The sequence below is a fragment of the Musa acuminata genome, chromosome BXJ3-9 (genome assembly GCF_036884655.1).
Source record: "Musa acuminata AAA Group cultivar baxijiao chromosome BXJ3-9, Cavendish_Baxijiao_AAA, whole genome shotgun sequence".
In the NCBI taxonomy this organism is placed as follows: domain Eukaryota; kingdom Viridiplantae; phylum Streptophyta; class Magnoliopsida; order Zingiberales; family Musaceae; genus Musa; species Musa acuminata.
Window position 1 is genome coordinate 47,608,151 of NC_088357.1, and position 262,597 is coordinate 47,870,747.

Genomic DNA, 262,597 nt, shown 5'->3' on the forward strand with positions numbered 1-262,597 from the left:
TCTTTATAGGCTATTGACTACACTACTACTTGTTCACCTCTTACCTGATCAGATGCAAGTATGGCGTCAACAAAACCTAAGCCTACGTCTCTAAGATAGGAGGAAGCTTGGATAACACCGTGGTTGTGAGAGTTGGGTCCACGTAGGTGGAATCAAGTAAAATGGGCGTCAATTCGAGATGTCAACTCCCACCAGCAAATGGATATTAAGCAACCACACAAAAATCTATACGTGACATGGAGATTCTCTATGAATGCTAAGAACGACGCTCTCCATTGCCATGGTTAAGAGTATCATGTCTTGAATGAGTTTATATTGGTCAAATGAGGATTATGAGAATTATTAATCTGTAGCCATCTCACTGCTCTTTGCGTTGGTCGCTTAGCTAGCAAGTTTCTATCAAAGGGGAAGAATGAGTTTAGTCAAAGGTGACGGGAGCAGATTCCGATGAACGAGAGGTTGACTGACGTGATTCCGATGGTGTTGTCTGTCAAGAGTTAGTCTCGTAGCTTCTTGCGGTAAGCCTGCTTATGATACGCCGTATGTACAGGTTTCACATGCATGAATCCATGGAATTTTAGAGCTCGAGAGGGAGACACCAAGGCGAGAGGGGCATGCTCCGTCCGCCATGGGGCTGGGGCTGGGGAATGAGAACTGCTTCGGGTTCAAGGAACGGTGATTGAGGGCCTTGTCGTAGCCTGCCAGTCGCAGTGAAGGCCGGCATTCATGGTTTGATCTGTTCTGAATGATATGTTGTTCTCTCTCTTCCCCTCTCCGTCGTCCTGTGGGCATTCGATGCTGTGTCGGGACTCGTGACGATGACGTGGTGTTCCCACTCTCTCTCTCTCTCTCTCTCTCTCTCTCTCTCTCTCAGATCCAGCAACGCAATAAATCGAGTGATGGGCAGGCCAACAGATGCACCAGAGGGAGAAGAGGTGGAAACATAGAGCGGTTGACCAAATCCAGCACCCGACCGTTCATTTCATTAAAAGAAGACCAGAGCATCAAAGTCATAGATAACCAGGACGAGCCATGGAACGGCTAGATAAAGAGGGAGACAACTGTCGTGGTCTTCTCTTTGTCTCTAATTATGGGGGAGGAATCAGGACAAAGAGCAAGATAGCTTTGCATAAGCGGCGGCGGCGGCAGCAGCTGCGGCAGCAGCACTGAGGTGGGTTATCCTGTACTTGCTACATGGCCCCTTCAAATGAACGAGGAGCCACCTCTGGTTGATTGTCGATGTACTGAAAACCTGTGAATCTGCACTTCTGGAGCTTTTTTGGATCGTCTCTCCTTTGGGGACCCTTCGGCAGTGCAACTGGTACTGGTTGTTTGGAGTTTCATGTTTCGCCGGCCCTTCGGTTGTTTGGTTTAGGTGCTCTCTCTCTCTAGTTTCCACCTCTGACCCTAGTAGAGATTGGATTCTGTCTCCTTCGTGTCACCAGATCTGAGAGAAGCAACCAAGAGAAAAGGGAACGCGGCACTGATTGATCTTCACCACAAAGAATGTGAAGGGGAAAAACTGGAAAGATGATGGTCATCAGCAGAGAGTAGGAAGTTGACATAGTGTTTCTTTCTTTCCTCTTTTATAGATAGCCTTCTCTTTTTCTTCTTCGAATATTGGGCTCATACTTGACTGAAGAGCTGGCGAACCGGTGGTGGACCGGAGCTGCGGCGATGGGAGGGGCCAATCTCGGCGTCACCTCTGCGACCTCGGCTCCTTCCCTCCATCTCCGCAACACCAACAGCGCCGACGACCACTGCAACCTCCACTTCAGCAGAAGAGAGCAAGAGCTAACCACCACCAACAGTAGTGGCAGCAACAACCACCTCAACGACGACGACGGCCATGCCGACGTCCAGTCCGCAGGAGGCCTTGAGGTGGTCGAGGCTGGCGCAGGAGGTGGAGCGAGCGGCAATATCACTGGCAGGCGCCCGCGTGGCCGGCCGCCTGGGTCCAAGAACAAGCCGAAGCCACCCATAATCATCACGACAGAAAGCCCCAGCGCGCTCCGATCGCACGTCCTCGAGATCGCGGGCGGGACGGACATCATGGACGCCGTGGCGACCTTCGCTCGCCGGAGGCAGTGCGGTGTCTGCATCTTGAGCGGCCGTGGGGTCGTCACCAATGTCACGCTTCGACAGCCAGGTGCACCGCCGGGGGTCATCGTCCTCCATGGCCGCTTCGAGATCCTCTCTCTTTCCGGGGCGTTCCTTCCGGAGCCATCCCCACCTGGGGCAACCGGGCTCACGATCTACTTAGCCGGCGGCCAGGGGCAGGTGGTGGGAGGTAATGTTATGGGCGAATTGGTTTCATTAGGCACCGTGATGGTGATCGCAGCCACATTCTCGAACGCCACGTACGAGCGTCTACCCCTCGAGGAAGAAGAACCCGCGGTAGCGGGAGCTCCGCCAGGCACAGAGGCAATTAAGTTGCAGCAGAGCCAAAGGGGCGATGGAGGTGTGTCGACGCCGCTGTACAATCTACCGCTGAATCTTTCCCCTAATGGTGAGATGTCCATTGAGGCTTTCGGCGCTTGGGCGTCTGCTGCAACTCCTCAGCCGCCACCATCCTACTAAGTCTCTTCTCTTCATCTATGTTTGGCTACTGTTTCTGATAACTACTTATGCTTCTACTGTTCGTCGTCATTGCGCATGCGCGTTCTCTTTCTTCTGTGAACATATTTGTTAGCTGCAGTTTGATCATTCTCAGCAGCTTGTGGTTTTAATACCTACTTTCCACCTTTGTTATCTTCATGACCTATCCGAGGTTATTTAGTAAGCTAGCATGAAACATACTACATATTTGTCTTTCTGCAGTTATACTGCACTGAAGCTGGAATTTTATTCTTCTCTCAAAAGGAAAAAAACACAAGTTCTGATCATTTGTTCAATCGTAACTTTGGACTGACTACATATTGCTTTAGCTTGCTATAGTCTTTGTCTTCTGGTCTTTAGATTGTAGTCTCGCTGCTCATTTAGCAGTTTTCTTGAAGGGAAGATGTTCTTTGCCTGAATGTTCATTGTCATTAATGTAGTTTCTTCTTTTAATTATTTGTTTAGAATTCTCTTCCAATTCCCATATGACTTGCTTCTGTCATGTTAATATATACTCTTGCCTTTCATTTGTACACTAACCAAAACCTGTGGATAGTTAAGTACTCTATTGATGCTGCTGGCTTTCTGATATTAGATACTCAGAGCTTCATTCTAAAAAGACAAGCAAATTGCAAGGTAATCTCTGTCCTGCTTGATAAACACAGCTCAGTTGAAGATGATGTTGCTTTGAGGCACACAATCTCTGTACGTAAATTGTGTGCACAGTTATGGATTATTGCTCAAGGGAAACAATTTTGCTCATGGCTTATCATGACTAGGGTTTCGATTCGGTCAAAGTTCTCTTACTGCCAAGCATTAGGTTTCTGAAGTTTGAATCTTAGATTATTTCAATGTAAGAGAAACTTATGCATATATGTAGCAACCTCAATTTTGTTTGTTTTGAACTTTGGTTTGGGCTTAGAATCTGTTCAAAAACTTTGCTATTTATTATCGTCGGAATTGATTTCTAATGAAATCTGAAATAATGCACATCTTAAATTGTTAGATGCGGATTCGGTCAAATTCATTGATGTTAGTATTGTTAAATCTTTACCTAAAAATGTAGTCTTATTTGACTGAATTGTGTCATATTGCTAAGTCATTCTTTTGCAGATAAAGAATTTCCGGAAAATTTGTTCTTCCCAAGATAGTGATAATGGCCATTCAAATAACTTCAAAATAAGCATTGTGCAGTTGTAAGACCAAATCTTACACCAATAATGGATATTTTTCATTCTACTTTGAGATCCACTGCTTCCATTTTAGTCAAAAGCTCTGACTTTTTGAGGTAACTTCATTCTGTTGTAAGGGTTGGCACAAAATTTTTCTTTCGACTTGAAGCCAACTCTTTTAAGTGTTTTGGGTGTGTTAGAAGATTGCTGCACTTTCAGCATTATTGCTACCCTGAATTCATCTGCTTAAATATCACTGCAACTACATACATTGAGCTAATAAAGCACTAATGATGTGGAATCTATGTATTGTGTAGTATACAGACCTCAATTTTCTTAGATCTCTCTTCCTTTCAACATTTTGTTGTTTCTTTTTCTTATATGTTTCTCATGAGATAGATTTCATTTGTTTGTACTTCGATATGCATCTTCTTAGATTTAATTTGCTGGTGACACACATTTCCAGTTTCATATATACCAATGCACTGCCAACCCTAGACATTCATTTCAGATGCATCACTGAAAATAATAGTATTACATCAATATGGATTACCAAAGTTGAGTACAGTGCAAGATTTTGTTTTGTTTATTCTTTAGAAAATATTATTGTCATCACCGGTCGCAATATCAAGTGCTAATTTTCGTATTCTTTCTGAGATTAGTTCATGCATAGTTTCGATATGATATGGGTGTCTATCATCTCCAGTGCTTTACTCTTATTTTGATGATCATCAAATTCAGAATTCAGGATTGATGCTTGATTATTCTGTACCTGAATCTTTTTTCCTCTATCGGTAATCAAAGATCAACACAATAATCATTCAAAATTATCAGTTTAATGCATGGATGTTGTTAGCATGCCTGTATTGGACTTCCAGTTCCATCTTTCAATGATTTGCTTTTACTAGCAATGCCTCAAGAACAATTCTTCTGTACTTTCATGAGCTTGAGATCATGTTCGATCTTGTAAAAGCTTGTAAGCATCCAGTTTCGGGTCATACATCAGGCATTACTGTAGTCTTCATTTGGGAAGACAAAAGTCTCAGTCAGCTGCCATTGTTTCCTTTGGAGATTCCTTTAGCTCCTTCCTCCTTCTCATATTTCAGTCAAACATATGCAAAAGGTTTGGTTCAATTAACATCATTTGTTGATTTGGTTAGAATAATTAAGCACCAACTTGTCACCTTCCATGATCACTACAATGCTAAAGGATTCATGCAGTGAAATCCTTTCCTATATAATATTCTCATGAATGGCTTGTTCATGTGTGCATATAAAGCCATGTATATAGTCCACTTCAGGAAGAGGTTATAACCCATTTGCCTGTGACTAGTACACAATCTCTTAAAATCTTCTCTTAAATGAGTTCATTTATGCCTTGATCAAATTACAAACTGTGCAATCAGTCTTCTCTTAAATGATCTAATTTGTTCTGCAATCTTGTAATAGTTTGTAGTAAAACTATGCAAATAATGCTGGGGGATTAATGGCCTATTTCCTCCTCCAAAGTGTCATCCTTTTTGTGCCTTGAGCTTGCTCGACTGGAAAGGTTGAAGGATGAGCTCATGTACTTTGTTGAGCTCCAAGTTGCCTGCCATTTCTATGGAGGTCTTTGGCTTTGCAACTTCTCCACCAGGTGCACAGTTAAGATCTGGATCAGCAAACAGCTGCTCTTCTAATCCATGGCACAAGGGTTTGACCTTGTTTGATTCAGAATCATCAACCGAGGAGGATGATCACTTCATTCTGTGCTTATAGACGTGGGTGTGTAGGATCAGCTTATTCTTTGCAGAAAGTTAGTATAATGTAGCGACGAGTTATGCTTCTTTGGCTGTACCACATAGAAGAAGTCAGAGATGTGCTATCGAGGAGCTACTAAGTCGTACGTGAACTCGAGGTCTCAGATTGGTTTGTGTTGGTGAGCTGAGCTCAAGCTTGGGAGCTTCGATCCGCCTCCTGCGGAAGCAGCTTGAAGAAGGTGAACTCTATAGTAAGAGAGATTGCGTCAAAGGTGACCGGAAAATATATTTTTCTTTCCACACCGCATCCAAAACATTAAAGTAAGAGCAGTCGATCCTTAATTTCCAAGCATTTCTTTTTACTGAAAAGAAATTTTCTTTACTAATTCAACGGAGAACCAAAAAAAAAAACCCTAAAAATTGAGCATCACTCTTCTTAGAAAAAACAAAGATTTGCTCTACCTTACCTAACATGTCTTTGTATCGTTTCAATTTTATCGGATATCTTCAAAAGAGACTATCTAACATACCCGGTCAACTGATTGACTACTTCATTTTATTATTTAAACCTAAACCTAAACTTCCTCATGATCCGGAACGAAACCTAAACCTTCGATCCAGTCCCCTCGTATGGAATCGTCACGATTCAATTTGAGCATTTAAACAAATAAATATCATCTCGAGAAACTAAGAAATATTTATAGATACTAGAGGGCCGATCAATTTATCTTTATAAATATTTTTATCAATGAAATAAAAATAAAGAGGCTTTAATTACCCGACACCATAAGAGTCTTTATGTATATGTATATATATATTTATGATCTCTGATTTATACTCCTACTAGATTGATTAATAAAATAATGACATAGATTCTGATCCAGTTTAGAGAATAATACATATCAAGATGGTGGTGGCCTATCACCTCAACTTTGTGGCCTCACTGGGGTCGTGTTTGGCTGTTGGTAGGATTGCTTGGGAGGATGGTTGGGTGCACTCAGCTGCAACACTTGAAAGAGCAGTCTTCTTCTTCACACATAGGAGATTGTTGTGTTGGGTGAATGGGAAAATAAATTGGAGAAAAAAAAGAAGAAAATTTCAGTTTTCTTGTGTTTTGGCCCACAGAAAAGTTGCAAAGATTGAAATATGGGAAAGTGAATACCAAAAAGAAATTGGCAATACCTCACTATAATTGTTATGTTTCAGTTATTTAAGATGGGGCTATGTTAATCTTTTTTACTATTGAGCTTTGCACAAAATATTATTGCTAGTACATTTTGTTTATAATAAATTTTTTTAGGTTTAAATATTTAAAGATTTCTTGAAGTACAATTATTATCATTTTAGATAATTCTTTCTTAATTTTATTTTTTTTTATCGATGTTATGAAAAATATCGATAATGACTATATCAATCTAATTTGGTTCGAGTCACTTGTCTAAGAATCCTTAAGTGGAGTCAAGAATGTCTCGAATACTTGATCAAAGATCAACCTATAAATAAAAAGATCAAAGTTGGTTGGGTTTCTAACGTAATTCCTCTAGTTCTAAGTTGGAAACTCAATAGAGTAGAGATGACAGTAACAAATGTTTATAGATGTGATGAATTTTTATAATCGGTTCAACTATAAAAAATATTTTATCATATGATATTCTCTTAACATTTTATATTCGATTGATATCCATGTGATTCAATAATTAATCAAAGCCTTGGCCACCTCGATCTGACTAAATTGAAATGAATGTTTTTCATATTTTATTTAATTACTTATAAATATATTTTACTCCTCATAAATTTATTTCAGTATTCTCATCTAGTTACATGGACTTTTTATATATATATATATATTATTTTTTAACATCTAAGCAATTGACTTGATAGAAACATGACTTGGAAATAATAATTGCATCTCATTAATACATTTGACGAGAGAAAAAGCTATTGACGTCTATATCAATCCGACATAAATCTAATCATACGAGAGTAAAATATTTCGTAAAATATATTTCACGAGAGGAAAGAATACTCTATGAAATATTTTTTGAATTCTTATTCACATGGATAGATAAATATATGATAATCTAAACTATTATGTGTTAGATAATGATTAATCAACGGTATATTTTCCATCGACATCTAACACCCATTATATTAACCCATTCTTTATTCGTAGGAATGTGGCCCCATTGACATCTAACCATGTCATGTCGGCATGAGACAGCCTTTTATTTGCCAACATTTATCGACAAGCATGTTTCATGTTTCTATTCACACAACAAAGTCCTCCGCCCGTACGATACTGTCACATTTGCCTTTGCTTCACTAGCATTTATTATAAGTGCATTGATCCCTACCGAAAGAGACCTTCGAGGTCATTGGAGTTCCACTCTTCATGATTCAACAGGTCTCCCGGTCTAATCTCTTCCGTAGCATAAAATTCTTTAACATGCATGATTATGAGCATTTAGTAGATTAAGAAAAATGTTCTTTCGATAATTAGATTAGATTAGATTGTAGGCAATTGAGTTAGGATTTCGAATCCAATCAAGATTCACTTTGGCACTTGTCATACATACAAGTGTTAAGTAAAGAGGATCGATCTTTGATAACCACTCATTAAAAATATTTTTGATGCTTAAATTAAATTTTGAGAATAGTAAAGACTAGAATATATTAGAGGATATTTTTACAGTGTGACATTGAACGAAGGTCGTGATTAGTATCGTGAACGATTACACGAGCTATACGACTGAAATCATGCATTCAAACATTAGATATTATGATTCTAAAGTAACGACTCATATTAACGCTCCTACCAAATATAACATCTTATCAGTATCGAGTCATTGTTTTCATCGATATCGAGTCATCATTCTTGTCGATGCCGAGTGAGTTGATGTATCGATCAAATTAATATAGCATATTATTGCCAAATTATAATTGAATTTATAATTGAGTGAATTTCTGGAAATAATATATTTTCTTTGTAGAAATAACCACAGGTTATTATGTGCCAAAGGAAAGAATATTTTTCTTCTTTCTTCTCATATTTTAGTCAAACATGTGGAACAGTTGATTCAAAACATCTTTGGTTCAACATCAATTGTTGATTAGGTTAGAATATGACCAAGTACCTACTTGTGACCTTCCATGATCACTGCATTCAAGGTTTCATGAATGGCTAGTACAAAAAGGTTTCGTGCACCCTGTGAGCAGTTCACAGTTCACACTCTTTATCTTCTCTTAAATGACCCAATTGACGCATGGATCACATTGCAAGCTATGCAATCAATCTTCTCCTGTTTCCATGTCCACAGTGTCATCATGTCTTTCCATCGATGGTTGTGTTGTGTTAGATTTGTGTTGATCTTTCCATTCACATGAACATAGTCAAGGTTGGCAGCCGGCCATGAAAGCAACTATTTTGTTCGTGATGAAAATTTTCCTGAGCCATGACCAATTGCAGCGGCCTCGGTATCTGAATGTTTTCCTGTTCTCATATAATCAATGGGAGTTCAACTCAAGTCCTTATCATCGTCTCCGATGGTAGACCACATCCTGGATTACCGCAGGCAGAATTCACGCCTCCTCTGAATTGGAGCCCCGTTTAAGATGGGATGCGTACAGGAGCCAGAAGCCGGGCTGTTGCTTCTGTGAAGGCATGGCGCTGCTATCCAGGCTGCCGCTTCTGGTCCTTCTCGCGGAGCTCGCAGCGGCGTCCTATGATGTCGGATTCGTCTTCGATGGATTCACCGGCGGCGCGAACCTGAGCATGAACGGCTACGCCGAGGTCACCTCCGACGGCCTCCTGAAGCTGACCAACTTCACACCGGAAGTGACGGGACATGCCTTCTACCCTTCCCCGATCAACTTCAAGAACGCTACGAATGGCAGGCCGATATCGTTCTCGACTACCTTCGTGTTCGCCATCGTGCCGGTGTACCCCAACATGAGCGGCCACGGCATCGCTTTTGCTCTCGCCCCCAACAGGGAGCTCCCCGGATCCATGCCCAGCCAAGATCTGGGCCTCTTCAACATTTCCGACCACGGCCAAGCTAGCAACCATGTGGTGGCTGTCGAGCTCGACACGGTGAAGTCCGTGGATTTCGATGATATCAACGCAAACCATGTGGGCATCGATGTCAATAGCTTGAAGTCCCTGAACGCGTCGCCGGTGGCTTACTTCGATTCCCGAGAAGGCGTGCTCAAAAGCCTGCAGCTGATAAGTGGCGAGCCGATGCAGGTTTGGGTCGATTACCATGGCGGGGAGACGAAGCTTGATGTCATGGTAGCTCCTCTTAATGAGCCCAAACCTGCGGTGCCGCTCGTGTCCTCCACCATCAACCTCTCATCGATCGTCTTGGACGAGATGTACGTGGGCTTCTCTGCCGCCACGGGTGCCGCGACAGGATGCCATTACATTCTAGGATGGAGCTTCGGTCTCAATCGAGATGCTCCACCGCTGGATCTCTCTAAGCTTCCTCAACTTCCTCGTCAAGGAGGTCGGACGAAGAGATCAACAGAGGTCTTGGCCATCGAGCTAACTTTGGCTGCAATAATCCTCTTGTTGATCTCCACCGCCGTTGTCACCTTCATCATCAGAAGACGGAAGAAGTTCGCCGAGATGCACGAGGACTGGGAGCTTGAATACGGGCCTCATAGATTCTCCTACAAGGATCTCTACAGAGCGACGAAGGGCTTCCACGAACAGAACCTGCTCGGTGTCGGAGGCTTCGGTCGGGTCTACAAGGGCGTCCTGCCGACATCCAAGATGGAGATCGCAGTCAAGAAGATTTCACATGATTCGAAGCAGGGGATGAGGGAATTCATCTCGGAGATCGTGAGCATGGGCCGGCTGCGGCACCGCAACCTGGTTCAGCTCCTCGGCTACTGCCGACGCCAGGGGGAGCTCCTCCTGGTGTACGACTACATGACGAATGGTAGTCTAGATAGGTACATCTTCGACCTCAAGAGGCCACCGCTAAGTTGGTCTCGGAGGTTCCATGTGATCAAAGGAGTGGCAGCAGGGCTTCTGTACCTGCACGACGGATGGGAGAAGATGGTGATTCACAGAGACATCAAGGCCAGCAATGTTCTCATGGACACAGAATTCAACGGAAGACTGGGAGACTTCGGTCTGGCGAGGTTGTATGATCACGGGACTAATCACCAGACCACGCGTATCGTGGGAACACTGGGCTACCTTGCGCCAGAACTCAGCATGACCGGCAAGGCGACGACACAGACGGATGTGTACGCCTTCGGTGCTTTCCTACTGGAGGTTGCCTGTGGGAGAAGGCCGATGGATGTGCACGCACCGGCGGACACGCCGAACCTGGTGGACTACGTGCTCGAGTGCTGGAAGATGGATGCGATTGCGGAGGCGAGGGATCCCAAGCTGGGAGACGACTACTCGGCGAAGGAGGTGGAGTTGGTGCTCAAGCTTGGGCTGCTCTGCTCACACCCGGATCCCATGGCCAGGCCGAGCATGAAGCAGGTGATGCAGTTCTTGGAAGGCGATGCTCCCTTGCCGATGACCACGGCCGGAAGCCTCATCAGCAGTGTCGCCAAGCAGAGATACGATCGAACGTTCGATGATTTCCTCATGTCGTATTCATCTTTCTCGGACGCGTCGCACGTAACGCATTCAGCAACGTTGCTTTCGACGGCCGATGATTCCGCCGTGCAATTGGACGGATAAATCGAGTCTTTCGCTCTTTATACAGCATTCTCTATTTCATCAATCACATGTTGATTCGATGGAAATACATTTCGTATCTCTGCAGACAACATTGATCTTTGGCAGAGAGCGATCGGAAATATACAATATAGTGGTAGCACAGGTGATCTACAGTTCTAAGCAATAATGATGATCGACTGATCGGATGTTTTATGGATCGCATAACTGATATCTTTCGATCGATAATTATTAGGTTTCAGGATAAGCTTCCGGAGAGGAGAGAGGTAAAAGCTTCTCCTTGGCATTCAGTCATGTAAGTTTTCTTGATGATTCGTGTGTTTGGGAGAAAACAGAGGATTAGGACTTGGGTGAGACATTCTTCTCCTCACTTTCGATTCTACCTTTGGTATAAAAATGATTTCATAAGAAAAGTGCAGTGTATCTATATAATTCAATTTATATAAAGTTCTTCATTTAAATCCACATTCATGTTAAGCCTAAATGATCTGTTACTAGGATTCTTGAACTTGAAATTTATTTATATAGTTGATGTTGCACTCAAATGATTTCCTTTCCAAAAATGTATTGGAATAACATAAGTATTGATTTTGTATACATACTATCGATATCTTATTAGTCGTATAATTAAATACGATCGATATCTTATTAGTCGTATAATTAAATACTTTGGTACACACTAAATGACCAACACTTATTCTTTATCCATTTCAATGTCGTGTGGCTAACATGGTGTTACTCCTTTATCCATTTCAATATCGTGTGGCTAACATGATGTTGCTCCTCACATGTTACTACGGATGGAGAATGAGCAAATCTCTATTATATATTTTCTAGATCATAAAACACATATGACTTCAAAACCCAGGCCCTTATTTATAGTCACAATAGGAGATAACAAGCTTGATTTTCCCGATGTGGGACTATATGGGACTTGCCAAACTAACAAATCTTTACCTTGGCATGTTCCAATATTGACAATTAACAAAATTTGCTCCACCTTCTTCATAAAAGCCCAGGCAATCACCAATAATGAGCACCAACCAAGTCCAAGCACTACTTTAACTTGTAAATCGGAAGAGATTTCGTAAGCATATCAGCATATTATCCTTTATATGAATTTTCTACACAAGGACCTTTCCCTCAATAGTGGTATCCCGAATAAAATGAAACTTCACATCGATGTGTTTCGTCCTCTCATGATACATCTAGTCTTTAGTCAAATGAATAGCCCTTTAACTATCATAGTAAATTGTAGTAACACCTTCTTGAAGACATAATTCGTCGAACAAACCTCTTAACTATCAAACTTCTTTAATCGCCTCTATCACTATCATATATTCTGCCTATGTAGTAGATAAAGCCACGATAGGTTGTAAGAAAGCTTTCCAACTAACTGCACAACCGCCAACGCAAAAAACATAGCCTGTCAAAGATCTTCGTTTATCAAGATCCATAGAATAATTAGGGTCGACGAAACCAATTAAAGTGTTATGATTTTTTCCAAACTCCAAACAAGCATCAAAAGTCCCTTGCAAGTATACAAGACATATATCTGCTAATCACACTGACTGCTTGTGAAATATCTAAATGAGTACAAACCATTACATACATAATACAGCCGATAGCACTGGAATATAGAACTTGCACCATATATTCTTTCTTTTTAACTGACTGTGGTGACTGAGTAGCAGATAGCCGAAAATGGCTAGTAAGAAGAGTACTCACTAGCTTAGCGTTTTTTATGCTAAACCTCTCCAAAACTTTCTCGATATAATTTTTCTAGGTCAGAAATAATTTTCCAACTTCTCGTTCTCTTTTGATCTCCATGCCAAGAATTTTCTTAGCTGCTCCCAAATATTTCATTTCTAATTCACTACTCAGCTGCATTTTCAAAGTGTAAATTTCTGATAAATTCTTAGCTGCAATAAGCATGTCATTAACATAAAGCAACAAATACACAAAAGAGCCATCAGTTAACTTCCGGAAGTAGACACAGCTATCATACATTCTCCTCGTGTAACCATGACCCAACATAAAAGAATCAAACCTCTTATACCACTATATTGTAGACTGCTTCTTATATGTCAACTTCAATCCGTACAAAGATTTCTTTAACAAGCAAATATGATCTTCCTTACCGTCAACTTCAAATCCATGAGGTTGCTCCATGTAAATTTGTTCTTTAAGTTCACCATGTAAGAAAGCTGTCTTGACATCTAGTTGCTCCAATTCCAAATCATACATGGCAACTAAAGCAAGCAAAACACGAATAGAGCTATGTTTAACAATAGGTAAAAATATGTCATTAAAATCAACACCATGTACCTGACTATAGCCCTTTGCAACCAATCGTGCTTTGTACCTTGTATCTTCAACCCCTGGAATACCTTCCTTTTGAAAACCCATTTGCATCCAATAATTTTCTTACCCGAAGACGGCTTCACATGATCTCAAGTTCTATTCTGATGGAGAGATTCAATTTCTTCATTCATCGTAATCAACCACTTAGCGAAATTATCACAAGAAACTGTATCTGAGTATGTAGTAGGCTCACCAACTTCACCTGTTTCATCTGCAACAGATAAAGCATATGCAACCAAATTTATATATCTTTGTGGTAGTCGAATATCTCTCCGTGGTCTATCACTGACTATGAAATATTGCTCTTCCTCTGGATCATCTTCGTCAGTAGACTTGGGACCATCTATCAGCATTCTTTGAGCAAAAGAGTTCGACTGAAAAGAATCAGAAATATCCATCTCAAGCTCCACCTACTTTTGCGCACTATCATTTGTACAACTAGTAGATTCCTCTTTGAAAGATAACATAAATAATTTATCAAAAGTAACAACTCTACTTATTATAACTTTTGGGGATTTAAGATCAGAACACCATAATCTGTATCCTTCCACCTCAGAAGCATACCTAAGGAAAATGTACTTTTTAGCTCGAGGCTCTAATTTTCCTTCATTTACATGTATGTGCTGTAGAAGGAGCGCGGTTGATAACGTAACATGCCATATTAATTGTCTCTACCCAAAAGTTCTTTGTCAACCATGCATTTAAGATTATACTTCTTGCTCTCTCCAAGAGTATTCTATTTATATGTTCGGCCACACCATTTTGCTAAAGCGTCATCCTAATAGTGCGATGCTAAATAATTTCTTCATTTTTGTAGAATTCATCAAAATCATATTCACAAAATTTAATGTCATTATCTATTCGAAGACGCTTAATCTGTTTACCTATTTGCTTCTCAATCAAAGCCTTCCATTGTTTAAATGTTAGAAAAATATTATTTTTATGCTTCAGAAAATAAACCCAAACTTTTCTGGAATAATCGTCAATAAAAGTCAACATATACCTGACACCACCTTTAGACTGAACACGAGCTGGACCCCAAAGGTCTAAATGAATAAAGTCAAGAGTACCTTTCGTTTTGTGAATTGCCGGAGAATTGAAGCTGACTCTTTTCTACTTTCCAAAAATGCACTATTCATATAAATCCAGTAGCCCAATACTCTATCCGTAAAGAAAATCCATTTTGCTCAATATGCTCAAACATTTTTCGCTCATATGACCCAAACGAATATGTCATAATTTGGTGATGTTAGAATTAGATAATGATGATGACGAGACTGCAACCGAGCCTGTGACAGTAGTTTCCTGCAAAATATATAAGCTACCAGACCTACAAGCTTTCATAACAATAAGGGCACTTCTAAAAACTTTTATAACTCAATATTCAACTACGTATTTACACCCAAAACCCTCTAGGATGCCTAAAGAGATGAGATTCTTTTTTAAATCATGAATATATCTAACATTAGTGAGCGTCCTCACAATACCATCATTCATTTTAATTCGGATTGTGCCTCTACCAATATCATCACATGCGGCATTATTGCCCATCAAAATAATTCCACCATTACAAGATTCACATGTGAAAAACAAATCTCTATTGGGACACATGTGATCAGAATAATCCGAATCTAAAATCAATTCATTATTTTTAGACCTCGTCTTGTCATCAATAGCAAAGAAAATATTTCCAATATTCTAATCAATTACTACACTAGCTTCAACGGACTCAATAGTTTTCTCAATAATTTTTTCCTTTTGCTTTAATTTATTTTTCAATTTAAAGCAAGCAGCCTTAATGTGCCTCATTTTATGACAATATCTACACTCCAAATTTCTATGTCTTGATTTAGATCTACTACTGTCAAATTCTCTTTTATTCATTCTACTCCTCGATAACCAGACTCTCAACCTAATTTTCTCCCAGACTCTCAGCCTGATTTTCTCTACTTTCCCTAGTGATATATCATGTCTATCTGCTCCTTAGATTTTAGTTTAGATTTAATTTCCTGATACGAAATTATTATTATTTCATAAATTATAGTATCACAGAAATATTTAAAGGATGGGGGAAGAGAACACAAAAGTAATATGGCCTTATCCTTATCTTCAATTTTGCATCTATATTCTCCAAATCCATAACTAAGTAATCAAATTTATCAAGATGTGAGAGTAGATGTACCTTCAATCATCTGAAGTATATACAAACTCTGCTTCAAGTAGAGACAATTATTAACCGTTCTCTTCATATACAAGGCTTTAAGCTTGTCCCACATGCTCTTAGTCGTAGTCTCCGTAGCTACCTCCCGTAAAACCTCGTCAGAAAGATTCAGAATAATGCTTGATCGGGACTTCTTATCCGTTTCCGCAAGATCTTCCTCCATCTTAAGCTATCACATGTCGAAGTTGATATTTCTATCGAATTTCTTGACAACGATCTTTGTTATTGTCATTGTTACCAAAAGATCCCGAAACCAAACCCTGATACTAGTTTGTTAGAGCTGCCACAGAAAATTTACCAAAGGGCAACTTGACAACCCAATAAAGATAATAAAGTAAAAAAATAAAATAGCCAGGAATACCAGATTTACATGGTTCGGTTAACATTCACGGACGAAGGAGGAGCAAATCTCTACTATAAAAGGGATAATTATAAATATTTTTAAAAAATATTCTTATGTCATCAAACATATGAAACTACTAAACAAAAATAGTTTAAATTATTTTAACTAAGTATGAACTTAATAGAAATTAAACCCAAACAAACAATTAGATTTATTTTTTTAGTGCATCGCATCTGGCTTAGGACTTGCCTTTGCCTTATTAAAGAATCTATTCTATGAGCTTTTGTTGCCTTTGCCTTCGAAACACAGTTCGAGGTACCATACGTGGAATAATTCGACATAAATTGGTAGAATCTTTTGTTCCTACAAATGTTAATGTTAGCATAGATAATGACTTCAAAAAACAATATCACCATTGCATTATAGTTATTTGTGATTTATCGAAAAATGCACTGGACGTATAAACTACTAATCAATACATATAGCTTTCTTATATATATACTAAGGATTAAAAGATATGCCGCTGTAAGGGTTCACATTCCTTTTAATTGCAGCTTCTCAAGGGAAAGGATAAACTAAATTTTGTTAGAAGCTTAAGATTCATTATTGCAGCAATGTTCATACATGTTTATTTTAAGATCAATTTTAACACCCCCTTCTCTCTGGATGAGAACCTAAAGGTTAAGTGTCATCCATTAATCTAGTGAGATATTGACATTCGGAAAGAGATCGTCTACCACACATGGATGCTTTCGATTCTTTGAGTGCAAGTTAACTAATAGTTTCTCACATTGTTTACCTTCAAATCTTTGATCCTTTCTTCCCAGTTTCTCCTTCAATATATATGATCTTATGCAGACACCAACAGTGTACTCTGCATAGTATGTTGGGTCCGTGTTATTATCTTCAAGATCATTAGGGGAGATGTCGAGAGCCGAAGCAAATTCTATGATCTCACTCTTCTCCTTCTTTTAATAGCCAAAAGCCATGGAAGACAAACAGCCGAGAAACCCAACAGCAATATCTGCTACATGGCGATGGATGAACAGAAGGGAAAAGAAACAGTGCACGGGGAAGGAACCCACAAAGCAAGCCATCGCCAACTCTTCTTCAGATCCTCTCCTCACTGTCCTGTTGTTACTCGCATCCAGTGTCTATGCCTTCATCCATGGACAACTAAGTTATGGTCGTCTCCAAGAAAGGAAGAAGGAAGAAAACAGGAGGGAGCATAATAATATAAGACTCGTCAGGGGTAGTCTCTCCAGCACACGAGCATGGTGACGCAGCGGCGCATGATGTAGAACCTCGCCCGCTGCTCCTTCACCAGGCCCGCGCACCGGCTCGAGAACGACCGCGACGCCGTCGCCGCCGCGCTCCTCCTCCATCTCCTCCCCTCTCGAACGGTGCCGCCTTCTCTCCTGCTCCCCTTCTTGCACAGCTTCCACTTCTCATCCATGCACTGAAACCAGCTTTATTTCCTGCCTTCTCTATTCGACTCTATTCTGCACTCCTATATAGATGGGTGGCGTAGCCGAAGAGAGACGGAGCGATGGGCAAGTCTCTGTGATTGAGATGAGGACTGCAGGAAGTGGCTGTGGGGTTCCTCTGACATTAATTTATAGAGGAGAGGAAAAAGAGGAAGCCTTTGCTTCTGGGGTGCTTTATGTCTTATCGTCATTACCGTCTACTGGTCCTCTGATGTGAAATCTAATCTTTTTCTCCAAAAAAGAATCTGTTCCCGAGGCCAACACCGGCATTGTCTTTGCCATATCAGTACTAAATCTGCAGCCGAGCGAATCTAACCCACTCGGTCTTCGTTGAAGTAACAGAACAACAGTGACAGTATATACGCTTCCTTTTCACTCGTTGCTGCTGCTGCCGCTGCTGCATATATTCCACAGCTGGGACGCTCTCCTCCTCGGCTGTGGTGGTGGGTGGCGCCACCATGGACGTCGTGCGCAGCAGACCACCACGGCCCACAGATCTGCGGTTGTGTCGCGGTCAAAGCAAGCATGAGAAAAGGGAACGGAACCCATTTGCGGCTGACACTTCCGAGGGGCGCAGCCATCGAGCTTGAGGGAACTCGAACGTGCAGTCGAGATGTGTTGAGACGAGTGCGTGCTTGGTCGTTCTTGGTGCGTCTACAGTACTGGAAGCAAGCGTCATGGCCACAGAAGGAACAGTAAAAGCAGTGGCAGTGGCTGACACGCGCGCCCAGTAGAAGATGATGCGTCAGACGCACACTTGTGGAATCCGACTTTGCATTGCAAACACATTGCGACACACACAGTATTTTCGTAGTAGTACGATCCAGTTGCTTGGCTTGGCTTGGCTCGGCTCGGCTCGGCTTGCCTATATATATTCTATTTTTTTATTAATACCTTCTTTTCCATTTTATTTCCATAATTTTTTTTATTTTTTTAATAAAATAAAATAATTATTATTTTATCTCCACCCGAGCAATCGTCCCTCTTTCACCTTCACCTCATCACCAGCTTATTGCATGAGTGTCGTTATCATTATCCTCATCTATAGTCATTTATTTAATGTTAGAACTCTGTTTAAGTTCACTATCCCTAATTTCGTTTGATTGATGAAGTCCAAATCCTTGAAGACAAGTTATTTATCAAATTACATTCATAATAACAGTACACAAAATTATCGAGGTATTGTATGATGACAAGACAACGACGACGATTGAGAGTGAGCTTAAGTTTGAGGCCAAAGCCAACTCCTCCGTAGTTAGCATCTCTGTCAGTCCTTCGTCACAACATATGATAATAACTATAAGAATTTATCCTAAATTAATAAAAATAAAAAGAAGGATAAAAATGCATGGACGAGGTCAACAACAAGCATACACGGGCAAAGACAATAATAAAAACATTAAATAAAAGTAAACGTATCCAAAAATACAAAACATAAATAAAGATCAACCAAAGCAATAAAACAAAAGCGATAAGGGAGGGTGGAGGTGGCAAAGTATAAGCTAGAGATAATTTTATCTTTTAGAAAATAAAAAAAATCTATTTAAAGAGAGAGAGAGAGAGAGAGAGGGAGAGGGTGGAGGATTGCATGCATTGCATATCTCCCAATTTATCAACAACCGATAAGCTCAAATTTGAGTTGATTTGACAACACTAGATAGAAAAAGTTGTAAGCAGTGTAAAAGACAAAAGGAAGCACAAGATGATGTATAGATACATATGACTATGATGGAATGATATATATTATCTCTGATCCGTTTGGGTGAACAAATTTGATGTGTCATATCAACATGAAAACGAAGCAGCTGATTCCAATTTCATGTGCACCCATAAAATTAGTTTAGATAAACAAAGAGCAAGTGTTAACCTACGGGTGATAGGAAAAGAAAACAACAACTTGACATGGGCGATAGTAATGTTCTCAAGTTGTGGCTACACAGAAAAAAAACACCTATGTAATTAATTCATTTGAATGAGGACAACTTTTAATCTTATAATGTGATTCTTGGAATTTCATATGAGACAAACTAATAATTGGATTCATTTGCCTTATTTAAATTAATTAGCATAAAATTGTAAATAAACTTGTACTAATTTTACCCCTATTGTTTCCGATACTAAAAGCAATAACACTGCATGATGCTCATTGCCAATATTAAAATCTGTAGAATACTGATTGATCGACGATGAGGTGCGGTATTCTTCGTTACAGGGACATCGGGAATTGTACACGTATTAAAATAATTAACATAATTAATTCATCATGCAAATGTCGCTTTGTGCTTTGTCACATTTTTATCGAAGGGATAAATCATCTTGATTTACCACTAGTGGTAAACTTTCATCTTGATTTGTTTTTGAGTCTTTTTCATAAAATGTCTCTTATTTACAAAAATTCATAATACCCTTAATTTTGTTTGCCTAATAATATATGTGTTTTTTCTTTCTCTTTTTTTCCTTATCGATTCATCCCAACTGATCTAGTTATAATTTTTATATTATATTATAATATTTTTCATAATATAAAAAATACTATAATATATTATAAAAATATGATGTTATAGTGTTTTTAAACTTTGTTATGATTATTCTAATATCACATAAAATAAAATTTATCACGATATATATTAATCCAATAAAAAATCGATACGAGTGATACATCAAAACACTCTTATGTATTTTATATAATACGCTCAATACAACTCGATACATATCTCATCGATAATTGATTGATATATCGATATAAACCGATAAGATCATCCATAATTCATCATATAGGTTGATTTATAAGAAAAAAAAAAAGCTACTATTAACAGTAATTAGTAAGTTTATAAATATAAAATTTAACCTCCACATAATCCATACATTAGTGATCCCTAATGATATAAATATAATAAATTAATTTATTAAACTATGAAATTTTATATTAATAATGACATTAAGCTAATTGAGTAAGAAAGATTGTATCACCCCCAATCAGTGTCATATTTAAAATGGGTAAAGACTAAGATTGATTTATAAAAATCTAAGATTGACCAAGAAAGACCCTTTAATATCTACATTATAAAATGAGACCTCTAATATAAGGCTTCTTCAATTAATGGACTATTCATTTATATCTGAAATATGATTTAAACATTAGAGAAAGAAAATCTTCTTAGGATACATTTCCTATGCATCTTTCTTTTGACAATATAAGCTTTATTTTGAGTGACACATCAATCTCAACGAAGAAAAAACAAATCATAAAGAATTAATGGTATTTCCTACTAATAAGGGCAAATCATCCTTTACCAAGTAAACATGTCAACAATAATTTCTGATTTACCATGTTGGCAATCATTTCTAAAAAAATATTATTTAAATTATCTCTGATTCATATAATATTTTCCTAAATAATAAGTTCTTTGATATTTTACATCAAATATAATATTTTCACTTTGACTTCACATTAAGAGATCGAGAGCATTATCTTTGATATTTTAATGTAGCAAAATCTTTGCTTCCATAGGATTCATTCAAGAGAAGAGACGAAACTTGCCCAATAAACTCAGCACTGCCTTGGGAAGATTCAATTGTTCATCCATCAGGGCCACATGATTCGTGCTCCACCAAGATCATGAAGGGTATTCACAGGTTAAGGGGATTCAAGCTTTGTGTGTGCGTGTATTGCAAAGCGAAACAACAATGACAAGCAGATGAAATAAGCATCGTTCTCATCTCTTACCAATGCAAGCATTGCCATATATTCCCGTCACTTCACTCTCCACGAGTAATAGGAGGCTGCAATCACTGCATCATTCCAACAACATCGACAATATAAAGACCCCAAACCAACATTTTCCTTCTTTGCCAGCACATAAATGCTTCATTTATTAGTACAACTACGCTAAGAGCACTATAGGCATCAAAATCACTAGTATCACAGAGGAAGAAGGTTTCGATCGATTCATAGAAACCAAGAGAAGCCGTAATAATACCAACCTAATCTGATAGAGTACAACTGCGACGTCTAGTACCTACCACCTCGGCGCCAGGAAAGAGAAGGCCTCGCTATCGGGTGGGTGGAAGTAGCCGCTCATGGTCGGTCGCCGGATGCCGCAGCAGGGGACCTTTCGTCGGGTGGGAGCGGGGCGGAGCTCAAACGCAAGCCTCCCTCCTCTGGGACAGGGCGAAGAGGACCTCCAGATCGGGCGGGTTGAAGTATCCGTTCTTGGGGGGAGCCCTCCTCTTGCCAGGCGCCATGGCAGGGGACTTCTTCTTTGGCGGCGGGGGGCAACGGATCGCCGTGGGGATCCGACACTCAGCCCTCTTCGGCGTTTCCCACCCTCCCATCTCCCTCTCCCTCTCCCCCTCGTGCCGCTCTATCTTCATCGCCTTCTTCATTCCCATCTCTATCCCTACTGTGCGGCCCAACGAACAAGAAAGGGAAGCTTTCAAACGAATGGTAGGAGGGAAGGGTTTGCGAGGCTTTTAAAGAGGAAGCATTTAAAATTATATTAATAATAATAATAACAACAAATAAATAATATATAAGATAAAAGAAAACAGTGAAGTTGTGGCGTTCGATGGAAGCCACAACGACGAGAAACGCGTTTCCCTCCGCATTAAAAAAGCAGCGGGAATTGAGTCGGTGAGAAGGCGGGAAAGCCACCGCCAACTCGCGCGGTTTTTCTTAAAAGAATTAAAATGATAAATCCTTCTTCGGGACTTTTAGTCCTCCCATTCGATCAACTCCCGGGCCCCACACATTGTGTTCAATATCGGGCCAGGTAAGCCCACGGGTATGCGTTGAACCGGGTAGGAAAGTGGTTGTCGGTTTATAGAACACCCGGGTGCCGTGTCGGCGAGGAGGAGACTGTAGCGGTGTGGACCGACGCCCGTACGGGCCTAAGAGATCAGGCGGGTCACTGTGCGAATCAGATGGGACCCGCCCGCCGCTACGTGACACGAACGGTCGGTGTGGCATGGGGCGAGAGGTTTCGGCGTCCGCTTAGGATTCTCATGGTAAAGAAGGGGCGTTATCAGCGCGAGGACGTGTGTGATTGGAGGAGAGAAGCGGACATGGATCATCGGTCACGTACGGTCAGATCTCCTTCAATAAACAGAGATCGAACGGCTCAAAATATTCAGACGACTTTAATAAACAATTATAAAATCTTTTACACATATCAAACATGAGAATAAGAAATTTAGGTTTTATTGAATCGGATTAAGCAAAAGACCGGATGATATGGTAATGCTCATATCGTCATGTCATTGATACAAAAAGCAGATGGGTTGGTTAATCCAGCATTTAATCCTCGCTCACCACTGTGAAGGCAAAAGACACACACGATAACTGAGATTAAAAATGATAACTTTGATCGACAGCATCCAAGTTAGTCGAACCGTGAATCCACCACCGAGATTAGCATTTCGGGAGATCCGACGGTGGAGGCGGCAGCTTCTGGTTCGGAAGTTCTCCGTCAAGGACCAGCCATGCCATCTTCAGACCCCAGCTCATGTGAGCCTCGATGTGACAGTGCATGAACCACACACCTGCAAGAGACGCCAAGTTTAGATCGAATGAGCATGCATGCAGTTCACGTAGGGTGGCTCCTGGGCAGACCTGGATTGTCGGCCAAGAACCTGATGGCCACCCAGCCGCCGGCCGTCACGCCGACGGTGTTCCTCTCCGCCGGATCCACTAGGTTAAACTTGGCCGGGTCGTTCGCCGGATCGTAGTTGCCGAACCCTTGCCCCACGACGAAGAAATTGTAGCCGTGGAGGTGCAGCGGGTGGCTCTCCGTCCCCAGAATGCTGGTGTCCTGCATCACCAACTCCACGCTGGTGTTGAATGGAAGCACCACCAGCTTCGTCCCGTTGCTCACCATCGTGTTGTTCGGCGGGGTTCCCGTGTAGTTGAACGGCATCAGAGGGACGACGGGGAAGTCCGGGGAGTAGACGTTCCTCGACTGCCCGAAGAAGTGCGCCTGGAGGAGAGCCGTTGTCGGCGACGCGAAGGAGATGTTGTTGACGGTGGCCGAGAACTTGGTGCCGTTGGGCCCTTGGCATGTCTGGTTCTTCGGGCACGGGCTCGTCCCCAGCCCGACCGTGAAGAGGAAGCGTCGGTCTACGGTCTGTGGTACGTTGGCCGGAAAACGAGTCGTTGCCAGACTACGTAACCTGCCGGTGAAGTTTGCGGCGAAGGACGTGTCGTTGAATGCCGGGAGGGTTGGTTTATGGAGCGGGAGATTCTTGGTGAAGACAGCAGGGGATGATCTGCTGGGATTTTGGTACTCGAGGACGGCGGCGACCGTGGAGTTGTCGAACGTGCCGGATCCGGTAGCGTAGGGCCTGGCAGTCATGAAGAACATGGCGTTGGGGTAATAAGGCTTGGCGTGGAGGAGGACGTTGGTGGTCTGGCCCGGCGATATCAGTAGGGTCTCAGCGTCGAAGGGCTTCACATAGACCCCGTCGACGTCGACGACGGTGACCGTGTGGTTGGCGATGCTAAAGAAGAGCTCATTGTTGAGTGCGGCGTTGATGAGGCGGAGGAGGTACGTCTTTCCGGGCTTCACCTTGAGCTTGAACGTATCTGCAATTGCACCACGCGCATGTTGTGTCATCTGCAAGTGATACTACTCCTTATCTTGTTCTCGTTGCCCTACCTTTAGCAGAACAGTTGTACAAGGGACCCGGGAGACCATTGATGGTGTAGGCATCTGAGACATTAGGGCCTCCGCCAGTCTGAAGCGCCTGGTGGATGATAGCCTCGGTATCAGCCTTCCACCACTCCCCTGCGTGCAAAACGAGTGACCAAGTTTATGACAGAGCGAAGCTGGTCCTAATCAGTATTGAATAGACGATAGATTGCTGGTACCGAAGATAACAGGGACTTCTCTGTAGGGTTTGGTGAAAGGGTAGGGAACACCAAGCTCGGGGAGGATGATGATATGGCCATAAAGTGTCGCCCTGAGCCACGAAATGTGGGCGTGCCAGAAGAGAGTCCCCCTTTGCCCCACAATGGTGAAGTTGTAGACGTAGCTGCGCCCTGTCGGGATGGGGCACTGAGTCACGTAAGCCGGCCCGTCAGCCCATCCGCTCCGCAGCTGCCGGACGCCGTGCCTGAGCTCAAAAGAGGCAGTGGTTGTGGACTGGTACGTTCCAGCTACTCGTTCACTTGGACTCTAATTGACATGATGGAGAATACCATACCAGTGAATGGTGACGTTGTAGGGGACATGGTTGATCACCTTGACGGCGACCCGGTCGCCTTCTCTGGCCACTATCCTCGGCCCCGGGAACTGCCCGTTGACCGTCACGATGCTCTTCGTGCCGCAGAGTCGGGTCACGTTTGCCATTTGTACCTGCAAACAACAATGAAAGTTGCAGTACATGCAAATGTACGCATGAATACAAGCATGAAGAACATACGTCAAACTTGTAGTGTCTCGTTATGCCGGATTGCACAACACTTGGAAACTCCGACACCAAAACAGATAGGAAAACAAAGACCCCAGTGAGAAGACATGAAGGAGAAGATGAGGAACCCATTCCGGTCCTCGTGGCGACGATACAAGACAGGTGTGAGAAAGGAGGATAGGAGTTGTGGTGCTATGAGAGATGGAGAGATGTATTTATATAGAGGAAGAGCAGAAGCTTTGTAGTAATTTTGTTTGGTGAATGAGATTATCCGAAAGGGATGCTGGTCCATGATAGCTTTAGAGTGTAGGCAAAGTAGACACATATATTCTATTAGTATCTTTGACTTATGTTGGCCTACCTCCATGAAAATTATCAGAGAAGATATCTAATATGGTACTCAATGTTTGCATGCAAGAGCTTAAAAGAGGTAGGTTTGTTTCCAATTTTAGGCTCCTAAAATTATTCTTGGATGTCAAGTGACCAACCACGACAGTTGACATTGCAGTTGGAACTTCGTTGTGCTTTCATTTCAGAAGTAGATAGCAATATCGGAAATTGTAGGTGGACGGAGGAGGGTTGGTAGTGAAGCTCTGCTTTGGGGATTTCTTCTCTGCGTCTCCAAGCAAGAGAGGGATGTTTGACCCAACTCACTTCTATAAGCCATCCGTAGGACATCAAAACATTGTAAATGATGCATGGTGGGTCTGAACTTTGAGTGAACATTATATGCTAGCTGGAAAATATATCATAACTCATAAACATTTTACCTCGAAAGTATTCTATACCATTACACCCTTCTTCCGAGTAGGTATGGGTCAAGGATAATTATATTATTTTAATTATGATAAATTAGATTCTGGTTATTTAAGTTGGTTATCGATTTGGAACCGGGTTGATTTCTACCAACACCAAACTTGTTTAACTCTGATACGTTGAATCTTGTAAAACTATATCGAGACATTTTTGACATTATCCTTTCTCTACCCAAGTTAGTATAGGTTTGGACGAGTATGATCGTGCTTTTTATAATATTTTAGAAGTGTCTAATGATATATTACAGGAGCCTTTTTATAGAAGGTTCTTAGTATAGTTACTCTCGTGGTTGACACTAATTATAGGAGATTTACATATTTGTTATGGATTTAATTATGATTATGGCATGACAAACTCAACCTATGATAATGTCTGTGATAACGTGTATTCAGCTTAATCACTTGGCATTGAGGTGTCGATCACGTGGTTTTGAGATGTTAACCACATACTGTCAATGTGTTAATTATGTGATACTAAAGTGTCAGTCATATTCTTACCCCCATATCACCAACTATTTAATCATTGAGATTATTGATTACTCAATTCAAAATATTCTTCAATTATAATATATTATCACTGAGTAGAAATGATAATATAGCTTAGGTTAAAAAACTTTGTTCTCTTGTATATTGTCTTGTCATGTTTAGTAATATTAACGTAACTTTATATTTATATGACTTTATTATAACTTATATCACGATCCACTAGCTTCGCATCAACAATATTAGTTCTCTTAAAACCCTGCGAGTAATAGATGTAATAATTTTTAGTTAGATTATGATATTATTTTTGCTATCCTAATTTCTAAATAAAATAATTTTAGGCAGCCACATCATGTATCAGAACCAAATTAGTCCAGCATCTTAGCTTATCATAATCTTGGTTATGAAATATTATGTTGGGACTGTCCCCCAAAAACCACCCCTCATAAACTTTAGGAGAGGATTCAAAAAGCATAAAAAGAATGTTTTGAGCTTAACCTACTATGGAGATGTTTAAGGAGTACACCTACGACATTTTTTATTGTAAGTTCGGGTAACAATTTTGTTTTAAGTGAAGAGTTATTCATCTAAGCAATCACTCTGAATTGTCGGACACTATTCGATTGTGGAGTCGTCATCGAATAGTCAAAGGTAAACGTTTTGATTACTGCACGATAGCTTATATATACATTAGTGGTTTTCGATCGACGTATCAGATGAATAGGTGTCTATTAGTGATATCGAGTTAACGCAGACGTAGATAAATTCACTAAATCTTGGATTTTGATTATCAACCTAATTAATCGGTTTATTTGATTAATATACTTTTGAGATAAGTGAGGTAAGAAATGCTTCGATTACATACTTAGATCATTGAATGGCCAATTATTGAGTAGGAGAGTCAAATGTTGTGTTTAAAAAATTTTTATGTCAAAAATTAAACGTCAAACTCTATAATTGGTCAACATGCCAAAAATAGAATATCGTGCTAAAGATTTATACATCATGTTATGAAAAAATATTAGATATTATTATGAAAGATTATATGTTATGGAAAAGTCGATATACTGATTGAATAAGTGTTATATCAATGGAAAGATCGATATATCATAGTTTCGAATGGAGTACCCAAAAATCGGATGATTTGCCAAAAGAGCATACAACATGCTCAAAGTTTTGTAAATATGCCGGATGTATGGTTGATTTGTCAAGGTCTTAATCGAGGTTATTTTAGGTCAATTTAAGCGGGCATTAGGTCAAAATAAAAGTCATTTATTAATAAAGACATTGGGACTAAAGCTAAACTGAATTAGGCTTATTAGAAGGCCAAACTAGTGGCCTAAACTAAGCATGGACAGTGATACCAATAGGCTTAAGCGATAGTATTGTTTGAGTTAGTCGATAAGGATTGTTTATGTTTTGTTAACCTTTCTGACAATGGTACTACCTTTGGTGGAGATAGTATTACCTAGGCGGACAATAGTATTGCTAGTGTTCAGATTTACAACATCATAGTTATGACAATAGTACTGTCCAATGCCGATGGTAGTATCGCCTGTATCTTGAAAAATTGAAGATTTAAATTTTTTACTCCATTCTTTTGAGCCTATAAATATCTCATTTTAGTTTGATTGATATAACATCCATTCCTAAGCTAGTAAATAATTATAAGCTCTCATTTTGAATATAGTTTAAGTCTCCTCCTCATTTTGAGTTTGGTTATAATTTTAACTTGTTGAAGATAAGAGATCTTGTGTAAGAAGGGAGGGTGAAAGTTATCTCATTTGCCTAAAAAAGAACAAAATTATAATAAGGGTAGTTTTCTTCTGTTGGAAAGAATATCAATAGTGAAAACCAATAGCCTCAAGAGAAGACAAATCGGGAGTAGAAAAGATCGAGAAGACTAAAGCACTCTAAATTGGTTTATCACTTTTTACTTGTCCTCTATTTGTAACTTAGTTTTATTCTCTTTACTTATAGATTTCACTTTATTAATCAAAAATTTAAAATATATTAATTTATTAATTGAGCCTTAAAATTAATTAAAATTACTATTGTATTAATTCATCCCTCTCGTAGTGTCATTATGGTCTAAATAATTGGTATCAGAGTAAGGTTCTCTCGTTTGGATTAATACCCAAGAGAGAAATAATGGTATTTTTAAGTAATCAAAAGAGCCAGTCTATCGCATATCCTCTTATATTCAATGAGATGGATTATACCTATAGGAAAACACGATTGAGGATTTTCTTACTTCTTATAGATTTTAATTTTTAAAATATTATCGAATTTAATTTTTAAAAATATTCTAAAACAAGGAATGATTTTCAAAAGAGAAATTTTCTTTAAATACTAAAGTTATGAATTTTTTTATTTTATGATTTAGATAAATATAAGTTCAATCCAGTTTTATTTTGAAAATAAAATATATTTATTTTATAATTTAGAGAATGTTTTATTTTGAAAATAAGTTTCTACTTATGACATTGTATAAGATATATGACACACATTTAAAGTCACTCACGTAAACATAAGTATAATAAAAGAATTTAATTTTTTAATTCATAATTATGAATTATTTAAATTGAAACTAAGCAAATCTATTGATGACATATAGACTCATTTTATGAATGTTTTCAATGGATTAAAAGATCTAGGGAAAAATTATACTAATCTTGAATTGGTGAATAAGATCTTAAGGTTACTTTCTAAAAGCTAGGATCCAAAGGTAACAGTAATCAAATAAACTAAAGATTTGAATAATATTTCTAAGAAAGAATTTATAGGATCTTTAATGACTTATAAAATAATATATAAAAAATTCTAAAGAAAAGGAAATATATTACTCTCAAAAGATTGATGAAGAAGAAGAAGATATGATACTTTAATGAGTTATGAAATAATATTTCTCTTTAATGATGATGAAGATATGACACTTCTTATAAAAAGATTCATAAAATTCATAAGATAAATAGGATAAATCTAGTAAGAAAATAAGTTAAGAATAAAAGTAAACCTAAGAAAGATACAGTCATATGCTATAAGTGTAAAAAGTTAGAATACTTCAAACCTGACTATCTATAATTAAAAAAAAAATCATCAATCCAAAAGAAAAAGAAAGTACTCAAACTAATATTAATAAATTAAGTAAAGAGCAAATCAATAAAAATGCAGTGATAAATTATATTTTAATGACTTTCAATAATGAGAAATTTGATTCTCTCGAAACTTTTTTATCATATGATAAATTACTTAAAGCATTTCATGATTTATATAATGAACTTAAAAAGATTAGTAAAAATATAGTTTACTAAAAATTGATCATGTCTCACTGGTTAATGAATTTAATATATAAAAAAATAAGTATAACAACTAAACGTCAATATCTTATACTTCTTATACTTAATGTGAAGATTCCAAATCATTTGATCTTCAACTTAAAAGTGGGTTATTTAAAAAATCATTAGAATTGCATGCTTTGAAAAATAAAAAAAGAATGACTTACTTGTTATGAATAAAAAATTAAAATATTACTTAGTAGATTTATTAATAATAATGATGTAATATAATCACTTAAAAAGAAAAAATATGTTAGCACAATAAATATTAAAAAAATTAAAATTAAAAACAAGTCACATGATATAATTCTTATTATATAAAGTTATGTATTAAGAAAAGAAGACATTAACAAAGTTGTATATCAATAAAAGAAAACATTAACTTCACAAGTAATAGCACTCATTAAAAGTTAAGTTTATAAAATGACCTACATTACATACATAGCAAAGAATGCATCGCAAAGAATGCACAATACATTGTTCTAAATATTTTAAAAATGTTGAGACATATTTTATAACAATGAATGTAGAAACGTTGATGATATTGTTGCTATAGACCTATCGACTACTTCTTTCCCGTTGACCATTTGGGACTATTTTGAACATGATTTTAGTTGAAATTTAATATTATAATTTATTAGTTTGAATATTGATATCAAGTAAACAAAATTTTAATAGGGATTTTTCTGTTTTATTTATTAATTTTGAAATTCAAGTAGAACATTTTTACATAAATTACCTTCGAATTCTGCCAATATCACTTCATCGCCATGTCACTGAATTGAAAGTGTTCGTTTAGTTTGAGTAGCACTAAAATTGGGTTGGAGGTCAACTCAAGGCTGTCATCGATCACATATGGTGACGGAATGCTGCAAGATGACGGCAGCTGATGCCATAGAACGCGGCATGTTCGGCGTCGCATTCCACGGGGAAAGAAGAGTAGAGTCAACGATGGAAGAGGAGACGTGGAACACCATGAAGCTTCCTTCGGTGCAGTGCCACCATCCATGTACACCTCCGTGCGTGTAGGTACATCGCTTGCGCTTGCCGTACGGCATTCTCTCTTGTTGGGTCCCAAGTTAATGACACGTGTTGGTGATGTAGGATAGATAATATCTTTATTATAAATATATATATATATATATTAACATATAACATTCTTATATGTTAAGATATGATGGCTGATCATATAACTCTGTTCTTGATAGGTCAGATGTGGAATTTACTAATCGATAGGGTGATATGATTGTGACTTGATGTCAAAGCAGCGACACGAATCTAAATGTCCACGCGGTGAGGATGGCGCTTCCTTGTTCACCCCACAACTACCCCGTACCCGCTATGGCCACGTGGACAGGTCCCACCTGACGGCGACTCCCCAGCAGTGAGTCACGCTTTCCCCCACCTATCACGCTCTAAGGCGGGTTCATTCACGCCGCTCCTCTCGCTCCTTTACCCAAAATGTTGTTCTCTCCTTTGCACCCTCCACCCGCTTGCGCACCTGCCGTGGACCCACAATCCATCCAGTCGCGAGCTAGGTAAGTCGTTCAAGGCGTCGATCATCTCTCTCCGCTTTTTTCTTTTCATTTCTTTTTTTGGTATTGGTCCATCCTCATTTGCACACAACCTGTTCGACTCGAGTACCTCGGCGGGTGTTAGCGCGATCACAAGTCAAAACGGAGGCTTTTGTCAACGGGGGGGAGAGACGGGACGGGCAAGGAGGGTCCGGTACTGGTTGGTGCCGGAAGAGATGGGGAGACGAGCTCGATGTGGGTCCCCCTCGCGGTTGGGCGGGCCGCGAAATCTCGGCCGATGAATACGGAGCGGACCACATGGCCCACCGGAACGTGGACGGTTCGGTGGCGCAGCCGCGAAGGCAGGGACGAGGTAAAGCGAGGCGGGTAAGAAGCCAGAGATGAAACGCTCGTCACGTAGAAAGACCACCGCCGCTTCGCGTACAAGACAGCGCTAACTCGAAGCGACGGCGTGGTGGAATCAGAGCCGTCGGGTTGCGGGTCGACCTGCCACGGAAGCGAAATCGAAGATGATCGCGCTCGTGGACCGTGATTTCTTTTCCCACGTTACGGGACGCGACTCTTGGAGACTCACTCTTTGTTACGAGCCGATCAAAGCCGACGATTGACCATCGGACGGGGTACATCGCAGCCGGAAGCGTGATGATGAAGTGGGACAGCGGTAGCCCCCACGCGTTCCTACTCATTGTTCGCCAATCCCTTAAGCTTAACATAAACGCCTCCCCCCATCTGTGTTTTGCGTGTCACGCGCGCGCTCTTTTCGCCTTTTCACTGGCGCAAAACAGCATTAATTACTCCCACTGCCTTTATTTGGTCCCTCTCACACTCCCTCGCCTCGAGTCCATAAATTCCCCCACTTCCCTCCCCCATCACCCCATCCCCCAAACCCTGGAAGTGCAGGACGGAACGAGCGAGCAATGGCGTTGGTCTCCCTTGTCTATTTCGCAGCCCTTCTGGCGCTTCTTCCGCCGGTGCTAGGGCGCATTCCCGGCGCCTACATGGGTAGTCCGTGGCAGAGTGCCCATGCCACCTTCTACGGCGGCAGCGACGCGTCCGGCACCATGGGTAAGCCACATTCGCCTAATTCTTTGCCTATCTCTTGCTTTTCACCTTGGGAGAAGCTGATGAGATTTATTTGGTGGCATATGGATGCGGTAGGCGGGGCGTGTGGGTATGGGAATCTGTACAGCCAGGGGTACGGGGTGCAGACGGCAGCTCTGAGCACGGCGTTGTTTAACGAGGGGCAGAGCTGCGGGGCGTGCTTCGAGATCAAGTGCGCGGACGACCTCCGTTGGTGTCACGGCGGGAGCCCCTCCATCTTCATCACCGCCACCAACTTCTGCCCGCCCAACTACGCTCTCCCCAACGACAACGGCGGGTGGTGCAACCCGCCCCGCCCCCACTTCGACCTCTCCATGCCCATGTTCCTCAAGATCGCCGAATACCGCGCCGGCATCGTCCCCGTCTCCTACCGAAGGCACGCCTTCGCCCCTTTGTTGCTTCACGCATTTATTCCTCCTTTCTTTATTTCTTGTACTCGTCGCAAAGCTATTTGTGTCGTCTATGTGTTTGATCGATTGACGGGGACCGGTGGGGTGGTCACAGGGTCCCGTGCAGGAAATCCGGAGGGATCCGGTTCACCATCAACGGGTTCAACTACTTCAACCTGGTGCTGATCACCAACGTGGCAGGCGCCGGTGACATCATCCGCGCCAGCGTCAAGGGCTCCCGCACCGGGTGGATGCCCATGTCCCGCAACTGGGGCCAGAACTGGCAGTCCAACGCCGTCCTCGTCGGCCAGTCCCTCTCCTTCCGCGTCACCGGCAGCGACCGCCGCACCTCCACCTCCTGGAACATCGTCCCTTCCAACTGGCAGTTCGGCCAGACCTTCCAGGGCAAGAACTTCCGTGTCTGACCTCGGTGGCTGCATGTGTTTGTTGTTACTTGGGAGAGCTAAAGTAGCTGCTTGATTGATGCAGCTGAGAAGGTAAAAAGAGTGTGTTTGCGTGGGGAATAGAATCGGATGATAGTATATTATCCTCCGGTTAGCAGCAGTAGCAACAGCTGAAGTGGCTGCAGAACAGAAGAGTGTGTTGTAGCCCGCAGCAGCTTATATTATCTAAATAGTCTGATAGTATTGTCCTTGATGTTATTATATATATGGTGTTTGTGATGTATGACATCTTTTAATCGATGATCACAGTGGGATTTGGTAGAACTCTGTAGACTGAGCTCTGTGATTTATGCTCTCTCTCTCTCTCAAAGTGTATTTAGTCATGAAGGAAACCAAGAGGCCATTTCTGTTCATGGTTGGTAGAGCAGTAGACCAGTAGGTGCATCACCAATAGTTGTGCCTGCTGCTGCTGCTACTATGGAGGGGTGCTATTTTAGGGTATGAACCCAAAAGTTTTGTCCATTTGTTTGTTCATGGAAAGTTGACTCTTGCAGAGCTTTATGAATGTTTTACTTAAAGATTAAAAATTAAACTATATATATATATATATATATATATATATGAAATCAAAAATTAAAAATTAAAAATTAAACTATATATATATTAGAGAAAAAGTGAAAAACTAAAAATAAAAATTTAAAAAATAAATAAATCATACTTAAATAAAAATAATAAAATTCAAAAATCAACCATAAAAATAGAAAAAAAGCTAACACAAAGGAGAAAATTGTCTGTGAATGAAAAGAAAATAATAATAAAAACAACAAAAAATTAATAGCAAAGACATAAATCAAAAAGTCAATGATAAAATCTTAGAAAAATTTAAAATAAATGAAAATTCGTAAAAATAATGTTAAAAAAAAGATACAGATTTAGGATGAAATTAAAAGCAAATAATACAATCTTAATATGTAAAATTTCGATGTGTGATTCCTGGCGGACTCTTGAATTATTGGGATGAGTGTGGACAACGAAAAAGTAAAGGAGGCTTCGAGTAGGATGAATTGATTGGCCCAGAGACTCTTGTGGTGAGAAAGAAAGCATAAAAGCCCAGCTTGGGTATGATTTGACCAAGCAGTCGGAAGTTCGTATTTATTAGGTTTGCCGACAATAATTATTAAAGACTTAGGAAGACGAAAAGAACTCTTCTAATGAAGAGTTTGATTGCCGGACGAAAATTGGCTGATTTTTCCTTCTTCTTATCAGTAGGTTTGATTCATAAAAAAAAATAGTTAGGCCTTCCATCACTCATAATATTTTATTTTATTTTTTTTAGGCTATCGACTCTTACCATTGATAAAGATTAACTATCCTTGTTATTTTTTTTTAAGACTTAAAAAGAAAACTTTCACACTCATTCTTTTATAATCTCGACTCAAGAGAAAGAAAGAGATTTAAACAATACTCAAAGAGAGAGCTACAACAATTGACAACAATTTGTCTTCTTCTAAGCGATTCTAAACGAAACTTTCAGTCCGAAGATTCCTCGATCCACAGCTCGTGATAACATCGATTCACGAACACAAGAAGCAGAACTAAAGATCCCCAGTATTTGTCCATTGGAATCAACGGGTGGGGAGGGGGAAAAAGAAAGAGGAAAAAACCTGAGTCTTGTAAATGTCTTCCAAGCATTGTTCTAAGTGAGTTGCTCAGGGAAAAGGTTCTTATGTTCTCTCCTGTGAGTTCACGTCATGTTATTCTAATCAGCATCATGTTGCCGGTTTAATATGTGTTTGAGATTATATTTATATTTTTAATATATAATTAAGCATTTATATTAGAAAAAATATTTGATAAGTAATAGATGAAAAATTATATTTTAAATATGCATTGACATAAGTATTGTTCGATAAAATTATTTTTGAAAAATATATTGAATATTTTATAATAAACTTATCGTTCTAATAGTTTCAATATTTATTTAAAAGTGAATACATATTTTTATTTAAATTAATAAGTAAATAACTAAAATAAAAAAAAATTGTATGTATGTAATCCTATAAAAAAATTTATATGATCCAAATATATCAATAAAAATAATCATATAAATAAATACAAAATAATGTTTAAAGGTGTGGCTGATCAACTCATATCGGAAATCTCATCCGATGTTAGTCTTCTTGCAGGTGTGGCTGATCGACCATCCCAAATCTACCACAAATCATTGATGAATTTGCTTATGATATATATGGATATTGATACGATAAGCTTCGGTAAATGTATTAAGGTGATTGTTATCTTGGATAATGTGTTCGTTGATTCAGGCGATCTGGTGACCATTGATTCATTCTTTCATGGCAGCCGTCATCGGTGACAACTACAACTAAGTGAATGAGGAGTCCTGCACGCCCAATGACATCTCTCTCTCATTCATTCTTGCTATCAAACTGTGATGAATTCTTTGGTCCAAACTCCATTTGCTCCAACTACAAGCCTTCGGAGTAACTTATCGCAGTCATCAAAGCAATCACAAGGACAATAATGACGACGATGATCGTAGGGTGTTATTAATGGAGTTGATGGCAAAATAGCAGGGGGGGGGGGCTGGGTGGGGATAGATGACGTGGCATGCAGGTATTCGTCACACGTCAGGAAAGGAGGAGTAAGATCTCTGACGCATTCTGGGAGCAGCACTGCGGCAGTAGCGCAGCGTAGCGAGGGAGGAGAGGAAGGAGGTGACCGTGAGGCAGAAGGACGCCGGTTCTTATATGATTCCAGCGCCACCACGGCATCCAAGGCAAAAAGCCCGGAGGCGGTGGTGGTGGCAGCTGTTCATGCAGAGGAGAGAGAGATATATGACAGAGGGAAAGAGAGAGACGTAACGAGACACTGACACCAATACTGAGAGAGAGAGAGAGAGAGAGAGGAGGTCGAGTCGCCATCGCCTGGTCTCACATGGTGCCGCGAAACGCGGAGTGCAGTCCCCCCCAACCTCCTCCTCCTCTCCCCTGCGTACTGTTGCTGCTGCCACCCATGCTCTTCCACCCGCTGCTTCCCCGAAGCAGGTCCCGCCACCGACTGCTTCCCAGTTGCCACCTTCCCCTCGATAACCCCACCGCTCCTCTCCTTCATCCCCATCTCTCCCACTCTAATGATGCCTTGGGCTAATGCAAAGAGAGATAGCGAGAGTTCCCGGTCGTACCGGGGCGGAGGAGCCCCACGCTCCCGAGCCCAAGCTTTGCACATGATAATGAGCACAATTATTCAGGCCTTCGTACTGCAGCAGCATGCGCGCGTGGGAACGGCGCGGGAGATCAGCTGGCCCACTCTCTAAGCAAAGAGAAGAGATGGAGACAAGACATGATAATGAGCTAGTAATGACAAGGGGAGGCTGGTGGTTATCGAGAGTTTTAAGGAAGACAGGGGGACTCTCTGTACGATTCCCACTGTAGTGATTTAATGCTTTCACTGCATGCAGCTCCTTACGTGGTCCTCTCTCTCTCTCTCTCTTTCTCTCTCTCTCTCTCTTCTTTTATTATTGTTGTTACTAGAATGAGAAGGGTTAATATGAAGGTTTATGAGAGAGAAGCAGAAGGCTCAACGACACATCCCTTTCTCCGTTGTATGAAGGTTAATGTGAGCGGACGATTGAGACTAATAGTTGTTATGTATGAACGGTTTTGATGAGACCCTTTTGCATTCTGCATCAGAGAGCGTCTTCTTCTTCCTCTTCTTATCTCGTTCTCTTTTGGCCCTCCACATGGTTGCTCATATCCTTTGTACGTACATCTTCGCCACAGCCATGCCGCGTGAATGGACAAACAACGCTGCAACGATTGCAGAGAGAGAAAGCTCAAGGGAAAAGCTTGTGGGGTAGCAGGTGGGTGTTTCAGACTGGAGGGCTAAAGATCGTCACCAGCTGCTCCTCTGTCTCTCTGTCTCTCTCTCTCTTTTGGCTTTCTATCACGTCTTGTCTGTCCCTCAGATGGGTATCACGAGAAGACGTAACTAAGATCCGCCCTTCTCTCATCAACAATGCCAACTCTCTCTTGTCTTCTTCCTTCCCGTCTTTTTGACTGTTTACAGGAGGAGAGAGATCGAGTCAGGGGGGGATTCATTTGTTGGTGATGGATGGGATCCTTCCTTCCGTTCGCAGACTCTCATGGCGTCATCACATTCCCCCTATTGTCCCCAGGCCACCTGTGTCTCCGTGCCTCTTCCTCCTGTGTTATCAAGACAGGGAACACGGTTCCTGGCCAATCTTTTTCTTCTACGGTGCCGACGGACCAAGTGGTGACGGCTCCCGCCGCTGCCTCCCGTCTTGGTCCGAACAGCGAAGGAAACAAAAGAATTCTTCTCGTATTTCCATTATTGTCGGTCAAACGTTGCTCCTCGGAGCGACTGTGTGGCCGCGGCAAGCAACACGTTTCTCTTCGTACGGTGGCGGGACCCGCAAGCACCTGGTGCCTTCACCTGTTCCCTGTCTTTAACGACACGGCGGAGCCTCAGAGAAACAAAAGAATTCCGTCTCACCTTTTGTCTTCCTTCGCCTCCGTCACCTGTCTCTCCTCTTTTAACCACACACGCTCTCTCTCTCCCTGCCCACTCTTCGCATGCCCTTCTTTTACGCTGCTGTGATCCTCCCCTCCCTCCTCCGCCCCCCCCACCCCTATTTATTCTCTTTCTTTTCACTTCCCTCTTCCTCCTCCTCCACCTCTCTCCTTTTCTGCTTGTGTCTCTGCTCTTAAGCTTGTTTGCTTGGTCGGGTCTAAGCAGCAGCGCGGTGTCATAACCAAAACTTGCAAGCCGCTGTGAGTCATTGTTCTTTCTTCTTCAAATCTCAGCCTTGACGCCATGCTCTTTCTTATATTTGACTGTATGGTTGGCATTGCTTGTTGTTCATATCTATCTGCTTGTTAGCGGTGTGGCTTAAATCTTCAGATTGATGGTTCTTGTTTCCTTTAGCTTTTAACTCGGAAAAAGGGTGTTTTTTATGATGGCTGCAGTACGTTACTTCTTCTCTTCAGTATTCTATCTTCTTTCTTCCTTGAGTTGATCAGCACCAGATCAGAATGGATTTCGTATTTCATTGTCGGATTTTCTCTGCAGTTATGTCAAGGAAGAGGCTGTGATCCATGCTTATATTTCATCAAAGACAACCTAGTTTGTATAGGTCGAGACAACCCAAATGTTGTACAACTCTCAAGGATGTTCTCTTAACCTTGCGGCTTGCAGAGATTGAGTCTCTGTAGGTTGGCAGTGTTTAGGTGTCCTGTAGCATCCAATTTTGCTGTAATTGCTTTCACTACTTTCTGCCATGATCAGTGGAGTCATTGTCTTAGCTGGGAAGTTTAACTCGTCTAACATAAGAGGGAATGTTGGGATTTTGATTGGAATTGAATGAATACTGTGCCCGAATATGATCTAGGATGGTCGTCCTTTTGTGCAACTCAGGGTCAATCGCTCTGAGATAACCAAACTTTAAGTGATCTTTCTTCGACGCGGCTCGTGGATCAAACACTCGTATTCTGTATGTGCTGTAAAGCTGTTCTTTAGATTTTACTTGTTTTAGTTTGGTACATGTTGTGGTCTGTATTCTTAAATAAATCTCATTTGCTGGAGTTGAATTCTGCAAAAGCATCGTGAAAAGAAGTCTCAGTTCGGCTTTGGTTTCAGATAGTAATGAGGGATCTTGTGGGATGGAGGTTGGCCTCTGCCAATGAAGGAGAGGCAGCGGTGGAGATCTGAAGAGGACGCCATCTTGTGTGCATACGTGACGCAGTATGGGCCGCGGGAGTGGCACCTGGTGTCCCAGCGCATGAATGCGCCGCTGCACAGGGATGCCAAGTCTTGCTTGGAGAGGTGGAAGAACTACCTCAAGCCCGGGATCAAGAAGGGGTCGCTCACCGAGGAGGAGCAGCGCGTTGTGATCGGGCTCCAGGCCAAGTACGGCAACAAGTGGAAAAGGATCGCCGCCGAGGTCCCAGGTCGCACGGCCAAACGGCTCGGCAAGTGGTGGGAGGTCTTCAAGGAGAAGCAGCAGAGGCGACAACGAGAAAGCAGCAGCAGGTCGGCGGTGTGCTCCATTGAGCCCAGCAAGTACGACCAGATTCTTGAGAACTTTGCCGAGAAGCTGGTCAAAGATCACCACCACATCTCCCCGTTGCTGATGGCCACGCCACTACTTCCTCCATGGCTTTCGAACAACAACGGTGCCCATAGACCGGCATCTCCATCGGTTGCCCTCACTCTCTCGCCTTCCACCATGCCCCCCGCTCCTGCACGTTGGCCTCCGACCGAGCGAGCAGCCGACAACAGCTTGGGCTCGTCACGCTTGCATCATGGCATGGCACCTGGCTTCACCGCGGTGGATGGCCGCATGGTCTCCGACCTCGTCGAGTGCTGCAAAGAGATAGAAGAAGGGCATCGAGCGTGGATGTCACACAAGAAAGAAGCGGCCTGGAGGCTGCAGAGGGTCGAGCTGCAGCTGGATGCGGAGAAGGCCCACAAGCGGAGGGAGAAGATGGAGGAGACGGAGGCCAAGATTCGCGCTCTGAGGGAGGAGCAGCAGGCCGCGCTTGATCGAATCGAAGCAGAGTACAGGGAGCAGATATTGGGACTGAGGAGGGATGCTGAAGCAAAGGAGCAGAAGCTTGCAGAGCAGTGGGCTTCAAAGCATATGCGCTTGAGCAAGTTTCTTGAGCAGTGTGGATGTCGGCAATGGCCATCGGGTGAGATGAACGGGCGGTGAGGGTGAGTGTGCTGAGGTCAAGTGTGATGTTTCCTCGTTTGCCCGCCGTTGTTAGATACTGTGTAATGTTTGCAGGAACTTTTTACCGTACATTTCCGATCAAAAGCTTTACTTTTTGCTGCGTTTTGAGGACTAACTATTTCAACCATTGGTGTGTGTATTCTCACGGATGATTTCCTCCTTATGTCGAATTCTAGTAGCAGGAGAACCCCAAGATTGCACTGCCCCGATTCGATCGGATTTGGCGTTGACCTGACTCACTCGGCCAGTCTCCATCAAACCTCAACCCACGCACTCATCCTCCACCGAAGAGAAGGTGAAGGGCAACGTCGAACGCTCCCTTTCTCCTCTCGTGATCCTCCAACCGCACTCCTTCAATGAGAACAACTACAACAGCGGCACCACCCACCCACCTTTCTGTTCTCATGAGTACTCGTCACCTCCTCCTCCGCTGCCATGCCATCTCCACCCCACAACGGCGGCGGTGACGCCCATCCTCCCCAACGCCGCCGCCACATCAACTTGCTCATCTTGCTCCTCCGCCTCGTCACCTTCGGCTTCTCCCTGGCCGCGGCCATCTCCATCGTCACCAATTCCTCCCCCTCCTGGCTCCGCTTCCAATCCTTCCGGTAATCCCCTCTCCCCACGCTAACCCTCAGCGGAGAGAGGTTGACCATGGAAGAAGCCTCACGTACGTACATGCAGGTTCGTCTTCGCCGCGAACGTGATCGTGGCCGCCTACTCCCTCTTCGAGATGTGCGCCTCCGTCCACGAGATCCTCAAGGGCGCCACCATCTTCCCGGAGCCCATGCAACTCTGCTTCGACTTCACCCACGACCAGGCCTGCTCCTGAAACATCCACTTCTTCACCATATGTTCTTCTCGGGATCAGCTAGTTTAAGGCTGTTGGCTGCAGGTGTTCGCGTACATGGTGGTGGCGGCCGGCGCAGCAGGGGCTGCGGACGCGCGGCGGCTGAGGGCGGGGGGAGCGTGCGCGGCGGAGGGCGGCTTCTGCGTACTGGCGGACGTGGCGGTGGCGCTGGGGTTGGCGGGGTTCGCGTTTCTGGCGCTCGCGTCGCTCGTTTCCGGGTTCCGGCTCGCCTGCTACGTCACCACCGGCTCCGGTCTCCACATCTGGTAGCAACTTAATCCTAATTGCATAATTAGCAGCATTAAGAATGATGTCAAAATATTTGTGCTCTCTCTTGAAATGTCGACCTTAATGAAAAGCAAGGCTTGTGTTATTGCTTGTGTTCTTATGGTGAGGGAAGGAAAAGGAGTGACAGAAACAAGCCGACACCTGAAGATAAGGTAGCTTTAGAGGTGGTGGGTTGGAGTCACTGAGGGAGCTGATGACTGCTCATCGACTGAGAGAGAGAGAGAGAGAGAGAGAGAGAGCAAATAACTTCGAGAAACAAACACGTGGCTCCGAAGATGTTCCGAGAACAATTGAAATCGAAATTAACATTCTAATAAAAGATAAATATTGTGATGTCTCAACCTTTTTTTGTTTTAACATATTTCTTATTTATTTTGAACAAAAAATTAATTTAATTTTAGTAAAAAATATTATTTTAATTTAATAATTTTTTAATAAAAAATTACTAGTTTGAAACCTTAATCGATATATTTTGAAGATATCAATTAACATAGTCGGTAAAGATTATTAATAGTTTATCATAAAATTTTAGTCTTAAATATCTTTTTTCATCGTCTATCCTTAAAAATAATAATAATTTTGTAGAAAAAAAATCTTAGATTTTGGATTTTTTTCAAAATTACATCCCTCGTTTCTTATATTTTCTAAGGAGATCAAATAATATTTAGATAAAAAAAAGGGTAGAGATATTATCTGCCCTTCATACACTATGTTGTTCGTCAAAAACTTACATCAATTTCATTGTTTTAGTTCCTCGAGTGACATCAATTCCTTTCATCAATCGATATCTCTAAATACATGATATGATATTAGGTTTGATATAAATTCAACTTATGTTTAGGTTTCTGAGTTACAAGCTAAATTTAGTATATTTAATTTGAAACTATCCTTTTTATTCATATCTCTTCGTCTCACATAAATAAATATTATATTTAGGTTTTGTGGAGTATCTCTGTAATATCTCATTTGTCCCACATCGAAAGTGGGCAATGTGTATGATCAACTTATAAGGACCTGATGACTGTACTATGTTAACTCTTGCTTAAATATTTTTGTCTGAAGGATCAAAATAGAGTTATTGACCAATTGGCTCATCAGACTCGGGTCGTGACATTTGGTATTAGAGCCGATCTAGCATTTGGACAGGGTGAGTTGTATGATTAACTTATAAGAACCTGATGAATGTACTACGTTAACAATCCAAGTTATATATAGTTGTTTCTTTTATTGGTTTTTTCTCTATCTTCTTCTATCATCTTCTTCTGCCATTTCATCTTATCAGTCTTTCCTATAAAGGAATCGGATATACATTTCTGCAACTGCAGGTGATGTTAAGTGTTTGACCTCGACATTTATGTTAGTCAAAACACAAGAACAGAAACATGGAAAGAAACAACATGAACATACTATTTATTACGTCGTGCCCAATGATCCCATTCGTCTGCTTCACACCATGTTGAACTTTGCATGGGGAAATAAATAGATGCAAGCAGGCGGAGAGGAAGTCTTAAGCGACAGCTTCATCACCGCGTTTGGTGCGCCACACCACACTGCTGTTGGGAAAGTGATTGGGTTGGTGTGGCACAGCTTTCATGAGAGAATAAGGAAGCCAAGCCAAGCCAAGCCTCCTCCCACCTATCAACACTTGATGATCTCCCTCTTTTTGCTTCCATGCTACATGTATGCATTTCCTTCTACCAATAGCCCTATTGAGTTCAAATCTTTCTATGCTCACAGTGAAGTGGAGAATCAATCAATACATATATATATATATATATATATATGTATATATATATATATATATACATATATATATATATATATGTCATAATTCAAATAGAATAATTGATTTATTATTTTTTAATTCTAAATTATTGATTCAAAAATATTTAAATTGAAGTTAATCAAGTATACCCGATCATTATAAATCAATCTTAATCTTGATAAAATTTTAATATTAAATAAATTAAGGATATATATATATATTCCAAGCCTAAAGCAATATAAAAATGATCGGGTTAGTCAATTGATAACTAGTCTCATAATTATTATTGTTGGTGTACAAAAATAATTACTATTTAAAAAAAAAGATACATAGTAGCTTAAGATTATCATCAACTTAATTGACATAATAATTACTGTTAGTATATAAAAAAGTAACAATCCATGCAAGAAGATTTTATTAAAAGATATAACTTTTTTTTGTGGTAGTGATTTTAATTAAAAATAATATCTTTATATATATATATCATAATGATAAACAAAAAAAAATATAGTTATCCCAAATAGTTAGAATATTTCAACACATTATTATCATTTTATATAAGGATGAATAACACTTAAGTATATTCTTTAATCTCATCTATCAAAATCAATTTATAATATAATTTAACCGTTGAGATTGCATATAATTTTCATTTTATTATCCTCTTTGCTATGCTCCCCTATCTATCAAAAGATTCCAATGACATTAACATATCCCTTTTATATTTAATTAATAACATGAGGAAGGTAGCACCACACATAGATTTATTTATAAATAATTTATTATTTAGAATATTTTTTTTATTTAGACTCTTAAAAAAATTAATATAAATAATATTTTAATATTCATAACCCCTTTAATTTTATTTTTATCTTTATTATTGGACAATTTGTAAAGGCTTAGAATATGGGTTAATACAATTGACTTGGACTATTATAAAATATACATAATCTCAAAATATTAAAATATTAAATAAATATCAAAGGTTATTTTTTATATCTTTCTTTTCCATCTTCAATTCATCTTATTTTATTATTTATTTATTTTATTATTTTACATTATATCCAACGTTTAAGAGGAAGATAAGAAGAAAGAAAAAAAATAAAGGTGTTGATAAGGAGTGAAAAGGATTTATTAGAATTAAATTATAAATCAAAGGTAAATATAACAAAGATATAATTTAAAATATTTAAAATTTTTGTAAATAAAAAAAATACTGCAAATAATAATTTCCTAATGAACAGGAGAGAATGATACTGTTATTATTGATATTATTATTTTAAACATATATATCTCTTAAGATATATTTTAAAAGACAGAGAGGAAATTGATGCCAATCAACCGTATGATTTCGCGGGACCCACTCATCGTACGGTTGGGATCAAAGATCATTACGTCCGCCATCGTCACAAGCGAGTCGGCACCGCAGAATCCCCCAAATACCGAGCTCGGAGGCGAGCACTCCTTAAAGCTCGCCTAATTCCCCCGAAACCCCTCCCCCTCCAATTCCCTACTCCCACTCGAAGTTTTCAGATCGATTCTTCGGATACCTCTACGGTAATCCCCTCGAGGGCATCATGACCACGAAAGTTTGATCCTTTACTGAAATAGTGTTGTAGTGGTTCTGTTTTTTGATGTTGTTGTAGTATAATAATGGATTCGAATCGGGATCGTTTGGTTGGTGTATGGGAGGGATTTCGCTGTCGAGCGGTCCTTCGGATCCTTCCTTTGCGTGTGTTCTAAGCAGTTTTTGTGATCATGGTTGTTTACTGCCTTGCTTTTTATTGATGGAGATTTACGTGCTTGATTGCATCAGTTGGTGGTGGTGGTTCGGATCTATATAAGGTCTTTGGATCTCGAGGGTTTCTTCCGCGAGGTGACGTGAATTAAAGGGAAGCAAGAAATTTGATCTGGTTACTTGAAGGGAGAAGAAAAAGGTTACTGTTTTTTCTCCTTTTTGGTGAAAGATCTACATTGTGTTCTAATTACTCTGCTATTATGGTCGTTAGCATTGATTTGAACTGCTTTTGTTTGTTTATCTCTTTTTGATTTTGCACATCTATGTTCAATGAGATCTGGATGCCTGTGGTGCAGGCTATAAGGGATCTAAGGAATGGCCACGGAAGCAGCCAACGGCAACAATCATGTGGTGGTGAAGAAGCCTCCGACCCCGTCACCTCTGCGAAATTCCAAATTCTTTCAGGTTGTTTTTCTTTTTATTTTAAGAAAAATCTGGTTTGCTTTGTTTCGTTTTGCATTACTGGCTGGAATCATTTTTTAGTTTTAATTTTAAGCACCGAGGATTCTAGATAGGTAGATCTCAGATAAGGAAGTTATCTCGTGATCTTATGTTTGTTAGATTTCAGTAAAAGAGTTCTTCCATGTTTAGTAAAATCACACCACTGAATTTTATAGAGCATTTGTCAACAAAGAATCTAGCTTTCTGCAGTCTAATCCACTGTACAAAATTGGATAATCAAATTTCTTATTTTGATTCATTTTTTAAAATTGAGATTCATTTCTGAGATCTCACGTTGTTTGGTTTTTCGGCGTGGTGGTGTTTTTCTCCCCATGGTAGAAGACATTCTAATTTGACTTTGACCTTTCTCCTTGATAGTCCAATCTGCGAATCTTGGTGACTGGGGGAGCTGGTTTCATTGGATCTCATTTGGTGGACAAGTTGATGGAAAATGAGAAGAATGAGGTATGTGGTTGGATTACTTTTAGCCAATTCTTTTGCAATATTTGGGTTTGCCGTTGTGATTGAAGACAATAAAAGAGATTTACAAGTTCACAGCAATCCTAATCTTGGTTTTTCTTGAAGAACTCACATTTCTAAAACCTTTTACACAATTTGTCTTCTTTTCCTTTCACTTGGACCCTTTTGATAGACCACTCTATCTATTTCATCCATTATTAAATAAAAAAATGTTGAATATTAATTAAACATTCAATTGTTTCCTTGTCAAAAAATATTTCTGTATTTCCTTTCAAGTATTTTGCACAAACTTTCTGAATTATTTACTTCATGTACTCAAATAATGAGCTTTTCCTTTTGTTGCCAGGTAATCGTTGCTGACAACTTTTTCACTGGCTCAAAGGACAATCTCAAGAAATGGATTGGTCATCCAAGATTTGAGCTGATTCGACATGGTATTTCCCATACATGAAAAAGAATTTAGCCATGCTGCAATACTATTCCCTTTTTGTAGCCTTTTTACTTACAGAACTCTTGTTCAAGTTCACTTATGTCACATTTTCCTGTAGTTTTCGAGTATAGCATGGTTTACTCGGTCGATGTGTTTAAATTTTGTATTTTTAGTGGATGAAATATAAATCTGCTAGTATATTAAAATCTTACTTGGTCCCCAAATACTTCTACAACTTGTCTTCATACCTATAAACCTGGTTCTCCATACTGTCAGATATCACAGAACCACTATTGGTGGAGGTTGATCAGATCTACCACTTAGCTTGCCCTGCTTCGCCAATTTTCTATAAACACAATCCTGTCAAGGTAAGTCTTCTATATGAGAATTTTGGGAAGATTTTATAGATGAGATTTCATGAATATGTCAAAATCGACTTCAATGATAGAAAATTCCTATCTTGATATTATGGCTATGCCATTTATTTATTATAGCACGTTTCATATTCTTCATTGGAAGAAGGGTCGGTTTCTATGGTCTTTCATACCTGCATAACACTAATAATCCATTTATGTAAATTCAACAATTTTAAAGAGTCACTAGTTTTTCGGTTAACTGTAACTGAACTCGTATTTGTTGATTTTAGCTGAAGAATATATCAATATAAACCAATATATGGTGCTATATCCTAGAAATTCAAATACCTGATTTTTTTGAAGAGATTAAGTTATTTTTTTGCCAAATTTCTTCAGTATATTTTCCAAGTCTTCATAGCTGCACACGTGACCCTTTGTTGCCTCCTTAGCTGGCTTGCAAGTCTTCTTTTGTGACACCTTTCATATTGTTTTTGCAACATCAGTACACTAATACTCCATTTTATTTAAAGTTGGTAGGAAACTTCAATCGTGGAATTAATTTTCCTATTAGCTGTAGTAGATTTTATTACTGTTCCATGGGTCTACCATTTCATTTATTGTGCTGCTCTTTTAGTTCATCTTGCTTGTCTTTGCTGTGTGCATTTGGTATTTTAAAGTTTAACTGGAATGAAAAATAACTTGTAATAATGTTTTTGATAGACGATTAAGACAAATGTTATGGGCACAATGAATATGTTGGGGCTTGCAAAGAGGGTTGGAGCAAGGTATAGCCTAATTGCTTTTTGTGTAGTTAAGAATATTGGAAGCATATGGAATGTGCATACGATCTTTTAACCTTTGTTGCAGGATTTTATTGACATCTACCTCAGAGGTGTACGGTGATCCTCTGGAGCATCCTCAGAAGGAGGAGTATTGGGGAAATGTTAACCCTATTGGTACTTTTGTTTCTTTCTTGCAAGTAGCCATTAACTTTGTGTCTAAGCAATGAAATATTTTTTCTATAAATTATCATTTTTTAATATTTTAATATTCCTAGGAGTGAGGAGTTGCTATGATGAGGGGAAGCGTGTGGCAGAGACATTAATGTTTGACTATCATAGACAGCATGGCCTAGGTGCATTGTTGTTATCTAAGTCGCATATTTGATTTTTAGTTTCATTACTGACAACGTAGAATTTGGCCATTTCTCACCATACATCTGGGATTGTCATTCTTTATCAGAGATCCGAATTGCTAGAATCTTCAACACGTATGGGCCTCGCATGAACATTGATGATGGTCGTGTCGTCAGTAACTTTATAGCTCAAGCACTTCGGTAATCTCTGTGCTTTCATCAACACATATATGGCATATTTCTTTGACCATGATTACTTAATCTAGTTATAATTGCATGCAGCGGTGAATCCTTAACAGTCCAAGCCCCAGGAACACAGACTCGAAGTTTCTGTTATGTCTCTGACATGGTAAATGTCATTGATTGCCTTTTTAACCGAGCAGAGTTTTTAGGTCTTATCTGGTTTTGTTACACATCGCTCTGATGTACCATCAGGTAGATGGACTAATTCGGCTGATGGAAGGAGATAATACGGGCCCTATTAACATAGGGAACCCTGGTAATTTCCATGATTACCTTGTAATTTCATGGTTGGCTGTTATTGTTGTTTATTACACATGCTGCTTCAGTTTGCCATGTCTTTCTATATTACTAGCCAAGAGGGGAGAATGCTGATCTTGATTTTTAGAAACCTTAACATGCTAGGACAAATGGATTTTTGAGTTTTAAACAGGAGGTGCATTTGATATTGTTTCTTTAGAAACTTATCTGCAATGCTGTGTGTCTCTGTTCCTGTCTCTGTGTCTTTTCTGTGCATCGTAGATCTTCTAGTCCTGATTGTTATCGTGATTCCATACTCTACCATTGTTAATTGTCAGCCTTGATCATAATCTCTAATTGGTTATTCATTATTTGAAGGTGAATTTACAATGATGGAACTTGCTGAGATCGTGAAGGAAGTAAGTTCTCCTATCCTTGCTGCCAGAAAGTTGGCCTTTTTACCCCTTTTTTTGCTGTTAAAAAAAGATGAACATTGACTTTTTTTTTTTTGGTTAATCATGTTTTAGTTGTAGAAAGGAAGACAAAGCAGACTTCCGTACAACACATCATTCATTCATTTTGACTTTAAATTATACTGGCTAGAGTAGCAATGGAGACATCCAGATAACTAAATATTACAAATTTGTACCTCCTTTAGAAGTTAACCGAGCATTACCATATTTTTTGCAGTTAATTGAACCCTCCATATCAATTGAAATTGTTGAGAATACCCCTGATGATCCACGTCAAAGGAAACCTGACATCACAAAAGCAAAGCAACTTCTAGGATGGGAGCCCAAGATCACCCTACGACAAGGTCTACCCCTAATGGAGGAGGATTTCAGGCTCCGGCTCGGAGTGCCCAAGAAAGCATGACCTTGTGATCGACATGAAGTCGTGGCCGGTGCTCTACTCTCATCTTCAAATAAATGTTTGGTTCCGAGTTTTGATTGTTAGATGATACATCTGAAGAGGGGTTATGAGAAAGGTATTACATTTCGAGTGTTTGAGAAGAAATATTCCCTGAACATGTTTGGATTTGTTTCTTACGGCCATTTAAATGGCTATATAGATTAAAGGTCAATCGAACTGTTTGAATTCCATGATTAGCTTCATGGTGCATACTGTCTTCAAGATGTTGCTGGTTCCAAGTTTTGCTCTCTCTGCCACAGTCTAACTTATAGAAAGCTCATCCACGATTACCTGAGCGATAGATCGAGCTCTCTGTGTTTCTTGGAGTTAATTGCAAGTCTTGAACGTATGACTCTGCTATGCAACCAACTTCTCTTTTGGCCCTTCTCCAGCCTTGTGATTGCTGCCTTTTGAGATCGAAAAGATGATTTCACAGTGATTGAAACTTCTGCTTTTAATGTTCATCGCAACGGACGATGAACACTCTGACTTGAGCGTCGGAATATACTTACTGGTAATTGGAAGAATAATGACTACGACGCAACAGACAAAAAATAGTTCGAAAAATGAAGATATTTAGTAAGTGAACTGCTCGTACAAGAGAGAAGCAGGCGACAGTTCACTGTCAGGGAAGACAAAGTTTCTGCTTCCAAAAGAGAGGAACGTGTGACCCAAAGCACCGAGTGGCCATTGGACGACGAGGCTTTCTACAACCAACAGTGCAGGGTTGGAATTTTTTGCAGCATTAGCTGACGAATCAATGTGTGCATGCAGGCAAGAAGAATCTTTACAGCTATGTGGATCGGCCACACTGATGGAAAACCACTCCTTTCCTATCTCTATTACGATCACAAGGAGAGGTGCCCTTCGACTTGGAGCAGATCTTAATGACTGCCAAACCGAGGGAGAGAGAGAGAGAGAGGCCATCCAAAACGCTGTCACTACTAACCACACTTGCATTATGATGTATTGAATGCGAACTATCTTGCACATTTTGTTGAACTGGAAAATAATGACACAGCACTTGTGACTCAACTAGTGGTGAGCCACCACTTAGGAGAACACGGGAGCTCGTGCTGCAATCAGACCCAACCTCTAGTTTTCTCTTGATTGCTTCACCAGACCTCTTCCCCTTCTTCATTGTCGTGATCCATCACCCTTAATCATAATTTCATAAGGGGTCATATAATTAATTGCATAAAGCATTAATTCTTGATGATATGACCAAACTCTTTGGGCACCTCACTACACCCCATCCCTTGTCCTTTTTAACATACCCTTACCTTGACAGATAGTACGTGATATTCTTCCATATTGTTGTCACATTCACTAGCTTTTGACATGAATGAACTTATGACAATATGAAAAATTGAAGATAGGAGAAAAAGCAACTAGCCACCTTTCGTCCATAAATTAGGTATAAAAGTCGAACCTCGAAACCAGTCATGAAAAAAGAAAAACAGATATCATTGAGCCCTTCTAAACTCTCGTTATTTTTTTAACTGACTTAATCATTGAAGGGGTCTAGTCGAGAATTCTTCCAACAACGACCAATTTTGTAGGATTCCCAAGCATTCAAGAAACATCTCAAGATGACACGAACCATCCCCTAATTAGGCTAAGACACACTTCGAAATGACTTCAAACTTCCTTTGGTAGATGAACCGCACCTCTAAGGAACTGCAAGTCGGTCACCAAGAGTGAGCAAAACCTCATAAGTCCACTTATTATCTCAGTCTCATACCTGAATCACACCCTGGTCATGTTGACTCTCTGATCAACACACTCAAGACTTAATAACTCCCAACTTAAGTTTTATGTACTCAGTTACCACGTATGTTACAAACAGGCCAGAGCCTACAATCACTATATATATATGTCATTTCTGTGCATGTTGAAGTATATCTATAGCTATTCGTAAATCGTAAACTTAGTTATGCATGTTGAAGTATATAGTGATTCTAAAAATAATAAGTTATTGGCCATTAGATTACTATTGAATTTTTCTAAATATTGTTAGGATTGGTAAGTACTATTGGATTTTTCTAAATAGAAAACTAAATTGCTTGAAAAACTAGATTATTTGGTGTAATAAATATCATATATATATATATATATATATATATATATATATATATATATATATATATATCTGAGTATTTTGATTAAGGGAGGTATAAAAAAGATTAAAAAAAAATTTTCAGAATTTATGTGAAAGAGTGCATAGGGACTTTGAGTTTGTGTTAACTCGGTGATGAGTTTTATTTCTTATATTTTATTATTCTCGTAATGAAATTTAATTCTTTTTCTTTGTTAACGCAAGTAAAAATATGTTTACATATGTAGAAACCTTAAACTCTAATTATATATCTCAACCATATAAAATATATAAATATGTTTCATAATATACAATACAGGTGCAATAATATATTATCAGGTTGAACACTCATGTTTGTCTCATCAGAGTTTCTTTTACTTTTAACCCAGGGATGGAATTTCACTTTGTATATATATATATATGAAAGAGAGAGAGAGAGAGAGAGAGAGAGAGAGAGAGAGAGGAAAAGAAGGAAGAACTACCGTTGAAGTCCTAATCAACCAAAAGCGTGACATATCTGATGACGATAACGTATAAGCTCACAAAACCTCGCCAAGTTCTACTCTCCATGACTGATCAAAAACCCCATGCACACCTCCACGTGTGCACACAACCACACACCCTAAATTCCATGCAAATGCCACCACAGTTTAATCCTTCATTTTGTAGCCTATAAATTGCAGCATTCAAACTTGATTTGGAGAAACAAGAAGAGATGAAGTGGTATTGGAATCTAAGGAGGCTATACATACATAAGATGACTGATGGACAAAGGTAATTTTAATGGACAGTTTGATCTTAATCTTCCTTGTCCGAATCTTTTGCAGCCGTCTCAGCGAGTATCTTCTGTATCCTCCTCTCCACAGCCTCCATCTCCAAAGCCGTCTCCTCTTGGTCCTTCATGTATGTCTGGAAGAACTCCTTGTTCTCCTTCTCTAACTCCTTCCATACTAACACCAAAAACACAATCAAACGAAATATATATGGTTACTTGAAAATTTTCCACTATTTTGCTATGCATTCTCCTTTATGCATATATGTGCAGATGTGCAAAATATTCCTGTGCGATCCGGTGATGCTTTCATGCTCTTGAAACTGCTATCGTTTGCACGTAATGCTCAAGATCAACTGCTACGCAAACAAACTTTTCTACATGTGAGAGAGAGAGAGAGAGAGAGAGAGAGAGAGAGAGAGAGAGAGAGACCGGTGGAGGTGATGACGGGTTGGATGTTGGCATGCTTAGCGAGGGCCTCCATGCACTCGTTCTTGTTCATGTGGAAGACGAGGCATTGCTCGATCAAGTGTTGCACCTGAAGAGCCACACACACAGGCACCATGGTGACCATGAAGCATCAATCTACTCCAGCGGAAAGAAAAGAGTGAAGACGAACATGTTTGTCTTACCATTCGGATGTAGGAAGCCGATGAGGATTCACCCATGCTGGGCGAAACAGCAACTTCTGACAGCCTCAGCGAGTCTTCCCGGCGTCGCTAGCTTTCAGCTCGGTGGAAGAAACGTGGGAGCTTTAAAGAAGTCGAGGTGGGCCACGCGATCACGTGGGAGATGAGAGATCATTGGTGGTGTGATGATAAGGGATATCTCGTAACCGTCGTAGTTTCCGGTATTAGATTCGCTCTGTCATCAGACCATCCAGTAATAACACGCCACATCATCATCTCCTTCACGGATCGCAGGAGGCGGTCTTCTTCCATCGATCCGGCACCGACGGTCACGATGAAATCTAGGCCTCAGCCGTACTTGATCCGCATCAGAGACGCTGACGTGGAACGTTCGCGAACCGTTGGTGACGATGATCGATCGACGAGCACGCCACACACGGCGGAAACAGCTGCCGTCTCCGAGTAGTGCTTCCCTTCCGCAGCGTGTGATCGAGGATGGTCGCGCCTCGTGAAATTTGCATGAGCACCCGAAAGCTACTTTCAGAATGTTTGATTCCATGATGCTACCTACCCAGACTTCTCTATCAGGGCTGAAACAAATCACAGAAGAAGAGAGAAAGAAAAAGAATCCGCAAACAAGCAAATTGGATCCTGTCTTGTGCGCCAACCCATTAGAACAGCGGCCGCTGTCGACGTCGCCTCGTCCCATCAGCAGTTGTTCTTGTAAAAAGACGTCTTGTTTTGTTGTCCGCGAGGCTGCAAATGATGTCTGGCCCTCAGGTTGAGACAGTGGGCAAGAGTCCAAGGGCGGCCACATGGCCTGCAGGAACCCATGGCAGCAACATGGAACGAGGAAGACCACTGTGCTCCTCTTCCGCCGGTGCTTTCTGAAGAATGACCTGATCGTGAGTTGCACAAAGAAGGCTTCGAGGTTGACGAAACAATTTGATCGTCTGATAAGCCGCGACGTTCGTTAGCCACTTATCATCTTACTGTGGATCCACTTGCTGCAGCGGCTCACGCCTGTCCGCTGCCCGATGAAATGCGTCCAACCTTTGTACCTTGTAAATGTCCACCACTAAACAAGGCAAAGGGTTCCACGGTTTCCGTGCCAATTGTTCCTTGTCTCAGCGCACCGACAACGTCCGCCAGCCACCGGTTTCGAGGACCTTCACCTGTGCAAGAGACAAACAACAAGGAATGGGCTTCCAAACAAAAGGAAGGAACACGTACAGTAAGATATTTACAGTGTGATTTCGAATTGGATGATGCATGTGTGCCCTCGAGTGGCCTTCCTATCTCTTCCCTTCACCTCTTCCACCCTGTCCGACCTTCAATTCTGGATCACAAATTTCACCGTACGACCACAGAAGCCTGTGGCCACCAAGGAAGATGGAGTGGAGACAAGATTGAGAAGACGAGATAAGCACAACAACTTACCACGACACTACTGTCATGAATTCTACATATGCCTCTACGAGTGCAAGCTTGTGTTTTCATTTCCTGTGGGATTGCGTGGCACTCTATCCTGATATCCAATCGAATGGTTGAATGAAGTGATACAAGGTCCACAGAAGAGAGGATAATGTTGCTACATCCACCGTCGATTACCCATCGGTGTAATTGATGGTCGATCAGACAGTGGAAGCAGAAGAGACGAGTTGTGATGATATCATGTCAGGGATTCGTAGACCATCTTACACAACCATAATGTGAAATATGTTATGATTACAGTAACTCGAGGGTAAGAAATTGAAAGCATCGATTAAGATAGAGTTGGTTAAATGAGATGGTAGAGTCTTAATAAGATCAAATACTGGTGAATAAGATAAGATTATCTTAGTGTAAACTGTCATCTTGTGTCTATAAATAGATACAACAACTAATTGAGTGGATTACCGGATGGAGTTCAGATTCTTATAAATATTTTTAGAAATTCAATAAAGATTTTTATTTCGCCTCCATTGTTTCTTTTTTTTATTTGGTCTTATATTAGATTTTGAGCTGATAGCACTATGTTTTACTATTTAAAGCCATAAGAATGGTGATTTGTACCTTGAAGATCTTCTTGATAAAAATAATAATTAGTTTATTTTCAATCATAGATTATAATATTAAAAAAAATATTATTATAGTGAAGTTAGTGAGTTTGGTATAAATTTTTTAATCGGTTGAACAATAAGATTTGGAAGACTCACGTAGAGTCCTATTTGGTAAGCGAAGATCAAGATGAGGTAGAAGGAGTTTATGTTAAGGTTTGTTTATCATGATATTTTTAGTTATAAGTCAATTTCAAAGACTTAGAGTCACTCTTGATGTATTGTTTAAGAAGAGATATATAATTCTATTTTAGTATTTAGGGCATGAGTTAAGTAAATGTGATCCCTATATTTCTTAATTTTTTTTTCAAGATCTCTCTATTATTATTTTCATTTAATAAGGTGATCTAGATACATCTTTTAAATATAAATTTAACTTTTATATTTTGTGTCCTTCATCATCTCATAATATCTTCATTTGCAGCATCTGATGATATTGTTATATTGTCATCAATCTATTTCTATATGATTGGGAAGGTACCGGTACTACAAACTCATTCAGCCACTCGAATCGAAGGGTTACAAAAATATAAGAACTCTCATCAACTCTTTGTAGTCGCCGATAGGGGATCAACCTATAATCCCTGACTATCCCCACTTCCACTACGATTGAAGAAAAGGTCACGCCCGAGCATTAATGGTCGATGGCATGGCGCACCTCCCCCACACCTCTCTTCTGGATGATTGAAGGAGGGATCATTCTCTACCTGACTTAAAGCAGCTAAAAGGCCAGATAGGGAATGCTATCTCGATCATCCAATGTTAACGTTGGCCTCAGGACAATGCAACAATAAGCCACCTTCATTTAATGGCTCTTGACGAGTAAGGTAGGGGAGACTCTCACCAATCCCCATCCTTGTCACCCGACATCCAAGTATAAAAACTAAGCCTTAGGACAAACAAGGGCAAGCGGGTGAACTCCACGCTCTTCTGAGTATAGTTAACTCACTCTTTCCCTATCTCTCTTACTTAAGTATCAGAGGGGCCACGTCGGGACCTTTCTCGATGCTGACTTGCCATGCAAGACCTCCAACGCATCTGAGGAGGCATTGCGAGATGACTCCCACTAATAAGGTGGACCATATTCCTAAGATTAGTTCACCCCCTTCACAGATGAGAAGCTCTTTATGCCCATGCCTTAAGCAAGCTCTCCACAACAGTCATCCATGTCAGCTCCCCAGGAAGGGCCTGCACTTTCGGCGTTAGACTGAGTCGAGTTGGCTTATCAGTCGATGGCTTCAGTGTACCAACATTTTGGCGATAGGAGGGTCAAATGTCATAGCAATGTCCTTCCACAACTCTTACCAACAAGTTCTCTATTGATGATAAACAACCCTAATGTTCGACCCTTTTGAGTAAGGAGGGCACTTGTCCCCCTTCCAGTGAGTCAATGCTTTCGTCTCGGCGCAGACTTTTGTATGCTACTGGTATTTATTCAATAACCTCGATATCTCCCCTCCAAGATATCTACTCATCCCGTCCAAAGCCTCCTTAGTCCTTGCACACCCGTGACCCACTTTTTAGTCGTTGTCGGTACCCCCTTCCCCTGAAGCTCGATCGACGAACCCTTGCTCGGCCTCTTGGAGGCCCCTTAGCGAATTGGAGCAAATTACGTGACACTATGGTCCCCCTCCCCCCCCCCCCCACTCCTTATGACCAAAAGAGAAACAAATCAATATTATCTTCGAGGGATCCGCCTTGGAGAGAGAAAGTTCCTTTAGATGTAGGATTTATACTTAGGCCGTCAGGTTAAAACGTTCAAGAATGGAGGGAGGATCGCAAATCTTCTTCAGGGAAGAGGAAGCAGCCCACCTTACCCAGAACAAGCACTATCTATCTCGATTCGGATATTAGATGCTTGGGTGAAGAGGGTCTAGTGGACACGAGCAGATTACTTCACCAAATGAGCCGAAGTTGAGCCTCTAAAAATAATCTCAAAAAAGTAAGTAAAGGGCTTTGTACGGAAAAACATTATCATTAGATTTAGGATCCCAAAAGCCCTCATCACCAACAACTGGACGTAATTTAACAACTCAAAATTTAAAGAGTTCTGTTGGTTCTATGAGATTCAGCTAAAGTTCAACTTAGTGGCACAATCGCAAACCAACGGACGAGCTGAAGTTACTAATAGATCCATCTTTAAAGGATTAAAGAGAAGGATAATTGAAGCTAAATGATCATGAGTGGATGAGCTCCCTAGCATCTTGTGGGCATCATGGACAAACCCTAAGACCACGTCGGGCGAGTCCCCATTCAGCCTAGTCTATGGCACTGAAGCAATCCTTCCACCTAAGGTTATTTTGCCAACCCCTCAAATGGAAGCATTTGATGAAGCCACATCAAAGGAGGGACTTCGAGCCCGGCTAGACATGATCAAAGAACTAAGGGCTAAGGCGTATCCCTGAGCCTTGAGATACAAATAAGCACTGACCAAATTCTATAACTAGTGGGTATGGTGGCAACAAATCAACTTTGAACCGCGCTTTCTGAGGGGGATGAATGATGGGGAAAGGACCAATACTACCAACCTATCCTGCCACTCGGACCGAGAAAGTCACCTAAGAAAAAATATGAGGACTCCCACCAACTCTCTATAGTCGCTGATAGGGGATTAGCCTACGATCCCTACCTATCCTAACTTCCTAAAGAGAGCCTGCAAGACCTATTCCTCATTGACATAAGAAAGGGTCATGCCCCTACATTAATAGCGATGGCATGGCTCACCTCCCCCACACGTCACTTTCGGATGACTAAAGGAGGGACCACTCCCTACTTGACTCAAAGAGACTAAAAGGTCGGAAAGGGACCGTCATCACGATCATCTAGTGTCAATGTCGGCCTCAAAACGACATGCTGATAAGCCACCTCCATTTAATAGCACATGACGAGAAGGGTAAGGGGGACCCTCAATAATCCTTATCCTAATAAGACCGATTCATCTTTAAACACAAATACTAAATAATCTCAGTCATATGTTACTCAAGAGGGACATCGAGATAACCAAATAGATTGTTGTGCTATATACCCGTCCATATGATAGATGCAGCTAGTTTTATAGTTACCGTGTGGGGACACTATGGATACAGTATAGGTGCTCATTGGAAAATGAGTTCATTGATTAATCCGTTTACGAAATGCTGGATGGTTAATGATGCCTTATTATCAGACAACGATTCCATAGTTCTAATGGTATATATGTTCCTTATATTGTGATGTCTATGGATCCGTGCAATGAGAATCAGATTATGATGAGATCACAATAATGAGACCAATTCATCTTTAAACACGTATCCTAAATAATCTCAGTCATAGGTTACTCGAGAGGGACATCGAGATAACCAAATAGATTAGTGTGCTATATACTCATCCATATGATTGATGCAGCTAGTCTCATAGCTGGTCGTATGGGGACACTATGGATATAGTATAAATGCTCATTGGAGAATGAGTTCACTAATTGATCCGCTTACAGAATGTTGGATGGTTGATGATGCCTTATTGTCAAACAACGATTCTGTAGTCCCAGTGGTGTATCTAGTCCTTAGACTTGAGATACAAAGGATGTCCTATATGAGTACTCTATTCTTTGATACCAGACTTATAGGTCTAAAGGATCCAGATCCAGCACAACCGGTCATCGGGAATTATAGCCAACCTTACGAGGACTATTGAGTGTCGATAGAGGAGCATCCGCTCTCAGTGTCATGAGAGGAATATCTCATATGTTCTAGCTCAGACAAATCCCTGGCTAGGGTCATTCGGATTAAGAGAGAAAGATTTCTCTGGGGGAATCCGATTAAAGCGAGACTTGAGTAGAAACTCTATGAGTCTGACAGCATCATGCCCAGTATACGGTCTTTGGGATATTAGATAGATGAGAAACTATAGGTACACGATAACTGAGGACAGACATGTCTAATGGATTGGATTCCCCTATATCGTCTAGGGACTGCGGCGTAGTAGCCTAGTACATCCGTAGTCGATGAGTTAAGTGAATTATTATGAAGATAATAATTCACTGAATTAGAAGGTGTTCTGACAGGTATAACTTATGAACATCTCGATATTGGTATAAAGGGTCACACACATATGGTAAGCGTTACGACGAGTAGAGGTTCAAATATGAGATATCCACCATAGCCCATATCTTATTGGATATCCAATAAGCTCATGAATTATTGGATCATATGGATGTGATCAAATAAGAGCCAATGAAAGATTATTAGATAGATATCGACTAATTTAAGAGGCTTGGGTAGTTGGATGGAGATTTAGTAATTAATAAAGTAGGATCCATTAGGGTTAAGTTGACAAGGGACCTCTATAAATAGGAGAGAACCAATGGTTCATAAGCTATAGCCTTTTTGAATTATCATCTCCTGTTCTCCTCCCATTCACCTCCTTAAATAGTAGGCTTGAAAATTCGAGGAGCATCGTCGCAATCATAACCCTGTTGTGTGGATCACTACTGGAGAGGAGGATAGTTGACCTCATTCACCATTTCCTAGAGATCTGCAGGGATTCAGGGATATACAATCTCTCTAGGTAACACAATCTTTAATATATGTAGTTTTCTGTTTTACGGATTTTGTGCACTAATCTTCCGCATGAACAACCTGGCTCTGATACCACTGTAGGAGAAATCTGACCCATGCCAAGAGAATTCCACTAAGATAGAAACACAGGCCCTATGAGCTCGAAATACTTAAATTAGGAAAATCTGACCCACTAGATAAGATCTTGAATGCTCTCATAATGGACAAACTAAACAAAGCACCTGAAACCCCTCTCACGAGGGCCCTTGAAGCACTCCTACAGGGGTGGACAAATGTTAGAAAATACATAATCAACCAACCATCACTCTGTCATGCAAGCGCCACGTGAGGTCCGTAGGAGAAAAAGGTCCAGATGACCTACCACTCGCATGCCCGCATAGATATAAGTCCAAGTGGTAACTTGGGTAAGTTACAAATCACCTCTACCATAAAATATTTATAGAAATATTTTGTAAGAGTATAAAGGGCAATTCGAGTCGGTTACAAATCACCACCCCTATGGAATTTTCATGAAATATTCTATTTCTCCAAAGTCAAATATAAAAAAACACCCTCAATTCTAGGTAAGAGGGCTAAAATCAAGAATATAGATGCATAGAATTTGACCTTGGGACTATGTTGAAGAGATAGACTCAAAAGCCTCTCCCGATTGTGATCTTTGTGTAGGTAATTTCTTGGAAGGAAGTATTTTTCATCTGGGACAATTCTGCGCATATAGATTAGGGCCATATCATGCTGCCAAGGACATCGATGATATTTAACTTCAATAATTAGTGGTTAAAAATAATTAACTTGATAAATACTAATCCCTAATCCCAATTAGGAAACAAAATCTGAACAGTGAGATTTAACCATTTTACAATGAATAAAGGTTACCTAATTATACCTTATCAAATTAGACTTATCACTCATTTCGTAAAACAGTATACCTTATTCAATTGTTAAAACAGTAAATCTATCACACACACACACACATTCTGATTAAGAAATCTTATCAAATAATATATATTAAAATTAAAAATAAAGATAAAAATGATATGAAGATTCCAATTGTTGTCCTATGACATATTTCCGATCATCGTATACGTTTTACGATTAAGAAGAATTTTGAAGATTCTGCAACACCAACGTCTTGAGAAAAAGAAATCTAAAAGAAATAAATAGAAAATTGAAATATTTAAGATGATGAGAATAAGGTGGAAATTTTCCTGTCCTTATTTAAGATGAAAGAACAATGATTTTTGTTGTTTCTTTTATGCAACCAAAGGATGCCACTTCGCTCGTGTGCGACGCACAACAGAAGCTATTGTTTGCGGATATCGAGTCAAGTGTGGTAATGACTTGCGTGCAAGTCGCTCACACATTAAATCCTCTGCGTATGACTCATGAAATATAAGAACAATTAGGAAAATTTTATTGTTTTCACCAAACATATTTGTGTCTTTTTTGCGATGCTATGTTATATATTTTTTTTCTCGCAAAATTTCTTGCGTGGCAATAGTGATAGGCTTTGTGGTTTGTCGATTTCAAATCGAATTGAAACTAAGTCTCGATAGTTTGGTTTCAATTCCAACTAGTTAAAATCAGAATCATGAGTTTCGATTCAATTTCGAATTGAGTTTGAATCGACTTGAACGATTATAATAAAAAAAAATTACTAAACCATTAATCGAATCCCATTAGGCCCTCTCTAAAGTCTAATTCTTCTATGATATTATAGTTATTAAAAATGTAAAATAAAAAAAGATAAATTTATCCTTTCGATAAACTTAATGAAAATTCGTTTGGGGAACATTTTGGAAAACAAAACCCTTAACTTCTCATTCTTTCTTACACTAATTCATCAAGCAAACATAATACTCTCATAAGCTCTCTAATTATAATATTCTTTGTAATAGCATTCTCTCTCTCTCTCTCTCTCTATCCTAACTCTCTTTTAAATCCTAGTGGAAGCTCAATGCCCCCAACCTCGATATTCATGAATGATGATCCCTTTGAAAGATTGATTTGGAAAGCCAACACTTCATCGTAGAGCCAAAGAAAGTCAATGAAATGATCAAATCAATAAAATAAAATATTTAAATTTTATTTCGAGAAGATCCAAAAATAGGATTTACAACTACTATTCTAAAAGTTTTAAATTTAAAGAAGGAGATTGATATTTTAATATTTAGAAAGCATAATGAGAAGAAAGATTTCACAAAATTCGGGTATCCTACTTGTTAGTGAACAAATATGTCGTGACTGGTGAGTCAGCATGACCTGGTTTACGGGTTGATGTCGGGAGTCTTCTGTCAGCTGAGCTGGATGCCGAGGTCGACTAGACCCTCACGACAGGGTGTTGATCAGCGTACTTTGGTGTGCCGATCCGGGCGTCGTGTATGCCGAGCTGCGTCTCTCCTTCTCCGGAGTGGTTGGCAACTCATCTTCGTGAGCTGACCGCGTTTTCTTACAAAAATGGCTTTCGTCGGGATCACCCGACGAGGCCCCTCCAACGAGTAAGTTAGTGGAGTGATCAATTGATTTTTGCCATCCTTTTTTTTCCCTTCCAGATGCCGGCTAGAGGTCTTTATATTACTATACGTGGGTCGGTCGTATACAGGTTGGCATGGTGGAAATGCCGAGCAGTGTCTTAGTACGGATTCTGACTTGGCGTGTCTTGGGGCTCCTAAGGTGTGACGTGCCGAGCAATGCCTTAGTACGGATTCTGACTTGGCGTATCTTGGGAGCCAAAATATGCCGCATCACTAATCTCTTTTTTTATTATTTTACTAAAAATGAAGAATTAGCTAAATTTGTAACACCTTTTTGCAGTTTTGGTGAAAAATTAATTTTTATGGATTATTATCAAAATGCTTTAAATTTTGCCACTAAATGTGTTCTTTTATATACTCTTACATACATTACTCATAAACTTTATTAAAAGAATAAATATCAGAGCAAATACAAACATGACCATCACAAAATTAAATAAATTTTGGTTCTTTTAAGTGATTATTAATAAATGCACTCCTACGTTGCAATCACATATCAATAGATTGACATCCATTGGATCATGCCAAAAAAAAAAAAAATACATTTAGGGTTTTCGATGAATGAAATAATACCAATAATAACTATTTTAAAAGAGTATTATTTGAATTTTTAAAATTTTTAATTGATTTTGATAATGTGTATGCTTCTATTCCTGAATTAGAAGAAGAAGTATGTCAATCGACTTTTGCTTCTTTTTTTTAATTTTATATTCAATGTTCATTTCATGTTTTTAAAACTATTGCCTTTCTTTTACTATTTTAAATTATTTCTAATTAAAATTAAAATCAAAAAATCAAAACCAAAACCGTCGAAACTAAAACTATAACCGTCAATTACAAAACTAAAACTATATATATATGTATATATATATATATATATATATATATATATATATATATATATATAATACTCTCATTAATTTCTTTCTTTATTTTGATTCATAGCTTCCAGTATTATCTATCGTTAAAGTCAAGCTTTATCTAGTCACTGTTCTCAAATGATAAAAAAGTATAAGCATGTCAATTTCACATGACGATCGAAGACAATATTGTACGCAACACTCACCTTTGCTTACTACTTTGTCTCTTTTTCCTTATAGGAAGTGGTGTGCATCCCTTTAATGGAGCGGCCACTATGAACGATACACAAAATCTATCGTTTGATAAGCAAAGATTTCAGAGAAAAGCTTTAATAAGCTGTTATTGTAATAGGAAGTCTCGTTATCAAAGTCTGTGGCACTACAAAAGGGACTTTAACAAGTCATTGCCATGTGTTCACTGGCAAGATAAAGAATCATCTCGGTTGGATCAGTGGGCTGTAATGGCGGAGCACGAACTTGAAGAAAGGCAACAAAGAGCTTCTATCATATAAGAACAGTGTTGAGGAAAGATCAACACCAAAAGCAATGAAAAGTTGAGGAGCACTACACCTTATCACCCACCATCTTTTTATTGCCCTATCACCACCACTAGTTAATGTTATCACTTGCACAACATGTAGTTTAACTTTTTTTTCTTTTTTTCTTTTTTATATATGTAGTGTCATCTCCCTAATCTAATCCTACTCTCTAATCTAAGATAGTCCATCAATCTTTTTATATTTTTATTCCTACTAAGACATTTAAGTTGGTTAATACATTGTTATCTCGCATTATGTATATTATTTATGATTAATAAATTTTAATTAATTTTTTTTAAAAATAATAAGATTGGCTTTTGATGACTCGCAAGTAAATGCACGATATGAATGTATTTTATTTTTTTCACGAGAGAATCCCTATGATTCTTCTAATGTTTGTGAAATCTAATTTTATATTTTTTATATTATTCATAAAATATTTGTATTAATGTTTGTTTGTGTGATTTCGAATTTACACTTTGGTGGGGTAACAAAGGAAGTTTGTCCTTTGTTTTCACTAATATGTAGATTCCTACATGAGATTATGAGAAGGCCGATGGATATCGCAAGAGTGTCATGTACTTAAGCAAAATTAGTTAAATCTATGATGGATAGATTGGTATCTTTATGATCCACACAAATACTTATGGATGGTTGGATTTACACCGTCTATTATCAATATCGAGGAGTCATCATTTTTTTAATATATATTTATGGTTTGTACTCTTAGACGACATACCTTAATATCACATTAAGATTATTTTTTACGATCTAAATAATTAGTTTCATGTCAAAAAAAAAATCTCTACAGGATAAAATACATATATTAACCTCATATAGACAGACAGGAGCTCCTTCTCCTTCCATTTGAATCAGTTCTCCCATTTGAAAATAAAGTTTTTTTTTTTTTTTGAAATAATCTGCCTTGATTACAATTTTCTAACTCAGAATTGGGATATTTATTGGGGTGCACAAGAAACCATTGTCATCAAGCCATGAATCCATGTTGGGCCTTTCAAGAAGTTTGGCCATGAGAGGATTTGGTTGGAACACATCTTGATCTCAGAATAGAAAAAGGAAGAAAGTTTCTGAACTAGCAAGCAGTCTTACAGATGCCACACATGTTGTTCACAGCAGAATGACTGTTTATTTCTTCTCTACAGCCAAAGTACTTGTAGGAGTTTATACAATAAGCCCTACAGCAACATGAGCTTTGAATCACACATACAAATAGGTTTCTAGGTTTCTATCCAAGACCAACAATTGCACTGCAGATTTGCTCAATGATCACAGTGGTCTCCCTCATAATCATTTCACATCTATATATATATATGAAGAGAAATTAGCCTGATAGATTCAATTAGATGATGAGGAGTAGTACAGTAGCTAGTGATATGCCCGGAAGTCCTCATCATCCATCTTCCACAGAGGGTAAGAGCAATACTCCCACAAAGGAGAAGGGATTGCGGAACACATACCGTCATAGACTTCATCCTTGCATTCCCCGAAGCTCAGCCCGCTGATCATGTCAGGCATCGCAATCTCGTTCCAGATCTGATCCATGGAGAAGTCCTCAAAAGCATCGTCACTGATCTCTCCGAGCGCCGAAGTACTACTACTCTCCGCCACAACTTCCGGCGGAAGCTCGATTTGAGCGGCGGAGATATAGGTGAGCGACGACGTCGGGCACGGCTTCCTCTTCCGCTCTTGAGCCTTCTTTCTCATATGAGTCCTCCAGTAGTTCTTGATCTCGTTATCGGTGCGGCCTGGGAGCTTCCGGGCGATCCGAGACCACCTGTGTAAGCACGTTATGCATGATGCAAGGGGAGCGATGGAAGCTTAATGGAGCGTTCGGAGGATGTGTCCAACCTATTCCCCAAGCGAGAGTGGAGCTCGAGGATGAGGCGCTCCTCCTGCGGGGTGATGCGGCCGCGTTTGAGATCAGGATGGAGGTAGTTTACCCACCTTAACCTGCAACTTTTGCCTGTTCTATTAAGACCTACAACACGTCAAACCAAAGGTGAGCTTCGTCCTCCTACAGTCGCCGAAGTAAGCCTACCTATCCTCCCCCCTCAAACCTGAGACTTTGGCTATGAAATCCCAACGACGGTCACCGAATAAGCCCACAATGCGTACCAGTTGCAGGTCCTCCTGCTCGCTCCACGGCCCCTTCCGCATCGCCATCTTATCGATCTCTTGCTGCTTCTCTCGTAGCTCCTCCACGGCTCGGCCCACCACTTGGCTTCTCTTGATGAACTGCTGCAGCTACCGCACTACTCCTTTCTACATAGTTTGAAAGCTTTGGCTGCACTACCTCTCTTATTTATAGGCATGCAGTGGTTGTCGTGGCTCAGTGATGTCACAGGCACTCACGAAGCAAGTGGATCCGTCTCATAGATACCAGCTGAATTCTGGAGAGTGGTCCTTGGGACTGCAGGGACGTGTTAATTGGTGCCGTAAGCAAGCATCATCCATACATTGGAAGGAACAGTTGGGTTGCTTCGTAGTCTGATTTCCGTGTCCCTGGGATGGCATACATTTGTAGGACGACCTGCCTATCAGTTCTTTTTCCTATATGACTCCCTTCTTCCCAAATGATAATGTAATGTAAAGCTCCCTTTTACGTATGGAGCAACATCAAGCTTGCATGCACAATGTTTTGTCTTGTTCCCCTTCTTTTTATCCAAGGTTTCATCATCTTCGTGAAGTGGTGCGACTTTAATCTGTGATGGGTGCGCACAAACCCAGCTCACCGTGATGTTGATGTGGAGGGCGGCACGCTCGCCGCTCGTCGAAGCAACACAAGGCTTCGGTGCTTAGTCTTTTATGGGGATCAAAATCAAACACCATGGAAGCGAAAGCTAAGCCATCCCGAGGTGGAGGCGACCGGTTCGTTTGTGGGCAGCCCACTCACCAGTCTCAATCTCTCTCTCTCTCTTTATCTCTCATTGTCGTCACACGGAAGAAGAAGAAGAAGAAGAAATAGGAAATAGCCGTCTTGATCCTTTCTAGATGCTGCTGTACCATCCCATTGACTCTCTTTTTTTCTCTTCTGTTTGTTGGGATGCATTGCTTGATTGATCCCCTCAAGTTGTCTGAGATCTCTCGATGGGGTTGAGGAAGAACATGAGCCGAAAGGGAGGGATTCACAGCTTTGTTGGTGCTGTGGCAGGTTGCACTATACAATGTCTTGCTCAGGACTTGGCTTTCCTACGTCAAAGGCCATCATGGCGATGGCGAAAAGCCTCTTTGAGGGTATATCTCACTTGTCTCGATCAACAAGTGGGGTTCAGAGTCTCGGCAGCCGATGGAGGTACAAGATCAAGATCAACTCTGACATCGTAGTTTAGTCCATGGAAGGAGTTGGAATTAGATTTTTGGATCAATAGATTGATGAATCTATTATAGGCGAATTCCTTAGATTATACCATTAGATTCTTTAATCATCAGTTTCACCAGTTTGGACCATGAGGATGAATTGCCATTGCTTAGAAGCTTGCAGTGGTCCATTCTAATAGATGCTTGTGGCACCAAGTCTCTATGATGACATTGTTGACTAGTATTGGTGTTATCAGAAAAATGTTTCTGTCTCTGATGATAAGCAGCAGCATCAGTCCCATAAGTTGCTTCTGTTAATGTTTATGCTCCCAGTGGATTCTAATGGAGACAAGCATGATCATATTTTATCTGAGTGCATGTTTTCCATCACAAAAATAGAACTACTTTGGCAACTTTTAAGACTAATTAAAAAGATTTACATGAACTGCTTATTTGATAACTTATTGTGACAGTGATTTTGATGTCCTCAAATAATTTGGGAATGGTTGGGCTGCTCTCCAAGGATGAAAAGTGGGTAGGAGGCTCCATCAATGATGGGCCTCTAAAATGAATTCTATGCTGAATGTTTATGAGTTATTGCATTATTGTAGAACAAAAGATTAGGATAATTGGGACAATATGTTGAGTATATTCCTAATATAACTTAAACTAACTTTAAGTCTGGGAATTACTTGTCACCTAATCAAAAATATTTATATGATGATATCAGAGCAAATTATGAGTTTGATATATAATTAATGGTTTTATAGTGTTCTTAAAATAAAAAAAGATGTTAAAGTTTAATATACATAAGATCATTTCTTAATAATTAAAAAATAATAATTCTTCTCTATTTTAGTTCGATGGAACTTTAAATCGATCATGAATCAAAGTTATTATTCAAAAAATCACTTATTTTTGATTAATTATTATTAAACTATTAGTTGGATAAATTCATTCTAATTTTAATTGGATTCAAAATTACTATCCGATTCGATTTTAATTTTGGATGGATCCCATTCGGATATGAACCGAAGGCCGTGGGGCTATGCCTACTCTTCCTCAGTCTTCCAAGCGGAAAGTTCACATGGTGGGCATGCTTCTCAGAGCCATTCTTCGTCCGTCCCGGAGACAGAGCAAGTGATGGGTCTCCTCTCCTCGTCACAGGATGAGATTGATATGACGAAGGACATGACCGCGGTACTTTAAAGAGTAGGCATCGTCTCCGTGGAGTGTAAATACACAGTGACAGGAATGGCTAGTGAGCCTGTGCATTGTTTTTGGTACACCAGCGTTCGTATCATGTGCGCACGAGAATTGAGGCAACAGCTTCTCCTTTACGACTTGCTCCCCAGCATTGCTCGTCTTCGTCTTCGGTGCCCGTGCAGCAAAGATTCTTACGGCTATTTTCTTATGGGAGTTTGTGATCGAGGGGAGAAAAAGAAGATGAGATTTGTATTGTTGTATGTCAGGTTTTGTTCACAGAGCTCTTTGTTCTTTTGTCTTTCATGAAATCATTAATTTTTTTAGATAAAAAAATATATGAAACGAATGGAGATTGGTATTTGTAATCTTATTTTTTAATATATAAATATATTTTTTTTTTCTTTTTGTTTGTCTTTCTTTTTTTTTTACCCTTTTTTTCGGATCAATATCGAGTAAGATTGATTGGCATTAAGTAACATCAATAAAAAACTACATAAGTATCTAGAGATCATTGTGTATGACATCAATAGTGATCTAAAAGATATCGAAAAAGATAACAAGTAGTATTTAGAATCAGAAAAGTTGACGACAACGACATTGATAGGGAGAACATTTACAACGATGGTAATGAAATAAGGAGTTATGAAAAAGAAAAAATAAAATAAAATCGATAATACTATGATTGTAAATAATAAAATAATATTTTATTTTTAGAATTCCCTAATAACATGCTTTTTTTTTTTGCCAAATATCTATAATACTCTTAACTTGACAACTAGCCACCAATTCCTTTTTTCTATCTTTCCTTATATATATATATATATATATATATATATATATATATATATATATATATATATATATATATATATATATATATATATATATATATATATATATATATATATATACAGGTCCAATTATGATGTTTTTACACTACTATAATCTTTTCAGCAACACAAGAAAAATATTATAACTTAGTGCAAAAAATACTATAGCATAATATTTTTATATAAATTTTATAAAAACATAATGTTTTTATGCTATGTTATAATGTTTTCATGATACTAGGAAACCATTGTACATAATGTTTTCGCACTATGTTATAGTGTTTTTCTTATATTATTGAAAACACTATAACATAATATAAAAAGACTATAATTTGACCCCATAGAAAAAAAAAGGGGGAAATGAGATAAGTGAGAGGGAGTATTTTATGTATTAGACATAAAAAAAGAAGTAATATTAGGGAATTCTAAAAATGAGAATACTTCTCAGAAAAAAGCCAAAAAAGAAAAAAAAGTTTTTTTTTTCTTAAATTCATCCAACAATGTTCTTTAATTTTGAAAGGAATATGAAAAAAAATCATAAATGAGATTTTCACTTACCATGAAATCTAATGATTAGTGAAGCAATCAATTTCCCTAATTATTTATATACATAATAATCATCTAAAGAATTATGAAAATCTTGAGAATTTAGAAGAATTTGGTTGATAGTGGAAGACAGAGAATTTGCTTATCCATTTCTTATCATGCTTATCCAGACAGGTAATGGGGGAAAACAATGGTAAAGAATTGGTAGGTGATGCACTTTTGAATTTGATTCTCTGATCTCTGTTTCCAAGTTCAAAAAGTTCGATTACAAGGAAGAACATCAAGTCAAATTCCACATCAAACGGGCTCAAGAGTTGACTGATTTAATCATCTGGCGCCATCTTCTTTCTATGTTTTTTGAGATCAGCAATGGCAGAGGCTGCTGGTCCTCCTGATTCCTCTTCCTCTCTGTCACTCTGCAAGATGGACAGAAGGAAAATGCTGCAGGCGTTACAGGGAATTTTGATTCTTTACTTGGTACTGGTTGACTTTGGTGTAATTACACAGTCCCTTTGTCCTCCTCTACATCTTCTTCCCTATATTATCCACCTGAGATAGACACCACTTATGGTTGATCATTTCATCTGTGTTCCTCGCCTGACGTTTTATGTGCAGTAATCGCAGCAGCCCATTTTGTTGCTAGGATTCAACAATGGCGGCTGCTTACAGAGGGAGAGCTGAGCATTCTCGGATTGAGAGGGAGACGAGTCCAGCGAGAGCTGCGGTGGTTTACTACCTATCGAGAAATGGGCACCTGGAGCACCCTCACTTCATGGAGGTCCCTCTCTCCTCATCATCGGGACTCTATCTCAGAGGTGTGTGTGTGTGTAGGTGCAAATGAGCATTCATCGCTTTGGTATTTAGTTCCTGAACTCTTGTGTGTGCTCCTTCTACAGATGTCATCAACCGTCTCCATGTCCTCAGAGGGCGAGCCATGGTTGGTTTGTACTCCTGGTCGTCCAAAAGGTAAGAGCTAAGATTGCAGACGAGTGTCGCTGCTGATCATACTGCTCTTGCGCTTGCCTTTCGTGCTAAAGCTTTGCCTTTCTGCGCATCAGGAGCTACAGGAACGGGTATGTGTGGCAAGATCTCTCGGAGGATGACTTCATCCACCCTGTTCATGGCAATGAGTATGTGCTCAAAGGAACGGAGCTTCTCCACCTCAACTCCTCTTCCTCCTCTGGTTCCCAGGAACTCTTTCTCCCTTCTTCTACCAGCTCCAAATGCGTGCAAGAGGATTCTGCTGCCTCCTTTTCGAGAGGGAAGCAGGCCACCCGGAGCTCTCTCTACAAGAGCAACACGAGCACCGAGACCACTGCAAACTCCATCGACGCGTCTACTCAGACGGAGGAGCACAAGAGGCAACAGCGGCGAGCTCCCGTGGCCGAAGTGGAGCGAGCGGAGAATCCCAAGTCTGCGAAGGTGGCGGTGAAGCACCCCGCGACCGAGCTCAGCGGAGACGAGGTCTCGCCGCCACCTTCGTCGTCCAGCCCGGAGACGCTGGAAGCGCTGATCAAGGCCGACGGCCGCTGCATTATGGCGGTCAGGCCGGAAGAGAAGGGCTGGTCGGTCGGCGGCTGCTTGAGCGGGAGAGTGAAGGCCTCCGCGGTGCTGATGCATCTGATCTCGTGCGGTTCGATCTCAGCGAAGGCGAACGGGTTGTCGTTGATGCCGCAGTACAGCGGAAGACTCGATCGTGCCGAGTCGATGGGGCACATGCCGAGCTTCCGGTCCATTAGTTTGGAGGACAAGGAGGTCTTCACCAACAAGATGCGTGGTGATGATGACGATGGAGAGCTTCCACCGGTCTTGAAGAAATCCTCATCTTACGATGCCGATCGGTAAGCTTCCACTCTCCCTTCTTTTTAAGCTAAACATCTCATTCAGGAATCATCACATGTAGATGGATTCGATCTTGTAGTTTGAATGGAATTGTTGATTCATATACTAACGTAGTAACAGCTTCTTTCATGGATTCATGACCAGGGGCTCGAAGATGAATCTGGCAAAAGAGGTTGAAGACGACCGTGCCAGATGCATGCCAAGAAAGGCCAAGACAAGAAAAGAAGGGAAACCACATAAGTAGAGATCCATAGTCTGCCGATGATCGAGCAGAGCATTCTTCTTGTATCAAAGCAATATTAGGTGCAGACATGATGGACGAACCAGTTGGCCAATCAGAAGCAAGAATTGAGATGTTGTCCTTATGTCCAATTTTAATCTCTCTATCTAAATCAAATATCCCTTGGGATTGGATGAACGCTTGTAGCTAAATCTCATCTTCCCATCCCCGTAGTGCTAATGCTTCCTATACTTCAAATCATCAAAAGACTAAGTAGGCCTCAAACTAAAGGTTCCATTTCCATGAGGCTGCAACAGCATGCTGAACTGTAAAGAGAACCTTTGTCCTCATCAATGTCTCCATATTTTGACATATGAAGCCACCGAAAGCAAAAGGCGACCATGCACGAAGAATATACCCCGTGATGCCTTCCTTCTTCGTCTCTTCTTCTTCCTCTTCGACACGCCTTGTGATGGCTTGCTTCCACCCCTTTGTCCTCAACTTCAACGCTTTACCGAGATGGGTGTCACTGTTGCTCTCAGTCTCAAACATTTGAGAGAATGAATCAATTTGTTCCATTTATACACTACATGATTCGTACAAAACGCGATTAGTCTCTTTTATCTGCCAGCAGCATTTTAACACCAATAGAAGGGACAGCACGCGCCAATTAATCTATTCACAGCATTTATCTCCAGCACACAGATATAAATCAGATGAAAAATCCAAATTTTCAGCATTCTACTGATCAAATATTAGGATGCATTGGCTTGATGGGATTTCACCAAAACATTCTCAACTACTGAGAACAAAATTAATGATGCCTATGAAATGGGCCAGTCTGATTTGTTCAAAATCAAAACTCAATCCAAGACAATGAAACAGCTACACCAATCAAAAATTACTAAGTTCTTCAACCGACCAAATCATGAATTCTAATTCTGATTTGCTACCTTGGCAAAACCCCATAATCTAGTAGAAGAATCCGAGTACTTTTCCACCAACGTTCTTCCTCCTAGCTTCTTCATGATCCATGATTCCAGCAGATGTTGTCAGCACAATGTAACCAAACTGCATTATGAGGATAAAAAAACTCATGATTCGTATCTCGAAACTCAACAACAGTAATGGGAAATTATCGAAAAAGCATCATATCCCATTACCAGTTCAGTAACTTTAAGAGTTCAATAAATATCAAGAACTCATTGGGGCTACTTACCTGACGTGATGGAAGTAGTCTGGCAGTCCATGGCTCAATCTCTTTGACACCAACATCAAATCGTGGGCTGATGACACCACATTTGTTCAATCTCCCATTCAACTCAACAACTATCTTGCCAGCTCGGTGGTCATCTACGATTTCAAACTCACCAATATATCCTGTGGAAATAAACATGCACTCAAATCATTAAAAAGAATTACTCTAGTACCACCACCAAAACATTGTTAAAGCACTAACCATGCTTCTGCATGACAAGGAGGAACTTGATTATCACTTTAGAGGATGGTCTAATCATGACCTGCCGCTTTCCACGCTTCTCGGCATTGTACATGCTCTTGAGAGCATCATTCAAAACACTGATTCTCACCATCTTTATCAAATCTGCAAAAGAACAAATGACTATGCATATTTCACCAAAAGGCAGATACTCAGAATCAGAATCCGATGGCCCATGAGAAAAGGTGAGCGCTTTCCATAACTTATTAGCTAGGCTGCAACCATTGTTAGAATAACTTTAAGCAAAACCCCCGCTTGCTTATCAAGCCAGATTACTAACCAAAATATGAAAATTTTCTTACATGAACCATAATAACTTCAAATTCTAAGTTGTTTGAACAGATACATGCCGATTGGCACAATTTGGCCTACATATTTGCTCACCCTAGTTATGTTTAGGTCCATAAGTATCAGCTGGTTTATGATTGATCAGGTACAAGAGACACTTGGACAATCAAATCCAAAACTCACCCAATTGTAACACCTACTTTCTTTACAATCAATACAACCATGCCACAGCCCAGTTTTATTCTGACGCCGACTACCCATGTTTCTCAAACCAGGCAGACTAACGCATCCAAACAAAATAGAACATTGAGATCAACCTTTTTGAAACATGAGTGGATCATCTGATCCGTCTGCTGGGTAATTTCAACAAGCATAAAATGTTGGAAAAAACAATATGGTACAAAAATTAACTAAATCATAACACAAGTTAGAGATTTGACAACTTGTGCTGATACACCAAGCAAAGGATACCAAAAGTGTAACAACGACATGTCCACAAGAAAATGCAAAATAATCAAAAACAGGAGGTGCTCAATGTGTACAATTGACATATGGTCAACGATGGCTTGCATAAGTCAACAAACTCGACCAAAAGAAAAGAAATTAAATAATTCACGTTACAAATAGATCTGACAACACTCGAAATGTCAATAGTGGACATGTGAAGAGATGCAATTTCAATATTTTGATGGACACATCCGCGAAAAAATCACAGTTTTCGAGTCTTTCTCTATTTGCTTGTGCCGCACAGCAAAGAGGAGTTCTTTCACGGTTAGTAACTATCAATAGAAATCAGGCCATATCGAATGCATCAGAGACTTGCAAGGGCAGCAATACTGCGGAATAGATGTTTTAGTTTCTAGAAATAGAATAACACCTATCCGATAGATAAGCAACGATTTTGATTGGAAGAACCAAAAACCATATGAGTAAACAAAGATCAAGAGTACAGATGATATGGAAACCTCCAGATCTGGTGAATGCTAGAATAGAAGATATAAAACATAAATCAAAATAGCATTTCCATCTCTAAGCAGATCAATCTAATTCAGAGAACGAACACGTATACACGAAGGGAAAGCGAAGATGAAACCAAAAAATAAGATTGCACCTTTGCAGTGGCGAACTCGGCGAGAAGAGAACCAACCGAAACCCTAGCTCGACAAGAAGAACAACAGCGGGGAAGAAGATGGGTGTGGCGGCCGGCGTTTATATGCGAAGCTTCTCGTCACGTTGATTAGGTGTTGTTCCTAGCCGTTGGATCGTGATCAAACGGTAAATCCACGGTAATGAAACAAGTGCCCTAAAAGTCTTAAACGAACCGGGCCGGCCCATAGTGCTTCGGCTTGATCCACGTGAAGCCATTCAATGACTCGACCCGGCTTAAATAATCCATTTGAATCAGATTGTTTGTGATCAAATTGGACCTAATTCAACACGATTCATTAGCTATATGAGTTGAGTTCAGATCAGGAAATCTTGACCGAGTCAGATTTGATTTGGCTCTGGCATTTTGATCCAACTTATCTAATTGTTCTTAGAGGATTTGGTTATATATATATATATATATATATATATATATATATATATAGCCTCATTCTTCTCTTGTGATCTTGAAGTCAAATATAATTGATGCATCAAGAGAGAGAGAGAGAGAGAGAGAGAGAGAGAGAGATGCTTTCTCGACCTTCCAACTTAGTCAATATATTTTATAGTCAAAGTCGATCTAAAGTTTCAATAGCATGATCTTGAGTTGAGTTAGCTATGTTTTTCTAAAAAATATATTAATATTAATTTAGGTTTCAAATTTAATAATTCTACAAAAAAAAACCATTTTGGTGATTAGAAAAAGAAAAATGATCACTGATCTAATTCAAATACTTCTACGAAATAACACAATAAAAGAAATTAAAACACACAAGACATTCGAATATGGATTCAAAATCCATACCTATTATTTATGCAATAATAGACTCAAATCTGTGCAATAATAAACTAACCACTAAATAATCAGCATCCATTTTCATGTGGAGATTAAATTTGCTTGCAGCAGTCCTGTGTAAGCTTGGTAGCACAAAGAGAGAAGATTTGTATGACAATAAGCAGTAGAGAAAGAGGTTTTTAAGTGATCGACCAAAATAACAGCGCAGTGTTGAGGGGCATTTACTTCGATACATAAAGTTGTCAAGAAGGGAAGATGGTATTACCAAAGTAGTCATCAGGCAACACAGCTTATACAATTTTGTCTTTTAATCTCTGCATGACATTCTAAAAGTGTTTACATGTAAAAGATTTGAACATAATGTATAAAGGAAGGAGAGAAAACTGGTCATGTTACAATTAAGAGTTGGAAAAGCTTTGGCTGAAGAACATATCACACTAAATATTTTAAACACGAGTTAGGTGGATAGGAAAGAGTCCTCTTACAGCAGACAAGCTCATTAACCATCAAATATAGTACAAAAATATATTGCTATGATATTAAGTAGTTGACATCATGGATTTTCAGGAAAAAAGAGGATTCTCATCTTCTTTCAATGGTTACTTTGTCTAATCTTGTGACTATCAGAAATGCAAATTAATACCTCTACTTCTTTAAATGATGTCATTTTCCTGATAAATATATTTCGATTCCTTAAAGTGACATTTCTCAACTGCTATATACTGTCTCGGAGCGTCTCACATTTTATTATTGTCTAGCAATGAATACACAATCCAAATATGTTGTGACGATGCGCTTATATTGCAGTATGCATTCATACTTTCCACATGATCGTGTGAAAGATTGAAAACACACAATGGATCAACTACCAACAGTATCATAGTAAGACTAAAATAATGCTTCACCCAAAACTTTGCATTTCTCATTCGTATGACCATTCATGGGAAGTATTCATCCTCTCATTTGTTTTCCCTTCTAACAGAATTCAAAAGAATGACTCCACAACACAATCATGAGCAGAAATGAAATGTATGGACAAAGAAAAGAATGCTTCTATCTAGTGTTCGCATGACGACTATTGACATCATTGGATTGATACAGTTATACTTAGTGAGAGTACCTTTATATGTGGTTATCGGAATCAACCATCTGCAGATGAGAGTGATCGTGTTCCCCTGCGTACTGTCTAATGAAAGCTCTCCTCCACCAGATCTCAAAGGCGCTTTGGATGTTGGGACAGTCATCACCTTTATTCAGAAAACAATCGAACCATCTCAACAAAATTGTTTGTTGTTCTGCCATGGGCAACGTCAAGATTGTCGCAGAGAGCCCATCCTCTACCATCTTCTTGTTGAAAGTGCTAGAAGTTCTCTTCATCCAACCAAAGTCTTCAAAAAGAGCTTCCAGCCATGTCCTCAAAAGAGAAACTTTTGCATCTTTGGACACTAAAATTTGTCCTTTGCCGATTGCAACACACAGCTGAGCAGTGATCATGCTGATCTCAAATCTATATATGCATGGTATCTTGGAATGGCAAGTGGCGAGCCCACTCTGATTGGCCCACAAACTCACAAACTCATCAGCAATCCTCTTATCTATCAGAATGTCAACAAGCCACTGCACGTTATCAGCTTCTCGAGCGACCTCACCCATCAAGGCAGCACGATCCCCCTGACCTTCAACTATATTTGCAGCATCAGATAACAACAGCATAAGACAATCCATATGTTTGTGGCACAATTGGTAAAGGGTTTCCCTCGGGACTTCAAGATTCTTGTAGCGGATATCACTTCGATTTAGGTCTCCCCTAAGCAAGCGAGCTATTAAGGCTTTCATATCTCGACGAGATTTCTTGTCCTTAGCTTGCAAAACACCATGCAGAACATTTACCACAATGGAGTCGGCATTTGCAGAAGTCGAAGGCTCCACTGAAACCCTTTGTAGGACTTGTTCGATCGACACATGTAATTGCCGAATCGGAAGCTTGCTGAGAGTGGACATTACCTTCTCCTCCTCATCCTCGGACCAAGGTATGGCTTCCAAATGGTCAAGGCATGCCGAAATCCCATCATCGAATTTTATATCTACAGATACCTGCACCACGAATTCGCAAATTGCTTTACTTCTTTTTTTTCATCCTCAAGGAGATGCTTCTGCCAAAAGCATACTACTTATCACATTGAACCAAAAAAGGATAATATTTGAGATAATGTAAGATGGGCGAAACAGAAGTAAGCCTCTTGTTCTTCCATTACAGGTTCCTTAAGCTCAAAACAGCAATGAGCGTCCTCCATTAAAATGATTCTAAATCCCAAAACCAGATTTATGCATAGCAGTATCTGAATCCTTGAATCCACAACAGTAGATTCACAATGTCACATCAACAAAACACTTTTTATTTTCAATTCTATGATACCAATCGCACATCTGTAATCACTGTATAAATTGCTGTGCATGTCCTTTTACGCAACTCAATATCATATTACTACTCGAAAAAGCAGCTAAAGAACCCTAAAAGAGCAACTTTATGATTGAACTTTATGAAGGGAATGAAGCAAAAAAGTGATTGTGTTTGGGAATGCTTTCTTTAAATCTCAAACAGCTAACTTTGCCATGAGAAACCCTCGTTCTTCCATTAATCTTTGTGGCTAAAAGATTTGGGTAGAGAAGAAAGATTTGGGGAAAGAGGTGAGGTTACCTTGAGCAGTCCTAGAACCCTCTCGACGTCCTCACCGGCAAGGCTCCGCCTCAGATCGGTGGAGTACATCAGCCCCACCACCTCCACGTACACCTCCGCGTCATCGCAGTCGCAGATCTCCACCATCACCGGGCGCCCCGGCCCGCCTCCTATCCCCGCCAGCTTCTCCGCGAAGAACCGGCTCCCCGCCGCCAGCACCCGGCGGTGTACTGCCATGGGAACTCGAAACCCGTCGCCGGAGCTGACGGAAAGTTCCACGTCACCGGGGCCCTCCTTGGCGATCATCGCGGCGATCCTCTCCAGCAGACGGAGCCGCTTCTGGTCGCCGGAGGGGTGAGTCCGCGAGGAGACTCGGCGGGCGAGGTCCTCATGCGTGATCATCTCGAAGAGGGTAGGAGACTTGGGAGACGGGACCGAAGGGCGCGGAGGGGAAGGGTGGACCGCCGTCGCAGTGGCAGGCGGCGGAGGGGAGGACGTGGGGGAGAGGCGAGGGGAAGAGATGAAGCCTTGGCGGATCATAGCGGAGACCTCGCCGGACTTCAACAGGTTCTCGGCCGCCTCAGCCATCAGGGTGCGAGAACTGAAGCGGGATCGGGTGCTCCGCCGCCGCCGGTCTAAACGGGAACGGAAGAGAGCGAGACGTCACCTTTAGGCTCCTCTCGCAAACGACGCGTGAGAGGCGGGTCGGACGTCAGACAAGAAGCATTCGGTGAGCGGATCGTTTTCACTACAATGATTAGACTGCGGGGAAACAGAAAGGCGGTTCAAATACAAAACAGCTTCATTTCCAATCATAAACAACCACGTACAGAAAATTGATCATCCGCTGTTTGCTATGGTGGTAGGAATCAAGCGAGACGGATCAAATAGTATTCTGTGATGAGACTTTTGTTGGGATTAACGAGTAGATAGTGGCGACACATTGACAGCTAAAAGCAGGTGGTACAAATCATACAATATGGTTGTTGCAGGTGATCCAACATGATGACAAGTAATACCTTCAGTACACTAAACGACACAAATGTCAGTTAAATTAATAGATAAATATTTTAACTGTATAATAAGACGATTATATGATAGGCAAGTATGAGTTTGGCCATGTCAAGAATTCAAAACTTGTTCTTATGGATAGTTAATGCATTTCTTTTGTTAATATTTGGGCCGGGAAATATATGTAAAATTGGAATTAGAAGTTAATTATGCAAACATCTGTCTTTTTAAAGAATTGACAACAGCCTTGGAGCAAGCGATGGGGCGGACTTAGCTGATATCATAATGTATCGAACTTGTTGGAATTATTTAAACCGTGTAAGATACCCTTGCAGTAAGTCACAGAGTTAGCTAAAGTTACCTAAGTCATGAAGTACCGTTACACTAACTTTTCAATCTTAGTTCGGATTGTTTAAGTCATGACAAGCCATTGCGATATGTGTCAACAAAGGATCAACTAATTTACAACCTCGCTCAGGTCCCGTAGGACCTATAAAAGAGAAAGTTAATTAGTTCAAAAATAAGTGATGTACAAATCTCGACATCTCGCAAAGAGAGAAATTTTATAAACAATTCAGTGAGCACATTACGTGCAAGAGAGAAAAGAGACGAAAGAGGAAAACAATGACTTTAGAAGATTGAATAAACAGTTATAAGTTCACATGCTCCCCGAGTATCGCACCGTCAAGTCAAATATATATATATATATATATATATATATATATATATATAATAGTAATAATAATAATAATAATAATAATAATAATATATTAACTGTCAATCATCATTCGACATGTAACCGTCACACAGAAGCTATTGTGGAAGGAAAAGATCTAAGTTATCATTTGCTCGTCAGCCCGTGTGAATAAAAATTCAAAACAAATAATTTGACGCTATCTCCCTCTTACTGGCCACACATGGACAAAATGTTAAGAGAAGAATGTTGGGACGGTTACAAATTGTCCCTTCCAAGGCTAGTATAAAAGCTAATATCTGATACTATGTTAAGGGACTCTTTTTCCAAGAAAAACTCATACCCACTAAGAGACTTCGATCACTAAGGAACCTTATCGAAATTTTTTTTCCAACATCGGTCTTAGTCTAGGTAGCACCCTAGGAGCTCGACACTTCCACCTTAGATACTCTTGTGTCATTGGGTTTAAACCATATTAGGTTAACTTAGATGTTGATGATGATTTCCTCTAATATTTTTTGCGCTAAAAGGAGAGCCTGATGCGAGAACATTCGCCCGTCAATCCTCTCAATGAGCAATCTAACGAGAAGGCTTTGCCTTTAATCCATAGTACTTTTTACTTAAGGGGGGCAACTACCATCATTCTCTTGTGTGGATGCATCCATTTCGATGCAAACATTAGCGTGGTACTGAAGTCTTTTCAATGACTCAGGCCTTTTGCCCCTAGGGATAACCTTGAGCCACCTACTTATCTCTATTGAGATATTCCTAAACCTCACCCAACAAGTTCAGATGCTAACGAGCATAATGCATGCTATCACTTGCTCCTACCTCAGCTAGCCCAACAAGCAACACCATCATCCCAATCATGATTAATACCTCAACCACCATCGGCACCAATGCCCATTAGGATTCCCCCTACTCGATACGATGCTAGCATCTCAAAATCGCCCAAGACCTATGGAACTATCGGCCAAGAGAGTGCCCTGCTCCCTAACCGTGGAATTTAGTGCATTGCCACACACTTCTTAGCTCTACCCGAATCCGAGACCCAATCAATAGACTCGTTGAATGACTCCTTAAGGATATAACTATGATAAATAGACTAACACTCAAAAGAGATAAGGTGAGAGCTCCAAAAATCCAAAGGGAAAGTCCAGTCAATCCCATCTTGGGTTAGTCCCTATTTACTCAAAACATTCAAGAAGAGTTAATCTCGATGAACTTTCACATCTTGTCATTGGAGGCTTTTGACAATATACCAATCCGATTGAGCATACTATCGTCTTTCATGCCTAAATGTCGCTATATGGCATCTCAAATACCTTGATGTGTCGCGTCTTTCCGACAACACTAAGAGGCTTGACACAAGAATGATACACTTGCTTGAAGCCACTCTCTTTTGACTTTTTTGCTCAACTCACAAAGGAGTTTAAGTTCTACTTCCTCGGGAATATGTGCTCGAGGCCATCGATGATAATGCTTTTCGGACTCAGGCAAGGGGAGGAAGAAATGCTCTCTGACTTCATGACTCATTACACTAACGAGATCCGAGGTATGCAAGAAGCCTATTTGTCATTGGTAATATAGACCTTTATGATGGGGCTCAAGCCCTCTCGCTTTTTTTGATCGTTAGTGGAAAGGCTGCCAACGACGGTACCCGAAGTGCTGTAGAGGGCTAACCAATATATTATCATAGAGGCAATAATATCAAGTTAGGCACGAGGAGACATGCAAAAGGCTAGGATACGAATGACTACCGTCAGCCCCAACACTAAGATTACCACGACAAAGAAGAAATGACTAAACCGAGCTAACTTGTTTGTGGTCCAAGTCAACTCCCTTGAACATGACTAAAACCAAAGTATTTTTACAGATAAAAGAAAAAATAGCTCTTGAAAGACCCTCAATCAAGAAGCTCATTTGTCATTGGTAATATAGACCTTCATGATGGGGCTCAAGCCCTCTCGCTTTTTTTGATCGTTAGTGGAAAGGCTGCCAATGACGATACCCGAGGTGCTATAGAGGACTAACCAATATATTATCATAGAGGCAATAATATCAAGTTAGGCGCGAGGAGACATGCAAAAGGCTAGGATAAGAATGACTACCGTCAACCCCAACACTGAGATTACCACGACAAAGAAGAAATGACTAAACCGAGCTAACTTGTTTGTGGTCCAAGTCAACTCCCTTGAACATGAGTAGAACCAAAGTATTTTTACAGATAAAAGAAAAAATGGCTCTTGAAAGACCCTCAATCGATGAAGACACAATTGGAGAGGAGGGACAAATCCAAGTGATAGGGGTAAAAAATTGATTTGACATAACACCCCGGATTCGACGTAATACACCCCCCCCCCCCCACGACGAACGCCTTGTGCGGCACACGGCCCCAGAACGAGCATTAACAACGACACGACACGCGCCCATACCGAACGTACCCAAACGACCCCCTCGACGGAACCCTCATGATCGGCCAAGACAGGGGGAGGCGTTGATTAACACCCCCCCCATACCCTGCGGCAGTTCGGCCCTTCATGCAACGCCCACGACAGCGACAGACGCCATCAGAGGTATGACCCTGCTCCGGCAGTATGGCACATCAGGTAACATCAAACCCGCTTATAAATACCCCCTGATTCCTAACGGACAGGGGAGAGGGGCTCTCTCACTCAACACTCCACTCAACATCACTGACTTGATCATCGGAGGGGTCGGGCCGAGCTACCGACCCGACCTGTGTGCAGGTACGCGACCGCGGTTGAGCCCACTCGGCGGGGCGGAGTTTCCCAGCCAGGCTCACTGCATCCGCTGTCTCAGGATCCCAAGGGGGAGCCACGTCTGAACCAAGCCATTTGGAGCCCTGAACCAGCCGTGTCGACCCCGAGGTCACGACTAAAAAGTTACTTATTGTAACACTAAGTACTACCACTTCCATCGTGATTATGACTATGACATGGAGGATTATTGAGATTCGAAGGAGCAAATCGTAGAAATAATTTTTCGGAGACAACTCCGACCTTAAGAGTCAATGAAAAGATAAATCAATATCAGGAGAAGAAAATTCGTTGAGTTGTAAAGCCTATACTTAAATTACCATTAAAAAATGGTCGAGATCGAGGAATTGACAACAACCTTCGAGCGGTCATGACGGGGGAGATTGTGATGGAAGGAAGACTTCCATAACTATATCGGTGAGATTTGATGGGATATATATATATATATATATATATATATATATAACACGGAAGAATAAAGTTGTAAATTTGAAAAACAGTGGGTACAGCCTTTTCGAGCAAGCGGTCTAATGGCGGTGGTTGGTGAGATTTTGATGGTAGGTGGGCGGTTGGGTTGGTAGGTTGGCCAGTACAAAACGTGTTGCGCTCCTCCTCCTCCATCTGCATCTCCTCCCCTGCCGTAGGACGCCTCTTGATTCCGTGCAGTGGTGGGGTGTTGTGGCATGGAGACCGCCGGCGCCGGTGCCTTGTTGTCCCGATCGGTCCTCCCCAACTTCGCTGCAGCTGGACAGGTGGTGCGGCCCCTCTGCGTGGCTAGGATGGCTCGGCGTAGTGTGGTGGCCGCGGCGCTGGAGAAGGGCGTGGGGTCGGGAAACGGTGGCCGTGGCGGTGCTGGAATGACCAACTCTAACTACGTGGTGCCGCTCGACACGGCCTCGTCCCTCACTCGCCCCCTCAATGAGATCCTCCGAGATCTGAATAAAAGGGTACCGGACCAGATCATCGATGCCGCCGACAACTCCATCCCTTGGTATCTCTGTTCTTCTCCTTTCCCATTTTACCTCGATATTGCTGCTCGTTGTGCGCATCTTACGTTGTGATGGACATAGAAATCATCTGTGACGCCACATAGCGTCGCAATTTGGTTCAACCCTAAGGATCATGAAACAGAGATTTGTTGATCCACAGTCGAAATATCTTCCTTTTTCCTTATTGAATTGGGTGTTAGGTTTCTTGTTATTATATTAGCAGAGCATCTGTGGAAGGTTGATCTGGAATATTTTGATCATATTACTTTTGGGATGCAATGTATGTGGTCATTGACGATGGACTTCGTCTGATTAGGATAATCTCATTCTTTGTTGGTAACAGTATCATTAATCTCTATTGGAGTCGACAAGTTCAATTGAAGCTTATTGTTTTTGGATTCATTTTTACATGTTAAAGGAGTATCGGTTTACCTATCAAATAGTTGGAGAGGAATGACTTCATTTTATTGTCGTGGAAGTTCTTGAATGATAGTGAACTGTAATTTTAATTGAAAAGATTTAATTGACCATGGAGTATCCTAAATTTCTTGGTACCTTGCACCCAATATACTCCATGCACTGACTTGGTTTTGTGCACATTGGACCTTCAGTAGAGACATGTTTTTTCCATAATTTTTATCCTCGTTATTGAGGACACTTGATGATTAGTTTTTAATCATGCGGGATCCTAATCATAGATGTTTATAGATGGAGAACATGCTGCTACTGATCCTTTGTGCAGTCTGTGGCTACTTTCTTGGCTTAACTGCTACATAAGCGTTGTTCCTTTGCTGGGCTAATTTGGTAGTTGTTTTACTTTTATATAGGTATCACACCAACAGAATGCTGAGCTTTTTTGCCCCAGGTAAAAAAATTCTTCCTTTGTGAATATTAATTAGCTATCAGTAGAGCACTTTTTCCTTTCATCATGTAAATTGGAGCAATTCCTATGTACCCTATTTTATTTGCATGGGTTTCACATTGCTTTAGTTTTCATCTCAACTAATGCAACTATAGGAATACATTGCTCATTTTCAGTATGATGGTGCACTTATTCTGCATTGTGTTATTACACTTTCCATTTTTGCAGATTTGATTTTTCAAACTCAAGAGTTGTATGCATTTTTACTTTTTCTAATGGATTCCATCAACTAAAGTGATACGGTAGAAAGGTTAGGCCTCCAAGTTGGTCAGTCTACTGGGGTTGGAAATTGGTTGGGTTAGGTCGAAATGTGTACTAAAGATATATAGGACTGGACCGAACTCAATGAATCTATAGCAAGTTAATAACTCTTGACCAAAAACCGACATATATATCTTTTGAATTGGGTTGGATTGTTTTGCTGGTTTCAGGCAAGTTTTGCATTATTCCTAGGAAATATATCATAGCAAAGCCGCACCAGGTTGAACTTAATTTTCAAGAACTAATGCTTGATCAATGCTTGACCAACCAGCCAGAAAAGTCTATTACACAGTGTAGCTTGTTTTCTTCAGTTATTGGTTTGTCATTGACAAATAACTTTGTCTCTGATAGCTTGCGAGAGATATCTGACTGCATGTGGTATTTATCTTTTAAAGTTATTATTATGTTTGCCCCAAAAAATATATTTAAACTGTTTTTTTATTCTTATCTGAAAGTTGATGATGGAACATGGATAATTTGTGTCATTTGCACAATTATAGAACATCTTGGATCTTAAATTGGCCCATCTTTTCCACTAAAATGGTTTATGGTAGTGCTCCATAAATCCTTTGATCAGGGATCACTGGTTTAGACTTTTAATTTCTTATCTCTTTCCTGTTTCTAGGTTGGTGTGGAGAAGTACGTGATGTTGTATTCTCGGACAATGGAAACGTGACAGTGGTGTATCGTGTCACCATAAGAGGATCAGATGGAGTGGTATTTCCCTCAGTTCATTTTTTATATTTTTTCCACGCTTTCATTTCATTTATCTCTTTGGTCTTTGTGAGTGGGATGTTTTTTAAGAAAATAATATAAGCATGTTAATCAGTCACATAGAATAAGCTCTGGAGGTGTCTGCTCCAACACAACCCAATAAACCTGAAGCGATCTGTTGTTCATGACTTTTTTTTTTTTTGCTGCATGGGATTATGACTTCTTGCGCCGTTTCATCTGTACCAAGGCCACATCCTATTTAATAGTTGAATCTGACAAATGTTGTTTATGAGCTCAATTAGACCCACACAGCACTTGGTTTGATGGCCAATCTTAAGCAAGTCTCTCACAACAGGCATGATTCTGGTTGATCATTCAGTGAATCTTAAGCACTGTCCAAATAGCAACCAGGCTTAATTTTGAACTGAAGGTGGTTCTTGATGGTTCAAATGCCAAGTTAGACAACTAGTGATTTCCCCATCAATAGGAACTTGATTTCTGCCCCCGGCATTCACTTAATTTTCTCTAAGATCGCTACTTTGTCAAGCACATTTGACCTCTGCATTTTAAACACCCCTGCAGTACATGCACCCAATAGTTTCTCAAATATGCCTTGCAAATTTTCTTATACCCACTATCATGTAGACACAAATAATCGATGTTCGCCAATAAGTACACCAATGTACTTACTTGTAACCCTCATGCCAATGTGGAAGAAATTAAAGACTTTTCCTTGATTCTAGGGAGAGGGAATAGAGTTCTGCGTCAATAGAGGCTTTCCCCACTTATGGACATTCAACATTATCATAAAAATCTGCATGTTTATCTATGTGGGAAACCAACCAACCTGCTTATTGAGACAAGTGAGGATTTGATTCCTTCGTTTTGTTTCTGATTAGTGCTGCATGCTTGCAGGCTCACCGTGAGTCCACTGGAACAGTGTCTATGAGCGATGGCCAGTTTAAAGACCCAGTTGCAGCAGCTGAAGAGTTGGCCTTCTGCAAAGCCTGCGCGCGATTTGGTTTTGGCTTGTATCTGTATCACGAGGATGAGGCAACAGAGAATAAGTCACTGTAGAGGGAGCAAATTTTCTGTTACTGCAGCATCAAGCAATCTTGTAGTCGCTCATATGCGATGAATTACAACAAGAACAATATTTATTTTGGTTGAGCTGGGAATAGAACTTAATTCATCGATCCATTTCTTATCGTTGTATTATAATATTTTATTTTATTTATAGGCTCAAGTATTATATTTAAAAAAAATTATAGAAATGAAGAAAATTATGATCATATCAAATCAAATATATGATATGTTTCTTCTTTCAAATAATATAATATTCTTAACTTGATTTGAAGAATAATCTTTTTTATGATATTATTAATTGATAGGCTTTCATATTTGTAGAGATGAATCGTTAACTTTATTTCTTTCACTCTTTTTTATATTTATTTTTTTTCTTAGTCTTGAGTAGATGTTGTCATGTGACAACTTATTATCTATAAACTAATAAAATTTATTAAAATAAAAAACTAAATTTATTTTTGTATCTTACCCTTTTACAATGTTGAAACTCGTCACGAGTTCATATAATTGAGATTTCGATCGACCATGATGGGAAAATCTAGTTTATATAAAATAGAACGAAGGTTTCTCGTCTTTTCGTACATGGACAATAAAATTATTCTATCACTCACAGACAACGTGAGAATAGAACTTAATTCATTGATCCATTTGTAATTGATACATTTTAAAATTTTAACCCATTTTACAGACTCAAGTAAAAAAATATAAAAAATATAAATCAAACATACACGATCTATTTTTGCTCGTGCCACCGAATCCTCTTATTTTTGGACGGGGTTAGTTTAATGTGCTTAACTTTTTTGTGTGCTCGAATATTAAAGATTGTGTGTATATTTGCTCTAATTAGTAAGGTTTAATTCCTGTTTTGAAAAAAAAAAAAAAAAGAAAAGCTTCGGCCAACTTTTCACCAATTTTGATGCATATTTCTACGGTTGATGCCATGGAAGAGTTCCGAAACTGGTGAGTTGGGCCCGACCCACATCACCCGGTCGACAAAGCATTTCGACGGTGATGCAGCGACCGCCACCTCGGCTCAATGCACTTGACTTTTGGGTTCGCTACGATAGAACAATTGTCCATATTTTCGCTCTAATTTTCTCTTTAAAAAAATAAGAAAAAAAAAGCGCTAATCTTAATGTGTTTCTACGGTTGATGCCATGCAAGAGTTCCACGCTGTCATGCCTATCGGAGCGGATGCGTGGGGTTCCAAAACGGATCCACATCACCCGGTCGACCAAGCATTTTGACGGTGACGCGTTGTACGCAACTCGGTACTCGTCTGGAATCATCCACCCAATACCCCCTATTTCTATATCAAGAGCTTCCCGAGTCGGCAAAGGGATCCCAGCGGGTAGAGCGTCAGGGAACGGAAGAGAGATGGCTTTGAACCCACAGCTCTTCGCCAATGGGATGCCCGTCCCCTTCGTTGGCGAGATGTTCGTGCTCGCCAGGGATGGCGTCGAGTTCGAGATCGACAAGATCGCCGGGTCCGTTCCAATCCTCGCAATCCCCCCCCCCCCCCGTCCTCGTTCTTGATTTGTTTGTTTGTTTTAACCTTTTCCTTATAATTTCTTTTATCTTTTCCTTTCGATCTTGTGGCCGATGAGGGGAAAAAAAAATCCTTAGAACTTCGATTACATGTCTGAAAGCCATTCCATGTTCTACATGTTCTTGTGATGCGAATTATGACTGATTAGATGTTATTCGATGTGGATTTTGAGAAATTTGTAAGGATACACAAGGCATTCATCGCATCGTGTGTTGATCTGGAGAACCCTGTTCGAAAATTCGTTAGGCCGTGGGGGAATTGTTGGAATTTTGGCGCACATAATGAAATCTTGGAATAGGATTTGCCAATTTTGAGTCCTTTACGGGGTACACAAGAAAATATGCGAAGGGTGGGTATAAATTGAGCTCCATTTAAGTTAATCCGGTTCAAGTTAGGTATTTGCATGGATGCTCGTAATTAGGATGCCTACCTTAAAATTTTTTCTAGATTAAGGCATCTATATAATTGCACACCATCACTGTCAATTTTACTCGACCTTTTGGTTTCTGTTATTGGATCTATGACAAACACATTTCAGATGGAAAAAAAAAAAGGAATTTTCTGCAACTATGAGTGGTAACCTGCCGATCCTGTAATTTTTGAATTGTGCATTCATATGTTTCAATAGATCATCATAGGCATTTGTAATTTCTGTGGTTGTGATAATTTTGACCTTAAGTTGACAGGTCTGTGTGTAATCTGTTCTATTATGTATGATCATTGTTGACCTAAGATGATATTGTTTTTGGATGTCTTTCACAGTGATGAGATGATAATGTTAAAAGTAAGTTTGTAGTGTCTATTATACCTATATGTGATCTACATAAGCCATCACCTAGCTGTAGAATCCTTTGTGAGCGCCACAGAATACAAGGCAATTCACTAGGAAAATATCTGGTTGGTGATATGTAGGGAGTGCACTATTATTTCAAATTTCTGCAAATTCCTGCAGTATCATAGAAGGCTTTCAAATGTTTGCCAGTTCATGTTTACTATTTCTAGTTTTCCAAGTTCTGATTGCAGTGTTTTCTTTGCACTTGCTCTTTCCAGTTAGGTGCCTTTGTTATTATAGCCAAAAATTCATGTGAAAATTTTTCTTGTGCAATTTAAATCAAAATATTTAATTTGTGAAGGGTGTAGCAAGTAATGTCATGTGCGTCTTTTAAAAATTGCAACTGACACATTCTGTCAGGAAATTAATGTTTGTAACAAGTGATGCTGTATCTACATATATGATTTAGAAATTTGATGACATTGTGGTGTATCGGTACATGTATCTGGTTTTTATAAAACCAATTGCAGGTATTTATTAGTACATGCATCATGGTTTCCATTTTTGTTAGTTGCCAGTGGATTGTGATTAAATGCGATTTTTGACATTCACATTCTGTTACACTCAGAGCAAATGGTGGTCATGTCAAGGCAAAGGGAACTATTTACTTGTCAAACATAAGGATGGTCTTTGTTGCAAAGAAGCCTGTAGGGAGCTTTGTTGCTTTTGATTTGCCTCTGGTATGTGCTTTCCGACTTGACATACATGTTGCTTGTTTTTTCTTAATACATAGCAATTTGAATAATACATGTTGTGATAGTATATTTCACTTCTCATATTCTTTGGTGCATTATCAACTAGGAACTTAGATGTGAAATTGTTATTGTTAAGTTGATTACTGCTGCTGGGGAGTCATGTCTGGATAGGATCACTGGGCCAGCATTATCTCACATTTGTGGGTTCCTGGGCCATTCTTTTAAGACTCATGTTTCAAATTAGCTTGGGCTAGAATGCAAATGCCTATTTGTATTTTGACTGATCCATTTAATTTTCATCCCGATCAATGTTGTCATGAGATGCATAAATTATAATGTCTCCCAATCAGGATATTCTAATTCCCGATCAATTCATCTCATATTCCACTGGAGACCAATACAAACTGATCCAACTTTAACCAGATTCAGTCAGAAGGAGACTCATTCACATGGCAAGTTGTATACCACCTGATGTAGGGCTTTCTGTTCTGGTTCCCTGTCAAACAAGAATTACAAAAGAAAGATGGCATTCTGTTTGCATGAAGTATTCTTTTTTGTGACAAGAAGATACTTTGGTTCAATCAATGCTCCAAGCAACCTTGTGATTTTGTGTTACTTGGTAGGTTTTTGAATTGTAGAAAGACTTTGAAGTAATTAAAGGTATACATGTGATGTTTTTGTGTTAAAATAAAAACACTAATTTACTTCTTTTTCTTTGTGTGGCCAAATTAGGAATAGATGGATGGCTCTTATATTTGTGCAGCTGAACCAAAAAAATTGTTTTGCACTCACTTAATTAGAAATATGGCTCAAAATTTGTATGATCATTACACTGGAATGTCATAACGTTTTCTTCCACAAAAGCCATCAAACAGTCACCAATTGAACATGATATGCTGTTAACTAGTTCGCATCTACGTGAAACTAATAAGCTAGATAATGCACAAGCTTTGAACTATGTGATCAACACATCAATATTGCAGATTTCCTAAAAAATAATCACATGCTAATTTTCAGATGTCCTTTTATGATCTAAATCCTTTCTTCACATATGGTAGCATGACCATCCAATGTTGCTGCAAAATCCTTTAGGAAGTTTCACAGTAAGTGCACAAGAAGTGAATGAAATAATGAAAAAAAAAAAGTGAAGCATTTGTCGTTTTTTAGTTTTGGGCTATTGCATATTTAACTTTTACCCGTAGTTAATGCTCAGCTGTCTTTTGTTTGCAGCTTTTTGTGCGAGGAGAGAAGTTTAACCAGCCAATATTTCATTGTAATAACATATCTGGATTTGTGGAGCCTGTACGTGTAGAGAGAAGTACTCTTGATCATTTATCTCACCATCTTACATTACACAACTACGCGATTTCATCCTGTTGTTTCCACAACAGGTAGTTCCAGAGGGTGAGCACAGGGCTCTTTACTCAACACATTCATTCAAGATCTTGTTCAAGGAAGGTGGATGTGGAACTTTTGTCCCTCTGTTCTTAAATCTAATTGCAACTGTGAGGCAATATAACCAGCATGCAGCGGCTTACCCTGCTCATGAAGCTGCGCCCCGCATGGACCCACTGCAAGCTGCTCAGACTCCAGTGGATGAAATGATGAGACATGCGTGAGTGGATGATCAGAATTGCATACATTAGTTCCAATGTAGATGCTTACACATTGTCCGGACTTCTCTCATCAACTTTTCCAATGTGCAGGTATGTGGATCCGAACGACCCAACTAAAATCTTCTTGCAGCAGCCGACACCTGAATCTCAACTGAGGCGAAGAACCTACCATCCTCAGTCTGCTGAGAACTCGTACTGAGTGTGAAATCAAGCCATCTCATGCAATAATGAATACAGATTCTGATGTTATTAAGCTCTTACATGTGTATCTTTTCATATGACAGATGTGAAAATGGGTGTTGAAAACATTTGGTAATATGTTAGTAGTAAAATTGTATGTGAAGCTGATATTTTGCTTGCATGGATTTGTGGATTCTGGTAGATCGTTCAAGGTGGAAATTAGTCTCTGCGACTTTGGAGACAGATTCTATCACTGCCATTATTAGTCTGAGGTTAGAGCAAGCCACGGTGGAATGTCATTTGCTCTGTTATACATTGCGTGGATTTACAAAATATGTTCCCGTGCGACTTCTATTCACTATGGCTGGCTTTACTCCATATGACATGCTCGTGTCACCCAACATCTTAAATCGAGTATGGCTATATATTAGACTTCAAAAATATATCTTAAAATTTTTATTACTAAGAATGTGTAATATTTAGTTTTATTTATCATAATTATAAATATAAAATATTTAATTTTATTTTATTTTAATATTATTTTTAAATTTAAAAATGATGGATAAAAAGATAATTTTAATGTTCTAGTTACGTTTTATGTAGTGGTGGATGATGACATCGTTGGAGATCATGGGTGGCTATTGTGGTTGTGATCGGTGAGAACGATGCAGTGGTCGAAATGAATGCTGTAGACTTTTGTGACTTCTTATAGGGGAAGGAGGACGATAAGGAGGGAGAGCAGCTTTGCACTTGCGATGATGTGGGGAGTGCATCGCTCATTCTTATTCCCTCCTTTCTCAATCTCTCATCCTTCTTTCTCCCTTGTACATGCCAAGCGATGAAAGGGGGAAGAAGGATGAGGGATCGAGGAAGGGGGGAAGAAGTATAAGTATCACCCTTCCTTGTATTATTATCAGTGCTGACGTAGATGCAGAGCAACGTCGCTTAGCATCTGCATTTGCGCATTGGTGCTAATGTAGATGCCAAATGGCTCTTTTGTCGCTATGTATTTGCGTCGATATCGACACAGTTGTCAAAGTGGCACTGACGTAGAGCAAAGCATCGACACCTATGATGTCCTCTTTTTCTTCTCCTTTTGCCTTATTTCTTGACGTTGCTCTCCCTTCTCATCCACAACAACCACTTGTGACCCCCAACAATGTCATTGTCCGCCACCATTGAAAACATAATTGAGATATTGAAATTATCATTTTGCCTATTGTTTTTGTGTCATTTGTGCATGTGATGTATCTTCCGTTAGTAAAATTGATAGCGTTAGAGTAAATTGTGTTAAATATTTCACTTTTATAATTATAGAGATTCCAATGTAAAATTTTTAAATATAATGATCGAGATACTAAAAAGGTCTAATTATAAAGGGTAATATATAATTAGTCCAACCTTATATTTATTGGAGATTAATATAATATGTTCCCATCGTTGAACTCATATTGCGAGGGGTGTTAGGGTTGACTTTTTATTTTTGATAATAAATAATTTTATCTTTACTTATAAAGATATAATATTTGTTAGAAAAGAACAAATGCAAAGCGATGGTTATCAATGTAGTTGCCGAGCGAGTCTTTCACCACTCTACATCTTCATCGATGTCTACATAGATGCAAAGTAACCCTTACTTCTCATCATCGCTTCTTCTTATCCACAATAGCCACCTGCAGCCTTTAGTGGTGTCACCATCGTCTGCCACCATCAATTGGAACGTTGAAATTATCTTTTTGCTAATTATTTTCATGCTTCCATTGGTAAAATCAGTAATGATAAGGTAAATGAACTATATATTTCACTTTTACAACTATATTGATTCAATATAAAATATTTAAGTCTAAGGACCAGGATGTCAATGAGGTATAACTAAAAGGGGGTATTATAATATTTAATTAGCCCTAGTAAAGAGAGGCATGAGAGAAAATAGACGTAAGAAAGGAGGAGGAGATAGGGAGGAAAAATAAAAAAAATTATTAAATTATTATTATGTTAGTTGATCCAATGGTCTGACAAGTGATCTGTTCGAGTTCAATAACTACGCTTCTAGTCATGCTTATCATGCGAAAAAAAATCTGCATGTAGATTCCAAATTTTGAACCATAATTTACTCTTCAAGGATTTTAAATGTAAATTTTCAAAGAGAGAGAAAAAAATTGAAGGGTTTTACCTCATAGATGATTTGATAAGTTGGATTTATGTTATTCTTCTAAATTTGATGGTAACAATTTTTTTTCCATGTTTTTGTCGATAACTGTTAAATCTCTGTATGATAATCTTTTGATTATTAGTTGAAAGTTGGAACACTTAACGATATTAATATCCATTAAAAGCTCATCACAATTATAAGAAAATTAGAGATATTTTAAATGTTTAATATATATTTTAACTAAAACAAGCAAATGTTAACTACAACTAGCTGTAGTAATATTTAAAGGGATATACCAAAATTTGTTTCCATGAATACACTATTTCCAGACTTAAAAAGAAAAAATACATAGAAAAAAAAATCAAACAAACAAAACACCAGTTTTACAGAGCCCTTTGTTTTCATCATCCTTTCCATAAGATATTGATACAACATTGTTTTATAACAATGAATTTGAACAAATAGTAGCAGCAACATCGCCGTCCTTCACTACAGTATTATTAATAAAATTTGAACTAAGAATCATGAAGACATTGAAGAAAAATATTTTCTGAATTCCAAAAAGCCGAGCTCCTTGAAAGAATGGTAGAGTTAAGTGCTGCATCACCAGTCTAGGCTAATTTTCTTTGACAGGAAAAGATTGTCAATGTATTGTATGATCGGATTGCACGCGTTGATGAATCTTTGCATTTCCTTATGTACAGACTGATCTGCAGAAAATAGTAGAAATCCTCTAACCTCAGTAGCTTGTACAAATCATAACTTGAATAACGACATATATCGATAAACACAGCATATCGAGCTTGAAGAAAATCCAAATTCCAATGTGAAGTCGGCTCAGGTCATCAGCACAATCGTTACCTGGTGTTAGACTGCCTTAAGAAGACCTCCGGATATGGTAGTAGATGAATTGATTAATGTTAGTGGTACGAGAAGAGATAGAGGAAGATCTAAGAAGACTTTATGAAAAATATAAATAAAGACTTAAATACTCTGAACCTAATTAAACATAAGAAATTTTACATATCTCAATGACAACAAAAGATCCATATAGCTGATCCCAAATAAGTGGAACTTCGATTTTGTTGTTGTTATTGTTGTTGTTTAAGAAGCCTATGGAAGCATATAGAGAAACTTTAGTTGTTTTGATGGCAGGATCTACACAAACTCAGATCAAGGCCTTGGATCCCTGATGCCTGGATAGCTTTAAGCTACTATTGATGAAACCACATGTATCATATATGAAGAATACAGTAATTAGACATTACAGCCTCAGAAGCACATGGCTTCATGCTTCTGTGCCTCTTGTCAGACCAGTGAGATGTCCTATAGGAAGAGCAAGTAGCAGCAGCAGCAAAGCATTTCAGAAGAGACTTCCCTTAACAGCCCTTAAGAGACAAATAACTAAGTTCAATTTTTATCATCACAAAACTTCTACATCTTTTGGTGTTGATATGATGCAGATCGTAAACAGTGATATATAATACCATTGATTATTATATAATACAGTGATATATAATACAAATAGAAGGTTTTACCCTTCCTGTCAAGCCAAACCAATCCCCACTAAGGTTGACTTGAGCCCCACACTAGTACTTGTGGCCTCCAGACAACAAAGTTACAATGACCAAGAACAAGAAATTTACATAGTAGACACAATAAATGAGGGAGCATATTACACACAAGAAAAAGAAATCAGGTACATTTACTAATAGCCTAAATAGTTAGAGGATTAAGTCTTGTCTCATAGTTAATTTTTTCTTTATCTGGAATATAAAATTAAGGCAATTATACACAATACAAACCCATGGAAAAAAAATATTGATTCCATTTTCAGAAAGAACTGTTAAGCAGCACAAAAAAGCACCCTATATTCATGAACGTAAATATTTCCTAACAAGAACTCATTTTGTAATAGATAGATACATATGAGTGGAAGGACACTAACCAGTTTCGTTTAATCTCACTATTAGCTGTTCCCTAGTTGGTAGAGCATACATCCCAGCACCGACTGCCTTTCTGATTGCCCAGGTATGAAACGGTGCACATACTTGACCATAAGCATTTGAAGCAGCTTCTTTTAATGAGCACCCACTGAAATACAAGTATAATTTACAGATGTGAGTTAACCTAAATAATAAGAAGACAAAATGTAACTCACTCATTTTATAAATGCAAAGGAATTTTAATGATATTTGTGCAATGTACATCTCTAGCATGCCATGCATATTGCTGAATTATAGTAAGTATGAGCCAATTTTCCGTGCTAAAACTGGACAGAAATGATGAACTCAAGAAGTGCTAAATTTATTTTAATTCATGGAATAAAAGTTTACTTGAAGCAGATATATGCTTTATTTGGCTATCTCTGAACTTCGAAAAAGAAGCCATTAAGAAGTAATCTTCGCAAGCGGAACTGCAAAAATAGTCTCTGTAATTATCCGGTTATAAGTTGTATGAAACTACACATATCAAAATATTGGCATTTTAAAGTTGGAGATTGAATTGGGTATTTCATTCTACTAATGAGAATAGAAGAAACCTACGCTTCAAACTAGATTGTTCTCTGCTAATTTAAGCCAGAATCAATTTATCAAAATGGTAGGCCCAATCTACAACATCTATGTGAATGTTATAAAATAAAATAAAACAGAAATAGAACTCTTTGCCTCATCCGCTGAACATCAATTCTGATCAGTACTATGATCGTGACATCACCTTGTATAATTTTAATTACAATAACAAAATCCCTCCTTGATTTGGCAAAATTATCCTCCTCGTACGAATTTCAAAAGAAAGAAAGAGAAAAAGGAAAGAAAGAAATATAATTGCTCCCTTCTTGGTTTTGGCCAAATGCTCCTCCACTGAGATATTTCAGAAGAAAGAAAAGAGAAAAGAAAACAAGCATTATAACGGCTAGTATGAGTAGAAATTTGAATCAGTCGCAACTTGCTTATAAAGTGTCAATTAAAGCTCCAGAAGATATTGTAATTGTTGTCCTGGAGACATGCATCATTATCAAGCAGTGAAATACTTTAAAATTGTTATTCTTTTTCAATTTTCACCATGAACTATATTATGTATTTTAAAGTTATAAAGAGGTCTTTTACTTCCTTTGTTGTCTGAAACACATCTGGTATTCAAACAAGAGAAGGCACTTTAGAGACACAATAAATGGTTGCGCACATATCTGCAATGAAAGCTATACTGACACAAGTCCTAATTAAATTTTGCTTGTATGCCTGAGACAATCCAGCATTATAAATTTTAGCAATTGGTAATACATCCAATAATCAGAATAGCTTGAGAAACTAAACATCAAAGATATTATTTGAAGTGGGGGGTAACATACCCTGATGATGGAAATTGCTCAAACAAGGTTTTGACGAGGTCAAGACCTAGCCTGACTCTGCGTAGGTTGCGTGAATGGCTACCTTGCTTTCGAACTGTATCATTTTCAAGATCATGATCAATGATTTTGTTTAAAGTATCATGAGTCTTTGATGCTTCAATCAGATCATTCACCTGAACATTTACATCACAATCAAAGAGTCAGTGCAGAAAACTGAATGGTCAAATCCTTTGATCCTGTTAGAGAATGATAATAAATAATACCAAAATAAGCTTTCAAACTTTTTTAGCTCAAACATAAAGTAAAAAAAAACAAAAAATGGAGTGCAGAAGAAAAGAAATTCCACTTGATCATTAGGTAATTCTTAAAAAAAACTCAAACAAGACTGTTGTTATGATTTCGAAAAACCAACTCACGATCATACTGAATTATATAAAGATGGAAATTACCCAACTTCCTAGTGTATGTAGCTTTTGGGACTAATGCTGTTTTGGCACTGAGATTACCCTATCGTATCTCCAAAACTCCTTTGGAGAAGAATAGTTTTAAGCCCTGCTCATTATATAGATAAGATGATCAATTCATGCGCTATACGATACCTACTAAACTATATCCAAAATCCTTTCAAAACCTTTGGATGTCAGCTCCATACCTCATGGATTCTTCCTGGTCATGTTCAACAATGAAGATGTCCCTATGGATGGTCTGAGGGAATCATGAGATAGATATAAAATCGAATAACTGTAAACTGGATTGATGTTTTCCAAGAGTAATATTGGTGTGGTATAATAGTATTGCATGCTCTCTTGATATGTCCATGATCTTTAGGGCCTACATCAGGAACAGTTCTATTTTGAACTTTTGCCCACTTATTAATAGTGGGTATGTGATAGGCATGTGATGCAATAGCTATTCGGAATTTATGCATTCCTTCCCATAATTATGTGATCCTTGGGTGTGACCACAGTAATTGCAAGAAAAGCAGGTTAGAATGGTTAGAGATTAAAAGAGATGGATTATTATAATTGACATTCAGTCACATCCAACTTGCAAGAGTTGTAACTTATTTCTTTTGCACCTTAAAATATGAATATTCTCTTTCCTAAAGATTAACAAGTCAAACCATGCAGAATTATTACAGGTAGCATATAATGTGTGATATCTATGATATGGAGTTCTTTTCCGAAGGACTGAAATGCAAAGTTCATGTAGATATAGATACATAGTTTTAAGAACAAATAATACCATTTAAGCTACTATATACTATATTCATATACAAAACTAGACATTTCATTGGCAAACAATCCACACATGCCCATGCAGTGGCACTGGATGGCAAAGATTATAGTGTTGGTACATGCTCTTGCCATCGTATCTTGACAAAGCATCTTATACTCTAACCTTAATTCTTGGGCATTATTAGGTGACAAATTTTTATATTGGAGTACAAAGTCAAAAACATTTATCTGGATTCAATTAGTTAAGCTGGCTTTGGACTCTTGTCCACAACAACTGCATTTAGAAAAGTATCCTGCTTCCTTTGTTTCGTGACTTACGCTAAGAGAAACTTTAAATTTCCACTAGTTTAGTTATATTTATAATTTGTTAATAAATTCTTTTTTTTACCATCTTTTTCTGTAACCTATTAGATTATACGGCCCTATCTAATTAGGTAATATATATATTATAGATTTGATTGAATTCTGATTACAATTATTGACCAATAAAAAGGAAGCCCAATTATTGTATGAGTCTTTATAAGATGACTTTGATACCTTGATGGGAGGGACTCTCCTAATTACTTATCTTAGACCCTCTACTCTCTCCTATAAATAGACAAGATGTTTTAGGGACTCAATGCATGATGTGTGATGTTATGTTACATTATTTGAGAGATTACAGATATTCTCTCATTTCTCCTTAGTCCCTAATCTATCCTCATAACGATTCCGTGAAGGATAGAAAGAGAGGAGAATGTAAGTCTAGTTCTCCTAGTAGATCGATATCTCTATAGTTTTTGGACTAAGGATAGTGCACTTGCAGATCAGATAAAAGTTTTTATGAATAGCATCAAAGCTACGCAATCATAATATTTAATCTATGATTATTTAATTTCAATTTCTAGCATTAAATTTTTTTACATAATAGCATAATTATAGTTCTTATGCTAATAATTGGTATTAGAGTCATGCTTTAAAATCAAATACCTTCAATCATAAAAGTATGTCAGATCTATTTTATATTTTGATATGTTTGTCAGCACCTTTACTTGCGAAAAGGTGTTATCAGATTTTGATTATACGATACTAAATGATTTGTCTGTGTTATCAATCTATTTTCCTATACCTTTTATCCCGTCACCTGCTTACGGGTTATATAAGGTTCCTCGTGTTTGATCGACGGATTACCATCAACAGCTTGCTGTCGATAACAGCATTATTGAGGGTAGCAGTCTCTGGTGATCGTCGACCCAATCGCAGGCAGTGATTGTGTACAAGTGTTGTTGTATGCAGCGGAAGCATGTGGAGTGCGACATGTGACAATCGATAGTGTCACATGCATACCAGCTACTACTTGTGTGTAGTAGCCTTGCCTTAGTCATAGGCATTTGCGCACACAATAGTGCTGCTTCTTGTGGCGGTTGCAACATTGTCTTTGACTGGTGGCTATAGCAATGTAGTTGAGTTATTTCTCGTACAATTTATTCAATTTTATTTATTCTTAGTCTGACTCATTTAAAATTCATTATAATAAAATTAAAGATAAGAGAAACTTAAATGAGCTGACTAGTATATGTCTTTAGAAAGAATTAAGATTAAAGTAGAAAAAATTTATAATATCTTGGGTACTACTAAATAAGTGAGTAACAATAAAAAAAAAAGTATAAATCATTTAAGTTTATAAATATAATATAAACTTATAAAAGAAAAATCTTCATAATAAATTGCTCCTTCTGTGACAAGAAAGGTCATATGAAGGACTATATGGTTTGGTTCAAAATGGAAAGGTACAAGTTTGACCTATGCTTAGAGATGATTCATTTAATAGATTTTGACGATGCATGCTATGTTCCCATAATTTTATAAATTTCGTTTTTTATCTAGAATTATCAAAATATTATTTCTCTCTTGGTGATTGTAAACTCAGTATATTTATGATTCAATGAAAATTAACTTTTAAATTCTATATGATGGGTTATACATAATTAATATAATCTTGAGTTTGTAACAATCCTATAATCAAATATTAGAATAAAATATAGTTTTTTGAACTCCTTAAAATTATATATGCTTACATCTGCAGATCATTCCATATTTCCTATTTTATTAGAGACTCAAATATTTTATCACCTCTATAGATAACTTGTCGAGATATGACTATGTATATCTAATTCATGCAAAGTTTTAAGCTATTGACACCTTTAGTTGTACATAAATAAAGTCAAGAGATAATTAGATAGAAAGATTAAAATTATCAAATTTGAGATGAATAATAAATTTTATGGTAGATATGATGAGTCAAATCATAATTCTGATTTGTTAAAGTTTTTTTTTAAATAAGATATTCCGTATGTTTTACCAAATGTGCCACAGTAAAATAAGATTACTGGAAAACGAAATCATACTTGTATAGATATGATTAGAAGTATAATAAATGATTCTTATGTATTTGAACTAATATGAGGAGAAGTTCTAAAGATAAATATATATATCTTGAATATGATTCCTAGTAAGTCAATTTCACCAACTCTTTTAAGTTATAGACTAGTATGAAACTTAACTTAAACATTTACATATTTAAAATTGTCATGCAAAGATAAAGATCTTTAAATCATATGAAAAAAAATTAGATTCACGAACTATTTTTTGATATTTTATTATTTATCTAAAAAAATTCAAGGGATATAGATTTTATTATCTCAATAATAGTACAAGGATATTTGAATATGGTAATATAGGTTTCTTAGAAAAATAACCAATTAACGAGAATAAAAATCTCAAAATTTAATCTTAAGAGATACGGGTTGACAAAGACGAATAACAAAATACCATTAATTTACTCCGTTATAATATTGATATCGTTATTAATGAAATTGTAGAATAATCACAATTGATAATTTTTAAAATATCTCAAAGAAAAATTTCTCCGGGAAAAGTTCCATCCCAAGTAAAAAAGTTTTTTGTTATTATTTTTTATCATCTAATAGTGCAACCAACTGCTGACAACTATCTAAATTAGAAAATCTTGGTTTCAAATGGGACCATGCCAAATAACTCAATCAGCATGTCACAACCAGCTTGAACCGGTCAACACCGAAAGGTATGTATAAGTCTTTGACCAGTTTGTCAAACTATGGTTTTCATTATATCTAAACAACACAGTAAACTCTATTTCTTGAATTGGACAAACTTATCTTTTTCATCCTTACAGCCGACATTAAATATTTGGTATCAACTGACGCTTGATTGTAAAATTTCCTGCAATATCAAATTAGAAATCAAGCATCAAAAGATTGTTTTTTGTCTCATCTTTCTGTATCCGATGCAGGACAGCAACAAAACAAATTCCTATGTTGTAATCCGTGTCGACATTTTTTATGAATCATAGCGTCGGATGCTACCGGAAACAAACTTCTGATTCGAGCAAAGAACAAAAAATATAGCTCCATAAACGGATGTCGGTGCTATTACCAGTTGCTAAAACATAAGAACGGGAGAAATTAACGGCTGAAAAAGGAGCGGATCGAGCACCAACCTTGGCGACATACTCCATCTCGGCAAATTTGAACGCGAGACCAAGGGAATCGAAGAGGATGGAGACGAGGGAGCAGGCGTCGGAGAAGGGAGCAAGGCGGAGGTCCCCGGAGCCGGCCTCGAGCAGTCTCGCGAGCTCCTCGAAGGCCTGCGCCACCGCGGCGAGGGGCGTCGCGGATCCGGCCACCTTGGGCGAATCGTCCGAGGGCGATTCCCTCCCCATGATCAGCCGAGAAACACCATCAGCTGCCAAAACGCGTCCGTAGAAAAAGGGAGGAGGCGAGGGGGTTCGGAGTGAATCAAACTCTCCCAACTTCTTCTTCTTCTTCCTCTTTGCTTTTGGGGGGTGGGTGGGGGAAGGAGGAGGGCTGGGGTAAGTCGTCGAACACCTTTCTTTTTCTAATAAGAGGGACGGAGAAGAGAAAGCCGCGGCCGTTCCTACGAAGTCGTCACAAAAGCCGTTGCTTGACTGAAACCGTCCCTATTTTTTCCCTTCTCTTTTCCTCCTCTCACCGTACCTATTAATTTTTTGTCCCACTTATTACCTCCTCAATATGATTCCCCTTTCTTTCTTTTTCTTTTTTTTTTGTGATTTTTTTTATCTATTTTACTGCTATATATATATATATATATATATATATACCACAAAAAATCATGTCTTAGTAATGATGTTTGTAGACTTGTTAATTAAGGAAGTATTTTGGTATGTTAATTGCCCCAAAAAAGACTATCCATCTCATCTTTCAATTGTGATGTTTAATCCAAACTCAATGACCGGAAGACTTCTTTCCTATCAGTTACTTTTGATAAGGGACCACTTGGTCAGTCTTGGTGCACCTTGGGGGTACGAGAAATTGTTCGCTTTGGACGGTGGGGATCCAATGGGGATCGAGCGTTCGCACGGTTTTGCCCTTTCAAAGCCACAGAGCTCTAAAAGGAGCCTCTCCTCCCTTTGGCCAGATGCCGGCTATAGGTCTTTATATTACTGTATGTGAGTCGGTCGTACGCGGATTGACATGGTGGACGTGTCAAACAGTGCCTTGGTACAGATTTTGACTTGGCGTGTCTTGGGGGCGGCATGTCTCGGGATTCCCAAGACGTGACGTGCCGAGCAACGTCTTAGTACGGTCTTTGACCTGGCGTGTGACATCGATTGTGACGTGTCTTGGATCCAAAATATACCGTATTAACTTTAATTAACTTTATTCTGTTGTCTTTTCCCTGTCTATTATAATCTGTCGGTCACTTTGGATGCCGATTCTTAATAGAATTGAAAAGATCGTTAGAAAATTCCTTTGGTAAAAGAGCTCCAATCTTGTCCTTCAAAGAGCAACCGAGGGAAGGAGACCGGCCTGAGGTTTCTCATTTGGGCGATTGTGTCCTTGCAGGTGGTATTTTTTTCAAAGGGCAAAAAGAGCCTTTACAATGAGCTACTGTCAAAAGATGGTCTTTTATGCCATGCAAGAAGAATTACAAAAAATATTGGTAGAGCTTGATGCAAAGGTTGTGGCTCAAATTTTGAGAAATTAATCGGACCAAGTATCACTAATCTTGTGAAGGATATATTTCATTTGATTTATCATTTTTATGATGTAATTATCTATTTATATTTTGAATATCGTATAAAGATTTTGAATATCGTATCATACCGATATATCGATCGACTATCGATTCAATAATACAATGCCACCAATATTGAACAATACAATATGATATTACAAATCATTATATATATATATATATATATATATATATATATATATATATATATATATATATATATATATATATATATATATATATATATACTTTATTACAATTTATAAAAGAAATTTAGATATTTAATTTGAAATACTGATCACACTTAGCTCCAGGTAAGGATTAGCCAAGGATGGTTTTCTGACATTTTTTTTTTGTTGATCACTATGAAATCCAAAAAAAAGGAGAGAAAATAGGGATTTTGGATTAATAATTTATAAAATTATAATAGAATAATAAGGAGTTCCTAAATGTAAAGATTTTATACATCTCACACAAGCATAAGCCGACAGGAAGACCAATAATTACATGTATCCCCAATGAAAAATACGATACGAGAGACTCACCCTTTACTCAACCCAAAGAGACAAAAGGGAGAAGGGAGAAAGTTCATTGAAACAATAAGAGAATTTACACCTTTGAACATTTCTGTAGGTGGAAGAATGATCCAAATATCACGGATGCATCTTTTACATCTTTTAATATGGAAATTGCAACCATTGCACGCATGCATCAAAAGACCAAAGTACAATAAAGAAGAAAATATCACGGATGGAATAATGATCCAAATAGAATTTGATCACCAGATAGCCTCGGACACGCAGGAATTATGCATGCTACCTTCTGGTTACCAGTATCTTCCCAGCTACTAAAACCAAGTTGTCCATGATTAACCATACAGAATCATTTTTATCTCCCATTAGAACAACAAGCTAATAGATAACTATGATAGTAAAATACTGAAGGCAATCCAATCCCTAGAAAGTATCAGTTGGCTTTATGTTGTCCGCAACACAAAAGAAGAGAGGACAACCAAGAAGCACAAGATTCTCGCAACTACTTAAAACGGGTACATCCTGTATCACCCATGAGGAAGTGTCGATTTCCAGATCACTGGCCCTCTCCTGATTCCTTCTTTGGAGCTTCTTTGATCTCATCAGCTCCATCCTCCTGGCAGGTAAAACCTAGTTAGATGGTACGCATAATAGAATGTCAGACAGAGATCAGCACCACCAAGGAGTGTAAACTGACCGTGATATCAGAGGTCCATAGTGTCAAGTTGTCTCGGAGAAGCTGCATGATCAACGTACTGTCCTTGTATGATTCTTCGCCCAAGGTGTCCAGTTCGGAGATAGCCTCATCAAAAGCCTGCAATTGCCATCAAAGTAGAAGTTTTAGGAAAAATGAAACCAGAAAATGCTTTGGCCGAGACAACCAGGACTTCTGCTGAACTGGTAAGACAGGAAACCATTGGATCAATGAATGTTTTAGAAACTGTTATCAAACATGTATCAGTTAAACCTAGAACTTAGTAACTCAATGGAAATGGTGATCAACAATCAACACTAGCTTTATGAACTACTGAAATGCATGGATCAAACAAGATGAGAACAGGAATATAAGTTATTAGGTAAGGCAAGCAGAGGTAATTCAACTTGATTCAACTGAAAGCACAAGAAATTGAGATGAGAGGACCTTATGAGTTAATCACCATAATCTTAAAGTAACTTTTTCCAACAGGCCACCCATCGGTCAGTGATCTCATTGACAATGAGTGTTTGGTCTTTTGTCCATTAACCATGGCAAACAACAAAGACATTACGATCATTTCCACAATTTTTTCATTAGTTAGCAATCAAAACATATGTGGCTTGCATCTTGCTGTTCAAACATTCTGTGCTTGACATCAACATATGCAGAAAGGTAGACTGTGGACATAGCCTTACATGTAATTTACTCCACATCTGGTGCCTCCACAGCATAGGTCGACACAACTCATTTCAAATTTGATATTATGATGCATAATTACATATCAGCATTTTGATGAGATTCACATTGAGCAAACTTTATGTGATTTAATTACCAGTGAGTAATCCTTTTTTTTCCCTCAGGAATAAGCCATCCAGGTTAACATTTGGATGAAGGATTGTGTGTGTCAGTTCTTGCATCAGAAGCCTATCCTACTAGAAACAAGGCCCATAAAAGTAACATTTTTAGTCTAACGCATAACAGCAGCAACAATGAAAGAAATTAATAAGTAGAAGAATGGCAATGAAATAGCTAACAAAGGGCACTAGGGACTCAACCTTTTGCAACAACCAAATATCTCACTTCTTACAAATCATACCTTTGAAATAACATCAACCAACCCCCAGCTTCATACATGGTACCAATTGAACCTTTACAAGGAAAAAATCAACCACCATTCACCTACTCACCTAAGTGGAAACAGAATCATTTCCCAACACAAGCACCAAACTTTGACAAAACATTCTGTAATACACCTAAAATAACTTTCCTAATGTGTGCTATCGACTGGATAACATTAAAAGCCACATCAATATAAAAAAGTGACAAAAGTGTGCCCAGTGCACAAGGCTCCCATTAATTCACGCCGGTCTAGGGAGTATTAGTGTACACAGCTTTACGCCAACAAGCAGATAGTGTATTTAACGTGATTTGAATTATGGTCATGAAGCAATCTTTACCATAATATCACCACATTAATATGACCTAAATTTACAACCAACCAATGGAATCTCTAACAGCGTGAATGTATATGGAACCTGAATTACATTATTAATTGAAGTGTTCACCCGCATTTGCAACCAAACTACATAAACACAATGATAACATGGTTCAAAATCAATTATATATGTAATATTGTGAAGTCATGTAATATGCTCCGCTTCTAGACCTAGACAATATAACATATTTGATGATATGTTGATTTTACATGAATTTCCCTTACAAAAACACAATTTCTTTACTAACAATAATAAGAGCTGAAAAAATAAAAGAAATTTATTCAAATCTTTAGTCATATGAAAAAGCAATTAGTGAATCATCACATCCAGGTCGTATGACTAAAACAACTGGCGATGCATGGCTAAAACATCTAAGCAGAAAAAAAAATTAAATAACTTGCGTTATAGGCTCCTTTACAATAACTATCAAGATGATGTGCCAAAAGTACCAAATTAATTGTCCAAATAAGAAATTATGGTCCATTTTCACACCAATGCAATTATGATGCAGTTTTAAACACCCAATAATATTATTCTGAGGTATTAACATGACAAAGTTCTATAATGGCTGTAATTCAAATTATATATCAAAAACCATAACATATACTAAAGAATAAAATGTTAGCATATGTGAAATTCAAGAACTGAAATAATATAGACTATAGAGTTCTTAAACCAAAGCTTTTCATAATTCTAATTGTTGATTAAAGGAGAAAGAAAGGCAAGAATGATTTGTCACGTAGCACAACCTAGGTATCAAATTGAATACAAGAACTAGAAGATGCAGCAACCTAATTATATGCATCTATGAGTCTGCATGTGCATTTACAGGTACATTTAAGAATGTTCACGATTACCTATATAAAAATGTGACTCATTTAAGAATGTAAATACTTAAATGTACATTTACAAGTACATTCAAGTATTTGCATGAACACCATTGGATGAGCGCCTATAGTATATTATTGTAACATTTAAGTAGCATAAAGACTAACATGGATAAGGAAGCAGAGTGACTGAAATATATGTTTGGTCAATAAAATAAAGAACAACTAAGTTAAAAGACAAGTTGGTGAGCTTCATGGAGCCATTATCTTTGTATATATCATGTCTGAAAGAAGCAGTGACATGGAGCAATACTGGAGCATAAATGAGCACAGGATGGGAGGTGGAAGGATGCCAATGCAGAATATCAAAGGTACAAGGAAAATAGAGTAAGTCTTCTAGTTGACTACAAAGCAGAAATCCATATTAAATCACACCTTAGAAAGTTACATCAAACCTTTGTTATAAGCATAATCCAACTCCAATGGATCTCTCATTAAAGAAGCATCACAGAATAAGGCTTCCTTTGTAGAAAAAGTGTATTCCCATAAAATCCTATGAAAAGAGTTATCTAGATCAAACATAGCTCATAAGCATCATTTGGCTCCAAGAATATGCTAGAATTATCTCCAAGAAAAAAAGAGGACAATAAGATAAGAATTTTCCATAAAAGTTAAAACCAAGACTCTAACTAGTCAAACAGAGTCTAACTAGTCCAACACAAAAAATCAGCTAGATTTGAACTTCAAACTAAACCAATTTATCATCATTTTAGTTATGCTTCAGGTTATGTCACTGAAGATTATTGAATCCCCAACTTTAATTTTAAAAATATCGATGTTCATTCCATGCACCTCATATGATTTATTATTTTCCAATTTGGAAAAGTTATGTTTTTCCAGCATAACATATAAACGCAAAAGTAAAACATCACATCAACTCAGGTACATAACGAATGATTGTGGAATGTCAATTGAGCATCACAATATACTGTAAAAGAAGAGGGATCTGTGAGATAAACCTGTTTTGCAAGGCTGCAAGCACGGTCTGGTGAGTTAAGAATCTCATAATAGAACACAGAGAAGTTGAGTGCCAGCCCCAGCCTTATAGGATGAGTAGGAGCCAGATCAGCTAAAGCAATATCCTGTTATAAGTTCTGCCAAATGTCACTATTTGGAAGCAAAATTTACAAGAATGACTTGAAAAAGAAATAGTAAATATGTTTTCCCAGAAGAAAAAATATGCAATCATCAGTATTGCAACAACATATATGTTTGGTATCTATGGGAAGAAAAGAACTTTATCGAACCAAGACAATTACTGAAAAGAAGTAACTCAAAGAAGTGCCTAAAATTTAAAAGAAACCAAACAATAAATAATGATTGAAAACCAAGACTACATAAGAAAAACAGATCCCTTATAGTTCATCCATAATTGAGTCTTGAACTAATATTATTGCATAATATTAAAGAACTGATGCCATCATTGTGGTCCACAGTTCACTGGTTCTTTCCCTAATCTACCTTGCATAAGTTAGCACGCATGCTTCTGTTTTAGCTAAAAAAATTGTCTATGAAAGATACTATATTTCCTTAGCATCATGCGGGGGTATTTCAAACGGAGATGGTAAAACTCCCTATGAGTTATGGAACAATAAAAAACCCAATGTTTCATATTTTAAAGTCTTTGGGTGTAAGTGTTTTATCTTGAATGAAAAGGATAACTTAGGAAAATTTGATGCTAAATCCGATGAAAGAATCTTTCTTGGTTATTCTTCGGTTTCTAAAGCCTTTCGTATCTTCAATAAAAGAACTTTAATTATCGAACTAAGGATCGGCATGAAATTAATATATGAATGTGGAGTACCTGTGCAGATTTGTAAGCCAAAAGAGTGCTCTCAGCTGCTTCTTTCCTCTCAGCTCCAGTCTTGAACTCTGCCAAGTACCTAAGCAGAAAAACAAAACAAGATTATCGTTACCACCAAATTAAAAAAAAAGTACGAAGTACAAATATATCTACTTTTTTTTTCTTAGAGGAATATGTTTCATCTAACCTGTGGTAGTCACCCTTCATCTTAAGGTAAAACACCTTGGACTCAGCGGTGGTGGCGGAGGGGACGAGGTGGGTGTCAAGCAGCTTCAGGATTCCATCGCAGATTTTGCTGAGCTCGGCCTCGACCTTGCTGCGGTACTCCTTGATCAAGGTGACGTGATCCTCGTTCCCGCGGCTCTCCTCCTTCTGCTCGATGGAGGAGATGATACGCCAGGACGCGCGGCGAGCTCCAATCACGTTCTTGTAGGCCACCGAGAGGAGGTTGCGCTCCTCCACCGTGAGCTCCTCCCCGTTTATCGTCTTCACGACGGTCTCCATGAACTCCACCATCTCCTCGTACCGCTCCGCCTGCTCCGCCAGCTTGGCCATGTACACATTCTCCTCGCGGGGCGACTCCACCGGTGACATTTTGATAGATCTCAACGAAGATGTCGACTCTGGCGAATTATGAACACAGATCGACATCAAAATGATATTTTTATGCCGTTTATTTAGGAAAACAAATCAGATACAAACGAATCCATCAATTGGGAGGATCTAAAAGTTCTTGCTCAACGATAAAAACAGTTCGATTCAAGGAAACGTTGCAAAGAAGCAGAGTTTGCAGAGAAACCAAAACATAGATAAGAGATGATATGCTTAGATTCATCATCAAAAGATTTCAAAATGAAACTGTTCGAATATAACACCACAGAAGAAGAAAACCGTGCAGTACAGGAATCCGTCAAGAAATATGAAGCGGAAAAACGGCCGGATCACACGAAATGACGGCGGAAGCACGGCCCTTCACAGAGGCAACCGAGGAGCTTAGGGTTCCTCTTGCTTACCTTTTTCTCTCGCTTTCTCTGTGCACACCGCTCAATCGGTAGCTAACGTTGCCTCGGGTTATTTAGGGCGACTGGGGAATGCATTGATGAGGAAACACAGGGCGGCATTGTTCTTACCTTTTTCCGACGCACCCGCTGACCAACCTCAGGAGCGCCCGCGTTTGCAACCAATCAGAAGACGGGTGAACAAAGAAGTAGAAACAATCGGTACGAATAATATCATGATCGGTGAGTGCTATCGGGTGGTCCTTCGGAGGAGGAGGATCGAACACGTGGAAGGAACACGGGGATGGCATCCGGTGGCCCGCCCATCAGCTGGACCACGCGGAACGCGGGCTGCCTGATTCGCCCGATGCTGTGATACCAAATTGACCGACAGCCCGCATCATGCGGCCACGGAAAGCGACGGCCCCGCCCGAGACGGGGAACAGGATTCCCGGATCGCTCCCTACGTCCGCGATGATGTCATGACCCATGGGCCGAGCCGCTTGCCGTGAGCCTGTATCCCTGAATCACGGCTCGAGTCACGACCGATGACAAGTGAGTTGTAGCTAACCACGATTAATAGGTTTGGTCTCAATGCACGTACACAAATAGGTGCAACAACGGTGGGCCTATAATTGGGCCTCATGGCCCAGCCTATAGAACAACGATAGCAGGCTTCACGGCCGGCTGGCTAAATTACCACACAAAGGCGGCGCGCGTGGGCAGCAGGTCTCCAGAAAACCCTAACAGGCCGCCGCGCTCTGATCTCATGGCGGTGCTGCAGTTCTTCCCACCTTCGTCGCCGATCGTGTCGGCGAGGCTGCACCCTGTCGTCCTCTTCAACATCTGCGATTGCTACGTCCGGCGCCCCGACCAGGCGGACCGTGTCATCGGAACCCTCCTCGGCTCCGTCTCCGATGGCGTCGTCGAGATCAAGAACTCCTATGCCGTCCCCCACAACGAATCCGCCGACCAGGTGCGCCCCATTAGTCCTCCCTTGGTTCCAGTCCTTAGTTTTTATCCTTACTTACCTTCTCGACATCGCAACTGAAATAAAATATGATATTTGATCTTAGATATTGATGGATATGCTGTAAGAGGATTAATTCGAAATCGTTCTTCATTTGTTAGATATTTTCCCGATTAGATGATCTGTAGTTTCAGCACTTTCAGTAAGGATTCATCACCAGTTGTACACGTTGATACTAAGCAATATTATTTTCTAAAACTTAATATTGCACAAACTGTTTTCTAACATAATTTGGTAAACATTCTTCAGTTTTGTAACTGGGCATCTTGATGTTATATTCTTCTTCTCTGCTTCTTAAATAACTACCTTGAGGAACTTTATTAATTTAGTAGTTCTTATAGAAAAATTTGAGGGAAATTCTACGTGTCAACATTGGCAAATCTATACTTGAAACTTTGAAGCAGTCTAGTTATTCTGTCAACAACCAAATATATTTTAGCAGAATCACAATAATGGAAAGCACAATATATTGTGTTGGATCTGCTCAAATTTATCTTGATTTCCGTATGATAGTTGTTATATATTTGGGTTTTTGTTGGCAATTTGAAGTTTTAAAGTTGAGATATGAATGTTACACTGATTGTCTTGCTTCATGCCATTTTATTTTGGTTTCCAAGAGTTATCACTAAGTAAATTCCATCGTATGGATCTGCCTGCAGATTGTTGGTTTGTTTTCTTTTTTTCCTAAACTTCAATGTTGTCTTTAACATGCCTTCTACCTCAGGTTGCGTTGGATGTTGAGTACCATCGGAACATGTATATGTCCCACCTAAAGGTGAATCCCAAGGAAGTACTTGTTGGATGGTAAATGCCTCTCTGTTTGAATAGCCATGATTTTCTGGCATTTCTTTTGCTTTGCATGTATAATTAAATATTTCATGCACAGCTGCATTTGAGGTATCCTTGTACTCTTGCAACTATAATCATGTTTTTTTTTATTTTCTCATGGTCTTTTTTCATCTAGAAGTAAATATGTCATCGGAAGATTTACTTCTTAGGGTAATGAAGTGTATTAGTTTGGGTTAGTTACTATCGATTTGTTTTAGTTCAATGGACGGCTGTAATTTCTTTTTAAATTTGTGTCTTTCTTTTATATTGAACTATATCAATTTAGAACAACAATTTTTTTAGGATTAGTTATTTTTACCTTCAAATTATTCTATCTGGCAATTCGTGGTAGTAGCTAACAATTATTTATTCGAACTGTTTCATAGTAATGATTATGATTTTGTCCTAATGTATTTTGCATTTTGTAACTATCAGATTTACTAAAGATATCTCTAGTCACAACCTTTTTTATAGGTCTCCTCCAGCACATTTGTATCTTGGTAGTTTGTATTCTCAGACATGTTCTGGCGGAGAATATGATTCTCATATAACTTGAATATTCTTTGAGTTTTTTGTGATGGATTTAATGTTGTGTATATCAGGTATTTATCAGTGGTTCCTTTATTGTTTTGCTGAACCAGATTTGTTTTTTGTTTTGCCTTTTCTTTTCTCAGCTCACTACCTTTTATTATGCTTTTGTCACAGTTTTATCAATTACTCTCAGTGTATTTTCTTACTTTTTCTACCTTTGTATACATACTTTCATTTTTTTTACTTTTTTTATATGTATATATTATAAGATACCACTTTTTAATTTTTATAAAGAATATTATGGAAAAATCAAATTCTTGTTGACAGTTTTATTGGTTTCCTATAAAGAATATGTTGCTTATGTGCTTATCAAGTCATATGACTGAACCATAATGGACCTACATAGCTTCAATATTTATCTGACTGCATATGCAGGCCCAATTCTTACTGTTGAATTTTGACTCCGCAATTGGGAATGTGTTGCTGTTGGGGGTGCCTCCATATGTGTCATGTATTGATCTATGTTCATGTGTTTTTTAACAACCTTTTGCACTTTGCTACCAACCCAACTCTTGTCTCAGTCTGATATGGGACCTGCTGTGATTGTGCTGATTGGTTTAGACTTTTGATTTATGTATTTAGTTTAGTTGATTTTAAATTTCAAGCATGAGCAGATGTTCTGTTTTCGTAAGCTTTCAAGTTACAGATAATATGGTTAGGCTTGTTTGTGTTTCTTCAAAGAACATAATGATGTGTATTGCTACCTTAATGATGTGCGTTGTTCAGGTTTTCAACTGGCTTCGGTGTTTCTGGTGGGAGCTCATTAATACATGACTTCTATGTAAAGGAACTTAAAGATTCTGTAAAAGATCTTAAGGATGCACAGAATTCTGTTCCCCCTCTTCATCTTACTGTTGATACTGGATTCAGAAATGGAGAGGCTTCAATAAAAGCTTATGTATCAGTTAATTTGTCTCTTGGAGATAGGCCACTTGCAGCACAATTTCAAGAAATTCCTTTGGATTTGAGGATGATTGAGGCAGAACGAGTTGGATGTATGACTTTTACTTGAAATACTTTTGACATTCCACATTTCTATCTTGTAAATGTTGGACATATGTCTGAATATTCCTTGGTCTCTAGATATGCTATGTTTTTTATACATGCTTATGTGGCAGAATTTGTGGGATAAGCCTCATCCCTGCTGACTCACTTTTTATAGTAAGCCTTTGTTATTCAAAGCCTTTGTTTCACCAAAGGTCACTTCTTTACATGCTGTTAATAGAACCTCTTAAACATTGGTAGATCATACTGTTATCTAAATGGTAAATTCATGTAGAATAGATTGAGGTTCATGGTTTGATTTGTTTATATTTTAAGATTCCTTTTTTATTACATCAGGTTCATTTGCACTTCCAAGATAATTTGGAGAAATAATCCCTGCCTGACTAAATAAGGTCCCTGGTAGCTTATATATGGACATGCATATATACACTCATTTTGAACTGGTATAGATCTCATTGTAGGTCTTTTGGCAGCAGACTTGACCAGAAATGTTGAATCCTGCTGAGAGTTGTGGGCTCCCTCCCTTCTATCTTCCCCTCTCCCTGCATGTATATATACAAATTACACACAAATTATCTCTGCTTTCATCTTGTATGGATTGGTAACAAGTCATCTTAGCATCCCTGCATGTATGTAGAGAAGATTTTGCATTTAGAAGTTCATTTAGTTTGTTTCATTCATATGGTTTAAAATTTTCTTTTAATGACTAACAATGTGATGTTTTCCTTCTGGACTATCAAGTAAATTTAGTTTACATCTGTATTGGTGTTAAAGTTAGTTGTATTTTCTTTCTTAATTTCAACAGTGAGCTATTTGACTCATGCATTTTCATACTGGAAGTGATGTTGAAAACAAACTAAAAAAGATGATGGCATAGTGCAAAACACTTCTGCCAATGCAAGTTTTGGAAGGATCAATTTATGCTACAAACTAAGTGCTATGTTTTTTTGTCATTGCAGTTGATATCTTGAAGACAACTGTTGTCGACAAGCTTCCGAGTGACTTGGAGGGAATGGAAGCTTCAATGGAGAGATTGTATGCACTGATTGATGATATCTATAAATACGTTGATGATGTTGTGGTAAGAGTCTCTATGACATTTTCTTTTTCTTGTCTAAGACCTAAGTGTTCCAATATTTATTAGGAAGGACGTGCAGCCCCGGATAATGATATCGGGAGATTTCTCGCTGACACTTTGGCTTTGGTTCCAAAAATTTCACCAGCAGCTTTCGACAAGGTTTTCAATGACAGAATTCAGGTGGAGGCTTCTTTCCATCTGAAAAGGCCCTGATAAGAAATGTTCACCATCTTTTGCATTACTTAAATGAACTCTTTTCTCTTCATTACAGGATAATCTTGCATTGGTATACTTGTCAAGCCTCATTAGGGCACAGCTCGGCATTGCAGAAAAACTGAACACAGCTGCTCAGATACTGTAACTCACCTTTTGTTTCCGAAAGAAGCTGCCAATATGTTGTCTGTTTAAACCAAGTAGACATTATTAATTGTGGAGATTTACAGTCAGGCAGTTAGTGGTATTATCAGATATATACTGTTTTCAAGTTTTGGTGAAAGGATTCCTCCCTGATGATATTTCTGCACTGGATCATTTTTAACATTGTATCATATTTGGTTTTCTGATGCCATCTCTTCATGTCCCAGAAGCCGCCTACTCTTTTGTAGGCATTACTTTTCACTTAGTGCTTTGTGATATCTAGTTTAATTTATTTCATAGTTACTTTGGCATACAAAATTTATAGTTAAGAAAGTACTGCTTGATAAAAAATTGAACATTCTGATCTTTAGATTTAAAGTATTTATATTAAAATTTTTATAATTATGAAAGTGTAATATGTAATTCTATTTATTTTAATATTATCGATTTTATTGATGAAAAATATGATAATATAATTAATATGAAAATGATAAATAAATTGATAATTTGATTAGTGGTGGTGGATGATGGTGTTGTGGGTGGTGGTTATGATTGTGTTTGACAAGAACGATACATTGGTCAGTTTTATCGATATTGATTCGAATATTGATGATGAAGAGGATGCCTCGATATAGGAGGAAAAGGAGGGAGGTGAGGTATCTACATTGATGTCGCATTGTTCTGTCTTCTTTTTCTCTTTTGGTGTCGTTTTGTATCTGTGTTGATGTTGGAGGAGGTAGGTGAGGTATTTTGTGTCGACATTGCATCACTTTGCCTTCTTCTTTTTTAGCGTCATTTTGCATTTACATTGACGTCGGAAGAGAAAGAAGAGACAGGTGAGGCATCTACGTCAACGTCGTTGACGATGAGGAGGAAAAAGGAAAAGGAGGCAGGTGAGGCAGAGTTGTGCCTCATAGATGCCTCACCTGTCTCTTCCTCCTTCGACGTCGAATCGCTCTACCTCCTCTTCCTCCTTCCTTCTCATCATTAGTGATACTGATATCTCACCTAGCTCCTCCTTTGGCATCAGCACAAATGTAGAGTGGTATTGAAGGAGGAAGATGAAGTAGAGTGGTAGGTGCGCCAACGCAAATGCCTCACCTCTCTCCTTTTCCTCCTCCGTCATCGACATAATATTTCACCACTCTGCCTCATCTTCCTCCTCGTTATCAATGTTCAGATTGACATCAATAAGGTTGACCATCGCTTCATTCTCATCGACCACCACTACAATAGCCACCCATGGTACAATCATCCATCACCATCGTTAAAATTATCTTTTGTCTATCATCTTCGTATCATTCATGCATGTATTATCACATATCTCTCCTCAATAAAGCTAATAATATTATGATAAATAAAATTAAATATTTTAATTTTATAACTATAAATATCTCAATATAAATTTTTTAAATTTAAAATTTAAGATACTAAAAAAATCTAATTATAAGAGATAATACTGTAATTAGTCTGAAAAAAAAATGATGCTAATAATCTATAGTTCAAATAAGGTTCTGAACTAGACCAGTTTGTGTTGGTTTTTAATCTTAGTTTAATGATAATTTTATTGTATTTAAAGAAGAATAGATTGTATATGATTGCTTGAGCACATCTCGGAGGCAAACATGGAGAGAATTGGCAAGCCAACTGTTTAGTAACATGATGCAATAATGGCAATAATTAGTTAATTTGATAAGATGCATACTAAAAGGGATTTATATAACTAAATAAGCTCAATTAAGCAAGAGTTTGAGATGAGTTATAGATTTGGTGGTGGAATGATGCAACTTTCACTGCATGCATAGGCTAAGGCTAATTATATATTAGCCTTGTAGTTAGACCTTCTTAGCTTTCCATCTAAAAATTTTATATTAAAATATCTATAATTATATAAAAATAAAATATTTAATTTTATTTATCATAACGTTATCGGTTTTACCAACGAAAACATAAAAATAATAGATAAAAAATTAATTTCAACGTCTTAATTATATTTTCGGTGATGACGAACGACGACGTCACTGGAGCCGTGAGTGACTATTGTGAATAATGAGAATGTGACAATGAGAGGTGAGACAAAGGGAGAGGAAGAAGAGGGCGACACAAATGCAAAGCGACGTCACCCTTCCCCTCATTAGTATCGGTGCCAACGTAGATGGATATAGAGCGGTGCCACTCTACATCTGCATCTACGTCGGCACCGATATAGATGCCGAGTGACACTCTGCATCTATATATGCAACGGCGTCGACATAGATGTCAAGTGACACTTTGCATCTACATCTACATTGGCACCAATGTGTGCCAATGTAGATGTAGAGCATCAATATCTATGTCGTCCTCTTCTTCCTTTCTCTTTATCTCACCTCTCTTTGTCGTTCTTTCTGTTTATCTGCAACAGTCACTCACAACCCCTAGCAACGTCACCATCCGCCACCATTAAAAACATAACTAGAACATTGAAATTATTTTTTATCCATTGCTTTCGTACTTTCATCGATAAAACACACGACATTAGAATAAATGAAACTAGATGTTTTCCTTTCATAACTATATAAATCTTAATATAAATTTTTGAGATCCAAGGATCGGGATACTAAAGATATCTTAATGCAAGGGATAATATATAATTAGCCCCATAATCTTACAAATACTAAATGTAATATTTTCTTTATAGGGGGTTATTTAAAAGCCTGACAATGAAAACATCTTTCATAACAAAAACCCTTCTATCAAACAAAGGGGTGTGAGCTCAAGCTATTGCCTTTAACTAGTTATTGTGCTAGAAATATCATCTTTGCAGGGAGGAACTTGTGCCATCTTATTAAAAAATGTTCAATGGCACTTGGAAGGATGGACTGAGATCAATGCTAATGGGTTTGTATTGTTCAAGGAAGGTGAAGTAGGTTTCATTCTCACAGATGCAGATGGACAATGCAAAATGGCGGATCAGAGATATAGCTACAGCAGAATCCATTAACAATGTGAAGTTTTGCAAGGCAGAGGTCTACTTAAAAGGCTAAAGCATCGGAATGGGGACTTGTAATGAGTCCAACTTGAGACAGATTCCTGCCATATTAAGAACATTCAGATAGATGGGAGAATTCCACCTTGCAAGATTCAATATGTTATCTCACATGTCAATTTTGAAAATTATGTTTACAGAAAAAATACTCATATCAAGCAGTAAATTGGCTTATATTCAACATGATAAGTCAGGATTCTTTTTTCCTATGATCACTGATCATGTAGGGTCATGAAGAAGCAACCTAACCCTGATAAATTCTTTTCCTATGATCACTGTGTTTAAGCATTTCCACTGAAGTAATGCTTCCTACAAAGTGATGATGCATGCATTCATGCGGTCTCAACACCGTATTTTCACTAAATACATCACTTGTTTTCCAAGAGAGCAAACAAACAGGGAATGTGATTTTTCATGATGATGTTGTTTGGTTGATATTTTCTAGCTTTATGCAACATCAAAGAGAGAAGTCTACAATTAGGATGGAGGAAATGATATCAACAGTCAAGGAAGAGCCTCCAACCATAGAGTTGTGATGTTGATCTGCTGTTAATAGAACAGGGTGAAGGAGGCAGGAGCATTACAGTACAACAGACTTTGTATCTTATAATTTTGGCTGGCCTTAAGAGAGAGAAGAGCAAAAAGAGAAGCCTGGAAAAGGCTGACCAAAAGGGTTAGAGAGAGAAGAAAATAGAAGTAGAAAAACAAGAGGATAACAATAGCTATTTCTTACTGTGGAGGAAAAGAAGAGGAGGCCAAAACAAGTGTTAAAGTGCAGAAGATGAGAGGATTGCTGGCCTTAAAGATCATGTCAGAGTTGAATCAGCCAGGTATTTATTCAGAGCTCGGGTTAGTTTTAGAAAAACAATGGGACAGATCTTGACAGATTATTAAGCAATAAATAAAAACCTTCAGCAGCCGAAAGATACAATAAAAACCAATCGACCGTCGCATTATAAAGATGGCACATCAGAATCAAACTAATGATTGCCAAACTTCAGAATCCAACTAATATCATATCCTGAACTAAACCTGACTCATATTGGTCAAATTTAACAAATTAAGACTAACATTAATGCTCAAACTAAAACCAACAGAATAAGACTTTGCTCATCAGAGCTGCCATAATTTTTTTATTTATTTAAGCTAAAGTGCCATAAATTTTTGTTTAGCAGCAAACTAGGACATATTCCATAGGACTACATAAATAGATATCCAGAATTACCCAAAATTGATGTTCTGATTATCTCATTCATTTCATCCATATTATTAAGCATGAAGAGAGTGAAAATAACCCTTTTGAATCCAGTCTTTTGAAAGACATGGATTCATTTACACCTCCATATATTGTTTAACCATTCAACTTGTTTGAGATAGAATGTCTAAACAAAGTATTAAACACATTGAGAAGACATCTAACAAGTTTTTGCATCTTATAGTGTCTCGAATATCTGTATGGTCACAAAAACATGCTTCACAACTACCAATATGATTTCACTGCAATCACCTAGTAAAAGAATGGGTGGGATTTCTAAGTTATACATAGTATTTCAGGATGCTACATCACCAGCGCAAGGCAAATTAGAGGCTTTTATGTCACCCTGTAATTTTTTGCAATGGTAATATTTGATAGATCAAGAACCAAATACTATTGTAATGATTATGACTAAAACATAGAAACTATTCTAAGTAAATCGTGATCACTCAGACAATTTTCATTGTTACTCTTGTCTAGCGATCATGTAATTATCAATCTACTCAAATTTGAATATTAAGCACATGAAAAAGAAACCATCCTTCTTGTAAGAAAGATTAATTTTCTTTTTCTTCTAAGCCCTTCTCCAAATGAGTCCTTCAGTACTTCGTTTATGAAATTTGATTACAACAATGCTAGGTGGAGAGTGGGTTCTTTTTTTTCCTGTGGCCCAGAGAATTGCCACTTTCCTGCAGAAACTCACTAGGAGAGACGATCCATAGCTTAACCACATTTACTTTGGCTTCACCAACCAGTGGCCTCTGTTTAACATGCAGAATGAATGGTCAAAGTATCTCGTCTTGGATTGTCCCTTTTCAGTCAAACTATCGGACTACATGCACCACCATCACCTTGATAACACTATCCTTTGAATATGTTCTCTCTTAATTGTCCAACATTCTGATAATTGCACAACCATCTGCATAACTGTCTCTATTTTGCTCAATTTTCCATAATACCATAAGCCATACCTTCTTCAGGTTAAATATAAAATCTAACCAACATTTTTGAAGTCTTTAAATGTTTGGAACTTCTCATTCACTTATTGATACTATAGTGCTGAAGTTACAGTTCTCGCATGCGGCATAAATTCTACATAGTCTAGAAATCTTATCAGAAGTTCAACACAAAATCACAACTCAAAAGAGCAATACAGATTTAAAAATACTCAAAAAAGTTTCAAGACAGTAAAGCAATAAATATTTCAGTGCTAAAATAAGAACATACTTATGATACAATTGTCATCTTGTAGGATTCTCGAACAAGTGTCGGAGCATATCCAAGTTCAAGCTGAACGAACTAATATGTTTTGGCTGAATGCAAGAGAATTTCCAAGTTGGTATGCCATTATTATATAAACTCCAAATATTTAAATCTGTATTTTATTTCAAAAGACCACCACAAGAAAAATCATATAGACAATCTAGAATCATTCAGGAATTCCAAATTAATCCAAGTCTTCCACTACTCTTTTCTTGAAGCAGCAAACGTTTACGAGAACTCACTTTTCTTTCATTCTAACATCACAGGAATTTCTTGTAATTAGCAGATAAGCAATATGCCCAAATAACAAGAGATATCTTCTGTTCTAAATTAAAATTCAGTAACATAAAAGACTAGTCTTTTTTATGAAGAAAGAAGGCATCAGAGCATGAAGCATTGGAGTCAATAAAACACTTACCTGATGGTCTTGTACAACATACAAGAAACCCACGTCCCCTCCATTCCCATCAACTTGATTCCAGGAAGAAAACGTCAATTTGTCCAAATAATTAGCAATTTCATAGCCCAATCACTCAGACAAATCCCACTTCAGTAAACTGCTGCCTAACTTTAGGCGGCCGGCCCCTCGGTCTCTTGGTCAAACTCGGCTGACCCGGATCCGGACCATCGGCGGCGCGCTTGGGGGGTCGGCCGCGCGGCCGGGGGATCTTGGCGGGGGCCAGGGGATCGACTGGTTTCGGCGGCCGGCCACGCCGCCTCGGGGCCGCGTCGGCGGGGCCAGCTGGGTCGGGGAGCTTGGGCTTGGGCGGCCGGCCGCGGCGGCGCTTGACGGGCGGAGGTGCCTCTGGCCCAGGGCGGAAGTAGCCGCTGCCGACCAGGAGGAGCTCGCCGGCCTCGGTCATGCGGGCGAGGTGTGCGGCCAGCTGCGAGGCGTGCGACGGCGGGAGCTGGCCTTCGTAGGACGACTCCACGTACTCGGCGATCGCCGACATGCTCGTCCCATCCTTGTCGCCGGAAGCTGCGACCGCAGCCAGTATCATCTGACGAAAGGCAAAGAGACGCTGATGATGATGAATTAGGGTTAGGGTTACGGCTTAGGGAGCAGAGAAGTGTACCTGAGGGTACGGAGGGAGGGAGTGGGTCCGCGGATCTTCTTCTTCTGTGGCCATTGTTGGACTGTAAGACAGAGAGAGAGACTGTGTGTGTGTGTGCGCGTGTGAGTGAGAGAGAGAGAGAGAGACGACTGCTGCCTCTGCTACTGTTTTGGGGAGTAATAATTGGGAGGGAGACGTCTACATTTGGGGATCGGCAGTGCGGACGAATGGGAAAGCGAGCGAGCGAGGGAGGCTAACACTAATTAAACAAAAGCGGATTAAAAATACTAAAAATATTAAATTATATTATATAATATCATTATATTTGATATTATTGTTAGTGAAAAAGACATATTTTATCCGTAGGACACGTCAAAGTTGATGTCACACGCCACGTCGTACCCCCAAGATACTATTCGACACGTCTGATCCTGGCAATCTCGGGATGGTAACACCCCCGCACGTCAAGTTAGAATCCGTATTGATGTCGTGCTGTGTCCCTCACGTTAATCCACATACGACCGACCCTCTCAGAATAGTATAAAGACCTCTATCCCGACCTTCAAAAAAAAGAGAGAAAAAGAAACTACTGACTTGCTCGTTGGAGGGGCCAAAGTCGGGAATCACCCGACGAAGACTATTTTTACAGGAAGGTAGCCCAACCTCGTAAGTCGTGGACCGACGCCCCATGGCGAGTCATCAACCAACCCACCCCCCAACTCGAGGATCTAATCGGCTCCGACAACCAACTCAGCCGGCAAGAGGCTCCTGACATCGACCCGTGGACTAAGCCGTGCTGACTCATCAGCCACGACACATTCATTCCCCAATAGTTAGTATAATAATATTTAAATTACATTAATATCGAATGAGATTGACAGCTTCTTCTCTGACTTTCAATCTTCATAATGTGATCCATAGCATGAAAATTCTAACTTCTTCCAAGGCATTAGTTGTTACTTTAAATTACGACAGGATTCAAAACATGTATGTATCCATCACACCCTTATTTGGTGATTTTTTTCCATATCTAAGTTTCTTTTTGTTGATTACTATGTTGAGATAATTACAATGAGATTATGTTGAGATACTATACAGATAATGAGACTGTCAGAACAGAAGTTGTGAAGGATTAATGTGAACTATAAGACTAATACCATTCAGTAAGGAATAGGAAATGTACTAATAGTGGCTTCTCTCCTACTTAGAATCTATTAGAATAATAATAGTGAGGAGCAGTGTTGGAGATTAGGTGTCCTGTGATATATGAGGGTAAGTTGGCATTAAACCATTTCCTTGTCTGTCTAGAAGACATGAGAAAAGTCATGATGTGAGGCTTTGGTATTTAAACTGGCAATAGGAGTAGTATTAGGTGTCAAGAGGAATTCCTTAGCTAAGGTCTTAATTTTTACCATCAATGACATATATTATCTCCAGCTTGCTGCTGTTCCAGCAAATGATAAGTCTAAGCTTGCAAATGGAGAACAGTATGTATGTATGTGTCAACTTTGAGAGGTGAAGCAGCTGAAAACCTGCACGATGAGGTTCAAACATGTCGTTTGGTATGCTCATCTCCCTCACACCACCCAATGCAAGAGAAGACTATTCCAGAGAATGAGATATATTATAAGCAGCTTTGATCTCGAACCAAACCAACCAAGTTCACACCATGCATCCAAGAAGTCGCTCTCTCTCTCTCTCTCTACTCCTCCCACTGCTTCCATCATTTGAAGGTGGATAAGATTTTTGTCATGCAACAGCAATTTATGAGCAGAAAACTGGATATATATATAGTGAATAAATGAGGACTCACACCATGCATACACCCTTCACGTTTCACCGGGAAGATAATTGCATATCAGCAATAATATTAATGATATATATGCATCACAGATTTCAATGTTGAATATTATGCAGCTATCATCTCCAAGTTAAAGTTGCATCAGCCTGGGGTTCCTCACAGAAGATAAAACCAAGAAACTGCAACAAGAATGTTCCCAACTCATGACACAGCTTATCAGAAATCGACAGAGGAGATGCTAATTTTATACTTCTAGTGTTGCAGAAAATATAATTTGAATGATCACTACAACACATACATGCATGAAGCAGAAGAATTCAGTCTTCACTTACTGTATCCAAAAGCTATGCTTGAACGAGAATGCTAAGCTTCCATGGGTTTTATGTCATCTTGTTAGTGTATCATCTTCTTCTATCTCTTGCATAGTTTCTGTGATTACGATCTGAGCTGAGAAACTTAGCTCAGATTTGGTGGACTCGTCGTACTTTCTTGTTTTATAGATTCATATCTGTTTTGGGAGAAGAACGAAACCCTAATTAAAATAGATCCGCAGACAGATGGCCAGCAAAGAGCAATGTGAATCCCCGTGTGATCTGTAAACAGTGGCGTTGCATACTTAAAGCAAGGCCGGCCAAAGTGGCAGCGGCAGTGGTTGCGATGTAGGAAGTCAACCCTCAAACCCAGTGCCATGCATACACCCGGATGAGTATGTGAGGTTTGTCAACTGCGTGCGCCGCTGTTGCTTCAACGTCAAGGAAAGTTCGATCCACCATTGACCAATGCGATGGCCTTCTTCCTCCTCCCCGCAATAGCAGGCCCGAAAGACTCAACCTGGATTAAAGTAACTCCGCAAATGGAGTCGCAGCTACGCAAATGTACCGCCTTTTCTTAGTTGGCTGCCAAGCTTACGCTGTCAAACATCTGCTGCCATCTACGTTGGATCTCATTAATTGCACCATGGCCTCTTCCTCATTCCACCAGCGCTTCTCTTCTTGTCCTCCTCCGTTGCCATGAGGAGATCCCCTCTTGCTGCTCTCCTTTTATGCCTCGCCCTCCTCCTGCTGCTGCTTCGCGGTCCGAGCTCGCTGCAGTCTTCGCACGCCAATACCTCGTCCATCCCCAGGAAGATGTTGTTGGCGAAGCTTGATGTCGCTGCAACCAGTCATGCAAGGCACCATCACCATCACCATCGGCACAACCAAAGCCAGAAAACGTCGCTCGTTCATCCCAGCGGTGGCGACGAAATCGATCCTCGGTATGGCGTCGAGAAGCGACTAGTTCCGACGGGGCCCAACCCTTTGCACCACTAGCCGATGTTTCCATGGAAGGTGATAAGGGCAGTGACATGGCTGCTGAGTGCTCTTGGTATCTCGTTCCTTGTTCCATTCTTTGTGACTGGAATTGAAGAATGATATGTAGATCTCAAGAATCTCTGGATTAATATACTTGTATGTTCATGTGTGTACTACCAAAACCTTGTAGAATCCAGCTCCTGCAGAAGGAAGCATACATATAGTTTTGTTGTCTTGAGAAACTGTCTTGCTTGCTTACTCGGAATACTTTGTCGAGTAGAAAAGTCTTCGTTTAGTTTGAGAAATTCGTCATTGTAGCGTTGAGATCGAAAGCTTTAGATTGTTCACAGGAGGAGTTCAGCATAGATATTGTTTGAGGTAACTCGTAAAGTTCTGAGAGACATTGAGAGCACTCAGTATGGTAGATGGTAATAAGTAATGATTTGGAGGTTCAAAGCAGATTCATCTGCCCACTAAATCATGCGACCTAATATAGATATTAAATCTAAAACAACAGACAGTTGGTTCTGACAGTAACATATGAGGTGAGTTACAGCATCTGATTTGTTTTATCTCATTGTTTGCCTCTGACAGCATCATATTGTTTCTGATTCAGGTTTAGGAAGAATGGAGAGGCTCGATGTGTTTAGATCATTTGACTTTTGAAGCTTGTTTATGGGTTCTGCTGAAGCCACCATGTGAGGTCGGCATTTGAATGGCTACCATATGAAGTCAGGTTTTCGTCAACTCCTCTTCCTGTGCTCTTTACCTATGATGATCACTTTTCTCAGTTTGCTGTATGGTTGAGTTGACCTAGCGCAAGAAGTATAGATTCGAAAGCAAGTCATGATTGTGCTCTTTCCAATCTTCAAACACGAGAGGTGTGGGGATAAGAGATGGTGGATAGAAGATGAGAAGAATATTGGCATCACCATCATCGGAAGGCAACTTCAGACTACTTTGGATGGAGCAACCTTGGCCATTACATTATCCATAGCCACCCAAATCCAGAAAGCACCGGCAACAACCAGGAACAAAGGTTGGTGCCACTTCCACCACTAACTCTGTAGGCAAATGATGCAAACAGATATCCATTACAACACCAAACAAGCCAGAAAGGTAACCCAACCAGACCATTTAGTCACTGTAGGATGTCAGAACTACAGGTGCCAAAGAAGTCAGAGAGATCATGCATACACAGGATTTTATTCATTCATTACAGAAAGGTTGCAAATATTACAGTCCTCCCCAATCAGCCTGCAAAAGTAGGATTTGGTGAACAAAAAACAACCAAACATGGTTGTCATGGCATGCTTTTAGCTATCAGCTGCCGATAACCAAATCCCTTGAATCTCGGGCATCCAAACAGAACTGTGCAAGAAGCAACCAACCAAAGACCCATACTGAAGAGGAGAACAGACTCGAATGACTCGATAGGACATGAAGCCCAGACTGGAACAACTCTAAGGACCGACAGACCTGAAACATTTGGACACAAGTTCGCCCTGCGGGCATTGCCAATATAGGATTTGGCTAAAACACACCATAGAAGCAAGCAATGTATGATGCTTCCCTGATGATACATAACCATGACCATATGAAAAACATAGAGCACATATGAGCTAACTAGGCTCATAATTGAGCAACAACTTGACTCAAGGTTAGATATGGTTGTGATCTCACAAACCAAGGCCAAAATAGGGGATAGCCAGCCAGTTAAAGACTGCCAAACCCCCCAAACAGAGTTTTCCTGTGAAAGGAGAACAATCTGCAAAAAATACAAGATCGGCCAATGGTCCATGGAAGACAACCAAAATCTTCGAGGAAGGCAAAAGCTTACGGCCAGAGGCACGAGCCAAAAACTAAACAGAAATAGATTGCTGCTGTTCACAATCAATCATGGTGCTGGATTTCATGATTGACTAATGATTGGACTACCAAGAGATTTCCCTGACCATTTTTTTGTACTTCAACTCGACTAGGAAATGATATCACACCACCATAGCTTCTCCTCAAGCAACCTCAGCCCATGGGCACTGATCAAGCTGCAGTCCTGAAGATTTAGGCCCACAATGGAAAGCCCCAAGTTTCCCAAGAATGGCAGACTATTCAGTGTAACCTGTGAGCAACTTGCAAGAGAGAGGATATGCAAGTTAAGCTGCCTTGCTGATGCCAGGAGTGCCACACCATAATCACTTACTGAACAACTTGACAAATCAAGGTCATCAAGCGCAGAGCAACTTTCTGTAATTGCCAGAAGGCTTCTATCAGTGATCTTCCTACAACCATGAAGATTAAGCATCTTCAGACTACTTCCATGTACCTTGACCAGCATAGTTACCAATTCATCTGTTACATTAACACAACCGGTCAGATTGATCTCCACAAAGCCCACCTCAGAACTCTTGATCAGTGGGATGAGCGATTCATCAGTTACCCCAACTTGACCACTCAAATCTATATTCTGTAACTGGGGGCAGATCCTCCCTACCACTTGTATGCTAGCACTAGTGACTCCTGGACAGTCTTGGATAGTCAGGGACCTAAGTGACATGCATGACGGCAGTTGTGAAAATTCAAAAGATATGTCTTTGAGGCCCAAGCATCTCACCAAACTTAGTGACTTCAATTCTGCACTGCGCTTCAAAAGAGCACCAAGGATGCCCATAAGAGTGATCTGGTTACAATCCTCAAGGTGCAAACTCTCAAGTGCCTTTGCTGTTCCAGCAAATGCTATCAAACCAGCATCAGACAGGTAGCAAGATTTGCAAACAAAGAGCTGCTTCAGGAAGGGGGAACCCTTGGCAATAGCTTGCAAGGCAGTATCAGTAAGCCCATTGCAACAGTTGATACTGATGGACTTCAACTTTTGTAAGCCATGAGTATTTCCCATAACCCAAAATCCCTTTTCATTCACATCCTGAAGCTCAGTGAGAGATAGGTCAATTACATTCTTCCCATAGTGTCCAATGACTGCAAGAGCAATATCACTGATATTCAAGGTCCGAAGTCTTATACTTTCCAAGGAAGAAGAGGCTGAAGAAACCAAGCTTGCAATTCCTTTGTCACCAACCTGCAGACAGTCATTTATAGTTACAGATTTTAGTTTTGGACAGCAACGACCAATAGCCTGCAGACCTTCATTGCCAATTCTCGAACAAGATTTAATTGACAAAGATGTTAAGTCAGGGCACTTCTGAGCAACAGCTATCAAGCCCTTGTCTGAAATCAGTGGACACTGGCAGAGGTCAAGCTTTTCCAACAATGGGCATCCATTGGCAATCTCAGATAGGCCAACATCAGTGACAAAGGGTACCTTCCACATAGATAGAACACGTAGGGAAGGGCAACCATGAGCAATAGCAGAAAGCCCAACATCAGTAACACGAGTTGAATTGCTTCCTCGGATGGAAAGCTTGCCTAGCCCACCACGACTACAGGTTCCAAGGGCAATAGAAGCAAGTCTAATATCCGTAGCTTCCTCTGCATCCAAGCACCTGGTGAGATACCCATTGTTCTCGCTTTCCTGCTCATCGACAATCACATCATTATTCAGGAACAGCGAGGGGTTCTTCACAGATTCATCGCAGACCTTATTGCAAGCAGCAAGCTCTGAAGAACGGATGCTGCTAACAAGCATAAGCCAGTGCTTGGAGACACAAGCAGAGTTGCTCCTCTCCTTATCTCCGGGCAACCGCCTGAGGATCTCAAAGAGGCACTCGTCAGGAAGGGTGTCGATCGATCGGGGCTGTTTCTCTTCGTCTATGACCTTTTCTCCAGCTCTGAAGATAAGAGGTGCCGTGACCCGATATCTCTTGCAAGGGGGGCCGTAGACATCAGCCTTTTGACCAAGAGAAAGGAGAAGGCTCGAATCAGTGAGATTCGAGTAAAAGGGGCCAGGGCAGATATCATCGTTGCCTGCAAGACCAAGAAAGGAGGATGATGGTGAGTTCCAAAAGAGGATCTAAATCTGATCTAAGATACAAATACAATTATCAAGAAAACGCATAAAAAATCAGCAGGAGATTTAAAGGAAGTACAATCCAGGAGTCGAGCACAACAAGATGCCATCTTGTGCCCTTGATTCCCCATTTGTTTCCGAATTTACTTTGAGCAGTACCTTATGTATCTTGTGAAAAATCCCTAAATCTAGACAACACTGAATAGCGAAATCATGGAGATTTGCTCTCCATAGCACAACAAGAACCAAAGAGTTCGCAAAAGAGAATCAAAATGAAGCAAAAAATTTACTGAATATTTAAGGGTTATCGAACAAAAATCGGATCAGAAGTTGAAATGACAACAAGATGATAGTACCGAATAGCAAAAAAACAGAGAACATATGATCTAATATCTCTTAATCCAATTTAGCAAGTCTCGCCTTCAAACAAAGTCTAAAGTCCTCATAACCAACTACAACTAGCAAAAGGACCCTCTGATCCAGAAAGGGGCTCCTGAAATCCATCATTAAAAGAAAATAGCAAGGATCGAGTAGATCAAAACGCAAAAGCCATCGACTTCATGTCAATTAAATCACAAATTAACGAACTGAGAGCAGGGAAGAGGGATTACCTCCATAGTTGACGAGCGCCGCCATGAGCACAAACGGAGGAGGAGCAACCCCGAAGATCCGGATCCGACCACCAGGAACAGCAACGTGTAGCTGATCAAGGAGAAAAAATGCACCACTGGAACGTTAAAGACCTCGGGGAGCATGACAAAATCCCATACAGGTTCGATCGATAGACACAGGCGGAGGAGGGGAATCCCTAGCCGGCGTTGGAATGGGGAAGCCGGGCGTCGGCTCAACATAATAAAAGAAGGGAGAGAGAGAGAGGATAAGAGACGGAACGAATTTTCAGTTTTGCCCTTTGAATGCATTGCACCTTCCCATCCTCGGAGCGAAGTTGCCGCCACGGAGAGTGTGGGCGGCAAACAGCAACACAAATCTTGATGCTGGGCCTAAACGGATACGATTCCTTCTCTTCTCTAACACGAGGCACCAGAAATAAAATGAATTATTAAAAATATTCCAGCTTTTAAAAGAAAAAAAAATCATTTTATCCGATATGGATTAGACGATTTAAACGAATCTTTGTCCATAATTTAAAATAGATGGACCAGTCGATTGGATAAAATATTATATATCATATTAACAATTTAAAATATATCATAATAATATTATATAACAAAATTAAATAAGGAACGGTACTTAAAAGAATATGGTAATAAGTGACAAAGTAATATAAAATTAAATACATAAATCATATACAAAGATATTGACTAGTTTAATTGATAAAGATTTTAAAGAATTATTGTAATGTCATAGTTTAATTTACAACGTTTCCCCTTTATAAAAAATAAAATAAATTTTTGGAAAAAAACTTATGTTAAGACATTTTGGATCCCAAAAGTTTTACTTATAGTATTTTTTTAAATAATTATTCTATCCTTATCGACCGATCATCACCCATCAATCACTCTATCTTCTAATTCTCTACTCCTTTGATCACTTATCTAATCTCGTCGACCCATCGACCATACAAGTAATAGAAGCATCTTAAAGAGAAAAGACGATAGTGGTTCCGATAAAGACATAAGTTAAATAGTCATTTTATCTAAGAATTTTTTAAAATTTGAGAAGCTCTATAGAAAATTTTTTAATTTAAAATGTTTTTTGAATAATTATTTTAAGATAATTAGTGAACTAATGTATAACGTATAAGGAAAAACATTAAACAAATGCAGCCTAGTAAATAATCTATAATGTATAGGAAGAAATTAAGAGCATTCCTAAAATTGACATTTAATTAAAGTACAAGAACACTTGATCATCCAGTACAATAATCAACACTAATTCACATGAAGGGCATATTTATGAATGGGTGTGACAACCAACAAGGCTCTTTAATCTGGCCCAATATAACAGTGTTGTTAACACGTGTCACTCTTTATCCAAGTTATCAACCTTGGGATAATAATCTTTTCACAAACTTTGACTATGTCTTTGTCTTCTCCATTCATATATATATATATATATATATATATTGTTGGTACAGCGTATGGTGCATGGGCAGGGAAGGGAGGATGGACAACGGACATGCATGCATCTGAAGTTGTTGAATGGAACATGCATCTGGCTGTCACCGTCACAGCATAAAAAATAGAAACGTACTCAATTCGACAAGCATTGCATTCACGCTGAGTCAAGCTTACAAAAGTTGACGTAAGTATGACCCATAAGCTCACACGCAATCCTAATAATAACGATGATAATAACAATATTAATAAACCGTCAAGTCTTAATTGACACCTTTGATTTAAGAAAAAATTATGTTTAGCATTAACCTAAGACGATTAAAGAAAATAAAAACAACATGCGTTTATTGATTAAAACGGCTAGAAAACATAATGTAAAGAAGGTGATGTTAAATACAATATTAATAGGAAAAGAGCCAATAATTAATTTTTTTAACGCTTTTAAATGTAATACATGTCATTAAATCTATGACGGATGTGATCTTTTGCTAGCTGTCGATAAATTAGGGCCCAGAAAAGGCCCAACTCATACTGGCTTTGTTAGAGTGCGCGGCCCATTTGTGCCTGAACTGTGCCACGGTCCATGTCATGCTCCGCCCGGTGGGCCCTGACGCCACCACCGACTACAGCCGAGATGAGAGTCTTACTCCTTCCAAGTGCTGACGACAATGACATTACAGCGAGTCCACAAACACTCGATGCCTTGGAAACAAACACTCGATGTCTTATTCTCCTGTAGTAGGAAACAACACAAGCACAATATACGGCGGCTAGTTGATTTCGATCTCCCTTGCGTTGCTCTTCTTCTCCTCCGACCTGGGTATGTAGATGCGCAGGATCCCGTCCCTCAGCTCCGCCCTAATCTCGTCCGCCTTGGCGTCTTCCGGCAGCAGTAAGGTGGCGTTGATGTACCCGTACCTCCTCGTGTGCCAGCCGCCGTCCCCCTCGTCCTCCGTCGTCGATGACGACGACTCGTCCCCTGCGTCCTCGTCCTCGGACTCCCCGGTTATCACCAGCATCCCCTCTTCCACTGTGACTCGCAGGTCTTCCTTTCTCATGCCTGGCACCTCGTACCGCAGCTTGTAGCACTTGTCGTCCTCCTTCAGCCGGCCGAGCAGGCGAGATGGCGACAACCTCTCCAACAGCCCGTTCAGGTTCTCCGACACCTGCAGGAGGGCATTCCCGAACCCTGACGAAAACAGAGAAACCAGGTCGGCACAGGTGGAGTCAGCCGTAGTGGATTCTTTGGTCATCACTGCGTACCATCGTTGAGGTGGAAGGGACTGAGGTCCCAGGGATTCCTCCATGAGAGCCGACGGCTGCGGCGTCCCCGAGCAGGGGAAGGTGCACGAGTCACCGCCACCTGATCACTTCTGTCTTCCCGAGAAGAGTCAGCAGCAGCGTCTCCGGAAGAAGAGTAAGGGAAGGAAGGCACCACCGCGAGTCCTCTTAAGCGTGCGGCTCCCCCATTGTGCAGCAACGGGAAGGAGCGGCGGCTTCGGAGAGCGTTGCTGAGACAAGCACGAGCTAGAGCCATCACAGACGAGGATCAAACTATGTCGCAGTGGAATCAAGGAGAAACGTCGGAATTAAATATGGTGGGTTGGCTGCTGAGAGAGGAAGAATGGAGGAGTCCAAAACCTTCCAGCAAGGTCGCGAGAGAGAGAGAGAGAGAGAGGATGGAAGAAGCACGTAGAGTGTTCTGGAGGGAAGCGCAGGTGACGCCACGTTCTTGGCTTAGGCAATACGCGCGTCAACACTGAGCTGCAGCTCAGCGGTTGGATTGACTGGGAATTAATTCCAAGTGGCTACTGCTGCTAATGGTTTGCTCCGTGTTGTGATGAGGCAAATATGATTTACCATTATCTTTTATGGAATATACGGTTTCTATGAATTTATGAGAATTATATATCTTATGTTCAAATTTTAATTAATGAATATAAAATTCATGAAACTAAGAGTCATTTGATAAAATTATAATTCAAAAGATGATTGAACGTTTAGTAATAAAATTTTCTATAAATTGGTACAAAAAAAGGTCACATTATGCTGACAATTATAAAAGGAAATTACTAGAACAAATTCTTTAACCTAATTATAAATTATTTCATTTGACATACCAAATGAAAGTTGATGATTTTTTTCACAAAGGCAAAAGTCAAATATTATTAGCCTCCAATAGGAATAAAGACTAATTTTTAGGAATCTAAAAGATGGATGACCTAAAAATAATTAAAAATTAAAATCAATTCCTTTATAGTTAAAAATAATTAATAAATTATTTTGATGATAAAATTAAAAGAAATGAGTGTACTTAGAAACCATATTTTTTATCTAGTGTGTTGCACAATAGTGACAAAATGGAGTGGGTAAAGAACATCATTTTCAATCAATACTTCCGAATTTTTGTTGAAGGTTCGAACACTCTGAGCTACCGTTCATGACCATTATGAAGAAATCTTTTAGGAAGAAGATATATTAGTTATATTTATATATATTGAGATATTTGAAAAAATAATATATTGTTGAAAGGTTCTATACATATGTCGTTTCTCAACGTATTTCTTTAGAGAAAGACTCCATTTTTTTTTTTTCGGATGATAAATATTTCTCAAAACTAACAAAAAAAAATTAACTTGACCGATGAATTGATAACTCGAATAAAAACTCTAGAAGAAATAGGATCACTTAGCCATGCTTCATAATTAAAAAAATTGGCCATTCGCAAAAGAAAAATAATGAAGAGTTGACTGAAATGAACACTTAATACTTGATGCAACTTCTATTGCCACAAGTGAAATTAAGATAAAAGATGTGATATACGGAGAGCTAGATAGCTATATTGGCATGCACTAAATAAATATTACTTTTATTATACAATTCAATCATATTCTATATATTCTACTAGCTAAAAAAGAATTTTAATTTTTTTTTGAAAATGAAATGAAACTCAAATATAATTAAGTATGCAAAACTCAATTTGTATGATCATCCAGGAGCCTTTTTATTGATTTTTTCTATTTCAATAATTTCTTTTTTTCAGTTTTTTTCAGCTATTCTCTTTTTAAAATTCCGTAAGCTTCATTCTCACTACATAAAATACATAAAATTATATGAAAAGAGAATCTTTTGTTACAATAGAACTAAAAGTGATTTGGACCATCTTTTATATAATTTTGATAGACGGATTTTAGCTACCAACTCCATTCGTCAGAACAACTTCCATCGAGTCTCTGCACCTGTTTTTCTAAATTCTAGTTTTATAAACTTTTGTTTTTTTTATAAACAAAGTGACAAGGTACTTTGAAATAAATAATTATTTCGATGGAACCTTCTATCGGGAATTAATCGTTGATACACGAAACAAACCATTAATGTCTTTTAATTACTAGGTTATCTTTCAAGTGCACTAATAAATTTTGCGATGATAAAGAATTTATTTCTAATAGTTGAATGGTAAAATTTCTCTCGGCCAAGGAGAAGATGTGGGTTCCTGCTATTTTCTCAATCTGTTGCAAGGGGTCACTGAAGCTAGACAAAAAAATAAGTATAAAATTATTTTATACCTTTTGTATAAAATTAAAGGTAATGAAATTATCCATGAAGCTAACAAATGAAGCCTTAAACTAGTCATTGCTTGTAAAGTATAGAAAAAGATAAAATTCGAATTCGAATCAGTAAATAAGCTAGATAAAGAGAAAAAGTAAACGATGAGAGATATATCTGGATGTAATGCTGATTCAGAAAGACTTAACTCTTACATAATTAATAAAAAAGAAAATATTACTACATATGCAATAGCACCAACTATGAGAGACCCATCGATCCACATATGATGTGTGAATTATCTTATGATAAACATATGATGTGTGAATTATCTTATGACAAAGGATCATGATCCCGTGAGAGTGAGCTAACCCCAAAAACTAATCCTTAGTTTGGATTGCAAGCTACAATTCACCCGCATGAAGTCTAAAAAGATTAGAATCAAATGAAAAAAACATATAGGTGATGAGGAGAAAAATAAAATATCAAGATAATTGCACAGAAAAAATACTTTCTTATGTGCCAAGATAAGAAAATATTATATTTAGTAATATTGATAATATTTAGAAACAATATTAACATAATATTTGGAGTGTGTAGAGCAAGTTAAACGTTTGAAGTGATGTGATGGGATGGGATGTTTTGACTGCTAATTTGGTCATTTTCCAAAAAAAAAAGACCTAAAGAGTGAAAAGTATGATTGGCAGAGAGAGCTACAAATTGTGGTAATATGATCAATTATGTCACACAGCGCATAGACAATTGCCGTATGATTGGCTCAATTGAGTCGCCCAAATGACTAGTGAAAATTAGAAGTTTCATGATTGATGATCAAATTAATTAATTACCTTTATCACACTTATTAATGATCAAATTAATCAAATGATTATTTTATCTCAATTGCAACCCAAAGAAATATATATTTCTCTCTATCAAAAAGATGCTTTCCAACCGAAAGCTGGATGATGGCACAGCGCAGGGTGGGTCTCATGCATTGCTGTTGTCGCGTGCCATTGCTCGAGATGTTCCCCGCATATTCTTCGACAGTCACTGTGGTGGGAGGGCGATGCCTCATCCACCGCTGCCTGAGGACGATGACGAGTCTTCCTGCTCTCAGGCTGACGCCATGACCCACTCGTTGACCGACTGCAACAGTTCTATTCTTCCTGTTAAGCGTTGTGCTCGAGATAAGGAGAAAGAACCACAGATGCAGGTCAATCTTGTTCTTCGAGAACTCGATGACTAATTACACAGAGTTAGGAGTAATCCGAGCATGTTGTTCTTCCACTGGAACAACGAGCCGAGGAAGAAGCACAACAAGAAGAAGAGAAATCATTCATACAACAGACGACGACGATGACGACGATCAGTAGCAGCAGGACATCCTCTGCATCCCCCGATCTCTGAGAATTCCATTGTACAGGGCGGCTCTGTTCGCCGGCATCCGGCTCGCCTCCAGCCCTTCTCCTCCTCGACGACGTTCTCCGAGCGAGTGATCCTCCGCCGAGCTCCCCAGGTCGAACTCCACCACTTCGGCCGCGAACTGAACTCGCTTCTTCTTCTTCCTGTTCGCCCTCGCCCTCTTCCTCTCCTCTGCGCATTGACGACCTCCATCAGCTTAGAGAAAGCAAAGTGGGAACAGAAAGCAGGGATTCAGCAGGAGGCGCGCACCGGAAGAGGACATGCAGGACCGCAGATGCAGCCACGGAGGAGGTGCCGGGTCGGTGGCGGAGGGGAGAGAGAAGGGCTTCTGCCGGCGGAGGGCGATCAGGATGACGGTGCCGGAGACGGCCACGGCGGTTGCCAGGACCACCCCGTGAGCGCTCATGAGCGAGGAAGCCGACATGAGGGGGGAGGAGGGGCCGAGGGCGGCGGCTTCCTTTGTCGCTGCTACAAGTCCGTGACATGTGCAACCGCAGTGTCGGCTTTATACTTGTTTACACGGCACGAAACGAAGAGAGAGAAGGAAAAAGAAGGCTAATAAAGATTCGATGTTAGGCAGTGGAAGAGGTTGGATTGGCGGTTGCCATCTCAATTTTATATGAACAATGATGGATCATGACATCCATAATTAACGATCGCAGATTCTTATCTTATCCACTTAAAATTCAGTACATATTTATGTCTAGTTTAGGTTGAGCATTAGATAAGATGGAAGAAGAAGTTCTACAGTGCCAGTGAGGATGTCATCTTCTGGGAATCTTCATGTCGAGGAAGGCCGGACGGGGACTGCTTGACCTGTTGGTATCGGTGGCTCTTAGGGGGGGCCGTCTGTCTTCGGGCCACTTCGGAGACTCAAAAGACGAACGCACCAGCACGGACGAAGAGAAACGGAGGTGGTGGGGGAAGCTGTCGCTGTTTGCTGACTCTGTCGACCGACGCCTTGCTTTTCCGCTGAGGTTTGAAAAGACGGAGGATGCGTCTGCTTTACTTGAGAATGACGCCAAGGCGGGCGTTGGTCTCCGTGACGAAGAGGGCGAAGGACGATGGACGACGGGGCGCGTGTCGACCATTGGCGACCCCTGAGAAGCTCTGCCGGTGCAAGAAGTGCTTACAAGTTTGGTGCACAGCACAACACAACAAAGAAAATTAACTTATACGTATATAGGACGAATTTAAAGAGAAAAAAATAAATCTTCTTCTTGAATTCTTATTTTCAGAATTTTCTAACGATATTTATTTTCTAATTCTTAAAATACCTCCGACAGTTAGTCACTTGTCCTCTTTTTTTCTTTTCATCCTCCTATCTTCTTTATAATATATTATATATATTTTTAAATTTATAATATATATATATATATTATAATTTTTTTAATAATATTAAAAAATCATGATATAAACTTTGTATTCTATGTTATAATATTTTTCTAATATTATTAAAAATAGTATAATATAATATAAAGACACTATAACTAATTGGGTCAAAAGGAAAGACAAAAAAAAGGTGGGTGGGGTAGGTGGGGATATTTCATATATTAGGAAAAAATGAGAGTGACGTAGGAAATACTAAAAATGGAGACACTTCATAAGAAAAACCTAAAAAGATGGATCTTCATCTTTTTATAATCATTGGAATATCCTTGACATGACTAAATTATTTTTTCTGCCAAAACTTCTATAAATTTAGTCTAATCTTTCATATATAAAATATACTGTGTTAGTTAGAATATTTTTTAATTTATATGATATTTTTCATTCGTCTATCAAAATATTATAACTGTTGTGGAAATAACTTTGAGCCGTGGCCTCGAGGCTGACGTGGTTTGGTTCGGATCCGAATGCACGGGGATCCGACGCGGCATTCCTCAGGAAAGCTGGGGTGGCCGGTCACGGTGGTCCAGATGGAGTGTAGCGTGGGGGTGAAGCCTCACCGCTGCGTCGAGAAGGTGCGACCACGCCTTCGTTCCTGCACACAGGTCGGGTCGGAAGCTCGGCCCGACCCCTCCGACGATCAAGTCAGATGATGTGGAAGGGAGTTTTTCTAGTGAAGAAACGTCCTCCCCTTCGTTTAGAACTCGGGGGTATTTATAGGGTGGTTTAGTGTTACCTGATGTGCCTGCCTGCGGGAGGCAGGATCGTACATCTGATGGCGTCTGACGTTGCTATAGACGTTGCGTGGAGAATCGAACTGCCGCACGGTATGGGCGAGCTTCGGTTGTCGTCCTCCTTTGCCTTGGTCAAGCGCGCGGGGTCAGACAACGACGAAGTCGTTGTCTGAGAGCGGACGACGTCAGCGCATGTCGAGTCAGCATTATTGCCCTCCTTCTCGGACAGAGTGGCGCCCAGGTGGGGCCGACGTCGTGACACGTCATGTCGTCATTATTACCTCTATCAATAACTTTATTAAAAAATATATTTTACACCTATATATTGATTACATAAATTAAGAATTATTATTATGGCTTATCAAGGATATATTAGGAACTATGATAAAAGAGGACATCAAGAAGATATGCACCTCTTAGAACACCTCTATTTTTAAAAAATTCATGTATATAATATATAACAAAATTTTTAAAAAACTATTTTTTTTAATATTTTCTAAAGAGCACCTTTATTTATCTAATCCCTGAAGTGTCTCTTGATAAGATGATTAGAATAGTATCTAGTTACATTATATAAATTGGTTCATAAGATAAATCAATCCAATTCCTCGTATATAAGATTTATAGTATTATTTATAGTGTTTTCGATAGATCTAGTAAAACACAATAATCTTACTAAAAAAAGACTATAACTAAGGTAAAATTGATTCAAAACTTAATAAAAACAAGTTTGTATACAAATGTAGGATTTCAAATTAGTATTTTATTGATTTAAGAACAATAAAATCTAATTTAGATACTTTTATATTTTTTGAGTATGTTTATAGTATTTTTTAAAAATTATGAATCCATTAAAAATATATTCATAAAAAAATTATGAGTGTATTATGAGAAATATAATAAAAAAGATATCGATTGAAAAATATGAGAAAAAAATCTTTGGATGAAAATAAAAAAATAAAAGTTTTTTCTCAGCAATTCGTATATATTATTGATAACAATATTGAAAGATAGCTCCTTAGGGATCGAATGCAATGCATTATTTTCCACTCAAAGGAGAAGTAAAACAAGCATAAAAGAACATAATGGTAATGAGAACTAACGAGAGACAATGATTGACAAATATTGAAAGTCATAAGAGCCCTATCTCATTGGCTTATGATTGATGGAATTTACTGTGATGAGCACTGTCCTCTAATGCTGAGAACCCTCTTTAGGGATCTCGTGGTCAACGATAACACTCTTATAAACAGTGGTGGTAATTTGCACATCATGAATAGTGGGTGTGGTTCACTCGATAGCTAAATTGTGTGGACAAAGATAATTCAAGCTAAAAGAAAACTTCCATGTTGGATAAAAATCGTTATTATTTCAGGATGTTGATGCATTATGGTATGTGAAACAGTTTGACTTCTTGAGTTCTTGGGCTTCTAGAAAAATTATGGATCAACTTTCATCAAGTGTCTATGAGAGGGTATAAAATGGACTTTGGATTAATATTTTTATTATTTATTATTTAAATAGATATAAAAAGATTTTAGAATTTTTTAACTATTTTATTATTTTATTAATTTAAATTTTTTCTAACAGATATAGAATGATTATGGACCAACTTTCATGATGTTATATAAGAGCGTATAAAATGGACTTTAGATTTGATTTGGTTTAATTAATTTTTTATCATTTTATTATTGTTGAATAATAAACATATTAGAATTTTCATGGTATCTATAAATAAACAAACAAACCACAAATCCTACATTTGATAATGTTTAGATATATTTTACTATATTAAGTTTTTAGATTGCTTGTTTGACATTATTTGAATCACTAAGTTTGTACTGGATATTTGGATTTATCTAGTATTTATTTTCGAAACTAGTAGATCACTTTTAGGTTGATCATCGAAAGAGTGTCATATAACTTAGACAATTACATTTATCTAATGTTTATTTTAAAAACTAATCAACTTTTCTTTTATAGGTCACTTTTAAGTTGTTCATCAGAATGAGCATATCTACTAAATCAGATATATACAACGAAGGAGAATGTTTTGATCAAAAGATTTATAAAGATATGATAGGTAGTTCATTATACCTTATTTCAACTAAACTTGATATAATATTTAGTGTTGAGCATAAGATTTTAGTCTAATCATGAATAATCTTACTATAAAGTTATATAAAAAAAATTAGATACTTAAAAAGAATACCTAATATAAGATTATAGTATTCTAAATCTAAAAATTTTGATTTGATCATTTATCTTGATACTGACTCTATAGGATGTAGAATGATAGAAAAAGTACATTTGGAACTTTTTAATTACTAGGTCATTCACTTGTTTCTTGATCATTAAAAAATAAAATTTTATCGCACTATCAACAATTAAAGCTGAATATATTGCAACACGTGGATGTTATGTACAGGTAAATTTGAACGAAAAACCCTTTAAAAGATTATAGATTTTGTTTAAAAAATATTATTATAAAATATGATATTACTAGTGCAATTTGGTTGTCAAAAAATCATATTCAATATTTTCAAACTAAGTATATTAACATTAGACATCATTTCATTAGAGATTATATAAGTAATTATGATATATTTTTATATTTCTTTGATACAAAACATCAATTAGTAGATATTTTTATTAAACCATTGAGTGAGGAATAATTTATTTTTATCAAAAGGGAATTAGATATGTTAAACGTATTTGAATGATTCTTGATATTACTTGGACATAATTTATAAAAAAAGGGGCGGTTCGGTGGTAACACTCGTGGACTAGCGATACCATTGCTAGAACACTTTGTCTAAAGGCAATAGCACCATCCAAGCTGGCGGTACTAGTGCCAACGACCCAATCCTAAGCCCTATAACTTAGGGCTAGTGGTAAAACCATCCTAAACCCCTCCAAACCCCTCTTATCTCCTCAATCTTACCTTAGCCGACCTCTTTCTTCCATAACACTCTTTTTCCTCCCTCAAACCTCCTATATAACACAAAATTTAGGATTTTCATCCCTCCTCCCTTTACGAGTCTAAGGATCGAACTCAATTACTCTTCTTAGATATAAAAAAAGAACCCTTAACTTGGTAAAAGATTAATACTACAAGAAAAATCTTTAAATCCTTCTTTTATTCTCAATTTATAGTTTGTTCTTGTTTTTATTTTTATAATACATGTTATAATTCTTATGATATCTAGAAGATCCTTAAAGGACAAAGGAAAAATAAGAATATTTGAAACCTATAATACCACCCTATTTGATTCTTATGAATATGCCTTAAAACTTTTAAAATTTGAATCCAAGATTATTCACAAAGAAAAATATGTTGACCTAAAAGATTTATGCGAGTTGAAAACCATCATATGGTTTACTAACTTAAATGTCCTTCATATTCTTTAAATTAGTAAACCTATTTACCCTAGGCTACTTGGAACGTTTTATAATAATTAACATATAAATGAAAATGATAGGTCATCTACTTATATCTAAAGACATCATAAACTTATCATAGATGACATAATTTGTGACATTATAGATATTACTAAAATGAGACAAGGTTTCTTTTTTCAAAGATAATAAGACATTGAGTCCATTGGGGTCACTAGCTATTACCATTATTTTTGAAAATCTCAATCTATCTATTATCACTAAGAGTTGTAAGCATCTTTTACCATTTAATATAAAATTACTTTATCATATTCTAATTAAAATAACACCATATTGATGAAGTTAATACTTTTGAAATATGCACTATGTATTGGATTACGATAGGATGTGATTATTGCTTTAGCTCTCTCATACATCAAAACAAAACATGATTGATATATTTGAGAAAGATATAATACTTTTATATAGAGGCATAACTACTAGATCTTTACATACACACGACACAACTATCCCACTAGACGAAGAAATAATGAAATTAAATAAATTTAATATCATTAATATAAACTTATTAAGAAAATTAAGGTGCACTATAATTAATAAAATATTGACCATATTACCTAAGATAACTGACCCTCCTCCACTCGAGCTTATCTCAAATACACATATATAGATAGTCATTCTCCTCCTATTAATCCCTTTGAGGCAAGACCTTCAACAGATCCAACACCTTCTTCATCTTCTAATTATATAGTAGCTTAATTGGATTATCTTGAGCTTTATTATAATCAGATTTTGATTAAGTTATAGCAAATCCATCAATGTCTTATCACTTTTGATGTATATTTTTATATTTTATATAAGTATTTTGGATTATCACCACCCAAGTAGATTATATATTCCTCCTTTTTGTTGATCACAAAGGGGGAGATGTAGTAACTCTACATGTTTTTGCCTTTTGATATTGAACAAGAAAAATTATCCCATTGTGTTTTTAACTTATGATGATGTCTTATGATGCTTTTTAACTTAACTTATAGATTTGATTTTTGCAATGATTACTATTAAAAATTATTAGAATTTATGATCAGATTACTTTTGAATTTAAAACTAGCACTTAAAGTTTATTATTTTAAATTTAAAATAATTATATTCTTAAGATGACATATAGACATGGAGAGCTTAGTTAAGACTTCTCGGGTATCAAAGTAAACTATTTTAGTGGTAGACTAGATGAAGTTCTCGATTATCTTTCTAAAATGAGTAAAGACTGTGATAACTTTATATTTATATTTTATAGGATAGAGACATGTATATTTAGTAAAGTAATATATGAAAATAATATAAAATCTGAAATTATCAAAGGAAGTGGTTGCGGCAAGGACCCAAATATCAGTATAAATAATTTTAAGTAATTTAGAGCAGAAGATATTCTAAAAGATAATATATGACTTTCATTATTAAAATAAGCATTACAATGAGCAGTAATTCTACTTGATTTAGGAAAAGAGTAACGAGAAATTAACCATTGTTGATTAAAGGATGACAGCCACTCATAAATATTATCTTTATTTTGGCCTCGACCAAGGTATTGCCCCTGTGTTCAAATCATTTACTAGAAATGAGTAAAAAAAAAATTAATTAAAGTATTATTTTATTTGTAGAATTGAGAGATGGAAATAATGTTTCATTTGATGTGAGATATATATAAAATATTATTGAGTGTAAAAGTATTCATATGTGAATGAAGTATTATGGAACCAGTGTGACTGATAGATATTTTATTACCATCAACAATAATAATGTCTTCATTACCTCTATAGTCAGTGTGGATTTATAAATATTACATATCATAAGTGATATGATGAAAAGCACTAGAGTCAACAATTCAATTACTTGGATGAGTAGTTAAAGTAGTCATGATGTTTTTTTGAGGTTAGTTGGGTATATTTATAGATTTAGATTAATCGATAAACTTTTACTATGTGTCATAGAGTTAACACATAACTTTTTGTCATAGAGCTAACACATAACTTTTTGTCATAGAGTTTGCTGATTATCATTATTTGGATGTCAAAACTACAAATAGTTATAGTGATTATTATTGAAGTTATTACCTGAGTTGTTTGGATTAAAGTTGCCACCATAGTTGGTACCAATGTAATAGAGGATAATGACTTTGTGTGTTACCCATGTGTATAGGAGGCATCTTGTTCGATGTTCTTATTATTTTGATTGTCTTTTTCTTTGAATTTTTTATTAAATTAAGCGGTAATAATTGGTTCTATCTTTCTCTTTTCTCGTTTTAGATATATGTTTTAATCAATTTACTTGTCATATAATACTTTAGATGATATTGATGAGTTACGTGCTCGAATTATTATCGCTAGTTTATTGTATTCATCTCTTAAACCATTGAGAGTATAAACAACGACTTTATCACTCAGGAGATGACCTATAATAATTTTTAGATTTTGCATATAATCAGTAATAAAACTTTCCTATTGGGTTGTTTTCATTAAGGTAGATAAAAAATTTAGTATGCAAGCGCGAGAGTGATTGATAAAGATAGTTTATAATTTAGACCATACTTCTATTGTAGTGTTGCATAAAGAAATTAGTGGTGCTATAGAGTTAGTGACAATGACTTGAATATCTTATAAAATAAAATTATCTTGACATAGCCATAATTTATTATTAAGATTTGTTATTGATATTGGTTCTCTTAGTATTTGAATATTTTTGAATAGACAATAAAGAGAGTCATCGACATAACCTAACAGATCATATCTAAAGAGAAGGTTTATGAATTAAGCTTGTCAAGATGTATAGTTGTCACATTTGAAGAGTTTGAAGATGATCAAGATTGTTGCATTATTAGAGATGAGTCTTGTCGGTTAAGAGGAACTATTGTTCCTTGAAGGAATAATCATCATAGTGTTAGAGCTAGAGAAGGAAGAAGATATGGTTGTCGAGTGGTTAGAGGAGATAGTATGAGGAAGGGCAGGAGAAAGTGGCGCCTTAGAGCGAGGACCAAATTAGCTACAACAAGGGTTGTAGGTACAATAAAGGTTAGATCATATCTACCCGCAATGTAAGGAGGTGGCTTACCTTCTTAGATTTGTCACTCTCTTTGATGTTGTGTGAGGAAGGAGTTTGTTATAGAAGGAAGCAGTCAATAGGATACCTATGGTAGGAGAAGGAAGTGGTCGATGGGATATAGCCTATTGAAGTAGTGGTTGAGTAATGAGATGATGAGGCGCTCAAAGGGAATAAGTTGGCAAATGGAGAGCTACCTATTAAGAAAGAAGTAAAAATGCTAGTGTGGGATCTTGATAGAACTGACCTTGTAGTGTACACACCGTATGTACATTGGTGAAATCTTCAGACACTAGAGAAGAAGATGTATATGTCGACGCCTTGAACGATAGTGTGAAGTATGGTGTCGATCATGAAGGGCTATTAGGATGGCTTCCTCACACAATTAGGGTACGCAATAGACTGAAGGAAGTATGTGGAGATGCAAAGAACAAGAGAACCCAAAGGAAGTGGCACCGAGGAGATTAACAGCGATGGTTGGTGTTCGCCTCTAGCAGTCTATGAGGAAAATCGCTAAGAAGATTGTCAGGCAGAATGCATCTAGGAGAACTAATAGAATACCGTCAGTGGGATAATCGCTACAGCAAATCAGCATAGTGGCATTGTTATCGTCGGACGGTGAGGAAAGGAAAGTCTTATTCGAAGTAAAAAAAGCTCTAATACCATGATGAATTTACTGCAAAAGGGGATGATTTCATTTATTAGGTTATATATATATATATATATATATATATATATATATATATATATATATATATATATTAAAATGCTATCGATTGGAATTGGTTTTTTTTGGTGATGTGAAGTTTATTAGTGGTTGCAATCTCGTATATGATGAAGCAAGTACAATGTAGTTTAGGGATAGTCGCATGAAGAGGATCACACTTTAGGAAAAGACTCGAGAAGAACGTGATTCATCGAGCTAGACGCCTCACTTGCAAAAAGTCATATTAGGTTGTTCCTAATATTAATCATTTGACGTTCAAATTAGTTTTAACTTGTCAAACTTGAGGATTAACGAGTGCAGTTTTTATATAAAGTATAGAAAGTGCCATATATCTTGAGAATTTTTATTTATAAGAAAAAGTCATGATATAAACTAATATTGAGACATGATAAAATATTAATACCGGAGTAATAAAAATTTTGATAATTTATCATAAGATTTTAGGTTCGAATCCTGACTTTGTCACTTATCGTAATCGTATGAGATTAATCTATGGTCCTTGTAACACTAACAAGAACAATATACCTACAGTAGTTGTTATTTATTTCTTAGATGACAAGCCTAGATAAAACTTTATAAAGATGTAGTTGGAACCCATATCACCTAATGAAGGCTAATGAACTATCCCCAACCACACAGCTTAAAGCTAGTGTTTTTGGGTACAGCCAGTGGGGTGGTGATGAAGGTAATAAATGGCCTCATGTGTTTTCTTCTCGTGCTTCTTCTCTTCACCTCTGCATTCACTGAGAACATGTACTGATCTCGCTGCTTTAACGAAAGGCCTCTTCTTGCCCGTTATCATGTATGTACGTCTGTGGTTTATCTGAGAACAAGTGCTGATCCATTTAGGTTGCAGATATGAGGAGGAGAGATTAGCTGTGTCGGACTTTTCTTTCTTTGTTCTTGTTCATGTCCCATGTCGTGTAGATGGAATATGTGCAGGAAATCTAAACCTCTGGGGACCAAAAGGATGAATGCAAACGAAAGGAAGAAACTTCGAGCATTTATAATACCATCTGCAGAGCTCTGGTGTGCCTTTAATTTGGCCCCATGCATGCATGAGCTTTCAATGACAACCAAGTCTCGGTTGACATGACAGACCCTTGGCTCAGATTAGTAATGAATATGGAGAGAGAGATGTCTTCTTTGTGTGGGTGAGATACACAAATGAATATGGAGAGAGAGTGAGAGAGAGAGAGAGACAGAGGTCTTCTTTGTGTCGAGGTTCGTGGCTGGTCCAGCTTCATGGCTGCAGAGAGTACCAACAGCTGTGTTCACTCTATAGGTTCTCAGAAGCAGGTGAACTATGGATTCAATGACGAGTGCAAAAAGTCAAATGAAAACAACACAGGTCAAGAAAACCTACTTCCATAAATCAAAGATGGATAGAGAGCCTTATTTACCGCGACGAGTTCATCGTAAATATGAGCTGTATGATGAGCACAAGTAAATGGGAAGAAGATGATGTTTTCGGTGAAAGGATCACAAGTATTGACTTCTGGTTGATGCCATGATGCTGGTCTTCCTTGTTCGAGATAAGATAATAGAAACAAGAGGTTGGATCTGCTTTTATGACGATGCACAGGATCGGATCGATCTTTGAAAGTATTCATGACATTTTCTTACCTTGAGTGGATGGATCGGAGTATATTGCAGTCTATATATATTTGGATTACCGACAGCAAAGATGAAGTACTGCAATCATATTTCAACACAAAGAAACTTGGTAGCTGATAGATGATTGATTCATGATTCAGCTCATGCATTGATTACTATCATCACCATCACCAACTGATGCCTTGATCTCATGCAACTGCTTTCAGTGGTCTTTCTGTATACCTTTTGCTCTTAATTACAAGTGCTAATCTCATCAGACTTGCCAACAATATGTTTGTCATTGTCAGGGGTCTATTTTATGGACTCTCATACGACTGCATTCATTCATTCTTTAGTGCAACCATCTGCTTCACGCAACAACATAATGAAACAATATAAGAGATATCATTAGATATTAAGCTGATTGATTTACCCTGCATAACAGTCATTCTTTTGTTCTCTTGTTTGACAAGCTGTATTGGTCCGATGGAAGATTATGTTGTCTCGGATCAGTGACAGAGAAGACAGGTATAGGAAGGCTGTAAGCTTGAAGAATTGAATGGGTTGTTCATGGGCGTAGGTGGAGTTTATTACCACTCCACTATGTGTGGTAGAGAGCATATGGCCTCGCTTCACCGACAAATCTGCCACCTTCTGCTCAATGCCTCCCTGCACATTCTCCTCCCTCTTATTGTGACACCCTCCCCCTTCCTTCCCCACCTTCTTTCTCAAGTTATAGCTACTCGCTCCTCTCTCTCTAGTCGAAACCCTGGAGATTCTGTACTTTGCAGGCGGTGAAAAGGAAGCGCGTCTTTACTTCTCTGGTCTCCTTCCTATATATCTCTTCCTCCCTGCCTTCTCTTGTCCGGCTGCCAGAGTTTTACTGCAAGAACAGCATCATGGTACAGTTGAAGAAGTTCCGAGGAGTCAGACAGCGCCATTGGGGCTCCTGGGTCTCTGAGATAAGGCATCCTCTTCTGTAAGTAGTACTTGTGACTCCCCACAAAGATGGAGTACCTGTTGATTCCTTGCTGTTTCTTTCCTCTCAACCTGTGTTGGACGATGAAGGCATTACTTTCGTTCTTTTCCTCTTGTGGTTGTGCATGCGATGCGGCCAGCAAGCGAAGGGTGTGGCTAGGCACCTTCGAGACGGCCGAGGAGGCGGCGCGAGCCTACGACGAGGCGTCGGTGCTCATGTGCGGGCGCAACGCGAAGACCAACTTCCCCGTGCCCTTGAACCCCGACGGGGGCCCCGGCGCTGTCGCCGCCCACGAGTCCTCCAAGGCCGCCCTGTCGGAGGTCCTCAGCGCTAAGCTCCGCAAGTGCTGCAAGGCCACCCCGTCCCCCTCGCTCACCTGCCTCCGCCTCGACACCGAGAAGTCCCACATCGGGGTGTGGCAGAAGCGAGCTGGCACGCGCGCCGACTCCAGCTGGGTCATGACCGTGGAGCTCGGCAACGCCAAGGAGGCCATGATGGGGCCGTCTTCGCTCGCAGGGGATCAGGGGACGTCGTCGCAGGAGGCGGTCGGAGGGGTGGACGACGAAGAGAGGGTGGCGTTGCAGATGATTGAAGAGCTCCTCAGCAGGAATCGCCCAACCCCCGCTTCACATGCAGGTGAAGACGGCTTCTTCGTCTAGGCCACATCGCAGCTCAAGGATAATTCTAGTCGGTCTCATCTTGTTTGGTCTGTCTGTGAATACAACCACATATAGATCACATCATCCATCTCTATCATCCCATCGTGCGGCAGTCTCTCTCATGCACTTGAAGATGGTGAGAAGGATTGCAGTAAGCATCTATGTATCTTTGTTTCCTCATCTAAGAGTTCACATGCACAATCAAATCATGTAACACGAAAGTGATGCGAGTGTAACAATACGATCTTAATTACAAGCACAACCTTCGCTTAAGAGATATCATAAGCTCAAATGGTTGCTTTCATGTCCTCCAAATATAAATCTTTCTGTGATAACTGCATCTATCTATCTATCTATCCACCACTATGACTGCGCAATGGAAAGACCCAATGGGAACATTTAAGTAGGATCTTAGTCATCAAGTTGAGAATAGAACATAGTATCGACTACCACAAATTATCTTCCTGTTTAAAGTCTTTAGGATCTTGCAACATATCTCTTTCACTCCTGTGGATTCCTAACAATTAGTTCTACAGAGTTCTTATGATGGCACAAGTAAAAGCTGCCATGATGCTGCAGTAGATGCTGTAAGCTGCGCCTCTCTCATACTGCAGTTTACTTAGCTCATTCAATCAACAAAACTCATACAAGAAGAAGATGAGAGAATTGTTCCCTGCACACAAAGTTCAGTCCTATTGAGTTTCTAGCTAAGTAGAATTATTTTTATCATTATAAGGTGGATTTGTGATGATAGAAAAATGAATGTTGCATGCTTTGAGGTTTGTGAATACAGCTGAGGACAAGTCCTTGCACTGTTACATGCTCAGCCCCAGTTTCTATTGGTCACTATTTCATGTAAATCCATATCACTTTGAGTCAATTTTAGGTGCTTGCTTAATTAACACTCATCTTGTTTCTGGACCATAAACACAATTAACTCCAAGTAAATCCACCAATAATGTGTTCTTACTCAAACAAAAAGCTGAGAACACTGCAATAACATTTATTCTTGGTTCTCATTAAACAAGATAAATTAAGAAGCTAAAGATGCTCAACAATTTAGCTCTGGCTGGCTGTGATTCTTTTTGAGGGATCATAATCACAGTAAGCTGATGCAACCTTTAGGCAAAGAAAGGAAAGAGGTATGTAGGATTCCTACAAGTGAAGGATCTACAAGTTCTTGGGGAATAAGATTCAAAGTACCAAAATAAAGAAAGATGAGGGCAAGTAGGGCAAGGTTACTCCAGGCACATTAATAAGAGTTGGGGTAGATGACAATGGGGAGTCCAAAGGTCGTTGAGTGCCATAAATGTGCCTTATAATTGAGGAAATAATTGAAATTAGGTCACCTCCCAACTAGATTACTATCCACATCTTAGATTTGGATGTTCTGGACACCACTACTATTTAGATTGACTGAATCACCTTGGAAACAGTTCTCAATATGACAAACCTTTTTAGAGTGATTTTCTATTTTCAAAATCACAAGGAAATAAGAAAAATGGTTTGGCATGAGACAAATCTTAGGTAAGTTGTCTCAATAAGGTAAACAGATGTTAGTGGCATGAATATTATTATAGAAAGGTTTTTGAGGTTTTAAAGACAATAAAAATGTTTCTTAAAAACTTGAGTTACACTACATTTGAATGAAGTTATACTATTTTGGGAACCTTATTAAAAAAAGGAGATAACCTCATTCAAAAACAATATAACTCACATTCAACATATTCCAAAATTTTTAAATTTTTTTAAAATATATTGCAAATAACTTTAAATGCATGAATGATTATCTTTCCTTTTTTGAGCCATTAAAATATTATTTATTTATTTATTTTAGCCCTTTAAAATATAAAATTAGATTTTTTTTAATTTTACCCAAATTTATGGTGAATTTAACACAACCTTGGTCCAAAAACCACCTGTACATGGTGTAATGAGGTTTTAAAGATATTAAATTAGTTTTAAGATTTAAGTTAAATTATTTTTTAATAGAGTTACACTGACTTTTAGATCATATTTAAAAATAATAATATTATTAAAAAGTACAACTCACATTTTTTTAATAAAAATATTAATTTTTTTATAAAAAACGTAAAAATATAATGAAGCCATATTTTATTTTGTTTATTTTTTAGCAATTAAATGGATAATTTTATGATTAATTTAGCTCTTAAAATTGTGATTTTTTAAATATTTTTATAAATTTAAGATGAAATTAAAAATCTGTAGTTGTGTCATTATTTTGTCATAATTTTATTGCTTTCATTATATTTATATTCATAATTTTAGATTTTTTATTAAAATAAATATATATTCATATTATTTAATTTATTAGCTATTATTTATCTCGGATCGGTTTAAGTTTTGGGTCGATTCAATATAATGGATTTGAAAAGGGTAGAGAGAGGAGGAAAAATAAAAGAATGATTGAGAATTTTTTTTGTTATTTTAAATATTAAGGACTCCGAAAATAGGAACCTTCTAGAAAACAAGAAATAAAATTAGTTTTTTAGAAAATTTATCCATCATCATTTCCATAGCATTAACGTGACAAAATTAAAAGGAAGCTTCTTCGGGACCGTTTCCACGTGGGTCCTGCACGACGTCACTCTCGTCGGGACTTAGGGAACGACAGTGACGCGGCGCACTTTCCACGCGTGAAAGCGGGCTCCACCTCGTTTCGGCACCTGGGCCGCACGCTGTGCATTCCGGGTAGAGGTGGACCGAGGGTTTGGGCCCCATAAGTGGGTCCTCCGAGGTTGTACCCAATGATGAAGAAGGTAACGCCGTTGGTCGACGAAACCCAAAAAAAGAAACATAGGATAAGAGAAACATAAGGAAAACGATGACGAGACGTGAACGGCTACCTTCCGGTCCGTCTTCTTCTACCCGTCAATCCACCCTTTTCGTTATGGGATCAGCGGTGATGGGCGCAATCCAAATTCCATGGCTTCATCCAATAACGAGGCAGTTCCGAAGCGATCGCGTGTTGTTGTTAAGCTGATGCGTGTTTTAGCAGCCACACCAAAATTAAAGGAAGCTATTCCCCATACTCTTCCTCTTTCTTGTCGCAATCCCCCATCTCGCAGAAGCCAAAACCTAACGGAAATAACCAAAGTTCTCTTCCTACTACTCCTCGTTGTCTCCCCGCAATTGCATAAATATGGCATCGTCCACACTTCCCATCTCTCAATCCCGACATTTCTCCGCTCCCCGTCGCCCTTCCCCTTCTCCCTTCTCCGCCTTCTTAGGGACACACCGACTACTCCTCCTCCGCCGCCCCCGGGTAGTTGCTGGCAACTGGTTGCGTCTGCGGGCCTTGGTCGTCAAAGCCACCACGACCGAGATGCCGAGGCGGCAGACGCCAGGAAGGGCCGGCGGGTTCGTGGACGAGATGAGAGCCGTCGCGATGAAGCTGCACACAAGGGATCAGGCCAAGGAAGGGGAGATGGAGCCTGACTCGCCGCCCGTCAGCAAGTGGGAGCCTTCCGTTGATGGTTACCTCCGGTTCTTGGTCGACAACAAGCTAGTCTATGATACCCTCGAGACCATCGTCCAGAAGGCTGCCTACCCCTGTTGTAAGTTATGTTCCAGTCTCTGATCAACCTTTCAATACTCCTTGAGCAGTGGTGCTCTCTTTCTTTTAATTATGTAGATGATTGAGTCCAAACAGAGAGAAAAAAAATAGAATTGTTCACTCAAATCCGTCCATGGTGGTCATTCAGAGCTGCTGTGATTATTGTCGCTTGACTTAACAGAAATAAACTACCTCATAGAGTTCGTTCTATTTCTCTTTTATTGTAATTTAGTTAAGGCATTTCTAGCTGAAAGATTCACGTTAGAATGAGTCATATGCAAATCATGTGGACTAAATTGGTCATAGAGTAGTAATCAAGCAATGCCTAGACTCAATTTAGTTCGTTACTTTTTGTTCTATTACTGGACAGAATGGCAAGATATATAAAGGTCTATTATTCCTCATCCACAAGTGTCCAAATTTTTTAATGTCTAATACTCCACAGATAATTCAAATTGTATAGGAACAAAGTCTCAATGCAAAAGAGTGAAAATGGGAGTCAGCATAGGGTGCTGGGAAAGCCATTCTTTCGAAGAGAAAGGTTCACATAATATCCTAACACTTTGTTAGATTAATTGGTCATCAAGGAATTGAACACCAGATACTGAAGCACCATTTGCACTAACTGCAGATTCTTTTCTTCCAAAAAGGATTGTTTATCTTGAAATCAGAAAATTGGGTACCTAGATCATTCGTTTGGAAACAAAAATTTCTAAGGTCCCATGCCAGTTCTGTTGGGAGGATCATGAGTCTGTCATGTAGTGGGTTTGGATAGGCAGTCTCAGACATGAAGTATAAAGTCATTGAAGGATATGCAAGATGATGCATGCATAAGACCCTAGATACCTTCTCTTGATCACCAACTATGCATTGGTAATTGTTTATTGGTGTTGTTAGTCATTATTTAATTGGATGCTACAGGAATATGTTGGAACACATGATCAATCAAAAGAATATTTAAAGTACTGGGACGACCTGATAGCTATTTATGCTTTTTTTTAACCAAAACAGAATATATATTACTTTCTAGAACAAGTATCATAGGTTACATCCAAGTGAATAAAAAACAAGGATCAGAGGGCCATCCCCCTCTCCAAACTTTAGTAATTTGACGAGTCCTGGCATTAGTTTGTGAGCCAGTTAGTAACTCTGATAACATAAATTAGCAGCCTGTGGTTTTCTTAGACTATCATAAGCTGCTGCTGGGACCCAGATAAGCCGCTTGTATCAATTGAGTGACACTCGGTCCAAGTCCTGGACTACTTGATTACCCATTCAAGTCCAACTAGTACTCTTGGACACAGGGAAGGGCAGATCACCCTCATAAGAGCTAAAGGATCCCTGAACTTTTTCTTTGGATGGCCAATTGAACTATATCTCCAAGTATGCCACTTTCAGAAAAATCTCTGAAGGGCATATGTCAGTGAATAAAAAGAGACGGCTGCAGCAAATGCATGAAGGAGAATGGTATATGATCCGTAGATTGGTTGTGTCCTATATTATTTTGAAATTGGGCAATAATAGCCTATAAAAGAATGGTTGTATGCTCTTTGAGACTTCTTTTACTAGTATTCTTTTTTATTTTCAGCATTGAATTAGGTTTTTTTTTTCTTAGCACATATGGAGGCCTTCCTCCTCCTTGAACTAGAGAAATTCTGGCTAGAAGGGTCGAATCCTAGCAGTCTTATCAGAGCAAAATCTGTTATGTACTAAGTTTCAATGAGAACAAAAAGCATGGCCGAAGGGACCTCCGCCAATGCTGCATACATCAAATTTCAATATATATTCTCATAATTTAATGCCTTTATGTTTTCTATTAGGGATTCATCATCATCTATTAATTATCCTTCACCCAATTCATCAGCTTTTAAATTTTTTTATGATGGAATGATGTGATAACTTATAATTATTCATGTAACAAGGATGTTTTGATTAAAGTTTTAACTTGATTGTAAGTGATTGCAATTTAACGAATAGTAAATGGTTGGACCTTAGTTTGGTATTATATTTGGCCATCGTATGCAGATGCTGAGTTCAGAAATACTGTCTTGGAAAGGTCCAAGAACTTGGTCCAAGATTTAGAGTGGTTCAAAGACCAAGGACATACCATTCCTGAACCTTCTGTAGGTGCTTCTTATGCTCGTTATCTGGAAGAGCTATCAGAAAAGAACCCTCAAGCTTTCATCTGCCACTTCTACAACATATATTTTGCTCATTCTGCTGGTGGTCGAATGATTGGTAGAAAGGTACTTGTCTGTAGCTTTTGTTTCCTTCGATAGTGTTTGCAAACGTGAATTTGTAGCACTCTTCTGAAAAATTAATTCAAGATTACTACAGTTGCTAACAAAATAGCTCCATATTTGCATTTTTTCCATTAAGTTTTGAGTTCATTTGTTTTTTTGCCTCTTTTTCAACAAGTGTTCTTCTTGGAGAATAATTATCATTTGCCAGCTAAATATTTTGCCTATTTTACAACAACAAGAAGCTGTAAAGTTCCGACCATTTGGATTGGCTAGATGAATATTTTGCCTATTTGCATTATATATATCCAAACACTGATGAATTATAAATTCATCTTAGCTAGTAGCAAATGCTGCCTTGAAAAATTTAGCAACCAAATGTTCCAATTTTATGTTACAAAAGAATTCATCTAAGGCACTTAGAGAGTGGCTCTTTCCACTTTATTTGGAATTGAAAACCTTTTATAGAGACATACTAATGCAAAAGCCTCGTGCTAGATATTGTATAAAAGATCATACTGAGTTGAGCAACTATGTCCGCAAGTGGATCCAAAAAAAGTTTAGTTTTTATTTAGTGGGCTTAATGCTGAGGCATCCACATTATTCCTTAACGATCGGTGCAGATAAAACTGTTTAGTTGCCTTGAATTACTAAAGTAGGAGGCATAAATTGGTCCTCAGGCCAGCCCCTGGTTCAGATTACACCCCTATTGCCCCGTCGGTGTGGTGTTCAGTGCATCCATGCCTGATGGCTGTACCCTTAGAATTACACTGGTGCTACCCACATTATCCTTCATACACGTCCTCTATTGTCATACTAATACATTTGCATCCTTCACATTGTCCATTGAGTACCGATTTAAATCTCTGGCATGGACTTACATAGTTGACTTGGCCGTTAATTGCATCCATTAGTTCATTGTCGATTTAACTATCAATCTCTGTCCCATCGTAGGTAGCAGAGAAGATCTTAGACAGCAAAGAGCTGCAGTTCTACAAGTGGGATGGTGATCTCTCCCAACTGTTGCAGAATGTGCGAGATAACCTGAACAGAGTTGCTTCGGTATGACAAAGAAACACACTAAAGATACTGTTATCCAGCATGTTCTTGTCTGCTTTTTGTTTTAATTTCTCAAGTTATTGGCCGTAGCAGTCCACATTGCAAAGCATCAGTTTCTTGCTGAGCTGTTTTGCTACTCTTCTTTGCAGAGCTGGTCTAGAGAAGAGAAGGATCATTGCTTGGAAGAGACCGAGAAATCCTTCAAATATTCAGGAGAGATACTCCGTCTTATATTATCGTAGAAGCTGAAGAAGAATCCATCAGCTTGCTAACTATAAATATTCTTCCAGTTCCGCTTGGGGAATTCAGTGGTGGAAAACTTGTCCACATATGTTTGTTCCTCAAAACTGTCTCATAATCTGTCCTTTATTGGATGACAGTTTCTTTCTTCTACTAATCTGTGTTCAGTAACAATTATATGTAATCCGATGTAAATATCGTGAAATACTTAAAGAAAAAAACGATTTTATCTCTCTCACAAAGAAGAAGATGCAATCGAAATTAGTGATGTCACTTGTAGCTCAGTGTATTGGGAGATTGCAGATGGGGGATTCCCGTGTGCATTCGATGTTTCGTTCCTGGGCCGGCCCATTTATTTATGGCCCATTTATTTATGGAAGCCCGACTGTCATTTAATCATGAGTCGGGCCCGTAATTTTCCTATCACCGTGTCGCCTTCGTGTCGTCGCCTACGGCTTCGGCTTCCTAACTGTAGATGGTGGAGGCGGCGGCAGAGCAAGGTGGAACGTCTCCGCACATTGAGGCGGAGAAGTATCAGATCGATTGGGGCAGCCTCGTGGCGTCCGATCCCACGCACCACTTCCAAACCATCCCATCTTCTCGGTTCGTAACAGTCATCTCTATCTCCCTTTCTTCCTCGTTAACTGTTGATGCTGATCCGTGTATGTGAGAAGATTCTCTTGGTAAATTTAGGTTTTCCGGGTTGCAACCATTAAAATTAGTTTGTTTGTGAATGGTGTACTCGATTGGTCTCCGAACCGTGCTAAAACCCCGTCCTTCACGACGGTTTATGTATACAGCATGATGATATTGTTTCTGTTGTTACTCGAGCTCGATTCCTTGTCTTCATTGTGATAACTAGGCAGGAGCTGACGAGGGCGTATCTGGAGAAGGGCACCGAGCTGGGTCAAGCCCTAGCCGATTCTCTTTTCGCCCTTCCGTCAAGCGACGACCCTGATGGTCTCGTCGTTCTGCTGCCCCAGCCCACGACCAAGCTTCCGAGGGAGAAGTACGTAAGGTTTTGGATTGTTGCGTTCATCATTCTTGTTTTTTTTTTCTTTCTTTTAACTTCCTATATTTGCAATTACTTGTTCTATTGCAGCTTCGGTCGATAAGGGTTGTCGTCCAAATTATGCATTAATTTTTTTGGTAATGAATTAGGAGTAAAATGCATTGTTGTTTTCTTGTAAATTTGTGTGACGTGTTCTGTCCTCTATGTATGGAGAAAAGAAAAGAAAGATATTTAGGCCTACAACACTTGGAAAACAAGTTGTATTTCAAAACCTGGGAAAACAGCAAGAGTAATGAGCAATGACAAATAATCATTAGGCATAAAAATCGCATGATTTTCTATCTTCCACAGAAGTTGGTCGCCACAGATGCAACGGGTACTGTTATCACACAGTTGGTGCTCCTCTTTGATTTGCTTGCAATCATTTTGTTATTGTGGGGATTAGGTAATTTAGCTTTCATTCATATCTGAAGTCAAGTTCATGATAGTATTTTCTAGTCCCGACAACAGTATGTAATCACATCAAATATTTAAGTTAGGAATTGATTTTCTTTCTTTACTTGTTATTATAATTTAAGGAAATCTTAATCTACTTCCTTGTTTGTTGATATGAATTAAGGAAATAACTAGTAAGTATTCCAAATATGATGATATCATATTTGTTAGTATATTAAATGAAAATAATTTATATTAAATAAATACGAAAATTAAAATTTATTTCCCTTAATAGAGGCTCACCTCCTCCTATTTAAAGGGAGGGATTTCTCTCATTCGTTCCTCACCTAGTCGAGCCTGGCAGCAGGAGGAACGAGGAGTTACACCTTGTTGACAAGAGAACGAGGAGTTACACTCTGTTGACAAGAGGTAGGTTTCCTTACCTTTCTTAAATTTAAAAGTTTTAGTTTTTATTTTGATTCTTTGAATGTTGAAAGCTTGTAGTTTGAAAATTGTTTATCAATTCTTTAAATGTTAAATTTTTATTATTATTATATTAAAGTAATCGCTTGTATAATGTTGACCTATGATTAAGTTTTTATTGTAGATTTAAAGATGTTAAAAATTTATATGTTTTATCTGATATTTCCTGATATTATTGTTTATCCTTAATCTTATATGGATTAAAATATTATTAGATTAAAATATGTTATCTAAAATCTTTTGTGATATTCATTAATTTGAAATTTAAAATATGCTATTCTGAATGATTTAGAATTTGACTAGAATATGTTGAAATTTTATATGTATTGAAAGCATGATTTTTATGTGAATTTAGAAGGTTATTTCATTATATTAAAATTTATGTCTTTTAATGTATTATGATTTCCATTCAAATTAGAATGTTATTTCCTTGTTTTAAAGCTTATCTCCTTGTCTATCATTCAATACGTTATTATGTTTTTTTGTTTATATTGCTAATGAATATATGTTGCGGTATGAAATTATATATTATTTGGATTGAAATTGCTCACAGGCCAGGCTTAACCCATAGGTCAGGCCACAGCCTATTGGTTAGGCCTAATCAGATTAGGCCCAGCCCGTAGGCCAGGCCCAACCCACGGATCAGGCCTTGGCCCGTAGGCTAACCCAGCCTAACCATCATGGGCGGTCACATGCGATGCACATGACCAGTCCATGGGCCAAGATTGGGCCAGCTTTGTGTGATACATGCCCAGTCATGTATAATGCACATGACTAGTAGATGAGCTGGCTTAATCTAGCTCAATATTATTGTTGGATTTGAGCCCAAGTATTGATTGAACTAAACTAGGCTTGATTAGTCTAGATCAATTCAGGGTGATTCCAAATTGATTGACTTATTCAAGTTAGTTTAACCTAAATTGAACCTAATCTAATCCAAATTATACTAGTCTAGGGTGGTTCCAGACTAGTTAAATAAGGATCAGAGATCGGTTCAGTTAGGTCCTAGTAAATTGAGTTCAATTGGATCAATTGAACTAGAGTTCAAGTCAATTGAGGGCTAATTTATATTATTTGGTATTGATGATATTTGAAAAAAATGTTTAAATGTGTTATTTCATCCCCATATGGACATGATTAGTGTGCGATTATGTTATTTCCCTGCCAAGGGCAGGTAGGGCGATTCCCTTTGGGGATTAGCGGGCCGTCAGACGTGGCGGCTGGACGGTTCCTCTATCCGCTGTTGGGAGGAACGTGTCCCCACTTTGGCGGGTGTGGGACACCACTCCATCCGCTGTTGGGAGTGTGATATGAGTTTGCCTCCATCCGCTGTTGGGAGAACACAAACTCATCCCGTAGGATAAAGCCTCTCCATCCGCTGTTGGGGGAGTGCTCCTTCGGGTATTTGATATACGCCAATGGGATGATTGATTGAATTTTGATCATGTATTTATCTTGATTTGACTTTTGGGGTTCCTACTCAGCGTTGCTGAATTTTCTTTGTTTTTGATTTTCAAAGCAGCCTCCTTCTAGTACTAAATCGGATTCCAATGGAGAGCAGACCTTCCTCTACCGCTAGGTAGAGCCACTTGGATGACTCTTGAAGTTAACATCACTATGTTTACTTTTTTATTTGTAATTTGATGAATAAATGAATTGTAATAAATGGTTATAGACGATGAATAAATTGATGTTTATCTATTTGGTCTAAATATATGGAAAAAAAAAAATCCAGGATGTGACACAATAAGTACTGATATCAAATGCTGATTTGTTAACCTGTGTTAGAGCACCTATTGAAGTGAAGTAGTTGATCCAACTTAAGATTATGTTGCTTTTAGCTGTTTGATGAATATCTAGTCCTCTCTGGAACCAAGTGCTATGAGTTTGTTTCTGGGCTGCCTTTTCTCTTGGAAAGTAACTAGAAATGTTTGCTGTTGTGGATTCCTCCACAAAACTGCATGCATATGTTTGATTTCTGGTGCCTATATTTCCTTCGGGCAGGAATTGAGTTCCCTGTTATCTTCCCACTTGCATTTTCATGCGATAAATTACTAGATGTATGTACTTCCAACTTCGACTATCATATTCCTTCACATATTTTTTTATGACACTAATTAAACTTTGCTTTTCTTCAGCTCCCAAAGCCTAAGCCTCCTACAAAGTGGGAATTGTTTGCTAAGATGAAAGGTTAGTCTTACAAGAAGTTTTCCCACTCTGCTAATGGTTCTTTTTTTCCATCTTATGAACGAACTGCTTTTTATGTATAGTAGGATGCACATGATTCTGACTGATCAATCGTTCTTGCAGGCATAAAGAAGCATAAAAACGAGAAGCATGCGCTTGATGAACAAACGGGTACTTGAAAGAGACATCATGGCTATGACCATGTAAATGATGATAAAGACATACCAATTATTGAGGCCAAACTAGCAGATGGTAATGGTGTAATTGAGTATATTTGCTTTACATATTTATTCTCGCATATCTGTTTTCTACTTCATAGACAAATCCACAACAGAAATGAGAGTTTTGGGAAAACACTGCTTCAATTGCATATTCAAATATATATTTTTGTCCATGTACAGAGTTCTCTTTTGTTGTTGATTGGAAACTTTGAGACTTTGAGATGCTAGCAATGTCTAAAAAGCATCCATGGTTTGCTGGCAGTCAGTGTGTCAGATAGTGCATATGTGATATGCAGCCACATTCGGAAAAGTGTACATGTGGTTTGTATTCTTTAAAATAAATAGGGTTTAATATGATGAATGTAGTATTTCCATGAAGGCATTACTGCTTGCTTGGTTTAAATAATTTGTACAGGTTATAGCACTGAACTTCTGAACTTCTTACAACTGTGGTAGCAATTCTTGACCCAATCCATCAGTTGAACATGAACCTGACAAAGAATTTATGTGTCAATTTGGATCATCTAAGCAGGCCAAATCCTGTTAATTGTGTCATCGTTGACTTGACTTGACTTAACCAGTCCTTTTTATTAAGTAGGTCAAATCAGGTTTCACGTGTATTAGGTTTGGGAATAAATTTTTGACACAACTAATAAATGGTTCATATTTGGTTTGAGATTATTATCCTACTATGTACTTAACGTGTTCCTTTTTGTGTTTTTAAGCAAGTTATTTAAGTTCATAAAGTTATGTTTTATTTTCAAAATCCTATTATGTTTATCTATTTGACATGAGGCTTTGTTTTTCTATTTTGATAGTTTCAGCCTGTACTATGAATTGTGAATTGTTTCATCCATTAATTTTCCAAAATTATTAAGTGCAAATAGTCTCAATTGGATCTTACCAATATAGAACATGTTTTTTGAATTCAACATTTGCATCCACCAAATCCATGCCAACATTATAGCACAAGGAGGCTGCTCTGGATATGGGTTCTTCTTTTGGGATCTGAGTGATCTAGGAAGAATCAGCTGGTTTATCATCAGAAAAGAGGAAGAACAAATTTTAGTTCCTTTTCCCATCAGTTTTACCTACTTTTCTAAATTGTTAAGAGTTTCACATACAATGACGAATTTTAAATTTGTAGTTCCATGTACAATGACATCTTACAATTTGGGTAATTTTAATGTGTGCATCACATATGCATGATCTAACTATCAAAAAGTGGCTTTCTATGGAGTTGTGACATGGCTAGCAAGTCACACTTTATTGTTATCTAGTAGTCTAGTATATTTCCTTTTTAGACGTGCATAAATTTGTATGATTATTTCATTTCTGAATTATCAGAACTGCTCTTTCTGCAGAGCCAGGAGAGGATCCCTTCAGCAAAAGGAAGGCTGAAAAGAATAAACGAATTGAAAAGCAAGAGAAGAACCGGCCAGAGAACTTAAAGCAAGCTGCAAAAGTTGGTGCCCTACCAAGGTTGTCTTTGTTTCCGAAACTGCCTTGTGATATTGAATTAAGATGGAATTTAACAACAAAAGGTTCGTGGCAATTCATATTTGTCATTTGCTGTATAGATAACCCGGACTTTGCTTCTTGTACAATTTTTTGCAATGCTAGCTCTGGCAGGCATGCAATTCTTTGCAACTGCTAGCAAATGGGCTTACAGTCAACCATTGAATAGTTACTTTTTTGTTAATCAGATTCATAGACATTAGCAAGTCTTGACTGTTCTTATGCTTACTTAGTATAATGTGTTATAGACCAAGTCAAACAACTTATTTTCTTTTTTACTGTCTGCCTTCTTCCCACCAAGTATTCAATAATTTATGCCCATACAACTTCACATGCAGTCATGTACAACTTGCTGCAACAGCATTGCCGATCACAGGGAGCCAGGCACCGAATAAAGCCAGTAAAATGGAGCTCGAGGATGTAGCTGGGATGGCGACAACAGCAACAGCAAGTGGTGGGAAATTTGACAAAAAAGTTGCCAGGGGAGAAATCTCTCGACACTGGGAAGTATCGGAAGGCTGGTTCTTGCTTGGTTATTCCTTTTTAGCATGGTATCATATACAAGGCTTATATTGATTGCTTCTTTTCTATAGTTTCTGCTCCTTGTGGAAGGAAAGGGGATGAGGTCACAAGAGAGCAACAAACAGCAAAAATTCTCGACCAGCTGATGTCCAAAAGCTCTCATGACATACTTGATGTCAACTAGGCAAGATTTATTGTTAGAAATCTATTCAGTTTATTTTCTTCTGGAAAGTAATTTCTTCTGTTTCTAATAAAGTTAAGAAGAAAAGCGTTAAATTTTGAGATAATTATGGAACAGGCAGTTACAATGTTCAATGTGAAGGTGGAAAAGCAACAGAAGAACGAAAAGGAACAAGATACATCTTCTACAGCAAGGAAGCTGAAGCCAAAAAAAGGAAACCCCTTAAAAAATCTTCAAAAAAGAAACACTAGATGACAGCATTTAGAGGTTTGTAATGATAAAGGCTATTTAATCTTCCATGTTTCAGTAGTGTGCAATATTTTGAGCATTTTCTTGTCCTTGTTTCGTCGTGTGTCATGGATAAACTTATTCTTGAGTCAAAAGTATGCTCTTTTTTGGTAATCAATTTATAATTACATGTAAAATTATTTAATCTTAGTGCAAATGTGTTGAAACTTGCTTATAATTGTTTTTCCTATTAATTTGTTATCACATGGCGAGTCCATGGAGTCGCTGTTAAAGTTTGAGACAAGGAGCCATTGAAATCTGTTCAATATAAAAGGGATAGAAGACCCAGCAAAACAGAGAAGGAAAGGTTATGTTCTGATGCTTGTTTTGTGAGTAGGAAATGTATTGGTCCCAGAGAATGGTATAAAGAATCTTGACCTCACCTCAAGTGCTCTGATATATTACAGCAATTTTTCAGCAGTAAGTTTTAGGCAAATCATCTCTCTACAACCTGGGAAACAATCTTTCTTCTATGAGAAAAATTGCATCTGTGGTTGCAAACTATATAACCTCAACATTTTTTACTTTAGGCCAGTGATTAAAAAAGATGCTCGGGCGCTCGTCTAGGCGCTCGGGCGAGGCGAGGCGAGGCACGAGCGCCTCACTTCACTTCCAGGCGGCGCGCTTCAAAGAGGCGTCGCCTGGGCTCTTTGGGCGAGCGCCTGGGTTAAACAAGGCGATCAAACCAACGTTTTAGGTTTGGTTCAGTCTCCGATACTTAAGTTGGTTCAATCGAACCAACTAAAGCATCGATATCAGTTGTCGCTGCCCAACCCTAACCCTGCTCGTTGCCGCTGTCGCTCCAGCTGCTATCACAACTCGCTATCGCTGTCGTCGCTCGCCGCTCTCGCTCCTGTTGCTCGCTGCTGCTGTCGTCGCTCGCCGCTCCCACTACCGCTGCTCACCACTCCCACTGTCGTTGCTCACCGCTCCCGCTCTCGTTGTCGCTGTCTCCTTACACTCCACTCCCGCTGCCGCTTCATCTTTTCTTAGTCAGTACCCCCTTACACTCCTCTTCCTTTTTCTCCTTCTGTATACTGTTAACAGTATACTAATAATAGTATTTATATTTATTAGATTAATAATATATTATTTTAATTTTATATCTTAGATTTTTTTTAATTTAATAGTATATTTTTATTTAAAATTTTAAATAATTATATATATTAATTATATTATATATTTTTATATTTTAGCACCTCGCTTCGCTCGGGTGAGCGCTTGGGCGAGCGCCTAGCACCTCGAGCGTTTTTGGACCTTGGCACTTTTTGGTGCCTAGCGCTTTTTAAATAACTGCTTTAGGTAAGGTAGGATGCTACTATGCCCAACCCATCAATTATTTCAAGGCTAATTATAGTTTACCCCCTATAGTTAACTGTCTTTAGCGTTTTTATTCTTACATTTTAAAAAGTTACATTAACATCCCTATAATTACAAAAATGAAACATCTAAATCCATTTACTCTAACGACATCAGTTTTATTGATGAAAATAAAAGGTAAACAGATAATTTTAACGTTTAGTGACGGATGATAGCATCACTGGCATTGACGTAAACGTAGTTGCCTAGCCGTTGGTGTCAACGATAAGGTTCAATCTCATCGCAACGCCACTCACCTCTATAAGGAGTACACCATCAACCTCATCGTCGCCCACCTCGTGTCGTGCTGCAGCGACATAGATGGTGGTGGCCACCATAGTGTTTACGACGAAGATGGTGGCCACCTCGTCGCTGACCCATCGGTCGAATCCCAACCTCGACCCCTCCTCCTTTGCATATGTGTCGGCATCGACGTAGGTGCCAAGTGATTGCTACATTCGACAACATGCATGAAGATAACAAAGGACGTGGCCTTCGACCTCCTCTACCTCCACCAGAGCAACCCGTCAATCGTGCACATGAACATCAAGCCCACCAATGTCTTGCTTGGCCCAAACTTTGAGTCCTGTCTCGTTGACTATGCTCTCATCCTGCCCCTCCTCATCCCTCGACCTCACCCCACGACCTCGCTGCCCCCTCCTCTACTGTGCACCCAAGTCCTCCTTCACCCTCTTCTAGGACCTGGTGGAGGAGCACAACATTGACATCCCCTGATGGGTCCGCTCCATGCGAGAGGAGCGAAACGAATTCGACGAGCACCGCGAGTTATCCGGAAACAAGGCATCCGAGGAGAAGCTAATGGCATTGCTGAACATCACAGTGGCATGCATAATAGTCGAGGCAAAGAAGTGACTGTTAATGCAGGAGGTGCTTTAGACGATCAAGGAAGCGCAAGCGGAGGTGATGGTCTCGTCCAACAACAACGACCACTTGTCGGATAGTTGGTTGAACACAATGCAGAGCTTGCCAAGGGAGCATGGATCAAAGCGTGATGATTGCTCAACATTTGCGACGACGATGATGCAAATGCAAAGGAGGGGTCCACCACTACCGATGCCAACAATGCCGCTATCGACTGCTACCGAACATTAAAATTATATTTTTATCATTTATTTTAATATTTTCGTTGATAAAATTAATGTCGTTAGGATAAATGAGCCTCAATATTTCGCTTTTGTAATTATAGAGATATCAATCTAACTTTTTAAAACACTAAAGGCAACTAAGACAATATGTAATTAACCTGTTATTTCACCTAATTTGGTAAGATGATGGTTGATGCTTCCTATAAAAATCAAAATGTATAAATCTGTTATATGCTTTCCCAAAAGATGTGAGCCTCATTTGACACACTAAGATCTAAATAATGAGAATAACAACTCAATTTAACAAATTAAGTTCAAGAATTGGAGATTTGCCTATCTTTGTGTTGGAGCAGTGGTATCTTTTACACATGAAGGCATGTCATTCTTTTTCCTACTTAAGAGTACTCACAAAGATGCATCACTATTTTAGGGCAATCACTAAGCACATCATCCAGATTCAGATAAAAAGGAGTACACAAGCAGTTACTTGAATCAAAGTCCACAACATTTCCAATCATAATTGTCTTTCTTCTTTTTTTGGATCCCTTCATCAGGGTTGCTGCGAAATTGTAGTAGGCTTACCAGTGTGAGTTCTTGCGTTTGGATCGATACTCTTAGGTGCCTTCTCCATTGGCATTAATACCAGATCCTCTCCTACTAACAGTAGTATTTTTCAAGATCTGCAGGAGAAATAGAAGTTGTCAGAGAGCATTTTATTCCCTCAACTGTGACATTAACTATAATGAGTCAGTGTGTTCACACAAAACCAACATAGATCATAGCTACCAAAACCATGAACGTTTACAAACAACATAAGGTGGAGTGGCACATATCAGCTAAGGATCTAATGGAAGAGAACACGGTGTTTCTGCACAGATAAGTCATGTTTCTTCGCAAAGCAATTTAGTATGGCTAGAAAAGTTATTCTCATGTCATACATGACGTAATCTGGATTACGCATGCCAAATCAGGAAGTTGCTCGAATCATAAGGAAATGTGCATGTTGGATAATCAAATAGTCTGACGAACACCAGTTTTATCAACTTTCTTACTTATAACTGTCTTTTATTGCCAAACAACATGCAGAAGCATACATCTTGATTGAACCGAGGTAGATACAAGTACAACAAACAAGTGAAAATCGCAATGCTACGAAGAACATCAACGATTATTTATACATGAAGAATTAGAAAACAAGGAATCATAAATAAAATGGTTATGGTATGACAGGAAAAAGTCGTGGCAATTTCAAGTAGTTTATTTGGTTCTTAAAGAAACATCACCTTGTGTACTCAAACTAGCTGTGGAACCACATAGACCTAAGAGATGTTCGTGCCCCACTAACTTTTTTTTAAAGAGCATGGATAATATCTCATTTCTTATACAGACTTCTCGCATTTTTATCCCACAACTCTTATGGTTTATACTTTCTGTTCACTTTTAGTGACTAAATGAGATTGCAAAATTTCTTCCGAATGTGTCATCATTCACACATAACAGGGTATGATCACCCCATATAAGATTTCCTCCTTGAAGTTCAATATCTACTTTTGGTTTTAGCATACAACCATTAGCTTCAAAAACAAGATTTCATGGCAATCACGAACCATAAGCTTAAGAGAAACAAACAACACTAGATTCAGGAAGTCATTTCAACGTAATCGATACATACTAACGAAAATAACAAAGAAGTTAGTACACCTAGACGATAGAAAGCATTATAAAGAAGATACATAACCACTACGAACTCCGAGCAATATATAGATAGCTACATGCATTACGTCTAAAAGATTCCCCCATTATCAGATTGAAATAGATATACAACTCTAGTAAGTCGAAAAGGACCTTTCGGGGATGGTGACCTCCTCCGATGAAGTCCCAGGATTTTAATTTCCACTTTCAAAATTATATATTAAAATAGCATCATCTAAATTCCACCCTCTATCCAAAGTCCAAAACCAATTCAGTATAAGTTTATAGGGATATGAGAAATCTCACCTCCTAAATCCCACCCTCTGAATCCAAGATCTAATTTCCGATGGCATCATCGGAGTGTCGAATCCCATCAAAAATCAAAATGTGATCCGTGCTCGGAATATTCCACTACAGAATTTGGACCAACACTTTCGAGGATTCCTAGGAATTCATATCCTCATGTTAAATGAGGAATCAAGTGTCGACATGAATACTGCCTATGACAGGGAAATATCATGAAGGTCAAGAAGGCATACTTGTCTCAGCATGTTGTTCTCATTCTGCAACGTGGACATCCTCTCCTCCAGTTGTGAGTTCCTGGCCTCCAAATCCTTCACCTTGGCCTCCAAATCATTCAGGTAAGCCTTCTTTCTCTCCCGTGCTTGCTGAGCTGACACTCGATTCCTCAGCAACCTTTCGTGGAAAGGGACGCACCAAAAGCAGACGAACGGCTCACTACGTACACAGATCATTCCCAAAAGTATCCAAATGGGGGGCAGAAGAGGAAAGATGTTCCGAACCTCTTCACCCGCTTGTGCTCCTTGTCGGCGACGCTCCTCCCTCTCCGCCGCTGGCCGGGCTGGCCCTGGTCCGGACCGTCCGCCGAAGCGGCCTCCCGGCCGGAGGTCGATGGGCCGGCCGGCTGGAACCCGAAATCTGGCACTCTCCTGATCTCGTCGTCGCTTTCCATACCTATATCACAGCAAAAAGAAAATCGAAATTTCACCAACACACTCCAACAAAGAGGTCAAAAAAATCCAAAATACATCGAAGCTGGGATTAAAATGCCGATAAAAATCCCCCATTCTCCGTAAAAATGTAATATTGGAGAAGCAAGGGGGACCAGTTACGCATTGGCCAAATCAAACTCGAAAGGATCGCATTTTGGACGGAGAAATCACAGATTCTTCGACGAAAATACTATTCTTAAGCAAAATCACGAGAATTAATCAATTCCTACCGGAAAAAGGCCCGCAGGAAAAGAAAAGAAAGTAAAAGATTTACCTTCTTTGACTTCCATCAGAGGGGCGGAACTCGAGGATCTCTCGCTACCCGAAGGAAGGGAGCTGGTTGCCTGCTCCTGCAGCATCCTCCTCCTCCTCTTTCTCCTCGAAGAGAAGAGATCGACAGAGAAGAAGAAGAAGAAGATGCAGAGCGTTGCCTCAGAGTACTTCTTATCACCTCTGCCGTTTGTCCAAGAGCGGGGAAGTGAACGAGTTTACAAGATCACGTGGGATTCCGTGATCTAGAGATGGGCTGCTTGGCCGTCCGATCAGAACTCATCGGACGGTCGTAAGCGCGTGAGCGTGGACGACGGTGGAGCCATAAACCGACCGGGGGGATCCAAAGCCGCATTGCAGGCGAGCGTGGAGGCTTTTCTACCGTTCGATTAATGGATAAGTCGAGTGGCCGACGAATCCTAGGCGTTCGATCTGGTCCTTTCCTGGTTATACATGTTTCTGAGAGGTTGATGTTCTAATTTGTTCGGGTATTTCATATCCCTCCAAAAATATTGATAATTATATAATATTTACATCCTTCATATGTGTCTCTTTCCTTAGTATTTATCCAATGAATTCAGTCAGCCACTGTTAATACAGCAGTTCTCATTTTGGATAGAGCAGGAAAACCAGCTGGGAGAAGAGAGCCGTTCTTTGTATGAAGGTTGTGATGTAAAAGACAAAAAGGAAAGGATAGTAGTACACAGCTGAGCTAAAGCTTCTCATCTGAAGTGGCATGGTTTCTCTAACATCTACATCTCAGGATAGATAAAAACTGACAAGCAAAACCCCCTGAGATCAACTGTGCATGGTTTGATCAAAGCTTTTTGTACTATTAACTGATTTCTCATGTTGGATGTCATTTTGTCAGAGCAGATGGATGATTAGCTCTGCATGTCTATGGACATTAGAAGTCTTATATTGGTTTTACCATAGACATACAGACTGGTTTTATGTTGTTGGTCTTACCATTTGGGCTCATGACCACCACCAGGCTCTATTTTCTTTATTTGACAGGAGATAAGTTGATTCAAATGACTTCTACTGTATCAGTAGTCTCATGTATTCCTCTTGCAGAAGAAGGCTTAATGTAAGATGTGAAACACCAATTTATATTACTGGAGAAGCAGCATGATAGCTGCACTTCTCCTCCTCAAAAGAAATGATAGAAGCAGAGAAGTACTCTCTAATCACTTGTGTTTTAATAAGAAAATGCTGAAAGTAGGAAAGCTGCAGCACAATCTAAGCAACACACACCAGAAAGCAGGGAAAAGAGTCCTGCTAAATGTGGGAGTAATGGAGGTGGAAATATGAATTATAGGTGCCATGAACTTTTGACCAGATCAAATATAACAGGGGAAACCTTGATAAAGTTGGGTAAAAGCTAAAGAGAATCCAATGTGATTGACACACTCAATCAAGTCCTATGTGGAGACCATCTTCCACTCTAGTATTTTTAGATACAAATGCATACATAACCTTGCCACAACATAGCAGAATATTAGTAGGAAAGTTGACAACATTGTCACTGTCATTGGCTTTTGTTCTGATAGCAACTACTCATCTGGACTTAATGTGTGTAATGCAAAATGAGGGTAGGGATTTATTATTTTCTTTTCTTATCTTTCCTTTCCTTCAATGTATATTTATATCTTAATTCATCATTTGATGCATGCCTTATATTTTCACATGAAAACATCATGGTGTCACAAAATAATTCAATTGGAGAGAGAGATGGACAATTCACTTGGTGCTTTCCTTTGATGTGTGAAAAGGAGTCACCCATGAAAAGCTTCTGTTGATGTTTGATTCTTTTGGAGTGCAACAGCTGTTGAAACCTAAACTTGGAGCTTTTGTAGACATGTCAAAGGCCATGGCATTTCTCAAGACATTCCTTGGACCACTTGCGTTATGTGCTCGAGAACATACCCCCACCATTTGGAGGATGACATACATATAATCTTCATTCATAACAAAGCAGAAAGAGACTTCACATTACCTATTGCAAAGATAGGAGGAAGAGGTGCAGGAGAAGGGTGAGGGACACAGGACTTCAAAGCAAATTGAAACTGAGAGAAGGAACACTCAACACAGAACTTAGGGTTCAAGAAGAAGACCAAAGGCAAAACTAGCAATAACTTGAGATCACTACCGTATCTGAAGCTCTCGTTCATCTCTTTCTGTTGTCTCTTCGCTGGTTCATCGTCTCCTTAGACTTCGGTGCCTGCCATGAAAGGACAAAGAGGTTTCCAGATGTTGATACTATCAGATTTCAGGATGGAAGCAAACAAATGATGAGTCCAGCGGTGGATGGGTTACCGGAATCCCTGGGTGCATTGCATCGGAAGCACTCCATCCTGCTTGCGAAGTTGTGCTCGTTGCATCCCGACCTACAGAAATGCTTCAACGATGTTAGCTAAACACGGAGCCCAGAAGGGTTTGGTATCGGATGAAGCTAAAAGAACTGCACATATGTAAAGGTTAGATGAACGTTTGATGAAGAACATGCACGAGGAACAGAAGGGGCATGAGTGACACCTGTTGCAGATCCAGTCCCCGGACTTCCACCCGGCGCGCCCACCGCCGCCGCTGCCGCCGAAGCCGTACCCCCGCGACCGTGGCATGTCGCCGTCGAAACCACCACCGCCGCCGCCGCCGCCGCCGACTGCTGAGTCCTCCTTCGAGGCACAGCACTTGAAGCAGCTCGAGCGGCTGGCGAAGTTATGGGCGCCGCAGGAGCAGTACCAGTCGCCAGGGCGGACGTCGGAGCCGCTGAAGCCAAACGAGGATCCACCGACGCGGCCGCCGCCGAAGCTGGCGTACTCGGAGCGGTCGCTGCTCGGCCTCGAGTCGCTGCATCGCTGGCACGAGTCCCGGCGGCTGAAGTTGAGGTGCTGGCAGGATCTGCAGGTCCAGTCTCCTGGCTTCCTGTTCATCTTGTCAAGTCCTAAAGATTCAAGATACATCCATCAGAGATTGAGAGAGAGAGAGAGAGAGTTACTTCCTGCTCATCTTGTCAAGTCTTAAAGATTCAAGATACAGCCATCAGAGAGAGAGAGAGAGATACTTCCTGTTCATTTTGTCAAGTCCTAAAGATTCAAGATACAGGAAGACAAGAGATTGAGAGGGAGAGTGTGTGTGTGTGTTACTATGTCCTGAATCTTCAATGTATTAACAATCCTATACAAGAAGACAGAGATCAGTCTTAAGAGACTGCAAATACTGCTGGTCCATAGAAGGGAAGAGCCAAGAAGCAAAGGGTTCCTTCTTCGACACCAAAGAAAATTTAAGATAGCTAACAGAAGATTAAGAACTCATTTGTGTTTGAGTGTGTGTGTGTGTGTGTGTGAGAGAGAGAGAGAGAGAGAGAGAGAGAGAGTGAGATTTATACTGCATGACCATGTACTAACAGTCCTATACAAGAAGACCAACATCAAATGCTTAGAGACTGCAGATAGCTGATTCAGAGGATAACTCTTTCTAGTTCATGGAAGAGAAGAGACAAGAAGTAAAACTCTCTTGTTTGACACCACTGAAGCACCAACAATAGAGAGGAGTGGAGATGGAAGGCTTACCCTAAGTTGGGAGGAAGAGGAGAGAAGTGGGATGTCAGATGAGACAGTGAGTGTTGATGTGAGGTTGGGGTGGCCTTTTATACTTGCATGTGGAGCTCAATAATTGAGAATCTAAATTGGGTGTTCTCACTTTTCTCTTTCTGTGGCCACTTCTTGAACACTGCAGTCACATTAAAAAAAAAAGAGAGAGGAAACCCTAAGAAACTAAAAAGAAAAAGAAGAAGAAGATAAAGAGTATGGATAAGGATGCTAAAAGACTGGTAAAATTATGAGGAATTTGAACATGGATTAATTCAGCAACATCTTTTGAGGTGGTGAAATGCATGTGGAACATTTCAGTTCCCTCCACCATGCCACTTCTTTTACATGATTCTCATCAAACATGTCTTTGTTAAAAGACATGACATCTTAAAACTACTGTGGCTTCTATAATGCTTGCAAACTGGCTTTAGTGTGACAATGGATGTTTTGTTTCCATTTCTTGATGCATTTTTTTTGGTACTCTGCTGATGTTTAAGATTAATCTGAACAATGCAGCATCATATTATCCAGAAAATTACTCAGGCTAAACATTACTAACCTTGATTATTGTTTCTAAATATTCCTAAATGTACCCAAAAAAAATCTAAACTTCTTTTCTAGTGTAACTCAGGCTAAAAATATTCATCTTGAGGCTACAATGAGCTCTGCAGTCTATTATCATTTTCCTTTCCTTCAAACTGACCATCTAACCCTTAGCCAATATACAAGCACTACACTAAATGGCTAATCCACCAAAGAAAATAGAATGATGAAACAAATCCAATCCCAGTGGTCTGTTCTTAGAGCTTTCATCTGCCTTTGTCATCTCACTCCATAGAAATTTAAATTCTCCAACTGGATGAATTACATCTTATTAATCAAATATAATATCATGTAAGATATCATCACATTCATATGCATGTTTATCAATGTCAGTCTAGCTTAAATGTTGGGAATACAAAGACAGGGAGGGGAAAGAAAGATAAGGAGGATAAAAGACTCGAGTAGTTTTGGCTGGCTGTCTTTTTATTCATACTTGAGAGAGACTGGAGGAATTTTTGAAGAGGGAGAAAGCATCCTTTCCATTTTTTTCATGCACCAGTTATTGAATTGCTCAAGAAAGTAAAAGGGAAAAAAAAACTGGTGAATTTCTATAAAGAAAGCAGTCTTGGAGGATGGTCTTGACCATCTTTTTCCACTTGTTTCATGTCCCTCATCTTCTTCTGCCTCCCTTGATTGTTATGTTGCAAACCAAAGTCTCTCCTTTTCCTGATCCCCCCTGGTGTGGCTTATATGAGTGGCTTTGCTTTTGCTTTTGCTTCCCCCTACTTTCCCATGGTGTCAAGGGCAGAGGAGTTTCAAACCCATAGGATGATATACCCTCCCTTCTCTTGGGAGAAGTTAAAGGGCAGTGGTGAACTGTGAAAAGAAAGCATAGGAAAGTGCTTGTGGGCTGATTCGATTCTCCTAGGGAAATGCTTCCATGCAATGTGACCATGACCACAACCTGCTTTTTCTCTCTTTTGCAGCTTCATCTTCCCACTTTGCCTTTTTGAGGCAGGTGAATACTATAATGTCTTTTGGTGTTCTCCCCTAACTCAGTCTGGTGCACATATCTTTATCTTTGTTACAAGCATTAACACATGAAAAGGTGTAAATGTAGGTGTACTTTGAAATGAGCATGATTTAGCATGCATTCCAGATGAAAAGCAGTGAGAGTCTAACATTCATATGGAAACTGGGCCTCATCTAAACCTGCATAATTCATAGTCAACACATGTCTTGAGATTGTGTAGTATGCCATCAGATCTGACAAGTTTTCTTGAGCAAGCTATGCTATTGGAGCTCAGTAACAGACAAAGAAAAAAAGGTTCTTTCTGAAATGTGGTTTGTTTATCTTAGATGAACCAAATCCACCTTACTGATTGAATTACTGAAGCAGGTATCATATTAAGAAAGAATTTTCTATACAAGATTTTACTGCTAACCACATAGGTTTGGGGGTATGCAAAGAGAACTGCTTACATCCTGCAGCTGAAGGTTATGGAAGCATACATAGTGATAATTTCTCTTTCCTTAAACAAAATATTTCAGAATCTCAAGTGTATTGGGTATGTTCTTCAGAACCTAAGATGCAGATACCACCACCAGGTTGATTCTGCCCTACTCAATTCTACTTAGTCCATCACAAGTAGGCATAATCCCGGTTTCAGAACCGAATCATAGAGGACCGATTCTGGTGCCAGTTTCTACGGTTCAACTTCCAGTTCAAACCATCTTTTTTTTTTACTTTTAGTTTTTAATTAAAAATAATTTAAAATAGCAAACAATCATAAAAAAATTATTTCTAAGTTTTGATCATAATGTCATTTTGAAAAGTGGATGTATTTCAATACAAGTCTAATGATATAAAATTGATAAAATTATAAACTTATCAATCTTTTATATGGCTGTTGGGGGGGTGGGGGCAAACTGGTTATCAAACAATTTATCAAACAGTTTATCAAACAATCAACCCTAATAGCCAGTTGGTCAAAGGGGCTTTGACCTTTTTTTTTTTTTTTTTGAAATATGGAACCGCCGGTTCCAATTCCCAAAAGGCCTATACCGGACCTAAACCGTAACCAGGGCTAATCAGAAGCACTGTAAACAGAGATATGATTTTAAACCTCTAAGCCAAATATGTGGCACCATTAACATAATTTTCAAGACTTTCTTATTCCATAAAACACACAATCAAATGCTTGTATCATAAATGTCTAAGAGAGCATTCTTTGAAAGGCCTACTCTACCATGCCAAAGCTGTTTACTGTGAGCATGATGACAAGGATGATACTTGTTCTAACATCAATATATATGAATTTATTTTATTCTCTGGTGTTTGTATAATGTTTGACAATAAAATTTTCGCTTGGGTGAATCGCATCTAAAGAATCATCTAGTCATACAGTCTCTTCATGATCAGGGGAATCATCTAGTGAACAAGATTTTCTTCATTGTTGTCTGGTGGCAGTTCAAGCATCAATCAAGATAAAAGAAAAGGGTAACAAATATCCATTTGTTATGCTCAAAGAAAAATACATTTATTACCATCTTGTTATGAATTAGATAATTTTTCTGCCTCCGTTATGTTCTCACTGAAAGAAGTATCTTAGACTTTGAAATATACATCAGCATTTGCATTTTTAGCTACTGCAATGTGCTTGGTTCCCCTGATCAAGAAGACACTACATGACTAGATGATTCTTTAGATGTCATTCACCCAAGAGAAAATCTTATTGTCAAACATTAGAAAACATCAGAGAATAAAATAAATTCATATATATTGATGTCAGAACAAGTATCATCCCTGTCAACACAGACGTAATAAAAAAATTCATTCCTAGAGTAGGATTTGCATAAGTTGGTACATGAGAACTGACCTAAAGTTTGATATCAATTGTTAGTTTAGTTGAAAAATGCCGCTTGATCATTGTACTTACATTATATTACTCTCTTTTCATGCCATGTACAAAATGGGAGCTAATTGGCAGTTGGTCTTAACAAAGGATCCTTGGTGTATTCTTGATCATTTTCTGAAGCAATTTATCATGATTGTGGAATGATAACAAATCACATACAAAGAATTTAACTTCCCTTGGCATTTCTAAAATAAACTCACTGATTGGCTTTGAAAAAGCTAAACAAAACTCAAGGAAACAAATGCCACCAAGGACTAATCTTAAATTAATCGATCAAGAAAGAAAAATGAACATTTATCTCAACAACATCTCCAATCATGTGACAGGCGAGGCATCATAAACTATGAATTATCGCAAGACATTACATATTTTACATAAACATTAATATACACTTCTCTCAATTAAATAAAAAACAATATCAGGATAGCAACCTCTCTTGATATACCTGAAAGGTAAAAGAGATTGTTGCAAAGTCAAGAAAGCCATCCATTTCTTTTATAATGCTGAACTTAAAATCTAGCATTGCATCATAAATGGGTAACAGTACATTAAGCTCAAGACGCACGACATCTTTATGAATTGTAGTGATTTTATCCCGTTTTGATTGCAGAATTTTTCATTTATATTAAAAAATGTTAAACAAGCAAATTAGATCAAGAAATAAATAAGTTTCAGAGATAAAAGACATTCTTTAACAAAGATGAATCTAATATTCAGAAATAATTCATATTTCTTTCATTGTTTCTAGCAGTTTATTCCAATAGATTAAAGCATGACAAGCTTAGATCTCTTTTAATTATGGAGAAAAATATGTAGGTTCTTCTCTGATAACTTCATCTATTACTATAATTGAGAGTTGTTAAAAATTGTCTCCTAGAAATGAGATTCAAATGGTTTGATAGTTAACTAGAAAAATATATTTATATAAATAGGGTGAAGAGAATGAACTTGTATCTTAATAGAGTTGATGATTTATGGGTAGACGTCGTCACTATTAAGTATGGAATGGTTTCTCCTTGGAAAGCCAATACCCAGAAGAATATTACTTAGAGCTAGAGTTTATTTCTCGCAGCTATGGCTTAGCTTGGCAGTGGGTTTACTCATTGGAAATGTCTCTGCCATTAGTATTACACATGAGGGTTGTTTGATGTTCCTATTCATTCAAAGCCTACTTTGGTCAATATGGATATTGAACTAGATGATTATATGTTGTCTAATGAATGATCAATGGATTCAGGAAAAACTTGCTCACTTGTTTGGTTCTGTCTCTTCAGATATAGTTCACAAAGTGTACATATCTCACACTCCTTATGATGAACAAGTGATTTAAAAATCAGATCTTAAGGGGCAACCATCAACTCAGTTTGTATTCTTTTTAGTGTTTGGATGAGGTGAGCACGGATTGCATTAGATTAATAAAAGTAAAATTGTTTTCTTTGTGAAATGTATATACATTTATGCATCAAACATGTTTATACATGAAGAAAAAAACTCATCCGATGTCTTCTCATCTCACTAATTAATTACGAGACCGTACCGAGACATTTGGAAGATTAAGTATTGATTGATATTTATAGATATGAAAGGCATTGAAGTGAGGTGGCCGAGAACAACAAGTCATAACATTCCAGCAGAATAAGGTGTCCCGTTATACTTAAATCACACGACTTGTGTAGTTTCCTCTACAGCCATTAAGGAAATCATATGAATTGTTAGAACCATAGGTGAGATGGTGATTTTTTGCATAATCTAAAGACTACAAAAAATGAACAATTAATAGAGATTAAGTGTAGGATCATATGGCTTTAAGGTTCTATTACATCAGATAGAGATCAAAGAATTAAGAACCAGAAAAACCAAAGTAGAATAATTTTATTTATCCAAAGAAACCAATTGCCTGAATGGAGGAAAAAGGAAAAGAGATCAAGGTACTTGAAAAATGGGAGTGGGCGGTACCTTCTCTGGTCCGATCTGTTCCTTGGCCTCCTCCCCTGTTGCTCTTGCCTGACACCGAGAGAGAGAGAGAGAGAGGGCGCCCTAATCCGTCGATAGCACCAGGGCAGATGAATTTATAGCAAACGAGGAGCGTGTGTCGATCACATCAAAGGCTCATGTAGATGGACCTCGATGCCGACGACAGGCTGCACCGCGATACAACGCACCACCCGACGGACCGAGTCCATTGCAGAGGTGGCAAATAGACGGAGCCATCTCGGATAAATCGACTTAAGGTCGCTCGTCTCCTTCCTCGAATCGAGCTCGAGTTCAAGCACGGAGACTCGGAATGGCTCAAATGTTGACCTCATCGATATTTTGATTTCGGGTGCTTGCAATGGTCGAATAATCTAAGAATGCACTTCGTTACGGCACACTGCGACGTTATCTCAAACAACATCCAACAGCTGCTTCATCCCGAAATATGCCTACGAGAACATGATGAACAACGTTATCTTGAGTTGTGGCAGATCGACACATCACACCTGTGAGGCGTCATTCCATGACGAGGCAATTCCAAAAGATTTTACATGCCAACTCATAACTAGACACGTCATCGAATTCGCCCAGCACAGCAGCAACTAATAATGCACATCTAACGCTCCGTTAATCCGAATCGCCTTATCTACCCTCCACATAAATATATAATCAATTATAATCATTCATTTATATTCATACATATATTCAAAAAATATAATGAAATATTATTCATTTATATTCATACATATATTCAAAAAATATAATGTATTATTAGGGATCATGGTGGTTAATATATGATGGACCTGTAACTCCTCTCATATATTACACTTCTAATATTGATAACTTAGTATAGTCACATATATTATGTGGTAATAATCACACCAATATCATCAATTTAATTTAAAAAATAAAAAATCACTAATTATTTCATAAAAATAAATAAAATTTTAAAATTTATTTTTATTTTACTTTCAAACATAATGATAGAATTATAATATTTATGTATTATAAGTCACATTCAAAAATGACATTTAAATTATTTACTTTTTAAAAATCACATCACTCATTAAAAGATAAATTAATTAATAGTTTAATTGATTGATAAAATTTTTAACTCATTCATATGATTAAAAATAACAATTTTAATCATTTTCTTAATCATACTACACATTAATAATTTAAATAAAATAATACATTCTTTATAATAATTTAATTTAATTTGAGAAGAAAAAAAATCAACGATGATTACATCCAAACTCGGTTATTTTCACAAGCCATGGTGATGAAATCAGTAGCAGTTAAAACTTGTAACATAAAATACATGTAGTAGAGACACTTTGAATGCTTCGAAAAAAGAATGAAGTCTAATTGTGGCCATTGATTATTTGACAATGCACTAAAAACGCCCAAAAGAATCCAAAGGCTAACAAATGGCCATAATGGTCACTGTAAAGGAAAAGACGATGAAAACATACGCCACACTTGGGGCAAGAAAATTGAACAGAAGACACAAATAGCTGTCTGAAGCTACATAGTACAAAGACTCCCGCTCACCATTTCTTATTTTTAGCAGAATTCAACTCCAGAATTAATGATCTTCATCATCATCATCATCATGACCATGTCCTTCTGGAGGCCCTCCCTCACCTATCACTTCAAGCTGCAGAAAGAGTAAACTTAAGCAATATTTTTTGGTTCCAAACCTATATGTTGAGCCTATCTTTTAAGTTTCATTTGAGAACATTATAAGTAGAGAAAGTCAATTCCAATTACCACAAAGTACTGGGAGCAAACAGGGCATTCATGTGGTTTGCCTTTCTCCAGCCAAAACCATACAACATCATGCTCATCCTCTGCAAAAACAATAAAAAAGGTATAAAATGCCAAGTAGCACTGCAATCAAGATCTTCCATGAACATACATACACACAGATTATACATTTTTTTTGTGTATCAACAGAAATGGTAGGCTACAGGAAAAAGTGAAAACTAAGAATTCATAGCATCCTTCTCCTATCGACTTACCACCTTCACCACCAGGACAGCCAACTATCCTCTTGTCATAGTAGGACTGGATGACAGCAGGCGCTTCCTACAAGCAGCCCAAACATGTGATAATTTATCATATAATTGGACAATGAAGAATTTCTTAAATGAAAAAAAGGCTGCAACAAAAATCAATACCGACTATTATGCACATTAACCAGAGAAACGAAATAAAAAAGATCTGGATAAATAAAAGGCAATGTTCCTCTAGAACATGAAACCAAACGAACATCATTGTCTATACTTGTTGGCATACACTACATCATAACGTTTTGACTAATTTATTTCATAGCACAAATTCAAAGGCATATGAATCATGTATGTATGTATGTATGTATCACAAGCCTCAAAATAAGAAATGAATAAATGAATTATTTGTCAAGACATCCAAAAATTTATCTTCTTCGAATAAGAAATGAATAAATAAATTATTCGTCAATACAGATCTCAAATTTTACCTTCTTCGACCAAGAAATGAATAAATGAATTAGTGGTGTGAAAGTACAACCTTTCCCCAAAGTGAATTCAGAGGATTTAGACCGAGTTTAAAAGGTTCAATTTCTTATCTTCCTCGAAAATCCTACCACCTAAATCGTCCCTAAAATCCTAAATTCTCTACTATATTAGACTTTCCTTTAATCATACATGATTCATCAAACCCCAATATTTTAATAACTTGACACTAGAGCTCCTCAGTATTGGAGACGAGCAGATCAACCTGACAGCAAGTAATGTTAGTCAAGAAGTGTGGAATCATGTTTTTCTCCCTCAAAAGCAATGTGTGTTTGAAACAGCACTACTTATTCTTTCATTGTTCAATTGAGATTTTTACAAGTCGAGTGTATTTCGTTAAATCCCCCCCTTCTTTTGTTCCTTTTCTCAATTTTCAGCAACCTTTTTCCTAAACCACCTAAGCTTATCACCCTCTAAATTGTTGTAGGTCGAGCAATGTTCTTAACTATTAAACATGTTAAATTTGTCTTCAAACAAAGAGTAAAATTTTCTTAAAACTTAAAAGGCATAAGTTCCTACAGCTTGTTTATAATTTACTTTGTACAGAGAAGAACTAGTTCCTGAATTTGCTTCATACATAGTCCAATAAAGGATTGGACATTAATTCTAATGAAAGGATGATAACACTGATGAACTTTCCGCAAATAATTCAAAAAACCTAAATATCCCATGCAGGTGTACATCAGTTGACTGAAGGTATTTATGAAAATCAATGACAAGCTTGTCCATAATCTGTCAATTACACCTATAAAGGGTTCTTGATGGAAATATAATCTTTTATTTCGAAATATTCCTTATTGTTCTATCTCTACTAACAAAAAATAGATTTGCAAATTATGGACCCCGGTTTCACATGCTTCAGTCAGTGTCCTATATGAAACAATGTGAATAGAATAGGAACCCCCATGATAGTCTTTTAAGTTGTAACTCAAGCTTTAATGTAGCAGCATAAACGTATGTATCTATATGAATGGGTTGAATCGATTCACTTTGGGTTCTGAAATTAATCACATGGGTATTTAATAAAAGAGAAGCTCTATAGGCAATCATCACATAATTCATGTACCCCAAAGAGACTTAAGGAAATCTATAACTCTACAAGAACATGATGAAGGAAGAACGATGCATATCCATAAATATAAGATCGAAAGAGATGAGATCTATGAAAAGGAGCCAAATATCACGGCCGGGGTCTCAAGAATAAGAATCGCCAACCTTGGTGCCGAAAGGGCCGACGGGGGCATCCATATCGAAGCGCTTCTTCCCCTAAATTCAAAACCCAAAAATGGTCAGTTTTTTCATTCCTCAGATCAATGATGATGAGAACTGAAAAGAAAAGTGTGGACCTCCAGCTCCGCCTCAAGCTCCTCCCGCTCGAGTCCGGTGGCGATCGGCATCACGTCCTCCACACTCTTTTTCAACGATCCACCATCTAAACAAAGAATGAGAAGAAAAAGAGCAATAAACTGCCAATTCATGAACCCTGGGGGGAGAAATAAAGTAGAAATCCAAAGGAAATAATGGATCCCCTTGAGAATGAGGGGAAAGGAAGGAGGAGGGACTACCCGAGGAGAAGAGATGCGCCGTCATACGGGACGGCAAGGAGGATGAAGCGGGGAAGGGGGCGACGCGGGCGCGTAGTGCGGCGGCGGCGGAGGCGGAGGCGGAGGCGTGGGGCTTCCCCACAGCAGATCGCAAAGGGGCGACGCACACCCTCCTCCACATAGCGTCTCTCCCTCTTGCTCCTTTCCTCTTTCGCTGCAGCTGGTGTGTTCTCAGGTCGACGGCCGCCCTACCCCGCTTCTCGCTTCCTCTGTTTTCTTGTCCTATTAATAATAAAATAAATGGTATACCCTCTTCGGCTCTCCTACTTATACCCGCTTCGCAACCCCGCAGAACGCCGATGACAACCGCTTGGCATGGATCCGTAATTTAGGGTTCTAAATGGGCCGCCACGTCGCCCACTAACTTATGAGTGAGGAATCATATGAAAATGATGTGATCAATATTATAATAGCAATGGTAATGTTAAATAACAAGAATTATAATAATCGGAACTCAACCAAATAGTATTGAAAAGAGACTTCATCTCTTGGTATAGAAAATATGGGTTTGTTAACCGTAATTATAACAACCACATTAACTTGAAACAAGTCCGAAGCGAAAGAAATCCTGCCTTGCAAGAAACATGAGAACCAGCAGCTGATGCTAAATATCGAACATTTGTATTCTGATCCCCCTGAAGCGAGAATAAATAGGAAAATCTCGTACAACAAACGTAGAATTACCAAGAATTAAGACAACCAATTGAAATGCCACTGGCAAAGTTCATTTCTGTCCAACTGAGAAATATCCAGATTTAAGACAACAATTGTTCTTACAATCCAAAACTGAAACGATGGAACATGGTGTTGCTTATAAAGCATAAGGCAGTTTAAGAAACAACCGAGCAAAAAACATTACTCGTACAGACATCCAGTAGTCTCTGCATAGAAAATCCCTTTTACTGCTCAGCTGCTCAAAGCTAGAAGGAAAACTCTTTAATGGGTGATCCGTTGTCCCCTATTTCCCACCAAAATCAGGGGAGACATCCCCGTAAGAGACCAACCCTTTCTTTCCACCAGAACTGCTGGAAGGGGACCTCGACTGCTCCTTGCTCACAGGCTTTGGAGAGCGGGTGTCATGGGAAGAGCGGGACTGAGACCTGGAGCGTGATCCTGACGGGCTTCTGCTTCTGGAAACTGACCCACGTTTCTCAGTGCGAATGCTGTCTCTAGCACCATGTGACCTTAGTTTTTCTGAGGCTGGCGACCGACTACGAGCTGGGCTCATGCTGTGACCACCTCTTGCCCGGCCACGGTAACCAACAGGGCTGCGAGATACGCTTCGAGTACGACTTCTCCGACCTCGGTACCTAAATACAGGCACAAACTGGAACATGAGAAACCAAACCAGACAGGACAACAACCTTAATTCCCTTAGGCCCTCCGTTTTAGAAACTCCGGTTGATTTTGGATCTAAAAGACACATGATTAACATTTTTTTTATGATGAGAACCTTCAAAAATCAAAGCAAAGCAAACCAAACCTAAGAATTGAACTGGTACAAACAGCAAAAAGAGAACTTGTTCAGTACACATTCCCTTTGTGTCACTTCAGATTAAGATCCAATATTCAAAAAACCAAATGATTCATTTCAGTATAGATGTTTCACTAAAGGCATGCTGAAGAAAACTGAATAAAGCCCTACTTCAATGCAAAGACCAACAAATTTAAATGTAAACATTTATAGTCATCTCTTATGGATTTAAAGATGAAAACTATACCCAGAAGTTCGTTTTCAACCATATCAATTTATTGGAATGTAATGATACTTTAACATAAATTATTTAGTGTCTTCCAAAGAAAAGAATAAAAAGATTCTTAAAGTTGATTGTTTAAATTTCATTGAACTCAGAAATATGGTAGACTCTTTATCCAGGTTCAGGTCCCTATCATTTTAAAGATCAAGATCTTGAACCATGAATTTGCACGACAAAGTATTTTAAATAGAAAATCCTCATGGTCAAATATATCAAGAAAACTTTACCCATGTAAGCATGGATAAACCACCAACGGATCATTATGCCTAAAGGAGCAAAATGTATCCCATTGAAGAAGCATATTCAGTAAAGATAAAATTTAGCGACAAGGACACTGTCAATGGAAGAAAGTTGCTCAATAAGACAAAGAAAGTGGTAGAGACACTGGAAACAGTCAGAAACAAGCATCAAGATATCATGTACCAGGAAAAAGTATGTTTTTGCAGATTATTACTGAGTCTAAAGTGTACCAATAGAGAGTACAATCATTAAGCTGAACCATCCAATAAGACCACATATTCTCATGAACTTAGTAGGCAACCAATCTAACAGAACATAAAGGTTGTTAGCATTGATACTTGTGAAACAATAAAGTTTATGCACAACCATCATATATGAATTTAGCCGAGTTTTTATCATAACCAACTCCTCATTTTTACAGTCGGAAGAGATAACTACATTTTCAATCTCTTCAATTTCTTATATTTAGGCTTAAAAATTTACTATTTGCAGCATAATAAAATCAATAGAAATGTAAGTTACCTTGGTGGGGTTCTTCCTCTCGGCGGGCTCCTATAACGTCTAGGGGGGGAACGATTGTGGTAATTTCTGTAGCTTGAATACCTAGAAAAAGGATGAGCAGGGTTATAAATGCAACAGAATAAAAATAAGGGCATCGAGTATCATGTACTAACACAATTATTCAATGTAAGACACACTACCTATCACGATCACTTCTTCCACCATAACGATGCAATCTAATAGGAGAACGATCAGGAGAAGGAGTTCGGTATCTTCTCGCATAGGAGTACTGCTGACTGAAACCTCTACCTCTTCTTATGCGCTTCGGAGACCCATCTGGGGAAGCGCTCCTTGACAAGCTCCTGCGATGATTGGAAGGTGGTGATATTGCCCTGCGAACAGGACTCCCTTGGCTCTTGCTGATGCTTCTTCGTGACCGAGCCTGTGCAGGGCTACGGCTTTTACTTCTGCCGCTAGACTTTACAGGGCTTCTACTTACACTTCTAGCCCTCACTGGACTCCTACTAGGGCTTCTCCTCTGCAGTGACCTTCCTGAACTTCGACTAATGCTTCTTCTTTTTTCCTTGACTGGACTTCTACTGAGGCTTATTCGAGTAGGAGCCTTCTCCAGGCTCCCACTAGGAATTCTCTCCTGCAGAGACCTTACAGAGCTTCCACTTACACTTCTGCTGTGAACTTTAACTGGGCTTTTGGCTTTGCTTCTCTCAGTCTGGCCAACAGGACTTATACTAACAGTTCTAGCAGGACTTCTAACACTTCTAGATGGACTTCTGCTAATGCTTCTCTGAGGTGAGCCTCTACTTATACTGCTCCGACGGGGTTCACAAACAGGGCTTCTACTAAGAACTCTTGGAGAAGGGCTTCTGCTTACTGACCTTCTGGGGCTCAGACTTCGGCTTTCACTTGGACTCCTTCTTGGACTGATACTCATGCTCTTGCTCATAGATTGGTTCAGGCTCATGCTATGGCTCCTGTTCATGAATGTCAAATAAAATACCAGTTCAGCAGAAAAGTGTAAGAAGAAAAAACTACAGGTGTAAGGAGAAGAATAAAATAACCTGGATTTGTTTAGATTGGCTTCTAAGTTTGGTAGCTCATCCACATCCCTGACAGACTTTGATGCTGTAATGCCATTGCTCTGGATCTCTCCATTTTCTCTATGGTACTTGGCACCATCACCAGGAAGCTTCTCAGTTATATCTCCCTTGTCAAGAAAAATGGCAATAGTTTCTCTCTCCACAGGTAACTGTGACTTTTTCTCATCTAAATTGAATACCGCAGAAGAGAGCATCACTATCTAATAAATTAAGAAAGTTCAAAAGCTGTAATAAAGCTGTGAATCGTAGTGAGTGCAGGCGGTGAAAGAATCAAGTTAACATTTACTAAAGTGGGATGGCACCACTAGAAATTATTCACATTGAAGAGATTCCTAAGATATTATTTACAATTGCATGTAGGTATTCACCCTTATCCAGTACGTGGTGAAATACTAACATTAAAATATTAAATTTTGACTGACAAAAGAATTAGCTTCTAGATTGTACATGTAGCCATTAACTTCTGCCATGAAGGAAGACGGTTAGAAAGACATTATTAATCCATGTTCTTTTCTGTATTATCAATGTCATTCATATTTTGTTATTTTTTCTTTTCTTCAGAAAAACTTCCACGATCTTAACCAACAAGAATATGGATTAATCAGAAACACTGACACATCTGAAAAAGAAAAAAGTAGACTTACCAGAAACATGAGATGGGACCTTGGACTTTTGTGCTCGCCGTTTGTGATTTCCATCATCATCAGAGCTACTACCATTAGTACTCCCCATTTCAGAGTCACTCTCCGACATCCTTGTATCAACATAATAAAATGGTTCACTATCTTTATAAACCATAAAAAACTTTACGCCTTCAAAATATATTTTTGTAGAGATAGCCAAAAAACACATCAGTCATATATCAACTTGAACAACAGTTAGATGACAACCTCTTGGCCTTGTGTCTTGACTTCCTGTCACGCCTTTTTCGTCTTTTCTCCCGCCTTCTATCCCTTTTCCTTTTCCCATGGTTGTACTTGTCTCGCCTAGAATATTTCTTCCTCCTGTGCCGCCGATCATCATTTGAGCTGCTGACATCAGATGTAGATGATGTAAAAGAATCAGAATCACTGTCAGTTTCTGAAGATTCTGATTCTGTGTCTGATGAGCTATCTGATTCAGAAGAATATCTTCTTCTCTTTTTCTTCCTTTTCCCTTTAGAAGAAGGCTTCTTATGCCGTCCACACCGCCGTCCTTCATGACCATCATCAGAAGAAACATCCCTAACTTTCTTCAATTTGAAATTTTTCTTCTTGTCTGGCCATATCAAAAGCATATAGTTACTTGGCCTCAAAAACAAAAGACTCCATATGCACATCAACATGGTTAGCACACAGTAAGGCATGCATATAGAACAAGTAAAATAATCTATCAAAAATTTCAAGAGACTCAAAAGCATACTAGCCCTTCACCCAGGAAATATAGTACCATTTTCATGCAATGCTGCTGCACTCTCATTCAATTCTCCACAGTTAACAATTTTCACTGGAACAACAGGTCTGTCACCATCGACATCAACACTCTCTATGTTCTTCAAAGTTTCATGTCCCAGTATGAGCTTCCCAAAAACAACATGCTTCCTGACAAAAAATTCAATCATGATGTGTAAGAATTGGATGATGGGCTACCACATATGTGGTATACTAGCATAACAAAACTGGATTATGTATACTGTAAGGAACCATGTACTTAAAATGAACAAGTTAATCTAGCTGTCGATTGATGTTCTTGTGTTCCATGCATCAAAAGCAATGTGGCATAATCAGTAGAAAAGCTTCATAAATGCATATGCCACAAGGATAAATCAGAAGGTAAATGATATAAACCTCAAGCACGCAAGGACAATGCATGAAATATGTGCAAATGTTCATCTGGATATTTAAAGAAGTATAAAAAAATAGTCCAATAAGTTGTTGAATAAGAAATTAACATAGATAGACAAATTAAAACTAACCCATCAAGATGAGGAGCAGGCTTGAAAGTGATAAAAAACTGGGAGCCATTAGTATCACGACCAGCATTTGCCATCGATAGAAGACCGGGACCATCATGATTTAGCACAAAATTTTCATCTGCAGAACATGAATAAAAATAATAGTTGCAGCTATCAAGAAATCCAAGTCTAGGTTGTAGGCACATGATCAAAGGTCATTTCCATAAGTCTGACGAAACTAGATCCTCAAACTGAACAAGGGGTCCATGTGAGAAAAGAACAGTGCAAATTCATCAATCTTTTTTGAAGCTATCAACATGTCAACATTCAAATGTTTGCGGGAACTAAAGCCAATGTTAACCACAACATTTAAGTTTACAAGTCCAGACATCAAAAAGAAAAGGAGAGAGCAAGAGAGAGAATGATTTGTAGATATTACTTTGGAAATACCACATGCACACACGCACTATATATGCAAAGCACCTCAATAACATTCATAAGTTCTTATATTAATAGATCCAATGGAATGTGATCATTATTATGGATGAAGTATGACAGGAATGTCAATACGTATGTACTTTGAAGCAATAGCAGCAAGACTTTTAACCCAAAAAAGATGGGTACCAACTTTTAAATAAACCTTGTATCCACTTCAACCATGTTGGCAAAATTGCATTGGGTATTCTCATTTTCATAATTAGAGAAAATACTTTTGACATGGATTACCATGTCAGCTTCAGCTGCCATGGATTACCATAAGGGCCAGAAGTATGAACTCTCAACATACACACATAGAGATTGATGTAGGCAGGTTAAGATGAGGTCACGATCATGGTAACCTGAATCAAGGAATGAATGCTGTCAAGTTCAAATTTGAGCCAAATCAGATATCAACTCACTCCAGATTACAATTTGTATATTTCAGTTTTTTAAATGAATTTTCATCATCATATTTTGTCATTGTTTTATGGAAAGGTTCAAATTCTTGATCCGGGGCCAATACTGATCAACGTTTGAACTAGTATGACAACCAGTATAAATTGACATATCAACAGTCATACAGGATGGTACAGCACAAACCAAGAAAGGAGGGAGAGAAGAGGGTAGGGGGAGGAAGATGAGGAAAATGAGACACTGGCTGATGTCAACATTTGTTCACAACCAACATATATTTCAGAAAATTAAAAAATTGATATAATTCAACAGGTCTGTGTACCAATCATCTCGTTTGGTACACATACCATCTGGGTAGACCCCATGTTTAACGAAGCTGGTCCCTCATCAGGCAGATGGATACTTTGGACCTTCTTTTGAGGTGATTTAGAAGTCCTTCATTGAGTTGTATTGAATTTCAATAAATTTATTTTAGGTTAATATATTAATAAGCCAACAGGATTTTGCATTTGGAGACTTTTTCAATGACTCTTTAGGAAAGGTCTTGACCTTAGCTTCATATAATTAGGACCTGGATCTAGGAAGTTCATAGTTTACAATAGAAGAAATTATCCAAAAAATCATGGTACTTAAGGACCTCCGCTTAACTAGGTAGCCAAGGCAAAAAAAATCAGAGTTTATGCAGCAGCGCAAATTTCTAAAAATATATGGGCCATCAAGACCAATTATAGTATTTTACTGCTTCAAACATAAATTCTCAAAAATTTTGTTGACTATGTAATAAATTCTCAAAAATTTTGTTGACTAAGAATGTAATGTTCATTTTGGACAAATAGAGAATTTTCTTCCATTCATCACTCAATTACCTATATCACACAAATCCATCTAAAGTTCATATTTTCATGGACCATGAGTCTATGCCATATTTGCATCTATTATCTACATATATCCTCCATGAGAAATTTGTTATTAACATCAGTTAGACTTTTGCTAACGTAATCAGGTGATCCTTTCTGGCTGTCTCACTTAACACTAAGAGGTATTTAGCAATTAAATGGTAATTTGTCCCGGAAATTTATGCAAAAGGTCGCAGGGTTGGGATTGTTTTTGTGCCAGTTGAGTATCAACTTCTAATGGCTAGGGATGGAAAGTTTATCTAAGGGACATCTACATAAGCATAGATAATTTATGAGGGCCAAGATAATTTATGAGGACATCACTAAAAATTGCCTGTGAGAGTATTTCATGCAGAGACACATTTTCATACCTTTTTAATATGTTAAAACTCATCGCTTAATTTACAAATTGGCTTAAAAAATACATACTTTTACCTCCAGCAGTTTATGTTCTCCTGTCAGAAACACAAACAATGGTCCCACTAAAACAAAAAGTTCACGGCATATGCAGGTTAAACATAAAATTAAAAACTTTACCTCAAAACATGTTCCTGTAATTGGGTGAAAAAACCTATTTGCCTATATACAGTCCTACTAAATTCTTTGGAATAAAATTACCTGCAAATTTTCCGCCATATATGCTCTCACCACCTGTTCCTGAAAATAATGACAGAATGTGTCAATGTTCAAGCAATCAAAATTCATCAACTAACAGCGTACTTCAACATCGTCATTGTAGACAACAGCCTTATTCACAACCAGGACATCAGATAAATGTCCAAGAAATTATGAGAGAAGATACAAGTAGCCACCAGACTTTGATTATTAATGCAATGCTAGGAGAAAGAAAATCAAGTATGCAAGAGAGATGAGAAGATCTTTGCAAGCTTTGACACTTAAAAAGGGCAAATTGTCAAAGTGCAAGCCCAAAAAGATCATGTGACAATTCAACTCTCTTTATCAGAATATATTCAAAAGAATGTTGTGAGAAGGCTTTATATCCACACATTCAAAGATATTAACGAGTCAAGCATTTACACCCATTACCTTGAGACATCAGAACATCATTAGAAATTGAACTATTAACAGTAAAAAAAAAGGCAGATAAAGTACCAACACACCATTTGCCACCATGACAAAATGGCTCAGCATGATATATCCAAGTTAATTATTAAGAACTAGGTGGTAGCAGAATGTTAGCTTTGTCTAAATGGCAAAGAGTCAATTGAATATTTCAGATGCAAGAAATAATTATCTTAACCCACATTCATGCTTTTTTAGCAGTCATATAATAACTACGTGTTGTAAAATCACACAGATAATGACTGTACATGTTGCAAGTATAGAATTCCACAGAAATTTAACAAAAATAGACTCTGATATATAGATGGACTCAAACGCCAGCAGAAATCTTATCAGGAGCGATGTTTACACACAAGTCTCTGAAAGAGCACATCAAACCCTAAATGCTTGAAGGGATAACTGGCATTTTCTACCATAAAGGCAAGCAACCATCACCAACAAGCCCATCTTTTTTAATGTGGCACCTACTCTGTAGATCCAACTAACCAATGGAGATAATTGCTGCCTCTGTTTTACTTGATGTTGTTGACATTCTTCTTCCAAAAACTAAACAGAAATCATAGGTGCTCCTCTCTTCTAAACACTAAAGCATTAGAGCCAGAATTAAAATACCTTGCCGCCCTAGAACATCAAAATCCTTCACATGAGACATACATCAAAAAAGTCAACAACTTTTTTGCCCTCAAAGCCCATCTTATTTGAAGCTTTACTACAAACCAAACCCGTCTAATGAAGATAATTTTTACTGCTACACACCAAGGATATTGACACTTCTTCTAAAACTCTGCCTTGGTTAACAAGAAATGCACCATTCACATGGCTCTCAAAAACCAAACTAACAGGCTATCAGGATGTGAATTTGACATAGATCATTTTTACTTCATCCTGGATTTTAGGAACCAGCACCATTGGCACTAAAGCCTCTATGTCAAGCTTACTGTTAGCACTCTGAATTTAAGTACCAGTCATACTGTGGATATGGGTCAGCATTTACCAGTCCGACATCCTATAGGATTGCAGATAGGGTGAGTTCGGATCAGTCATATGGTTTGTACTTTGTACTGCATAATATGCATGCTGAATCGTGTGTGTTGGGAAGCAAGTGACCAATTTACACAAGCTTAACACGTGGCAAGCCTACAACCCATTCACCTAATTCTCTCCTCCTTTTTATTCTTCTTCCCACCTAAAAACTTCCATTCTCTCCTTTCTTCACTCAATTTCTCCCAAAATTGAGTATATTTCTCTTCCAAACCACAAAATCTTAGCAAATCAAGATTCAAACTAAAGAAAGCATCATCATATTTCCCAATCCAAGGTAAATCTGAAGCTCAAATTCAAAACTAGTTGTTAGATTTTTTGTTGATTTAAGCTTTGTTGTTAAGGACCATAATTAATGCAGATCAGGTAAACACCAGCTCTTATGTACCGAACCGGACAAAAATGCATTCCTTATGTAAACAATATGTAAAAGTGCAATGAACTACAGTTAGAAGGAAAAATAAACACAAAATATACTCTTCCTTTACGTGATTATCCAAAAATATGCTGTGTTGGTTCAAACATAATGTATGAAACTATGTATGCCAAATGTTCCAGTATGAAAGGCAGAAAAGAAATATGAGAAAATAGCCAGAATAGCAGCTATAGTTTATAAGCTTTTTTTGTGTGGAGGAACCGAAGAAGTGACCTAATAACCTAACAACCCAGAGCTGAAATGCAAAGTGCTAAACATGTTAAAGAAAAAAGATATCAAAGGCTAAAAGCAATTTTTTTGTCTAACTACAAGCAGCAACTTACTCTAATGTGCAATATGATTCTGTAAGGCTACAAGTGTAGAAGTTCCACCAAACATGCACATGCAAAACAGAAAATACAATCACCATGCTTGAAACTATCTTGTCATATGTAACAACTAGGAAAGCAGGAGATCATAAGTTTGAAAGAATCAATACTAAGTGACAATGAAATAATATAGGTTCCACAATATTCTTTCAGAAAAAGTGTGTACTATTGACAGGTGTGCTTCCTACGTTCTAGCTCTTATGTCAATGAAAAAAATAAACTAAACAAAAACTATGAAGGAAATTAGCAACAACATCACCTAAACTTTCCAATTTTGCTTCTTCCATCATATTGGTCCAGCAGCCAGCCTACAAACTTGAAACAGAATGAAAGCCAACCTAGAAGATTCTGCACCAGTTGCGACCCTAAAAGAGAATGTGATTGCGCAAGATAACAGTTTTTTTTAATTTAATTAGACTTTCCTGGTAAATGACTCTTTCTTAATTATTAATCATTAGCCTACTATCTTCATAAATTATCCAAATCATCATCATTTAGAAGTTGAGATACTTCAATCATCTAAATCAAGAAAAAGAATAAAGATTGCAGGTAGTGTATTGTATATTTGCAATATGTAATACATTCATGGAGGCAAATTATTAGAACAATCACATCTAGAGTTTGTGTATGAAACAAAAAACAGAGACTTCATAGACGATTCAAGTACACATAATGCACCATGCTGTACACCAATAAAAAATCCTTTACTTTTCAACCCACAGTTAAATAAAGCAAAAAGAGAACAATGGAAACATAGAAGCATACCATCACGTCTTGAAAAGTCACCACCCTGCCAAAATAACAACCATGTCAAGCACCATTTCAAAAACATATCACAAATAAAAAAAGTGGACCCACAATGTGAAAAATTGTATGCAGAAAAAACAACAAATTACAACCTTAAATACTATATGACAACAAAAGCAGTTGTGACCATTTCCCCTGTAACCTACATGTTAAACAAGGGAAAGACAAGTGGCAGAAGCCATCACATCTAACTTTTGAAAACCAGAAAAACTGCAACACATATGTATTGGAAATAATGGATGACTACTATGTAAAATTGATGGAGAAATAAGATTACACCTGTGCCATAAAGCCCTTAATAATGCGATGGAAGATCGATCCCTTGTAGTGCAGGGGTTTCTTAGTCATAGGCCCAAATCCCATTTCACCTGTAAAACACAACACATCAACAGGACACGAAGAATGGATTTGATGCAACCCCACCTCCTTTCAACCAAAAAAGCAAGAAAACCAGGCTTTTTTTGTTAACTAAGCAATGCCAACAATAATGAAGATATAACAAGAAATGGCTTTCCCTTTCCAAGAAATTTGTAAGAAAAACCAAACAAAGACACTATTTTTTGGCCAAACAACCAAAACATTGGCAATAATGATAAGAAATGATTTGCTCATGACTGACCGAAGTTAAGGGAAAAAGCATCAAGTCATTTACTACTATGAAAGTTGAGGGTAACAAAAGAATGACTATAGAAAACATTTGCAGAAATCTCTTTGATTGTGTCATTCTCAGCCTGCAACCAAAAACAGAATCTGCCAACATGAACAAAAGTTTAGATGCAGCTAATTCAATATGGACATGTGGTAAAGGGAGAAAGAAGAATGCCTTTCCTGCTTATAAGTTATATCCTAGCTGAGCCAGATAACAATTGAAAGACTGAAGAAACATTTGACATCAAAATGGAGCATAAATCATATACAAGATATGCTGCACAATTTTCTTCATTCTATTTTTGCAGTACAGATATATAGCTAATTATAAAGATAATATAGTGTCACCCAAGGTTTTTAATCTTGTACTATACCGATATACCGAGTGGTATGCTAAGGCATACCGAGCGGTACAACTAAAAAAATATAAATTATAATTTTCGGTACACCCGCTGCTCTCTCCAAACCCTTAGCCTTCCTTCTCCTCGTCGCCTCGGATGCGGCCTTCGACGTCAAGGAGGTGGGGAGGAGAAACCCTTCGGCTGCGGCCTTCAAAAGGGTTACAAAGGTTCCGGGGCCTTTGCCGCCTTCCTCACGACCGCCTCTTCCGCTGCTCTCGCCACTGCTTCCCCCGATCCCCGTGCCTCCAGCTCCTCCTCTAAAGAGGTACGACTCTCCTCGTCGTTACCTCCTGGTTCTTGATAGGGGATTAAATCTTTCGTATTGGTCGACCGATGAATTGATCGATAGAGATCGAGATCAGGATCGAGAAAGGGCATGGATGACAAGTTCAATACAGATGTTCGACGGGCTCAGGTTCATTGAGACACTGATGACGGCACATCGGTGACTTCGTGATCCTCTTTCTCAATGCTTCTTCCTTTTCTTTGAACGCCCTCTTTTCCTCCCCTCGCCTCACCGCCACCACTCAATGCTTCTCCCTCTTCTTCGAACGCCCTCTTCTTCCTCGCCTCGCTATAGCCAAATGCCTAATACCGCTCGATAGCTAGCGGTCTGTGTGTCAGTCAGCTGGTAGACCGGTACATACCGCCCGTATTGGATGGTACGAAACAGTGTTAAAAACCTTGGTGTCACCTCAAGAAGCAAAAGGTTCATCCATCCATGTCGAGGTCTGACAAGAAATTTTCACTAAAAGAGAAGTGTAGTGCAGATGTCACAATTGAGATTCGGAGCCATCTGAAATATCACAAAGGTTTATTTCCACTCAAGTGTGGCTTCCCTACTATGGATTTTACACCCCTTGTGTCAACTGAAGAGAAGCCTATCCCTTTTAATTTTGCTTACAGACCTCAGGCTGTACATTCGCAAAAATCCTCTATGTCAAGATTTTTGCTTTTAACAAGATATCCTCTAAAAATTGATCATAAACCTTAGACACTGTGCTTAATCAACATACTTCAGTACTAATGTATAATGACAAAGAAGATTGGTTGGAACCAACCGAATGATCACCAATTAGATAATATCATGCATTACCACATTATTTTAATTTGAAATAATCCAGCATAGACTATTTTTTTATCATTTATTATCAACTTTTATCTGTTCTCTAACCATCAAGAAAGTGATCTCAAACTTCCAAATCCATTAACCTCAATTAGAATATTTGTTTTCAACCACACAAACCTTAATTAAAGTCTTCAAGTAGTAACAACACAACACAGACTTCTAAAGAACTATATTGAAAAAAAATCATGCATAACAAGCTCATTGTGCATACATGCATAACAATGAGCCTAATGTCACAGTGGTGCAAAATATACTCTTCCTGATGGTTATTACCCAACAAAAAACTCTTTTAGGTCTTAGGATGCCAACATAGTTAACTTTAAATGAATGATACATTCTAGAAAAGACCAATATAATGCTAGAATACCCTAGCCAATAAGTGGCAACACTAGTGGTCATCGAACAAGTCACTGATGCATGTCAGATGTTCCACAGAACTCTAGAAATAGTTGAAGAGAAGTACACCCTATGCAAAGGAGGCAGAGTGCAGATGCAGTGAGAAGCAAAGGTGGAGAGGACAATGAAGTATGATTATTAGTGATTCTTAGGGTCAGAATGTGGCATTATTCTTTTTTTCCAAAATCAGTAGGATTGACCAGGAATCAATCTAAAAATTTGCCTACCAGTAACTATTTGCTACCATAAGTAATTGGCCAACTATGAACAATGGCCAAGATTCAGTCATATCGGCTAAGCTCTGCAAATTCCAAATTCAAGGCCTTTGAGAGAAAAAAGGTTCATCCAATCCCATACAGAAACTGTACCATATTGGTGCATCCATGTTCACAGGCCATTTGTCTCACATTTTTTTAACAACTTAGTAACTTACTATTTAAGATTTTAATATGCTTGACATGTTTGGATGCCACATATGCCAATGTATAAAAAATGAGGCAAATGATTAGCATATCAAATCATATCATGAGCAGTATTGAACATTGCACAATCACAACTAGCGAAGTCCTGAAGGTGCTTAGCATGCTACAAAGAAATCCACAATTTTAGCTAAGCTTTGAAATGAATAAAATCAAGGTTTGTTGTACCACCCAAGTCGGTTCGATACGGATGATATGTATTGGTCCCAAGGGTGACCAAGATGCGTATCGCCCAAGTCCCCATCGGCACACCCCGGTGTACTGTGTGCCAGTATGCCGATATGGAGTACACACTGTACCACCAGCCGACCGACATGGCCGGTCAGCACGAAATGTCGAGCCTTGAGTAAAATAGCATCTAAAAAAGAGGATGCAGGAAGGCAAGGTAAATATGGGTGCAGTCGAAGTGATTCAGTTGAATAGTCAAGGATGTCCCATTTTATTTTGTTGATCAGGGTAACAAGAAAAGAAAAAAGTCACTGGGATATAATTAAGGGACTCCAATATAGAGGAGATTTCTAGTACGATAATTCTACACGTGCCTATTTGATCCAGCAGTAATATGGACATCAATAATGTCTTCATTATGGTTTTCAAAAAGGAATTATGTCAAATAGTATTTTATTGAAGTGCAACAAACAACAGAAAGAATAAAGAAACATATAACCCAGCGATAAACTGACATGGATGAAGTTACTAAGGATAGTTACCTGTGCAGAGTGCTCGAAAGTTTTCAGCAGTCTTGGGAACAATATCAGCAAAAAGCTGCAAAAGAAATAATTTCTCAGCACTCTAAAAAATGCACTTTAAAAGGAATGAAAGGATAGATTATCTACTTTATATGCAGCAGAAAATGAGAACATCAATCAAAATCATGTATTATAGTAACTCTACAATTAGATCTAATACCTCAAACATCAGCCTTCCTGCAGCATTTCCATCAATTGCTACATCCAGGAAGACAATAGGGTTCCTTTTTGCCATTTTGCCAGCTTGAGTTTTCAAGAAACAAACAAGGAAAACTTTGGTCTGTATCATTTCAGAAGGTGAATTAATCAAAAATTTTAGCAGTATTTCATGTACCTAGCAAATAGCTCTTTTAACTTGTAAGCACAATGGAAAAGAATTGACCAAACAGGTAGGAAAAAGAAACATAAAAGAATGATTTAAGACGTTCATTAAAACACTGTAAAATTTCCGATACGGCCTATCAGATGATTAAGGTAATAGAAGTCTAAAGGCACCGGACACCGCTCGAGAGAAGCTTCGCTTGAGGCCCGATCAATGGATTCACAGATGGAGCAACAACGACGTTGATCCTTCCGAGTCACAGAAGGAACTCGGCACAATCTCAATATGACCTCATCGAGAATGGATGGCGGAAAACAAAAGGCCAAGTGGAGTTAATGCTTTCACGGATCGATCTCGGAAAAACGAAAAGCCTAAGATTCAAGATGAACACAATCGATTAAGACACATAAATCCATGAGCATTCCCAAGTCTTTCTACGAACAGATCTGGACGCGCCTTCGGAAACCCTAAACCCGAGCTTATATACACAGAAAAACCCTAGCATGAAAACGAAGTAAAACACAAACTCGCAGAAAAAGACTATAAAGGATCAAACAATCAGAAAAGCACAGAAACTGCAATCGATACACTTTCCAATCTAAAGCAAACGGCGAACGGCAATGAATCGACAAGACGGACTCGACAAAAGACTGATACTGCATCCAAATTGGAAGAAAAAGAGAGCTAATCGATACGTCGAGACGAAACCCTAATATTTGTACCTGCGCAGTGGGGGAGAAGGGGATCCGAGAAGAGCTGCTGCTGCAGCTCCGCCACAGAAACGAGAGACGATCGTAAACCTAAAAAGCCTACGCGAGACTCCCTCCGCCTTGTTTCTTAACGCTGGGGAATTTAAAATTACGGTAACGCCCTCATCGGGGGTTACATTTACTAGAAGCACCGGGACTGACGTGGCATAGCATGTGCGGCGCACATGACAGTGTTATTTTGTGGTACCGTTACGTCGTTGTGCAAACGTATTTAAAATATGTCCTTATATATTTCGATAAAGCATACATAAATAAATCATATTAACTATCATTAAATATTGTTTAGAATTTCACCTAGTGAATTTAGTAATAATAGGCACATGTATTTTTATAATTTTATTCAAATCTTATTATAAACTAAATTAAAGTATCATAATAGACACTTACTATTCTTAATATTAGATTGATAGGATAACTAATATACTAAATTGTTAAGTTTGAATCACTAATTTAAAATATTTAAAATAAAAATTAATAATATTAAATCATCTATTCTAATCCTTATAAACTCTTTTGATATGTTTGGGTGGTGTGAGATAATTATATTGAGAAGGGCTTTGTGTGTCATATAACATTTGACAGGGACTGATCCATAAAAGCACCCGACGGCTTTCGCTACTTCCGCTGCTCTATCCCTCGCCATCGATTTCGATCCGCTGCCTCCCTCCCGTCCTCCTCCTCCATCTCCTTCTATCGTTTTGGATCGATAGTTGTTTTTGGCTGGCGTTCCCGATAGCTCAGAGCACCTGGACTGGTTCTTCTGCACCCTTGGAACTAGATCTCTTGTTCGTCGTCAAAATCAAGGTAGAAGATGCTGATTACCTCGATTTTCCTGTTTTAGATCTAAGGATGACATCCAAGACCTTCTATTTTTTTGTATTCATGTAATTCTAATATTTTACTTTGGATCTATTTTTTGAGAATTTACCGACAAAGATTTTATTTCTGGGAACTTGTCGACCATCCGATCGGATAGATGGAAAGATCGGACCTGAGGAGGGATCACTGTTGATTGTTGCACCGGCCGAGCGCACGGTCATGGCTGGAATCAAACTCGAAGCTTCAAAGCCATACTACACCACAACTAGCCTTGTTGTGGGCTACGCTCTCTGTTCCAGCTTGCTCGCTGTCATCAACAAATTTGCTATCACAATGTTCAATTATCCCGGCCTGTTAACGGCATTACAGTACTTGACCTCGGCTCTTGGTGTGTGGATTCTCGGGAAGCTGGGTTTTCTTTACTATGATCCCTTTACCTGTGAGACAGCAAAGAAGTTCTTTCCTGCGGCTACTGTCTTCTACCTTGCCATTTTCACCAATACCAATCTCCTTCGGCATGCCAATGTTGATACTTTCATAGTATTCCGATCCCTGACTCCCCTTCTGGTTGCCATAGCTGATACCGCCTTCAGAAAGCAGCCGTGCCCTTCGAAGCTCACATTTTTGTCTCTTGTGATTATTCTGGGGGGTGCAATTGGCTATGTGATGACTGATTCGGCATTCACCCTCACTGCATACTCATGGGCCATCGCTTATTTAATAACCATTACAACGGAGATGGTTTACATAAAGCACATGGTAACGAATTTGGGTCTGAACACATGGGGTTTTGTGTTCTACAATAATCTTCTGTCCTTAATGATGGCGCCCGTATTTTGGTTTGTCACTGGGGAGTATGCAGATGCCTTTGCAGCTTATGGATCCAATTCTGGGAACTGGTTTGATTTCATTGCCTTTGTTGCAGTGGTTTTGTCTTGTGTTTTTGGATTGCTCATCAGTTTCTTTGGGTTTGCGGCAAGGAAAGCAATCTCTGCTACTGCATTTACAGTTACCGGTGTTGTCAACAAGTTTCTCACGGTTGCAATCAATGTGTTGATCTGGGACAAGCATGCAAGCCAGTTTGGTTTGATTTGCTTGCTTTTGACACTTGTGGGAGGAATTCTTTATCAACAATCAGTTACTGGAATAGGAAACCCATCACGACAGCATGGCTCTATGGCTTCTAAGCAGGTAAATGTCATGGCAGGTAATTCTGATTCTGAAGTTGAAAAACAAAGCAAGGGTCTATCTGGTAAGGATTCTGCAGTATGATCTCAATGTAAGAGATTATTCTTCTTATCCCAGAAGCAAATTTTTTGTCACAGAAGTTTCATTGTCATGATATTTTTTTTCTTTTTGATATTGCATTACATGAGAATCCCCATATTAGTGTTTACTTTTACAAGCACGACTATGCAATTTGGGTTAATTTCTTACTCATCTAATGTTTCATCTGATCTGCTTTTTATGTGTTAGTCATCTGGAATATCCACTGCACTTCCTGTAGAGCAGTCCTTATGAAATAAACATGAAGCAACATGATATTGACCACAAATTCCGTCTCTTATTCAGGATGCTTTTATTTCTAGTCATTCATTCAATTCGTAAAGAACAATGCATAAGGTATCTGGTTTTCGTGCCACAAGGATGAACCTAAACTTCTCATAATCTTCTTGTCATACAGATTGTCTAAACTAACAGACTGCTACGTAGCTTCTCATAAGCTGTTTTACAAAGTACACCACACAAAACACAGATCTTTACAGAGATTTATTCGGAAGTTTCCTTGTTATCAAACTGTGCATAGCATAGCCTTCAAAGGAGGAAAAAAAGAACAAAATGTGCATATACCTCATGATGCCCATGGCAAACTATAACATCCTTAACTAGTATTTTGCTTCTCTTAGATATCATAAGGCTAAACCTTTCTATATGTATATGTATATATAGGAAACACCGCCAATGTCAGTACCAAGCCCAAATGAAAAAGATGGAGGGTTACGTTAGGTCATTGATAACCAGTGTAAAACTCTGTTAGATCTCATGAACCCGGATCTTAAGGCTTTTTTACATATATTAATGGTTGCAAAAGATCCATATAACTGATCCCAAATAGTTTGGACTTATGACTGCTATGTCGTTGTTGTTGTTGTCCTACTTATATGTAGGAAAGATCATCTTCTCATATCTACACATCCTTCATTTAATGGCCCAACCTCATTAGTGTCCTTGTAAGGTGAATATGGGCCCATGATGGAGGCATGCTCCGTAAGTTACTATTTGTAAAACATAAGAATAATTCCATCTAGGAAAAATTAGGATTTTCGATGAAATTTTAAGAAAGAAATAAATAAAGATGTTATTTTTTTTATTTTGTAGAGAAGTTTATGAATATAGACATCACGACTCTGGTCAAAAATCATGTGTACTTACCCCTCAAAAGTTTTCATATGCACCTTGGTTGGGTAATAACATAACCATATACTATTCACATCTGATTTCATGTCAGATGTGACTTATGAGATTACTACAATTTACAATTTCCTTCACTCAAATCTTTGAGGTCATCATTAAGGTCTAGTAGATAGTATGAAAGAATAGCTTCTGCGCTGTGAATGTTTTGATATTACCATATGGGCCAAGCATGATTTAGAAACTTGATTCATTTGGATCATAAGGACCCTTTATGTGGGAAAGTTCATTAAAACTATGTAATAAAAGCTTCTTTTTCCTCTTTTTCCTTTGCTTCTGCTTTGTAGTGAATACTGCATTATTTTTAAGCCACAGTTAAGTAGGTTACTTCATTTTTGCTGGATGTTTTCATGAAGTTTTCATATACCAAGCTTTTAGCTGTGAACCTATGGATTGTTTCTGTGGAGTTCTTAATCCAAGTCTCCTGCTTTGTCCTTGCAATTTTAAGATCCATTACAGTGCTGACCTTGTTTCCATGTTGGATGTCTTTTCCAGCCATGAAGATGACAAACAACATATTCAAAGAACTTTCCTATCCTAAATTCTTTTCTCTTTCTTCTTGAAGTCAAAGGACCAGTTATCAATCTATTTGAAGTGGTAAAAGTGTCACCAAGTCAAAACACTGAAGGATGACTTCACCAAGTTTGTAAGATGGAGCTTCTTTTTGAGAGGATGGATTACCACCAACTCTTAGGTGATCTGTATGCTACATGTTCACGTGTGGATTGTTGCAAAATTATTTTGTGGGAGATGAAATGGATAATTGTAAGGATCATGGCAATGTCTTCAGTTTTTTGTTTTTTTTCACCCAATAATTCAAATTATCAAAGTAGTGGAGATTTCCATTGGGATATCATGTTATAAGTTTGTAGAAAGTATCACAGCTGGGGGGATATCATGTTAAAAAGCAGCATGATGTTCCATTTGTTTGTTTCTTCTTTATGAAATTGTTTGAGTCAAGAAGGTCCAATTAAGGATCGGTATTCCACTGCTTCCATCATTTTCTTTTTTATTATTATCATTGAAATTAATTCTCATAAAAATTGTTGATTTTGTTATATATATATATATATATATATATATATATATATATATATCGCCACTAGACTCATAAATTAAGAATTTATTAACCTCGCGAATAAAAAGTACGAATTAACATGACAAACCATAAAGTTAAGCGCCGTTGCCGGGGATCGAACCCGGGTCACCCGCGTGACAGGCGGGAATACTCACCACTATACTACAACGACTTTGACGTTAAGTTCTCTATTCTTATGCTATTTAATCGTTATTTATAACAAATGCTCCATTTTAATCCATTTCAGAAGCCTTCCTTGACAAAGCTCCCTTCAGAGTTCAAACACTGAGACTTCCCAACTACAGTTGTATGTACTCAGCCCTAACTCTACGTCTGATCTGCAATCCTCTACAGCTGAGAAATAAGATGATTGTCTCCACTTGTGTTGAAGATCTCAAGAGTTTTTCGATGGCTAAGTTGACTCATTTGATTCTGATCTGTTGTGTTTTAGAGTTGACTGATTTGAATGTTAAGCTTCTTGTCACAAAAAATGTCATGACTTTTGAACAATAGAAACCAATAGAAGCATCTCTCTCTCTCTCTACTTGTCATCCCACGCATAGCTCTTTCACATCTTTATCTTTTTCTTCTTGGGTGATAACCCAATTAGGGGTAACTGAGTGGAATGGTTATGAATTGTGGCAGTGGTTTAGCTATAGTTATGATTTAATACAGTTCAAAACCATTACCATGAATTGATCAAGATATAAATATAGCCGATATCGAATTTTATTCTATTCATCTGTACTTTGATCAGACTGATAAAAATGGTTTTAGCAACTACATAAATAAATCCAGTGAGAGATGGAATTCTATCATTGATAAGTTTTCCTGAGCATGCTGGCACAATGTAGTGTACCAAGAACACATCCATTTGCATATTGCATTGAGGGCTAATGTAATGCCTTGTGTTCAATTCAATGAAGGAACGAGAGATAATGTAAAAATATTCATGATTTCAACAATTATAAATTATTATTGCTGGTATTCTTTTTAATCATGATTTATTATTTATAATTTATCTAAAAATATTTTTTAAAAATATATTATGTCAACCGTCTCATCGACCCGACAGTATTAATTGTAGTGTCTAAATGGTTTGATTAACTATTTAGATCTGATGATTTCTTTATAACTGCTCCCATAAATTAATTTTTATTTACTCTCTATATAAAAAAAGTCTCATTTATACAAAAGATCCCATATAATTTAATTTTTCAAACCATTTAAATTCTTTATTCCCTAGAGAAAATACTAATTTTTGTAAGATTATCAAACTCAATCATTTCTGGATACTAATATTATAATTATATATTACTCCTTATAATTAGTTATTTTTAGTATTCCGATTTTTATACTTTCAAAAAGTTATAGATTCTTATATTTACAAAAGTGAAACATTTAATCTGGTTGCTCTAACAAAATTTCTCTCTCTTTCTTGATTTTTAATCTTATAAAATTATCTTTTTAATTATATATAGGGATCTCAAAATTTTTATTTTTAAAAATATAAAAATATAAAAATCTTAATATAATTTTTAAAAATATAAAGATCGAAATACTAGATGTAACTAATTACAAAGATAATATATAATTTATCATAATAATTAAGGTCGGCTCTATGACGACAGCTCATAAAATAAAAAAAAAAAATCTATCACTGTCATTAATTTAGGATTAAATATATTTATATTAATAGTTTAGAGCTATTAAGCTATCATTAATGGTTTACTTATGCATGTGAACTCAATATTAGACATGGCTAGAACATATATTTCTTTCTTACCAGCTTCTTTTTCACTTTATCAACCGACCTTTTTTATTTATTTATTCTATATTGGGGCGACAGAGCTTTTAAGTCGGTCATACATTCGTGGGAACATATATATATATATATATATATATATATATATATATATATAATTTATTCGATGGACGTGATCATCGCCAGTAGACCGCGATAGGGGTGGTCACGAGATGCTTAGCCGAAACCCACTCGAGTTTACCTCGAGAATATGGGAAAGTTGGTGAAGCTGCGGGGTCGATGTCAAAGGTGACATGGTAGCTTTGTTGTTCATCAGGTCGAGAGAAGCGAAGTGCATTGGTGGAGAGAGCCATTGTCACCCCCGGGGGGATAGTCATACGGGCATGGTAATGCTCAACCCCTCCGGCCGCGACGTTCTTCACTGTACGCTTCACGGAGATCACGTACTTGGTTTTCCTGTAATCAATGGTGATCGAAGGATAGTTCAGCTGTGACGCGTTGACGTGTCGCTGGTTTTTGCAGTGGACGGCCTTCCCCCAAAGAATCCTCACTTCCGTGTCGTTGTAGCCTAGGCTGCAAAGGTAGGCGGGGTAGATTCCCATGTCGATTTCGTAGACTAAACCCGGATCTAGAGCTCTAGGTCCGTTCAGCTGCCCTGCACCCACCGCGACGACGTCGGCGGTTCCACCAGACTGCTGGTCCACCAGGTAATTGCCGTCGAGATCTCGGTCGTCGGCGGAGGTGATGATCGCCGACTGGATCGCGGAGGGCGACCAGTGGGGATGCTGCTTCCTTATCAGCGCCGTTATCCCACTGACGTGAGGTGCTGCCATGGAGGTGCCGCTCAGGAAATTAAACGCCGATTTTGACGGAGTTGCGGCTCCCGGTCCGACCTCAAATGGCCATGCGGCTAAGATGTTCACGCCGGGTGCGACGATGTCGGGCTTGAGAATGCCGCCATTCCTGGTTCCGGGTCCCCTGGAGGAAAAGGATGCCACTGCCGGAGACGGCCGGTTGTTAAAGACCGTACCATTGAAGACGATCGTTGCGGTAGCTGATGCCCCTGCTGTATTATAATACTTCATGATCTTCTTTCTGCCTTCGTAGCTCACGCTGGAGGCTGGAAGGACGTGAGCGTCGGAACTGGTCGTGTAACCTCTCGTCCATGGGTTCATGAGGATCATGGCGGCGCCTCGAGCCCGGAGGATCAGCTTCCCCTTCTCGATGCTTGTAATATTACCGAGCTCACACAACACTATCTTGCCAGAGATATGATTCAATTGTGATGAGTCATTGCAGAACAACCCGTAGACGATTGGCAACATGACTGAGGAGTCGAATGATGTCGGTTGGTAGGCCGACTCGCCGTCCAGCTCCATCCCATTGCCCAGCTTCACGGTGGCTCTTATTCTTCGGTCGGTGGAGCTCGCGCCCACGGTCAAGACCCACGGCGCATCATGGGACAGCGTAAGATGATTGGGGCCATTGTTGCCGGCGGCGGTGACGGCGGAGATACCGTGGCGCAATGCGGAAAGCGAGCCATGCACAACCCCGTCATCATTGAATCGTGGAGCTCTTTTCCCACCGATGGACATCTGTATTATGTCGACTTCGTCTGTGATTGCTCGGTCTATGCCGGACAGTATGTCACTCTTCCAGCACCCACGCCTGTAGCACACCTTGTAGATGGACAGATGAGCTCTGGGTGCCATGCCGGAGGCCGTGCCTGCCGCCATGCCAAGGACCTCGGCACGATTGTAAAAGTTCCCCGCCGCAATGCTAGCCACATGTGTGCCATGACCGTTCTCATCGACGGCCGTGTCTGGTCCAGACTTAAATCCTCTTGCCCCAATAATCTTATTGTTGCAGGTGACCTTGCTTTCAGGTGTGCATGAACCCTTAAACTTTGCCGGGGGAGGAGGCATCCCGTTGTCACTGAATGAATAGTGATCCGCGGCGATCCCGGTGTCGATCACCCCAATTATAACCCCTTCGCCCATGTTGCCACTGTCCCACACCCCCCCCGGTTTGCTGATCCCCAGGAACTGAGGCGTGTATGTGGTCTCGATCCGCATCGTCGTGTCCGGCCGCGCGTACACGAACCCCTCCATCGCTTCCATGGCCCTCACTTCTTCCGGCGTCAGCTTGGCGGCGAATCCACTGATGGCGTGACGGTACGAGTAGATCAGCCGCGGCTCGCCCGAGTCAAGGGTGGCGTTTGGCAGGAAGGACTCGTGCCACTGCTTCAGCTCCCGGCTGCTGAGCAGCTCCACGGCTTCGGGTTCTTCAACGTTGACTATGAAGGTCTGGAGGCCATTGTTGTTGCCCCATCGGTCATCAACGATGGGAAGGAGAAGCTGGTCTTCACCCTTCACTGCACCAGCGAGACCACACAAGAACAACAAGAGAACGCAGAACTGGAACCGACCTGTATCGTAGTCATCCATGGAGGACATGGGTCGAAAGGTCGCAAGCAAGCCTGCGGTGGTGTGGTGACGGAGGTTGCATTCAAGAACGCAATATATAGATAACACACTGCCTAAGGTATAATACGGACTGCTTCGTTGCCTTCTGACATGAAAGCTAAATAATAATACTCAAGTAATAATGCATCGATAAATGAGAACACGAGGAGAGTTCATATCAGCTACTCGACATGTATTGACGACCTGTAGTGCTCAATCATGTACCGAATTCCACAAGAAAATACAAAATAATATATGCATCAATCTTATGAGTGTGCGAGTATCCGAGAAAGGAAATTATTGGCAAGTGATGCATGTTCTATTTTTTTTTTCTCAAATAAAAAGAATAGGGTGAATTTATCAATTATGTATTTTTTTTATCATCAATTAATTAAAAGAGCCCAAATGGTTATTATGTTTAGTATATTTGGTGATAAGTTATTATATAATTATTTTTTTATTTTTTTATTTTTTAATCTTTTTATAACTTAATTTTTTATATAATTATTATAAAAAAAATATTGTTGACGTTTAGGTCAACCCTAACCCACCTGCCTAGGGCAGAAAGAGGTTCGATGCCTAACTCCTCTATCGTGGTTGACGAAAGAGGTTGGTGCCCAACCCACCTGCCTTGGGCACGAAGGGGGTTGGCACCCAATACACCCACCTCAGGTGGAGTGGAGGTCGATGCCCGACACCTCCACTTTAGGCTAGTTTTGAGGGAGTTGGGTTTTCCCAACCTCTATGTCTCAATGTCTCGGGCAAGCCTTTACGGGTTTAATCAACCAATTTTGAATTACTATGCCTTTCAGAACTTTTTTTTGGTAGGATGGGTATTTCCAACTCATGTGCCTCATGCATATTTTGCCTTATGCCTCTTGTCGTAGTGGATTTTTTCCTATATAAGTCAGGTTTTACTAATTCATGTATCTCGGGCACATATTACCTTGTGCCTCCCGCCGTGACGTATTTCTTCCTATGCGGGTCAGGTTTTACTAACTTATGTACCTCGTACATATTTTGCCTTATGTCTCATATCATGATGAATTTCTTCTAAGGTGATCTTCACACATCAATTACTTTTGCATTTTCCAAGATGGTCTTCATATATTGATCACATTTGTGCTTTTCGATGTGTTCCTTCTTCGATTAGCATCTTTTTGTATTCCACCTAAAGAGATACTTGTCTTTAATATGGGAGGAGATAGATTGATCCCCTCCCTATAAATATCTCTTAGCTATGGGGGTGAGGCTTATTCTTTCATTTGAGTATCTGTGGTCTCCCTTAGGAGCTTATTCTTCTTAGTATCAACTCTTTTCTACCAGCCAAGTTGGTCCTTAGTCCTTTTCTTGAAGGTAAGTCAATTCACGGATGTCTCGTCCTACAAGCACATCGGCTCTCTAGTACCTTGATCTCCTAACACCTCAAACCCAAAGAACTTCTTCCACCTTTGTAACTCGAAATGTCTTTCCTTTTTCACACAAGCTCCTCTTGGTCTCATGGTCATCGAATGGTCGAGGATGTTGGCACTCCGTCCTCAAATAGCCCAAGGCCGAAGGCAATTCCAAGCTCTCCTTCATTGAGAGAATCAATCCCAATGAACCTATGGATTCTTCAGGATTTAGAGTCCATAAAGAGCACATAACTCTTAGACCACTTATGGATCACATACCCCATCCCAATCAAATTCAAGCTGCAAGTACCTTGATTGGGTCACTGTCCATATGATCCAATGTTTAGGTTCCTTTGTTTGTTTTATGATGTTTTAGAGGTAGGACTTCGCCTTCCCCTCTACTCAATGATTGTGTTTTGCCTCTAACGGTGGAGGATATCGTCCTCACAAATGGCGCCTAACTCATGGCGTTATTTAGAAATTTTCATCATGAAGTACTATGATGTCAGTATTACCCTAACCCATAAACTCTTTCTTTACTACTTACTTTGTGCTATGTAAAATAAAAAATGACTACTATTTAGCTACTTGGGAGGGCTTTAAGATTAGTAGTGCCCCTTCTAATATTATGGGTTGGAAGGATCACTTCTTCCTTATAGGTATAAGTCGGGATTGGGGATTCAATCTCGCTGGGTTTGTACGCTCTATAGATAGCACACTTTCCTTCTTATAAAAAAAGGTAGATCAAGTGCTTCGGTTAAGAGATGTACTCTCCTCTTCCGAGACTATTAGGAAGATGGATAAAAACTGATTGATCGATAGGGGTCTCAACTTGGCTCATTGATATATAGATCTTTTTGCACCCTTTCTTCTCATTTCTTTTTGCACTTTGAAAAACTAACATGTCCAGCCTCATAACTTTGATCTCCCGTAAGCATAGATCTTCGAGCCTTGAGGAGAAAGAGAGTTGGTTCCTCTTTGGGCACAATAGTGGCTTCTTTAGCTCCTCCCCCGTCCAATCATGACTCATCCCTTGAGGCATTAGCTTCGACTCGGTCTGATCATCCTTTTATTGTTAGTCAGTCAAAGAAGTAGAAGGCATTGAAGAAGGTGTCATATCCATGATAGGTCGAGGAACCCAAGGTAAAGCAGATTCTCAAAAGGAATTGAATGATATTTAACTATTGCAAGGGCAAGTCCTTACCCTTTGCATCATTGAAGATAACCAACCTGTTAGACCCAATTCTAGATGCACCATTGCTAAAGTCATTAAGTAATACTACCGAGGGTCCCTATTCTCCACGATAGCAAAATTGATTTATCATTCCCCTTCGAAGGTTTTACTTGACATAAGCTACCATACTGAAGTACTAGTAAGCTAAGTCATGACTAACCCCTTTAGTACCTTATTACTATATCATCACAACAAACTCTTTTATCTTCGATTTGTAGCATCATCATTATGTCACGGTCGTTTTTGACCACGTACAGGATGCTAACTCTATGATTAATAAGTAGTTTCTTATTATTGATAATCTTCAGGAGACAATAGAGGGGCTAAAGAGGAAGAGGGGAGATATAGTACTTAGTACCGAAGCAAAGGCTTAGAGAATCTAGTCGGTGATGTAGTTGGAAGAGGCCGAGCAGTGCCTAGCTGTTGGAAAACCTGAACAGAGCATCACATACGCAATAGAATAACAAAAAATAAAATTCATATATTTCCAATGGAAAAATGTTTCATCGTCGTACAAAGATTTGTGCGCAAAATCGAAAAACACAAGCAAAAACTATGCGTGTCAAGACAGATTTATTACATACGGAGATTGTATATCTTTGTAAAAACTTAGATCTGTAGGAGTGGATGAAGGAGGTCAACTGTCCTCCTCTATAGCAGTAATCTACATAGTAGATGCAGTGAAGACAAATCTTAAATCGTTGCATTATCTTCCTTTCCATGTGCACCATGTGATCAAAAAAGGGCCGACCCTTCTTATTGTCCATACACCCCAAACTGGGGCTATCGACTAAGGAAAAGAGGGAGGGAGGAGAATAGGAGATGGTAGCCAAAAAAGGGTCTAGTATATGCCCATTTGGTTCTCTCATACTTATGGAGGTTCCTATCAATTTAACCATAATGGATCCTACTCTATTGTGTATTGGATCTCTATCAAACTATCCAAACCTCTTGTATTAATAGATCTCTATCTAATAATCTCTCATTGACTCTTAATGAATATTATCTATAAGATCCAATAATTCAAGGGCTTACTGGATATCCGATAAGATAGAAGCTCCAACGGATATCTTATATATGAACCTTTACTCATTGCAACACTTACCATATGTGTGTGACTCTTTAGGTCCAATATCGAGTTGACTATGAGTCGTACATGTCAAAACTCCTTCTAGCTCATTGAATTATTATATGCATAATAATTAACTCAACCCATCGACTACGGACGTACTATGCCACTACATTATAGTCCCAAAATGATATAGGGGAATCCAAGCTATTGGACTTATCTATCCTCAGTTATCATCTATCTATAATCCATCATTTATCTAATATCCCAAAGATCGTATACTGGGCATTGTGCTGTCAGGCCCATATAAAATTTACTCAAGTCTCACTATAATTAGATTTTTCTCGAAGAACTCTTTTTCTCTCAATCTGAATGACCCTGGTTAGGGATTTGCTTGAGCAAGAATATATGTGATATTTCTCTTGTGACACTGAAAGCGGATGATTATCTATCGACACTAAATTACCCTTGTAAAGTTAGTTATCACTCCTGATGACCAATTGTACTAGATTTGGAACTTCTAGACCTATAAATCTGGTATCAAAGGGTGAAGTACTCATACAGAACATCCTTGGTATCTCAAGTCTAAGGACTAGATACACAACTTAGATAACGCAATCGTTATCTGATAATGAGGTATCATTAACCATCAATCATTCTATGAGCGGATCAATCAGTGAACTCATTCTCCAATGAGCACCTGTACTATATCCCTAGTGTCCCCACATGACTAGTTTTGAGACCAACCACCTCCATCATATGGATATGTATACAACATATGATCTCGATGTCCCTCTCGAGTATCCTATGACCAGAATTATTTATGGTCTATTTTTAAATGCGAATCGATCTCATTATCATGATCTGATTTCCATTGTGCATATCTATAAACATCACAATATATGCAACATACAACATAAAGTGAAAAAAATAATAAATAATAATAAGCAAAAAAAGTGCATATCGTGTCACACATTTCATCACTCATATGATTGGCATGTAGGGCACTCATGACTAGCACTAACTGATTAAGTCGAATAACTGAAGATAGTTCGGAGCAACAAATCATGAAGTGTGAGAAGATAACATCTAATACAAATGATTGATGCACACAAAAGACTCAATATGCTTAAGAATTCTTGAGCCATAAAAGAAGAGTAATAAGAAGATCAAATTTGATCATTTTAAAGGAAAAGATGGATCACAATAAACATGGTTTTGATATCAATTTGTAAGTCATAAGGATACTGATATGCAAGAAAAGCTAAACTCACATTCTCCTATCTTTTTATCCTTAACAAGATCGTTATGAGCAACGGATTAGGCATAAAGAGAAGATAAGAAAAGATATGTAATATCTAATGATTAATTCTCTAGCAGGTTCTATCTTTTATTGACGAGAGCAAAAGATCTACGATGATAATTAGAAGAGTACCTTAAGGTCATCTTCTAATAAGTCATATTATAATTTGAACATCCTTTCTATTAGTCAATAATTATAATCAAAATTTAATGAAATCTATAATATATCTTAGTTAATTAGAAAAAACTACATAATGTAATAGTTATTGTATATATACCTTTTTATTGAGTATTCCATGAAACATGATATTATTAACATCAAGTTGACGAAGCTTTCAATCACAATTAGGAAAATAATCACTTGCACTATTATTGATTTAACGACCGGATTGAATGTTCATGATAATCAATTCATCAATGAGATCCTTTCACTATAAGACAAGCTTGTACTGTTCTAAACTCCCATCTATATTTCATTTCATAAGAAAAATTTATTTACATCCTACTATATTCTGAGAAGGGTCAAAATGAACAAGATCCCTAGTGTCATTCTTAAAAAGTGCATTAATCTTATCTGTCATCGGTTGATGCCACATAGGACGTTTCAAGGCTTAAGAGACATGTATTGGTTTAATGAAATCTTATAATAGATGTTTGATAGTTTGATAGACTCTTGTTGGTTTATAGATATTATTTTGAGAACGAGTGACGTGTTTGAATAGATAAAAAACATTTAACAGGTGAAGAAATTATTTGTATTATTGGAAGATAGAAGGTAACAACTGAGAATGAAAAAGATAGCTAAAGATTTTGGATGTCTAAGACAGTGATGTCAATTACCACAAAAGATTTTGATACACATTAGTGTTGTAGGAGAGGACGCAACATTGCTCATCAACCTTAGCCATTCATGCACGTCACCCTTCTTTGGTCCCTTCAGTGGAGGTGCCCCCAAGAGACCCTTCATAACAAAGTGGGTAAGAAAAAACCAAATAGATATTCTATGGCTTGCAAGAAAAACTTGAGATACATAAATTAAATTGTATTAGATCAAAGGAACACAAAGGATTTTTAGAATATTAAAATAATCTAGAATGAGAAGAGAGTTGAAGGAATCCTATATGAGTTATGTTTAGGCTTGTATCATCTTCGATAATTATATCATCTGGTCCTTCATAATGCAAGGATAAATTGTTTAGATTTATAGTGATGTGATGAGAGGTAGCACAAATTGGAGCTGAGATTGTGAGAAGGGGGCACAGATTGCAGGGCACTTGACGACATGCTTGCCTATGGTGAAGGAGCTAAGCTCATACGTCGCCAACTCGATCGTTACCCTCGGTGATCACCTTCCTTATGTCATCGAGGGATAGTTCTAAGGTATATTTTTATATTAAAAATGATTAAAAGCACAAGAATTTTTGTATGTTCATATTAGAATAATAGGTTAATTGACCTATGTAGAATTAAATGGGGTGTTACAAACTCTTGATATCCTCGTCTCATGTCATGATGAGTCCTCTAACTCCCTCCACCCTTTACTAGTGTTGTGGGAAACAACCTTAAGTCGTGGCCTCGGGGCCGACACGACTGAGTTCGGGTCCGAATGATGGGGATCTTCCTGAGTCTGTCAAAGTGGTCGGGTGCGGCGGTCTGGACGGTGTCATCTCCTTCGAGCGGGAACTCCTCACCTTCGCGTCTTGCGGGGACCTTCGGCTTTGCTTCCTGCACAAAGGTCGGGTCGGAGTGCTCAACCCGACCCCTCCGACGATCAAGTTAGTTAATATAGGGGTATTCGGACGAAGATGTCCTTTTGTGTGGCCCTTCTTTTTTTCCCCTTCTCTCTCGTTCAGGATGCAAGGGTATTTATAGTAAGAATTACCGTTGCACGATGTGCCTGTCCACGGGGAGCAGGATCGTACTTCTGGTAGCATATGACATCGTCGTTGGCGTGAGGGACCGAGCTTGAGCAGAGTGTTAATATGCTGTGAGGCGTCATTTGGGACGGCTAACGTCATGCGAGTCTTATCGCAGTTATTATCCTCATCATATTCCCCCTCGGAACAAAGCTATGCGTCGATCGTTGTAACGGGAGTCTGAGGCATGGCTTCAGCTTTCAGGAGGGCAGGTTCGCGCAAGCGCGGTCTCGGGGAGCAAGGAGCCAAGGAGCATGACACAGGCGGACTGGCCACGCAGGTGTGTCTCGGGAGGCATGGAAGCCGAGGAGCACGACGCATGCGGACTAGCCGCGTAGGTGTGTCTCGAGAGGCATGGAAGCTGAGGAGCACGACACAGGTGGGCTGGCCGCGCAGGTGTGCCTCGGGAGCAGGAAGTCGAGGAGCACGACGCAGGTGGGCTGCCCGCGCAGGTGTGCCTCGGGAGCAGGAAGCCAAGGAGCACGACGCAGGCGGGCTGGCCGCGCAGGTGTATCTCGGGAGGCATGGAAGCCGAGGAGCACGACGCAAGCGGGCTGGCCGCGCAGGTGTGTCTCAGGAGCAGGAAGCCGAGGAGCATGATGCAGGCGGGTGAACCGCGCAGATGTGGTCTCGGGCATCGTGCGGCCGAGTAGCACGACGTAGGTGGGCAGGCCGAGCCGATGTGTCTCAGGCATCATGCGGCCGAGGAGCACGGCGTAGGCGGGCAGGTCGCGCAGGTGTGTCTCGGGCATCATGCGGCCAAGGAGCCACTTGGTCAATGATCGATAGTCCACTGCTTAGTGACGCGCATACGCGGGAAGCCAGGTCGCTTTTCTAGGGAAGCCCAAGGGATCGCCACTTTTGGGAAGCGCTGGTTTTCGAGGCTAATAAGATAAATGCTTCAGGATTCGCATCGTGCGGCGGTGGGGTGCCACGTCAGGCCATATTTATGGCGAAGTGACATTCGGTTTTCCTAGCGCAACGTGCTCCAGGAGAGGAAGGGTCGTTCTTTTGGCGGGATTTGGCCTATAAATAGTGTGCGGTTGGCTTCCTGCACGTTTCGTTATTCGCATTCGTTTGATTTTCTCTTCGGACAATCCCGTTTCGCACCCATCGGCCGTCCCTCTCCTCCTTCCAAGATTTGGTAAGGATGGCTTCTCCTCCTCCTTTGCCTTTGTCTTCCTCGCCTCCCTCCTCCGGTCATATCAGAGAGAAAGCGTTGCCGGCGAGCCCCCACTCATTGTCCGACGAGAAGGCGGCTCGAGCCCTCGAGTCGTTAATGTGGCCGTACGACCTCGACTCCAGCGTGAGCGAGTCGTCGCTTGGCTACCTCCGGGGTCGCTATGGTATCCCGGAGGAATTTTCGCTCATTGCCCCTGAGCCGGGGCAACGGGCGTACAACCCCATCCCAAGGGGTTTTGCCTTGACCTTAGACGCCTTTGAGGCTGGGTTGCGTCTCCCACTTCACCCAGTCATAAGTTCTTGCGTCTCGTGGTGGCGCATTTCTCCCTATCAGATGGCGCCGAACTCCCGGCACTGGCGACGGCGGAGATACCGCGGCGCAACACGGAAAGCGAGCCATGCACAACCCCGTCATCATTGAATCGTGAAGTACTGTCTCCACCGATAGACATCTGTATTATGTCGACTTCGTCTTTGATTGCTAGGTCTATGGCGGATAGTATGTCACTATCCATGCACCCGCTGCTGTAGCACACCTTGTAGATGGACAGATGAGCTCTGGGTGCCATGCCGGAGGCCGTGCCTGCCGCCATGCCAAGGACCTCGGCACGATCGTAAAAGTTCCCCGCCGCAATGCTAGCCACATGTGTGCCATGACCGTCGTCATCGACGGCCGTGTCTGGTCCATAATTAAATCCTCTTGCCCCAATAATCTTATTGTTGCAGGTGACCTTGCTAAAAGGTCTGCATGAACCCTTAAACTTTGCCGGGGGAGGAGGCATCCCGTCGTCACTGAATGAATAGTGATCCGCCGCGATCCCGGTGTCGACCACCCCAATTATAACCCCTTCGCCCATGTTGCCACTGTCCCATGCCCCTCCCGGTTTGCTGATCCCCAGGAACTGAGGCGTGTATGTGGTCTCGATACGCATCGTCGTGTCCGGCCGCGCGTACACGAACCCCTCCATCGCTTCCATGGCCCTCACTTCTTCCGGCGTCAGCTTGGCGGCGAATCCACTGATGGCGTGACGGTACGAGTAGATAAGCCGCGGCTCGCCCGAGTCGAGGATGGCGTTTGGCAGGAAGGACTCATGCCACTGCTTCAGCTCCCGGCTGCTGAGCAGCTCCACGGCTTCGGGCTCTTCAACGTTGACGATGAAGGTCTGGAGGCCATTACTGTTGCCCCATCGGTCATCAACGATGGGAAGGAGATGCTGGTCTTCACCCTTCACAGCACCAGCGAGACCACACAAAGACAACAAGAGAACACAGAAACCGAACCGACCTGTATCAAAGTCATCCATGGAGGATATGGATCGAAAGGTCGCAAGCAAGCCTGCGGTGGTGTGGTGACGGAGGTTGCATTCAAGAACGCAATATATAGAGAGAACACAACGCTTAAGGTATAACAAGGACTGTTTCGTTGCCTTCTGACATGAAAGCTAAATAATAATACTCGATTAATAATGCATCGATAAATAAGAACACGAGGAGAATTCATATCAGTTTCTCGACACCTATGTACGACCTGTAATTATTGTTCTCAATTACGTACCTAATTCCACCTGAAAAGACAAAATAATATATGAATGATTCTCGAGTGTGCGAGTATACGAGAAAGGAAATTATTTCGCCAAAGTGATGCCTGTTCTATTTTTTTTATTTGTTTCTCAAATAAAAATAATACGGTGAATGTATCAATTAAGTATTTTTATAATCAATTAATTAAAAGAGCCCATATGATTATTATTTTTAGTACATTTGATGATAAGTTATTATATGACTATTTTTTAATTTATTTTTTTTTTACCAATTTAGTTTTTTTTTTAAAGTTATTACGAAAATATGTTGTTGACATTCGTATCAACTTTAAATCATCCATCTCGGGCAAAAAGAGAGTCGACGGTTGACCCCTCCAACATGGTTGATGGAGGAGGTCGACACCCAACTCACTCGTCTTAGTGTCACAAACTTAGCTGGATTTGCCTAAGTCATGCGACACTCTTGCGTGTCCGTCTGTAAAAGCCAGCCTCTCATGGTCCTTTAAGACCTACAAAAGAGAGAACATGATAGAGAAAACGCCTCACTCGGGATCCACAAGCAAACATCTCCGAAAACACTTCATAGATAATGCAAATTACAAACAGACTTTACAAGCTCTAAACAGTTGCATAACAAAGGGTAAAATGGTCTATTATAGATCAAAAATCTCTCACACGTGTCCACATGACACAACATTTATTTACAAGCCTAAAGTGGCCACCAACATAACTAAAATGGGACTATTAAGCCTTCGACCGTCCCTCTATCTATTGTATAAAGCATGAACATACCGAAAGACATGAACATCCATAAGCATTACATCAAACATCATGTTTAGAAGTTTGTCCGTGACATTCTCCCCCACTTATTCCTTCGATGTCCTCGTCGAAGCCTTTGTCGACACTACGACTCCTCGCCTTTGCAGAGTCTTCAATCTTCTGCTCCAGCTGCAATGCGCCTCTTAGCTCATAGCTGCTCTCTGCTGTTGTTTTTAAGTAGTCGAACCTTTTGATCCGCCATGCTGCTTCAACTCGCCAATGACTTTGACTCTAGTATGGGGTTGGCTGAGTTGTGTTGATCCCTGTTGGTTCCTATGGATCCTCCAGATGAAGGAAAAGACCATCCTTACTGCGCTAGTCTCTCAAATGCCTCATGCTGCTTGAATTGGGTAGATGCTTGTTGGAGCTTTAACGAGCATCGTCTCGCAAACTTCTGAAATTTTGGGTCTTTCCTCCATAAGATTTGCTCATTGACTCTTCTTTCACTTAGTTATCACATCCAAGTAGGTTCGTATCACTTCCGCTTTCGATTGGCATTTCATTGGGAAATGAAGCGGACAATCTACTCTCAGTAACACTGATCACCGTTGGTGAGGATTTGACAACTATTGTCTTCTATTATCTTCGAAGGGTCTTTGAATATATTCAGAGCTCCTCTGCTGGATAGATAAGAGAATTTGGGTACTCGGTTTCGCCCATTCTCTTAAGAGTTGAGAAGGCAAAGGTTACTTGACTTCACCCGCCTCCTCGAGGTTGTACTCCATGCATCGAGCTGGTTACTGTCCTTCGCCTGCTCTTTGCTCACACTTCTGAAGCACTTGAAGTGTTTGTATTCCTTGCGTTGAGTTAGCTACTGTGATTCACCTTCTCAATGCCATCGAACTTCTGGAATGCTGAAAGTTTTCACCCTAACTTGGAGTAATTCTCTAATAGATTTGGTCGCCTTTGGGATTATACCATCTTCTCCATCAACCCTACCGCCTACTCCCCTGAGTAGCGAAGGTACAACACTGCGTACTGTCTACTTCGTTCCTTAGTCGTGAACTCTTCTATGACCCGAAGTCCTTCACTTTTGGCTATCTTGATGAGAAACTCGTTGACACCGGTCTTACGAAGTTCCTTAGCCTCTGCCCTTAAGCCTTGTCACGGTACTTGGAGTTTGCCTCTACATGCTCCACCTCCTCGGTCCCTTTCACGACCAAGCACTCTCCCTCCATGAGAGCAAGAGATCAATGACTTTCACGGAAGTCCCACCTCTACGGTACCATGGCACTGCCATGCCCATGGAACTACTATCCGTCGCCTCACATCTGCATCCCTTTTCTTTACAATAAGTAGATATGCCTTTATGGCACTCCTTCAAGTCTACATTCATTCTAACTGATGCTTGATTTTGGGTAGCTAAGTCCCTCTGGACTCATCGTCGCTTCCTCGCCCCTTTCGACCCCTTGCTTCAACACCTTTGTGTTCTCCAAGAAGCTCCCTTTGGTCGATGGAAAGACAGACTGCAACTCTCATGCATGGCCTCTGCCATCACGTTGTAGGGTTTGCACAGATTCTTTTCTCCTTAGCTTCCTTGGTAGCAACATTTGCTTACTCGACCTTGTCCTCTGACTTGTCAAGCACCCTTAAGCGAATATGGGCTCTAAAGCAATCCAACTCTCCAGCTGCTTCGATCATACCTTTACATGATCAAGTCCCTCCCATGGGACTCACTGGTACTTGCATTCGAACTTTTCCCTTGGTGGAACCTAGACCCATATGCTGATGACCAAGGTTTTCATCCGATGCAAAATTCGATGCACGCACGGAAGACCCGCCTTTGCGGTACCATGGTTTTCACTCCTTGAATCCATAGCCCTTCTTGTCATCGTGTTGTTCACCGAAGTGGAGCTTCCAGTAGCTCCCGATCATACCTCCATATGATCTAGTCCCTCACGGGACTAGGTTGTGTGTATTGCATTGTCACGAACTGTTCCATCACGATCCGCTGCACCATGTCACCTCCTGGTAACATCTCTATTGCATTCTGATTCTTGTGGGATGAACTCGAATTGTGAACCCTTCATGTGTGGCCTATGCCAATACATCGCAGGGTCTCTTCCACCTTCGATTTTGTTCTCTCCTTTGGCAATCGACCTTCATCCACCCACTCTTGGGTCTACCTAGATGAAGCATCGCTCTAGGACAGTCCGTCACCTAGTAGCTCCCGAAGTCCCCCGACTTCGCTGCAATTAGTGCACCATTGTTTGGATCTTGGGCCTCTAACCCTACGAGCACAATCTTCGCTGCGCACCACTTCCTTTATAACAACTTAAATGGCAACACTGTGGCATATTCTTCAAGAGTACCCGCCTCTACATCCTCTTGCCCCGTGCTAAGGCTTTTTGAACCCAACTTCGCCTCCACAAATTGAGTCACCTTAGTTTCTCCATCAAATGCTCCTCCGATATAAGGTACATGTGCCCAGAAGCTCCCTTCGTCTTTGGCACCATGCAAGATGAGTCTGCTCCGTCAGAATGAATGACCCATGGAACAACATAATCCTGGTCTTGTCTCTGCAAAAGTTCATGTCCTTGACCTCTGTCTAAGGAAAGCATTATGCCTCCGCTCCATGTTTCATCTTCTATGTTGGCTCCCTTCATGCGGCTTGGGTACTTCGCCAAGTTACACCCAAGTTGCTCTGCTCCTTATTTTTGCATTGAGTTAATGGTGGCCCTCGCGCCCACCATTCTATGGGTTAGCCCTCCCTTGAGTCTGATCTCCATATCGACTCCAAGTGTGCCTTCATTTGTGTTGCTTTGGGTCGCTCCCCCACTTGATCTCGTAATGCATCTACTAATGCATTCTCTCAAGCGAGATCATGCGATAACTCCTCACCATTTGCTCAGTCCATTGAGCTTCGTGGAGTTGTTGTTTGTTGAGGTACTCCTCCTCAACTTGTGAGGTCTGTCCCACATGATTCTCCCTCTAGAGAGCCGGGACTTATCCCTCCTGAATAACTCTCGTTTGAGCAACATCTCTCTTCGTTTCGGAGACCACCATCCCCTTGGACTACTTCGATCTGCTGAACAAACTGTGTATTGTTCTGCCTCTTGCAAACACACTTGCTAGATTGCGACTCCATGTCAATACAGCCCCCGCTGCACCACTCAAGGCCTAGCAATATGCTGAACTCATTGCACACTTCAACCTCCTACGGACGTATCCTTCACATGCCGAAGAGAAAGTTTCAATGCTTTATGGCGTCGAGTTTCGATCGCATTGGGATGGCCGCGAACATTCCATCGTCCACATACAAGCCCATGCATGAGTACCAAATTCTTTGAGTTAGTAATTCCCTTCACCTTTGTGAGCTTTGCACAACTCTTTCGGTCGCTGAGCAACTCATTCCACCTTGGATGGTCTCATCCTTTACCAAGCGCCTCGCTTGCCTTGAGCACCATCAAGTACGGTTGTCAGCGTTGAGCCGTAGCTCAAACTCAGCCATCCCAACCTTTATGCGCTCTGCATTCTTCCAAGCTTGTTTGTTCTTGTGGTGCCTCTTGCGTAAAGGGTTAGCCATTCCTCTGAATGCCAATCTCAAATGCCTGCTCCTCCAAGCGACTCCTTTTCCTTACATCTCCATGCCCGTTTTCCCCAAATGGTCGCGCGTGTGCTGATTGCCCTCAACGCAGCCCCGCTAGGTCCTCCACGTTTGCATGCTAAGTGTTTCTATGAGTACTTGTCCCACTCTGATACCATCTATCATGGACTTAGCTGGTTTTGCCTAAGTCGTGCGGCACCCTTACGTGTCTGTCCGCAAAGGTCAGCCTCCCTGAAGCCTCCCATGGTCCTTTAGGACCCACAAAAGAGAGAACAGGATAGAGAAAACACCTTACTCGGGATCCACAAGCAAACATCTCCGAAAACACTTCATAGACAATGCAAATTATAAACAGACTTTACAAGCTCTGAACAATTGCATAACAAAGGGTAAAATAGTCTATTATAGATAAAAAATCTCTCACATGTGTCCACATGACACAACCTTTATTTACAAGCCTAAAGCGGCCACCAACCTAACTAAAATGGGACTATTAAGCCTTCGGTCGTCCCTCTACCTGTTGTACAAAGCATGAACATACCGAAAGACACTGACATCCATAAGCATTACATCAAACATCATATTTAGAAATTTGTCCGTGACATTAGGGCACAAAATGGATCAGTACCCAACGCATCCACCTCAAGTGGAAAGGGGGTCAATGCCCGACCCCTCCACTTCCGACTAACTTTGAGGGAGTCGGGTTTTCCCGACCTTTATATCTCGGGTAAAGCTCGCTTTAGGTGGGTTGGGCTTTCCCAACCTAATTTGAACTATGCCTTTGAGTGGTATCTTTAGATGGGATGAGTTTTCTTAACTCACATGCCTCAAGTATATTTTGTTTTGTGCCTTCCGCTGTAATAGATTTTTTTCTACATAGGTCGAGTTTTGCTAACTCATGTATCTCGAGCACATATTACCTCGTGCTTCTCACTATGGTGGGTTTTTTCCTACACGATTTCTTCTCTCTTATGCCTCGTGCATATTTTACCTTATGCCTCCTACCATGATAGGTTTCTTTTGAGGTGTTCTTCACACATCGATCACTTTTGTACTTTTCAATATGATCCTTCATCAATTAGTGTCTCTTCAGACTCGACCAAAGGGACACTTGTTTTCAATATAAGAGGAGAGAGATTAATCTTCTCCCTATAAATCCCTGTTAGCCATGGGGGTGAGGTTCATTCTCTCATTTGAGCATCTAAGGTCTCCTTTAGGAGCTTCTTTTTCTTCTTAGCATTGACTCTTTTCTTCAATGTGAGTTGGTTCTTAGTCCTCTTCTTAAGGTGGGTCGATTCTCGGGTGTCTCATCCTTCAAGCACATCGAAATCTTTAGTACCTTGGCCTTCCAAAACCTTGATCCCAAAGAACTTCTTCCACTTTTACAAGTCAGAATGTCTTTTCTTTCTCGTATAAGATCCTCCGAATCTCATAGCTATCGAATGATCAAGGATGTTTGTATTCCATCCTCAGATAACCTAAGGGTGGAGGTAGTTCCAACCTCTCATTTGTCAAAAGAATAGCTCCCGATAAACCCGAGAATTCTTTAGGATTTAGAATCAATAAAAAGCACACATGATTGAGACTCAGTAATGAGCATACAACTCCTGAATCACTTGCAGATCAGATATCCTATCCCAATTGAGTTTGAGCTGCAAGTCTCTCGATCGAGTCACTGTCTATATGACTCAATGTTTATATTTTTTTATTTATCTTCTAATTCTCTAGAGACAGGACTTCGCTTTCCTCTCTACCCAATGATTACAAAAGTGGAGGATATCACTCACAAATGTTACCCACGATATTTGGTAGTATTTATATGAAGTACTACCATGTCAGTATTACCCTGACTCATAAACTCTCTGCTATTTGTTTTGGGCTATATAAGATAAAAGATAATTACTATCTAGCTACTTGTAAGGGCTTTATGGTTAGTAGTGTCCCTTCTAATAATAAGGATTGGAAGGAGCACTTTTTCCTCATAGATATAAGTCGGGATTAGAGGTTCAATCTCGTTTGGTCCACATGCTTTATAGATAACACACTTCCTCTCCTATCATATAAGAAGACAGATCAAGTGCTCTGATTAAAAGATGTACTATTTTTTTCTAAGGCTATTAGGAAGATGGACGAGTATTGATTAATCAAGACAGGTCTTGGCTTGGCTCCTTAAGCGACGACACACAGAAAAAAGAAGAGAGAGAGAAATAGAGAGAGAAAATAAAGTTTTAGAGTTTTCTATTTGACGATCGGTGGCAAAACTTTCTCAGTTTTGGCCCAAATTTTATGTGGAGCATCCTTATAGCAAACTCTACAATCCTAATGGTGTTGATCTACAATTTACCCTCTCTAAGGTACTTTCCTGCTATATCTACTTTGTGAGATCTAAAATTCTCTTACGAGGAGATATATGATCTTGATATTATTGTGATCCTCTGATTATTCTAGAGAAGACCGATTGTAAACCTGTTATCATTACTATTGATAGTGAAAGTTTGAGGTGGACTACGGTCCCGTGGTTTTTCCCATATTGGGTTTTCCACGTTAAAAATATTTGGTCTCACTGTGTGATTGTTTTTTGCTCTATTGTTTATGCTGTGCTGGTTAATATTTTCATTTGGATATCAAGTTGGTATTTTTGATGAGGAACCCATTTTGATACACAAAGAGAGAAAAGAATATTTCGCTTTAACAGGTTTTTCCCAACAAGTGGTATCTAACTTCGATCTTCTATAGGTATAAATCTTTGAGCCTTAAGGAGAAGGGAACTGGTTCCTCTTTGGGCACAATAATGGCTTCTTCAGCTCCTCCCCCATTTGATCATGAGCCGTCCCCCGAGGTGTCAACCTCGACCCAGTCCGACCATCCTTCCATCGTCTATCAATCAAGGAAAAAGAAGATTATGAAAAATGTGTCATGTCCTCAGTGAGTCGAGGAACATAAGATAAAGCAAATTCTTAAAAATGAACCAAACAAAGTGCCTCTTACCCTTGAGGCACCAACATTTTTAAAGACTCCCCAGAGCTTAAAGTCCTCCTCGGGAAGAAGAAGAGAGAGGCAAAGGATAGTGTCTAACATGTGCAAAGGAAAGTCCTTACTCTTCACACTGCTAAAAACAGTCAATCTATCAAACTCAATTCTAGATGTGCCACTGCAACCAAGATGAGAGGGTCCGTAAGAAAGACAGATAATATAAATCAATGCTAGAGCCATGGAGCAACACTATTGATGGTCCTTATTCTTGATGATGGCAAAGCATATTTACCATTCCCCCTCAAAGGTTTTGCTTAACATAAGTTATCATATTGAAATGCTGGTAAGCTAAGTTATGGATAACCCCCTTAGTACCTTGTTATATCATTATAAACTCCTTTGTCTTTGATTTGTAGTATCATCATTATGTCACAACCCTTCTCGATTGTGTATGAGATGCTAGCTTTGTGATTAATAAGTGGTTCCTTATGATCAATAATCTTTAGGAGGAGATGGAGGGGTTGAAGAGGGAGAGGGGTGACCTAGCACTTATTGGCGAAGCAAAAGCTCAGAGAGTTGAGCTGGCAATGTAGCTACAAGAGGTCGAGCAGTGCCTCGCTAATCAGGTTAAACAATTGAAGATGGTTTGGAGCATGGGTGTGGAGCAAGTTGTCGAGTTGGACTTGATGAGGACTTACACTTCTAAGCTTGAAGTATAACGGACAAGCTGCTACAACTTATCCAAAAGCTAGACTTAATGAGGACTTACAACTCTAAGCTTATTGAGCAAGTTGTCATGGCCAAAGAGTAGGTCATGAGTGTGATCGAACTTTGAATGAGCATATTCAAAGCTTGGGCAATAAGCTAGAAGCTCTAAAGGATACGTTGGAGGTTGAGATGACCATGATACCGAGATATCAAGAGAAGGTGATCATCGACTACAAGGCCTTCGTCAAGTTTTTAAAATGTATAAAGAGGTCGTGGGTCACCTTGTATTAGTACAGATACTATATCGCCTTAGTCTGTTTCAAATAGAGGTACCCTAGGATAGAGATCGAAGATGATATGTTCATTGAGTACTTTGAAAACCAAAATATTCTGATAACTACTCAGGTCCCCTTTAATGTTAACCTGGACTCGCATCTCATCCTGATCCTTAGTCCCTCGTCTTATCGCCTCATGTTGGTCTTCATTGAGTCATCAGATTTGTCTACCTGACTTAGTTCTCGTGTCTTTGTTTTGTTATATCTCATCGGGCTTGGCTACTCAATTAGTCTATTACTTCCATAGATTGATATCTCATTTTGGAAGTCTATCAAGTTAGTATAGTCTTTTTAAAATAATTAAGCTTTCTTTTCTTAGCTTATATCATTTATGTCTTGAAAATATTTTTTTTTCTACAATTGATATTAAAAACATTAAAGATCAAGGCTTAACAATCGGGAGATAAATAATCATCTCGGCCCGACGCTAAGGGATGACTCAAGTGGTTAAGTGCAACCTTAAGATCGTTCGGGGGCGAGGGGCATTTCGAGAAGGCACGAAATATTCCGCCATCGATCATGGTTTATGGCGCCCAGAGCAGATCCGTCCATCGATAACGTGTGCTTCATGGATGACTGCCATGACTACGACATATTGGACGCCACCGACCGATCTATCAAAGATGAGGTCGACATATTATCCATGCTTCAGCGGTATTCTAAAGCCGGACGCCTCACCCCTGGCATGAACATTCTAGCCGCATTGCCATTCAAGGTCGGGCCCCATACGACGGAGATATCGGGATCGACCTTCAACTTCCATAGCGGCACCTCCACCTCCATGGTGCGATGGTGACACCTCAAGTGGCCGGAATCATGGCGCTCGTAAATAAGTAGCACTCGAATTGGCCGCCTTCGGCCATCCAATCGACGATCATTAAGTCAGCCAAGGACCTCGACCTCGACGGCAGCTACATCATCGACGAGTCCTCCAAAACACGACCGACGCCATCTACGCGGTGGGAGCCGGCTAGCCAATGATATATAAACAGGACATGCAGCTCTATTCTGGACACATGATCCACAGCCAAGCATAAGAACAACTGTCAGAAAAAGGCTCAGACAAAAAAAGATGGCCAATCAAGACACAAAGAGTAGACAAACGAGGAGGAGATCTGTGCACAAACAGTATCCACCTTTTCACCATTTAGTCACGGCAACAGTATAATGCAAATTAACAGGCGAATTGGTAGGTCTATTACAATGACAATTTGATCGCAGCGTAGTCAAACAGCACCGTAACAAGGCAATGAATTTACAGAAAGCGATCAAAGATCATGTCAATTACTAAAATGGCAAGCATAAATGAACTGCAAGTATATAAGTGAAGCCTTTAAAGTGAATCGGAAGAAGAAGACATCACCGACGACTCTGTACAGTTGAGGAAGATATTAACCGAATGAAGATATGACCACCCATCACCAGCCTGCCCCAACTGAGAATGAAATGTAATTTCTTACTAACTGCAGCATACTTGCATGAACTACAAACTGGAATTGGCCCCCATGTTTCCAGGACCATTGGCGTGCTTGTGCTTCGGCTTCCACTCTGTGCGTCCTCTCACAATCTCAGCCCCACATTCCAGCCGCAGCAGATGCTGGCACTCGATGCCATCGCCCTGTATGCCATCAGGGCTAGTGGATACAGCGGTGAGGGATTGCAAGACGCTATCCCTCCCACATTCCCTCCTGTATTCCAGAGTCATGCTGGCAAGCTGATGGTTCTCAAGAATTGAGATGGGAGCACTCTGTAATAAAAGGCAAAAGAAGGATGAGGCCACCGTTAAAAATTATCAATCATATCATCCCCTACCTGCAACAGGTTCACTAAATGCAATGTAATAATACAGCTTGTTTCATGAACAAGAATAATAAACTGGTCAATACTTGCAGTGACAACAATGCTGGAAGGGAATGTTCAGGCAGGACAGCACAAACCACAAAGACAACAACCATCAAAGATCCAAGGGCCAGAAGCCATGTGCCAACTCATCAGTCTTTCCATCAAAAAAGTTGAGGCATTAAACAATTCAGAAGAGGCTCCATAAATTGTAGAAAGTGACATTGTCTTCACCAAAGCAAATTAGTACAAGGTCAAGTAATTTATTGTTTACGGTTTTGAAGATATCTCAGACTATATAACAATGATGAGTGGTGAAGGAACAGGATGATGCAGCATGGAGTAAGGATCAATACCACGTAGACAGATCTTCATAGCTATGTCTATAGCATCAAGCATCTCCCTGATGGAGGACTTAATATAACCACCAGCATGAGCAACAGAGAGAATTTGCAAGACAACTTTTTAATGTATGGTTATCATATTCCTTAAACATTACTTGAGTTATTTGATCATTTCAAATCATTTTTAACAACCACAACAAGCAAATGAATAAAAGAATTAAGGGCTATGAATTCAAATTAACGATCTGATCATTGTCAATCTATCAAATGTTAAAGGCAATTAACTAAAGGAAAATGATCCCAAGTTAATTGATTTCATGTCTATTTTGTATTTCCAGGACCATATCATTTGTGTGGTAACAGCAACATTGACTTCCCAATTTCTCATATGAATTGCATAAACTTCAAGTGGAAATTTTTTGTTTAAAAAAAATCAGGAAATTTGAGTTCATAGGGAACTAAAATCACCTCAAGAATCCAGCCAATATACTTGACATTATTCACATGTTGATTGACATCCAAATCGGCCCATCGAGGCTGCAAAAAAAGGTGTAGATTTATAGTATCAAGTATCAACATGAAAATGGAAAATTTGCAATAATAAGTGGTGAACATGTAGATCTAAAGCTTACAGTCAAACCCCTTCGGACATGATTGGCAGTACCATCTTCAAGCTTTGGTAGCTTTCTTTTATCCTCTTCCACAATAGGAGCTTTCACCATAAAATAAGGCTCTATCTCTGCTCTAACTTCCTCTGGCATTTTGGACAAACGTCTACTGTGTTTGTTCATCATTACCCAGACGCTGCATGTGATGACCAAAGTGGAAAAGATTTAGATAATAATAGGTGGCATGACATTGACAAACAAGAATGAAAATGCAGGTAGATGTGATTCTGTTCAGATAATCAATCCTCGATTCACTCCCAGATTGAATGTCAAACGTAAGGAAAGACTAGCACCAACCTGCTGGCTCTCAGTATAGTTTGACCTGTCCGATAGTCACGAACATACCAATCTCGGCGCATCCCATTTCTCCCAGAAGCACCAACCCATGTGTCTACTTCAACAATATCTCCCCTGGACAAATTGAAGATACAAATTGAAATTAACAGCTTAGAATCAACTGTTTTGACAAGAAAAATAGAAAGTTAACAGCAGATGACATGTTCTACAAGAAAACACCGAAAGTCAAGGCTATGAATTTGACTAAAGCAACTAGGTCAAGAAGGTACAGAAGTTCCAAGTCCAGTATCTATCAAGATTGTGGTCATGACTAGACAAATCCATATCTTTACTTTTTTTGGTGTAAGGACAACCCATAATGAGCACCTTCTTGTTGACCAATGGCAAAGTTTGAGCAACTTAGCAAAATCATGCTGGTGGAATTCAGAGATGTACTAGCATTCAAAACATAACAAGTTTCACGAAGCATAAACTATATAGTTGTGGATCCCATCAGTGACCTGTCCAGTATCTGCATAAATTCAGAATAGCCAAAACTTAACAGCTTATCCAGTGACAACAGAGAACAAAGCATCTAACGTGCCAAAACTGCATCAAGATCCTAGTTATGGCTTATAACACCATTGACAATAAGCATTACTATTTTGTCTAACAATAAAAAAAAAAAAGTTTCATTTTTTTAAATAGCATTTTACCTGCATCTACAACAGATAACTTCATCTTAGTCACAGACCATATTAGACAAAGCTTAAAAAACGAACAAAGTTGTTTAATGACTTATTCTAGGGTATATATAGAATATCAGAAAATTGGAAAAATTAACAGCGAGCTGAGTGCAGGACCATATATTTATTTGTACAATTACAGAATTTCTCAAAACATTCAACCTGACCAGTGATAAGAAAAGAATTGTAAATTTTACTAGTACTTTGTTCAAGAACATGAATAATTGTTTTACCAGGAAGGATACTGTTCTACGACAATCTGCATCTTCGTGACAACCCAAATCAAGTTATTCTTACTCATCTCAGGTGTCGAACCAAATCCATCACCCAGTAGACCAACACTCCTTACATGGTTAAGTGCTGTTTCCTGCAAGGATGTAATGGTGTGAATGATGAAGGGTGAAGGCGTCCACAGTGTTCACAGCAGGAATTTTTTACGTACCTGTAAGTGATTCATTAAAGTTTCTATAGAAGCTGTTCGATCTGCCCCTATCTCATATGACCTAATGGAAAAGTTCTGCCTGAAAACCATCCCATCCTGAACAATCTTGCCAAGCCCAAATGCATCAGCAAGCATATCAGGTCGCTTGGGCTTCCAATCAAGCAGCGTCAACTGCTTCTCAGCTGCTAAGAAAATGGTTGTTATGGCAGCAAACAGAAAGCTCCAGTCAGGCAATTGGTTGTAGAATGTCCTTGGGACTGAAGCAACTTCTTCTTCATCAGCCTTATGCTCTTTGGTTTTCAGGTCAACCTTTGTACCATTGATCTTAGGAAGGGTTTGTGCTTGCGCCTTAATCTCCATTGCGCCTGAGGATGAATTAGGTTTGGCAACGATACCCTGAATGCCCAAACTTCGAGGGCCATCACCAATGCTCTTCGATGCTTGAGCTAAGACAGTGGAAGAGGAAGATGGAACAGGGAAGAAGGCCGCCGCCACGGATGCAACCATACTGTCAATTATAGACCGCAAATGACTGTTAGTAGGACCAAAAGCACACTTGTTTTGTCAAAATCGTGACAAAGTCAAGTTCTACGCGGAGACTAGCAGTTCTATAAAATCAGCTCATAATAAACTATCTTTCTCAAAATTATCAAAACACATGATTTTTATCAAATATTCTCTATTATTTAGTGATGAACACCAAACAGTATATCTAAAATGACACATTCTTCCTTGGCATCGGTAAATAACTTCATATAACCACAGTAAAAAACATGAAGGCACAATGAAACAACCAAGTTTAGTTACACATTGGAACAAACAAACAAACAAAATTAAGCAAACGCCTTCATTATCTCCATGATCAGATATCAAGAGATCCCAACATTATATTTGCTCTTTTAAGACTGACAAATCCCTACCTCAAACAAACACTCCATTTAAGCCCCCAAAAAAAATCGATTCAGAAAAGCTCTCGTGCGGTCAATCCTACAAAAAGCTCCCTAAAAACTACAGAAGCCCCCGATAACGATGACAAGCTAAGCTGGAACATCAACAAACAAAATGTTGTTCGGAAAGAGAACGATGTGACGACGACGACGACAACAACAGTGTGAAAAGCCCTTCGAATTTTTAGTCAGATCCCACTTAACCCCAAACACGATAACGACAAGAATCAGCAACAGAACCATCGGCAGCCATAATAACACCAAACGATATCCAAATGGAGATAGGAAACAACAGAAATGGAGATCAGAAAAAGACGGATCCGGCCGGCGATTGGTACCTTCAAAGGACGAAGAGCAAATCGAAGTTCCAACCTCGGTCGCCGATCCACAGCGAGTTTCCTCTCTCGCCCTCGTCTCTCCAAGTTTCTCCTGGTGTCGGGTTTCGGCTTCTATCTAGGCGAGAGACCTCTCTGATGTTTCCTTTCTCCTCCTCGCAGTGTCCCTCTCCCGAAGCCTCCGGTCATACGAGCGGAGAGCGAAGTGGGCGATACTTATAACCCCTATCTTTCCTCCAACGTCGCCCCCGCATAGGACCGTACCGTGGATGATACGTTCACGCTTCCGCACATGCTATCTTTTATGCGACTTCTTAATCTGCCGTTCATTACATCGTCGGAACCCATCTAGTCCACCCAAATGGTTTTAGACGCCAGTTTTGATTTATCAGGAAGCGATGCTTCTGGACGTCGTTGACTGTCAAACTGACCAAAAAGACTATAATATACATGAGAGTGAGACAAAAGAGGAAAGACAAGTGAAAATAAATGCATTGAGATGGGGGTATTTACGGAAATTAGTGAGCACACCGTTAGAGACTAAATGGATGCCGTGGGCGACGGGTGTGGTTTCACCGCCCGGTGCAGAGAGCGAGACAGAATACTTTTTCAGCTCTTGTTTCCTTTTACGGAGTAATCAAAATCTGACATAAATTTTATCCTTTTTCATGTAAAACCAAATAATTCTATTTTGTACGTCTGGTTATCTTCCTTTGACTTACCTTCTTGGTTGACTTTTTTTATTTTATTTCACGATGATTTTCCTGAATTAGATGTTTAAGCCTCGATTACATCATACAAGCAAAAATTAAAACCCCTACTCACTTCGATTAAGCAACATAATATATTCTATTGTAAGTTTGGTTTGACTTCAACTAATTGACAGTTTCATGCGGCGAGTGGGGAGAGCCAGAGGGAGACCCACAGACTGATGCATGTTGGAGGAATCCAGCGCTTTATACTGGTGGGCCACCACATCTCGGTGCCAAATAAGGTGTGTGGTCATCTTTGAGCCACACGTAAGAAGGACGGACGCGTTTCCTCTGCTGCAGCTGCATGCAACCACACAAAAATGAATGAGAAAAACGAACCCAAAAAAGGAAAAAAGCTTTTTCTATTTAAAAAAAATTAATTTTAATTCGTTATATTTAAAATTCAACAGCTAATATCTCTTTTTGGTGTTAGGTTGCAGAGAGAGAACCACGAGTGCTTTAAACAGGACGGTCCTAAAGCGCATGGTAGGTGGAACAACCGTCATGGTTCTCACACCCTTCACCGTGTGTTGATATAAAATGTCATGAATTTAATTAAAATTATTTAAATCATGAGATATTTTTACATTATCTATTTATAAAAGATTAATCTAATTGTAATCTCGTTTATGTCCTGAAGAATCTACGGGTCTGAGAGACAATATGCTCTATTCATTGATCGTAAAAAAGAAAAGAAATGAGCACTGATCAGAAACCCAACTCGACCGTCACTGAGGTGACGAATAGTCGACGTGGCAATTGACTGTACAAGTATTATTTTTCCCACATCACATGAGCTTAAATTGATTGAGATTTTAAATAAATAATCTTGCAACAATAATAAGAAATCCATCTTTATAAGCATATATGTTTTATAATATAATTTTTATTTTTTTATTATATTAAAAGTATATATATATATATATATATATATAATCATTAACGATGGATTATTAGCAGAACAAACTCTGTTCATCACTTGGGCAATTCTGAACGTGATGGCTTAAATGTACCGCGGGAATACGTTAAGTAAAGGCATTCCAAGGCCATCCGGGAACCGGAGCCGTTGGTTTTCAGCCACTCGCCGCGTGGCGTCTGTTAACCGCTTCGTACCTCGCTAACAATATAAAGAAACTTCCTCTCCTGTCGTCGATGAGGCAGTGTTCGTTAGAAAAATACCTGCTTTTTCTTTGGTGACAAACATGCGGTCTCGTGGGACCCGTATGAGCATCTACCGGTCGTAGCTCAGGTAAGAGAACAGGGCAACTTCGAAAGCGTGAGGTTAATATATAATTGTTCGAAGACGTTATCCGTTTGCCCTAATCTCACTCTCTCTCTCTCTCTCTCTGCGCCATTCCGCCCATTGCGCGTCCTCTGTCTCTCTCTCTCGAGCTCTAGCCTCGAAACCCTAGAAATCGATCCGCTCCCTTCCGAAACCTAGGACTTGGTTATCGTAATCCTCTCTCTCACCTTCACATCGTAGATTTTCTTAGTTGATCACCCATCGGCGGCTCTCGCAATTTCAACCTTCTCCCGATCCTTTCTTCCTCGAACAGTAAGGTTTGCTCTCCTGTTTTGATCCTCGAAGTCCCTCCAAAGATTTCGGTTCTGTGATCCATCCGATCAGAACTTACTGCTAAAGTTCGAATCATTTGTTAATTTGTACATCAAAATCATTTGTTCATTGATTTGTTTTGCAACAGGTAATCTAGGCTTGGGGCTGTTGAATCAGTGACATTTGATGGCTTTGTTGAATTGAGGTGGTTTATCAAGATACGCTGGATCTGTCTTGGCGTTTCGATAGGGAGAGATGGTTGGAGGTGGAAGCAGGAGGGACGATGGGCCTTTGAAAATTAGCAGCACCAACGTTTTTGCAGCGCTCGAGACTCTTAAGAAGAAAAAGAAATCGAACAAGGAGTTGAAGAGCAAGGGATCGTCCAAGAGCGGGGCGAAGGAATCGGAGCCACAGGTGTTTTGGGCACCAACGCCACTGACGGCGAAATCTTGGGCCGACGTTGATGATGACGATGATTACTTTGCGACCACAGCACCACCCCAGACTGTTTGGGGCTTGTCGGAGCAACAGCAGAACAAGGAAGCTGTGACAGCAGTCGAGGAGGTTTGTATGCCATACATACTTGTTTGTCTATGGCTAAATAGTTTGATGATTAATGTTTGTATATTTTGATTTAATTTTGAAGTTGCTGGCTCTGCAGTGGTTTCTTCAACCTAACGATGTGATTTGTTGATGAATTTGATTTTGGATTAGTTCAGTATGTTTGTTTGAATTATGAATTTCACAATAGTTCAATAAAATATGGTTGAATTATGAATTCCTATTGAGGTTTTTTAATACATACTATTGTATTGCTTAAATTAATGGAAGACTGACTGCCACTGAAAACTTTCTCGGGTTTAGTTTTTGTTGCCTATGTGCTTTAGTATCTATTCTGCTAGTATGTTCTTTTGTTTCTGCATGATGTACTCCATGTGTTATTGTCTTGAGCACACAAATTTATTCTTTTTGTTTTTTTCTGATTAAATGTAGATCCCATGTTTCTTATCTAGCCACTTGAGTTGTGTGATATATTAAATTTCATTAACAGTTTTGTTAGTTTGCTAACAGATTCTTTTTAGTTGACATTGTCAGATATTTTGATTTATAACTGGACTTGTTCAGTCTGTTCTAAATTTCTAATGCTCAAGTAGTGTTTTTATATGATACATAATCATGTATCATATGATAGAAGCATGCATCTCCAATCACGACAGATAGTTTTTTGGAAAATTCTTTTTCGAACAACTAAATATATGGTTTTTTACATATTTCAATGGTGGCAACATATCCATGTAATCGGTCACAATTAGTTGAGACTTACAGCTTTATTGTTGTTGTTATTGTTTGTCTTTTTTGAGCAACCGTACCTCTGTTTGTATGTGAACATGTCAAAATATATTGATGTCCTATATGTGTGTTCATTCACGCAGGCACGCACCTTAGATGCTGCAGATTTTATGTTTAGCAATTTGTAATGTTGGACAACCTTACCTCTGTTGTTGACCCATTCATTGTGGTATTAATGCTTAGTGCAAATTTTGATAAAGTAGTTCTATATGAACATTATTTAACAATCATCTGTTTTTCAACCTCTGATTTTATTCCTAATTGTAATAACTAGGCTTCTTTCAGATAATGATTCATCGCTTCAACATGGTACAACAAGGTGCACACGCATGCACCTTTATTAAATTTCTAGGTTCATGGAATGTGTGGCTCTAATTTTTATCTGAAGTATGATGCATGTTCAGTTTAGTTGTGTGTCGAAAAATGTTGTTCTTTTCTTTTGCAATTACACAATTTCTACCATTTTAACAAGTTACTTGGATATAATGGAATTGTATCAAAATTTTTGGTATTCACCTTTTGATGCTTTAGATGATTCTTTTTCTTTTCATATCCTGACACTGATCACAACTTACTTGAATGAGACTTGTGGTCGTCAGTGCCTTTATAGCCTTTTTAACCAAGAATTCTCATGGTGTACTAATTTCACTGCAAAGTTATTTTCCATAGTATCTCAATCTATAAATTAATGCTCATCCATGTGCCTGTAAGATGTTCTAATTCAATCTATACTTGTCAGTGTTAAGATTAACTAGGTACAAACCTAATTTGAGCGGATTTATGTTCCAAGCAGAATGAGTATTGTGGTTTTTTTTTCTCTCTTTTTGGTTCTTCAGTTACCATGTGGCTTATCTCCTTGCACGTAAGGAATGATTTGTTCTGAGGAATGAGAATTTTTAGCATAATTTTGTGGAGTTGTTATCAAGGTAGTATTTATGAAACTTTGAGTTCCTTTCTTTGATCAAGTACTGTTTACTGGATCTACTGCTTATTCTAATATGAGCATCATTTACATATAAGTTGTTCCATAACATGTCAAAGTTATGCTTTAACAAACTCATTAATAATTTTTATATAATATTATACATCTTGTCCTTCCGATTAATTTGCATTGCTTGCTCTAAAGGAACTTGGCCTTTTACTAAAACTTATTTTGTTTCCTATGAAAATTTTAGTTTGGGTCTAAATTCTCCTATATTCTCATTTGTGCAGATGCTTGATTTAAGTTTGGATATAAATTTAGTGTCTCAGGAGTATCTTTGTGCATAGTGTTCAATAACAGTTTGTGCATAGTTCGATTTAAGTATGCTGGATTTCACCATGCTTCAAGATCTTGTGCTTAATGTTCAATACCAAAAATTGTTTTTGGACCTTCAAGATTTATTGTATCGTATGGAGTTGTTTAGGAAAGTGAAAGTGAGGAAGATGGTCTCGACATCGGTGATGATGATGTTGAGGAGGAACCTGAAAATGAAACTGAGGTCGCTGTTGCAAATGAACCAAAAATGGAGAAACCTGTTCCGGTACCTCCCAAAGATGCAGAACGGCAACTGTCAAAGAAGGAGCTTAAGAAAAAAGAAATGGCAGAACTTGATGCACTTCTACATGAGCTTGGCATTTCTGGCAAAGATAGTGATGTTGCACAAGATGAGACAAACGGTACCACTTTTACCTGTTACAGAATAATATATTGGCAGTTTTATTATATATGCAATCACTTCATGCATAAAATATGTATTTATATATGTATGTATATACATATTGTCGTTATTGTTTTCTCATTTAACATGCATATAGCCTTATGTATTCTAGTGGGTACATATAGTCTTATGTATTCTACCTGTAAAAAATGTGTATCTTCATCTAAAATGGCCTCGATCAATCATATGTTCAGACAAGAAACAACATGAGCAAAGTGGTGATGGAGAGAAAAAGGAAAACACTGGTGCTCCTTCAGAAAGCAAAGCTTCAAAGAGGAAGAAGGCCAAAAAAGAAAAATCTTCCAAGGACACCAAAGAACAAGAGGAACAGCTCGCAGATCTCAATAATAACAAGAACTCAGGTGAGGTGGTGGCTGAACCTGAAGAGGAGGATACATCTGCAGTTGATGTGAAGGAGAGGCTAAAGAAGGCGACTTCCACTAAGAAGAAAAAATCGAACAAGGAGATGGATGCTGCTGCAAAAGCTGCTGCAGTCGAGGCAGCTGCAAGGAGTGCCAGGCTTGCTGCTGCAAAGAAGAAAGAGAAGAGCCACTACAATCAACAACCAGCACGGTAATGTTTGTTTTTCTTTTTTTTTTGCATGAGAAGCCCCGCATAGGTCTATATCTGTTTCCCGAACTCCAAAAATAAATATTGGGATGCCTGTAGATGACCTGATCATATCCTCTTATTCTCTTTCTGATGTTCTTCGGGTGATTCCAATTTTTTTTTTTTTATCCTTGTGTGTCATGTAACGAATCAGTTTGGTATTTTGATGATCAGAGTTATGGACATATGGTAGCTTTATTTTTTACGTCTTACTTTGCCTTCTCTTGGTTAGGGTTTCTCTTGTTGGTTCCTTAACCAATTAGCTATGATTTTGTGGATGCCAATTTTCTTTTTTGCTCTATCCCCGACATTTGTTTTGCTCTTCTGCAAATGTTACATCGGATTCAGTAGCCATGCATCTAAGTTTTGTTTATGGCAAAGTGAGATACCTACTCTTCTCTTTTAAAAGACATCTTATCAGAAATGGCATGGAAGACATTTCTTCACAGGAAAAAAAAAAAAAAGAGAAACTTCAGACTGACAATTGAACACTGTAGCTGGATAGAGATGTCTGATGAACTGCAGAAAAAGAATGGCTTGGAAAATCAAAAATTTCCAGTTTTATTGATATCTCTAGGAATCCATTGTTCAAGTAACCTGCAGCTTTATGCTATTCCATGTTATGCCGATTTGCAATTCTTGAAGCCCCAACACCACAAAGAAGAAATCTCATGGCTGGAGAACGTACATAGCAATGGCAAGCAGAGGTCGGGTAAAGCACAGTGCACAAGAAACACAGTCAAGCTAAATTTTTGCTGTATCAGATTATGTTGCAAGAATTTATTCATCTGAAAAGAAAAGGAAAAAGGAATTTTAATATTGTGAACAGTGAAGAAACAGGTTAACTAATTGGAACACGATGTCCCAATTTGTATTAATGTTTAAATTATATATATATATATATAATCATTTATTTTATTATTTTTAACTCATCCACTCATCAGACGGTTGTTAGTGGAAGCAGAGAATAAATAGGCTTTAAAGTGCTTACATATAACAATAGCAGCAGATGCAATGAAACAATGAACCACCAAAGCCGGTACTGAAGACAAACCACACGACACACCATTTAGTTAATACCTCCTCCACGTGGACTAGCCTTATTAAGCAACCAAATCCTACGTGCGAAAGCAACGTGAATTAGCACGACGCCTTTGTTCCTCTCAAGGCTTCGCAAGTTGATGAGGCTTTCCCTGCTCCAGCGAGCCGCCAGGACCACCTCCGACTGACCTGCCTCCACCGCCGATGCCCTTCCCACCACCAATTTTCCCATGGTGATGCTTTTTGCCACCTCCGCCCAATCCACCGCCTGAACCACCTCCCCCACCAAAACCACCGCCTGCGCCGCCCCCTTCACCACCTCCGGCACCAAAGGCGCCATCTGCTTCCCCGTCACCACCGAATCCACCGCCAGCACCACCGCCGATGCCCCAACCGCCACCAGCTCCACCACCAAAGCCACCTCCTCCACCTAGTCCACCTTCTGCGCCACCACTAATACCGCCACCTCCGCCAAACCCACCACCTCCACCAATGCCGCCACCACCCGCAATTCCAACTCCAGCCCCAGCACCTCCTCCAAACCCGCCGCCTACACCACCACCCCCACCGATGCCTCCTCCAACATCACCACCACCTCCACTGATGCCGCCACCACCCGCAATTCCAACTCCAGCCCCTGCACCTCCTCCAAACCCGCCGCCTACACCACCACCCCCACCGATGCCTCCTCCAACACCACCACCACCTCCACCGATGCCGCCACCCCCCGCAATTCCAACTCCAGCCCCAGCACCTCCTCCAAACCCGCCGCCTACACCTCCACCCCCACCGATGCCTCCTCCAACACCACCACCTCCACCAATGCCGCCACCACCCGCCATTCCAACTCCAGCCCCAGCACCTCCTCCGATCCCGCCACCGACACCACCTCCGCCGAAGCCACCACCTCCGCCGATGCCCCCGCCAAGTCCACCACCTCCTCCAATTCCGCCGCCTCCACCAGCCCCGCCACCTCCACCGATGCCACCACCAATTCCTCCATCTCCTCCCATGCCGCCGCCAGCTCCACCACCTCCGCCCATGCCACCGCCAACTCCGCCGATGCCTCCACCAGCTCCACCACCCCCACCGATGCCACCACCAGCTCCACCACCTCCACCGATGCCACCACCAGCTCCACCACCTCCACCGATGCCACCACCAGCTCCACCACCTCCACCGATGCCACCACCAACTCCACCGCCTCCTCCAATGCCTCCACCGGCTCCACCACCTACACCGCCACCTCCACCAACTCCACCGCCTCCGCCAATGCCTCCTCCGGCTCCACCACCTACACCGCCACCTCCACCGATCCCTCTCCCTCCACCAACTCCACCGCCTCCGCCAATGCCTCCACCGGCTCCACCACCTGCACCGCCACCTCCACCGATCCCTCTCCCTCCACCAACTCCACCGCCGCCGCCAATGCCTCCACCGGCTTCACCACCTGCACCGCCACCTCCACCGATCCCTCTCCCTCCACCAACTCCACCGCCTCCGCCAATGCCTCCACCGGCTCCACCACCTGTACCGCCACCTCCACCGATCCCTCTCCCTCCACCAACTCCACCGCCTCCGCCAATGCCTCCACCGGCTCCACCACCTGCACCGCCACCTCCACCGATCCCTCTCCCTCCACCAACTCCACCGCCTCCGCCAATGCCTCCACCGGCTCCACCACCTGCACCGCCACCTCCACCGATCCCTCTCCCTCCACCAACTCCACCGCCGCCGCCAATGCCTCCACCGGCTTCACCACCTGCACCGCCACCTCCACCGATCCGTCTCCCTCCACCAACTCCACCGCCTCCGCCAATGCCTCCACCGGCTCCACCACCTGCACCGCCACCTCCACCGATCCCTCTCCCTCCACCAACTCCACCGCCGCCGCCACCATGCCGTTTCCCTTTCCTAACACAATCGCTAAGCGGCCCACCACCAACACCAATCCCAGGCCAGACACCATGGCTCCCTCCCTTCCACCCTGAGCCGGAGTCAATCAAGTGGTTCTCCGAACTTGTCAACTTCTTCCCTTCCTCTCTCCCACTCCCACTCGCAACACACGCCAAAACCATCAGAAGGACCAACGCCCGCTTCGCCATTTCGTGTCGAACCAATGCAGGATCAGAAGAAAACATATGCATGCAGAATGCTACGGAGGGAGAGCCGTATAAATAGGAGGTTTCCCGCCATTAATGTGGGTAGAGAAGTTGCAGCTTTCTGGTGGTGGTTAGCAGTGGAGTTTAAATGCCGCGCCGCTGGGACTGTACGTGGACGAGGGAGCTCCCTTCTCCTCCCCGTGACTATACGTGGAATGGCCTCCCTTTCTCTCTCGTTTTGTGTCGGGAACAAGTAATCAATCAACATGCCTGCTTTCTTGGAGAAGGGAATTCAACCCGGAGATCGTGACAACAGCTGCTTGCAGTCTGGAAAGAAGGGTGGGGAAGAGAAACTTTTGGTTCTGCTGGTTTCCTCGACATTTAAAGCTGATCGCTAGTGGATGATCCGTACAAGTAATTCCTCTTTTTCTCCGATAAATTAAATGGATAAGCATATTCTGTCACTAAGAACATTATATATATATATATATATATATATATATATATATATATATATATATATATATATATATATATATATATATATATATTTGCCATGGCGTCCCAAAACAAATGTCATGGCGTCCAAGTGGGTCAATGACTTAGTTTTTGATGTGGTGCTAATACCAAGATTGACGTACTTCCCTTGTGAATGTTAATGTGCTAACGATGGTTTGTCACATTTCAAGATTGCTTATGATGGATGAGTGCCTTAATCATCTTTATCTTTTTTTCATGATGATATATTTTTGAATGTACTTGCTAATCTATCTAGTAAACTCTTTATTAGAAAACCATGACAAGATCCCACGATTAAAACCGTCTTCACTGTTTATCCTTTACCCTTTACGTAAAAAAAATAAAGAATATATAATTATACATATTGATAAGGGCAAAAATGATAACGCGCCACGTCAGTCACGCCAGCTGGACGCACTGCTCGAGGAAGCAGGCATTAATGCCAACTTAAAGTGCACCCTCACTCACCGTACCCAGACGATCTCATCGTCTGACCCCCCACGATCGACCGAGGCAGGAGAAGGCGTCAACCGAGGCTCGTCATACCCTGCGGAAGCTCGGCCCTCCACGCAACGCCCACGACGACGTCAGACGCCATCAGAGGTACGGCCCTGCTTCGGCAGGAGGGCACGTCAGGTAACATCAAACTCATCTATAAATACCCCGGAGTTCTAAACGAACGGGGGAGACTTCTTCACTAGAAAAGCTCCCACTCCACATCGCTGACTCGATCGTCGGAGGGGTCGAGCGGAGCTTCCGACCCGACCTGTGTGCAGGAATAAAGGCGAGGTTGCCTCTTCCCCAACGTTGCAGCGGAGCTCTCCCTGACGAGACACCCAGATCACCACGACCGGCCACCCCGACGGCCCCGAGGAACGCTACGCCGGATCCCCATGCATTCGGGCCCGAACCAAGCCGCGTCGGCCCCCGAGGCCACGACTAAAAAAGTTATTTACCATAAAATACTATTTATTATTGTTGGAATGATTAATTAGAAACAAAATATACCTTTTAGAATTAAATATTTTTTTTATTTCTTATATTGCTTTTTCTTTTCTTCGATATATAACTTGTAAATTGAAATTAATCTAAGAAAACCTATAATCTCATGCTCTCTAAAAAAAGGGGGGATTTGGTGCATAAAGAATATCAAAAAAAATAATAGGGCTGATTATAGATTATCTCATGTAGTTAGATCGTTTTAGTATCTCGATTCTTAGACTTTAAATTTTATATTATAATCTCTATAATTATGAAAGTGAAAGATCTAACTTCATTTACCCTAATATTATCGGCTTTTATCGATGGAAGCAAAAAAATATAGGCAAAAAGATAATTTCAAGGTTTCAATTATGCATTCGATGATGGCAGACGACGATGCTACTAGGGGCCGTAGGTGACTATTATGGAAGAGGAGAAAGTGCGATCATGAGAGGTGAGACAAACAGAGAGGAGGAAGAGGATGACGCATATGTCGACGCTCTGCATTTACATTAGTGTCGTTTGATAATTACGTCGGAACCGACACAAATGTAGAGCAGTGAAAAGACCACTCGACATTTGCATCAACATTGATATAGATGCAAAGCGATGTCGTTCTGCATCTGTGTTAGCATCAACAACAATGCGAGGAAGGACAGTGTTGCTCTGTATCGATGCAAATGTGGATGATGAGCAATCCTTTCATCGCTCTGCATTTATATTGGCGTCATTCGGCATCTGTGTTAATGTTGCTCGGTAACTGTGTCAGTATTTGTGTCGTTATCTTCCTCTTCTCTCTTTATCTCACCTCTCGTTATCGCTCTCCCTTCTTCTTTATAATAGTCACTCACGGTCTTCAACAGGACAATCGTTTGTCACCAATGAAATCGTAATTGGGACATTAAAATTACTTATTTACTTATCATTTTAATACTTCTGTTAGTAAAACTAACGATGTTAGGATAAATGAAGCTAGATACTTCACTTTAATAACTATGGAGATTCTAATATAAATTTTTTAAGTATAGAGATCAGAATTTTAGAAATGTTTAACTATAATAATAATATATAATTAGCCCAAAATAATAACTTAAATCATTATTAATAAACATAAATCAAGAAATAATTGATGTAAGTTTTACATGATTAACACACCAGATCAAAATTTTTCCATGTATGATCAAATACAATATTATTTAAACTACCTTATTCAACTATAAATCTTTATATACATCCTTGGCGTGCATGTCCAAAAATTTTTCTTATATTTTTTAGGTCTACTAGAAGGTATCCATAGCATTATTATTATTATTATTATTATTATTATTATTAGTATTATTATTATTATTATTATTATTATTATTCCTTCACAAGATGATTTTTCTATAATTAAATTTTTTTATCATCCAAGAATATTGATTGAATAGAGAACAAACTAATAGCCACTGCAAGGAGAATTTTCATCTTAATAACCTTAGCAACCTCTTTGCTTGATCTCCAAGCTTGGAAAATCATAATCAGATAGAAGTAGAGCTATGAAACCATAAAATGGTGACTTGGAAGCTTCATGAGAACCTCTTCCTGTTGCATCATAATACATAGGCAAAGATTGCAGTGTCTCTTTATATTTAAATTAACAACGGATCAATGGTAATTAGATTAATAGTTAGTTATTTTTAATTTTTTAATATTTATTTTTTTAAAAAAAAATATTAAGATTTCTATACTTACGAAAGTGAAACATTTAATCCCGTTACTTCAATAAAATAATTTTATTTTATTTTTAATCTTATAAAATTATCTCTTTAATCATCGTAATATAATTTTTAAAAATATTATAAGGATCGTAATGCAAAAAGTAGTTAATTGTAAGGGTAATATGTAATTAGCCTATGACAAATCAATCTGATTGAGATAATTACGTATGTTTCTTAATATTTTTATATAAAAATAATATTAAAGATAAAACTTAGATTCCAAAATCATATGAGATTTTTGACACATAGATCCAATGTAAAATAATCCATGAATTAAAATGCATCGATTTTTTCTAATTTCTGAACATATTGCTCATTGATTAGTCTTTGATTTGAAAATCGACGATTCAAATTTATCAAATTTGAAATCAAACTCAAATCGATTATATATCATTTCGATTTCAAATCTGATTTAATAATTTCGGTTTTGATTCTACTACGATTTCGATTTTAATTTCGATTCCGATTCCAAACCAAAAATATTTTTTTTTAATTTTATTTTTTTTTATATAATAAAATATAATTTACAATAGCATAATATGTAAATATTATTTAATAAAACATAATTTTTTTAAAAAAATATTAGATTATATATATATATATATATTAATTTTTTTTATAAAAAAATATTTCTTCGATTAGTTACTTATTGATTAAAGAGACAGATTCACCATTGGAAGAAATTAGATTTGAATCGTCTGCCATCAGCCACTCGTTGGCCACAAGAGACGGAACGGGAAGGTTCTGGAACCAACTCGTCCACCTCCAAAGGCAGTCAAGCATCAGATAACCCGCTCCCCAAGAAACCACGGGAACCTTCTGGACCGCCATATCTCTCTCTGTCTCTCTCTATATATATATAAATATCCAACCGGCCTACAGAAAGAAGTATTGGAATCGTTCTTCAGACCTCCTCTCCGTTGATCGATCCTCGAAGAAGATGCCGAGCCGATAGATGGGCAACCTGACGCAAGACTGGGAGCCGGTGGTGCTGAGCCGGCGCAAGCCCCGGGCCGTCGAGCTCAAGGACCCCAAGGCCGTGAACCAGGCCATCCGCGCCGGGGCGGCGGTGGAGGCGGTGAAGAAGTTCGAGGCGGGGACGAACAAGAAGGCTGCGGGGCCGGCGGTGTACGCGCGGAAGCTGGACGAGACGACGGAGCCGGCGGCGCTGGAACGGGTGGGGGTGGAGGTGCGGCACGCGATCCAGCGGGCGCGGCTGGCGAAGAAGATGAGCCAGGCGGAGCTGGCGAAGCTGATCAACGAGCGGGCGCAGGTGGTCGGGGACTACGAGAGCGGCCGGGCGGTGCCTAACCAGGCCGTCCTTGCCAAGCTGGAGAAGGTGCTCGACGTCAAGCTCCGGGGAAAGCTCAAGTGAGGCATCGGAGATGGATCAAGATTGTGAATACTTAGTGTAGTAGTAGTGTATGGTCTTCTTCTCTGTTTTGCGGTTTGATGTGTACTTTTGATGGCCTATCGATCAACTATGCCAGTTTGGTGCATCAGCTTCTCTTTGGAATGCAGAAATAAATGGGCAAAGCATTCAGCTGTTCTGCTACGCTCGTCAATCACCTACAGCTTAATTTCTATGAATTATCATCTATTAACACCAACCATTGTACTCTGTATCTCTATCTAAGCTGAAACAAAATCCAAAGCTAAAAATTTACCTCGATCATGATCTATGGAAATATGACTATATATATATATATATATATATATATATATATTCATGTAATATTTTATACTAATACTACTAGTATGCTAAGCTAAATAAATTTAAGAGATAATTTGATAGAAATATTAAAAATAATTAAATTCGATAAGCGTGATGAATTTTAGGGATGAGGATCAACATTTTAATATTTTTGTTAGATTCCTATATAATAATGAATCAGTGGGAATAAAGATAAATAATAATCTATTCAAGAGGTTATTCTTTCTCGAATCAATAAAAAATTTGATAAAAATAAATAATAAAATAATATTAATAAACTCGTATAGAATGTTAATATCACTATTGATTAACTTATAGAACAACTAAAAGAATAGTTAAAATTAATGGATTGGAGTGTTGTTTGAAAAATCATTGAGTTATCTAATAATTATAAAAAAAATTATTGTAAATTAGTATTTAAGATTAAATATAACTTAAAGGATAATATTAAATGACATGAAGTTAGACGTGTAGTCAAAAGTTTTACTATCCATAGTAAAATATTTTTTTTATTTTTAAATTGACTTATTAATAATCATTATGACATTAATAGCTTATTATAATTTTGAGTTACATCATGGACATGAATAATTTTTTTATGGGATGAGAAAATTTATATAAAACAACGATGCAAAAAGAGGAAAAGAAAGTTTAACTTATAAACTTAAAAAAAATTATTTATGACCTCAAATAGACTTCTATATAATGATATATCAAGTTCTATGATACTATTATTTTATTCAAATTTAAATAAAATATTATTGATCAATATTTATATTTGAATATGAGTGGGAATAATTTTATTATATTAGTTTGTGAATTATATTTTTACTTACGAATAGTGATATTGGTTTATTGAATGAGATCAAGATATTTCTTATAAAAAAATTAAGATAATTAATATGGATGAGACAACTTACGTACTTCCTTTGAGATATTTAGGGATATATATCAAAGATTATGTAACTATCTCATAAAAAATATATTGATCGAATCTTTGAGAAATTTGGTATGTAATTTTATTCAACTAATGATATACCTATAAACATAGGTGAAAATTTTAATCAAAGCCGATGTATTAAGAATGATTTGGAAAATATTTTTTATAAGAACATGTTCTTTAAATACGTTAGATTGTAAGGTCTTAGTAAATTGATCAATAATCAATATAATGAAACTTAGATTCTCAATAAAATGACTTCCAACTGTACGCTCGTAAAATATATTTTTTATTTGATTCTTTTCTAAATTATTCTTAAGACATGTTTCATTATGAACCTAAGTTTTATTGAAAACCTAAGTTTCATTATATTGATTATTGATCCATTTACTAAGATCTTATAGGCTAAGGTATTTAAAGAACATGTTCTTATAATTGGGTTCATTAACAATCCATAAAAGATATAGTGATGTATATTTAGTAAATATCATAATTAATATTTTTATTTATATAATTAAAACTATTTATTCATATTTATATATGTACATATTATGATTGAATATGATATTATAAGAGATATTATGAATTGCATTAGAAAAGACTTAATGTATTATTATTTTATTAAATAAAATTTATCTTATTTATTATATATATTTTTTATATCTTACCAATTAATGAGTTAAGTGAGAGAATGTTAGATCATGTGACTCTGTTTAATTGGATAAGATATATTATATTTTTAATTAAATTTTGATTAGGATTATTGATTAATAGAAAAGAAGTTCAATTATGATAGTGTTCTTTATTGGAGATGACCTTAATGAGAAGGACTCTTTTAATTGTTTATCCTAGGATTTTATCTATAAATAGATATAATGCTCCTAAATACTACGTACAAAAAAAGATTATAGATCTATTTTTATCTCCCCTTAGTTTATATTCCATCATTTATAATTTAGTTCTCTTTAAAAATTATTTTTTTAAGATCAAAAGAAACGTATTCTAAATGAGATCTGAGAGGTATATATCATAGATTGAATATATTGTTATTTAATTTTAGATTCTGACATCAAATAACAATAACAATAGTATGATTATAATTTTTATGCTCATATTAAAAACTAAAATATGATTAATTGATAGTCAATCTTGATGTTGCAAAGTTTTCTTCGAGAGACAATTTCCATATAGCGAAATATTCAACGTGGAAAGCAAAAATTGCTTTAAGAGGTATATATCCATGATGCCTCACTATTTAATAATGCTTGAAGAGGTATTAAAAGAACCATCATATTTGATGGCTAATGAGATTCCATGAGAGAAGTAAGACGATGATTAGTAATCACCCAAAGCTGGTGGTAAGTCTTCCCTCTCGAGAGCGGTAGACCCCGTGCCGTCGACATGGGATCCGCCACCTTTGGATTCAGGCAATTGGCCAAGCGGGTCATTGCGACAATTCCAACTGGAGAGTTGACCCATCTCCCGGATGTCATGGGGAGCCTGCGAACGAACAGTACATCACCGAACACTAACCAACAAATGTGAGTGTCTTCGATTCATCGAGAGGCATTGCTGCGTCTCCTTGATCATGAAGGAAGAGATGAAAGATTTTGTTGTACGAGGTTACATCCTCAAGATTGTTCATGCAAGATCTCTAAGGATTTGAAGAGGATCAATATACATGATCTCATTCTTAAGTGCAATCTAGATGTGACATGCAAAGTTGACTTTGCATGGTTGCATACAAATGCATGCATGCATGCAGGATTTTGTAGGTATCAATTATTGTACATTTCAGCAGCTTCTTTACTTTATTGAAGACTGCTATCGTTTCTTTGTGGAAGAACATATAGCGCGCTTCATGTGCACACCAATAAGATTCAGAAGCTGCATGTGAGCAATAACATGGACAACAGCTTGTGTCTTTAAATGCACTGTGGATTCCCTAATTTAGGCAACCCCATAATTGGAGTTTGATCACATTTAAGAGCAGTGGATTTAAATCCACGAGGGAATAATATCACACACACTTGGAAGCCAAAAGAAGCCTAACAATTGGCCGAGGGGAGAGAGAGAGAGAGAGAGAGAGAGAGAGAGAGAGAGAGTGAGTGATTCCATCCCCATCACTTGAAAGGAGGAATAGAAAATATCCCACTCTGAAGAAGAAACCCAACTTCATATAATGGCAAACTGATTTGATGGGGCTTCTTCGATTTAAGTCGTCCTCCATCACTTCAACATGAAAATGTCGGTGAAGAGTGCGATGAGACCCACAACCACTACATCAGGATTTTTTGTTCCTTGGTAGCAGAGGAAAGAATGATGAGACTTATTGGACAAAGTTTGGTCTGTTTTCCCTCTTTTAATCCTATAAATCATTCTTTTTCCATGGAATTTCTGCCCTAAATCCTCTTCTTCTTCTTCTTCTTCTTCTTCTTCTTCTAATGGTTTCACCAAAGAATGGAAATCAAGTCATCCATGGAAGAGGAGGGAACAGAGTATAATGGTTGAATTGCAAAAGAGCATAAAATCTAGGTTGCTTGCCAGGAAACCAGGAATAATTCACACAACAACAGATTACGAGAAGAACTCATATAAGACATTTGACATAGAGACCTGATCACCTTATTCTCTGCAGCACTCTCGAGGGGACGGCGAACCTGGCGGAGAAGGACCGGGACAAGTCCTCCGGCTCCGCCAACGCCGACCCTTCGTCAAAGTTCTGCGCATAGGTGTGTGGATCGTAAGCCATCGGCGCCGGAGACGCCGGGTTAAAGATCCTCCTCTTCTCCTTCATGATCCGCCGCCACAGCCCCCGCAGCCTCGTGGCGGAGGACCGGGCCGAATGGCGCGCGAGTGGAGCACACTCGTCGTCGTATTCGCCGTCCGGCATCCGGGCGAACCCGGCGGTCCTCCGCCGGCTGCCGCACCAGTCGCCGACGTTGAGAGGCAGGCAGGCACAAGATCGCTGCGTCGCGAGACGAGGACCACTATCCATTTGCCTTCGGTTCGTCGTTCACCCCATCAAGTGGCTATTATGGCGTGGAAGTGCGGTCACACTTATGGTGGCTCTTGGGGGTAGGATCGTAATTATGTATAAATCCTGACGATGTCGACGTGGAAGAGTTTCTACCGTTGATTTTACCAAAACTGTGTTGATTCATCGCGCAAGATAGCACGGCCGCGAGAGGACTATTCCCGGGTGGTATCAAGGGACTTTGAGATGCGTGAACCATCCTGCCGGGGAGCGGTTGAGATCCGCTCGAGGGGACCGTGGATGTATCAGACGGTTGGCGATCTCGATAGCCCGGCGTGATCATCGGGTGAGCTATCTCCCAGAGCACACGATCGAGACGGTGCATGCGACGAGCTCGACCGTCCGATCTGAGATGGTGCAATCACAGTCGGTGACTGGGGGGGTTCGACTCTTGTAATGCATCAACGAGGGTCAAAATGTCAACAGAAAAGCATGGTCAACGGTCAACCTTGTCACCATACGGCAGCCTGCGGCGGTGTCTTGCTTTCATGTATTGATATTATTCTAATCGAATGGTAGAGTCTCTTAAATCACATTACCATGATGAATAAGATACAGGGCATGACTATTAGTTGTTGGTCAATAAAATACGGGTGATCTCGGCGGACCACGTTGATTGTTGTGGACCAAATCAATGCGTGATTTAATAGAGTCCACGAAATTTGACCTAGTACATTATATAGGTCCGACTTTATCGTCTTTAAATATGTAGGACAAGGACATAGGTTAGGACAAGCGAATAGAGTCCACCCAAAGTTGACGTCCTCCAACCAAAGGAGACAATATACAATATATTGAGAGAGAGGAAAAGGCTCCAGGTTAATTAGTTTTGGCAGGTAACAGCAATATTTTTGAAGCCTCTACAAGGACTCGTCTATCCATTCAAAAATGTAATCTAAGATGAAGCATGACAACTCAGGGAAACCAAGATCCACTTATCAGGAATCATATGGGGATGCACCGAGCCACCGAAAGAACTAGGTTTTGTATTTAATATCCCCAATCAATCATTGGGGATTTCGTCATCAAATTTTTGCTTGAGCTCAGGATGGATGCCTCTCAAAACACTCATCTGCTTGTATGTATTGCAGGTGATACATTCAGCCCGAGCTAATGCAGCTCATAATCATGGACTGAACCCAGCTCAAAGAGAGGACAATTTGAACAACATGTATCTCGCAGCATGCAGTTGGCCTCTCAACCGAAATCGTCTCGTTCCTACCAAACCCAAGCATCTATCCTTCCCCATCAAACCAATCCTCTGCATGCGGCGACACGAGAGGCGATGGAAACACTCGTGGCCCTGCAACCGAACTCCACACAACTCTCGAATGAACCGATTATAAATATCCTCCCACTTCTGCACTCCCCTTCATCACTCTCGCTCCGTTCCTTGTGCAGAACACTAAGCCATGGCCACCTCCCTTTCCATTGTCCTCTCTTTCTCTCTTTGGGTGCTGTTGAGTGCTGGCTACACAGAGTACTGTAACCAGTTTACTGAACAGCTCCAGTGTGTGGGTGTGGCTGCATGTCGTCGTACCATCCAACCGAGAGGCCTTCTCTTGCCATCCATTTCCAGCCCACCACGTCTCGTCTATATTGTGCAAGGCTCGTTCACGCATATACATCGTGCTCTTTTGAATATGATGATTTAATTCCATGTCATATATATTGTCTTAAAGCTCGACGATGGTCTATGATGGATGCAGGAAGGGGAATCATTGGAACAGTGTTCCTTGGTTTCCTAGAGACGTTCCCATCCTTCCAGCAACCCAAACAAATATGGGAGCAGGAGACAGGCAAAGAATGTCAGAGGTTCCGATACGAGCACCAGATGATCAACTGCCATGAGGGAGAGATCATCGCATTGCCCGCTAGAGTTACTTATTGGAGCTACAACAATGCCGAGGAAACTGTTGTTGTCTTCGACACCAGCAGCAACGCCAATCAATATATATATATATATAAGCCATGGTCAACCACTTCGTGAAGAAGGCATCTAGTCTCCGTGGCATACCGGTGGAGGCGCTGATGAACTCGTACTGCAAATAAGGCTCGGGTTTTGTGGATTGAAACCTGGGAACATTGTTAGTTTGAAGTGAATAACGGTTGCGGGTTTAGTTTCAGTTCTCAATTAAAATAAAAAATGTTTCATGTTTGGAGCATTAGATAAGGCTACGGGTATTGCTTCACAGATTCCGACCCGTTAAGCGCGCAGCCGCCGCCGTTGTGTGTGTTTTTTGAAATCGGCATAGATGTGTGATTACACGTGGCTACGGGTATTGCTTCCCGGACTCCGACCCGTTAAGCGCAGCTGCCGTTGCGTGTGTTTTGATGAAATCGGCATGGATGTGTGATTACACGTGGTTACGGGTATTGCTTCCCGGACTCCGACCCGTTAAGCGCAGCTGCCGTTGCGTGTGTTTTGATGAAATCGGCATGGATGTGTGATTACACGTGGCTACGGGTATTGCTTCCGCCACCTTCTTCGCCCCGCTCCCGCTCATCCTCGCCCTCTCCTCTCTGGAACCATTCGCAGTCCCCGAATTCCCAATGGAGAAAGCAGAACCAAATGGCGCGGCCGCCGTCCGATAAAAGGGGCCCAGGATTTTACCGAAGATTAGGCATCGTAGCGATCGGACGGTTGGGAGTGGATCATCACGCTTCCGCAAAAGAAACAAAAAATAATAACATAAAACCTATTAATCATAAAGGAAAACTAAAATTAAACTTTAATGGGTATTATAATAAAAAAAATTATATTATTTAGTTTTTAACCCAATGGCGCACTCCAATTGGTATTTATGGGGATTATCTTTTTTTCATTATTTTGATAAAAATATCATTACATACTCCATCAATCACCTCCGACTTCTTCTTCCTCATCAACCAATTTATACGATCAAACATCTAAATAAAAAAAATAATCTTGTCCGGTATTAAGACCCATAATTTTTAATTAAAAATTATAAAAACATGAAACACTTAATAAGATCTTCATATTCTTATCATCATACAATAAAATTGACAACACATCCTGCTACACCTATTCTGTATATTATCAAAAATATTTCTTTTTTTACTTGAGAATTCTTTATTTTTTACTCATGACTGTGTCCATAAAGTTGATAATTTGTTTCGGAAAAGTACAATATATTTATCTTTCCTAGAAAAAAAATTGACAACATATTGATTCCATTGATAACATACAATTAACATATAGTTGCAATACTCCCAAAATAGTCTCATAGCCTGGTGGAGTTTCCACCCCAATGTCAGAAGCCAGTCAGGTGGATTGCCTTTTGGAATCCTGCAGAAGATACTTGCTCCAGAATCCTGTCACTGGGCTAGTCTTGGCTTCTGTTTGCAGGGATAGAAAGCAGAAATTTCCAGATCAGTTTTCAGATCTGCAATAGATTTGCACCTGGGATGTAAAGATTGAATCCCAACACCCCAAGCATACAAATGTTATTACAAGCAAATCGGAACAACAAATGCACCCTAAAAGAGATCCATGAACAATAATAAGAAATTTAAAAGCATGAGACTCGAACCCAACTTAACTATTCTAGGTACTAAACTCGAACCCATCCCCCAATAGGTACTTACTTTCCCACCCAAAGGGTACCAAATCCAATTTAAGCGAACTAGACATACATGGGTACCCAAAAAACCAAACATATATAGTTCAAAGACAAAATCAGGACTGCAGGCCATTTCATGGTAGCTAAATTTACATTTTACCAAAGAAGAACATGATTGCTAATTATACAAGGCTTACCAGATTTGGTGTAGAGCATCAAGTTTCTTGAAAGTTGAAACATTAGATGATTATTAGCATTGTAACCACGAAGTGACTCCACTAACACATTTTTCAAAAGGCCAAATCTTAATCTTAGGTAGTAGTCATGCAAGATCTACACATGGCAACATAGAAATTGGTAATTCTCCATGCACAAGGTCATCATTAGGATGATGATGCAGAACTTTCTAAGCTGATGAAATGGCCACAAAGCACCAATCAGGAAGAATCACAGCTTAAAGAAAGCAGCCAGCAGGACCTTCTTCTTTCAAAATCGACTGAGCACAACTAATTACCCCCTCGTATTGGTTTGCTGAACCCTGCTACCCAAGCCAAATGAAGCGAAACATCCATCTATGGCTCCCACACACAAGAACAAGTCTAGAAGAAGTACGTGTTACCTGAACCATTAATCTTGTTTTCAGTACATCGAGTGGTGTAGTTATAGCCCCAGTCAATGCACCTGAAAAATGAAAGATTCGTACATCGGAACTAGTATCTTAGAGAAGTAACAACCTTCCCAAACTTCTAACTGGAGAATCTATTTGGACAATATTGTTATTTGATATTTATCATAAATCTGTATATATATGATGGGGGAAAAGAACTCAAATCCAAAAGCAAGCAAAAAGAGTACAAGATACGACAAAACCATGAGCAAATATTTCCATGTAGGAAATATTTGGCACCATAGTTAAAAGGGCAAGCAGATGTTTGGTATCACGAAAGAGAAAGGATATCGAGAACTTTCGATTTCAAACCTGGCTGTAACAGAAATTGGCCAGGCACAATTACAGTAATATATCATGACATACTGTGTCATAACCTGGCTGCGTTAGCTGGTGGCCATATGGCAAGGCATTTTTAATTTACATGTTAGGGAATATCATGTGTGCCATGTGGTGACATGGGAGAGAACTGTGGAGACGGAGTCTTGCGCGAAGGTAATCGATCTCTGCCTCCTTGCAAGTTATTTTGAGTTTTCTTTTTTGCAACGATTTACGGATTGCAATCGAATGAAGGGCCGTCCTGATTTGGTCATACAAACCGGTGAAGAACATCGGTCCATAGATCTTCACGATAGGGTATTGGGTTCCATCGAGCTGTTTGAACTCGAAAACCTGCATCTGGTTGTTAAAATTGCATTCTAGGGTTTCCAATCGAATGAAGGACCGTCCTGATTTGGTCATAGAAACCAGTGAAGAATTTAGGGACATAGATCTTCGAGACAGGGTATTGGGTTCCATCGAGCTGTTTGAACTCGAAAACCTGCAGCTGGTTGTTAAAATTGCATTCTAGGTTTTTTTTTTTCTTTCTTTTTGTTGTCGTTGATATCTTCAGCTCCAATTTCGCAAAAGAAGTCTTCCTCGGATTTGGTTGATTTAAGTCGGTCTTTTCGGGCTCCGGTCACCATATTGTCTCTCGTTCGAAAAGAAAAAAGGTTAGCCATTTACGTGCTGTCGGGAGCAACCAAGATGTAGGAAAGGTTGGTCTTCAGATATGGTTGTCAGTACTGTTTATTTAGCGTACTTGCACATTCATGAAACTGGGGAAGCTGCTATCATTTGAATCCGACATAAAGAACCGAACAGTAAGTCTCGCATTGTGCTTGTTGGCTATTCGAGCTCTGTTTATCTCGTCTTTATCCTACATCCTTCTTGAACTGCAAGTTTAAAGCCTCCGTGTAGTGATACATAATTGAACCTTATATCTGCAGATGCAGGTATCTATGTCAAGCTGCATTTCATTTATAGTATTTAATTTCTTTGGCTTTCATCAATGCAATTTTTTTTTTTATAGAAACCAACTTAAATGTTATTTTTTAAGTGATATGTTGGAGCCAATACATCAAGGTATCTTCTTTTGTTGTTGCATATTCTGAAAATTGAAACCTTATATACTTCAACAGGTTCATCATCCATGGGTGAACGTGATTTTGTTGATAAAGACAAGCTGATACTAAGGGGCTTGCAGTTTCATGGATTTCATGGTGTGAAACCGGAGGAAAAGAAGCTTGGGCAAAAGTTTGTGATCGATGTGGATGCTTGGATGGACTTGAGCAATGCTGGTAAATCTGATGACATTTCTGACACAGTCAGCTATACTGCTATTTACCGGTAACTGTTCCTTTTTCTTTTCCCTCTTCCTTTTTGACAATGCAGTGGTTATACATTATGTCTGTTTTAATAAAACTTATAGCAGTTATAAACAGTTGATATATTTCCTCTTAAGATATATCTGCTATGGCCACCGGCAGAGTTGTTTGTCTTGGTACCTAGTAGTCTGCATCTCTGTTTTAGTGGTGGGTGGGGTTAGATTTCATGCTCGATCAACCATTTCTTTTTTTCTTTTTTTTTTCAATGTTAACCAGCTTGTTTGCAGAAATGGCCCGTGACTGACTTGACTATTTCATCTCTAAGTTTAAGGCCCTAATGATGGGATGACCTGAGGCCACAACCATACGTAAAGTTTAGAGATGATTTTTCTTCTAAGCAAAAGATAGGTTCATTATATTTTTTGGTAAAGTTATTTTAAAAATACTGGCTGCTAAATTTTTCATCAACTCTTTTGGTCATACATCTTATTAAAGAACACCCAATTCACTAGTTTTCATCCTGACTTAGCCATATTAATATTCATAGACTAATGTGAGCCTTTGAACTTGCAAGTAGTTTTTTAGAATGAAATAGTACCTTTGATAATTTTATCAAGATGGACAGCAAAAATGAGCTCACAGTTGAGGCATTATGTGAACTTTTGCGAATGGAGGGAAGACCATATGTTATTTAGTTCTTGAAATGAGAACTCTTAATATAGCACACAATGTGATGAGAATGTCTTAAGCATCAGGAGGTGACCTGCCTCCATGGAATATTGGAAATTGAGAGAATGAGAATGGATGCAAGCAGGAGGGTTGTTGCAGAGTGTGGAATGATGGTTTATATTTCGTGCTATTGCTACAGTACCATTGGAGCAAAAAGAGAATCTAGGAAACATTTTGACAATATGTTATCCTTCATGCATTTGCACAATCCTCACTTCTAGCTTTGGTATTATCTTTCTGGTACAATATATAATTAGGTTAGTGGCGCCAACAGTCGTGTGAAGATAGGTTGAATCATATCACCATGCAAAATGGGTGACATGCCATGCCGACCTCTCCCGGATGTGTGCCAAGACCACTCAGTGGCCTTTACTCTCTTGCACATCAAGGACGATGACTCTTCCTGTACATAATGGTGTGCACAAACTTCCTACTTGGTTTGATAAACTTGAAGAGAGTCGACAAAGATGCAAAATGTGAGCTTGAGGCCTGGGGATGGTTTATCCGCAAGGTTCAAAACTTCAGGAACCCAAAAAACATATAAAGAACTCACTTTTGGGTGGTGCACAACAATATAGTCAAATGCTCTTATAATAATCCTGCAGGACAATGTATGCATCAGCTTATCAGTGGCATGTTCCAATTGTTCCTATAAAAATAGTATTGGTTTATGGGTTCTTCAAATTCTTTCCCAGGAGGAAGTGTGGGTTTCATAGGAGTGAACATTTCAAAAGGTGGTTCTATTTGTTAATTTGGCTTATGGATCCTTCATATCTACTGATATATTTTGGAAACTCTCTTTGTGATAGCAATTATCTTCTTCTCAGCTTGCTAGTGTGTGTGTGTGGTTAATAGATGGAAGTGTAGAGTCTGGTCAGGAAATTTGGTTTTGAGAGCATGATATGATAGATCACTGCTGTCACTACTTTTCCGTGAAATCTTCACTTGAGTTGCCAAGTGAATCAAAAAGTTTTTCTTCTTGTTTGGCAAAACTAACAAGAACTTGGATTGCATGTCATCATATGTGGATTACATTAGAGTTGGTGGTGGATGTGCAGGATATTGAAGGAAGTGGTGGAGGGTCCGTCTCAGAATCTGCTGGAGTCGGTAGCTCACTTGATTGCAAATACCACGTTACTTCAATTCCCTCAGATATCTGCTGTGAGGGTGAAGGTGGGGAAGCCTCATGTGGCCGTTCGTGGCACCATCGACTACTTGGGCGTTGAAATCCTCAGATACAAAAAAGCGTCCTCTGTGGATGAAGAGGCTCTGCCAAACCATGGATGTGTTGATGATGATGCGATCGGTCCTTATCGAAAGGTATGTATCTATCTATCTATCTATTATATCATCGAACATGTGTTTTGACTTGCTGGCCACGCACATAGTGGGCCGGGTGTCTTTAAAAGTCGTGTTGTTGAACCGTCAGTGAATCCCAGTCGATCGATCGATCGATCGATCCTTCTTATTGATTGATTGGCTAATAAACAAGAAACAAAGGACCACTTCACCCGGTTTCATACCCGCCTGGTAAATGGCAACGTGGGATCCACTTCGGTTTACCCGATGTGGTTTGCGTCCGACGAATGGGCGGTGGCTGATTGTCTACGTGCGATATGCGGGGGGGGGGGGGGGGGGTCTGATAGAGCCCTCGTCGTTATACGCTGTTGTCGGTGGGGATGACGTTACTTTGTTGACACGGGCGCCAACATGGCGACATCAAATCAACAGGTCTCTCTCTCTCTCTCTCCGTGGGTTGTAGGCATCGTCGTCGGCCGAACGAGGGAAGGAGGAGCCGCCCATTCGAAGGAAGACTCCCGAACAAGGTATGTATGTATCTATTTATATCGTTGAACATGCAATCGGTCATCTGTGGAATTTTGTGGTGCTTTGAGTGTGTTTTTTGGTCGATTGCATTTTCTTGGGTTTATTTTATTTTGGCTCGCTACTATGAGGATATGTCATTACCTCTTTCTTTGGATGCGAAGCTATTTCTTGTTATACATTAGGATGAGGTAAATAATAATAAGAAATGGGTAAAAGAAAAACTCACCATCGTGCGTTCTTGAAGCCTCTCCTCTCCTCTCCTCTCCTCGGTCCTGTGCGGAAGTTGTTGCATGCCGAGTAAATGAACTCTCACGGTTCCCTTCTTTACTTGTGAAACGTTTTGCGACTCCCGTAGGTCGATATATGCTGACTCCACTGACCTACCACCCCACCCCCTTGTCACTCGGGTGGGTTTAGTTGGGTTCTTTCAATATGACATACGACGAAGGCCAAGGGGGAAGCATAGTTAGAGATGGAAGAGTTCAAGCAAATAAAGTAAATTGTGATGCGGTGCTTTCTTGAATTCTTCTCTCCTTTGCCTTATGTGATAAGGTGCTCTTAAAGAGGGTGGCTTTTCTTGTTTCCAACTACCGGAGATCAGATTCAGTTCACCCACTCGAAGCTATGAGAGCTGAGTCCGGCTGCTGGTGGTGGTGGTGGTGGTGGTGGTGGTGGTTTATCACCCTTCAGAAAACCACGTCACCGCTCGCTCATTCACTCTCCACTGTCAGTATATCCATTAATTCCACTCCTTCCAAATCCTCTTGTCGTTGGCATTTTACACTAGCGAAGCATTCATCATGCCCATTACTCCATCTGCCAGCTAACTCCAGCTAATTATATATATATATATATATATATATATATATATATATATATATATATATATATATCTAAGAAAATGAAAGGAAATAGCAAAAGAAAAAGGTGATCTGTATTTACGCCGGTTGTTGGCGCCTTTAATGCACCGTAATTACCTTCCGGTCTCCTCCGGTGAGCAGCAGTGCTCACCGAGCCACGAAACATCGTCCCGTCATCGTGGTGCCCCGGCGCCAGGCTACTGACGCCAGCCCCTCGATCTTACTCTCGAATCTTGTATATAAAGGGCAGCATGGAGCTTAAAGCTCGACGGATGTAGCCAGCTAGCGGATTCATACTAGCAGCAGTGTTAGAAAATAAATAGATAAACAAGTTGTAGAAGTAGTTGATTGTTATTAACTCCTTCCTTTTATACATTTTATACACGTTAGTAGGGAGAATTTTCCTCAACAGATTAGAGGATTTCCCTCAACAGAGTAGAGAGATTTCCTCAAACAGTTATGAAATCTCATCTACTTATCATGCCCCCGCAAGATGGTGCTCCGATCAAGGAGGCCAATCTTGGACTGATGTAATGCAAAAAGTTTACGAGCTAGAGGCTTCGTAAATGAGTCGGCCAATTGATCTGCCGTATGAACATGAGAAACACGAAGTTGACGACGGATAACTTGATCGCGTACAAAGTGGAAATCGATAGCAATATGTTTCATGCGGGAGTGGAATACCGGATTAGCGCACAGATAGGTAGCTCCAATGTTATCACAATATATTATAGGGGTGGAATCGATGTTGAGTTCTTGGAGTAGATTTGTGATCCAATTGAGTTCTGCAGTGGTAGCGGCAATGGCACGGTATTCAGCTTCAGTTGTAGACCAAGCGACTGTCTTTTGCTTCTTAGAACTCCAGCTGATTGGATGTGCACCAAGGAAGATAATATACCCTGATGTGGATGTTCTATCATCAAGGTTACCTGCCTAATCAGCATTGGCAAAGGCATGAAGACAAAGTGGAGAGTGTTTACGAAAAAAGAGTCCATGATTTAAGATCCCTTTAAGATATCGTAGAAGTCTCTTGACCGCAGACCAGTGTAAAGTAGATGGTTGATGCATAAACTGTGATAATTTGTTGACAGCAAATGAGATGTCTGGGCGCGTGAGAGCTAAGTATTGTAAAGAGCCAACAACTTGGCGATATTGAGTGGGTTCTGTAGCAGGACTTCTATCCGATAATTTGAGAGAACCACTAGTAGAGATGGGGGTTGTAACTGCATTTGCATCCTGCATGTTTGTCTTTAATAACAAATCTTGAATGTACTTGCGTTGTGATAAAAGGAGACCGGAAGATGTGAAGGTAGCTTCGACGCCCAGAAAGTAGCTCAAGGGTCCGAGATCCTTAAGCGAGAATCGAGCTGCCAACTGTTTGATGAACGCTTGAATGCTGATGGGATTGTTGCCTGTGATAATAATATCATCCACATATACCAGAATATACATTGTGTTTCCATGATAATGTCGCAGAAACAACAAAGTGTCAGATTTGGAGTTAAGAAAGCCGACAGAAATAAGAAATGAGCTAAGTTCAGTGTACCAAGCTCTCGGAGCCTGACGAAGTCCATAAATGGCTTTCCGAAGTTTGCAAACATGCTGTGGATACTGAGGATGAGTAAAACCGGGGGGTTGTTGCATAAAAACATCTTCGGATAGAGATCCCTGTAGAAATGCATTATTAACATCCAATTGTCGTAATTGCCAGCCTTTAGTGGTAGCCAGACTCAAGATGAGCCGGATTATAGTGGGTTTAACAACAGGACTAAACGTCTCAGTGAAATCAACCCCAGGTCGTTGATGAAACCCTTTGGCGACCAAGCGTGCCTTATATCGGGCAACAGAGCCATCTGGGTTCCGCTTAATTCTAAAGACCCACTTACACCCGATGATGTTTTGTGAAGGATGGAAAGGAATGAGATCCCACGTTGAATTATGGAGGAGGGCATTATATTCCTCACTCATGGCAATACGCCAATGTGGAGATTTTTGGGCTTGAGTAAAGGTGGTGGGTTCAACGTTGGGGGATGAGGAATTCATGATAGCTTGAAGGTTAAGTACCTGACGAGGTTTAAAAATACCATGCTTAGAGCGAGTGGTCATAGGATGATTAGAGATGACAGGATTGGGAGGTGATGTTGGGTGAGGATCTGTGGCAAAAGTCGGGTCAAGTGGAGACACGTCAGGGGCACTTGGGCAAGAAGGAGATAAAGAGGATGGTTGTGTCTCGGAACATATTGCCCCATCAATTGGGGAAGAGTGGAGTGGAGTAGGAACGGGCAAGTGTTGAACTGGAGTGATATAGTGCGGATCAGGAGGGGAGGAAGTAGACGAAGTCATGGGAGGCTCGTCCGATTGGACTGAAGGTATACCCCAGTGAGATAGTGAAGTGGTCTGTATGGCAGGATATGGAAGGGTTTGGAAAGGAAAGTTAGACTCAACAAAGACAACGTGACGTGATATGAAGATTTTGTGAGTGTGGAGATTATAGCAGCGGAAAGCATTATGTTCAAGTGAGTAACCAATAAAGACACAAGGAGTAGATCGGGATGTTAACTTATGAGAGGCATAGGGACGTAACCAAGGATAACATAAACAACCAAACACTCGGAGTTTACGAAGGTTAGGGGGTTTGTGAAATAGTGTGTCAAAGGGGGACCGGTATTGTAGAACTGGTGTAGGCATTCGATTAATTAGGTAGACAGCAGTTTGAAAGGCTGTTGTCCAAAAATTTGAAGGCATGGAAGCCTGATGTAGAAGTGTGAGTCCAGTTTCTACTATATGCCGATGTTTGCGTTCGGCAGAACCAACTAGTTGAGGCGTATGTGGGGGATACTTGAGGTGTTGAATGCCACAAGCTGAGAGATGGGATGCCAGGGCTTGATATTCACCACCACCATCAGAGTAGACTGTCTTAATGGTAGACTGAAAATAGTTTTCGACCAACTTCTGGAAAGTGGAAAAAATGCGAGAAACGTCAGATTTATGGGAAAGAGGATATATCCATGTGTACTTAGAGAAGTGATCTACAAAAATAACATAAAATCGAAACTTATCAAAAGATAAGATTGGAGCAGGACCCCAAACATCAGTATATATAATTTCAAAAGGTTTAGAAGAGGAAATGGAAGATGAGCCAAAAGGCTGCCGATGACTCTTATTACTAAGACAAGCATCACAATGCATCATAGAATTAGTGGACTTAAAAAGAGGAAGAGAGTGACGAGATAATAATTTCTGCTGAATAAAGGACGAGGGATGACCAAGCCGACGATGCCACACAACAATTGGAGCCGCAACAGAAGAATGAACAGTGGGCTGGGTTATTCGAGAGGTTGACGACCATTCGTAAATATTGTCTTTATTCGGGCCTTGGACCAATGATGCCCCCGTGCTCAAGTCCTTAACAAGAAAAGAATCAGGAAAGAATTCAATGGAAGTATTATTATGTTTGCAAAATTGAGAAACAGAAATGAGGTTGCGTTTAATATGAGGAGCACATAAAACATCATCGAGCGTAAATGTATTAGAGTCAGAATTAAGCATTGTGGAACCAGTATGAGTTATAGGAAGTCCTTTACCATCACTGATGATGATATCTTCATCGCCACCATAGGGATTGTGAAGAGACAAATTCTGAAGATCAACGGTGATGTGATGAGAGGCACCAGAGTCGACAATCCAGTTGGACTGGCTAGGTGTCGGAGAAGTTAGGAGATTTGCCTGAGGCCAGTGTGACGGAGCAGGGAGGCGGGGACGAGACCGGCAAACTTTAGCGGAGTGGCCGACTTTGTCACACAGTTGGCAAACGACCCGTCTTTGATGGCTCGGTAGGGCAGGACGCCAAGACGGATGATGGCTGGAGTTGCCACTTTGCGAGAAGTGATGACTAGGAGGATAGGAGGGGTGTTGCATGGAACTCACAGAATCAAGAGGCGCATTAGCCAAACCTTGGGTGATGTTCGGCGAGTACCGAGTGCTCTTCCGTTTAGACTTATGACTGACTTGAGCAGTGACAGTTGATCCAGGTAGTTTGTCTGCACGCTTCAAGTACATCTCGTAGTCAGTCAGCTTATCATAGAGATCTTCAAAAGAGACTGGCGAGTCGCGTGCCCGAATTGCAGCAGCCAATTCCTTGTAGTCGATGTCGAGACCATTGAGGGTATGAATGACAACCTCTTCGTCACATAGAGAATGACCTATTAAGGCCAAGTCATCAATGATAACCTTGATGTGTTGTAGATAATCAGAGATACTACTTCCCTCTTGTTTTGTCACCATAAGCTTGGATAGAAGACTGAGCTTGCGAGTACGCGAATGATTTGCCAGGGTGGTTTGCAGTGTAGACCATGCATCAGCAGCTGTCACACATGAAGATATCAAGGGAGCAACAGATCCAGCAACTGAAGCTTGAATGGCTTGGAGGATGAGACGATCTTGACGTAGCCATAGTTTGTGAGCTGGATTGGGTACTGGACTGGGATCGCCGGGGATGTTGAGCATGGCCGGAGGACATTTGAAAGAGCCATCAATGTAACCTAGCAAGTCGTATCCAAATAAAAGATTAGAAAATTGAGCTCGCCAGGACGCATAGTTGCCACCCTTTGATAACTTAAAGGGTATCAGCGTGGCAGCATTGATGGAGATAAGCCCTGTAGAAGAACAAGAAGTGGGAGACCCTACAGGAACTGAAACATCAGAAGAAGTGAACGAAGACATTTTTTTCTTCTTCGTTTTTTTTTTTTTTTTTTTTTAAGAAGTGGAGAATGAGGGAGGGGGCTGCTGCTATAGATTGCTGCGGCAGATTGGGCAATCTACAACAGTGCCCAAAGTTGTCGGCAGCTGCTGTGGATTGCTGCTTGCTGCAACAAATTGTAGAGGCTGCAGTTTGCCGAAAGGCCGCCAAAACTGCAACGATTCTCAAGACTGTGGTTCGCTGCTGTTGATTGCTGCTTGTTGCAGCGGATTGTAGAGGCTGCAGTTCGCCGGAAGATGGCTGCGAAAACTGCAGCGGTACTCAAGACTACGGTTCGCCGGGAAATGGCCGCGAAAATCTGCAATGTTACTCAAGGAAATTGCAGTGAGAGAAATCTGCAGCAATTAGATGTATAGAGAAAAGCAGCAGCGAAAGCTGCTGTGGTAGAGGAAGGAAGATGCAGCAGTTGCGGTTGCTGCTGGCTGGGAAGCGACCGCGACAGCGAATGAGGAAGACGCAGCAGCTGTCGTTAAGCAAGGAAGACTAAGCGAGGAAGACACCATCGTTCGCCGTTCGTAGCTATTGAGGAGGAGGACATCGCCGTTAAGGAGGCGCCGTTGTGTAGAGGGAAGCGGCAGCGAAGGCTGCTGCGGTAGAGGAAGATGCAGCAGTTGCGACTGCTGTTGGCCGGGAAGCGAGGAAGGCACTGCTGTTCGTTGTTCACCGCTATTGAGGAGGCAGTGAGAGAATGTTTTCCTCCTTGCATGACGACGACGGAGAGTGTCTGCTGTAAGCAGCAAATAGGAGAGGGAGCAAGGCCGGCGAAGAAAAACAAGACCGACGATGAAGAAAGAGAAGAAGTGGATGAGCAGAGCCAAGACGATGCTCGTTACTGGCTCTGAATCCCTGTCTTGTGCTTCTTCAGTGACTCTGCTTGAGGCAGCATGTTACTGTGGCCGCTTGGCCGCTTGGCTAACACACGGCGATACGCCAAGGAGGAACTGCTCTGATACCATGTTAGAAAATAAATAGATAAACAAGTTGTAGAAGTAGTTGATTGTTATTAACATATCCTCCTTCCTTTTATACAGGTTAAAAGGGAGAATTTTCCTCGACAGATTAGAGAATTTCAGTAGAGAGATTTCCTCAAACAGTTAGGAAATCTCATCTTACTTATCAAGCAGTAGCAAACGGCAAGCGCAGAGATGAAGGCCACCTTCCTCCTTTTTGGCCTGTGTGGTGCTTCTTGGCCTCTCTTCCGGAGGGCAAGCAGATGAACTGAAGAAGCACTTCTACAAGAAGCTGTGCCCTCAGGCCGACTTGGTGTGGGCAAGCGTCAAGAACAACTCGCACTTCTACAAGAAGCTGTGCCCTCAGGCCGAGGACATGGCTCAGGACTTGGTGTGGGCAAGCGTCAAGAACAACTCGGCGCTGCCTGCAAAACTCCTGAGATTGTTCTTCCATGACTGTTTCGTGAGGGTAAGCGCACGGAGGCTCATGGTTAATTGTCATGCATATCCATATGGATACATATATTGCCCTCCTGACTGACACGATGTGGCTGCATGCATGCGTACGACAGGGTTGTGATGCCTCCGTGTTGCTGGATTCAACAGCGAACATTAGCGCCGAAAAGGACGCCATCCCGAACCGATCGCTAGCAGGCTTCGGATTCGGTACTTGTATTAATCACTTCAAACTAACAATGTTCCCAGGTTTCAATCCACAAAAACCGAGCCTTATTTGCAGGTTTCAATCGGGTTTTATGGATTGAAACCTGGGAACATTGTTAGTTTGAAGTGAATAACGGTTGCGGGTTTAGTTTCAGTTCTCAATTAAAATAAAAAAAATGTTTCATGTTTGGAGCATTAGATAAGGCTACGGGTATTGCTTCACAGATTCCGACCCGTTAAGCGCGCAGCCGCCGCCGTTGTGTGTGTTTTGATGAAATCGGCATGGATGTGTGATTACACGTGGTTACGGGTATTGCTTCCCGGACTCCGACCCGTTAAGCGCAGCTGCCGTTGTGTGTGTTTTGATGAAATCGGCATGGATGTGTGATTACACGTGGCTACGGGTATTGCTTCCCGGACTCCGACCCGTTAAGCGCAGCTGTCGTTGCGTGTGTTTTGATGAAATCGGCATGGATGTGTGATTACACGTGGCTACGGGTATTGCTTCCGCCACCTTCTTCACGCCGCTCCCGCTCATCCTCGCCCTCTCCTCTCTGGAACCACTCGCAGTCCCCGAATTCCCAATGGAGAAAGCAGAACCAAATGGCACGGCCGCCGTCCGATAAAAGGGGCCCAGGATTTTACCGAAGATTAGGCATCGTAGCGATCGGACGGTTGGGAGTGGATCATCACGCTTCCGCAAAAGAAACAAAAAATAATAACATAAAACCTATTAATCATAAAGGAAAACTAAAATTAAATTTTAACAGGTATTATAATAAAAAAAATTTATATTATTTAGTTTTTAACCCAATGGCGCACTCCAATTGGTATTTATGGGGATACTCTTTTTTTCATTATTTTGATAAAAATACCATTACATACTCGGTCAATCACCTCCGACTACTTCTTCGTCATCAACCAATTTATACGACCAAACATCTAAATAAAAAAAATAATCTTGTCCGGTATTAAGACCCATAATTTTTAATTAAAAATTATAAAAACATGAAACACTTAATAAGATCTTCATATTCTTATCATCATACAATAAAATTGACAACACATCCTGCTACACCTATTCTGTATATT

At 39.4% G+C, this 262,597-nt stretch overlaps 36 protein-coding genes, 1 non-coding gene and 1 pseudogene across 49 annotated transcripts; 17 read left to right on the forward strand and 21 right to left on the reverse strand.

Annotated features, from left to right (window-relative positions):
- Nucleotides 1-541: 541 nt before the first annotated feature.
- Nucleotides 542-2,879, forward strand: LOC103999270 (AT-hook motif nuclear-localized protein 23-like). The gene is made up of 2 exons (XM_018831385.2): nt 542-1,321; nt 1,446-2,879. Exon 2 carries the CDS (start codon nt 1,678-1,680, stop codon nt 2,578-2,580), a length of 903 nt encoding a protein of 300 aa, XP_018686930.2. The 5' UTR covers nt 542-1,321; nt 1,446-1,677; the 3' UTR covers nt 2,581-2,879.
- A 5,878-nt stretch (nt 2,880-8,757) lies between these two features.
- LOC135649465 (L-type lectin-domain containing receptor kinase IV.1-like) lies at nt 8,758-11,349 on the forward strand. The gene has a single exon (XM_065167840.1). The coding sequence runs from the start codon at nt 9,171-9,173 to the stop codon at nt 11,208-11,210; it is 2,040 nt and encodes a 679-aa protein (XP_065023912.1). The 5' UTR covers nt 8,758-9,170; the 3' UTR covers nt 11,211-11,349.
- Nucleotides 11,350-22,806: 11,457 nt separating this feature from the next.
- Nucleotides 22,807-25,200, reverse strand: LOC135648883 (laccase-4-like). Its single transcript, XM_065166884.1, has 6 exons — nt 25,042-25,200; nt 24,823-24,974; nt 24,488-24,732; nt 24,276-24,404; nt 23,234-24,202; nt 22,807-23,163 (listed from the first exon to the last, which is right to left on the reverse strand). Exons 1-6 carry the CDS (start codon nt 25,159-25,161, stop codon nt 23,033-23,035), a joined length of 1,746 nt encoding a protein of 581 aa, XP_065022956.1. The 5' UTR covers nt 25,162-25,200; the 3' UTR covers nt 22,807-23,032.
- A 6,864-nt stretch (nt 25,201-32,064) lies between these two features.
- Nucleotides 32,065-33,715, forward strand: LOC135648884 (expansin-A7-like). Its single transcript, XM_065166885.1, has 3 exons — nt 32,065-32,265; nt 32,359-32,677; nt 32,806-33,715. The coding sequence occupies exons 1-3, from the start codon at nt 32,118-32,120 to the stop codon at nt 33,113-33,115; spliced, it is 777 nt and encodes a 258-aa protein (XP_065022957.1). The 5' UTR covers nt 32,065-32,117; the 3' UTR covers nt 33,116-33,715.
- Nucleotides 33,716-37,741: 4,026 nt separating this feature from the next.
- LOC135649263 (protein rough sheath 2 homolog) lies at nt 37,742-39,968 on the forward strand. The gene is made up of 2 exons (XM_065167466.1): nt 37,742-37,905; nt 38,771-39,968. The coding sequence occupies exon 2, from the start codon at nt 38,814-38,816 to the stop codon at nt 39,843-39,845; it is 1,032 nt and encodes a 343-aa protein (XP_065023538.1). The 5' UTR covers nt 37,742-37,905; nt 38,771-38,813; the 3' UTR covers nt 39,846-39,968.
- A 136-nt stretch (nt 39,969-40,104) lies between these two features.
- Nucleotides 40,105-41,089, forward strand: LOC135649264 (CASP-like protein 4C1). Its single transcript, XM_065167467.1, has 3 exons — nt 40,105-40,474; nt 40,551-40,686; nt 40,762-41,089. The coding sequence occupies exons 1-3, from the start codon at nt 40,302-40,304 to the stop codon at nt 40,984-40,986; spliced, it is 534 nt and encodes a 177-aa protein (XP_065023539.1). The 5' UTR covers nt 40,105-40,301; the 3' UTR covers nt 40,987-41,089.
- Nucleotides 41,090-44,191: 3,102 nt separating this feature from the next.
- On the forward strand, nt 44,192-48,992 carry LOC135650060 (UDP-glucuronic acid decarboxylase 6-like). The gene is made up of 14 exons (XM_065169157.1): nt 44,192-44,326; nt 44,586-44,706; nt 44,864-44,972; nt 45,387-45,473; nt 45,835-45,922; nt 46,195-46,286; nt 46,995-47,059; nt 47,142-47,230; nt 47,332-47,409; nt 47,517-47,610; nt 47,692-47,758; nt 47,845-47,908; nt 48,268-48,308; nt 48,580-48,992. The coding sequence occupies exons 3-14, from the start codon at nt 44,883-44,885 to the stop codon at nt 48,763-48,765; spliced, it is 1,041 nt and encodes a 346-aa protein (XP_065025229.1). The 5' UTR covers nt 44,192-44,326; nt 44,586-44,706; nt 44,864-44,882; the 3' UTR covers nt 48,766-48,992.
- Nucleotides 48,993-51,526: 2,534 nt separating this feature from the next.
- On the reverse strand, nt 51,527-52,435 carry LOC103999278 (uncharacterized). The gene is made up of 3 exons (XM_009420992.3): nt 52,304-52,435; nt 52,104-52,209; nt 51,527-51,849 (listed from the first exon to the last, which is right to left on the reverse strand). Exons 1-3 carry the CDS (start codon nt 52,337-52,339, stop codon nt 51,698-51,700), a joined length of 294 nt encoding a protein of 97 aa, XP_009419267.2. The 5' UTR covers nt 52,340-52,435; the 3' UTR covers nt 51,527-51,697.
- Nucleotides 52,436-63,958: 11,523 nt separating this feature from the next.
- LOC135648396 (myb-related protein MYBAS2-like) lies at nt 63,959-65,201 on the reverse strand. 2 transcript variants are annotated; one of them, XM_065166054.1, is made up of 3 exons: nt 64,948-65,201; nt 64,758-64,859; nt 63,959-64,683 (listed from the first exon to the last, which is right to left on the reverse strand). In XM_065166054.1, exons 1-3 carry the CDS (start codon nt 65,070-65,072, stop codon nt 64,275-64,277), a joined length of 636 nt encoding a protein of 211 aa, XP_065022126.1. In that variant the 5' UTR covers nt 65,073-65,201; the 3' UTR covers nt 63,959-64,274. The 2 variants fall into 2 exon arrangements, with proteins under 2 accessions (XP_065022126.1, XP_065022125.1); XM_065166053.1 differs by having other exon boundaries at nt 63,961-64,683; nt 64,758-64,887; nt 64,967-65,199.
- Nucleotides 65,202-69,440: 4,239 nt separating this feature from the next.
- On the forward strand, nt 69,441-70,633 carry LOC135649127 (protein SOSEKI 5-like). Its single transcript, XM_065167235.1, has 3 exons — nt 69,441-69,603; nt 69,685-69,754; nt 69,826-70,633. Exons 1-3 carry the CDS (start codon nt 69,441-69,443, stop codon nt 70,631-70,633), a joined length of 1,041 nt encoding a protein of 346 aa, XP_065023307.1.
- A 934-nt stretch (nt 70,634-71,567) lies between these two features.
- On the reverse strand, nt 71,568-73,874 carry LOC103999280 (small ribosomal subunit protein uS8). Its single transcript, XM_009420996.3, has 4 exons — nt 73,748-73,874; nt 72,310-72,453; nt 72,070-72,230; nt 71,568-71,921 (listed from the first exon to the last, which is right to left on the reverse strand). Exons 2-4 carry the CDS (start codon nt 72,440-72,442, stop codon nt 71,823-71,825), a joined length of 393 nt encoding a protein of 130 aa, XP_009419271.1. The 5' UTR covers nt 72,443-72,453; nt 73,748-73,874; the 3' UTR covers nt 71,568-71,822.
- A 148-nt stretch (nt 73,875-74,022) lies between these two features.
- Nucleotides 74,023-77,987, reverse strand: LOC135648303 (BTB/POZ domain-containing protein At5g60050-like). The gene is made up of 2 exons (XM_065165837.1): nt 77,277-77,987; nt 74,023-76,672 (listed from the first exon to the last, which is right to left on the reverse strand). Exons 1-2 carry the CDS (start codon nt 77,841-77,843, stop codon nt 75,701-75,703), a joined length of 1,539 nt encoding a protein of 512 aa, XP_065021909.1. The 5' UTR covers nt 77,844-77,987; the 3' UTR covers nt 74,023-75,700.
- Nucleotides 77,988-82,298: 4,311 nt separating this feature from the next.
- Nucleotides 82,299-85,826, forward strand: LOC103999282 (DNA repair RAD52-like protein 2, chloroplastic). The gene is made up of 4 exons (XM_009420998.3): nt 82,299-82,731; nt 83,557-83,594; nt 84,538-84,629; nt 85,542-85,826. The coding sequence occupies exons 1-4, from the start codon at nt 82,424-82,426 to the stop codon at nt 85,701-85,703; spliced, it is 600 nt and encodes a 199-aa protein (XP_009419273.2). The 5' UTR covers nt 82,299-82,423; the 3' UTR covers nt 85,704-85,826.
- A 1,177-nt stretch (nt 85,827-87,003) lies between these two features.
- Nucleotides 87,004-90,765, forward strand: LOC103999284 (UPF0664 stress-induced protein C29B12.11c). Its single transcript, XM_009420999.3, has 5 exons — nt 87,004-87,199; nt 88,662-88,773; nt 90,019-90,090; nt 90,180-90,403; nt 90,495-90,765. Exons 1-5 carry the CDS (start codon nt 87,090-87,092, stop codon nt 90,601-90,603), a joined length of 627 nt encoding a protein of 208 aa, XP_009419274.1. The 5' UTR covers nt 87,004-87,089; the 3' UTR covers nt 90,604-90,765.
- A 2,272-nt stretch (nt 90,766-93,037) lies between these two features.
- Nucleotides 93,038-101,376, reverse strand: LOC103999285 (ACD11 homolog protein). Its single transcript, XM_009421000.3, has 4 exons — nt 100,844-101,376; nt 96,089-96,261; nt 94,685-94,830; nt 93,038-93,446 (listed from the first exon to the last, which is right to left on the reverse strand). Exons 1-4 carry the CDS (start codon nt 101,063-101,065, stop codon nt 93,340-93,342), a joined length of 648 nt encoding a protein of 215 aa, XP_009419275.1. The 5' UTR covers nt 101,066-101,376; the 3' UTR covers nt 93,038-93,339.
- A 1,874-nt stretch (nt 101,377-103,250) lies between these two features.
- LOC135649752 (14-3-3-like protein GF14-C) lies at nt 103,251-108,970 on the reverse strand. Of its 2 annotated transcripts, none has more exons than XM_065168503.1 (6): nt 108,833-108,970; nt 108,007-108,442; nt 107,820-107,898; nt 106,975-107,097; nt 103,633-103,749; nt 103,251-103,551 (listed from the first exon to the last, which is right to left on the reverse strand). In XM_065168503.1, exons 2-6 carry the CDS (start codon nt 108,411-108,413, stop codon nt 103,492-103,494), a joined length of 786 nt encoding a protein of 261 aa, XP_065024575.1. In that variant the 5' UTR covers nt 108,414-108,442; nt 108,833-108,970; the 3' UTR covers nt 103,251-103,491. The 2 variants fall into 2 exon arrangements, with proteins under 2 accessions (XP_065024575.1, XP_065024576.1); XM_065168504.1 differs by lacking the exon at nt 108,833-108,970 and adding an exon at nt 108,721-108,745.
- A 545-nt stretch (nt 108,971-109,515) lies between these two features.
- On the forward strand, nt 109,516-113,917 carry LOC135648450 (eukaryotic translation initiation factor 3 subunit F-like). The gene is made up of 6 exons (XM_065166159.1): nt 109,516-109,793; nt 110,572-110,651; nt 111,993-112,261; nt 113,231-113,352; nt 113,416-113,529; nt 113,621-113,917. Exons 1-6 carry the CDS (start codon nt 109,587-109,589, stop codon nt 113,708-113,710), a joined length of 882 nt encoding a protein of 293 aa, XP_065022231.1. The 5' UTR covers nt 109,516-109,586; the 3' UTR covers nt 113,711-113,917.
- Nucleotides 113,918-119,579: 5,662 nt separating this feature from the next.
- LOC103999444 (HMG-Y-related protein A) lies at nt 119,580-120,531 on the reverse strand. Its single transcript, XM_065169584.1, has 2 exons — nt 120,326-120,531; nt 119,580-120,250 (listed from the first exon to the last, which is right to left on the reverse strand). The coding sequence occupies exons 1-2, from the start codon at nt 120,377-120,379 to the stop codon at nt 119,783-119,785; spliced, it is 522 nt and encodes a 173-aa protein (XP_065025656.1). The 5' UTR covers nt 120,380-120,531; the 3' UTR covers nt 119,580-119,782.
- A 4,053-nt stretch (nt 120,532-124,584) lies between these two features.
- LOC135649734 (EIN3-binding F-box protein 1-like) lies at nt 124,585-128,210 on the reverse strand. The gene is made up of 2 exons (XM_065168441.1): nt 127,970-128,210; nt 124,585-127,315 (listed from the first exon to the last, which is right to left on the reverse strand). Exons 1-2 carry the CDS (start codon nt 127,992-127,994, stop codon nt 125,376-125,378), a joined length of 1,965 nt encoding a protein of 654 aa, XP_065024513.1. The 5' UTR covers nt 127,995-128,210; the 3' UTR covers nt 124,585-125,375.
- A 1,929-nt stretch (nt 128,211-130,139) lies between these two features.
- LOC135649385 (26.5 kDa heat shock protein, mitochondrial-like) lies at nt 130,140-131,060 on the reverse strand. Its single transcript, XM_065167672.1, has 2 exons — nt 130,700-131,060; nt 130,140-130,625 (listed from the first exon to the last, which is right to left on the reverse strand). Exons 1-2 carry the CDS (start codon nt 130,971-130,973, stop codon nt 130,207-130,209), a joined length of 693 nt encoding a protein of 230 aa, XP_065023744.1. The 5' UTR covers nt 130,974-131,060; the 3' UTR covers nt 130,140-130,206.
- A 3,130-nt stretch (nt 131,061-134,190) lies between these two features.
- Nucleotides 134,191-134,924, reverse strand: LOC135650235 (uncharacterized). Its single transcript, XM_065169494.1, has 2 exons — nt 134,654-134,924; nt 134,191-134,575 (listed from the first exon to the last, which is right to left on the reverse strand). The coding sequence occupies exons 1-2, from the start codon at nt 134,826-134,828 to the stop codon at nt 134,349-134,351; spliced, it is 402 nt and encodes a 133-aa protein (XP_065025566.1). The 5' UTR covers nt 134,829-134,924; the 3' UTR covers nt 134,191-134,348.
- A 10,940-nt stretch (nt 134,925-145,864) lies between these two features.
- LOC135648875 (ethylene-responsive transcription factor WIN1-like) lies at nt 145,865-147,246 on the forward strand. Its single transcript, XM_065166876.1, has 2 exons — nt 145,865-146,324; nt 146,464-147,246. Exons 1-2 carry the CDS (start codon nt 146,245-146,247, stop codon nt 146,981-146,983), a joined length of 600 nt encoding a protein of 199 aa, XP_065022948.1. The 5' UTR covers nt 145,865-146,244; the 3' UTR covers nt 146,984-147,246.
- A 2,815-nt stretch (nt 147,247-150,061) lies between these two features.
- Nucleotides 150,062-154,252, forward strand: LOC135648850 (heme oxygenase 1, chloroplastic-like). The gene is made up of 4 exons (XM_065166822.1): nt 150,062-150,561; nt 152,586-152,806; nt 153,755-153,862; nt 154,009-154,252. The coding sequence occupies exons 1-4, from the start codon at nt 150,147-150,149 to the stop codon at nt 154,099-154,101; spliced, it is 837 nt and encodes a 278-aa protein (XP_065022894.1). The 5' UTR covers nt 150,062-150,146; the 3' UTR covers nt 154,102-154,252.
- Nucleotides 154,253-154,447: 195 nt separating this feature from the next.
- LOC135649549 (ribosome biogenesis regulatory protein homolog) lies at nt 154,448-161,091 on the forward strand (annotated as a pseudogene).
- A 2,722-nt stretch (nt 161,092-163,813) lies between these two features.
- Nucleotides 163,814-166,589, reverse strand: LOC103999292 (transcription factor HY5). 2 transcript variants are annotated; one of them, XR_001975506.2, is made up of 5 exons: nt 166,391-166,589; nt 165,907-166,078; nt 165,643-165,799; nt 165,410-165,547; nt 163,814-164,091 (listed from the first exon to the last, which is right to left on the reverse strand). XR_001975506.2 is itself a non-coding variant. In XM_009421009.3 (4 exons), the coding sequence occupies exons 1-4, from the start codon at nt 166,473-166,475 to the stop codon at nt 164,026-164,028; spliced, it is 480 nt and encodes a 159-aa protein (XP_009419284.2). In that variant the 5' UTR covers nt 166,476-166,584; the 3' UTR covers nt 163,814-164,025. The 2 variants fall into 2 exon arrangements, 1 of the variants encoding a protein (XP_009419284.2); XM_009421009.3 differs by lacking the exon at nt 165,410-165,547 and having other exon boundaries at nt 166,391-166,584.
- Nucleotides 166,590-168,337: 1,748 nt separating this feature from the next.
- Nucleotides 168,338-175,546, reverse strand: LOC135649458 (uncharacterized). 2 transcript variants are annotated; one of them, XM_065167814.1, is made up of 4 exons: nt 175,400-175,546; nt 168,925-169,333; nt 168,706-168,776; nt 168,338-168,610 (listed from the first exon to the last, which is right to left on the reverse strand). In XM_065167814.1, the coding sequence occupies exons 2-4, from the start codon at nt 169,320-169,322 to the stop codon at nt 168,597-168,599; spliced, it is 483 nt and encodes a 160-aa protein (XP_065023886.1). In that variant the 5' UTR covers nt 169,323-169,333; nt 175,400-175,546; the 3' UTR covers nt 168,338-168,596. The 2 variants fall into 2 exon arrangements, with proteins under 2 accessions (XP_065023886.1, XP_065023885.1); XM_065167813.1 differs by lacking the exon at nt 175,400-175,546 and adding an exon at nt 169,962-170,111.
- A 1,229-nt stretch (nt 175,547-176,775) lies between these two features.
- Nucleotides 176,776-179,817, reverse strand: LOC135648557 (cytochrome c oxidase subunit 5b-2, mitochondrial-like). The gene is made up of 6 exons (XM_065166334.1): nt 179,541-179,817; nt 179,322-179,407; nt 179,191-179,241; nt 177,442-177,508; nt 177,191-177,270; nt 176,776-177,077 (listed from the first exon to the last, which is right to left on the reverse strand). Exons 1-6 carry the CDS (start codon nt 179,698-179,700, stop codon nt 177,006-177,008), a joined length of 516 nt encoding a protein of 171 aa, XP_065022406.1. The 5' UTR covers nt 179,701-179,817; the 3' UTR covers nt 176,776-177,005.
- Nucleotides 179,818-180,282: 465 nt separating this feature from the next.
- LOC135650112 (peptidyl-prolyl cis-trans isomerase CYP95-like) lies at nt 180,283-195,629 on the reverse strand. 3 transcript variants are annotated; one of them, XM_065169262.1, is made up of 14 exons: nt 195,500-195,629; nt 194,616-194,735; nt 194,417-194,471; nt 190,933-191,021; nt 190,612-190,636; nt 187,537-187,575; nt 185,150-185,267; nt 184,624-184,775; nt 184,086-184,452; nt 183,840-183,949; nt 183,157-183,361; nt 182,278-183,069; nt 182,099-182,179; nt 180,283-180,889 (listed from the first exon to the last, which is right to left on the reverse strand). In XM_065169262.1, the coding sequence occupies exons 2-14, from the start codon at nt 194,688-194,690 to the stop codon at nt 180,538-180,540; spliced, it is 2,460 nt and encodes an 819-aa protein (XP_065025334.1). In that variant the 5' UTR covers nt 194,691-194,735; nt 195,500-195,629; the 3' UTR covers nt 180,283-180,537. The 3 variants fall into 3 exon arrangements, with proteins under 3 accessions (XP_065025334.1, XP_065025336.1, XP_065025335.1); XM_065169264.1 differs by lacking the exons at nt 190,933-191,021; nt 194,417-194,471; nt 194,616-194,735; nt 195,500-195,629 and adding an exon at nt 190,746-190,832; XM_065169263.1 differs by lacking the exons at nt 190,612-190,636; nt 190,933-191,021; nt 194,417-194,471; nt 194,616-194,735; nt 195,500-195,629 and adding an exon at nt 190,106-190,188.
- Nucleotides 195,630-196,152: 523 nt separating this feature from the next.
- Nucleotides 196,153-199,694, forward strand: LOC135649421 (GDP-fucose transporter 1-like). Of its 3 annotated transcripts, none has more exons than XM_065167743.1 (3): nt 196,153-196,351; nt 196,469-197,645; nt 199,334-199,694. In XM_065167743.1, exon 2 carries the CDS (start codon nt 196,586-196,588, stop codon nt 197,636-197,638), a length of 1,053 nt encoding a protein of 350 aa, XP_065023815.1. In that variant the 5' UTR covers nt 196,153-196,351; nt 196,469-196,585; the 3' UTR covers nt 197,639-197,645; nt 199,334-199,694. The 3 variants fall into 3 exon arrangements, with proteins under 3 accessions (XP_065023815.1, XP_065023816.1, XP_065023817.1); XM_065167744.1 differs by having other exon boundaries at nt 196,524-197,645; XM_065167745.1 differs by having other exon boundaries at nt 196,153-197,557.
- A 322-nt stretch (nt 199,695-200,016) lies between these two features.
- TRNAD-GUC (transfer RNA aspartic acid (anticodon GUC)) lies at nt 200,017-200,088 on the reverse strand. Its single transcript has one exon. It is a non-coding gene; the product is annotated as a tRNA-Asp (tRNA).
- A 1,618-nt stretch (nt 200,089-201,706) lies between these two features.
- On the reverse strand, nt 201,707-204,182 carry LOC135649872 (subtilisin-like protease 4). Its single transcript, XM_065168790.1, has one exon. It carries the CDS (start codon nt 204,135-204,137, stop codon nt 201,858-201,860), a length of 2,280 nt encoding a protein of 759 aa, XP_065024862.1. The 5' UTR covers nt 204,138-204,182; the 3' UTR covers nt 201,707-201,857.
- Nucleotides 204,183-212,533: 8,351 nt separating this feature from the next.
- Nucleotides 212,534-213,547, reverse strand: LOC135649128 (subtilisin-like protease). Its single transcript, XM_065167236.1, has one exon. The coding sequence runs from the start codon at nt 213,545-213,547 to the stop codon at nt 212,534-212,536; it is 1,014 nt and encodes a 337-aa protein (XP_065023308.1).
- A 9,714-nt stretch (nt 213,548-223,261) lies between these two features.
- LOC135648896 (palmitoyl-acyl carrier protein thioesterase, chloroplastic-like) lies at nt 223,262-227,942 on the reverse strand. Its single transcript, XM_065166907.1, has 7 exons — nt 227,767-227,942; nt 226,482-226,989; nt 226,273-226,406; nt 225,315-225,428; nt 224,982-225,153; nt 224,818-224,886; nt 223,262-223,913 (listed from the first exon to the last, which is right to left on the reverse strand). The coding sequence occupies exons 2-7, from the start codon at nt 226,986-226,988 to the stop codon at nt 223,650-223,652; spliced, it is 1,260 nt and encodes a 419-aa protein (XP_065022979.1). The 5' UTR covers nt 226,989; nt 227,767-227,942; the 3' UTR covers nt 223,262-223,649.
- A 1,894-nt stretch (nt 227,943-229,836) lies between these two features.
- On the forward strand, nt 229,837-233,934 carry LOC135650099 (uncharacterized). Of its 3 annotated transcripts, none has more exons than XM_065169232.1 (4): nt 229,837-230,075; nt 230,219-230,634; nt 232,827-233,079; nt 233,315-233,934. In XM_065169232.1, the coding sequence occupies exons 2-4, from the start codon at nt 230,326-230,328 to the stop codon at nt 233,695-233,697; spliced, it is 945 nt and encodes a 314-aa protein (XP_065025304.1). In that variant the 5' UTR covers nt 229,837-230,075; nt 230,219-230,325; the 3' UTR covers nt 233,698-233,934. The 3 variants fall into 3 exon arrangements, with proteins under 3 accessions (XP_065025304.1, XP_065025306.1, XP_065025305.1); XM_065169234.1 differs by having other exon boundaries at nt 229,850-230,075; nt 230,320-230,634; XM_065169233.1 differs by having other exon boundaries at nt 229,851-230,070.
- A 958-nt stretch (nt 233,935-234,892) lies between these two features.
- Nucleotides 234,893-236,875, reverse strand: LOC135649129 (glycine-rich cell wall structural protein 1-like). Its single transcript, XM_065167237.1, has one exon. The coding sequence runs from the start codon at nt 236,873-236,875 to the stop codon at nt 234,893-234,895; it is 1,983 nt and encodes a 660-aa protein (XP_065023309.1).
- A 4,127-nt stretch (nt 236,876-241,002) lies between these two features.
- Nucleotides 241,003-241,684, forward strand: LOC135650180 (multiprotein-bridging factor 1c-like). The gene has a single exon (XM_065169378.1). The coding sequence runs from the start codon at nt 241,085-241,087 to the stop codon at nt 241,502-241,504; it is 420 nt and encodes a 139-aa protein (XP_065025450.1). The 5' UTR covers nt 241,003-241,084; the 3' UTR covers nt 241,505-241,684.
- Nucleotides 241,685-243,981: 2,297 nt separating this feature from the next.
- On the reverse strand, nt 243,982-245,803 carry LOC135649393 (uncharacterized). The gene is made up of 2 exons (XM_065167688.1): nt 245,408-245,803; nt 243,982-244,283 (listed from the first exon to the last, which is right to left on the reverse strand). The coding sequence occupies exons 1-2, from the start codon at nt 245,779-245,781 to the stop codon at nt 244,085-244,087; spliced, it is 573 nt and encodes a 190-aa protein (XP_065023760.1). The 5' UTR covers nt 245,782-245,803; the 3' UTR covers nt 243,982-244,084.
- A 4,585-nt stretch (nt 245,804-250,388) lies between these two features.
- LOC135649005 (dihydroneopterin aldolase 2-like) lies at nt 250,389-260,983 on the forward strand. 3 transcript variants are annotated; one of them, XM_065167090.1, is made up of 4 exons: nt 250,389-250,566; nt 251,532-251,739; nt 253,505-253,766; nt 254,178-254,343. In XM_065167090.1, exons 1-4 carry the CDS (start codon nt 250,530-250,532, stop codon nt 254,298-254,300), a joined length of 630 nt encoding a protein of 209 aa, XP_065023162.1. In that variant the 5' UTR covers nt 250,389-250,529; the 3' UTR covers nt 254,301-254,343. The 3 variants fall into 3 exon arrangements, with proteins under 3 accessions (XP_065023162.1, XP_065023164.1, XP_065023163.1); XM_065167092.1 differs by lacking the exon at nt 254,178-254,343 and adding an exon at nt 260,924-260,983 and having other exon boundaries at nt 250,394-250,566; XM_065167091.1 differs by lacking the exon at nt 254,178-254,343 and having other exon boundaries at nt 250,399-250,566; nt 253,505-253,951.
- The last annotated feature ends 1,614 nt before the right edge of the window (nt 260,984-262,597 follow it).

Excerpts from the sequence above, each read along its gene's own strand:
- LOC103999270 (XM_018831385.2), top strand. The coding sequence starts at position 1,678 with ATGGGAGGGGCCAATCTCGGCGTCACCTCTGCGACCTCGGCTCCTTCC.
- LOC135649465 (XM_065167840.1), top strand. The coding sequence starts at position 9,171 with ATGGCGCTGCTATCCAGGCTGCCGCTTCTGGTCCTTCTCGCGGAGCTC.
- LOC135648883 (XM_065166884.1), bottom strand. The coding sequence starts at position 25,161 with ATGGGTTCCTCATCTTCTCCTTCATGTCTTCTCACTGGGGTCTTTGTT. Across the intron at positions 24,733-24,822 it reads TACAACGTCACCATTCACTG|GCACGGCGTCCGGCAGCTGC; the intron begins GTATGGTATTCT and ends TTTTGAGCTCAG. Across the intron at positions 23,164-23,233 it reads GTTCTTGGCCGACAATCCAG|GTGTGTGGTTCATGCACTGT; the intron begins GTCTGCCCAGGA and ends CGTCTCTTGCAG.
- LOC135648884 (XM_065166885.1), top strand. The coding sequence starts at position 32,118 with ATGGCGTTGGTCTCCCTTGTCTATTTCGCAGCCCTTCTGGCGCTTCTT. Across the intron at positions 32,266-32,358 it reads CGACGCGTCCGGCACCATGG|GCGGGGCGTGTGGGTATGGG; the intron begins GTAAGCCACATT and ends TGGATGCGGTAG. Across the intron at positions 32,678-32,805 it reads GTCCCCGTCTCCTACCGAAG|GGTCCCGTGCAGGAAATCCG; the intron begins GCACGCCTTCGC and ends GGGTGGTCACAG.
- LOC135649263 (XM_065167466.1), top strand. The coding sequence starts at position 38,814 with ATGAAGGAGAGGCAGCGGTGGAGATCTGAAGAGGACGCCATCTTGTGT.
- LOC135649264 (XM_065167467.1), top strand. The coding sequence starts at position 40,302 with ATGCCATCTCCACCCCACAACGGCGGCGGTGACGCCCATCCTCCCCAA. Across the intron at positions 40,475-40,550 it reads CTCCGCTTCCAATCCTTCCG|GTTCGTCTTCGCCGCGAACG; the intron begins GTAATCCCCTCT and ends ACGTACATGCAG. Across the intron at positions 40,687-40,761 it reads TCGACTTCACCCACGACCAG|GTGTTCGCGTACATGGTGGT; the intron begins GCCTGCTCCTGA and ends TGTTGGCTGCAG.
- LOC135650060 (XM_065169157.1), top strand. The coding sequence starts at position 44,883 with ATGGCCACGGAAGCAGCCAACGGCAACAATCATGTGGTGGTGAAGAAG. Across the intron at positions 44,973-45,386 it reads GAAATTCCAAATTCTTTCAG|TCCAATCTGCGAATCTTGGT; the intron begins GTTGTTTTTCTT and ends TCTCCTTGATAG. Across the intron at positions 47,611-47,691 it reads TTTATAGCTCAAGCACTTCG|CGGTGAATCCTTAACAGTCC; the intron begins GTAATCTCTGTG and ends AATTGCATGCAG.
- LOC103999278 (XM_009420992.3), bottom strand. The coding sequence starts at position 52,339 with ATGGGTGAATCCTCATCGGCTTCCTACATCCGAATG. Across the intron at positions 52,210-52,303 it reads CGGCTTCCTACATCCGAATG|GTGCAACACTTGATCGAGCA; the intron begins GTAAGACAAACA and ends GTGGCTCTTCAG. Across the intron at positions 51,850-52,103 it reads ACCCGTCATCACCTCCACCG|TATGGAAGGAGTTAGAGAAG; the intron begins GTCTCTCTCTCT and ends TTTTGGTGTTAG.
- LOC135648396 (XM_065166053.1), bottom strand. The coding sequence starts at position 65,072 with ATGGCGATGCGGAAGGGGCCGTGGAGCGAGCAGGAGGACCTGCAACTG. Across the intron at positions 64,888-64,966 it reads TTTCATAGCCAAAGTCTCAG|GTCTTAATAGAACAGGCAAA; the intron begins GTTTGAGGGGGG and ends GACGTGTTGTAG. Across the intron at positions 64,684-64,757 it reads CACTCTCGCTTGGGGAATAG|GTGGTCTCGGATCGCCCGGA; the intron begins GTTGGACACATC and ends GTGCTTACACAG.
- LOC135649127 (XM_065167235.1), top strand. The coding sequence starts at position 69,441 with ATGGCGGCTGCTTACAGAGGGAGAGCTGAGCATTCTCGGATTGAGAGG. Across the intron at positions 69,604-69,684 it reads ATCGGGACTCTATCTCAGAG|ATGTCATCAACCGTCTCCAT; the intron begins GTGTGTGTGTGT and ends CTCCTTCTACAG. Across the intron at positions 69,755-69,825 it reads TACTCCTGGTCGTCCAAAAG|CTTTGCCTTTCTGCGCATCA; the intron begins GTAAGAGCTAAG and ends TTCGTGCTAAAG.
- LOC103999280 (XM_009420996.3), bottom strand. The coding sequence starts at position 72,442 with ATGGTGAGAATCAGTGTTTTGAATGATGCTCTCAAGAGCATGTACAAT. Across the intron at positions 72,231-72,309 it reads CCTTGTCATGCAGAAGCATG|GATATATTGGTGAGTTTGAA; the intron begins GTTAGTGCTTTA and ends TTATTTCCACAG. Across the intron at positions 71,922-72,069 it reads GACTACTTCCATCACGTCAG|TTTGGTTACATTGTGCTGAC; the intron begins GTAAGTAGCCCC and ends CTCATAATGCAG.
- LOC135648303 (XM_065165837.1), bottom strand. The coding sequence starts at position 77,843 with ATGGCTGAGGCGGCCGAGAACCTGTTGAAGTCCGGCGAGGTCTCCGCT. Across the intron at positions 76,673-77,276 it reads GGGTTCTAGGACTGCTCAAG|GTATCTGTAGATATAAAATT; the intron begins GTAACCTCACCT and ends TTCGTGGTGCAG.
- LOC103999282 (XM_009420998.3), top strand. The coding sequence starts at position 82,424 with ATGGAGACCGCCGGCGCCGGTGCCTTGTTGTCCCGATCGGTCCTCCCC. Across the intron at positions 82,732-83,556 it reads GCCGACAACTCCATCCCTTG|GTATCACACCAACAGAATGC; the intron begins GTATCTCTGTTC and ends ACTTTTATATAG. Across the intron at positions 83,595-84,537 it reads GCTGAGCTTTTTTGCCCCAG|GTTGGTGTGGAGAAGTACGT; the intron begins GTAAAAAAATTC and ends TCCTGTTTCTAG.
- LOC103999284 (XM_009420999.3), top strand. The coding sequence starts at position 87,090 with ATGGCTTTGAACCCACAGCTCTTCGCCAATGGGATGCCCGTCCCCTTC. Across the intron at positions 88,774-90,018 it reads TTGCTTTTGATTTGCCTCTG|CTTTTTGTGCGAGGAGAGAA; the intron begins GTATGTGCTTTC and ends TTTTGTTTGCAG. Across the intron at positions 90,404-90,494 it reads GATGAAATGATGAGACATGC|GTATGTGGATCCGAACGACC; the intron begins GTGAGTGGATGA and ends TCCAATGTGCAG.
- LOC103999285 (XM_009421000.3), bottom strand. The coding sequence starts at position 101,065 with ATGGGGAGGGAATCGCCCTCGGACGATTCGCCCAAGGTGGCCGGATCC. Across the intron at positions 96,262-100,843 it reads AGATGGAGTATGTCGCCAAG|GTGAATGATCTGATTGAAGC; the intron begins GTTGGTGCTCGA and ends GTAAATGTTCAG. Across the intron at positions 93,447-94,684 it reads AGTGAGATTAAACGAAACTG|ATCAGTCTGTACATAAGGAA; the intron begins GTTAGTGTCCTT and ends TATTTTCTGCAG.
- LOC135649752 (XM_065168503.1), bottom strand. The coding sequence starts at position 108,413 with ATGTCACCGGTGGAGTCGCCCCGCGAGGAGAATGTGTACATGGCCAAG. Across the intron at positions 107,098-107,819 it reads TGGCTTACAAATCTGCACAG|GATATTGCTTTAGCTGATCT; the intron begins GTACTCCACATT and ends AACTTATAACAG. Across the intron at positions 103,552-103,632 it reads TATGGACCTCTGATATCACG|GAGGATGGAGCTGATGAGAT; the intron begins GTCAGTTTACAC and ends TTTACCTGCCAG.
- LOC135648450 (XM_065166159.1), top strand. The coding sequence starts at position 109,587 with ATGGCGGTGCTGCAGTTCTTCCCACCTTCGTCGCCGATCGTGTCGGCG. Across the intron at positions 109,794-110,571 it reads ACAACGAATCCGCCGACCAG|GTTGCGTTGGATGTTGAGTA; the intron begins GTGCGCCCCATT and ends CTTCTACCTCAG. Across the intron at positions 110,652-111,992 it reads AAGGAAGTACTTGTTGGATG|GTTTTCAACTGGCTTCGGTG; the intron begins GTAAATGCCTCT and ends TGCGTTGTTCAG.
- LOC103999444 (XM_065169584.1), bottom strand. The coding sequence starts at position 120,379 with ATGGCCACAGAAGAAGAAGATCCGCGGACCCACTCCCTCCCTCCGTAC. Across the intron at positions 120,251-120,325 it reads CCCTCCCTCCGTACCCTCAG|ATGATACTGGCTGCGGTCGC; the intron begins GTACACTTCTCT and ends GCCTTTCGTCAG.
- LOC135649734 (XM_065168441.1), bottom strand. The coding sequence starts at position 127,994 with ATGGCGGCGCTCGTCAACTATGGAG. Across the intron at positions 127,316-127,969 it reads GGCGCTCGTCAACTATGGAG|GCAACGATGATATCTGCCCT; the intron begins GTAATCCCTCTT and ends TTGGTCTTGCAG.
- LOC135649385 (XM_065167672.1), bottom strand. The coding sequence starts at position 130,973 with ATGGCTCTAGCTCGTGCTTGTCTCAGCAACGCTCTCCGAAGCCGCCGC. Across the intron at positions 130,626-130,699 it reads TCCCTTCCACCTCAACGATG|GGTTCGGGAATGCCCTCCTG; the intron begins GTACGCAGTGAT and ends TGTTTTCGTCAG.
- LOC135650235 (XM_065169494.1), bottom strand. The coding sequence starts at position 134,828 with ATGTCGGCTTCCTCGCTCATGAGCGCTCACGGGGTGGTCCTGGCAACC. Across the intron at positions 134,576-134,653 it reads GTCCTGCATGTCCTCTTCCG|AGGAGAGGAAGAGGGCGAGG; the intron begins GTGCGCGCCTCC and ends GTCAATGCGCAG.
- LOC135648875 (XM_065166876.1), top strand. The coding sequence starts at position 146,245 with ATGGTACAGTTGAAGAAGTTCCGAGGAGTCAGACAGCGCCATTGGGGC. Across the intron at positions 146,325-146,463 it reads GAGATAAGGCATCCTCTTCT|CAAGCGAAGGGTGTGGCTAG; the intron begins GTAAGTAGTACT and ends CGATGCGGCCAG.
- LOC135648850 (XM_065166822.1), top strand. The coding sequence starts at position 150,147 with ATGGCATCGTCCACACTTCCCATCTCTCAATCCCGACATTTCTCCGCT. Across the intron at positions 150,562-152,585 it reads GAAGGCTGCCTACCCCTGTT|ATGCTGAGTTCAGAAATACT; the intron begins GTAAGTTATGTT and ends CATCGTATGCAG. Across the intron at positions 153,863-154,008 it reads ACCTGAACAGAGTTGCTTCG|AGCTGGTCTAGAGAAGAGAA; the intron begins GTATGACAAAGA and ends TCTTCTTTGCAG.
- LOC103999292 (XM_009421009.3), bottom strand. The coding sequence starts at position 166,475 with ATGCTGCAGGAGCAGGCAACCAGCTCCCTTCCTTCGGGTAGCGAGAGA. Across the intron at positions 166,079-166,390 it reads TCTGATGGAAGTCAAAGAAG|GTATGGAAAGCGACGACGAG; the intron begins GTAAATCTTTTA and ends GCTGTGATATAG. Across the intron at positions 164,092-165,642 it reads AGAACAACATGCTGAGACAA|ATCTTGAAAAATACTACTGT; the intron begins GTATGCCTTCTT and ends TTTCTCCTGCAG.
- LOC135649458 (XM_065167814.1), bottom strand. The coding sequence starts at position 169,322 with ATGAACAGGAAGCCAGGAGACTGGACCTGCAGATCCTGCCAGCACCTC. Across the intron at positions 168,777-168,924 it reads GGGGACTGGATCTGCAACAG|GTCGGGATGCAACGAGCACA; the intron begins GTGTCACTCATG and ends GCATTTCTGTAG.
- LOC135648557 (XM_065166334.1), bottom strand. The coding sequence starts at position 179,700 with ATGTGGAGGAGGGTGTGCGTCGCCCCTTTGCGATCTGCTGTGGGGAAG. Across the intron at positions 179,408-179,540 it reads GGCGCATCTCTTCTCCTCGG|ATGGTGGATCGTTGAAAAAG; the intron begins GTAGTCCCTCCT and ends TTCTTTGTTTAG. Across the intron at positions 177,509-179,190 it reads TCGGCCCTTTCGGCACCAAG|GAAGCGCCTGCTGTCATCCA; the intron begins GTTGGCGATTCT and ends GGCTGCTTGTAG.
- LOC135650112 (XM_065169262.1), bottom strand. The coding sequence starts at position 194,690 with ATGGCAAAAAGGAACCCTATTGTCTTCCTGGATGTAGCAATTGATGGA. Across the intron at positions 187,576-190,611 it reads TGACTTTTCAAGACGTGATG|GAACAGGTGGTGAGAGCATA; the intron begins GTATGCTTCTAT and ends CATTATTTTCAG. Across the intron at positions 180,890-182,098 it reads AGAGGAAGAACCCCACCAAG|GTACCGAGGTCGGAGAAGTC; the intron begins GTAACTTACATT and ends GCCTGTATTTAG.
- LOC135649421 (XM_065167743.1), top strand. The coding sequence starts at position 196,586 with ATGGCTGGAATCAAACTCGAAGCTTCAAAGCCATACTACACCACAACT.
- LOC135649872 (XM_065168790.1), bottom strand. The coding sequence starts at position 204,137 with ATGTCCTCCATGGATGACTACGATACAGGTCGGTTCCAGTTCTGCGTT.
- LOC135649128 (XM_065167236.1), bottom strand. The coding sequence starts at position 213,547 with ATGGATGACTTTGATACAGGTCGGTTCGGTTTCTGTGTTCTCTTGTTG.
- LOC135648896 (XM_065166907.1), bottom strand. The coding sequence starts at position 226,988 with ATGGTTGCATCCGTGGCGGCGGCCTTCTTCCCTGTTCCATCTTCCTCT. Across the intron at positions 224,887-224,981 it reads ATGTCCGAAGGGGTTTGACT|CCTCGATGGGCCGATTTGGA; the intron begins GTAAGCTTTAGA and ends CTTTTTTTGCAG. Across the intron at positions 223,914-224,817 it reads ATATTGGCTGGATTCTTGAG|AGTGCTCCCATCTCAATTCT; the intron begins GTGATTTTAGTT and ends CTTTTATTACAG.
- LOC135650099 (XM_065169232.1), top strand. The coding sequence starts at position 230,326 with ATGGTTGGAGGTGGAAGCAGGAGGGACGATGGGCCTTTGAAAATTAGC. Across the intron at positions 230,635-232,826 it reads CTGTGACAGCAGTCGAGGAG|GAAAGTGAAAGTGAGGAAGA; the intron begins GTTTGTATGCCA and ends GGAGTTGTTTAG. Across the intron at positions 233,080-233,314 it reads TGCACAAGATGAGACAAACG|ACAAGAAACAACATGAGCAA; the intron begins GTACCACTTTTA and ends TCATATGTTCAG.
- LOC135649129 (XM_065167237.1), bottom strand. The coding sequence starts at position 236,875 with ATGGCGAAGCGGGCGTTGGTCCTTCTGATGGTTTTGGCGTGTGTTGCG.
- LOC135650180 (XM_065169378.1), top strand. The coding sequence starts at position 241,085 with ATGGGCAACCTGACGCAAGACTGGGAGCCGGTGGTGCTGAGCCGGCGC.
- LOC135649393 (XM_065167688.1), bottom strand. The coding sequence starts at position 245,781 with ATGGATAGTGGTCCTCGTCTCGCGACGCAGCGATCTTGTGCCTGCCTG. Across the intron at positions 244,284-245,407 it reads AGAGTGCTGCAGAGAATAAG|GCTCCCCATGACATCCGGGA; the intron begins GTGATCAGGTCT and ends GTTCGTTCGCAG.
- LOC135649005 (XM_065167090.1), top strand. The coding sequence starts at position 250,530 with ATGGGAGAGAACTGTGGAGACGGAGTCTTGCGCGAAG. Across the intron at positions 250,567-251,531 it reads AGACGGAGTCTTGCGCGAAG|GTTCATCATCCATGGGTGAA; the intron begins GTAATCGATCTC and ends ATACTTCAACAG. Across the intron at positions 253,767-254,177 it reads CGATCGGTCCTTATCGAAAG|GTCTCTCTCTCTCTCTCTCC; the intron begins GTATGTATCTAT and ends TCAAATCAACAG.